Source organism: Cydia fagiglandana, chromosome 1 (genome assembly GCF_963556715.1).
Source record: "Cydia fagiglandana chromosome 1, ilCydFagi1.1, whole genome shotgun sequence".
Taxonomy (NCBI): Eukaryota; Metazoa; Arthropoda; class Insecta; order Lepidoptera; family Tortricidae; genus Cydia; species Cydia fagiglandana.
Window position 1 is genome coordinate 24,472,190 of NC_085932.1, and position 288,358 is coordinate 24,760,547.

General features: G+C 36.6%; 5 protein-coding genes, 1 long non-coding RNA gene and 1 other non-coding gene across 8 annotated transcripts; 4 read left to right on the top strand and 3 right to left on the bottom strand.

Moving 5' to 3' along the window:
• Positions 1-1,302: 1,302 nt before the first annotated feature.
• LOC134667217 (endochitinase) lies at positions 1,303-8,765 on the top strand. The gene is made up of 10 exons (XM_063524548.1): positions 1,303-1,361; positions 2,093-2,262; positions 2,690-2,855; positions 5,053-5,275; positions 5,512-5,635; positions 6,268-6,465; positions 6,592-6,888; positions 7,260-7,496; positions 7,639-7,713; positions 8,457-8,765. The coding sequence occupies exons 1-10, from the start codon at positions 1,304-1,306 to the stop codon at positions 8,577-8,579; spliced, it is 1,671 nt and encodes a 556-aa protein (XP_063380618.1). The 5' UTR covers position 1,303; the 3' UTR covers positions 8,580-8,765.
• A 5,676-nt stretch (positions 8,766-14,441) lies between these two features.
• Positions 14,442-14,513, bottom strand: Trnap-agg (transfer RNA proline (anticodon AGG)). Its single transcript has one exon. It is a non-coding gene; the product is annotated as a tRNA-Pro (tRNA).
• An 18,304-nt stretch (positions 14,514-32,817) lies between these two features.
• On the top strand, positions 32,818-210,344 carry LOC134667260 (dopamine receptor 2-like). 2 transcript variants are annotated; one of them, XR_010098619.1, is made up of 6 exons: positions 32,818-33,330; positions 76,977-77,063; positions 149,219-150,639; positions 196,611-196,695; positions 197,641-197,924; positions 206,621-210,344. XR_010098619.1 is itself a non-coding variant. In XM_063524604.1 (5 exons), the coding sequence occupies exons 3-5, from the start codon at positions 149,393-149,395 to the stop codon at positions 206,678-206,680; spliced, it is 1,392 nt and encodes a 463-aa protein (XP_063380674.1). In that variant the 5' UTR covers positions 32,818-33,330; positions 76,977-77,063; positions 149,219-149,392; the 3' UTR covers positions 206,681-210,344. The 2 variants fall into 2 exon arrangements, 1 of the variants encoding a protein (XP_063380674.1); XM_063524604.1 differs by lacking the exon at positions 197,641-197,924.
• On the bottom strand, positions 74,363-75,019 carry LOC134666122 (uncharacterized). The gene has a single exon (XM_063523310.1). It carries the CDS (start codon positions 75,017-75,019, stop codon positions 74,363-74,365), a length of 657 nt encoding a protein of 218 aa, XP_063379380.1.
• Positions 92,982-95,859, bottom strand: LOC134666210 (uncharacterized protein K02A2.6-like). The gene is made up of 2 exons (XM_063523396.1): positions 95,538-95,859; positions 92,982-94,876 (listed from the first exon to the last, which is right to left on the bottom strand). The coding sequence occupies exons 1-2, from the start codon at positions 95,857-95,859 to the stop codon at positions 92,982-92,984; spliced, it is 2,217 nt and encodes a 738-aa protein (XP_063379466.1).
• Positions 105,270-116,440, top strand: LOC134666301 (uncharacterized). The gene is made up of 2 exons (XM_063523484.1): positions 105,270-109,961; positions 116,282-116,440. Exons 1-2 carry the CDS (start codon positions 105,270-105,272, stop codon positions 116,438-116,440), a joined length of 4,851 nt encoding a protein of 1,616 aa, XP_063379554.1.
• On the top strand, positions 152,971-153,966 carry LOC134667822 (uncharacterized). The gene is made up of 2 exons (XR_010098698.1): positions 152,971-153,460; positions 153,621-153,966. It is a non-coding gene; the product is annotated as an uncharacterized LOC134667822 (long non-coding RNA).
• Positions 210,345-288,358: the final 78,014 nt, after the last annotated feature.

The window sequence follows — 288,358 nt, forward strand, 5'->3', positions numbered from 1 at the left end:
AACATATTCATTTTTTAAATTGGAGCGAATCGGCAACTTGTGTTCTATTTTTAAATAAATTTGCTTTTTAAAAACATATAATTCAGGTGCGTTCCATTTTCGAATTTCGAGCATCTCAAAACTTATCGAGTGACCTACGTATTAGACATGCAGACAATGTGTTCTGCCGATTGTAGACCAGCATAATGTCTATTGTATCTACTGCAAAAGGCTGATTCGATACTATTGGGGACCTAATGGCTGGCACATATTTTGATGAATGAGCCATTTTTGGATGGTTTAACTCTTAAATACCTACTGCCAACATCGTTTGCACTCCGTATTTCGGTTTCCTTACTTACCTACATTACATTTACAGTAGAAACCTAACCTACTACCTACATATAAGCATAATAAGCTTTTGTATTAAAAATGGTTGTAACATAGTTACTTATTGAAATAATTGATGTAACAACATGTTAAGAATGTATACATACATACACATTCCGAGACTTGTTTTTAATTTAATTCTAGTCATGTGGATTATGAGCAAGCGAATGTTTAGCAAAACATAGCATCCCTTTATACGTAACTAAAATGGTATTCAACAATTTATTAGTACCTACCTATCTATCCAATATTGCCATTCCAATTTTCCAGGCATCTGTCATACTTAAATAAGGATGTGAAATTTAATCAAATTATTTTCCAATATGCTCGTATATGACAAAATATGCCCGTTTAACGTTATATTACATAGGCTTAAGAGATTAGTTTACATGAAATTGATATTTACCGGCCAGCGAGCTTTGTATAAATAATGCCGTTATCTTTATTTTCGGCTCGATTCAGGAAATGAATTTGAGACTCAGAAATAGTAAAGATATGTGACGTTCCACTGCAAAAGGTACCTTATAGATAATTATCTTTACTATATCGTATCTAGTTAATCTCTAATTTATTTCCCGAATCGCGCCGTTTGTCCCTGATAAATAATTTTCATATTTTGTTTTTTACCTTATAGTAATGTAAAGCAAATATGCAAATCATTATAAAATATACGATTCATAATGTATGAAATAATGAATTAATTCTTAATCAAATAGATTAAAAACCATCTACCAATACAAACCTTGGTACAATGCCTCAAGGGCCTATTTTAGATTTATTAAGCTAGTTATTAATTTCTTTTAGTAATACCACTGTATATATCTTGTTTGTAAATAAATGGTTTCCAATACAAACTAAATAATCGTAGTTCAAAAATGTTTGTAGGATTTATTGTCATTACACTCATTACAAACATTTGGTTACAGAGTGCAAGATGCGTGCGATCCTAGCGACGTTGGCCTTCCTGGCGGCCGCCATGACTGCGGTAGAATGTGAGTTTATGCTAACATAATTACTTTTTAGTATGAATATATAAGATTAGTAATATATACCTCAGTTAAGGTTATGCGTATTTCTTGTGGACAGCATAAAATAAATGGACCTTAAAACCTAATTTTCTTGCTTTATCCTTACGAGATGTAACCTTTAGTTCGTACAAGTTGTATGATAAGAGTCTTAGACAAATGTATCCAAATCGTTAACTTTTGTAATGTCCACAAAGAAAATAGCGTTTTCCCGAAGTTTTTGACCCAAATAAATAAGCTTAACGGAATAAAGCTGTGGTGATAACTCCGGGACAGTAATGCGCTCCCGGACCCGCCGGGAAGACAGTTTACTTATTGAGCCGTCGGTTTATCTTCGTTTCCCATAAAAAGGCATTAAAAGGCAAAGGCAAGGCGTTGAATGCATTAAAATAATGTACGGCCCAGTATTGGTAATTAAGAAAATATGGGATGCGAAAAAGCAGTATACTTACTTAAATAATTTTCATCACAATTCATCATCATTAGTACACGCAGAGTGCGTTTTTTTGACACAGGCCAAGCATACAGATTATAATATCCAAGAGATTATTTTAATGATTATATAATCACCAAATATTATTTTGTAAATCGAAGTGATAGTATTTATCGGTAGGTAAATAAGATTTTTTTATTCCTACGTTTAATTTTTTTTGGAGCATAGCAATTATTTTATGTTAATAATTGTTCTTTTATGGTAGCGGATGGCAGAGCGCGCATCGTATGCTACTTCAGCAACTGGGCGGTGTACCGGCCCGGGGCCGGGAGCTACGGCATCGAGGACATCCCTGTCGACCTGTGCACGCACATCATCTACTCCTTCATCGGCGTCACGGAGAACACACACGAGGTCCTCGTTATCGACCCTGAGGTAACATTAAAACTGCTACCTAACTAAGCTAAACGCTAAAATATCTCAAAAATAAATAATAAAAAAAATGCCACCGTCGAGGACGACGAAATGCAACTGCAATTGACTCTGGACCAAACCACCAAATGCTCAGGGGGCGATTTTTTCTTAGCCGAAGCATTCGATTTATCGGTATCGGAGCTCCTAGTCCATTCAGCTACAATATTCTACAGCAGTTATTACAAATTTAATATTTTAATAATCAAATTAAACTGTATTTATGATGATCCTAAATGGTACCCTGCCGGCGTATTATGGATGGCTTTATCCATCTTTATACACGTGATAAAATAACTGTCACTTTTTAACACCATGGGACAGACACAGTTTTATCACGCTATCATGTAGACATGAACGACCATCATATCCGTACTGCGTAAATTTCCAGCTTGACGTGGACGATGGTGGGTTCCGCAATTTCACATCGCTGCGTGCGTCCCACCCCAACGTGAAGTTCATGGTGGCGGTGGGCGGCTGGGCCGAGGGCGGCTCCAAGTACTCGCACATGGTCGCGCAGACCAGCTCGAGGCTCACCTTTGTGAGGAGCGTGGTTGGTAAGTTCGAGCTAATATGTTGTGCTAATAAAAGACCCTTCTCTGATGGAAAGCCACAATTATTCAACTAATGACAACGGCACCTGACCTGATGTACCTTTTAACGGCTTAAAAATTAACGAATGGCCAGCCAACATCGACAATGGTGTAGGGGCGTAGTTTAGTTTACAGATTACACGCTAGATAGCGATTAAAAATCCTAAATCACACTATCAATATTTTCCTTAGGATATTTGATCCCCCGACTCCATACGGCTATTCCACCAACAAATATCTTCTCGTACTTTATGACACAACACACGCTGCGTTCACAAATAATTCTCTATAACTTACTAGTATAGTAGTATACGACGACGCATACTTATGTATGTGGTAATTCGTAATAGTTTTATTTCAACTAGGATGCCGTTTTTCTCTCTCACTGAAATCAAATTAAACTTTCATTAAGTCCCCCTCGTGAGCAATACACAACCCCTCTACATAGCTCTAAATAAAGTTAATATTATTAAGCTTACAGCAAATTACTAAAACTGAAATTACTTAAATAAGTTTTATAATACTAGTTATATACGGTACACAAAGGATGTTATCCTTTGTGTTTAATTTAACGAGTTCCTTAATGAGTTAGGTACACAATTGTATGGTTCAGTCATGTATAAAATAGTATACGTCATGTTACACAAACTTACGTGATACAAAGGTTTTAGGACTTCATAAAAGAGTAGGTATATTTGAGGTTACCATTTTATAACAATTTGATGAATTATTGCGGTCAGTGGCTTAATTGCTCGAGGATTAAATCGGGTTAATAGGGTATTGTATTAAACCTTTAAGACAACCGAACGATTACGCGAGTAGGTACCCTAATCGTGTTGTTGTTTATTGAGTTCGTTACTTACATGGAGAGATTCCTTTCATTAATATTGGTACACGAGATTTTTGATCAACGTCTTAATTATAAACCATTACGACATTTTAGTGTAAATAATGACATACATAATATATTTATGTTAAATATTTCTATCTAGATGCGATAAGTACCTACTCGCACTCACTTCACTTAAAATGTATTTTAAATAAGAAGACGATTTGATCATATCTCTATTTATAGCTAAAAAAATAGGTACTTCATTGTTGTGTGTGCTATCTTAAATTACGTCGACATTACTTACATAAACTATTCCTCACGGAAATATTTATGTTACGCTAAGCGCTTACAAAGAAATACATTTTTCCGGATGCCGGTAGATGCGACAATATGCGAAAGCAAAATGTAGTTTTATGTCCCCGTGCTGTGTTACGTCGTCAGTCTACTCCAGTTAACATTGTTATCGAATTCGAATGTGAGGAAAAATACATTGCTATCGTCTAAAACCAGACACAAACACTTCACAACACAACATTTTGCAAATACCAAAACGCATGCCATCGTCCATAGCGTTTGTAAACAAGTGTTAGTTCTCTAGGTTGTTTATTTTGTGTTGTAATTTTCTCTATCACGAAAACCGAAGCAAACTTCTGTTAAAATGAATAATTTACGAGAATATGAGAACTCTTCCTCTTTTACATAAACTCATAATAATAGGCAGTGGTGGGCGAACCGCGAGCGTGATTAAAAATATATAAAACCTACGTAAACGTTCCCATTTTAACGACTGTCCCACGACAGCGGGAATTTTTATATTGTTCTACGTTAGCCCGTTTTGCTTTGACTCGAGTCGAATAAATGTCATATTCCAGAGATATATCATGCTCCGTGTAAGCCGTGGTCTACACGCTGACGATCTCCACCTTTTCACGATTTCAAATAGGATTTACGTGAGCATAAGATAGTGTATTTATATTATGTTCTTTGTTGTCTTTTAAGCGGATCAAAAAGAAAAAGCACCGATGTGAGAACAAGGAAATTGTTTAATTTACACGAAGAAGAAAATGATATTTAGTTTAGAACCGAATAAGATATATTTTAATTTCTTCTCCGATTCTGTATATATTAAATACAGAATTGGAGAAGAAATTAGTAAAAACTAGCACAGGATAGTATGGTTAGGTATAATAACTAAATTCCTGTTAAGATAGAGTCAATAACTGTCAATAAAATGTTCTAGAAAACGGATCTCCATTTTCTAGAACATTTTATTTGGCGAGAAGTAGGTCTAGGTATCTTTACAGCTGTCTTTAAAACATGTTGTTTTAGACTTCCTCAACAAATACGAGTTCGACGGGCTGGACTTGGACTGGGAGTACCCCGGCGCGGCGGACCGCGGCGGCTCCTTCTCGGACAAGGATCGGTTCCTGTACCTGGTGCAGGAGCTGCGGCGCGCCTTCCTCCGCGCCGGCAAGGGCTGGGAGCTCACCGCCGCCGTGCCGCTCGCCAACTTCAGGCTCATGGAGGGCTACCACGTCCCCGAACTGTGCCAGTGAGATCAACTACATTTTTTAAATTTTTATTCATACCTCCTTACATGTATACCGGTGAGATTTACTCAAAAATACGACACAAGAGTATTTAAATTGTCCAATTCTGTTATTAGGTACTTCAAACGGTATGTAAAATATGACAGACGCAAGATGCACGTGTCCATTTTCGTATTGATTTCGTTTTTATCTCGACAAAGCACGAATTCCTACTAAACCTAATAATTATTTATTGCAGGGAGCTGGACGCGATCCACGTGATGTCGTACGACCTCCGCGGCAACTGGGCCGGCTTCGCCGACGTGCACTCCCCCTTGTACAAGCGTCCGCACGACCAATGGGCGTATGAAAAACTCAATGTGGTAAGCTATTGTAGTAAAAGCTTGCAAAACCTCTTTTAGGTTTAAAACAACGATCATATATATTATGCAGGTTGAGTTAATTATGTACCTTGTTGTCTTCTAAATAAATGACATGTTTCTGTTCCGGCAAATGTAGGAGCGCCACTTTGCTGGCATAAAAGAGTAGGCGTCATAATACATTAGCTACATCTAAGAAGTTGTGACGCCACGCCGAACATTTCACTCACCTGATTGTGAGCGTGGGTTGGAAAAAAGAGAACAACATTTTCCGTGCTAAACATATTTATGTCATAATCTTTGTTGAGGCGGAATAAATAAAAACAATCCTAAACGTGCAATAATATGTTTCAGTAAGTATATGTATTTGTTTTGTTAATACAAGTGGAGTGCCGTACTCGTGATTTATGTGGGAAATACTCAGATCGGGTAACCTTATGCCAATAGCACATCGTAAATACAATAAACATATAGAGTAGTTTAAAATACGCAAAAGTCTCGGGCAGATGATCTAAAGAATATAATTAAGGTATTCAAACGAAGGATAATATTTCAAAATTCAAAAATTCAAAATTATTTATTTCATGTGATTTACGTACACACATAGCAATACAATATACCTAATATAATTTCAGAATGATGGGCTGAACCTCTGGGAAGAAAAAGGCTGCCCCTCCAACAAGCTCGTTGTCGGCATTCCGTTCTACGGACGCTCGTTCACCCTGGCCGCCGGGAATAACAACTACGGCCTCGGCACCTACATCAACAAGGAGGCCGGCGGCGGAGACCCTGCACCCTACACCAATGCCACTGGATTCTGGGCCTATTATGAGGTAATTTTATACATTAACACACATATTTTAATGGAAGAAAAAAAAACATGAAGTTTAAACAAAAGCTACCTGCAAGAGATCGTCCTTTAGCGATAAGAACTGAAATAATATATCATATTTTTATAGATTTGCACAGAGGTAGACGTTGAAGATTCAGGCTGGACCAAAAAGTGGGATGAAGCCGGCAAATGCCCCTACGCTTACAAAGGGACCCAATGGGTGGGATACGAAGACCCTCGCAGTGTGGAGATCAAGATGAACTGGATCAAAGAGAAAGGCTACCTCGGCGCCATGACTTGGGCTATTGACATGGACGATTTCAACGGGCTCTGTGGTGACGAAAATCCTTTGATGAAGCTTTTGCATAAACACATGAGCTCTTATACTGTGCCGCCTCCCCGTACTGGACACACTACACCTACTGTAAGTATCCGATATTACTTTCAGTGGTAGGCGTTAAAAGGCCCATTCTAAATGTTGTTAGTTCTATTTTTAGCGAAAATGGGACAAGCATTGCGTAGGAATTAAAGGATCACGAAAAACTGTAATAGTGTAATTTATATTAATGACATAGTTAAAAATACTTAGGTAATATTTATTTGTAAATATTTGGGCCGCGTTGCGGAGTGTAATCGTGTAATTTATATTAATGAAATAGTTAAAGATACGTAATTTTTATTTGTAAATATCTGGGTCTTAAAATTTAAAATCGTTATCTTTTATCAGGCTTGTTAGACAGTGAGATACGAAAATTTGTTAAGCGGTATCAGAATAACATAAACAACTTTTCGCAGCCGGAATGGGCCCGCCCTCCATCGACCGCCGCTAACCCGTCAGAAGGCGCTCCCGTCATCACAATAACAACAACAACATCAAGACCCGCGCCGGCCAAGCCCGTGACCACCGTCCGGCCTGTTTCGAGACCAGTCGCTACTGCTGCTCCCACCACTACCACGTCAGCACCTGTGAAGGAACCTGAGGCACCAGCAAGTATTGCGCCGGAGAAACCAGACATTGAAGAACCCCCAACGGTATTTTAAATATAATATAGCTTCAGTTTTTATATTACTTGTACTTGTAATACTTATATACCTACATTTAGCATTAAATAATACGTAAGTTATCATACCTTTTATATATATAGGAATTTATTGAAACATTTAAATATTACAGGATAATGAAGTTGACAACCATAATGTATGCGACAATGAAGAGGACTATATTCCCGACAAAAAGAAGTGTGATAAGGTATGCAAAGACAACCTTCTTTTTCCAACAAACAAAGCAACACAACCTCATAGAAATTAAAATTAGACTTGTTAGAATCGCGTCACCGAGAAGTAGATCAATATTTTTAAGAATAAGTAGGTTAGGTTAGCGTTATAAAGTATAAAAAAATATATTTGTCTATAATGGAATGTTTCACATAAAACTTACATGTGATGCATATTATTACTATATTCCCCGCCGCAAATCAGGTCAAATTACATGTTTCGTTACAATGCCGAACTATCCGCAGCTTTTGTTACTTGATCTGTGTTTACTGCACATTTCACATTTAAAACAATGGATGTAAAAGTGTAATGTTTACCTCGAATCTATTTATAGATCTATAAGATTACCTAATATCTATTTTTATTTAAACCCCTGCCTCGGATTAACCGATTAAATTATAGTACATTGTGCAACATGGGGCGTAAGTTGAATATTGCAAACGAGAGTAAGTTAAATCGCGGCGGCTTGCCGAAGCGATTTATAGACTTGAGTTTGCAATATTATAACGCCCCGAGTTACACACAATGTTTTTCATCACACTTTCGATACAAAAATTAAGTATAAAGACAAAAAAACTGTTAATTATGGCACTAGAAACTTCATAACTCCCTAGGGAGAACGCTTTTTCTATAACTCCCGCTAAACCTGCGTGCAATTCCACATTTACTGAGCGAGTGTGATGAAAAATAAATAACACTATACTATTGTTTTTTCAGTACTGGCGATGCGTCAACGGAGAGGGGGTGCAGTTTACATGCCAACCGGGCACTGTGTTCAATGTCAAACTGAACGTGTGTGACTGGCCAGATAGCGCTAACCGAAACGACTGTCAGGCGTGATATAAAATACGTGTGTAAGACCGATTCAAACAAACTGGAAATAGGGCTTAATCTGAAAATATACCTCAAAGTTGCATGGGGTTAATCTAAGAATTAAACACTATTCTTGTTTGTAGAAATTAAATCAAGTGGCATTTCTATTACTTAGATTAATAATTAATTGGTACGATAACTTGAACAAAGTAAGCTTAATTACCTGTAAGACTGTAAAATATGTAACTTGTTTTAAGTACATATTATATATCATAAAATCAGAAGTTATAAAGCTGTTAATGTACTGATTTTTGAATATTCATGTGATTTATAAAACTGATACTGCCAATTATTTAATGATACAGATTATTTTATCACGACTGAAACCTAAGTCCCATTCAGTATTTATGTTTCGTGAAAGTGGTGTTTAATCACGGCTAATTTAAACAATGTTGTCGTCATTTTATCTGATTAGCGTAATTTATTTGGAGGATAGGCCCATTGTTTCTCCTTTGTTATTTTTGTGCGACTGAATTCTAGCACGAAAGCACTCTTTAAATATGCGAGAGTTGTTAGTTATATATATTTTAGTTTAAGTTAGGCCGTCGTAAAGGTCTCGTATAATATTGTCGTATTTCGTTTTTTTTAGGGTTCCGTACCCAAAGGGTAAAACGGGACCCTATTACTAAGACTTCGCTGTCCGTCCGTCCGTCCGTCCGTCCGTCTGTCACCAGGCTGTATCTCACGAACCGTGATAGCTAGACAGTTGAAATTTTCACAGATGATGTATTTCTGTTGCCGCTATAACAACAAATACTAAAAACAGAATAAAATAAAGATTTAAATGGGGCTCCCATACAACAAACGTGATTTTTGACCAAAGTTAAGCAACGTCGGGAGGGGTCAGTACTTGGATGGGTGACCGTTTTTTTTTTGCATTATGGTACGGAACCCTTCGTGCGCGAGTCCGACTCGCACTTGCCCGGTTTTTTTGAACTTAATACGCTAATGTTATTATTCGTACAATTTAGAAAGATACTCGATTGTGTTAATACCTACTCTAATATTTATAGTGATCGACATTTGTCTTTTCAATGTGTTCAAAAGAGGTAGGTAGAGTTAAGTTATACAATATTTATTAATCGAAACTTATCATAAAATAAACATTACAAAATTGTATTTGTGATTTTTTATTCATTTCTTTCCTGGATTGAAACTGTTTTTTTTATTAGCATAATACAAAATTGAGCGTTAAGAGGAAAGGGGACGGCCGCTTCTCCATACAAACGTAGTCCCCATTTTCCTCTCTGGATTTTGAGATTATGGAAAATATTTTTATATAATTTGATGTAAATTAACCATAGGCACCATAGCTATCCCGTACGTTTGACATTTTTCGATTTTTTGATTATTGTAAAAATGAGGAGCGAAAAACAGATTTCATACAAATTTTTAAATGCTCCTTTAAAAAATCGATTTTTTGATTATTGTAAAAATGAGGAGCGAAAAACAGATTTCATACAAATTTTTAAATGCTCCTTTAAAAAATCTAGCGTCCCCTACATGGCTGTAGTTAATATACAACAAATTTTATCGAAATATTTTCAATAATGTCCAGAGAGGAAAATGAGGACTTCTTCTTCTCTGTCGTATCGCTCTTGACAGAGCGGTCGTGGTCACGTTGAGGCGTCCGCATCGGTAGGAGAGGCGGACACAGCTCTTTGCACGATCTCCCGCCATCTCTCCCTGTTGGCAGACTGTCTGGCACAGTCAGATACGCGGTTTCCCACTGCGGATTTTATTTGGTCTGTCCAGCGCATAGGTGATCTGCCGCGCGATCTGGTTCCCTCCACTCTTCTTCGAATGAGGACTATGTTTGTATGAAAAGGCGATTTCGCACGGGTCTTCCACTTGCGTCTTAAGTATTTATATTAATTTCCGAGAGGGCCTCCCGCAAAATAGAAAATTGAAGTTTCGTTAGCTGCCTCTCTATCACTCTTGTACATTCGAGTGCTAAAGAGCCATATAACGAAATTTCAATTTTTGTTTTTGGCAGTAGGCCCGTTTCTAACGGATTTGTGTTGTCTTAATTATTAAGGAATGAAGAATATCCCACTACTATGTACCCGTTTGCTTTAAGTTGGTCGTTATATGTTATGTGCGTTATACTACCCTGGCATTAGATTGAAAGTTATTATATCAAATACCTGTTATACTGTATGAAGATATATATATGATAAAAATATGTAATTTGTATGTATATATCTTATAAATTATATATCCCTAGCTGGATCGTTATGTCGACCAATAAATATTCATAGTTGTTATATACAGTGAAACGCACCCGAACGGAACGCCTGGTTGTTTGCTCGCATGATGTCGTTAAAAAGAATTAAATAAATGTGTTGCCTGTAACTTAAAGACAGGCTTCCAATTCGTTAGAAACGTGAGGCACTACGTAAGTAGTTAGGTAGTAAATTACCTTTAATGTTACATTTCTTGCGTATCTGACGTATGAAAGACAATAAAATCGTTGTTGTTAGACCACCGGGCTTGAAAACCGAGGCGCCAGAGATTTCCAAATACATGTTATAGTTAGGGAGGCGAATAGGGGAATTTTCGGCAATACTCGAGCGTGGCAGTTTAAGATATGAGAGATACCTTAGACCTAATAGAACAACCTTGTAAAGTATTTAGCTCTATATGTAGTGACGCGCGCCTAGAATAGACGATCAGATTAGTAAAAAAAAATGGATAGTCTGAAATACTCGAGCGCGTCAGATTAAGATATTGGGGGTTGATTTTAGTGTTTAAAGACTAAATTTAACTAATCTGACGATAAGTCCTTGACGCCGCCGAGTTATAGGGTCGTAAACTTGTAAAAAAAAACGTTAATCCGGCATTCTCGAGCGCGATTTTTTTATTTTTTATTTTGAAGAATATAATCTAAAACTTACTAAAAATACAAAATCTGCCGGTTTCCGCATGACCGGAAGTGTGGAGGAGCCATTTCGTCTTCCTAAGAACGCGTTGCGGCATATAAGTCGCGAACGATACATTTTACAAAAAAAAAGTTTAAATAAACAAAAAAGGTAATTTTATTTGACACAAAAAAGGTCTCTTTACATTTTTGTCCAAAGTTAAAACTTTTTGACTTTAAGCATCATAAAATCGGTCAGATTAAGAGAACCCACCAACATTTTTGTCAGATTAAAAAAATATGCTTTCAGGATACCGAGATAAACCTCCCCTATGAAAATCTGACGCGCTCGAGTATTTCAAAAAAACTTTTTTTTTTTTGCATTTTCAAAAATTCATCGTAACTTATCGTCACGCCGAAATCGTCAGTTTTTTTAAAGGAAGCTTCCTTGGGGCCTACTTAACACCCCTTCCGAAAATCTGACGCGCTCGAGTAAATTTTTTTTTTTTGCATTTTTGACTACTTTATATGCCTACCCCCACCACGCAAACCGGCAGATTAGTATACCGTTGTTATCAGAGGCACTCGGGGCATACGTAGTATGAATATCTGACGCGCTCGAGAATGCCCAAGTAACTGTTATTTTTAACATTTTTGAAAAATCGTACACGCCAAACCCACCGCTAAAATGGTTTTTGCCATACGAGCTTTTCTTTTCGAAATTATTTTATCTTTCGATTTTGATAGGTCTCGACGGCGCCGTTGAATTACGCCATTTAGCTACCTCGCCTCCCTAACTATTAGGCATTATTATTAGAGAGGGCCGACCTGTTTTCTAGGAAATACGTTACCTACTAAAGAATATTTATAAAAAGTGTCCATCAAAATGTAAGCCTTCCATATGCAAATAAAATAACAAAATCTTACATTTCTATCATGGGCCCGTCGAGACCTAAGTACATTATTACATTAGTCAAGGCCTACGAGTACACATCGTTTACAACCACCGCATCTGCGTCAAGTCTTTTTCATTAGTTTTCATTTCATTCACTTGCTCATAACGCGCGTAGCGGGAATTGTACCTAGCTCATTTTTTTACCTAGGGAGTTTATGATTTCTTTTTTACGTTAAAATACAAAGCTTACATTGCTTCCTAATTAATATTTAATTTATTTTGTTTGTGGTTTATAAAGATAGATTTGATTGATAAAACAACTTTAAAACGTGTTCGTGTGCCGAATGCGTTTTTGCCTTTCAAGCATCACAAATATATCTGTAATTTTACTACATTTAACCAAAAACTTTTATTTTGCTATATTGAATGATATCGACTGGCAAAATAAGTTGTGCCTTTAACTTTAAAAAAATAATTAAAGAGGGACGTTATTTTTGACATTTGGAGAAAAGCACTATATATAATTATATGCCTCGGCACGGCAGCCAAGGCGTGGATTCGTGTTCTTTGTCGGACTCCGCTTCGCGTCGTCGAAACTCATCCACGACTAGCCCTTTTCCGGCCTCTGCAATAATGTACCTACTGTTAAAATAAGATAAGAGCAAACACCTTATCGTTTTTATTTACATTTACCTACCTATCTTTTCTAAACCTTCATAACATTTTTTGCATGATTTTATATTATGGTAGGGAGAGCACTGAAAAGTTCCGTTGTTCTCTAATTAACTGGATGAGAAATGATGTAGCCTGGTCCAGACACGTCTTGACTCCTCGTTGTAATAACAAGGCAGTTAGATAAACTTAGAAAGTAAAATAAAAACTCTTAATATATTCTTTGACCTTTTCCTACGTTTATTAAAAGAAGCAGTTCATCTTGGCGTGAACCGTGAACGAGACTCAGAAATAAAGTCTCATCAACTTAGAGCGACATGTCGTGTATTTTGTCCGCACTTTGGTAAAGTAATACACGGTTCGAGTCGACTCACGTACACCCAGTGGGCCGTTTCTCGGGCACGATTGAGATGATGTTTGTTTGAGATTCATACAAGTGACCTTGATATTTTGCAGACATATTTCACAACACAACAACAGATCATATCGGCTTAAGAAGTGGAGTAACGTTTGTCACCAATATAATACCTAATTTGATATGTCTGTATATGTAAGTACATATTATATCAGAGGACAGATAAAATAGTTACAATTTTATTAGAATAGGTATGTAATGTATGTATGTAACTTATACTAAGTAACAAGTTGATAAATCATTTGTTTGTGTTATTTGAATTAAATATAATTCGGCAGTTAGGTAATTACGAACTATGTACTTACTCATAATAAATTAGGTAATTTGTAAGTTATGCATAGGTACAGGTTGATTATTAGTTAAGCCGTGAATGATACTTAAATTTACTGGAAACGCTGCATTAAAGTGGTTTACAGATAAATTAATTAGATCCTTAACTATACTAGCTGTTTATCAATATCGTTCAGCATAAACAGCCTATTGGATTACGTAACATAGATGTCGTGGCCATCGAGATAGAAAAATAATTGTCACTTAAATCTGCATTAGAAAGAATAATGTAGGTTTCTACTCATTCATGATTTCCACAGTAATTCATATTATTTGAAGACAAATTTACAGATTATGGTTCGTTGCCCTAATCTAACCTTTGACATTATGAAATTCATGTGAATTTCATACATGACTGTCTGTATTATCTGAGAAAACAAAAGGAACATTTTGTTGAGCATTTCAACTAAAATTGATGTGTGGCATTATCCCACTCGCTCGAGGATGTTTATACAAGGAAGATCGTAGCTTAATGATATATATGTTGCTCAATTATCCTGCATATTTTCCGGCTTAAGTGGAACCATAAATTACACAAATATAAAAGCTTACACAAACGTTTAGATAATTTAGATTCCTCGCGGCAGAAAAAAGGAACGAAATGAAAGCGTAGGATTTTTATGCCCGCATTAAGTAAAAAAAAGTAAAAAGATTCTTGGGCTCGTCCGGGATTTGAACCCGGGACCTCTCGCACCCTAAGCGAAAATCATACCCCTAGACCAACGAGCCGGTTGTAGATACGGTTGAAATAAGCGACTCGGTGAAAGTGCGTAAACATAGCTACCTTTCTATAATTATTGACTTCACGTTGCCGTTGCCGCTCACGCGTTCCACATTTTTTATCTCTTACAAATTGACACGTTGTCTTGCCGATGCCGTCGTGGAGCGTAATCTGCATAATAAAGCAAATACCTAGTACGAGTATCTAGTGTTTATTTTTTTATTGAGGTGATAGATGGAAATTGGTAGTTGATAAAGAAAAACAATCATTGTACCTACTCCTTCAATGCTTCGTTCAGGGTTGCCAGATAATTTATTATTCTACAGTCGACGCCAAAGATATGTTTACACACATATGCACCTAACGCTACGTCTTACGTAGGCGAACAACGCGCGAACGCGGCGCCTGACATTCGCGTGCAAATCGCGCCGCACCGCGTTCGCAACGAGATCGCTTACGTAGGACACTTCTATGGGCATCAAAGGATTGATTTCGCCGCGCCGCGCCGCGCCGCGTTCGCGCGTTGTTCGCCTACGTAAGACGTAGCGTAACTCCTCTGTAATTAGGCGCTAATGTATACATATCTATGACGTTGACTGTATATTGTACGTGTACGATCGGGCTCTGTACGAAGTAGGTACGTTCTAATGAAATGAGTATTAATTAACGTACGCAAAAGTACAATGTGTTTTCTTTGAAGATATATTGGACGATTATTATGCTTATTTGATGACAATATTTAGACCATTCTGTAGAGTGGTCATTTTGAACATGTTTCCTTGGTTTCCATCCTACTTCAGCAGTATCACGAGTTTACACTTGGCATTTACGTTAGCGACTGCGTAACCTCGATTGCAGTCTATCTCGCTCGCACTGATGTATTGGTTCCTTTAAATTATCAAGTACGTTTGTAGATGAATATACTGTTATCCATTAATCACAGCAGTGTCGAAGGCACTCCTCAGATTTTCTTAATTATGTTTTTTTTTACTTAAGTATATTTTACTCGTATTGCGAGGGTTTTTGTCCACAATAGACTAAAACGAGCGTGTTTATACGAACTTTTTGAAAGATTTTAGTTTACATTTGCATAAGTTTCGTTTGAGCACGGAACCGGGTGTTTCTCGGCTGCTAACGATTTCTGGGGAAATCTGAGTGACACAGCGAACTGAAATAGATTAGGTAGGTAGATACTAATATTTTTATGATATTAACTTTTATACTTTTTATTATTAATTATGGGGCAGATGCCGACCAAAAAAGAAATGGCGGGATGGCCAGCGGGCGCAGCACGGTTCCATTTTTATCGACTATCACTATGCGCGTCCCTTTCGCACTTACATACTTGTTAGAACGTGACAGGTATGGTGACAAGGGATAAAAACGCGACCGTGCTACGCTACCTGGACGCTTTTCGCAGTGGTTGGCGGGAGCTTGCACCAAACTATAACGAGTGCAGGAAGAAAGGGGAGGCATTTGCTCAGCAGTGGGATTCAAAATAGGCTATCAAAAACTAAAATAAATAATAAAATAAAATAAAAATAGGTTATAATAGGCTCATTACAATGACATGTGCAATCAGCAGTTTCATTACAATCCAACACGTAGTTTTAAAAATAAAAAAAATAATTTATTATTATTTAACTTAATGTACTTACATATGTACATTATGTATGTTGTATGTTATTATGTATGTTGTGTATGTATGTAGTTTTAAAATGAGAATGAAATTCTGGTTGTATGATAGTGAAATTCACCCGAGCCTTCTGCGGACTCCTTAAGTCGGATAAACTGATTCCGTGCCTTTTGCATATTAATTACAGGTTTTGGATAGCTGGTTAAGTATGTAGTTTCCATGTCGAATTAACGGCTTCAATATTCCTAAAATAATTAATTTTAGTTCTTCAAAGCTGTAGGAACTTCCATAAATATGCTTAACTAAAGGCGGTCTTGGTTCTTAATTTATATTAAGAAACTTTTAATGCCGAGGTTTATTTAATTAGTTAAAAAGTCACGGAAGACTTAGCGGCTTAGCGAATACCTTAACTTAAAGTGTTTAGATTGATGGTTAAGTATATAAAATATTCAATCGGTAAGAGAAATTTATTTTTAATTATTTATTTTATATTTGTAGTGTTGTTGTAATTAATGTAACCCTATGTAAATGTGACAAATATTTATTTATATGGCTATCTGAGACAGTTGAATACCTCTTTAAGTGAAACAAATTTGCAGGTTCCTCAAGCTTCCCGTTATCCAGTACGGATATGATGGTCGTATTTGTCTACGTCACAGCGTGATAAAACGGTGTCCGTCTCTTTCTATCCCGCATTGCTAGAAAGTGACAGTTGTTTTATCACGTGGATAAATGTGGATAAAGCGATCCATAATAGGCTTGCAGATTTCACTGTATTAGTACTTATATGTATGTAGGTAAACTTTAAACATCTATAACACAAACTCAATACCGACCTACTTTATTTAAGATTAAGCCTGAATAACTTCAAATGAGAACATGGCTGACGAGTTCCACTCGGGAAGTTTGACCGAGGGACACGTCGCGTGGGTGGAATCTACCTCATTACGAATTTGTCGCGGCACCAAACTTCCTCAAGTATTCTGCATTGGTTTAAAAAGAACCTATGAGCTTTTGCAACTCGAATGTCTTTGTGATCCTTTGACTTATGCATAGGTACATATTATGACGAGTTCAAAACAAAGGTGACACAGAAGATAACGGCATTAAGAGGATAAAAAGCGCTATAGGGGCTTGTATTAGCTGAGCCCCTTCTCAGATTTGTGAATTTTAGGTAAATATCTCCGTCGCGCTGACGGGAACGGCTCCTAAAAGGACAACTGCAGCTTAGGCGAAAAATCCTGCGTACAAACCTCCGAAATCGACGTTTCGTTCGCGTTATTTTCCTCCTCCAAAACTTAACCAATTGTAACGAAATTTTGGTAGCGAAATGAACAAGTAATTATCTGTGTCTGACGGTTTTGAATTTTGCGTTTATTGTTGCCGATTTTGTAATAGGCGTCTGTTTACGGCGCATTTATGTGGCCATTTTTAGAGCTATTTGAAGTAACCTAGTTCCTATAAAAACAATAATACAAAAAAAGCAAAACATACATAGACACAGATACTGGTCATATTAAACTCATATGACAAAAATTACTCATCACCACCAAAAAACGGAGAGGAAAATGTCGAGAACGTTTGTATGGAAAAATAACCACTACTGGAGTCAGTTATGTAACGCTGCCATACATGACCCAAAAAAATTTTATTAAGCTATGAGCTTCATCACATCTGATATTTGAGTAATTCTAAGCATTTCTAGCGTGAAGTGGGGGGGAGGGTGGGATACAAAGACGGCCGCCATCCGTCATCTTTAAAAAAAATCTACTCTGATCCTGGTGGGTACTAGGGCAAGTTTGGTATCATTTTCGTATAAACCAAAGACGTAGAATTCATTGCTGATATTTGTTTTTTCAATTTCATAGTAATTTTACAAGAAAAACGTAAAAAGGTGAAAAATTTGGTTGGAGATTTTTGCTACGCGGAGCCGAAACTACAAAAGATAGAAAGTTGAAATTTGCACACTAGGTTACATTTATAAAGTGTACAAGAGATAAGAAGCGATTTTGAGAAATTCAACCCCTAAGGGGGTTAAAAAGGGGATGAAAGTTTGTATGGGGTTCAAGTTTTATTTTAAGCTAGGAATTTGAAACTTCGTAAAACGATATATTATTAAAATACAAGAAAACTAATTTCAGCGTTTTTGAAAATTCATCCCCTAAGGTGGTGAAAAAGGAGTTGAAAGTTTGTATGGATATCAAAAAAATTTTCGAACGCGGGACTTGAATCTTTGTATTTGGGGATATTATTAAAAGACAGGAAAAGTAATTTCAGCGTTTTGTAAAATTCATCCCCTAACAGGGTTAAAAAGGGGTTGAAAGTTTGAATCCATTACAAATCCGAGTAGACACACATTTCTTATTGGCTCCCAGGCTTGAAATGCTTAGAATTACTCAAGTAACATATGTGATGAAGCTCATAGCTTAATAAAAAATTTTTGGGTCAACTTTATAACTGCTTCCGCTACACTAATGTATCCTCTTAAAGATGCAACGGATACATGTTTGGCGTGGGACAAGTATGTTTGTATCTATTGCAATCTTTTAATTGGAAAAAGATCTTAATATGTTACGTCACAATTCATTTATATCAAGTCTATTTTTGTCTACACCAGCTCGAAGTCGCAAAGTTTGTTTAACCTTCGTGCTTTGATACCCTCGCAAGTCGCAACCCTCAATATTCAACCTATTGAACTACCTACTCACTACGCTTGTGGTAAAATTTTGGATTATTTATCTTGTTTAGGTATCAATATTAGCACAAGGGATTAAATAACAACTTTTCCCCTAGTAAATCATTGAACTATTTCATTTTCATAAAAACCAATACAGTTTTTATGTTGAATAAGTGATGAATAACTGTTTATTTATGGCTAAACTTTAAGATCACAAGCTATTGAGAGATACAGCCGTGGAGTCCTATCGGAGAGTATTATTATGAACTGTAAATAATCAATTATTGATATTTAATTATTTTTTTCATATTTCTTAAGTAAAAGGTAGGTAGATAATTAATCAATAATCAGCCAGGAAAGTTCATGAAGCGGTTCCATCCACTTTATGCAAGTATGATTTATGCTTTGTGAACTCTCGGGAGAGGGAGGGAGGCACGGGACATCCTTTAGTTATTTAAAGGCACATAATTGTGATCATTCCGTACACCTTTATTCGAGGAATTCATTTTGGTGGGTATTCGGGCTAGGAGACCAGGTTCGTCGAAATAAAAGTTGTTCCGAATAGCTTTTCAAACGTATAATCGAATTCAGAATTAAATTACACTGGTAACACAGTATTTGACACAGATTAATTTCGATTAGAATTAAAATGGCGTTCCACCGTAGCACGTGAGGCGCGAGCGCATCATGGCGACGTCCAAATCACAACTGTCACTCTAATCAACATGGCCGCCACCCCAGCGCTCGGTGTTACGTCACATTGACAGCTGTCACATTTCGTTCGGAAATCAAACAGGCGATACTAGCGCCACCAAGCCAATTCTCTTGATGCGCCGTCACGGCCAACCCTGACCGTCGCACGCCCTCGTGCGATTAGTCACCTAGTGGAGCATCTGCAAGAAAAGATATGGCTTCAGTATTTGTTCGCTCGACCACTCCTGACTGATAAGGCGAATGCGGGGTCCATAAGTCGCTAATGTCAAACTCAGGCGTAGTAAGCCTGCTTACACACATTTATGATCATCTCAGAAACTAGTTAAACCCTTAGGTGTGGACCGGGCGCTTACGGCCCTTTCGACCAACCTACTTTTACTTACTAAGCAGCCCGGGCATGCTCAGGCCCTTTCGACTGACACACATCAACACAAGGCGTGAACCGGGCGTACTGGGCCCCTTCGAACAGCCTACCATTACCTGCGGCGTAGACCGGGCATGCTAGGCCCCTTCGACTAGCCACCATCATCATCAAGCATGGACCGGGCGTTTGAAGCCCTTCCGACCAGCCTTGAAAACACACTTATGACGCGGACCAGGCATCTAAAGCCTCTTCGACCGGCCACCAACACTGATAAGATCGTGGCACAGCACAGGCATACACGGCCTTTTCTGCCGGCACCGACACAGCATGGCCCATATTCGGCAGCTCATTTACTAACTAATCTCAGTATCTATGTCTATACCTGTAACTAATACAGACTGCAAGTTATGTACAAGATCCTAATAAAAACTACTCAATTTTATAGAACTTACTTTCATTTGCGCGCCCTTCCTTATTAGGGATGACTAATCGATCTTCATTATCTGAATCAGAGAGGGTATCTGAGCCGGCGGTCATGGTGCGATCACTAATCACCGAGAGTGTATCACTGTCGCTATCGTCATGGTCTATTTGTTCCCTATTAACCGCCGTCTCGGCCTCCCCAGTCTCTATTAAATTATTAGCAATTTCAACCAAACCCTCAAAACCCTTTGGGACTAAACGCAGATTTTCGTGCGAATATTTGTAGACACGATTACCACCAGTGATAGCCCTCAACTCATACCTGTCGTTTTCTAGCACTTTCGTGATAACAAAGGGTCCGCGAAATTTTCTGGATAACTTAGTTTGATTTCGCTCACTACACTTTATAAAGACGTAATCTCCTTTCGAAAATGCTTTTACTTGTGCCCTACCGCGATTAAAACGTTCGGCATCAGCTAGGGCTGCTTTTTGGATACTACATGCGGCTTCATTTCGAATTTCGTTTAAGTTAGCGCGTTGGGGAGGCTTTATATTGGGACAAGTTTTAGAAAGGCCTAGTGATTGGGCGCTTATGCCAAACATGAGTTCAGTTGGGGTATATCCTGTTGTTCTTGAACGTGTGCTGTTCAGTGCTAGTTGCACGTTGTCAAGCTCCTCACGCCACACCTTATTGGGATCGTTTTCTATGATGGTAAGGAGACTTTTTAAGGTGCGCATGACACGCTCGACCTGTCCGTTAGCCCGAGAAGAGCCGGTCGCTATCAGGTGCAGTTCAATGTTGTGCTCGTTACAAAATTCTTTAAAGCTTGAACTAATGTAGCACCGCCCCTGATCAGCTATGACTCTCCTCGGTGCTCCAAACAGTGAGACTGCCTTCCGCAAGGCTCTCACGGCACACGCCGCATCTAGGCACTGGGTATACTCGAGTAAAACATATTTTGTAAAACCGTCGATAATGACTGATGCGTATTCTTTTCGATCGCTTTTGCCACTAAGTTTGCCCGTGAGATCGATGTGTATGGTGTGCCAGGGTACCGATATCTTAGGAATGGGATGCATTCTTACTTGTTGAGCTCCTGATGGTCCTTTGGAGGCCTTGCACACTATACACGAATCGACGAACTTGCGGACGTTTTTTGCCATTTGTGGAAACCAGTATTGCTCATAAATCTTGTCCAGAGTTTTGTCGTATCCTAAATGTTTGATTTCGCAATGAACATGATTAATAAGAGTCCAAATAAGTGATCGCGGGACAATGGGTAACCAAGAGCTCATCTTATTACGTTCAACCTTCCTGTAGAGGATTCCGTCACGTACGTCGTAAGTATGAGCTACGCCTTCTGGAAGCTGATTATTTATATGCTTACTAATTAGGTCTTGAATTTCGGGGTCACGCTTCTGTTCTACTTGAAGCCAGCTATCGTGAAGTTCGACAAAGTTAACCGCTTTGCAGCGAGTGTTTCCACTCCTACTAAACTCGCAAGTGTCATTAGCAGTCGTCGGTGGAGCGGGGAGAGGGTTTCGGGACAAGTAGTCAGCGTGCTCCATATTACGACCTTCTTTATACACGACATCAAAGTCGCCTGTAGATAAGCCCACCAACGGTGGACTCGAGGAGACAAGTCGACTTTAGCTTTAGAGGCTTTTAGAGAATTGCAGTCGGTGAAGACCGTAAAATGCTGTCCATAAAGGTAATGTCGGAAGTTCTCGACAGCGCGCACCACCGCCAATGTTTCCAGTTCATACGAATGATATCTGGATTCCACCTCGGTGGTGCGGCGACTGAAATATGCGACAACATGTGGTACATTATTTTCCCTCTGAATTAAGATGCCGCCGTAGCCGTCTGAGCTCGCATCCGTATGAAGTTCTATCGGAACATCGGGGTTGAATATCGTCAAGACTGGTTCAGAAGTTAATATTTTCACGATTTTGCTATGGACCTCTCTATGCCGGTCGGTCCAGGTAATAGGCCCCTTCAACTTTGTGAGCGGATAGAGTGGACTGACAAGGGTAGCAAACCCAGGAATGAACCTCCTAAAATAAGACGCTAACCCCAAAAATTGTCGGACCTGTGTAGCTGTGCTTGGGGCTGGCGCGTCAACGAGCGCTTGTATTTTCCGCGGGTTAGGTTTTACTTCGCCAGCTTTTATCGCATACCCAAGATATTGGACTTCAGTTTTCATAAATTTACATTTCTTAATATTGAAGGAGAAGCCGGCTTCAGACAAAGCTGCTAAAACAGCATCCAAACGACGTAAGCCTTCGGAAACATCAGGAGAAAAGCAAAGCACATCGTCCATATATGCAAGAGCTACAGTATCTTTAAGAGATTTCAAGGCCTTGTTAATGCAACGCTGGTAGACAGACGCAGCATTCCGTAACCCGAACGGCATTGCCAGATACTCATATTGACCCTCGGGGGTTACAAAAGCAGTACGTTCAACCGAGTCAGGCTCTACTAGTATCTGGTGATAGCCGGATGCCATATCCAGTGAGGAAAAGTAATGGGCCCCGGTAAGGCGATCTATTTGATCGTCAATCCTCGGAAGAGGATAGTGCTCCGGACGTGTGTTTCCATTAAGTTCCCTATAATCGACGCACATCCTGTCAGAGCCGTCCTTCTTTTTCACTAACAGGATGGGACTTGCGAAAGGAGAAGAGCTTTCACGAATAACACCCGCTTTTAATAGTTCTTCTACTTTACCTTTGACGATATCTTTTTCCGCGACAGAGAGCCTATACGGCCTACGTTGGACGGTTTTATGTGGATCAATCGGGTCAATTTTTAAACTGCCGGTTTTTACGCGACGTGTTGGGATACCTTCAATGAAGTATTCGCTGTACTTTTTCAAGATATCTAGCAACTCTTCTTTTTCCGCGCCTACAAGATCCGTATCGATCTCGCCTAGATCAAAGACTCGTGTACTATTACACAGATTTGTCTCCTTACGGATAGAGAACCTAAGGCTATCACTGTCGATTTCGGCGTGAATACCTAGTGCTAATACATCTCTACCTATTATAATTGGTTCTGGCACCACATGGTCTGGCACGACATGAAATAGGAGGGGTAAGGTGATATCTTGAACTACCACCGTGCTCATGATTTGTTCAGTACAGCTAACATTATCTCCTATTCCCACTAGACAGACAGAGTCGTTATGCTTTGTGCCCGTTAGCCTTTCTTTAAAGCTACACTGAACCAATGAGCAGGCAGCACCTGTGTCAAAAAGGAATGAAATGACCTCACCAGACGATGTCGACAGGGTACCTCTGGCTGACCGCCGCTCGCAGATGTGGACCTCCTTGCGCGCAATAGTCTCACTCGCTGGTTTCTTCTTTCCGTCGGGGCAAGTGGTGCTGATGTGACCCGGCTTTCCACAGGTGAAGCAGATTTTCTCTTTTTCTTTGTCTGGTAGTTTTGTGGCTTCCTTTGATTTTATGGACTCGCGGCGCTTGCGGCAGTCTTCAATTTTATGTCCTCGATTGCCACAAAAGTGACAGGTGCCAGAAAAGCGAGCATCCGTCGCGCTATTTAAACGTGTCTTCTTTGAGTCCACTTCATTGGTTTCATGGTCATCATGGCGTCTCTTGAGTGATATACCACCAAGGATTCTGCAAAGCTGGGCTCTTGTTGAAATCACGTGCGAGTTCAATTCTCTGCGAATCAAAGGGTCTTTCTGTGACAGAACTGAAATAGCAAATCCTGTGACGACTTCTTCATTCATTTCCACCTTTGGAATACGTTCAATAAGATTCCATAGACGCGCAGCTGCTTCCGTAGCGGATTCCTTGCTTCCTATTTGAAACTTAAGGATATCATCAAAATAATCCTGCATTAGCATCTGACGGTTAAATTTAGCAAGCAACGTTTCTTTTATACGGGGCCATGTTAAGTCATCAGCTTTTAGTGTGGTGAGGCATTTAGCGGCGCGTCCCTTTAGAGCATGCGTTAGAGCAAGCAGTAGCTCGGGCCCGGCCAGATTACGGCTATTGACTACGATTTCGGTCACGTTGCACCAACCTTGTATGTCTGCGTCGGTTTCGTCCGGGTCGAACTTGACAAGCTTTGCTTGAGCATGGCCTGAAGGTGTATTCTGCGTTGCCGCGAGTAGGCGAGATAAAAGTGTCTCCATGTTGCCAAAAAAATTTGCCGTTCCGTTGTCCGTCCTCGGGGGGTCGACGGTTACGTTACCCTGAATATCAGGCCCTCGGCATCCCACTTCTGATAAAGGCACATAATTGTGATCATTCCGTACACCTTTATTCGAGGAATTCATTTTGGTGGGTATTCGGGCTAGGAGACCAGGTTCGTCGAAATAAAAGTTGTTCCGAATAGCTTTTCAAACGTATAATCGAATTCAGAATTAAATTACACTGGTAACACAGTATTTGACACAGATTAATTTCGATTAGAATTAAAATGGCGTTCCACCGTAGCACGTGAGGCGCGAGCGCATCATGGCGACGTCCAAATCACAACTGTCACTCTAATCAACATGGCCGCCACCCCAGCGCTCGGTGTTACGTCACATTGACAGCTGTCACATTTCGTTCGGAAATCAAACAGGCGATACTAGCGCCACCAAGCCAATTCTCTTGATGCGCCGTCATATTTATAATCGTAAGTAAACAATAATATTTAATAGATTTTAGAAATTTTCTTCACCCAGCTTTCAAAGTTATCCTAATATCCTAATTTCCTAATGCACCTTACTAGTTAAATAATTATGTACTGACTGCTAAATACGAAGTTTTGCTATCGTAGGTACATAATTATATATACTTTTCTAGAGGAGGCATAATAAATAAATCCTAAACATAATAAACCTATAACATTTCTTTTCCATAAGAAGAAATGCACAATATTATCAGACACCATGATGAATATGGGATTCAATAATACGTGACCCATTTTTTATGTGCCGTTAACATTTTTGAGGGTAGTTTTTAGAATAATTTAAAATGGTGAACGCTATTTACGAGATCGACATACACAGTGCCGCTATGTTTTCATAAACGTCAAAAATTCAATCGTGAAGACTTACATAATTTGCGACGGAAGTATTTATTTATTCATGAAAATTATGATTTTCTTGTGACCTCTTTTTCACTTGCCCTAGTTTACTGCGTGTTTCCGCCAGTCGCTACCTACTAACACACCTGCAGGTCATCTCGCGCTCTCGTCGTTGTCTTTTTGGATTAGCCTCTGCTATACTCTGGGCCCGATTCGGATTTTGAAATAGACATCTATAAGATATCTTTTAGACATCACCAAGATACGATAACGATATGTTTCAGATCTAACCTGTCAAATTTGACATTTGCGCGATTCTGGAGATACTCTTGAACGATTTCCACAGGATATGACTTAGAAATCCAATTCACATCTAAATAGATATCTAACATAAAAGTGACATTGGTTGCCCGAATTGCGCTGCAAAAGAGAACTAGTTGATATCTAAACTATAACGTATCTAGAATGGATCTAGTACGTGTCGTCTCTTGTGAATATCTTGAAGTTCGAATACGGCAGTCTGTATCTTTAGGTATTTAAATAAAAGTAAACAAACAATTTGTAAATTTTCAGGTAGTTGGAGGCCTTGATCTGAACGACCTGACTTTAACCTACTTTATTTGATCATGTAATGTTTTCATCTACCGTAAACTGGCTTAAGGAGGCATTTGAGGGTAGATTTTGTTTACTTTTATTTAAATACCTAAAGATACAGATTTAGGGTGGAGCAGACTCCGTCTAAGCTAACTTTTATACCGACTTCAACATAACAACGTGAGGAAGTGTCATTATAAACGTTATATTCTCATAGAAATGTTATATGTACTTATGTATTAACACTTGCAAATGCGATAGAATTGGCTTGGTCCGAATTGAAGTCGGTTCTTTTATTTATTATAACAATTTTATTTATCTTATTGATTTATCATGTAGGTATGCTTTTTAGTTTAGTTGTGTATTATTAGTCAAACCAAGATAACTCTGCAGCAATTTCTATACCACAGACGTGTAGGTTTTCAAAATTTCATAGAAGTTTGGCGTATAAAATAACACTGGTAAGTCGTGGGTACGTCTGTGGCATAGTCTGTGGTATATAAATCGCTGCAGAGTTATCTTGATCTGACTCTAGCTAGACAAATGTAATGTCAAGGTCATTTAATATATCTCCCGGGTATCTTTCCCGGGTGTTTGCACCCTAAAGGAGCTCGGGTATCGATTGGAGAACTACTTACGGCTCAATTCGGGATATGAATGAGATATTAACTAGATACTCGTACGATATAGTAAAGATATGTGACGTTCCACGGAAAAAGGTATCTTATGGCGGCTGGCGCTTACGTCGCATATCGTCGGCGTTAATAATAGCGTAGGCGTCAACCGCCACAAGGTACCTTTACCCGTGGGACGTCACATATCTTTACTATATCGTATCTAGTTAATCTCTAATACATTTCCCGAATCGCGCCGCTACTCTCATGGTGTATTTAGGAAGCAAACGATCAGACGACTCGGCGGATGGTAAGCGATTACCGTCGCCCATGGACGCTCACATTCACCAGAGGGGTTGTAAGTGCGTTGCCAGCATTTAAGGTGCAGTAAGTTCGTTTTTCTTTAGCGTTAGAAATAAGGTAAACAATCTTGATGTGTCTTTTAATTGAAAAACTTAAAAATAAGTCACGGCAAATATTTAACAATTATGAATCTAATACGATCATTTATATTCTTCTGCTTTCATAAGTAATAGTTACTGATTTTTATAAAGCGTTTTTCAATTAAAAGACTTGTCAAGATCAGTTACCTTCTTTCTAATGCTAAAAATACGAACTATAAAGTGAGAGAAGAACCTGCCGGGCTAGCACATGATCGGCGGGACAGTATCTCGCGGCGAGATAGACTACGCGTCTTTTTCTACCTATGTTAATTAAAGAGGGACGGGTAGTCTATCTCTCCGTTTGATACTGTCGCGCCAATCATGTGCTAGCCCAGCTGAGGGCCTTAAGGTTTTTTTTAAAGGTTTTAATGTCGTACCGTTCCGAAATACCGCAAGCGACAGTTTCATTTCACAGTTAAGTAGTTGTGTTTTATTAGAATTGCTCAGTTTGGATTCCTCAAAATTTTATTTTATCTAGTTGATGATGAGATTGTGTATATAAAAAAGAGAGATAAAGAACGAGGGAGAGAGAGAGAAGAAATAGAAAATATCATGATCCTAGGACCTACAAGACGTGAGGATGAACTTAAAGGTGGAAGAACTGGTGGGCGAGCCCAACATCATCGGCGAGAGCAAGGCTGCTCGACTTCGCTGGCTCGGAGAGTGGAGAGGATCGTGCGGCCAAAAGAGATTATAGCCTGGGTACCGATGGATCGACGAGGTCCAGAAAGACCTGTGTGGCATACAAGCGGCTGAATGGCATCAGATCGCACAGGATAGGACCGAATGGCGAAATCTAGTATCGGAGGCCAAGATCCACCTCGTGTCGCTGAGCCAGCGAAGTAAGTAAGTATGTTCCAAACCAAAACCTTCGAGTCAGTGTTCGAACCTATACCTCCGCCCGGTTCGGAAGTAGCACGCCTTAACCACTTGTCTACCGTGCTTAATCACTGATGTTATTAGTATTTTTTTACTGAATAATAAAGATACAGACAGGAATATTTTTTTCATTGACCTAAATCCTCCAGTGTTATCTATGGCAGTATACTGATAAGATAAACAAATGAGTTTCACATTCAGTAGTATAAGTTCTGTTTTTAAATATAGCTCGTGAGGGACAAAAAGCAACGTATTTATTAGATATAAAACTCCCTGGCTAAAAGTTTCACACACTGTATAATATACAGTGTGTGAAATGTATATTAAGGTCTCAGTAGCCAAGTAGATGGTCATGCTTCTCATGTTACCTGCAAAAGCGGTCCTGGTTGAGAATCCCGTTAAATTTTTTTGTTTATGATTTGAGCATATAGGGTATAACTGAGTAATAATAGTAGATTGTTAACCAAGGGATGAAAGGCACTCATTTCTGCCGAGGTAGTCTGTAGTGATAGCGCCAATAGTCCGAGGCTGAAATTATGCCTTTCACCCGAGTTAAACACTCTACTGTTCATTTCGAATATGAAGAAAGTAAAATGCATGTTTTTTTTTTAAAGTATACCATTTTATAGTATTTTTTTAGAGTACTGTCAATTAACAATTTAGGAAAAAGTATCGTTATTTATGGACTGGGGAGTCAAATATCAGAATGGAAATGAAAAAAAAAAAATGGAATGTATAACGAATCCATTTATCGTAAAAAAAATAGTTAAAAAATCGTACTCGAAGCCTGAAATGCTCTTGTGCAGAAACATATCATTTTCTGCACACCTTTTACTTAGAACAACAATGATACTCTTTCAGAGCATGAGAAATGAAAATGTTTTTCTATCATTATAGTTTTTCTCTAAATCTGATGTATCTCTATGTCTGTATACCGTAAAACGGGTGAAAAGACACGATTTTCAACTTCAAGGACGATTTTCACCAATAATCTAAATGATAAAAGTAAAATTTTAGACATCATTTTATGAGTCTTGGTTAGTTCTTCAATTTTGCATTTGTGAAATCAATTTTGACCCACCCAATTTAGAGAAAATCAAAGAAAACTGCCTGTTTTCTCCATATCCTTAAAACGGGGTCGATAGACACACGAAAGGGGTGAATAGAAATATGGAGTTTTAGTTGTCATAGGCATCGAATATGGTCATTATTATGTTGATACTCTATTAGTGGATGGCGCTGGAGCTAATATACGGCGTTGCATGAACAAGAGATTTCCTTTGGCAGGATTGGTCCTTAGGACCCAGGGATGGATTCAAGAAGTGGAGCCACCGAATTTTTGATGTAAATTTTTAGGGGTGGGGGCTCTCAACTTGATCTTGATATCTGTATCATTTAAGCTACTAGGTCAAGTTTGGTATCGTTTCCGTATAAATCGGGGGTGCCGAATTCATTTGTGATATCATAATGACACCATTCCGAAGTAAAAACACATAAAATATGAAAAAAATACTTTTTTTTAAATTCCTCTTCACGCTTAAACTGCTGAACCAATTTAGTTAAAATTTGGTACAGAGATAGTTTGAGTCCCAGGGAATAATATAAATCTCAATAATTATCCCTTAAGGGTGTGAAAAGGGAGGAGGAAATTTGTATGGGGATTCAATAACCGCTGAACCGATTTAGATAAAATTTGGTATAGAGATAGTTTGAGTCCCAGGGAAGAACATAGGATAGTTTTTATTCCAAAAAAAAAATACCTTAAAAATGAAAAGTAAGGTGTAGGATTGTATGGGAAATCAATAAACGCTAAACCGATAAACTTGACTTAGAACCTAAACTTAAAGAATTATTAACCTCAAACGTCGCAGACGCTTGTTTAAGCGTCTGCGACACCCCCCACCCCACCTCAAAAATCTGGGTGGCTCCACTTCTTAAATCCGTCCTTGGGTCCAATCCTGCTAAAGGAAATCTCTTGTTCATTCAACGCCGTGGTTGACCTTTTTTTGCTCTGAGCAAACACAACTATATTGGCAAATAGTATATATATCTATTAAACAGTTATTTGATACAAAAATATTTTTTCGTGTCTTTTAACCCCCAAGGCGTGTTTTTTCACCCCTTTGTGGTATCTAATCACCCCCTATTCCGTAACTATTCACCCCATATGCGTGTACATTGACCCCTTTTTCACGTAATTTCAATTGCTTGTTGATAGTTTATTGCAAAAAAATGCTTCATTATAGAGAAAATTGGTGATATTATTTATTATTTAGGTACTACATATACTATATTTATTACCAGGCTAGCTAACTTTAACTATGTTAATGTCACTACGTTTACCGCTAGAACAAAGTTCAGACAGGCTTCATTTATTACCTCGGTGAGGCCTTCCTTTAGAGTCAAAAAAATTTAACTTTTAGGCAGTTTGATTTACTTCTTTCGGTATCAATGTAGAGAATAAATAGTCTACTATAAACGTATTCCAAAAAATCTGATTTTAGAGATGTACGTTATGAAATAAAACAACTTGAAAGAAAAAGTTCAAAATTTCTCTATTCACCCCGCGATTTCTGTTGACCCCGTTTTACGGTACTTCATATTCTTCTTCCTCGCGTTATCCCGGCATTCTGCCACGGCTCATGGGAGCCTGGGGTCCGCTTGACAACTAATCCCATGATTTGACGTAGGCACTAGTTTTACGAAAGCGACTGCCATCTGACCTTCCAACCCAGAGGGTAAACTAGGCCTTATTGAGATTAGTCCGGTTTCCTCACGATGTTTTCCTTCACCGAAAAGCGACTGGCAAATATCAAATGATATTTCGTACATAAGTTCCGAAAAACTCATTGGTACGAGCCGGGGTTTGAACCCGCGACCTCCTGATTGCAAGTCGCACGCTCTTACCGCTAGGCCACCAGCGCTTCCGCTAGGCCACCAGCGCTTCGGTACGGTACTTCATATTGATCTATGAATTATATATTTATTTATTAGTCTTTTATAGTAGTAAGTTACTATACCTAGACTATTAACTTAACAAAAATAACCTATTAACCTAACAAAAATAAACCGAGCATTTTCTATAACAATTTAGCAATTATGATATAAGTAAATATCTAATGGCATAAGAGGACTATTTTTAACGCACTAGTGAACAAAAGAATTTGGTGGACCTGAAGCTTTAATGGGCTTTAATGGGCCGGAAAACAATAAGTCTTAAGCGTAATTAGTAACTTATAATGGCATATATACCTGATCTATTTATTGGTACCTAGTACCTACCTTTAATTACATCCAGAGGTATAATCACAGACTATAATTGATATGGTTAGGAATCAACATTATTTTTATTAGTGTATAGTGGAAGTAGGTACATCGGTCTACTGAGTAATTTTGTAGGAAATTGTATAACTGTGTTTGAGTTTTTTAGGGTCCCGTAGTCTGTCTGCGTCCTTCGCGGCTTAGATTCTTATATATTAGATTAATATACAGTATAGTGATTTTTTTTCAACATCCATAATTACTCTGCGTAGTGATAGGTCATTCTGAATGGGACTTTTTAAAAAATAGGAGTAGAATAACATTTTTTGTTATTTACGAAATAGTCGCTATTATTAATAAAAGTACTAACTTTTATTTGTTTCCCTATATTCTATTACAATATAAAAAAAAACTTTTAATCACGTATTATTATGACGGACACGTATTGTCGCCCAACTACGGAACCCTACATTACATACTACCCAACTAGTAAGGCCCGATTTGACTGGTCTCGGAATTTAATGTTGACTGTTGTCAATTCATAACGTATTATTACATAAATAAGGTGACAGTCCATTTCCAACGACAGCTGCATTACTGTTCATTTTACTATGGAAATTGACAATGACAGCGACGCGTTCAGTACCGGTAGTGCAGCTGCGGTTAGAAATGGAATGTTACCAATAGGATACACAAAGCAGGCACGATGTCTATTAATTAAGACCCCACTACCTGCCTACGCGGGGAAAATGCTGGCGGGAGGCTGTATACCAAAAATGTGTCAACCCACATTTTTTGCAATAAAATGTCAACTTTAAGCGGTTTATTTTTAAGTTGACCTTTTATTTAGTTTACTAGTGTGGGTTAACACATTATTCCTTATCGGCATCTAGTTCAACGTCACAGCGATCAGAAAATAGATATGTTATTTTGTTAGCTATTTTTGTATGACTTTGTGACCTTTTCTTAACCTTATTAGAATAAAGATAAATCACCATATAAAATGCTAGCGAACCGTGCGAACTATTTAAAATGTTAAGAGACACACGAACCGCTTTCATTTTAAACGGATATTTTGAAATAATAGATGGACTTGCTGGAACTTGAATTTGATGAGCGAGAAATTGTAAATTGTAAAAGGAGAAAAAGTCATAATAAATAGGTATAAAAAAATCTGTATTGAGACCAAAAATTGCAGTAAAAAATATAGTAGTACCTATACTCGTAACATATGTATATCATTTTTATGTGTATGGTTCTTTTCTTTTAATTTGTAGTTTCACAGTGCCTTAGTTTTGTACTGTAATGCTGTTTTACTTATTTGATCAATAAATAAATAATATCTCCTCTTGCACTTTTGATTGGCGCATTAGTAATAATAATAAAATAACAATTAGATAACAATAATCGGTGTTACATTTCATTAGTATCAAAAGTGACTCTACGTGTTGGCTCCGGCTCTCCGCATGTCCCAAATGTCCGGAACACACTGGAAAATGATTCTATGATGGGTAAATATATACAATAGGTAATAATACATTTTACTGGTAACAGAATAATGTTTGAAAATAAATAACTTATAGACTCTCAAGGTACATGTACCACTGCGCTACGCTGTAAACACTTACCCGCACAGAAAACAAAACCATATTCCACGTGAAATGCTTTTAACTTTTTTCTACGAGAATTATCCATAGAGCATATTTTATGAAAGTCTTCAGTTTACAGTGCATATAAAGTGTGGGCGACAGATTGCGCATGGAGCGGCGCATAAGCGAAGCGAGCTGCCAGCACCAAAATCGCTAGTAGCTTCTCGGAAAGCATCGCTGCCGCGTCACCTCAGCCGCCATTTTCCTTTCCCCCGTTTCCCGCGCAAAGTAACGAACTTATAGCAACCATAAACTTGAATGCAGATACGAAAATAAAAAATATGGGCGATGAAAATTATTCTGTATTATTCTGTTATGGGGAATAAACAAAAAAATAAGCAATAATGGATGTTTTGACTATGGAGCACTACTTTGGTATAAGGTGGAAATGAACAAGTGTCAGTAACTATATTAAATATTTGTTGTGAGTAGGTAATTGTCAACCCTTTTGCTCATATAGTATTATACTTAGTGTAATAAAACATTGAAGTGATGTGTAAAGTTCTGGTGCTTACTTATTCGCATCGGAGGTAAGTACAAACTTAAATAAAAAATAATATATGATATTTATCTGTGTGATTACTGGTGAATACCATAGTGATATTTCTGTATAAATCATAATCGTCACTTTATACTTCTTGTTTCTTATTAGGAATTAATTAAATGATTTAATACATCATTTTGACGTGGAATATGTTTTATGATTATATTAAAAAATACCATGAATAATTACCATTGTGCTAACAATAATAAGTACATTAGCATAGTTAATTTATGTAGTAATTATTATATACTTGCGTTATAAATTACGTTCTTCTACCTATGTAAGTACGTATATTGATTAAGTAAAATTCAAAAATATAACTAAAATTAATTATACCTTAATTAATTATATAAAAGGCTTCAGTCAGACTACTTATTGCAAGCTTTTATCATTATAGGTAAGTACTAACAAAATAATAGTGACGACTCGCGTTTGCATATTAGATAGTGTTGTTAGTTGCTATCTGTCCTATAATATGAAGTACTTGTGTTTCATCTATAAAGATGTGATTGATTATAATTAAAGCCACTAGTTTTCTAATGGTAGTTAAAAAAATATCAACCAAAATATTAAATAAATATTTAGCTGGTTCTATGAAATGGAAAGTACTTAACATTTTATATTTTGTTTTTCTCTAGTGTTGTAAGCTTTTCTTTTATTATTGTATGTAACTATTCCTGTACATACCCAATTTTCATTCATTTTAGAGAGCATCAGAAGCATAAAATTTTTGGAAAAGCACAGCTCTTCGTTAGAACTCTTGTAGTAAAAATCAATAACGCCATTGAATACATACGTATATGTATATGGAAGAGTCTCAGTTATGGTAATCTTATCTCGATAGTTCCCAGAGCCCTGGTATTAATGTCATGGGAAGATTTACTGACCTCGTATATACGCGAAGGCTCCGACTTGGCGAAATGCCAAATACATTTTTTGTTAAATTTTTTGCGAGAGCATTTGGAGAAATAAATTCTTGGCAAGGTCACCCTTTTGATTTGTATGTCATGCGATTAAGCTTATCAGTCATGTCATGGTGCTAATTTGTTGTTTAGGTTGGTTTAATGGCACGGATAGGGTAGGAGGTACCTATACTAATTACGCACCGTAAACCAACCCAACAGTAATCCATTACATCTATGGACCACAGTTTCATATGTAACCAAACCGTACGTGTATTTTTTGTTTTGTTTAAGTTATCACGCTGATTTCACGCTTAAACAAAAATATTCAAGTTAATTTTGGACCATATTTGGGAGATATTGGACTATATAATCGGGTGGATTTTCTGCTTTTTCATTTTTTGCATATTAGCAAGCGTGGGTTCTTAAATGGGAATGTTTTGTGTGTATACTTTAGGTTTTAGGTAACACATAAAAGTATTACTGTCATGGACATAGATTTTCAAATTTGCAGGACATTGCATAGCTGTTCACATTTAATGTTAAATTTAAACGAGAGATATTCATGCTGCTGTTAAATATTTCATCTTATTAACACATTCCTTGTCCATGGTATGCCAGCCGATACTAAGACGGAATTACCGAGCTACATTATCTTAAAATAATAATATAAAACAAGTAAATTAAAGAATAACGATTAAGTAACAAATAATAGGTATGTAAAATGTCAGTCACGTTACTTTGTCATTAATTACCTACAATTAATAATAAATATAATAATAGGTAATTTTGGACACGGCGCGTATAGTACGTCGATTCCTCACTCTGCGGCCCTGACCACCGGCAGCTTGGGCCCTGCCCCGCTGCCGGCGGCACCCTAGGTTAGGTTTTTTATAATGTGTTTATAATTTTTTTTATTGTTTTGTAAGTGTTTTTATATTTTACTTTTATATTCATATTATAATTAACCTAACTTAAGAAGAAAAATAAATAAAGAGAATATAATAATAACATATATATGAACGGGTTCCAGCAGGCGTTCTACATGACATAAAAACTCTCCAAGGGGCCTCTACGTGTTGGATCTGTGTCCCCACGCAAGCCTATAAAAAAAACCGGGATTTACAGGCCCGTGATTCCAAAAAAGGAGATACACATATATATGTAATGTGTACATATATATTATTTAAATATATATGCCTATTACACCTATAACTAGTGCCTACGTCAAATCATGGGATTAGTTGTCAAGCGGACCTCAGGCTCTCATGAGCCGTGGCGAAATGCCGGGATAACGCGAGGAAGAAGAAGATATAATATTTAAATATATCATATGATAATCATCAGCCATCCCGGCATTATTGGTAACAACTTCCAGCGTTTGACGGGACGTTCATGAATATTAAAATATGTTTCATTAGAGCAGCGCTAAGCTGTGCATGAGTTGGGAATAACTCACTTCGCAACTGCTTCACTCCTTCGCACGCCCTGGGGTACGAGATACTTCTATAATATAATATATGCAAGTATTTTATTAGGTACTCCATCGCTTTTTAAAATATTCAGTACTGATGTTTTTACGAAAACCATTACATACATACCGTTCAGTAACCATAACTCTCATTTTACTGCGCCGTAGTCGGGTAAAATATACAGTATGTAACTGAACGAAAAGCAATTACTCAAACCCGTTAATTCGAGGTTGGTCCCATAGTAAAAGTTGCTCAGTATGACCTAACGGGTTTGAGTAGGTAATTGCTTTTCGTTCAGTTACATACTGTATACTTAGATATACGAGTACACTTTCTGTTAAAATTTATACGATTAAGGTGGTTCGCCTAGGTTACTCAAAACTTAACTCTCGCTAGATGGCACCACTTTTGCAAATTTTCAGATTTAATTTTTTTGTGAAATGGTCTTGGTATTTGTATACTTAAAAGTATGTTTCGCGCACTCTTTAAGTAAATATTGAACTATTAAAATAAACATTGAATACTTCATTGTGCAAAAACCACCTTTTTAATTCGACGGAGTGTTGCTGTCACGCTCTTTCCTACTATTACTCACACATGCAAACAGTGTTTCCGTGATCCTTGTAGTAGACAATTTCACACAACGTAAGTATGTTGCAATAGCGTAACGGTATGTTCGTGGAAATACGTGCAAAAGGATTGGGGTTCAAGACTGATGCGAGTAGGTAATTTCTTTTTGTTTCTCCTTTGTGTTATCTTACCTTTAAACGAGCAATTATTAGATATATAATTATTTATTTATATATTTGGATGATATCAGAAACGGCTCTAACGATTTAGATGAAATTTGCTATAAGGGGTTTGATCTCTTAGCTAGGTCTATGAGAAAACGCGCATTTTTGAGTTTTTATGTTTTGTAAGCTTTGGTCGGTCTCCCAGATATTCAATCTCCGCTTGGCAACTAATCCCAGAATTGGCATGCGCACTAGTTTTTACGAAAGCGACTGCCCTGACCTTCCAACCCAGAGAGTAAACTTATTTGGATTAGTCCGGTTTCCTCACATTGTTTTCTTTCACCGAAAAATAGGTATCGGTGTATAAATAGGTAGGTATCAAATGCTATTTCGTACAAAAGTTCGAAAAATAATTGGTACGAGCCGGGGTTAGAACCCGCGACCTCCGAATTGCTTTCCGCTAGGCCAGCAGCGCTTCCCCCACATACTCAGTGTTATCAGGTTTTTTTTTAAATCAAAAACTATTACTTATGAAAGCAGAAGAATATAAATGATCGTATTAGATTTATAATTGTTACGTATTTGCCGTAACTTATTTTTAAAATGTGTTTTCCAATTAAAAGACACGTCAAGATTGTTTACCTTATTTCTAATGCTAAAAAAAAACAAACTATAGTAATAATTGTGTTTTTCATTCATAGACAAAATCCATTATTTTTAACCAAAGGAAATTTTATACACTTCTTTTTAGGGTTCCGTACCCAAAGGGTAAAACGGGACCCTATTACTAAGACTTCTTAGGGTTCCGTACCCAAAGGGTAAAACGGGACCCTATTACTAAGACTTCGCTGTCCGTCCGTCCGTCCGTCCGTCCGTCCGTCCGTCTGTCACCAGGCTGTATCTCACGAACCGTAATAGCTAGACAGTTGAAATTTTCACAGATGATGTATTTCTGTTGCCGCTATAACAACAAATACTAAAAACAGAATAAAATAAAGATTTGAATGGGGCTCCCATACAACAAACGTGATTTTTGACCAAAGTTAAGCAACGTCGGGAGTGGTCAGTACTTGGATGGGTGACCGTTTTTTTTTGCTTTTTTTTTGTTTTTTTTTTTGCATTATGGCACGGAACCCTTCGTGCGCGAGTCCGACTCGCACTTGCCCGGTTTTTATTGCAGTGAGGATGTCCTGATCAAGGCCTGTTCACTTCCTAAGAAAGTTATGTCCCCAAATAATTGCGCATGTGTGCGCCTGTAGCTTCTATGTGTGCGTTGGCCTCCGAGAAAAAGTTGCGGGTAATAAAAATAAAAACATTTTTCTACAGCAACATTGCTCCCAACTCTGATTTAAATTATCACGAATTTTATATATTATTAATCATAAAACGGGACTTAAAACGCTTAAAACTTAATTATACGCGATTAAGTTTTAAAATTGAATATTTGCTTCCAACTATCTTTATCAATGTTCATAAAATATATGGAGGGTAGGTACGTCTACCCACCATAATACAAAAATATATTTGTCAATGACTTTGTCCAACTGCTGTGGTTAAAGTTCATAACGAAAATTTTATTTATTAAATCTATAAATAATAAATACAACGTAGCGGTACTACCACCTAAGACTGTAAGTCTGTACCTACATGGATTACAGCAATGCACATAGAAAATGTGCTAAATGCGGAGCAACGGCTGTTGAAGCAGCCAGAGTGAAATTTACAGCTTTAGTGGGTTCAGAAGGAGCCGAGTCATAACGCATCTGGAAAGCGTATTAATTAACCGTGAAGAAATGTAGGAATACAAGTTGGAAATCTGTGTAAAATGCCGTGTGTAAAGTGTAGTGTATCTGTGTGTAAAGTGTAATAGGTAGGCACGCATCATGTTAATTGTATTATACTGAAAACTTTGTGAATGCGCTTTATTAATGTCTATTTCTTTATTAAGTTGCCAGTTTTCAGTGTATATTTCTATATGTAAAACATTTTTTAATAATTAATACAATGATATAAACATAAACATGCCTTTTATTTAAATCAATTGATAATACCACAAACAAGGGTTTATTTGCACCTTTCATATATTTCGTGATATGAAGATAACAAATATGTTTATCAACAGAATTACTATATACCTACCAATACCCGCCAGGCTAAACCGGTTGTCAACTTTAGTTCCATTGGTACACAAAGACGGCGCCACTAGTATAAACGTATAAACGGTTGGGGACATTTTTTTGTATGGAGTTACCGTTCTTCTCCTAGTGAGTATTATATTCTTTGGTCCTGATTGTAAAAATCAGAGAGATTAGGAAGAGTATAATTTCTAATTATCTTTGTAAAAATAAAAGAATACGTGTAGCCCATACTTAATAATCGATTTATGATAGTAAGAAAAATTAAATAAAAATAAAAAAACAATACTAAATTTAGGTGTAACAAAAATACAAAAAGTTATGTTCCAGCATACAATGACTGGGGATCGAACCGGGAATCTTCCGTTTGCAAGCAAAAAAGCAACTGTTTGCATAACACGCCATGATAGTTCTTAGCTAAGCTGACGAACTTCTCGCTTAGGTCAATTAACTACCTGTCAAATATCAGTGTCAACAAAACTGCACTAAACATGACGGCACTCCAAATTCGAGCCGTGGTCAGCCCGGCAACGTCTGAAATGGTATGGCAACGTCGCAAATGTATCTGTACACGACATTTGTGACACACACATACGTAAAATTGATGAAAAGTTAACTATGATTTTTGCATGATTTCTGTATGAAACATTGTTTTCCTGTTAATTTCGCGCAAACGAATATTCGAAAGAAGATAAATGTGGAAATATTTGTGTACTAATAGTGTGTAGTTACTTAATGAGCTTTGATTGAATTTTGTATGAAAAGCGAACCACCTTAAGTTTTGTTTTTATAACAAAAACAAAACACAATGTTTGGTGTTTTGAATAAAAAAGGAAGTAACTTAAAGACCAGTTTAAATTTCGTTGACCTGAATAAAATACAAAAAATAGGAATTGGTAAAATACTGCTTGCCTACACACACACACACACACAAAACATTACAGGTACAAAACTGTTCTACTGGCTAACACGCTACTATCGAATACACTTTTTTTTTTTCAAGTGCTTCAGCTGAGCAGGCTGACTTTTAGTGATTGCTGGGAATAAAATTCAGTTTTGCCGCCTGCTAGCGGGGTAGAAATGTAAAAGGGGTAGTTCTTAAATTTTGTCCAGACATTTTTGATAACTTTTGTTCGGTTTTAATTTAGAATTAGGTTCATTTCCCATATTTGTACTAACCTAATCTACAATTTTTAAGGCACAGTTTAAATAAGAGTTCGTTACTTAGTAATTCCGAATAATTTAAATAAAAATGACATTCGAAAACGTATGCTTTTTTACACTTCCCTAGTTAAATTATATAATCTTCTGAATATGTATTTTTATATGTGTTAATTTTATGTACTGAGAAAACTTTTTTCTTCAGTATATTTGACGTCTATTGTAGCTTATATTTTTCTTTATATTATTATCGTACCCATTTGAGCCTTTTATTTGTACTTTTTAAAATTATTTCTTTACTGAACACTCATTACATAATTAATTGTGACTTTCCATCACAGAAAGGTCCTTCTGCTTCAAGTGCAAGAATATAAGGACCATTTCATCTGACATTAGAATAGAATAGAAATTCTGATAAAGAGGTCCTTATTATAGATGAAGCAAAAGGACACTTCTTTGATGGCAAGCCGCAATTATTACTACGTTTTTAAAACCAACCTTTGTTACACAGGACAAAACAAAAAAGATACGAGGAAACTAAATTAGAGAACGACATTCGACGGAAGCGAACCTGGCTGGTATTGTTGCTGTAACAATAAGGCTGTCGGTCGTGTTAACTGCAGGTTTCACATCTGCTAGTGTTCCTACTTTATTACACGACACATCCAATCGGTGGCAAACCAGCGTACAGCCATACAGCGTAAGGGATTTATGTAGCCTATAGACGCCTGCAACATTAGCCTTGTCTCACGCTTGCTAACCCTTAGAAAACCTGTAATTTTTTAAGTCTTAAGTCTGCAGAAGGATTTCATTCCGTAACCGGAGCGTTTGAAAAAGGACCTCCGTTGCTACCGCACTACATATCTCCTTAATATTTTGTTTTTTTTTTTTACAATTAATTTACTGACTCAGTAGAATGAAAACACCTACTCGTAGGCTTTCTAATCTTGGAACTTACACCGGCGATTTTAAGCCCCCTCCAGACTATGCGCGTGAATCGCGGGCGAAGCCGCGAACGCGAGTGTGGAGTCGATTTCGCTGTCTGCGAAATTCGACTCCACACTCGCGTTCGCTTTAGGTTAGGCTTTTAAAAGGTACCTATCAATCACCTGGCTATTCTAAAATCAAAACGAGTTTGAAAGTAAGTATTACTGTTCTGGAGATACAATTTATTTCGTTTGTTTAAATTATGTGCATAACTGAAAACCGGGTTTGAGACACAGAATGTGAACACGTAAATTGAAACGTTCCAGGAGTAAGCACCTCTAGATTTATGTGTTCCACTTAAAGCATATCTGTCAAAGTAACGTTGCCTGTCAAAATATTACGTCAAGCGACGACGTTTCTGCGTTCGCGCTTTTAAACTGTGGCTATTGTTAAGGGAGGAAAATAATGTGATAAGGGTAGGTAATTAATGACAGCGTTTGTAACATTATTAAAACGCGTTATTATAATATTGGATAAAATTGACTGCCTGAATAACATACTATTGAGAGGTATCTAAATATAGTCGATGCTTATACATTTGTATTTAATGTCTTGAAACTACTGTATCGCTTGAATTAAAGGTTATGACACTGATTGTGGTTACTGGTTACCATTCTTAATCGGACCTTACTGAGCTGGAGGAGCTACTTCGTGAATCTTCCGTTGATATCGGACATGGCCTGTTTGGCTCGTCTGTATCCAGCCTGGTTTAGCCAGCGTTTGCCTCCTTGTTTGTGCGTTCTAAAGAGCAGCAGTGAGTGTACCTTGCGGAAGGGTGTCAGGAGAATTGGTTGAGGGTCATTGCCCCCGCAGCAGCACCTGATCCATGCCCGGCAACTTGGTTCGCAGCCATCCACCGTGTTCCTTAATTCATTGAAGGGGCGCTTTGTATTATGACATACCATTGTTACTCCTACGTGGCATCCGTGTATGAGTATATAAAAAAATCGAATGATGTGTTGCACGTTGTTTTTATTGAATTTATTTTTCACATTTAGTTACATACCTATATGTACCCCCCTATATTTCATTTTTTTAGCATTAGAAATTAGGTAAACAATCTTGATGTGTCTTTTAATTGAAAAACGCAGTTTAAAAATAAGTTACGGCAAATATATAACAATTATGAATCTAATACGATCATTTATATTCTTCTGCTTTCATAAGTAATAGTTTTATATTTTTATAAAGCGTTTTTCAATTAAAAGACATGTCAAGATCGCTTACCTTCTTACAAGTTCTTTCTACTGCTAAAAAAAACGAACTACAATAAAACATATATTTTTATAAAAGTAACCTTTAAAACTAAATAGCGGCTCATAAAATACGCACATGTTCCAAATTTCATAAAAAATGTAAAATGCCTGTGAAATACGAACAGACAGACGGACATGACGAAGCTATAAAGGTACCGTTTTTGCCATTCTAGCTACGGAATCTTAAAAAGTGAGGTTCTTTTGCTTTAACTTGTCTAATATCAGTGGAACGTTTTATCATGAGGAATGTGCCTATCACCAGGTTTTCTTACCTATACTTAAAAATTGAAAAAAAATAGGCTAAAAACCACATTCGACACTGTAAAAAGAGCACATTAAATCCTTTTTATAACTAACAAGTAAAAAGCCTTTAGGAAGCCCGCAGCCGTTCACAAGTCAGTAAACGTCGATAGTTTCTCAGAATCATGTTCTAGCCTTCGAGGCGCCGGAGTCCAATTATTATACCCGCGCCCTATAATTCAGGATTAAATACGTCCTTTCAGAAGTTCAAAATAAACTAGGTATAGCACAGAACGGTCGAGTTACAAGGCGTAAAACGTCTCATAAACTAATAAGTAGTTACAATACGTTAGTATATCAAAGTAAATCTAACCTCGAGTCGTAAAATTTTAAGAGCTACGCTTTGTCGATGGAGTCTGACTAATGTGCTTACCTACTGGAATATAGTCAGGTAAAGTTTGCGCGCCATCTGCGAGGATTAGAGTAGAGATGGTGAACGGGAGGGAGCCGAACCATAAGAGTTTGTGCCTTAGACCTTTGTGCTTAGGAGACATAAGATCGATCTTAGAAAAAAATGTATTTAAGAATTCCGGATTTGGAACGAACGTTGAAACGGAAACAGGTCAAATCCATGGAGTATCAGAGCAGAGTTCATTTTAATACTGGTCGATATGGCTAATTCCGTCATAAGGGTTATTCCGTCCACTAGCGTTTTTCTCGAACAACGAACAAAATTTATAATTTCATCGACAAATGATTGCTTTTAGTTTCAGCAATTAAAAGCAAACGTTTTTTTTCCTGCAATTGATAATCAAAGAAATATACGGACGGAATAGGCCCTATGACCGAATTAGGCAGGAATGTAGGTACTAATATTAGCAACATAGATAATTATAACATTTTATCATCAATAGAACCGGATCGGTTAAGATTTATTCTATTTAGTCAACCAATGAAGGCAAATTCCTATAGGATAAACGGATCCACATGCGCAAGTCACGCGTCCGGAAAGCATACAGTTATATGATGTTTTTTTGTCAAGTTAGAGTATGCAGGTAAAACACATACATAATATGTTATTACAATCAGAATGCGCCTCCTGGATGGATGTGTATTTATTTAGTTAAAATAATTAAACTTAGTAGCTCATGAATCAACAAATCAACTTAAAATATTTACATTAATGTGAAATCAGCTATAGGGATGTTTGGATACAGTCTGGGTGCGAGATAAGGAATATGTTTTGCAGACTGTACTTAGCTCTCCATTGAAAAGTAGTTTTCATAGATCCTAACATCACTTGCAATGCTCGAACAGTCAGTGTGGGTATAGATAAATCAATATTGTTCCGAGTGGCCAGCCCGCGCCCGGCGGTAAGCGGCTTCGAGCAAAATTAAATACTTGGGCTCTAGCCAAATAAGTCAAACTTTGCCACATTTGCTCATTCTTGTATTTTCTGTAACTAATATCTTAACATACCCTAAATAATATTTTGATTAATCTTCCTCTATTGGGTTGAGAACTGATATTTTTGTTGTATCTGGGTAAATATTTATCGTCAAGTGTATACATTCGAAAAAAAGATATTTGATGAAAATGAAGTATAAACTTAATGTACTTACATATGTTTGCAATAAGAAATCCGCAACGCAGGCTTCGTCCGGTGGCTACAAATGCAAAACAGCTACATATTGTTACTTTTTAATAAAAGTGAAATTCTCCCTATCTGGGTTTCACGTAAACAGAACAGAATTAGCATTAATAATGGGATACATGCATATCACTCCATAATATCGAACTAATAATTGACGCTTTAATATTTAATCATTGTTTATCGCCGCGGTCTCTAACTTTACTTAAATATTAATGTTCTTTGAGCACTTGAGCTCACGGACGGTATTGCAAAGTTTATATTTGTTCTAAATTAGAATACTTATATACAAGTTAAATGGATGGTGTTGAATTTGTTAAACAGTTTCCGCAGAACTGGGTACAACAGGATATTAGGTATTTGTTTAGGTAATAGCGTAGGCAGTAACAGACAGCGGTTACAGATGGATTCACAAAAGCTGCTATGAATGAAACTAATACACGAATTATGTCTGTTAACATGCTTTTACGCTGTCAAAAATGTTTATGAATTGTTTAGTGCTATACAGAAGTCTAGCATTCTGCCACTATAGAGAATTGTGTAAAAATATTTAAAATGGCTATTAAATTAATCAAATTAAATATTTTAAAACATACACAAAAAATTAAATTATAAACGTCAATTTTAAAAGTACAACTCATTTATGCTTTGACTTTAAGTATTTTACTTATAATCTACTTGGTTCGTAGTGAACTCCCTTGGAAATTATAGCTTATTTTTCACAATCCACAACTCCCGCGGGAACTATATAGGTCTTTGTTCTTCAGTACACCAAAGAAATAAGATATTTTTCGAGCAAGTGTGATGCTGATGAAAATAACTTTTTTCGAATTTCATTTGTTTTCTATCAATTGTTATAGTTTTATACCTTTAGAGGTATTTAATGTTGTTTTAGTTATCCCTTTAAGGGATCTATTTCAGTTAACCTTTAAGCAATTGAGGCAGAATTGGAGACGGTAGACATCCCTAAGGTACTGTACATACCAACGGCACAAAAAAGGAAAAGAAAATAACAAAATAAAAGTTTCTAGTTTACTTATAATATTAGTAGCTTACCTACAACAAATATATACATATATATTTAAAATACATATACATTTTTTACACTATTGTAAACTTTATTAAACATAACATCTATTAAAATATAATTACTTTAAAACATTGTTAGTTATTTACTTCACGTTAACTATTTAACCGCATAGCCTACTTAAATGGCCGCCCGAGGTAATTTTTGAAATATAATTGGATTTAAACTTTTTCCTTTGCCCCGAATGCTTATAATTTAGGCAAAACAATTTTAATATGTTGGTACAGAGCATAAGTTGTATAGGTAGGTATCACAAAATCAATCTATTTTCCTGTGGCAACTAACAAAAAATACACTTATGGTTATTTTTTGGAGGCACTTGAAAAAAGATTAAGTAACTACTGCTTTAGCAATTATGTTTATATAATCTTACCACTAAAAATCAGTAAATGCTATACGAAACGCTTTTTTTAATGTTTTCCAATTTTGGTTTCACTTCTTATTTAAATTATATATATGTATATATATTGTGCAATACATTTCACTACTAAGAAAGCGTTTGTATTGGTAACAGTCACGTTTCGATGTAAATTTAAGTTTCCTTTGAATTTATACCTTGACTCTGTTATTCAGTTCTGTTGAACGTGAGTTATTGATGCACATGAAGTGAAAATGCCAGACCTGAACTTCGTACGTTCAGGTCTGGCGTACACTTAAAAAGAGCTTTATCGCAACTAAAATGTTACCAAGCGCCTTGTTAGTACTGAGATGACGGACAACAATAAAAATGTAAAAAAAAACAAATGGGAATGAAATTGAAAAAAGAATCTCCAAAAAACGTTTAGTTTAACGGACACTACTTAATATTATTGCAAAAAGAGTTATTAAACTTTTTTTTACGTGTATTAAATATCACTTTATATTTCCGACATTGTAAAATTGTTATGGAATAAATTATCGTATTTTATCTTATCTGTCCACGAGTGTAAATAGTTCAGCCAATGAGAGGGAAGCCGTTAAATATTTATCATAAGTGAGACACTAGGGCGCTTAAGGGGTTAAGAGTTAGGAACCAGTCAAGGGAGTATCCTTTTTTCGCTCTGGGGCCAATAAACTATGACTGCTGATCACTTGCATAATTTACTAGATTTTTTTACAAGTATATGGATCCAATTTTTGCACAAAAGCTATAAAAATGAAAATTGCTTCTAAAAATTGTTAAGTATGTTATTTTTGATGAAACTATCATTCACTTTTTTACTTAAATAACAGCTCCGCGCTCAGCCAGTTGCGTGAAGTGTTAAAAGAGGCGATATCACTTTGTACAGCGTCAATCAATCGACGCAGGAATAAATCGAATAGCACGCACGCAATAAAAAGTTCTGATTCTACACTGACAGCGACCAAGTTCCGTTGTGATATAAATCCGATTCCATTATCCATTGTTTGACTATGAAATCGGCGATAAATGAAACGCGACAATAAAGGAACCATTACCAGTGCTTGCCATCCCAAACTCGTATCCTTTTAAGTCTTATATCTGTAAATGCGACCTTATCTCAAGCAAAATAAGATTCCTATTTGGGCCCGCCCTCAACATGGTTTCCTGAAAAAATAGGCCATACGTTACAAAACTGGTCAATGCTGCCGTTGTCGTTATTTTTCCAAATTAAAAGCTCACAGTCATTCGCAGCAGCTCTGCGATTTACGGACTCTGTTTTATAGTCGTATTCATGGGGGTTACATAATTTATTACTAACTAACTGAAAAATAATCTTTTCACGCCACTGCTCGGAAATGTGACCATTGAATTGACGGTCTAAATCTTGATTGGAAAGCCTTTAATTAATATACCTGAACCAACAGTCCAACAATAAGTATTTTAGTTGTATTAAGTTGTGCTACACTTTTAATTTCCACTCGCTAATTGGTTACAAATAGCGAGTGAAAAATAAAATGTAGAGTGAAAAGTATAAGAAGATGAATACAACTGAATGAAAAAGTCCTTTCTTCGAAATGTACTGCACTGTAAAAATATTGAAGTCGGTTAAAGTTATGGAAATCTTTGATTCGATACCTAAGGGTTTTTTTCACATTGTTCGTTACCTCAAAACTTCGTGATTTCTAAATGGCTTTAACTTGTTAAAGGGAAATATACTTCCTGGTTGGTCTCTTTTTTATTAAAATTCAGTTTAAGTGTTGAAATGAACATTAAAAGTTCAGGAGGTAAAATGATGATCAATATCATTAACACCATCCATAGGTCGGTTACTGCCAATTAAGTACCATAACTGTCACGAAATACCCCATTTTAAACCCATTAAAATCTTTTTAACATTATTACAAATTATACATTCATCCAAAACATTTAAAATCTAAACACGCTTTTATTCTATAAATATAAATATAATTTAATTCAAAGTACTAAACTTCAACCCTAAAAACATTTTTCTTGGTCTTTGCAATTCCTTTTTCAGTGTTATCGTTTGTACTTGATAGCTTAAATAAATGAATCCCTCCTCGCTTGGACACAATAGATTTGTAGAAGGGGGCGAGGCAAGGACGCTGTGATATGTCGGTGTAAGGACCCATTTTAGGCCTATTCTCTGTTGATACTTAGTATGGGGTTTTGAAGAGAAGAGAGAATTTTGAGAAAGGTTAATGTTAAAATAAAGACACATTAGCCTGCCATTTTTACATTATTTTTATGTTTTGTGCAATAAAGTTTAAATAAATAAATAACACATGGCACGAATGATAAGCAAACGTATAAGAAAACTAAGCCTAATCTGATTCCGTCACGATATTTTTTATTCAACGAAAAGTGAGTGTTATTAACTTATTACGTTTCAAAAAAAATTGTTTGTTAGAGCAAACTCATCTACGGTTTTGAAGTCGCACGCAGTAATTATCACTAGATCAAGAGTAGGCAGATCAAGGTAGATTTATAGGACAGGAATGCGTTGGTCAATTAACGCTTATAAACTTTTTCCGTGTTCACTTACTAATTATTTCCTTAATTTGTCTGAACAGCAGCGATACATCGACAAGGATTTATCAGCAAAGACCTGATACATCCTTAAGGTGACAGTCCATTTCCAACCGCAGCTGCACTACTGTTCATTTTACTATGGAAATTGACAGTAACAGCGACGCGCTCAGTACCAGTAGTGCAGCTGCGGTTAGAAATGGAATGTTACCCTTATCGAAATCGCGTCACCTGCAGTTTGCTAACAAATTTTAATACAGAATGTACTAAACTTTAGAGTAAATAAGTCAATTCTTTTGAAGCATACTTGGTTGCACAATTGTTTTATTCCAGAATCTTCGAGACCATGAAACGCCCGGGGTAATAAATTTTTAGAATGGAGGAGAACGCGCCAAGGACTTGAAAGCGCTTGAATGTTTATTTTAGTGGGAATTATGGTTGTAACGCCCGAAACTTGACAAATTGTGTTCTGATTTATTCTTATTGTTTAATAAATGTCCAAGTTACTCAGCATGAAATTTAACTTATTAGGGTGATTGTGCGCACTTACTTTATTACTACGTGTATACATGTATGACAAAAACGCGCGATATAGCTAAACAGAATATGTGTCATGAGAAATTCATACCAGGGGACCTAGCCAAGATTACAATCGTACACCTATATGCCTCACGAAAGGACAAAATGTATCGATGTGACCGAATAGATGCGACGAAAAGCCTACAACTTATCTGCTTTGCTGAAGGTTGCTGGTAGAGAATGCCTTATGGCATTGAGTTCGCCTTTTGTACAGTGTGTAATAAAAATATTGATTGATTGATTGCGTTTTTTTATGTGCATTTATGTGTATTGTAGGTATTTCACGTTTGGCGATGTCTTTAATTTCATTAAGTTTGTTCAGCAAATTTATTAAAAATATGAGTTTGATAGTAAAATCAGCTTGTCTTTAAATATGTATCTAGTTCAGTCCACCATAAAGTAACATTTCGCTAAATCGTTTCCATGCCTCTGCAACAACATTTTATTATGAAGGAACTCGGCGCGCCGCGATCCAACGTTGATCGATCGATGTTTGAATGCATTAGATAAGGCATGGGGATGATTAATTGGGGCGTGTCCACGATTTGTGTAACACAAATTTTTAGAGAAAAAGCGTAAGCGGGCCAGTGGTGTTTTTACAGATTTTACCGATTTTGATAAAATATGTCGAAGAACGAGCGCTAAACCTGCTTTTAAGTAAAAAGCACATCAATATCGATTAACCCGTTTAAGAGGTACGGTATCACAGACGTCTGTCTATAGCGGTGAAACATGCTTCTTTTTGTGTAGGGGGTTAAAGCCACTGACCGGGCGAATTCAGAATCTACTCTTTCAAAATTTTAAAATTGGTAATTTAACGATTACATGAGTACCTATATGAATGTTAATGCTTCTTAATGAAAACGAGGCAGTTATAAAGAATTGTCAATATAAAGTGATCCACGGAAGACTATCCATATAATACCTATAGAAGTCCACTATAATTTTCATTTCATTCATTTAATTTTTATTCATTTATTTTCATTGTTCATAAGAATCATAAGCAAATCTAAGTAATACATTAACAAGCTTATAACAACGCAAATAGTTAAGTGACTAGCAAGATCGGCAAATTAATTATCCGTGTATACAAGTAATGCTCTCTATGTTATACAAAAAAGAAGATACTTTACCGGCTAATTAATTTTACGTGATGCCTTTGACCTTTAAGAGAAACGTGAATTGTGGAGTAATTTAAATATAATATTTTTTATTCTGTTTTACGAGGCTTTATTCCGTGATATAAAAAAAGTTAAAGCTGGGCACATATGAAGCTAAAGGATTATGCAGTTTATCTACCTGATTAACGGTGGGCTTTTTGAATCCCCTTTCAGTAGTCAGCAAATACCTTTCTAGGGTTCTGTAGTCAACTAGGAACTCCTAAATTATAAGGGTTCGCCATGTCCGTCAGTCTGTCTGCCTGTCCGTCCACGGCTTATGCCGTGATCGTTAGTGCTAGGAAGCTGCAATTTGGCATGGACATACATATCAATCATGCCAACAAAGTGGTAAAATAAAAAGGCTACAAATATAATGACCACCAAAAAATACTTTGGTATCCTAAATAAAAAAAAACATGCTTACATGCAAAAAAAATTACTGAACACCAAAATAATAAGGCCTAAAAATACAAAAGTACCACCGTTTTAATTACGACTGCCCTTCAAATAGTATTCCAATACCAAATATATTGAATGACCACCAAAAATCATTAATGATCACCAAATATTGAAGACCAAATTAATGCGATATTTTCACCTAAATAAACCACTATGATTACCAAAAAATGTATACATGTTACCAAATAAAGTAAACTGATGCCAAAATTACTAGCCCCTCCCGCTCAACCACCCGTACCCCGCACCGCATACCGACCTAACTTAACCTACTTTTCTATTAGCATTTCGTTATGCTACTAGAAAAGTAAGTTAAACTGCTGTCAGCTAAGTAGGTTAGGTTAGCACTGCGACCCTTACAGAAACGAAATGGTACTATAAAAGTAGGTTAGGTTAGGTTTGAACTGCGACCCTTACAAAAACGAAATGCTACTATAAAAGTGGGTTAGGTTAGGTTAGAACTCCGATCCTCACAGAACCGAAATGCTACTAGAAAAGTGGGTTAGGTTAGGTTTCAACTGCGACCCATACAGAAACGAAATGCTACTAGAAAAGTGGGTTCGGTTAGGTTTGAACTGCGACCCTTACAGAAACGAAATGCTACTAGAAAAGTGGGTTAGGTTAGGTTTGAACTGCGACCCTTACAGAACCAAACTGCTATCAGAAAAGTGGGTTAGGTTAGGTTTGAATTGCGACCCTAACAGAAACCAAATGCTAGTATAAAAATGGGTTAGGTTAGGTTTGAACTGCGACCCTTACAGAAACCAAATGCTACTAGAAAAATGGGTTAGGTTAGGTTTGAACTGCGACTCTTACAGAAAAGAAATGCTACTAGAAAAGTGGGTTAGGTTAGGTATGAACTGCGACCCTCACAGAAAAGAAGTGCTACTAGAAAAATGGGTTAGGTTAGGTTTGAACTCGACCCATACAGAAAATAAATGCTACTAGAAAAGTAGGTTAGGTTAGCTTTGAACTGCGACCCTTACAGAAAAGAAATGCTACTAGAAAAGTGGGTTAGGTTAGGTTTGAACTGCGACTCTTACAGAAAGAAATGCTACTAGAAAAGTAGGTTGGATTAGGTTTGAACTGCGATCCATACAGAAACGAAATGCTACTAGAAAAGTGGGTTAGGTTAGGTTAGAACTGCGACTGTTACAGAAATAAAATGCTACTAGATAAAGGTGACGAAGTGGATTAATGAATTTTATAGTATTATATGTAATATTTGCACATTTTTAATAAAAATGGGGTACAATTTTGGTGGTCATTTACTATTTTTGGGTTTACAATGATTATTTTGGAGTAATTTGCTTTAATAGGATAGCAAGATTTAAAAATTTGGTTATAATTTTACATTAAAATGGAGTTCTAATTTTGGTGGTAATTTACTATTTTTGGGTTTACAGTGATTATTTTTATGTCATTTTCTTTAATAGGATAGCAAGCTGTAAAAATTTCGTTATCATTTCACATTAAAATGGGGTTTGAAATTTGGTAATCAGTTACTATTTTTGGGTTAATAATGATTAGTTTGGTGTCAATTCCTTTTAGGTAATCATTTCTCATTAAAATGGTGTTATAATTTTGGTGATTATTCATTATTTTAGGGTGGTAAAATATATTTTGTGGTATTAAATTTTACTAAATCTGGTGATCAGTTAAATAGCAGCCAAATAAAAAAAAACCGCTCAAGTACGAGTCGGACTCGCGCACTAAAGGTTACGTACCATTACGTAAAACGGCAAAAAATCACGTTTGTTGGAGGGGAGCCCCACTTAAATATTTATTTTATTCTGTTTTTAGTATTTGTTGTTATTTAACGAAAAAGTCTTCCCCTCTTAGTAAAAAAAATACGTACAAAGCATTGTGAAGGTACTCCCTTTTGCTTACCCGTTCGAGGCAGCCTATTGAGACAGAAAGGCAACACCGCGCGGAGCCCTACACTAAGCAAAGCCCGACATGCTGTTGACCGTTACATTTTAATTTCATTATTTATAATTTAATTTTTCCTTTACATTGGAAAATGTTTAGAATAAACACCTAACAAAAATAAAATAAAAAAACTAAACAAAATTTCCGCTAGAAAAACTAGCATTGCGTGTGTAATTTTCACAGCCTTTTGGCCACGAATGAGAGCGCTGATTTAGCTAAATTAACCGGCGCTCAAAGAGCTCATTAATTACAATCTCTCGGCGTGTAATCCGCCGCTTTGTTCGGTCCACCGCGGAAGTATTCTATTTTTTACATGACCCATTTTTATGTTAAATGTAGTTATTATTTCTAATTTTGTTATACCTATAACATTTTTTGGGGTAACTACAAATCAAAGGCTCACAAACATAATGTACCAACTGTACTGACTTCTATAATCTTTATTTTACCTTTTCAATGCACCTAAGTATACAACTGTGGCGTAACACGAAAGGTAAAGGAATGTAAATATTGTAAATGAATTGATTTTGCATGTGTGATCGAAAGGAAAATACAGGAAATTCCGTCCTTTCAGTTGGTTCAAATTACCAAGTCACACGCCGGCTAAGGCACCGCAAAGGTAAAAACTTTGTCAAACCATGTAATTTGGCAGGGAATTGAGGGGTTTTCTCATGAAAATGTTTGAGTTGTTCGCCAACACCAAATCGAAGAGAATCCTGTGTGCTGTCGCCGCCTAATACCTAGGTGCTATACATGTTAAGCACAATACATGAATGAATAGAGCCTATTACTCTATCGTTAGGGAGCGTTGCTGGTGAATGTTTAAAAGTGTAAAATTATTATACGAGGAAAAATGTTATACTCGTAGGTATAACATTAAATGTTTCTTTTTTGTATGAGGTAAATTGGGTGAGCAGGACGCGATATTATATCGGAGACATGTAATGTGCTTATCAGGAGTAGGAATTGATGTTTGACTAAACATTATGGCTATTTAATTTAAAATTGATCCTGCTGGGTCTGGCAGCTAAGTATTAACAAAAACGCAATGCTTGAAATTTCGACTTCTTAAACCAATGTGTTCTGCCTACTATGACATATGGTGTGGACGCTCAATAAGGGGGCTGTTCACTGTGTATGTATATGTGTAGCACGGAGAGCCATGGAGCGTGCCCTGCTCGGCATTAAACTTGAAGACAGAGTGAGGAACGTCTAGATCCAAAGCCGTACTAAGGATAAGAGACGTAGATGACGTCATTACCAAGCTTAAATGGAATAGGCGCAACATGTGTACAACAAACGCAACAAAGTGATGGCAGGTGGATCAAAATTTTGGCGGATTGGTCGCCATTTTCTGATGAAAGAACCAAACGATGGCGTCCAATGGCTCGTTAGGTAGAAGACATTCGGAAGATCGCGGGGATCACTCCTGGATGAGACTATCCTAGGTCCGGGATGAGTGTCGCATAGGAAAAGAGGCCTGTGCTCAGCACTGGGCAACAGGAGGTTAAAATGATAATGATGAGGTAATTGAAAACTTCTCAATGACATTAAAAATAGGTCAATTTGTACTAGAATTCGTTGCCTAAGCAATGACCTGTATTTGTATTATATTAGTCTCCCTCAATGTTTTTAACACTTACAAAATAATGTTGTTGGCCAAAACAGGACAGCAAAATATGAAATTAACCAGGAAAAGTAAAGTAAAAATATATAATTATAAAATGGGATTGCTTTGGAACAAACTTGTTTTAATAGAAAGCTTACACGGTAATTCCATTAGAGGCCAGAGTTTGCAAGTTTCGCCATGACATCTGCTTTTCCTCTGATCAAGGTTAATGGCCTACAAACAAAAGTGCTTCTACGGGGGTGATAATTTCCTTTGCCCGTTACATTAGGTACAGAGATAAGGGTTACGAAGCTTAGGCGTAGGATTACATTCGTTGTGTTTTTGGACGTTATCAGCGCAAACAAGAGTGCTTCATACTGATTTAGACTTGTGTGCAGCCTGTGTCACAATATAAACTGACTGTAACAATAACTGATTGCACATTTTTTATGTAGTACATGGGATAGTGACATGGAAAATATAAAACGATACAATGATCCAATTTCTTGGCGACTAGAATAGACTAGAAATAGAATATACGTCTTTTATTTACAGCAGCACGTACCGCGTATATCTGATAATCAGAGGTCGGCGAGGGTGAGCTATTTACCTTATAATTTGACATATCTTACGTCATATTATAAGGCAAATAACTCACCCTTGCCGACCTCTGCTGATAATCTCCACTTTACCCACTTACTACAAATATTAAACACCTATGAAGACTTAAGGACTTTATTTGTTTCTACTTCTAGCAACTAAGTTGGCACAGTGCAAGTGGAAGAACCTAATTAAAATACAGATCTAATTCATAACCTGTTCTTACAATTAAAGTGAGCCACATAGCAATATCCATTTTTGAATCCATTATAGATTTCCCGGGTATGATGTCACGGGGTCAAATACCCACCTCTTTGCTTTTAATTTTACCACTATCGGTTACGATAAGTCTAAACTGGGCTGCTGTGTGGCATTACAGAGTGTAAGAAAAATAGTGGGAATCCGTTTATGGGCATATTCGGAATCATGTTTTGGTAAGGAAAAAGTAATAGTAAAACCCTCGGCCAACCCTCCATACAAAGTCCAAACATTAATCGTGTCAAAGAAATCTCCTCTACTTTTTCCAAATCAAACACGATATCAAATAGCTATGCTCTTAAACGGATCCCTACTTTTTTATTACACCTTGTAAGTAGTAGGTATTTTTTATTACTTCTATTACGTAGTTAATTACTTACGCACATATACGCATATTAATTATATTACACGTCGTATCAACTTCACCGAGTACTTAAAGGTATTTAATTAAAACTCATATAAAGTAGATTGAAAAGTTACGTGCCTCTGTAATGAGGAATGCTAAAGTTATCTGAATTTAGTACATGTATACGTAGATATTTTAGAAATATTGAGGCAGCTTCTTTAAAGGAGGTGGCGTGTTTTGCATTTTAATGTAAACAAATTGACATTGATAAATTGTCTTTTACTAAGCTAGATACAGGCTATACGCGGGTAGTCACTTATTGCAGGCATGGCTGTGTCAGTTTGTTTTGCTGAACGGCTTTCACTGTAGGTAAGTATTATAAGTTGCTTGATCTAGGTCACTGCATAAATAATAACTCAGTTAGGAAGCCTTGTTACTGGAAATGCTGCCTCCGTCATTTATTACCTACTCTGATGATGATGATGGTGATGTATGACGTATGATGTAAACTGTTCATTAAATAGTTATTAGTGAAACAAGAGAGCAAAGTTCGATATTTCTAGGAGTGCTTATATTATTTTGATTGAATCCCTTACAAGCGAATCAAAAGCACGAGATGTACGTATAAATTATTTTGATCTCATGTAGCACACACAACTTTTCACCTTTGTAGTAAGAACATATTTTGAGGAAAAAAAATACCACCTAAAAATGTAAACCATATTCTACACGAGCAAAATACGATTACGTATGTTTACTGTTTTTAAGCAGCAAATCATTATTCAAGCTGATGAGGTGAAAAATTAATCTCCGTATAGATAATTCGTTTCGATGTAGGAGATATTATTTATTGATAAAAACAAAGAAAGGAATAAACAAACATAATAAAACTTACAAAACTAAAGATAAAAAATTTGCCCCAGGTCGCCGTCAACGGGCAAGGTGCCCAGAAGGCTGGCCGTATTTCCCCGCTGTATAGCGATGCTAATACGCTGGGCGAAATAGTGGCCAGCCCTCTGGTCACCAGAAGCCTCTATTAAGCGCGCCGACAAGTCTTTGTACAGTCGACGCGCACTTGGCCCCCACGGCCCCAAAGTTTCGACACCAAACGCCGCAAATATGTAGCTGCTTCCCAGAGCGGCATACTTGCGGCGCTTGAGGCTTTCGGCTGAGGAAGCCGCAGCGCCAGCAGAATCTTTGGTGCTTGGAACATGGGACGGTGCCAGGGTATCAACGCAAGTAGCGTCCCAAACTAGCGGCCGACCCATGCTCCAAGGCACCAGTGTCATTCCGTCGGGTCTCTTGCCGTCATCCCTGGCCAGACCGCTGGGCTCGAGGACTGCAGGTACTTTGGCACTAACAAGAGCCCGACGGAGGACATCATTTATACTGGCATGGCGGGGAATCCTGCCAGCGCTTCGAGCACATGAGAGGCCATGGTGGCCAAGAATGTCCACCGTGATGCCACATTGACAGCGATGTGGCTGATTGGTAGATGCCCCTAAACGTAAGCTAGCTGCTAGGCGGAAGGTAGTATTGTCTAGAAAAGTCCCAATGTTTGGAGAGGGTAGCGCCTGCAGCCACAGACCTGACTCCCACTCTGCAGTCGCAAGGAGACGAGCTCGGTCTGTCGAACTAGGTGACGTATCTAAAAGGTTTTGTAGGAGATTGGTTAAATCGGAATGGTCTATGTATGAATGCTTCAAAAACTAAACTAGTTCGATTTGCTACAAGAAATAGTAAAATGATGCCATTAAATATAAAAATGGGTACGGAGCAAATCGAAGAAGTAGCACATACAATTTTCCTAGGCATTGATATAGACCAGTATTTAAATTGGAAACAACAAATAGACGTAGTTTCTACTAAAATTAATAAATTTATTTATGCCATAAAAAAATTGAAGCGAATGACTTCAGACAAAACTGCGCTACTCGTTTATCATAGCTATGTTGCTTCTGCACTTCGTTATGGAATAGTATTATGGGGTAATGGCACAAATGTGAAACAAGCTTTCATAGCACAAAAAAAATGCGTTAGGGCTATAGCGGGGGTCAAGTGGTCAGAGTCATGCAGGCCGTTGTTTAAACAGTATGGAATCCTGACAGTTCCGAGCTTATACATCTTAGAGATATGTAAATTCGTTAAACGCAATTTAGAACTGTTTGATCAGAAATGTAACATTGGAAAGCGCACAGTCACACATAAAGCTTTAGTAGTCCCAAAATGTAAATTAGAAGTGAGTAAGAAAAATTGCTACTATATGGCTGTTCGTATTTACAATTCACTTCCTATGTCATGGACAGAGTTGCCAAGCAACAAATTCTTCTCCAAGTTAAGATCCTTTCTCCTAACTGAATGTTTTTACAATATCAATGATTTTTTTCTCAAGATAGAACAATTCTAACGTTTGACATGTGACTGATACCTATTTAATGAATATTGACCTTAATAACAATGTAAATTATAATAATATTGAATTGACATAGTAATGAATAATATATTCATATTCATATTCATATTCCTTTATTCAGTAATGATTATACATTGTCAAACAGATAATAACATTAACAATAATATGTACAGATAGTAATAATTAATATAAATTAAGGTTTGGTCAATTTAAATATTTAAAAATTCAAATATTACATCAGTTTTCAGAGTTTCGGTTCAGATCCTGGTCGATATAAGTCTAGCCAAATATTACAATTTGAAAGATAAAAAATAAATAAAAAAATAATATTAAAAAAATTAACAATAAAATAAAGGTAATAAATAAAAAATGCTGCACTAATATGGGACACAACACACAATTATGCATGTCTAAGTTATTTAACTTCATTCGGATAGAAATTCAGAGACGGAATAGTAGGCCTTCTGTAACAGCAATGATTTTAATTTTAGGGCAAAGCCCAAGTGTGTCTTAGTGCTTTTAATGGTAGCAGGGATTTTATTAAATATTTGCGGACCCAAAAAGTGCAAGCTATTGGCCGCCTTAGCAAGCCGGTGCTTTGGCACATCCAGGTCGTGTTGTCTGCTCTCGTGATAACGACCGCTTTTCCATTTTTTCTTACTGAACGATTCGAGATTCTGACGGACGTACTTGCCAACTTCCAGAATGAAAATAGATGGTAATGTCAGGATTTTGAGCTGTATGAATAACTGCTGGGCCGGCGTGTCCGGAGCAACGCGTGCTATTTTTCTAATGATTTTCTTTTGAATAAGAAATGGACGATCCCTGTCAGCAGCTAGGCCCCACAGGTCAATGCCATATGTTAGTACGGAGTGGCAATAAGCGTTATAAGCTATTAAAAGGTTTTCGTTCGATAGGATAGGCATGAGACGGGTTATTATAAAGTAGGCAGAATGGAGTTTCGTACACATCCTGTCAATATGCTGTTGCCATTTTAGACCACAGTCAAAAGTGAAACCCAAAAATTGGACATGGTCAACAATCGGGATTGTAATATTTTTTACAAGTACTGAATTAGTCTCAGCAGGTTCTTGACTTTTCTTTAAGTTGAACTCGACTAGGTTGGTTTTATCGAGATTTAGGAGCATTCCATTTACTGCAAACCACTCAGAGAGGTTATCTATAACGTAGCGAATGTTTGCAAGCAGTTGATCTCTGGTGTCGGCATTAATAATGGCGCAGATATCATCAGCGTACATTATAAAGTCTACTATTGGCGAGTCAAACGGAAGGTCATTCATTAGAATTAGGAACATGTTATTTCCAATATTCGACCCTTGCGGTACGGACCTGTTTCCTATGGGGACAAGACTCTACTATAGCTAGTAGGTAATAAACAATAATGTTGCTTTATAATATTATGATCGTAGGGTTGAATAGTTTTTTTTTTAATATGTATTTTGTACCTTAGACATTTTTTTTTTGTTTAATCTTAAGGTTATTTGAATTGTACTATATGTATTTTAGGAATAAGGACATTGTATACCGTAAACCGGTTGATTGTGACACTCTCTAATCAAATAATATTGTAACATCTGTATACTGACATTGCATAATCTGACAATAAATGATTACTTACTTACTTACTAATTCGTTTCTAACTAGGTATTATAAATTCTCATGAAGTAAGTACCTTGATAAACAAACCCGTTTCTCATGTTTATCGAAACTCATTCTTCCGTTCAATTGAATACTCTATCAAACTATGGAGATTTTGACCTTCCAATTAACATTATTTACAAGTAGGTAAGATATTTCATAACACGAGTGAAAATTGTTTGATACCTACCTAATATTTAATGCTAACAGTGCTAGCATTGGTCAGTATAGGTTTTATTTTTTCAATACATTTATAGTAATTGTATCTTTTCAGGGTGACACCTTTTCAGAATCCGCAACATTTTGGGTTAACCGTCATTGCTTAAGCAGGCCACTGACGAGCCTTCCAAATAAGCCGTTACAATGGATTCATCCAAATGGAGAGCATCCTAATATTAAACATTGTACGTTTTTGACATTCACGGACCGATTTTGGATTGCAGCCACGCAATTTGGACTGTTGGAAGGCTCGTCAGTGGCCACCTTTATACTTATTTACAGCGTGATGTAAACACGAGCAAAGGCAATTCCTGGATATGATATTGTGGCAATAACAATTTCTTATCATATTTTGAACATACCATGGATTAGAGCCATAAAAAAAACGTAAAGGGTTGCGAAGTTGTCAGTCGAACGGGCCAGTAGGCAGCGGCTGGCAAACCGCCAGTTGTTTGTTGTTTGTATAAGGCGTCTCACTCGTTAACTAATTTCAGAGTTCTGAATATTACCGTAGCGTTTATTTAGGGCAATTAATGTAACTCATACAAATTTATATATCATCGATTAATTTTCGTTACTTGACAAAATTCGGAATTTTATGAATCAGATTTTGTACATTTACTTAATAATCATAAGTATCAATTTTTTACAGAACATCGACGGCGCGCTATCAAATACATACTTAAGAATATTCAATGATGTATGCAGTTTAGGTTTGTTTGGATTACGTTGTGACGTTTCTTCAAACAAAAACGTCACTTTTGACACTGACGTTTCAATCCATATCGTATCTAGACGTATTTGACGTATCTTATAATTCGAATCGGGCAAATGCCTTCTTATAAAACAAATAACCTAGTAGTACAGACACCTGCAATAATATATTACACAATGAAGGCTTCGAAAATATCTGACATGATCTTACTTGTAGAGCCATAAGAGCGTGTCACATATTTTTACGGCCTTCGAAGAGTAACATATTATTGCAGGTGACTGTACCTACGTAACGTACAAAACTTTAAACCTACATAAATCTACCAAATTTTCCGAAATATATTAAACGGTTAGCTATGCACAGTTGACTTTGTAATTTCATTGTGATAACTCAACCAACTTGGGTAACTAAGTTTTGACAAGTGGCACGACTTCCCAAAAGTGATTAGTTCTTTATTGCGATTTCAGTAGTGGAAGCCAACAACAGTTTCCCTCGCAATATTTTCCGTCGCTGGGGAACTAGAGATAATTTCTAAGTTCCTGAAAACTCATTTCAAGAACTTCGATATCGAGATCGACTAGTCTCTGTGAGAGCGGAGCTTAATTCCAGCTTAGCTGTCACTGCTTCAGCTACATTCTGCATAAGTTTTGATTAAATCATAGGAATATGAGAAATCATGTTGAAAGTAAGGATATTATAATAACAACTAGCTTCAGCAGCTGCTTTTAGTTCGCTTATTCTGCATAAATATTAAATTTTGTCACACCGGCGGTTTAATATCAAGAATCAATAAATAGGTAGTATACCCCTGGGATTTTTGTGATTGTTGCTGGAATTGTTACAATATACTCTCTATCTACCATTTGAAATCTTATGGTCATTCGACTTTTAGATTTATTTAATAATAAAAAATGAATTAACTGTGAAACGCAGTGTGACAATCTCCAACTTTTGGTATTTCCGTCTAGAAAGAAGCAAATTTATTTTTTCTACTTCAGTACATTAAATATTTTTTTCGACTGAGAGTAACTCAAAAATGTTCACCAGACCAACGCAAGGAAAACACTAACTACAAAATATCAAACAAAATCAAAAAAATTAGGGTTTCACCTCGGAATGAGAGGTAATAAGCTGTAAACTTTTAGTAATGATTTTAATGACTTATATGTACTTAGGTTAAATAAATATAAAATCAATACCCCTTTAATCAGAAAATTTTATAGCTTTAATACATTGGATACTTATACAGATTTAATGTACAAGTAATATAAATAAATGTTATATTATAAGTATTTAACTCGCGAAATTTACAAACCAGTTTTTGACTACTTATTGGTTTCAGATTTAGCTAAAATTTGGCATAGCTGTGAAAGATCGACAATAATGTAATATTATTATGACATCGAGCTGATCTGATGATTGGGACCGGAGATAGCCATATGACTCTGGCGATAAAGTTTATATTTTATTTTCCACTGTGACTAGGAAGTAGGTACCAATTTATTTATCAAAGCTTAAAGTTACTTACTAATTTAGTAAAATTTGCTTATTTATGATTGATTACTGTTAAGTATACATATATTATCTTTCAAACATTTTATATGTATGTTATACTTTGAAAGAGGATCCTCGCTTCATTCGAGCCGGCAACAGTCCCCCTAGATTGATCCGATCGCGCGCTGAATATCAAATCGACAAGAAGTGACAAATTATCTGCGGACTACAGAATGACGAATGAGCCGTGGAAACGTTTGATTAAACATGCAACGCTACTTCGCAGCTAAATTTAAATAAACGATCATCAATCTTTAGAATGGTTTCAATTTTTATTTCCATAGGTAAAGCTACAAAGCCGACAAAGCGGGAACATTTCGTTTATTAGTTTTCCCCGCGGGTTAGAAGATTGGTTTTAGGTTCGCTTGGGATTAGGTTGCAGACTAAACCGCAGCTCGCAGTTGGGTGACAACGCAATATTATGGCACCATCGCGCTGATCTGATGATAGACAGGCAGGAGGTGGCCATATATACTCTGCCATATTTTTTTTTAAACAACGCAATCTCATTGTGTTTGCGTTTGTTAGAAGTATTGCCCGTTTTAGAGCACATTCAGTGATAATAGCATGTATAAAAAAATATCTTGATAAATAGGTAACGTTTAGGTACTCTGTTTGTCACGTTAAGCAAAACTTTTTAATTAAAAAAAAAACTTATACCTAGCTAACAAATGTCACAAATCAAAAATGCTTATAATAATTTCCCTGTGTTTTAGTGGATATTCCATATGTTGGATTAAGAGGTAGTAAGTGTGATGTGTGATTTGAAATCTGAATTATTACAATACAATTAAATAAGAGATTGATCCTTAATCCGGTGGCTTTTGAAAGGAAGAATTGTGAAACATTGATTCGAATTCGAAGCCGTAGAAATACCTAAGGACCTCGGTGTATCAAAAGACGCAGTGAAATTTTCAGTTTAAAAATGTGCCCCTTATATGTTTGCTATATCTCAGCTGTCATTCAAACGCCAAAGTGGTACATATCTGAATGGATTCCCGCTCCCGTAAATAAATGACGGACAAAGTCACGTCAACCTGTCACGGACCTAAGATGCGTATTATCATGGACTTCCCGAAGGAAATTAAGCTAACGATTTCCAGCGGCCGTGAAAGGAATTGTTTAGGAAATGCTTCCGCAACATTTCCCGGGGGATGACGCTATAAAAGTAAATAAGGTTGCAGCGTAATCACTTCTACAAATCATCGCTCCGATTAAGTCTTTGTGTCTCGGGAGCTTGGCGGTAATAGCGAAAACATAACCATTGTATACATTTTGTTGGAAGGTCATATGACAGAAACTAGGACTTGAACACCACGATTAAAAATATAACTTTAATTTTACGGTGCTTATAATGCGTACATAAACACTAAAAATATTTAAGAATACGAGTAAATAAGGTCATTATTAAATTTACAAACGACAGTGTTATGGTACGCTCCCCGTGAGTCTGAACCGTATTCAACTTTTGGAACTACAGACCAAAGTAACAAAAAAGTAATTGTTTAAAGGGCTCACAGATTACCGTTCGCCGGACGATATCGGCCTCTCAGTTGATCGGAACCCTTACCTTTTGCGTTTAACTGACAGGCTGATATCGTCCGGCGAACTGGTAATCAGTGGGCCCCTTTATACGTTTTAACACCCCGATTGAACCCCTTTCTCTGAGAATTGGGACCTGATGGTGTAATCAGTGATAGATTGGTGGAGCTCCTCGAATATTAAATAGGTTTCTTGTTTCCCGTAGTATATAATTATACCTACCATATATGTGTTAACTGATTTTATCGTTTGTATTTGATATTTTGTTATTTATTTCCGGGGTTATTTACAAGATGTAAAAATAAATAATCAAAAGTTAAAATGTGTCATAAAAATCATAATGAAAAAATTATACATCGCATCAGTTACCATACACTAGGGGAAAATTGCTGCCAGCCTTTTTGGTATAAAGCCGCGGGCTATTTAAGGTTCCGAAGTGAATTACGAACCTGAATCGTATGGGCAATGTAAGTTCGTTTCAGGATCCAGTCAATAGAAGTTTGCCCTATTTGTGAATTATGATATATGTTTAGTTCGTTAATTATATGTTTTATGATAACTATATTTTTGACATACGTAATTTAGTCCGTGAGACGCCGAAGCAGGTGAACACTTGAACAGGCGTTGGCCTCACGGTATGCAGCCGTTGACCCGCGGTAAATGCGGAGTTCGTTACTTGAATGTCTGCAAACTTTGGCGACTATGCACAGACAAAGAGCGGGTAAAATCAAATATAATGTGCCTGAATATCTCAAAATTACTTTCATTCTTAGTGTAAAGGTGGTGCACAATTAAATAAAATTACAAAATTAACACGAATTAAACAACTAAAAATTGTTAGTTCATTTAGCAAATAATTTGTGTTTGGGTGTGTGTGTGAAAGTGGGTTTAAAACTATTCTATTAAATTCAAGTGACATTATTTATTTGATTTATGTTATGTAAACCTACGCCCTAGCTCTGTCTCTACCTTTTCGATATGAAAACGTCATCTTTTAATGACTTATTTTAGTTACAGTCAGCAGCTAAAGTAGCTAAGCGGGCCAGGTGCTCGAAATGCGTTTGACAAGACTTTATTGTTAAGAGAATAAGAGCGTGTCATTGTAATTTTGTACCCCTCGCCCGCTTAGCGTATGTATGGACATATGTATAGACATGGAGGCGTATTCTAAACTAGGTTTTGGACAAATTCTGAACAAATTCATAAACCCTTATTACAATTCCATGTTGACGTGTTTGTGTGTCAGTGAGGTCAAAAATGCCATAGATAGGTACCTAAATACCTTGTATTCTTGTATCATACGAAAAAATAATTCTGATATAAAATATGTACCTAAATCATTTCCATCGCGGTTAAGGGAGGCAACAGGGGAATCTCGCGCGGGCAGCTTTCTCGCGCAAAGGATTGCTATCGCTATACAGCGCGGGAATGCTGCCTGCGCGATGGGCACCTTGCCGAGGGGCCTAGGCTTAGAAGGTAGGTTTTAGGGATTTTTATTTTTTTTGTTAGGTTTAGTTTTAGTTAATTTATTTTTTAGGCACTTGTATTAAGTTTGTTATATAATTATGATAATAAATATATTTCCATGATCTATGTAAATTTGTTAATTTAGAATGTTCGTGTAATTGTCTAAAGCAATTTAAACTCTTGTTACAAAAGTGTAGGCGGTCTTCTCAAGAAACCTTTGAGAAAATATTATAACACGAAGTACCTATTAATAATCATTCTCCCAAATTATACCGTGTAAGCCAACTACACAAGACGTGGGCGATTGTTCAATTTAACTATTATTCATTAAGTAATTTGAATTACGCTTTTGTAATAGGTAACTATGGGGTTTCCGGAAATTCATGTCTATACCTTCTAATTAATACAAGATTAGCTTTAAAAAAGCCGGGCAAGTGCGAGTCGGACTCTCGCACGAAGGGTACCGTACCATAATGCAAAAAAAGGCAAAAAAAACGGTCACCCATCCAAATACTAACCCCGCCCGACGTTGCTTAACTTCGATCAAAAATCACGTTTGTTGTATGGGAGCCCCACTTAAATCTTTATTTTATTCTGTTTAATGTTTTTAGTATTTGTTGTTATAGCGGCAACAGAAATACATCATCTGTGAAAATTTCAACTGTCTAGCTATCAAGGTTCGTGAGATACAGCCTGGTGACAGAGAGACGGACGGACGGACGGACGGACAGCAGAGTCTTAGTAATAGGGCCCTTCGGGTACGGAACCCTAAAAAAAAGAAAAACAGAACTGTCTTATTTGTTTCACTATAAGTACTTTCCCATATAACCATTCCAGTCGCAGAATCATCAAAGTGGTAACTAAATGTCAGATGTGTCGTAACAGAGTCCACACAATGTGTCTAGAATTGTTTCGAAACAAAGTGTCGTCGCCGTGTGTACACTTTTCCGTAACAAGGTGTCGACACATTTGTGTGCACTTTGCGTGCGGTTTGCGACTAAATCTGACAGCAAATTTGTGACAGCAAATGTCAATATAAAATACCTCTTGAAAACCAAGGTTTGTCAAACTACTATTAGTGTCTCGTGTGCTCGTAAGTAATTCTAGTAAGTCATCATGGGCGATGCAAATGATAATAATCGACCAAAACCATATAAACACCCAACACCCGTCAACCTTTTACAGAAAAGTTTTTAAAGAAATGCAATAAGCTACTTAGGTCAGCCAACGAATGCTCAAAAAAGTTGTAGAGGGAAATGCTCGGAACACAATTTTTGACTCTGTAACTTGGTTTGGACAAGTTAGGAGGTGAACATATCAAAAGTCCCCGGCCGTAGCCCTTGAGCGGGGGGAAGAGAGGGGGCTTTGAATGTCCCATTTTCCGGTTTTTCGATTATATCTCGGAAACTATGCATCTTAGCGACATGGCCACTTATACAAAATGAAAGTTAATTTAATTTGTTACAAGTTTATTCAGTCAATTTTTTCGATATGTTGAATAGTTTTTGAGATATCCGCTCTTGAAAGTTTAGTTAGGGCTCTCAATTTTATCTTGATATATCTACATCAGTGAAGGTGCTAGGCCGTGTATGGTATCGTTTTCGTATAAATCTGGGTTGCTGAATCCATTTAACATGGAAACCATTCCACAAAATTAAAAAAATCTTTTTAGGGTTCCGTACCTCAAAAGCATAAAACGGAATCCTTATAGGATCACTCGTGCGTCTGTATGTCTGTCTGTCTGAATACACAAAATAGTTCTTTACCTATAGATGACAGGAAAACCTATTAGAAATGTGCAGTCAAGCGCGAGTCGGACTTAATGTACGGAACCCTTAATACGCGAGTCCGACTCGCACTTGGTCGGTTTTTTTAAACTCCTCTTGACGCTTAACCGCTGAACCGATTTCGTTGAAATTTGGTATAGAAATAGTTTGCATCCCGGAACAGGACATAGGATAGATCTTATAACCAAAATCATCTTTTGAAGGTGTGAAAAGTGGCGTGGAAATTTGTACGGGAAATCAATAACCGCTGAACCGATTTATATTAAATTTGGGAAGGTCTACATCTTTGATTTAGTTAAAAATGATAAAAAAAAACATGACTTCAAACCTAAACTTAAACAGTATTAACTTCAAGAAGTCAATTCTGAATTCCCCCCTACACCTCATTTCACACCTTTGAAGGATGATTTTTGAGATAACTTATTATGTCCTGTCTCGGGACTCAAAATATATGTGTACTAAATTTAAATTAAAACTGTTCAGCAGTTTAAGCGTGAAGAGGAGTTTAAGAGAAAGTAAGTTTATATGTTTTTACTTTGGAATGGTGTCAATGTGATACCATAACTAAATTTGGTACTGCGAATTTATACGAAAACGATACCAAACATGGCCTCGTAGCTTTACTGTTGTAGAAGTCAAAATAAAATTGAGAGCCCTAAATTCTTATTACTTGACCAAACTTGTGTAGAAGGAAAAGGAAAAATAAAAGTCTTCGGTAGGATTATAAGACACAAATATAATTTTTTTTTGCGTTACTATTTCAATTATCAAATATAAACATACCTTGATTATATTATTCTAGTGAGATCCTCACAGATAAACAAAACCATTTACTTAAAAAATTACAAGGTCGAAATGTCACGGAACTTGTGAGAGTAATACGTGAAAAATAAAAACTTTTATGACAAATAAATCTGGACACAATTTAAGAAGCATCCAATTGCGTCGAGGAATCATCTGTATGTTTGCTTGTTTCATTACCTCCTCGCTTCTTTTTTTGTCCTTTGTATTCTGTAGCAATTTGTTAGATCTGAAAATAAAGATAACTTGCGTCGTCACGGATGTCGATTTATAGGTTTTAGGGAGTGCAGAATTCGAAAACGATGATCATTTTATAATCCAAGATGGCCGCTACGTATTTTGTCAGAAAAGTCGTCATGAATATCGTTTTATAGGTTTTAGGAAGTGCCGATTTCGAAAATGATGACCAGTTTGGAATCCAAGATGTGTGCCGTGCACTTTGTCATAAAAGTCGTCATGGATATCGTTTTATAGGTTTTAGGGAGTGCAGAATTCGAAAATGATGACCATTTTGGATTCCAAGATGTCTGCCGTGCACTTTGTCATATAAGCCGTCATAGATGTTGATTTATAGGTGTTAGGAAGAGCAGATTTCGATAATGATGACCATGGCCGCCATCTTCGATTCCCAAATAGTTATTATTTTCGAAATCTGCGCTCCCTAAAACCTATAAAACGACACCCATGACAACTTTTATGACATAGTGCGTGGCCGCCATTTTGGATTCCAAAATGGCCATCATTTTCGAAATCTGCGTCCCCTAAAACCTACAAAACGACATCCATGACGACTTTTATGACATAGTGCATGGCCGCCATCTTGGAATCCAAAATGGTCATCGTTTTCGAAATCTGCGCCCCCTAATACCTATAAAACGACACCCATGATGACTTTTATGACATAGTGCATGGCCACCATTTTGGAATCCAAAATGGTCATCATTTTCTAAATCTGCGCCCCCCAAAACCTATAAAACGACACCCATGACAACTTTTATGACATAGTGAGTGGCCGCCATTTTGGATTCCAAAATGGCCATCATTTTCGAAATCTGCGTCCCCTAAAACCTACAAAACGACATCCATGACGACTTTTATGACATAGTGCATGGCCGCCATCTTGGAATCCAAAATGGTCTTCGTTTTCGAAATCTGCGCCCCCTAATACCTATAAAACGACACCCATGACGACTTTTATGACATAGTGCATGGCCACCATTTTGGAATCCAAAATGGTCATCATTTTCTAAATCTGCGCCCCCCAAAACCTATAAAACGACACCCATGACAACTTTTATGACAGTGCATGGCTGCCATTTTGGATTTCAAAATGGTCATCATTTTCTAAATCGGGGCCCCCTAAAACCTATAAAACGACTTTTATGACATAGTGCATGGCCGCCATTTTGGAATCGAAAATGGTTATCGTTTTCGAAATCTGCGCCCCCCAAAACCTATAAAACGACACTCATGTTAACTTTCATGACATAGTGCATGGCCGCCATTCTGGATTCCAAAATGGTCATCATTTTCGAAAGCGGGGCCCCCTAAAATCTATAAAACGACATCCATGACGACTTTTATAACATAGTGCATGGCCGCCATTTTGGAATCCAAAATGGTCATCGTTTTCGTAATCTGCGCCCCCTAAAACCTATAAAACGACACCCATGACGACTTTTATGACATAGTGCATGGCCACCATTTTGGAATCGAAAATGGTCATCATTTTTTAAATCTGCGCCCCCCAAAACCTATAAAACGACATCCATGACGACTTTTATGACATAGTGCATGGCCGCCATTTTGGATTTCAAAATGGTCATCATTTTCTAAATCGGGGCCCCCTAAAACCCATAAAACGACATCCATGACGACTTTTATGACATAGTGCATGGCCGCCATTTTGGAATCGAAAATGGTTACCGTTTTCGAAATCTGCGCCCCCCAAAACCTATAAAACGACACCCATGACGACTTTTATGACATAGTGCATGGCCGCCATTCTGGATTCCAAAATGGTCATCATTTTCGAAAGCGGGGCCCCCTAAAACCAATAAAACGACATCCATGACGACTTTTATGACATAGTGCATGGCCGCCATCTTGGAATCCAAATTGGTCATCGTTTTCGAAATCTGCGCCCCTTAAAACCTATAAAACGACACCCATGACGACTTTTATGACATAGTGCATGGCCGCCATTTTGGATTTCAAAATGGTCATCATTTTCTAAATCGGGGCCCCGTAAAACCTATAAAACGACACCCATGACAACTTTTATGACAGTGCATGGCTGCCATTTTGGATTTCAAAATGGTCATCATTTTCTAAATCGGGGCCCCCTAAAACCTATAAAACGACTTTTATGACATAGTGCATGGCCGCCATTTTGGAATCGAAAATGGTTATCGTTTTCGAAATCTGCGCCCCCCAAAACCTATAAAACGACACTCATGTTAACTTTCATGACATAGTGCATGGCCGCCATTCTGGATTCCAAAATGGTCATCATTTTCGAAAGCGGGGCCCCCTAAAATCTATAAAACGACATCCATGACGACTTTTATAACATAGTGCATGGCCGCCATTTTGGAATCCAAAATGGTCATCGTTTTCGTAATCTGCGCCCCCTAAAACCTATAAAACGACACCCATGACGACTTTTATGACATAGTGCATGGCCACCATTTTGGAATCGAAAATGGTCATCATTTTTTAAATCTGCGCCCCCCAAAACCTATAAAACGACATCCATGACGACTTTTATGACATAGTGCATGGCCGCCATTTTGGATTTCAAAATGGTCATCATTTTCTAAATCGGGGCCCCCTAAAACCCATAAAACGACATCCATGACGACTTTTATGACATAGTGCATGGCCGCCATTTTGGAATCGAAAATGGTTACCGTTTTCGAAATCTGCGCCCCCCAAAACCTATAAAACGACACCCATGACGACTTTTATGACATAGTGCATGGCCGCCATTCTGGATTCCAAAATGGTCATCATTTTCGAAAGCGGGGCCCCCTAAAACCAATAAAACGACATCCATGACGACTTTTATGACATAGTGCATGGCCGCCATCTTGGAATCCAAATTGGTCATCGTTTTCGAAATCTGCGCCCCTTAAAACCTATAAAACGACACCCATGACGACTTTTATGACATAGTGCATGGCCGCCATTTTGGATTTCAAAATGGTCATCATTTTCTAAATCGGGGCCCCGTAAAACCTATAAAACGACATCCATGACGACTTTTATGACATAGTGCATGGCCGCCATCTTGGAATCCAAAATGGTCATCATTTTTGAAATCTGCGCCTCCTAAAACCTATAAAACGACACCCCTGACGACTTTTATGACATAGTGCATGGCCGCCATTTTGGATTCCAAAATGGTCATCATTTTCAAAATTGGGGCCCCCTAAAACGTATAAAACGACATCCATGACGACTTTTATGACACAGTGCATGGCCGCCATTTTGGATTCCAAAATGGTCATCATTTTCGAAATCGGCACTCCCTAAAACCTATAAATAGACACCCATCTCGACTTTTATGACAAAGTGTTTGGCTACCATCTGCATGCAAGACATTTCTATTATTTTTACGTACAAAAATGGCCCCCTGTCAACTTCCAACCGAGATTTAATCGATAATTTATTCGATTAATGTTCAGATTAATTCAATTTCAATCTATGTTAGGTCGACTAAACTAATCGTGATTAAAATTTGAGGATTAACTTTTTTTATTCCATTAATTAGTCGAATAAACAGTTAATCTATTAAGTCCCATCTCTGACCACGTCATTTTTACACTTTGAGAATATCTGAAAACAAATGAACACAAGGAGCCATTTTGCAAATCCAGTAACTTTGTTATTACTTTTGACAGCGCGTGTCATGTGTCTACACAGAGTCGACACAAAGTCGAAACATTTGCGACTACTTTGTGACTGCAATATTTCTCAGCCTTAAACCATATTTATACATCATAATTAACAAGTTTCGTAATATGTAAAGCGTTATTTCTGTTATTTAAGTATAGTATACGCATCGAAGTAATAAAAATGCATCAAATAATATATTTATGAACACAAGCACTGAGAAGTAAACAATTTCCTTTCCGGCTAAACTAAAACAATGTGGTGGCGCGTTGATTATATTACACTTAGTTTATCAAATCACTCGAGCAGTTTAATTCCCCATAATAATTTAAGTCCTATTGTAATATAAATGCAAACAATATATAATTACGTCTTGTAATCCGTTTTAGAGATGGCGTATTAATGTCACTTATTTTTATTTAACTATTTTTCCATCTGACAGTTTCCATTTGACAGGAACAAAATGAACGAATGAACGAATGATTTTGGCATAAAGTAGTCGCAAACCCGAAACAATGTGTGCACACGGCGACCACACTTTATGTCACTTTGTGTCATGTGTCGACCCTTCCCCATTTCTGGTAACTGTGTCGACACGGCGACGACTCTGCGACTGGAATTGTGACCGAAACAGACGGTGTCGACACAAGATGTGTCTACACCGTGTCGTAACGGCGACTGGAAATGGTTGTATGGGTTGGTTAGTGCCTAGTAGAGCGGATTTGGATGTCAATGTCGATATGTTTCATTTTGCTACTTAAAATGCATAATGCAATTTTCATATTTTTAGCTTTTGTGCATAAATCGTGATACATTTTTAAAGTAGGTACGTTAAAAGACTATCTATCTCTCTATCTATGACTGGGATTTTTTCTATTAAGCGAGAGATTCTCATTATAGCTTGCTATAATCTTTGGCAACTGTATTGTGATCTAAAAAAATATGGTTGTCTGTAAAGTCGGTTTACGATAAATTTTGCGTGATAACGTCATAAGAAAACATTACCATGACATTACGTAACGTTACCATGGAGACTTGTCCACAACGTTGCCATGGAGATCCGTCCACAACTTGACACTTTTTCGTGCATGCTACTGGTGTTTATCGATTTATAAGACGTTATCACGTCAAAAGCATTACGACTTTTCAAAAAACTCCGCTCACTGAACCTACAGCACCTTAAGATAATGTTTGTATCGCTGTAGATTAAGGATGTAATTTTAATATACCACAAGCCCTACTTAATACGGAATAAATTGATGTTTCACATCATCACTATGTTTCACAGCCAAACGGTAGCTTTACTCGCCCATCCGCTGCCCCTAAATTGAATAAAGACAAAACGTCTCTTCGTCTTTATTATTATGAGATCTCATTAAATCTTGAATGTCGCCCTTAGTACAATGGCAGTATGGGAATAAATGCACTAAATCAACAAGGTTACCCTGACAGTCTGTATAAAGAAAATGTCAGTCTTGGGTAAAATGAAACGTCGCGATGCTGAGATTGGGCTTTTGATCGTGGAACAAAAGACGTACGATGTTGACGAAAACGGAAATAAATGGAATGCCCTTTCAATTCTTGGATTGTTTAGCTTTTTTAAAACTCGTCACAATAAACACAACTAACACAAAAATAATATGAGTATGTACATCGAAATTTATTAAATGAGTGTTTAGCGGTTTAGTTCATTTTAGAAAAGTAGGTCTACATGTTTGTGTAGACAGGCTATTTTTGAAATTTTAGAACACTTTTGGTGTAGTACGGCAGCATAGAGTTGCAGCAGACAGAATTCGAAAGGAAACAGTCAGAGGAGTCTTATGCAGACCACTGACTAACAGACCGCCGGACGATATCGGCCTGTCAGTTAGAATAAAAATTTTACAGCTCCGAATAACTGACAGGCCGATATCGTCCGGCGGACTGTTAACGTGACAGTCCATTTCCAATGACAGCTGCATTACTGTTCATTTTACTATGGAAATTGACAAAGACAGCGACCCGTTCAGTACTAGTAGTGCAGCTGCGGTTAGAAATGTAATGTTACCATTAGTCAGTGGTCAGCTTTATTATGCGTCATGGCAGTTGCATACCTAAGAGACGATATTTATATTATTAATTTATCATATATTTTTTATTTTGTATAGGTAACAGATACACAAAGTCTTGTAATTATTTTATGTTAAATTGTAGAGCATTAAAGTTTTAAGTTCCAAGTAAGTAGACCTGACAGAATAGAAATGTATGTATAATGAATAAACGTAAAATGCATATACTAGAAAAAAAGACACCATACGGTATTCAACAATCATAGAAATCAACATAATATATAAGAATTTTTAACTGTACCTAAATATAAATCTTTGCGCAGGACGTATATATCTATTAATAGTTAATCACGATTAATCAAATCAGACAATTTTCTACAATGGTAGCTCGTCAGTGGTAAATGGAATTCCGATATACCTAAATGGGTGACCTCTCAAACTCATACGAGCCTCAGAGCAAACCATCGAGGGGTATTCGTCAATAGTCCCTCGGAAATACTCGAAATAATTGGATCAGGCAGTGAAGGCGACAGGGTTCAGTGGGTTAGCCACGCATTAATGCTATTGTCGGGTATAACTCGTGCTAAGGAATATATACTTCTGAACAAGCGGCGGCGGCCGGTAACTCGCTTATTCTTTTAGTATTGACTCTACCTAATTAAGAAGACGGTTGTACATACTACCTATAACTACATACCTACAAGTATATTGTGCCTATACCCACCCTAAGACAACCCAAATAATATGAACGATATTGATTAGCGCTGATGCATGAGTTTCAAAGCGCCTGTGCTTACTGTCGATCGCCGTTAATCCCACTGCAAACAAGGGCTTCTAAAACGAGCTAAACCCTTTAAATGCGTTTGATACCGCGCATGCCATTCAAAATAGACATCCATATAAACACAGATGCAAAAATGCATACCCACACCTGCAACTGCAAAAGTGAATGAATTCCACTCATAAAGTGGATATGAACTTCTCTTATCTCGCTGTACACAATACTTGCAATAAGTACCTAATCTGAAAAAAACAAATTTATAATGAACCTGTCAAAATCCCAAAAGAAATTAAAAAGTACGAGAGTTTTTACCAGATCTGATCACAGGTCAAAAAATAATCTGTCCCACAGTTAATACTTACCTATAGAATTTTGTGTGATTATACGGTAAACAGTTGCATGAGTTTACCATGGCTGTTATGGCCAAAGTTATGGCTGACATAGGTGGTTGGGCTAAAACTTTCGACAACTAATCGTGGAAGGTTATACATAGCTATAATAGATTATAGCTCCAAGGTATCTAATTGAATTGAATTGAAAATATTTATTTCAGATTTGCATCCATATTTGTTAGTATAACTTAGGAACTAATGTTAATTTTTACACCTAGTATATGTACATACATTAAACTATAACCTAATCTATTTTCTAAATTTAAGAAAGCCTATAACTTGGCGAATCCAATGCGCCAGTATAGGATTCTCAGGCCTTTCTGCAATGACATCCAGAATGCTGTTGGTACTGCTCCTAAGCCGACCCATCATCGAGACGATTCTCTTTCGCATAACCGCATGGAAATCGTCTGTCTGGGCCTCGGCGAACATGCGCGATGCGCTACACCATGTGGGCAGCCCCAACAACATTCTGAGTGCATTATTATATTGCACGCGCAGGGCATTTAAGGCTTTTTTCGTATACTTCACCCACAGGCTGCTCGAGTAAAATGATTGATTGAAAGCTTTAAAAAGCACAATTTTTACCTCTCTTGAGCATCGAGCAAACCTGCGGGCGAGCATGTTAGACCTTACAGCCAATGCCCTGCGCTCCCGCTCTATATCTAGGTCATCATTAAGGTCTTGCGTTATGATATGCCCTAGATATTTCACTTTATCCACAACAGACAGTGTGGTTCCATGCAGTACAACCGGGGGTACAGAGCTTGGCGTGTAACTACCAGCCTTGAACATTAGCACCTGACTTTTCTTTGGGTTGTACTGCAATCCATGTGTCTCCGCATACGTCTCACAAACCGCAAGCAGTTTCCTAAGGGCACTGATAGACGGACTGAGCAGCACCATATCGTCTGCATAACTAAGATTATTGGCACAAACACCATGTATATAGCAGCCTGTATATGTGCTACTCAGTTCGTCTATCAGTTTATTTACATAGAGGTTAAAAAGCTTAGGAGACGTAAGCCCTCCTTGCCTCACACCACACTCAAGCTTATACTCTGTAGACATACTATCCGCCCATCTCACCTGGTTCAGTTGATTTTGGTACCAGTATCTCAGTATATTTGTGTATACCACCGGTGTGCCTGTCTCCTTTAGCTTTAGCACAAAATGTCATAATTGACGCGATCAAATGCTTTTGACAAATCGAGGAAACAGGCAAATACTGGAGTCTTCCTTTCCGTATAATACCCGACCGTGTGCTTTAGACACAGAATAGCACTTTCGGTGGATAGCCCAGCTCGAAAACCGAACTGCGCATCCTGTATTTTCAGGTACTTATTAAGAACTGTGTCCAGCAGACCGTCGAGTATTTTTGCAGCGGTTGTTGCAAGCGAGATGGGCCGATAGTTGTCTTTATCAGAGAGGTCTCCAGTTCTGTTTTTGGTAACAGGCACAACAATCGTCCTCATCAAAGCTGCAGGTAAATAAGAATGGCTCAAACACAAACTGTATAGCATTGCAAGTACACGCGGCAAGTGCACACCTGCATTTTTAAAGTGCTCAATGCTTAGGCCGTCATGACCTGGGGACTTACCTCTTTGCATTTTATTTATCAATATAAAAATATCTTTAGCCGAAACGGTAATCCCCTCCCCGACGACCTCCGCATCACGCACCACATCAGTTCTACGTCGCGTTTCCAGCATAGATTTGACCCTGAAATGGTCTTTAAACAGCTCCGCGATTTCAGTTGATCCATTCTTACCACCCACATTTCCCGGTAGACCAGGCCTCACGTTCAGGTTTTGAGTTTGCTTCCAGAACTGCCTAAAATTACCTTCTTTGTGGGCCAAGGCCAGTTTATCCATTTTAAGTTGTTCTTGCCTGTCTTGGCACCACTTTAGCCTATATTTAAACTTTTTCCTACTTTCTACCATATCATTATATGACCTACCTTGCCTTGGCTTACCCGCTGATACCCACAGCTGAAAGTGAAGCCTCGCCTCCTTATGCGACTGAGCTACATATTTATTCCACCCAGTCACATAGCCACCTGGTCTACATTTAGTACGTGTATATGTGGAGACCGCGGCATCAGAAAGACAATTTATTATTTTACTATATAACATATCAATCACTAGAAGGTGCTCTCTATTATCACAAGCCTTGTCACCGCATTCACGCAATTGGTGAGGAAAATCCACATCTTTCAGGCTGTTATGACAAAGCTTGTGATATTCCACCACTTGTTCCTGCGTTCTGACCCCCCACTTTACTCTGTTATCTACATTGACAGATGTGTAATGAACCGGTTTTAACATATCCAAACAACAGTCAACAAGCATCGGAAAATGGTCAGACCAATATACATCATACATAACAGAAATGTTACTTATCGTGTTCCACGCACAATTTGTTACTAGACAGTGGTCTAACCACCTCCTACACCCATGTACCTCACTTATGTATGTATAAGTATCGGAATTTAGTCCTAGTTTTTCGACATCAGCACATTGCCATAGCTGCTCTTCACAAAAATCCATCATTTCTTTATAAAATAACTCATTTGTGTGAGCATTGAAATCACCTAATACGTAAGCCGCTTGCACATCATTATTGTCTTCTATGACCGCTGATAACGCACTGAGACACTCGGTAAACAAAGGCAGGTTTTCCTGTGAGTTAGTAGGCATGTACACAGTCATTACCATGAAAACGTTGTACCCGGTTGATATTTTTATAGCCGCTATTCTATCACTATCACAGTATAATAATTACCCTTAGAGATTTTGGGGATATGTTAATGTTACAACCATGTTGCAGTAACAGGTTGCTTACATGGTACATTTTGTTCTAGTGCTCCTCGCAGTCACTAACGCCTCCTCTGGGAAGAGAGGCAGAGCTACGAGTACTTAGCATTCGGAGTACCAGGAGGCTAATTAAGGTAGGCTATTTGTCATTGTAATATCTAATCTCAATTCACCTTGGTACCTACCTACACTCCTTGAATGTTATATTTATTTAGCCGCTTGTTGAATTTAGGTACATGTAATGAATTCAAGGTTTGTAACAATATTTACTGAATAGCAAAACGTTAACGGTCCGCCTGCTACTCCTTCATTCGTATTCCTATTAGTTATAATAATTAATGAAATGCTTCATAAGTAGGTACTAATGTTACTAAAAATATTTCGTTTAAAATAATCTGAAGCCAAAAAGGGAGCTGACCTGTGTGTATGTATGCACCTATGTATGATGGATCTTAATATGGCCATCATCCCTGTGTTCCATTTTAACTACTATATATCGTAAATTCTTAAAGAAAAATGGATACCTCTACAGGTGACCAGGTTTAAGATAATTCGTCTGTGAAGCCTTTTACAAGCTGAGTACATAATTTACAATATTTGTAACCCAAAAAGCTTAAAATTAAAAGAAAAAAACAATAGTGGTCAAATCCCATTGCTATCGGACAGTTTCCTCAATAAAAAATCCAATAAAACTTGGCTTTGATATGCCATGAGCCATTGATGGGAATTTTATTTGTACTGGGTTCCTTTGGGAATTGGCTAGAATTGGCTAGTTCTCGTAACCCATGCCAAAACCAAAAGTTTATAACGTTTTTCACATTAGCACGATCAAAAATACTTACACTTTATATCATGTTAAAATGTGACCTTTTAGACATCACACCACAACTTTTACATTATAGGTCCTTCCACTTTGTACTTGAGTGTCGCACTTATCGCTAAGTTCCAGGATTACGTCGCATAAGAAGTGGCGCTGGCGCCGCCCCGCACCGACCAACTTTTAATCCGTGTCTAAATGTCTAGCGTGCTTGAGAATATTAAACAAAGTTTCCCTCACAGTCGACATTTTGTTACTCTGTAAGTAACCACTTATTTCATCGGCTACTATGAATCAAAGTAATTTAGTTCAGTTCAATAACTCTATAATAACTTAATGCCTTTTTAGGACAATAATTAGGTGAGATGTTGGGGAGATAAGGGCAATAGAACAAGCCTTGCGTAGTTGTTAGCTAACTTGCGTCTTCTGTAAATGTTTCCAAACATTTATGTATGTATGTTATACCTTTAAACGAGCAATTCTTGTTTATTTATTTATTTATTTATCTTATACCTTTAAACGAGCAATTCTTGTTTATTTATTTATTTATATGTTTCGGGGATCTCGTGCTATATGGAGGTTTTTGGGGGCGAAAAATCGATCTAGCTAGGTCTTATTTCTGGGAAAACGCGCATTTTTGAGTTTTTATATGTTTTCCGAGCAAAGCTCGGTCTCTCAGATTTTATTTAATTGATATACATAAATAAATGCTTATGTAGCGGACCCTGCCGAAGGCCGGGATAACGCTATGTAGAAGAAGATTTAGTGAATTTGTAACTAATACCTGTAATATTTTTTTAATTCCACAAAATTTGAAATTAAAGTGTTTTTATTCTAGGTTAGAGGTTCTGGATCAATAGCATCGTCTTAAGGCTCAAGGTTCTACCCATAGTACCTAGTATTAGTAATTCCCTCAATGTAATGTTTTAATTAATTTTCAACAATAAAATGTATTCAGCTATTATTCCAGAGTTTTATATATATTTATGCAGTAATATACTTATATATTTTAACAAAAAACTAGCTATATTTATAGTTAGACATTTATAATGTAAGCAATTAAATATTAGTGGGCATAAAATTTCTGATAAATTTACATAAAGGAACAATGTCTCGCCAAAAGACGCAGCCCGCGTTGTAAAAGAGAATTAATATACCATTAAATTCGCAAGGTAGCGTGATCGCGCAAATTATTTACGAATTTTACCTGAAATTACAGTAAACAGCTCAGATATCAAATTATTCCCTTAATGTTTGTCAAATGGGTATATAATTGATTTTATTCGCGTTCGGTAGGTAGTCATCAATTACAAAGTTTTTAGGTACGCCGGGGAAACAGTCTGAATTTTCCTTTTATGTTTATTTTTACATTTTCAAACACATGTAAATTGTTTATGATATTTTTTAGGAACCTTTCCGTGGTTATAATCGGTCAAGTGGATAGCTGCCACAATTTTTTACAATGTTTGAACGTACAATATATTCTTTAATTAGCACACTAAAATACATACTTCCCTGTATCCCTTCCACTTTATCCCTGTCCTTTTCCCACTTTATTTTTTTTTCTATTATTTGTTGCACACTGTAATTTTCAACCTTATACGTATAAACGGGTCGTAACTGTCTTGAGATGAAACCCGCTGAACGCCAGATCAAAAAAACACAAATAAATTATTGGGGTCTATATAATGTTTGTTGGAATACCACAGTAGAAAAATACACACTGCGAAAGTTTCAACTGTCTACATAAACGGAACCCTACAAAACGGATTATGCTATTTTCACCCCTGTATGTATGTGTACGCAGCAATGTACAAAACACGCCGATCTAAAGGATCATCTCACCAGAGCACAGAATATTTTAATAGTATTCATAACCAGAGTGTCAGTGCTGAATGCTACTCATTTGATTTTTTAGGGTTCCGTACCCAAAGGGTAAAACGGGACCCTATTACTAAGACTTCGCTGTCCGTCTGTCTGTCACCAGGCTGTATCTCACGAACCGTGATAGCTAGACAGTTGAAATTTTAACAGATGATGTATTTCTGTTGCCGCTATAACAACAAATACTAAAAACAGAATAAAATAAAGATTTAAGCGGGGCTCCCATACAGCAAACGTGGTTTTTGACCAAAGTTAAGCAACGTCGGGCGTGGTCAGTACCTACTTGGATGGGTGACCGTTTTCATTTTGCATTTTTTTCTGTTTTTTTTATGCTTTATGGTAACTTGCCAGGTTTTTGCGATTGATATGGAGTTTTGCTTCGAGACTGTATTTTTTATTTCTAAGGTAAAAAACATCATTAGGGTTCCGTACCCAAAGGGTAAAACGGGACCCTATTACTAAGACTTCGCTGTCCGTCCGTCCGTCAGTCCGTCCGTCTGTCACCAGGCTGTATCTCACGAACCGTGATAGCTAGACAGTTGAAATTTTCACAGATGATGTATTTCTGTTGCCGCTATAACAACAAATACTAATAACAGAATAAATTAAGTGGGATGTAATCGGGAGTGGTCAGTACTTGGATGGGTGACCGTTTTTTTTTGCATTATGGTACGGAACCCTTCGTGCGCGAGTCCGACTCGCACTTGCCCGGTTTTTTTTTCAATACCAAAATCAGCTTCCCATCATATTCAGAAGAAATGAAACAGTAACGTTGCTTAAAAATACGATGCAATGCACCTAAATGGTATAACGATAATTTTTGGGAAGCGAAATGTATTTAGTTGTGTAGAGCTTTGCAAAAGGATTTTCATTACGTAGACGTGTCGCCATTAAGCAGTGCCCATGCTCGGCCACTGTCAAGAGATGCGGTTACAATTTATTTAGTACAGTTTAAATTAAATTTGCGCTTGGATTAATTTATACACGGTTTATGACTATTCCTGAATTATTTGGCAGTATTATAGATAACTGTAGGTAACATAAGAAGCGTTTTAAATGAAAATACAAAACAAAAACTAAAAAAGAAACATTTTAAGGTATTGTGTTATGTGTATGACAGGTATTTTATGTAATGTAACTTTAATTATCATTAGTAACTTAAGAACTCGGGCTTTGCTCTTTAAATAACAGTGCTCTTACGGCCCGGTTCAAACTTTAAAACACGTGAAGTAATAGATCTAGAAACGATATGGATTAGATGTGTCTGTGATAAATTTGACTTTTTTTAGAAAAACCTCAGTTTTGACACTGATACATCTAATCTATGTCGTATCTAGACGCAATATTTGACGTATCTTAAAATCTGAATCGGGCAGAAAATAAATAAAATTGAAATTGGCCTGTAAGGGTCTACGATTATATTCAATTAACGCGTGGCAATGCTACGCCGTAGCACACCTTGTTCTTACTCGTAGCATAATTAATGTTGTAGCAAATTGTCTACACTGCATATGAAGTCATATTGCGGATGTTTGGGGTGGAATACAATAATAGGGGTAAGGTGCAGATGCAAGGTGCCATTTAAACTAATCGAAATATCTTCCGTGTTTTACATTTTATTAACTTATTACTTATTTCAATATCTTATCGTTTAATCGTCAAATATAATAGCGTTAGGAATAGCGTTTAAAATAAAATATGAATATGAGAATTATATGCGATGTTTATCGTATTTTTGTTATACTCGTAAGTACACTAAAAATCAAGTCATATATAAAAATAGTATAATGAGTATCATTAAAATGCTTTTGAATTAACTTGTAAAAGTTTATTTTTATTACTGTTTATCTTATATCGTGCACATTGAGATATTTGGGTATACATTACCGAAACTAGCCATGTTAAAATATTTTTAGGAGTTGTGTAATAGTACTATAGTACATTACGAAATACATAAGTGCGAAATTCGCAACTAGTGGCGATAAATTTAAATTTTCGACATAGTTACGTAATGTGCTAGTTATCGCACTAGTTCAGAACAGTAACACCATATATACTGTAAGGGTCAAATAGAAAACTGTATTACGTCTTTCCTGTAGACATACACAAGAGTTAAGGGCTATAAAGGTTAATTTTCTTATTTAACCCTTATCCACGTGAAAAGCTCCTCCTTTTATATAGAGAACTATGATAAAATCATTACTTACATGCCCACAAGCTGTTAACTATTGCCCACAGGAGAGAAAAATGTACAGTTCGCGCGAACACTCTAGTTTTCTCTCCTTATAGCCCTTAACTCTTGTGTATGTCTACAGGAAAGACGTAACACAGTTTTCTGTTTGATCCGTAAATGTTATTACTATAATAAAGACAGCCCATTAGCCATACCATAAATATAATTCTAAGTAGGTATACTAGTGTCAATTTTGTTATGGTTTGTGGACTCCTTTCCTTACGGCTCAGTAGCGTCCATTTATAAAATAATAAACCCAATTAAAAAATGTAACAAATAAACGTTCATTGTAACTATATTGTGGGCTTTTTAACGCAAAAGGTATACCGGGTGTGGCCTGTAACATGAGCAAAAAATTAAACTGTAGGCTGTACTCCTCATACTGACCAACTTTTATTCAGCGACTTTTAAAAATAACTTGTGGTTTGATTTTTAATACACTTTAAAGTTTTTTCTAAGACGCAATGTATTGCGAATTTTGTTATGTTTAAAGGCGTGACGAGCAATGTCAATCACAATGATATGGCGTGGCGATGGCGTCCATTGAAGATAATATTTATTTTGTATGAAAAATAGGGAGTCTAAATACTTCATAATTTTTAAAAGTTGTTGAACAAAAGCGTCAACGTTTGAGGAGTACAATCTATGTTTTAATTATTTGCTCGTGTTACAGGCCACACTCGGTATATTAGAGGGCGATCAGATATATCCCGGGCGGTGGCAAGGGCTGGGGGTTATCAGATTCGGCTTGTACACCAGCGCGGGTTTTTTCATCTGACTTCGGCATGAATTGCCAATAAACCGCCCTCCAAATGTCGCCAGCACCCGGGTCCGCTTTCTAATAGGAATTGTAAATTCAGTTTCAACCCGAATATTCTCACTGTATTAATAATAAGCCTCAAGTAATAACAATGCTACTAGATGACTTTGTTTTTGATTTAAAGTTTAAGTCGAAATTCTGTAGCCTTACGACTGCCTTAGCAGTGTCAAACTGACATAAGTATTCGATAACGTTTGCGTAACTTTCTATACATCTAGCTCGTATTAATATGCGTGTACGAGCGAGATGCATACAAAGTAATTTACCCACACGCTAGCGTATATATGTCAATGTCAATTGATAGTACTGGGCCAGAGCGTTTTTCGCTCTATTCCTATTAACAATCTTATCAATGAATTATTGACATGATTAAAATATAAATAAAAGTTATTTACTATTTTGTCACTTTCGTCGGCAGGTGGAAAATTTAAAACAGCAACGTTCTTCGTTTTTTTTTTACCTTCTAACTACACTGTATAATTATATTTTAAGGTGCTTTTCGATAGTGTTCCTTCCAGCCGTTCACTGGTTCCCTCAATGTATACATTGCTCTTCCTCGAGCTGTTGCTTTAAAACATTACTAAAACGAACATTAAAAATAACACACGACGCATTTGTAATAGTGACACGACATGGACATGTGAAAAACAATATTTGCAGATAAAATGAATATTGACTGTTGTATTCTGCCGTGGCTTCTCTTCACGGGGGTATTAATAAAGTTTTGTAAAAAAAGACTATAATGTTCATAAGTTACGCATATCGCCATCTGGGTGCTGTCATAAAACGTGCGAGTCACTTAAACTCTGCTAGGCGGAACATTAAGGGTAGTACTTAAATCTTGTCTAAAATTGGCTAAGCTATAAATTTTGTTTAATGTCTGTCGGAACGAGCTGACACAATAGGAGAAAAAAGCTCGTGCGGCGGACAGGATTTCCCGACAGACACCCTCGGAGACGTAGGGAGCACCGCTTAAGGGGTGTCCGCTGTGTTCAATAGAAAAATAAATATTACGCTTCTTACGACTAGGTACCACCAGTTTGAAACTGACATACGCTAACGTGTGCGCAACTTACTTTCTATGCATCTCGTTTGTACTCGCATATTTATTAGTGCGAGCGAGATGTATCTAACAGTAAGTTACGAAGAAGTTGTCACTTTGACACTGCTAAGGTAGTCGTGGTAAAGCTACTTACAAATGATGATCATAATTATCTATTACGGCAAACATTCACATTTTCGAGTATTTAACCTAAAGGAGTTTTTATATTTATCCTTTTTCTAGACCCCTTTTCGATTTCACGAAATGTTACTGTACTGTTACCATACATGGTTCGTAGGTTTATTTATTTATTTAATTTTAACGTAACCACAAGGATAGAATTTATTCGTCAAATTAAGGAAACATTTGAAACTTATATAAAATACATATCTCTAAATATATGAAAATTCATGCATGGAAATTAAAAGAACAAACACAACGTAAATAAACAATTTGCCAAGATTGAAATAAATTAAATTTCATAAGAAAAATCAATTACAACTTAAAAATTAAATTAAAATCAAAACTTTTAGAATTAAAAACTAATTAAAAGTTCCGTGTAATATAATATTTAAAGTGTCCATCGAAAGGACAGATTTAGTAACATTAACCTCTAAACAATTAAATATATACCTATCCATATAACGAAAGTAGACAAGAAGTTGTCACTTTAAAAAATTTAAAGGGTTATAGAAATAGGTGCAGACGGCATTAATATTCCCAATTAGTGCACAATACAACAATAGGATGTGCAAATGGAAGCCGAGTTGGAAGGCGCATTATGTAAGAAATAGAAGAAAAACGGCAGCAGCGGATTCATACAATACTGACACGCGTATTCGGGAAACGAGATAATCACAAGATCTAGAGACGATATAGAGATCAACTAGATTTACATTAGATATCGACTAGAAGTGATTTGGATATCTAAGTCATAACTTGTCGAAATCGTTCAAGAGGACCTCCATGAATCGCGGAAACGTCAAATTTGACATATCTATCTTACAAATATCTTTAAATTATCCATATCGTAACTTGTTGAGATCTAGTAGAGATCTATTTCATTTCCCGAATCGAGCCGTGAAGCAAGGGAATTAAAACTAGCGAGATCGATAGAAGATTTTTTTAAAGGTAATATTATAAAAACCTGCAGGAACACTCCAGACATATTTGTCAGTTTACTGTGAAAGTTGCTTTACACATTACACAGACACCTCATTGTGAAGCGAAGAGTTGTGTTCGTAATTGTAAGTAAAGTTGACGGAATATAAAGTGAGCCGATCTTGTTCAAACTTGTTCGAGAGATCGGCTCACTTTATAGGTATTTCGTTAACCTTACAACTGAAATAAGCGGTCGTACTGCTAAACTTTTGTACAGGAGCGCTTACTTATATCCGGCAGAGTGCTTTGCTTTAAAGAGCGAAGCGTATAACGTTTAGTCGGAACCCCTTTGTTTTTGGTGCACACAGCGTAAATCAAGTATATCCATTTTTCGATATAATTTTTCTGTTTGTAATGTATTTGTAACTCAGAGAGACGAACTAAAACTTGCAGTGTTCGAAAGAAAAGTGCTCAGAAAGATCTATGGTCCTGTAATAGAACATGATACCTATCGTCAACGCATGAACCATGAGTTGGATGTACTCATAGAGCACGAGAACATCGTCAGGTTCTGTAAGTCACAGCGGCTGAGATGGGCGGGTCACCTTGAAAGGATGCCGGACAAGAGGGCACCAAAAGTCATGACAAGGTGGACGCCGCAACAAAAAAGACCGAAAGGCAGGCCTAAGAAGCGTTGGATAGATTGTGTAGAAGAAGATCTTAGAAAGATGGGAAAGTTTACCAACTGGAAGAAGGTCGCCAGGCACCGCGACAACTGGAGGAAGATTGTGGAGGAGGCCAAGACCCACAAAGGGTTGTAGCGCCAACGGAAGTAAGTAAGTAATGTATTTGTAAATTGTGTTTTTAGAGCATCCAAACACTTACAGCCGTATTCATAAAAAATCCTTAAATGAGGAATGATCAGCTTATTAGCTAATCCGCTGTTTAGGCTTAATAAGCCGTTGATAAGAACCATGATTTATAAACGTTTATTCTTAACTAATAAGTAGATTAGACGCGTTATGTTGGCATCTTGGCACATCATAGACTAAAATATGGCTGAACATTAAATTAAAAAAAAGTTTGACAGCAACACTAGCGGTAAATCGTAAAATCCTGAACAATACCAAAGAGCATATAATCACTACGTTTTAAGAGTCGGCACTCTCGAACAATCCTCGAACCGAATTATGAACGTACATATCCCAACACACCAAATACAGGCTTAAAGATCTCGCATCCAGGCCATAATTGTTAAAAAAAAACCCCACACAATACTACCAACACAAAAAAAACAACGCTAGGGCTCGACACTTCCAGTACCTACTGTTTATCGATATCGATAAATGTGCGATACGTGCTGCTGTATTTACCTACAGTACTACTGTAACAGTACATTTTGAGAATCACGTGGATTAATAAAATAAAAGAACATTATATATATAAACAATTTTATTTTACATGATAAAAATAACATAGTTTATTATTCAAGTAGGCATATTACAATATGCTGAATTCGCGCGCATTCTTTTTTAATCTGGTCCCTTTTTATTGAAGGCACTGGATGGAGAATGATTTCCACAAATGAACTTGTTTCCATTCAGCTTTTGAATAGGTAAATAAATACGCCAAATCCTCATTTCCTTTTCCTCAGCTTTGCCCATAATCGACATCTGAAATAAAGAGATTATCGATAAAATTGGTCGTACACTATTCGTGTCATAGGTTACTTAGACTTTTTTACTTAAAAATACTTTATTCACAAAATATTTTCGTTTTAATCATGGATTGTACACGACTAAAACTAATTAAATTAGTAACTGTTAACGACTCAAAGTAAAAAATGAAAATATTGCATACAAACATCAGTTTACCGACCTGTTCGGATCAAGTTGGAAATTTGGCCAAAAATGCGTCAGTATTAGTCTTCTTACACACCCACTACAAACTTCACATTTCCTTAAAGATTTGGCCCCCATTTAAATAACAGCTAAAGTTATTTTACCAATTACAACAAAAAATTACCACGTATTTCCACGTTCACGACAATTCAAATGACGTTTGACGTTTTACTACCAATCATACCAACCTAAAGAAAAGTAAGTATAATACGTCTATGTTAAAGGCAAGTATGGTATGTGCCACCAAAATGCAACAGCAGTCATTTTAATTCGATAAGATTATTTCTATGCCTCAATGTTGGTAACAAGTGCTTTCTTAATTTATCAAAGTATGGGGTGTCGATGGGCTGAACAATACGATGTACAATTTTGATCAGTTTTCTGGGTTATTATATATTAAAATAGCCTCTGCATCACAAAAACATATGAATAATATTGCACGGCTGGAAATTTTACAAAACTTGGTAAGTAACCACCTATATCACAGTCTGATAATCAGACATGTTTCCTTTTTAAAGTTACAAGTACCTAATTATGAGTTCTTTGCAAGCAATATTGATAAACCTATGTGTTATTGGTTATAGTTTCAATATATTGTGAGGTAAAGAGGACGGAGTCAAGAATTGGAGAAATCACAGCAAGAAATCACCGCAAGCCCGCCTGCGCGCCATCGCCACCGTGATACCACGGATTCCAACACATTTTGTTCTGGTGGCGAAACACGAACGATATTGACACTATTCATATCAAATGATCGTTGAAGATAAATCAGTTGAGCAAGGTTTGGTTATTCATTTTTATATTTTATATGAGCCTAGAGTGTCCCACTGCTGGGCAAAGGCCTCCCTCCTCCCTTTCCACGTTTTATTCATTACTTAACGTAAAATGTGGAAGTATTTTTATGAACATACACTCGACACCCAAAAAATTACGGCCTCTTCATTTTTAATTTGACATTTCATTTGACTTACTATCGGTGTTTTCTAGAAGAGCAGAGCTAACTAAGCTAGTTAGGAGCTGTTTATAATTAGAATTAGTGGATAACATACTTAACCAACCACGATGGAACCAATTCAGTGAAGTGGCGATTTATCTTCAAACCTTTTTTGTTTGGATTGGGCGCAGAGTTAAGCGCTTATATATGCAACTAGACAGTGACAATGTTTGCAGTGAAACATCTCAGCCAATAGCCGCATTAAAAGGCAAACTGCACAATTCATAATGAGGCAGAAATGTTCATTATTCACAGGAGTGTCGCTGTTGGTAGGTTATGTAATTTAAAACCAACATAGATATCAATATGATTTTTACATAATGTTCTTATCAATCATAACACACCTGTGTAGGTTAATTATTTGTTTAAAAGTATATTAGAATTTAAATTCATAACTTTGTTATTATTGTATAATTTCATTTTTTCAAACTACAATTGCCGGTAAGAAACAGTGTAGGTACGCTAGGTACAAGTACTAGTATGTAACTATGAACAAAACAGACATGTATGTAATTCTTAAGTTTTGCTGTGAGATAGCTATGGTATTGACAAACAACAACAGAATCTCTGCCTGGATGGAGATCCATTAAGGATGACTCGCGTTATACCGGGCCGGGTCCGGGCCGGAGCTTCCGGGGCTTATTTTTATATGACATGACAGGCGATCACGTGATGCTTTCCATAGAAAACTATGCGTCGGAAGCTCCGGCCCGGACACGGCCCGGTCTAACGTGAGTCATCCTTTATTCCCTATAGTTACCACAACATGTTGTTGCAACAATATGGAAATTATTCCATATCGCCATATCCATTAGGATGTTGTACTTAAACTAAAAATAAAAGATGATATAGGTTGATTCATTGAATATATTAATTGAAACTGTGTTCTTTTCAGGTTGTGAGTATTCCATCATCAGCTATTGTCCGGAGCTGGCTACACAATCCGGTGGCCACACTGTTCTGGCATCTAACCAGCCAGCAAATGAAGTTGGTTGTACTGAAATAAAGAAAAAAATATTAACTAGTTTGATGATTGTAAAATGTAATAAAATTGTTTTATTTAAGTGGGTTGTTTAATTTCCCTAAATTAACACATGCAATATGTTGATATGTTATAATAAAAATATCAGTTTAAAATACATGAACTTGTTTTATTTATCTATCACAATGTCAAAAATTAACTCTGCTCAGTGTGGACTTCAACACAGAAATCAGCATTCAGTGCAGCGTTAAAAGTGCATAGAAATCCAACCAAAGTAGTTGGCATAGTTTATTTTGATAGGTATATTATATTTTAGTGATAATGATACCTACAAATTGGAATATGATATGTCCCACAACAAAGGTACCTATATACCTGCCCATATTATTCAATTAAATATCTTCAGTATTGCTGTGAGTGGCCTTACAGGGTCCTATGTACAATGTGCGCAATTAATACCTTTTAGTTAGAGCTTGAGAATACCGTGATCTTATAATAAATCAACGTTTTATGGCAGGTAATGAGTATGTAAGAAAAGTAGGTATACTCATTTCTTTGCGCTGTAGTAGTTTTCATTCTTTAATGATAGGTATATAGGTTGGTGAGGTGCTTTATCCGACGCCGGTGCCCCAGTCGTGAAGTCTAGTCTTATGTATAACAGCTCGTATCGCATAAATTGCTTGCATCTTGATGAATGCGACACACAATCATGCAAAAAACTCCTAGCAAAGGCGCAATATCCAGGTTTCCCGCTATTTGCGCACTATATCTAGGTATGTAATGGTTTATCTCCTTATTTACACATATTAAACCACTCATTTATTAAATTTAGAGGTTTTTTAAACAAAAAGAACACCCAAATCACTAAATTACGATACAAGTCTCATCGACGTTTGCACTAATTTGTGAAACTGTCTTGTCAAAATCAGCTGTTTTGTGACCGCCATCTTGTATTTTAGGGATAATAAGCAGATAAAGAAGGGTCCACGGCTCCGTAACTTTCCGAGGATTTAATAAAGAGATGATCAACTGTTTAGCGCTAAAAAGTGTTTATGAATCACATTTTGTGACATCCGGTTATCATCAACTGATGATCAATGCTCTAACTGTTTATGAATACGGCTGTTAATATTTATGTCGATAAAAGTATTATTAAGCACTCAAACGTGGTGAAAGGCTTTTTTTTATTAAATTTACGACCAAAAAGGAATAGAATATTTTATGCTTACTATTAGTACTATTCGTAGATGTGAGATAACCGTGATGAATCGATTTCACCATACAAATGATTGATGGCGTCGACGTATCAAGAACGTCACGCGACAAAATATCGACTTCTTATCAGATTGTGCCTTCAATATTTTGATCAATGTATAAACAAATTTACGAAATTGTTTTTTTTTCTATATTGTAGTATGTAAATCCAATACGGGCGATAAATGAAACAGATATAGAATTTATCAGTGTAATCAATCATTAATGAAGAAATTTAAAAAGTTTTTTGAAGTACATACTTAATTATGACCCAGACCGTGACCCAGTAAATTTTTTTGAAAGTTTACCGAGCGGCAATATAGATACTTTAAACATTACGAGAGATAACATGACATGACATTATGAGATACAAGCTTTTTATAGTAACTGCTAACAAGTGTTGACAGGTTTTTTTATTACTTTCATTGTTTTAAACAACATTTACACGTACAGTCGAAGTCAAAGATATCTTTACACTTTTGCACCTTACTCCTTTGTGATAAGGCGAAAAATGTAAACATATCTTTCACGTCGACTGTGTCTACCTATACTTCAACTTAAAATATATTCTGTGTCTGGGTTCTGAGACAAGCCCTTTCATTGCCATCTTTAATGAAAACGTTGTTTGGCCAATTAACTCGATGAACAAATCACTTATCAGTTCTTCAAATCACTGGCCTAATTCCAATCCATTAAAACTTGTATTGTCATCGTAGCCATTGTAAAAAATTAAAAGTATGTCAACACATTGTTGTAGTTTCAATGACTTACTTATTGTTGTTTACAAAAGAGGGTCAATCATTCACATAGAAAGGGGTATAGGATCTAAATCATGTTGTAAAATTTCTGCAGACAAATAATCTTAAGCCAAAATGAAGACCACAATGGAAAACAAACAAAACCAAAGGCCGAAACCCTTTGATCTCGACAATGGATTTCGTATACAAAGTTTTCTCAGTTTTCAAATAAAATTACAGAAGCCAGTCAATGCGACTTTTAATGGAACAGCGAAATATAGTCTGCAACGAGTGATAGTCTGGAAGACGAATACTTATATTGGCAAATGGGAGTAAAAATTCAATTTTTGTAGACACAGCGGCTACCGGCGATCCGGAACGGCGCATTTAGAGTCGGCCTCTTCGGTTGGCACTGGTGAATAAAGTCGGATAAGATGTAGAAAGTAAATCAAAAGCTTGACATTACCCATTTCTTATTACAGTGCCGTTTTGTTTTGAAATACCTATTGTTAGTTTGGTTGCTTATACAATTTGTTGCTTTTGAGTTTGATTATTTATTATTTTAAACTTTATTACACAGGAACAAGTAAAAAGTAAAAAAGGCGGACTTAATGCTTTAAGGCATTTTCTACCAGTCGACCACTGGGCTAAACAAATTATTTAGCTAAGGTGAGTGCAGTGTGATAAAAATAAATGTTCCCGAACATAGGGCGACTTCAAAATTTCTAACAAATTACTAAAAATATTATAATTGCTTTTAAAAATGCGCTATTGTACTTTTGAGGGAACTCATTTTTTTTTTGTTATTGAATCTTACGATGAATTAAAATTCTATAACATGATATCCGCGGTCCCGAGTAGGTATTACGCACATCCATTTCGCCCACGCTTACGCTCAGTGAGAGTGACAGAAGAACACAGATCTAGGGCCTTAAAGAGAAAAACGAAAAAAGTATTATAACGAAAGTAAGATTGTAAGAACCATACATTAAAATTTTGTTGATTAAGATCTTAGGGACTCGATTTTGTGTAAAATCAAGTGATCTATGTAGTGAAGATCTATCTTTTTATTCGACTTCAGGAATGATTTTGATTTTAGATGTCTATTTCAAAACGTTAAAGCATGTAGACTTTAATCTTTTATCAATATTCAACGTGCGTATTGATTTTTTTAAGGTATACGAGTATGTTACACGCAAACCTTTGAAACGGTATTCAATAAATTTGTTTTAATTAATAGTTGGAGCTTTACTTGTGAAAGCTTTCACAGCAAAGCATTTGTGAAAGCTTTCACAGCAAAGCATCAAACCCAAATTTAATGAAATGTTTTTGTTAGTTTACAAAGGGTAGGTATATCATACGATATTCTTAATGAAAGATATTAGATCGTAAACTGCTAGTTTTATGACTTTACTTGCTGCATGCTTTTAATAATTTCGTATTGTATTTTGAAACTTGGTAAATACATAGGTAGGTGAAATGTACGTAAAGGGTGATAGAAAGAAACACGAAGTGACTTCAATGGCGGTTTATTCTAAACTAAAAACATGGTCAAGCGCGAGCGGCCTACCCACCTATTTATACATATTAATAACTTGTTAGTTATATCTACCTACATGTAGTATTGTTATGTACCTACGAGTATATACTACACTACTTCCCCCCTCACCGATAGGTTCGATTTTGTCCATAGATATATGTACCTATAAGTATAATTAGGTCAAGCGAGCAACAGCTGTTATATGACTCATGTCGGAACTATAAGTAAGAAGGAATGTGGTGTTTACATAATTAGGCGTTAATTCTTACCTATTAACTAAAGTTATAACAAACGCAAAATCGTTTACCGGTTAAATCTCAAGATTGCTAGGGGTGAGTAACTGAAGTGACCTGGCGGCGCAGTTGTACTGTATAGGTACTTATATACCTATTTACTCTCCTCTTAATCTATGTAGGTACAATAAAGAAGGAAAAAAAAATGTGGTGACTTAAAACTAGTGCTAATTATTAATAGTAGAAAGGTATCATAGTTTAAACTCTTATGGAACACTGTTATTCTTATATAGCACTAAATATTAGTAACTAATAAATATCTGTAATGTAATCTGAGTACCTGCTTTTCAATTGGAAAAGATTAGTGATTGTTTTGATTTGGATGATGCGGGTTGTAAAACAATACAAATTCCTCTGACATTTTTTTTTTGTAATTTATGTCTTGGATATATCTACATTACATATCTAATGTTAGCCAATAAGGAACAATAAGAGACAATTTTTATTCGCGTGTTTACGGATACACCTCTTCAAAACCGTAACGCCTAACAGGCATGCGAGCGCGCGACGGTCTGGGGCTAGCAGCGGGTGGCGGTGGTGCATCCCTCGGGACCCCACAACCAGCCGCCGCCAGGGGAGCCACGCGAACGTCCGGGGTCACGTCGTCGTGGCGTGCCTCGCCCCGGCGACTGGACTCGTCCGTCGGCGCCGTACCATTATCGTGGCGTGCGCGCAATTGATTTGTGTGCCGAGATATCATCACGCCTTCCTCTGTCTGAGCTTTAAAATTGTTGTTACCTAATGTCTGTACAATCGTAGCCTCAATCCACTTATGACCCTTACGGAAGTCTCTAGCCCACACTAAATCCCCGACTTCAAAGGACCTACTGTTCTGGGGTCCACGAGCTATTTTTGTTTGCTTATTTTTTTCAACAGTGTCAAACAAACCGGTTTTGAGCAAGTCAAGTCTTGTTTTTAACTGACGCCCTAGCAACAATGCAGCTGGTGAGTCGTCCGTGGTGCAGTGCTTAGTGTTTCTATAATCTAACAAAAAGCGTTGTAAAAATTGATTAGGGTTAGTGTTTTCTTTCGTTGCTTTCTTTAAACATTTTTTTATTGTGCGCACAGCTATTTCCGCTTCCCCATTAGACGCGGGGTGGTAAGGAGCTGACGTGACGTGTGTAACCCCATTTGTCAATAAAAAATTTGCAAATTGTTCACTACTAAATGGGGGTCCATTATCTGAGACTAACTTGGATGGAATCCCAAATCTAGCAAATAACTCCCTCAACTTATCTGTGGTTGCTTCGGCCGTCGTGGTAGTCATAGGAAACACTTCTATCCATTTCGAATAACTATCTACGACTATAAGATATGTTTTCGCGTTGTATGACAAAAAATCTATGTGTATTCTATCGAATGCTGTTTTTGACGTAGTCCAAGGCACTATGGCTACTCGCGGGGGTGCGTCCGCTGTCTCTGCACAGACACGGCATGAGTTGCATAGCTGCTCGATGTCCAGATCTATCCGAGGCCACCAGACGTAGCTCCGCGCGATACTCTTACACTTGACAATGCCCAGGTGTCCGCCGTGCACCTCGGCCAGCACTGCCGCCTGTAGTGCCGCCGGTACCACGACGCGAGAGCCCCATATGAGACACCCACCTTCTATGTTGAGCTCCTCTCGTCTTCTATAATAAGGGAGCAGGTCTGCTACCACTCCTGTCTTCGGCCAACCTGATTTGACATATTGCGACACTAGATTGAGCGTTTTATCAGAGGCAGTTTCCCTTTTGACGTCGAGCGCGCGAATCGGGAAATTATTTTCTATAAACTGTACAAAACTGCAATCATCGCTGGCGTCGCTTTGGTCAACTATGGGTAACGGTAAGCGAGACAATCCGTCTGCTATGTTGTCTGCTGATTTTACGTACTCAATGTCGTACTGGTAGCCCGACAACAGTAACGCCCACCTAATGAGCCGGCCAGCGGCGGTGGCTGGAATGTCTGCTTTGGACCCAAAAATGCTTACCAGCGGACGATGATCTGTGCGCAGGGTGAACCGCCGACCATATAAGTAAGTATGAATTTTTTTTATGCCTAAGACTATACTGAGTGCTTCGCGGTGAATCTGGCTATAATTTCGCTCGGCCGCATTAAGCGCGCGCGATGCATATGCGATGGGCCGTTCACCCTCCGCCGTTCGGTGCAGTATGACGGCGCCAACCCCCGTCTGGTTCCCGTCACAACATAGAATCAGTGGCAGACTCTCACTGTAATGAGTTAAAACTGGACTGTTCGTTAATGCGACTTTGATTTTGTTAAAGGCTTCTTTTTCCGGTTGGCCCCACTCCCACGTCTGTCCCTTTTTTAACAATCGGTATAATGGCGACAAAATGTCTGTAAACCCTCTAATGAATTTCGAATAAAAATTAACCATGCCCAAAAAGGATTTCAGTGTAGACGTGTTTTCGGGTGCCGGAGCCTCCAATATGGGCTTAATTTTATCATTGTCCGCGTTCTTACCCCATTTTCGGAAATAATGAAGCCCAAATATTTAACTTCTTTGGCGAACAATGTGCATTTCTCTTTGCGCAGTGTTAGCCCTGCGGCTTCAAAGCGATTTAGGACACTTTTTAAATTTTTGATGTGATCGGCTTCACTATTTCCCGTAATCAAAACGTCATCCTGATAAACTGTCACATTGGGAATTCCGGCCACCACCTGTTCTATGACGCGCTGAAATATTGACGCTGCCGACGCTACCCCATATACTAGTCTGTTATACATGTATAAACCGCGATGTGTGTTAACTACTGTGTACTTTTTAGAATCTTCGTTGAGTTCAATTTGCATATATATGCTTCCTTCAAATCTAATTTAGAAAACAATTTTCCCCCATTAAGATTATTAAACAGCTGTTCGGCACGCGGAAGTGGATATCTGTCTACTTCTAACACGGGATTGAGGGTGGACTTATAATCCCCGCAAATTCTGAGGCTACCATTGTTTTTGACAACAACAACTAAACATGAAGCCCAGTCAGAAGAAGAAATCGGCGTAATTATACCTGCGCGCTCCATGCGCTCGAGTTCGGCGTCGACGGGCGCGCGCAGCGCCAGCGGTAGAGGGCGCGCGCGTCGGAACACGGGTTGTGCGTCCGGCCGCACGCGCAGCGTCGCGCGAGCGCTCACATGCCTTCCTAGGGACTCGCTAAATACGCGGGGATGTTCGCGCATCAATGCTGACGTATCTAACACTTCACTGCACGTGTTATTACTTTTGTCGATTTTTAACACTGAGTCTGTGACGATGATGCTCATGCCCAATGGTTTTATCCACTCCCGACCTAGTAACGGTACACCACCGTTCACTATAATATAAAGGTTCATTCTTGTGTAATATTTAAATACTCCACGTTTACACGTATGAATCCAAGAGACTGGATTAGTACATGATTGTATCCACGTAACTTTGAATCCTCTTTATGTAATGTGTGGTGTCCGAACAACTTTTTGTATAGATTTTCGTTAATACAAGCAACCGGTGAGCCCGTGTCAACATGCATGTGCAGCTTCTTCCCGTCGACAATGACCTCGGCAACTACCGGCTCCCGTCCCGTCAGTTCCACATGGTACAGGCCCTCGAAGTCGCCATTCTGGCCTGACTCCCAGTCCTCATCTGGATTACTGCCTGAGTCGCTATTTGCCGTGTGGGTTTGCGTAGTATAATTCATATCACGAATGTTGGGACACACTCTTTGTATATGGCCCTTTTTTAAACATATTTTACAAACGTACTCCTTGAACTTGCACGTGGCTCGGTCGTGACCTTGGTCGCCACAGCAGACACACTGTTGCTGTGGTTGTCTCGGGCCCCACGAGCTCCGGGCCGGCCGCGCCGCGGCGCCCGCAGCGCCCGCGCTGCGCCCCCGGGCCGCCGTGGCGGCCGCCGCGCCCCCGCCGCCGCCCCGCCGAGCGAAGCGCGCGCCGCCGCCGGCGCCGCGCCCGTGTCCCGGCGCCGGCGCCACGTATACCGCATGAAGATCGTGTTCTTTGGAGCTAGAGGGTTTTTTGTCTACAACATTTGCGGCGTTTTTGGCAGCGGCCTCCAACGATACCGCCATTTTGTAGGCCTTTTTAAAGTCCAAGTCGTTTTCTTCACAAAACAAACGTTGACGCGTTGTTTCGTCTTTTAGGCCACATATGAACTGGTCCCTCAGGTTGTCATCTAAAGTGGTTTTGAAATCGCACGTTGTTGCTAGGTGCTTCAACGAGGCGGCAAACTGGGCAACCGATTCACCTTCGGTTTGTTTTGTTATACGAAACTTGTACCGCTCGGCGAGATAAGATGGCTTCGGCTGAATGTGCGACGCGACCAACGCGATCAAGTCGTCGTATTTAAGGTCCTTTGGTTTCTTTGGACTGCAAAGATCTACCATTAACTCGTATGTGGCAGTGCCTACACACGCTATCAGTATAGGGACCTTCTTCGCGTCATTTACATCATTGGCTAAAAAGTATTGTTCCACAATCTCACAATATGTCGACCACTTTCCGTCATTAATATCAAATGCTTTTAACTTTCCCACAGACATATCCTTTCACGTGCACTATCCACTATACAAATAACTTGTAGATTCGCGACTGCGCCAAATGAAATGTACGTAAAGGGTGATAGAAAGAAACACGAAGTGACTTCAATGGCGGTTTATTCTAAACTAAAAACATGGTCAAGCGCGAGCGGCCTACCCACCTATTTATACATATTAATAACTTGTTAGTTATATCTACCTACATGTAGTATTGTTATGTACCTACGAGTATATACTACAGTAGGTACATAAATTAGTAAGAAAAAAGTTACCTATAGCTCAATAAATCAATTATAGTTTTCCGATCACATTCTCTACAATGACGAAATGACCAAATCAAGAGATACGTTGCGATTTCATTTGTTACAATACTTTCTTTAGTTTACCGTAGCTACAGGACATGAAGAAAAAAAACAAGTATTTTTTACCGCAGGTACATGAAGATAAAATGTTTGTGTCCACTTAATATTTCTTTTATAAATAAGTATGTATAAAAGGAAATAAAAGCATCTAAATGGGAACACGCCACGGAGACCAGCAATAAATTATCGTGTAGGTGGAAGAATCTCCCAGTACCAGAGCTCAGATTAATACCGTTCTATATAAATAATTCGGAGCTTCTAAACAAAATGAATAGGAATTCATGACGTGGCCGAGCAACCGCATAATACTGTTTTTACTCGGACGAGACACATTTTTACAAATTAATTTTATTGTACGAATAAATCTTTCCAGCGATATTAGTGTATATTAATTGTAGGTATACTCCTATTACTTATTTGTATACTTCGCCTCTCGAGCCCTATGTTCTAACTGTTATTAAAACTAATCATTCAAGTTTGTAACATAAAATCTGACACTGTTGTTAAGATTGCGCGAGTCAAGTAGGTAAGCGCTTACGTAAAATGAATATGTACATAAGGCTATAAAGAAAAGGCAAAATGACGGTTGGACCGTAACTTAAATTTATTGTATTTTTATAAACGGGTAGCTAAAGAAAACACAACAGACTATATTTATGTTTATTATTGCATGTTCTTTTGTCCAAATTGCAATTGTTTACTTATTCTGGGAAAAACATATATTTTACTGCAAAATTAATGCTAAAAGTAATACTTAATACATAAGCCAAATCCTGTGTAAATATACAGTTATTAGTATTATATATGAAAAATGTTAATCGGAAAGGTGATAAACCTAGTAAAGTTTGGAATACTTACTACTTAGTAAGTATTCCAAACTTTACTACCTACCTACCTACCTACCTACTTAGGTATAAAATATTTACAAACCCCGTTAAAACCGTCTTAAATATGTACTTATTAAAAATCTTCTTCTTCTTAACAATTAAATTTTATTTTAATTAAAACTGCGTAAATTTAAGTAAAACATCGGAATAATATTATAATATAGACTTTAAATCTAAGTAGCCATAAAATTAGATGTATTATTATTTCTACCTCCAATGAAACTATGCATTAAAAATCTCATTCTATGTATTATGTATATTATTTATATTCCTACTACGCAGACATAGTATCCATTAAGTGTAATATAATAATATCATAATATCAAATATTTATTTGCCAGTGTTTACACAAACAATAGTTATATCGCAATACTCAACAAGACTCTCAGATAGATAAGATGGGGATGGTTGTTTGTTTGAAAGTCATTCGTTTGGATCTTATTTTCTAACTTGCACCTAAACACGACACACGTGTCACATTACGAATACTCAAAGCTTTAGATAACAGTTCTTAGCGCCGCGCCGCTCGCAATCGCATGCCTTGTGAATGCACTCAGGCATCTATTATCTTGTAGCCAACTGGCTTTTTATTTAATTGCGCCTTTTCTCACATTTTATAGTGGGTCAAATTGTATGATGATGTCTCGTAGTATTATTTGATTTGTTATTCAATCAAATTTTTGCCAATTATATTGCTTAATTTCTTCATTTTTGAATCGTTTTGATTAGGTAGGACTGTAGGACTTAAGTCGTTCAATATTAGTTGGGTGTGTACCCAAACATAATTAAATACGTAAAATAGGACGTAGAAATAGGAAGTCGTGGTCGGTTTATAATATATTTATGTCTTAATTAAATCCAACTAAATTTGTGGTCCTCGGTTGCTACTTCCTTCTTAAAGCAAAGCAAGTATGCCGATACTATCCACATAGTTTGCTCTTGAATTTCCATTAACACGTTATTTCACGTTAACGAAGATAGATAATCTTGCAACAGATGTTTAACGTGCACAGATAACACAAGAAAGTGGTAATTTAACGTTTCGTTAAAACATTTCTTCAAAAGTGTATCGTTTGACTTTCATTTCGGTCTGATTCGAACTTTAAGATACTTATCTTAAAGCTCGAATCAGGCCGTTTGTTTATCCATATCTGAATTAGTCAAAAAGTAGATTAAATTGATATTACGGAAAACCTAGGTCTCCATTTTCAAGTTAGGTACCTACTATGAAATGATTTACAACACAGATAAACCAAAATACCTACCTTGATATTGACTAGGTCCTGTTCATTATAAGAGATAAATTAGAACAAAATAAGGCTCAGCAAGTCTGTCTAACGCTCAGACATGCTTCGCAGTCATAACAAAACTGGTAATTACGTGCAGAATAGGTAAATTATAATAATGTTATTACTAGACAAGGTATATGTTGCTGCTCTGGTTGAAGTGAAAACAAGGAAGCGCTGGAACTGGAGCGTCTTCATTAAGCGCAGCTTAAGACAGCTGTTTGCTTGTCAGGACCACCCCCTTGTTCAACGAGTCTACAAGCTATACCTATTACTTATCCCTTTAGAAATCATCGTGCCCTAGTGGTGTCTAACTTGATGTAGGTGTGTAGTAAAGTAAGTATATAGTTACATGTTTAGTTGTAAATATGCATAAGCAAATAGGTAAGTTATCAACCTCAACAAAGTGATTTTACTAAGTTTGTGACAGTAGGTCGTGACCTACTCCTCCTCCTATCCTATCCTCGTGTCAAATTGCTAGTTTGTACGTGATAAGTTGGCGGATATTTTAGAGCCTTTTCTCAATTATTGGCAGCCATAGCTGCCCACCCAATAACCCATAGGTTTTGATTGTAAATTTTGTCTCAGGCTTGTAGAGATCGGCAATAAACTTGTCATGTTTATAGCTAACAGTAGATAAACATACGTTATCTTATCTATCAAGGCTTCTATATAGTTAGGTTAATTTTGAGGGGCGTCGCCAGTGAAAATGACATGAAAATCGATTTCCAATGTCTGTAGAAAATGTCGCGTTTACAAAATCCTAATTATAAGTAATTCAAGGATCGGTCACTCAAAGAGATGGTGAATTATATTCATAATATAGAAATTATTAGGTTTTTGTGCAAACGATAGTCTGACGTCAAAAAAATTTAAATAGAATATGGAGCTTAAATATAATTTCAGCGTCGGGAACGGCATCGTAAAGCAGAATTTGCCTCCCACACGTTGAACGATCTTCTCACCGGATATTACACCGGCAACATTACAAATGTTCCGCAAAATACATACGTGGCATTTAGCGCGCCACACATGTACCAGCAACGGCGGGCTAAAGTTGCGCTGGCTAGAACTAAATTACCTAATTGATTACCAGGCTAATAAAACAATTAAGAAAGTTTCACACTAATAGAATGTCTACCTGAACTGGGGTAAGTTCATGAACACCAAGTAAAGAGGGTAAACATATTTTAATGGAAATATTTGGAAAATTTGTATATTTAATAATCAGTTTGGGAAAATTGTACCGATGTAAAGCCTGTGCAACTCCAAAAACATGCAGTTCGATTACTGGCCGGAGTCCAGGCTAAGCATCCGTCTAAGGACCTTTTCAAGCAGAATGGTATAATGACATACTACTCACTTTCCAAGTATTATGGTTTGTGAGAAATAATTTGCCAAACGTGTTCAAACGTGTCTAAGTTACGAGCAAACAACTCTACTCGTACCCATAGGGAGACTACAAACAGTGCCGCGTCGCATAAAATCGAAAAACAAAAATGTGACGTCCCACGGTCAAAGGTACCTTATGGCGGGTATGGAGTTATGCATACCCCAGTAATCTACAATAAATAAGCTATCGATAACACAAAAGATCAACCTCCTAAGTTGCGTAGTTACAGAGATATGATTTTTTGAAAATAATGTTGTGAAATGAGCAACTTTACGATAGAGAAGTTTTAAGTTTAGCCGCCTAAAAAACTATGTTCCTGAAGGAAGTTACATAGTTGACTACAAATAATAATACCTTATATATCTGAGATTATAAAAATATTGCGACTTGTTCTGTAATGCAAATAGAAACTTTTGATATCGACTGATTTATGTGTATACTAACCAATCTCTTGAAAATAAAGTTTTATTTCATTTTCACGATTGATTGCAGTGAGCTCTCAAGATTTAAATTTTATCTATTAGAAAACAACACTGACAAACAGTTTAAGCAAAAAACAATACCGATTTAGAGGTGAAAATGTATTTTCTGACTTTTTCATATAAAATCACAAAATTGAATATTTTTACTTTTAATGTGACACACAATCAATTTTTCTGAGCACATATGAAAGAAATTCTGTCATTCAAATGAAATAAATCCTTAAACCCCAACTAAATACTATATTTAACCCCTTATGCCACTTTAAACTTACATAACAATAACAGTATTTGCTCCATACATTTACGAAAAGGTACCTTATGGAAATAAATCTAATAATACATCACTACAAAACATCAATCACATTACAGTTTATCTTTTTTGAATAGAAAATATTAATTTACATTTAACTGCCACAAATTTAATTAGTTCTTCGTCATAATAATCTTAATAAAGACCAATAATTTGTATGTAATGAAAAGGTACCTTGTGGTTAAGTTACATGATGAGGCATGATGATGATGGAACAGTTAGGATAAACTAATAATATTTTGGGGTAAAGATGGTATAAATCGTCTATTTCTTATCAATAATATATTTTGGTTGCCATTGAAGATAAGCGGCATTGAGGTTCAATGACCTCAGATATTCCATAAGGTAATGCGTCGGGTATTGGCATTTATCAGCAAACTAATGGCTGATTTACTGCATGCGACCAAACCAAATGAAGGTTATTCTAGTTAAGAAAGACTTGACGAGAGTAACTTTGGTATAATAGCAGGCTACTTGGATTTGTGATGTCGGTCGATGTACGGTTATAATATTTGCTAGGCGCCCCAACCAGAACTGAAATTATCAAATTAGTTTTGCAAAATGCTAATACAGTTCTCTACCAAACTTCTTTTCCCGTATTGACTAGTTTTTTTGGGAATTTTCAATCTTTTTTCCCTAAGGTACCTTTTCTACTAAACTCTGAGACAACATTACTAGGCTTATAACTAACTTATAACAAAAATAAAAACAGGTAAACAAACGTTACGCATTAAGGTTTCAGATCACACAATAAAAAAAATTTGAGCATTTTTTCACCTCTTTACAAAACATTTCATATCTCCGAAACTAGAAACCCTCATAAGGTACCTTTTCCCGTGGAACGTCACAAATAGTGAAACATCCGAGGGTGATTGGACCGACGTACCTACCATGATCGTCTACCTGCTAAATTGCGAATCGCACCGACGAACTAAATACAAGGTGGGGGTTAGGGAATGCAATCTCGCACCAAGATTGGCGATTCGAGATCTCGCACGAAAAATCTGAATCGAGATAGGGTGTTTCGAGATCTCGACCGTTACACTTTCGAGATCGAGATTAATTTTGACGAGATCGAGATTTGACAAAGTAATTAAAAATGTGTTATTTTGAGCAAAAATCTCTAAGAATTCCATATACACTACTTATTTAGAGTACGTCATGTTTTATTTTGAAGATCTTCAAATTAATCAACATTTAATAAAAAAACTACTTTTATTGAAAAAAACTAACAATATGTATGTAGCTCTAATTTGCATGTTACGAATTATTTTAAATTTTACAAAGTTTTAAGCAGAGGCAGTAACATGCTCAGTTAATATTTTTGACAAGCACTCAGCAACTTACAAAAAAATGTAGGGTAAGCGAGCAAAAATCATAAATAATGTGTGACTGGGTACGTTAAGTTCGTCCGATTTTTCGCACAGAGCGCGCCACAGTGCTTTCATCGTCAGCTAAAACCGGCCGCATACAATAGCATTGCCTGAACAACATGAACTTAAGGTCAAAAAGATTACTCAAAGCAAAGTAATTCACACGGATTAATCATTCAATCTCGTTCGAGATCTCGAAAATATTAATCAAGATCTCGACCGAGATTGCTAAAATCGATATTTCCTGTCAACGAGATTGAATCTCGAAAATTCGTGCGAGATCTCGCGAGATCTTTAAATTGCGAGATCGAGATTGCATTCCCTAGTGGAGGTCTAGCCAAGATGACAATCGTACATCGACGAACGACAACTGAAAAAAAACTTATCGGGATAACAGATGGAAATAGTCCCGTGACAAACAAGTCACGGGACTATTTCCATATAATATTTAAGTTCTGATTGGGGTTTTCTATCAACGAATGTCATCCGGGCTAGGTCCCCAAATGCCACTTCCTAAATAGCGTATATAACATAAATGCAAATGTATTTTATTATTTCATTGTTATTATCGTGTTTCGTCCCTTTAAAGAATCTGGGTGCCTAGCCAAGATGCCAATCGTTTACGCCCCGTAGCGAACTATACGCTAATGTCACTGTCACTCTAATATGGAAGAGTAATAGAGAGAGAGAGAGAAAGAGAGAGAGGATATTACCATCTTGGCTAGAATGGCTACGCGCCCTACGGAGTTTTATTGTGGGGACACAGTACTGACGCACATGATGCCTTCGTTATGCAGAAATAATGCATACGCATAATCATAAATATCAAACCGACAACTAGTTGCAAACCACATTTTATTAGACTAGGAGTTTTAACCTTAACTTCAATTTGCATTTTAGAGTCAGCCACATTTGTTCGTAAAAATATCCATCTATTCAATTTTAATACAAACCCCCGCCGTTGTTTAGATCTAATTCTGCCGGAACCAAAAATTGAAATCTACAAAAAAGGTCCATACTACACGTCGATACAAATTTACAATCATATCCCAAGTTTTAGCAAATCAGAAGAAAACAACAATACATTTGAAAGAAAATTAAAACAACTTTTATTCAAAAAACCATATTATACAATAACCGAATTTATGGAAGAAAAGAAATTTTAGACATAGTACCTATTGTAGTACGTGCTACAATAAACCTATTGATTCATATAAAATGTTCTAAATAGGTACATACTCGTACCTATATTATAATGACACAGAATAAATAATAGTGCTAGGTACAGAAGACTCACTCTCTAACAAAATGCGTCTGTTACGATCAGCACAGATATGGCCGCTAGGTGGCGAAGGCGCCACGCACGGCTTATGGTTTTCCCCAAAATTGGGATGGAACGGATGTACTTAGCTACCTGTAGCAAAGCAACGAAATCGCGGAGTGAGCCACGCCTGATAATGATAAGTTAGTTATAAGTTTGTAAAAGCCACTTGTTGAGATTTAAAATTGCCGCATAAGTGTACATACTCTAAATTAATTACTGAATTGATCGCTAGATGTCTCTTTTTAAAATGCAAACTAGCTAACGGTATGTTTTCCAAAAACAAGGGAGTCAAACAGTTTCCATGGTCAAGTCAGTAACCAAAAATAAAGTGACAGTGATACAGTGAAGTGTAGTAGTAAAAGTAACAGTGTATAGTGATAGGAAAGTGAACTTTAAAGTGCAGTGTATAAGTGCGGATTTACAACAGCCAGGTGCGAACATTTGGTCCTATTCGAGTCGGATCAGGCTGTGACGCGAGTGATAGTGCAGTGCAAAGTGGACTCTATCGGATTGCACTAAGGACTATAATTGAGTAAGATCGTTCCGTTTATTTAAACTTAGAATTTCGCGAAGTGTGCTTTGGACTTGTAAAATTTTCCGCGATATTTGGGACTTAGAATATTTCGTAGTGTTTTGGACATAGTCTAATTTTCGAGTGTCCGAGACTTAGAAAATTTTCATAGAATTTAGGACATAGAAAAATTCTGTGATTAAAAGACTGAATATTTTTCACTAACCTTGTCTTAGAAGTTTGGAACTTAGAAAATTCTTGGAATTTGAACTTAGTCAAAATGGAAGCCTTATTCGTAGTACAAGCGGATAACTTACATCTTCTTCAGAAAACGGCTACAAACTTCAAGAAGTGTCCCAAGGCGAGACTAACCAAGTCATACTTGCAAGTCAGAGTGGAGAATTTAGACAAACTTTGGGAAGTTTTTCAAAACACTCACCGAGAGATAGTGAAGATAGCGACAACAGAACAGCGAAATAGTCACGAATATTTTACGCAAGAGATATACGACAATGGAGAAGAGTTGTATATAGACACCAAAGCGGAGATACTTGCGAAATTAGAAGGAGAGCAAACGAGTCATACATCAGGAACGGAGAAGCAATCCATCAGACCACAGAGCCAGGAAGTGAAGCTACCTAAGATTAATATACCACAGTTCAATGGAAATTACAATGATTGGGGGACTTTCAAGGATCTCTACACATCTCTCATTCATAATCAGAGTTCATTGAGCCCAGTGCAGAAATTGCACTATTTGAAGAGTAGTCTTAGCGGCGAAGCTGAACAACTGCTAAAGCACATTCAAATTACCGAGAAAAATTATGAAGTAGCATGGAATACCTTACACAACAGATACAATAACAAGAGGATTATGGTTAACTCAATCTTGAATAGATTTTTGGGTCAAAAGAAACTGAGCGTTGAATCTGCCAAAGGTGTCAAAGAATTGCTGGATATTTCTACAGAATGTCTGAACAGCTTGAAGAACAATGACATTAGTATCGATAACTGGGATCCAATCATAATACATCTATTGGTGAACAAGTTAGATACGGAGTCACACAAGCACTGGGAAGAGGATCTGAAGACATTATCTGTGGAAGACTTGCCGACATTGGAACAATTCAGCAAATTTTTGGAGGGAAGATTTAGAGTTTTGGAGATGGTTCAAACTGCGCACCCAAAAGAGAAGCCTCAAGTTAGAGCCAAGACTTTCCATGCAACTGCTACGCCTAGCAGTAACACAGACTCCATCCAACAATGCGGTTTCTGTACCGAAGATCATTTCATCTACAACTGCAAGGAGTTTGCTAAATTGGATCCCGAGCAACGATCCAAGGAGGTTCAAACTAGGAGTCTTTGCTTCAACTGTCTACGGCCTGGACATAGCGTGAGATTTTGCAAGCGTAATACTTCATGCCTGCGTTGTAAGAGGAAGCATCACACACTATTGCACGTTACTAAACCTAACACTGTATCACTCGAAGAAAAACCAGAGAAAGAAAACAAAGAGCAAGCTACACCAACAATCAACATAGTATCTCACTGTGCCTCTCAGAGACGGGTTACTCTTTTAGCTACAGCACTAGTGAATATTATGACAAACAGAGGAGCACAAGTAGTTCGAGCACTCATAGATCCATGTTCGGAAGAGTCATTTATATCAGAGGAGACAGTCAACAAACTACAACTCAAACGAACAAGGGTGGAGGGTCAAGTGACAGGTGTTGCGAAGATGTCGACTCCAATCAAGCACGCGGCGGAGATACAAATTGTGTCGAGAATTAATGAGAGCTACAAGCTGAACTGCACCGCCTACGTGACGAAGGAAGTTACTGACATAATGCCTGTTACGAAGATCGATAAAGAACAATGGTCTCAACTACATGGCTTGGAGTTAGCTGATCCCACATACTACAATCCTGGAGAGATAGATTTGTTACTTGGTGTGCATGTCTATACAGACATTTTAATGAGTGGAGTCATCAAGGGCAAACCAGGATCACCGATAGCGCAACAGACGTTATTCGGATGGATAATTTCAGGCGGAGCACCCGCTGAAGAGCACGGGAAGAATGGAAGAATTGTTAGCATGCATTTGAGTGTGAGTCTAGACAACATGCTGCAAAGATTTTGGGAATCGGAGACGCTAGATAATGAGAGCAAAGACACTCTGACGCCTCAAGAGAAGAGAGCTGAAGAGATTTATGAGAAAACACTAGCGAGAGATGAGGATGGAAGGTTCATTGTTGGACTACCATTCGTACGAGATACACCGATTGTTCCCGAAAATTCCCGTTCAATTGCTGTCAAGAGACTTGAATGTCTAGAGAGGAAGTTAGCACACAACAGCAAATTGAAAACTGAGTACGATAACGTGATTAAAGAGTACCTTACGTTGAAACACATGGAACCGGTAGGCAAGCCTGAGAAAGATGAGAAAACAGTCTACCTTCCACATCATGCTGTGGTTCGCGAGGATCGGGAGACCACGAAAGTGAGAGTAGTTTTTGACGCATCCTGTAAAGGATCTAATGGAGTATCTCTCAATGACGAACTACTGGTTGGACCGACTCTGCTAGAAGAGCTAAGAGACGTCATCATGAGATGGAGACAAAACAAGATATGTTTTGTGGCAGATATCGTAAAGATGTATCGACAGATCAAAGTTCGAGAAGCAGACACTGACTACCAGAGAATTCTGTACAGATTCGATCCAAAAGAAGAGATTCAAGATTTCAGAATGCTTACAGTAACATTTGGCACAGCATCAGCACCATATTTGGCAATAAGGACACTAAAACAGCTGGCCAAAGAAGAGAAAGACGCATTCCCTATAGCATCTGAAATTATAGACAGAGACTTTTACATGGACGATGTACTTACAGGATTCGATGATGTGAAGTCAGCAATAGAAGCACACGAAGAGCTGAACAAAGTGATGAGCAAATGTGGATTTGAGTTACAAAAGTGGGCTTCTAACAGCAGAGAATTTATGTCGGCCATACAACCTGAAAAGAGAGAGAGTTCAAATACAGTAGACATGAATAGAAAGAGCCAAATAAAGACACTCGGAATAATTTGGAATATTGATGAAGACAAACTCAAAGTTACACAAAAAGAAATCAATACTGAGAAACCTGTCACAAAGAGAAATGTACTCGGACAGATCGCTTCACTTTTCGATCCGTTGGGTTGGTTAGCACCAGCAATCATGAAGGCAAAGATGTTCATGCAAAAGCTATGGCTGGAAAAGCTAGATTGGGATGAGGAACTACCCACAGATCTAAAAGAAGAATGGATCCAGTACCAAGAAGACTTACCTGCGTTATCAGCGATACAGATTGATCGTTGGACTGGTTCTAGTAAAAATTCAGCGATCGAGTTACATGGATTTTCTGACGCATGTCAGACAGGATATGCAGCAGTCGTGTACCTCCGAGTTATACCCAAAGATGGATCACAATGTCAAGTGGCTCTAATTACAGCAAAAACAAAAGTTGCACCAGTTGTTAAACCATTGTCTTTGCCACGCCTTGAGCTATGTGGAGCTTCTCTACTTAGCAAACTCATGAAACACGTGATGAGAGTTCTAAATATCGAGTTGCAACAAACCTACGCGTGGGTAGACTCCAAAGTGGTTTTAGCCTGGATAAAAGGAGATCCAAACAGATGGACACCCTATGTCAAAAATCGAGTGATTGACATAAGGAGCAATTTAGACACACACTGGTTATATGTAAATACCAAGGATAATCCAGCAGATCCAGCTTCCAGAGGTCTGTCACCCAGCAAGCTGAAACAAAATCAGTTATGGTTCAATGGTCCGGAATTCTTACGAGAACCTGATTTCACCATACCTGTCGACTCCATACCTGAAACAGAGTTAGAGAAACGCTTGTTAGTGAAATGTAAGACAACAACCATAGAAACAGACTCTGAAAAGCTTACCTTACTGAAGAAATACTCGTCACTACAAAAACTTCTGGACGTAATTTCATATTGTAGAAGATGGCTGAAGATCCTGAAAAAAGAAAAGAATGTTAGTAAACATATAACCTGTGAAGAAAAAGATGAAGCACTTACCTTGTGTTTAAAGATGTCCCAAGAGATAGAATTTCCTGAAGAGATTGATCACCTGAAAAGTGGAAAAGCTATTAAGAAAAGCAGTCGTCTACTGCAATTCACACCTTATCTGGATGATAAAGGTATTATCAGATTAGGAGGAAGACTGAAGCACGCAGAGTTGAGTATGGATCAGAAGCATCCCATTATTATAACTAAAAACAACGTATTGTTACCTGTTTTGTTGGATGATGCTCACAAAAACACTCTTCATGGAGGGCCGCATCTCATGACACCATATTTGAGAAGCAAATACTGGATTATTAAAGGAGGTTCTTCAATAAAGCAATTTTACAAGAAGTGTATAACGTGTGCAAGATACAATGCGAAGACGAATACTCAGTTGATGGGCAACTTACCGGAAGTTCGAGTAAAACCTTCACGCCCTTTCCTTATCAGCGGTGTTGACTTTGCCGGTCCCATCACATGCAGAATGAGTAAAGGTCGAGGAGCTAAGACATACAAGGCATATATTGCTTTATTCGTGTGTATGTCTACCAAAGCCATACATTTGGAACTAGTCAGCGATATGACCACAGAAGCGTTTATCGCTGCCTTCAAAAGATTTGTGTCTAGACGTGGTCATTGCAAAGAACTCTGGAGTGATCATGGTACAACATTCGTTGCAGCTGAAAAAGAACTATTGAAGATGTGGCAACAAGGTCGCAACGAAATCCCAGAAGACTTGCTGAAAAGTTTAGACGACAGAGGAACTCGCTGGAGATATATTCCCCCTGGAGCACCAAACTTTGGAGGACTATGGGAGGCCGGTGTAAAATCGACGAAGTATCATCTGAAAAGAATAATGCAAGACGCAACCCTGACGTTCGAAGAATTTTATACGGTACTTTCGCAAGTTGAAGCGTGCCTTAACTCACGTCCATGGGTCCATTAGGCGATGATCTAGATTATTTGACACCAGGACATTTTCTGGTCGGCGAACCCTTGATTTGCTTACCAGATCGCAGTAATGAGCAGAGTAACATATCCAGTTTATCGAGATGGCAGTTGACCCAACGCATGCTACGAGATTTTTGGATTAAATGGCAAAGCGAATACCTTTCTCGTTTGCAATTGCGTCCAAAATGGAATACACCTAAGAAGGATTTAGAAGTTGGAGAACTGGTATTGATCAAAGATGGAAGATTTCCACCAGCAAACTGGAGAGTAGGTAGAATACTTAAGAAGTACCCTGGAACTGATGGATTGACTCGTATGTATGACATTCGCACAGCTTTCGGGATCACACAACGGCCGATTACCAAGCTGTGTCGACTTCCTAACTAGTGATCAAGGAATACTTCCTTGGCGGCGGAGGATGTTGAGATTTAAAATTGCCGCATAAGTGTACATACTCTAAATTAATTACTGAATTGATCGCTAGATGTCTCTTTTTAAAATGCAAACTAGCTAACGGTATGTTTTCCAAAAACAAGGGAGTCAAACAGTTTCCATGGTCAAGTCAGTAACCAAAAATAAAGTGACAGTGATACAGTGAAGTGTAGTAGTAAAAGTAACAGTGTATAGTGATAGGAAAGTGAACTTTAAAGTGCAGTGTATAAGTGCGGATTTACAACAGCCAGGTGCGAACACACTAGAGTTATGTTAGAGATGTGTTAAGTACCTGTAAGTGTAACTTAATTGAATTACCTGTGTTTGCTACTCCCTATTCAGTGTCCATGTGATACCATAAGAAATGTAAATACCACCCAAAAATGTACCATGGAAGCAAGAAATAAATGAATGAATGAATGAGTATAGGTAAATATTTAGTAATTTAGCCGATTTGAAGGGAACTATTTTGGGCACAGGGAGCGAGCTCCCAATGAATGGTAATGTCTAGAATAATAGCATCAGATAAACGATACATATCAAATAGGTAATCTACGTTAATACCCACAAATAGATAACACTCAGCAGACTACCATTAGTTCTATTCAATTCAAAGTTACGACTAGAAATAAACCGAGTTCGCGTAGGTTGCCGTTCGAGTCTCGAGAGACGCCGCTTAGCCGTAGTTACCACTACGTGACTCCGGGTTGCGCTCGGCCACTAGGGCCTGCACGCCAGCTACCTAATAAGATGAATAGCTCGGAAGCAACACAACGCACGGTTCACTATCACCATTTACTTACTGTTTTTATACGACGTAATCGTGAAATACAAAAAAAAAGACAGCTACCTACCACAAAAAATGTATACAGGGTGGAAAGATAATTCGGGCCCTGGAGGGAAACTACCTTAAATCCTTAAGCTGGCTCATTTTAAGTACTTAAAGGAGACATTCCTTTATTTTTTAAAAGAAACAAAACTGCATTGCACCGGGCCAATTACATAGGTACAATTTATAAATTAGGTATACCTAATGTATGCGTCTTTTTGTTATGTGATTTAGTCGCCCATTCTAAGAGTGTGATATTTCATAAGATTTCAAGAATAAATTGTAATTATTTTGCGTGAGTTATGTTAAACTTATGGCATTCAGTGGGTAGTGATTAAAAGTGTGATTTGTGTTTACCCGAATATTTGTTAATTAATCTGTGGGTAGTCGCGAAAATGACCCTTCTCTCCTACCCGCCAATTCTAATGAGGGAAAAGTATAAAATGTAACTTACCATGGGATGGGGGGATCATTCTCGCTTGGCGCTTGAACCAGTAACATGTAGCACGAAGGTTACGGCTTGTTAACTAAATATTGTCAAAGAGTGTTGAAGTAAGAAGTTGGAGTAAAATAAAAGTAATTGATTGTACGAAGGACTTTGATTCATCACAAGTCAGAAGCGGTGATCAACGGCGCCCATAAAAGGACTAGAACGTGTGAGTACCTAGTATACATATACATATTTTATATACTCAGACGTTATGGTAGTAAGTTTTAAGTTGCAATTCTTGTAACCTCAAAACCTGATTAAGAATACATGTAGATTCGCGATCATGGTCAAGTTGAAGTAACGAATGCAGACTTATTACATAATTTAGAATTCTGCTGGTAATCAAAATCGGTACAGGTATTGAGCGAGTTAACCTTTTTTTTTTACAAGAGCCATGTTTAAGATAAGACCGTGGTTACAAGTTGTCTTAGAATTTGAATACTTACTTACGATTAGTGTGTACAGTGTAGTAGTATGTTTTTTTTTTGTGTAATATCGATGTTTAGCCGAGCATAGGCATATACGATACGTGATCGCGATTATAGTGAAATTGGATACGATTTGGATAAATATTTAATGAATCCGTTAGCAATTAAGATACAAACATGTATAATTGTACGTGTACGGTTATAGGCAAGTAGGTAAGTTTATTGTCATTAAAGGAACAATTTCATTTACCAGAGTGGTTTTAAATTTAAATAGCCCATATTGTGAAGAAACATACAGTGTGAAGTGCTCTGTTGTATGCAGATTTTGTTTAAATACTTGCTGTCGTTAAAATGAAAGTATTTACATCATGCATATTAAATATATACGTGAGTTTCGAATACTGATCTTAATCTATTCTAATAGTATGAGCTAAATGATCTAATAAGTAAAGTCATACATGATAACGCCTTTGATTGGTTTCTGAAATGAATAAAGGGCTCCATTAGGTTAATGACACGTTGTCATTAACAGTGTAGTCACCATGTAGGTGGTGTACCATCATAGTCAGACGGGTCAGACCCTAATGTCTTTGTTATACAGATTTTTATTGGTAAATTTTTAATGTAATTCGATTTTTACAAATAAAATTATTATTAACTATAATAAGTGAAAATGTTATAGTAGGTAAATAAGTAATTAATAATGGGAGGTAACTGTTAGGACTTAGAACCCTATTCAATACGATGTGTTGGAATCAATGATCGTTTTGCATAGATAATATAGATTCGTCAATTGAGTAATACGCGTGTTCTAGAAGTAATGATTTCAGTTTTTGTTGAATGTTGTGTCACTTTTTGATTCCTTTATGTCAGTCTGCACTGAATTACAAAGTGTTAGTCCATGATCTTGAAGAAAGGCTTCGTCAGCAAACATAACGCAGGTTGTGTCTGTGTTAAGTATCTTTGGCAGGTCAAGAAATAGTAGGCATCCACAAACGCTTCCCTGAAATATTGACATAATGGAATAAACAATATGACGCGATTTTGATGTCACGGTCTTTAGTTCCTCGCGGTCCTTATCTAAGTGTTCTACTTGTACGCATTGTTTACGGTCTCAGAGGTACGATTTGATTTGAACCAAATATACAGAGTGCCGCGTATTCCCATCCCGTACAATTTACAGAGTAAGATTTCGTGTGATACTTTTTTATACGCTTTTGTCATGTCCACCAAAAATCCTAAACTATGTGTTCTGTTGTCTTTATGACCTAAGATGTTCTGTATTGTATTAATAAAATGTAAATGATAAAATACTGTACTTTACGAAAAAGTTGTCTTAGACTCCATTTATTAAGATAAAATCGGGTAAGAGTGCGATACGTCAATATTGGTTTGGATGGATTACGTCACCGTTTGTAAATATGGGTTTAATAATGGATATTTCATGGATATTAAGTAAGTCCGGGAATATTCCTTGATTAAATGACTGGTTAATCAGTCAGTGGCTGTGCTAACTTTACAAGAACGGGCTGGATTTCATCGACTCCAAGACTATTTTTATTTTATTTTTTGAGTTGTTTTATAATTTTTATTGTTTCGGTCACCGGCTGAATGAATATCGAGTTGATGGCGGGGTATGCACACGGCGCGCGCGGTTCGTTATCGCTCCTGCTTTATTAAATATGAGAACTCTTGCGCTGATTGATAAATTGTTGAACTATGGGGAAGCTATATATCGTAACATATCATATAGGCGGTACCCTATAACCAGTTTTAATGGTTAGTTACCTATGTAGGTTGTTATGGTGTAGTTAGTTAACTTGTAAGTGCTATGTTGCTCGTGGACCCGATGTTCCATTACCTGAGTACGGGAAGAACGATCTAGTTGCCACGTTATTACCTACATATATTTAATATTATACTACGTACAAAAGAGCTTGATCCTATGATTAGTGGTTTGAATATATATGTTTTTGATAGTATCATTGGGTACAGGACAAACAAACCACATGAGATCTGTTATTGAGTTCACTGCAAATGGATATTAAGACTACTATATTACGGGTACCATTTAGGTTTGTTTGGAGGTGGTACGTTATAGCTAGACCCAACGTCTAATGAGCCAGTTATGTGTGATCGCTTTGATTATTTAGTTGAATTATTTTGAGCCATGTAGGCGAGCTGTTTAGGAGTGCATCTGTTTAAATATGAGTGCAGCCATCTATTAGGTGTGCTACCAGAAAGTCCACAGCCATGTAGATGTGCTGTTTATGAGTGCGGTTATGTAGTGCGCAGCTAGAAAGTCGATAGTCATGTAGATGTGCTGTTCATGGGCGAGGCCATGTAGGTGTGCTGCTGGAGTCTACAGCCATGTAGATGTGTTGTTTATGAGTGCGGCCATGTAGTGTGCTGCTGGAGTCTACAGCCAAGTAGATGTGTTGTTTATGAGTGCGGCCATGTAGTGTGCTGCTGGAGTCTACAGCCAAGTAGATGTGCTGTTTATGAGTGCGGCCATGTAGTGTGCTGCTAGAGTCTACGGCCATGTAGATGTGTTGTTTATGAGTGCGGCTATGTAGTGTGCTGCTAGAGTCTACAGCCATGTAGCTGTGTTGTTTATGAGTGTGGCCATGTAGTGTGCTGCCAGAGAGTCCATAGATGTGGTCGAAAGACAGAGTTAGGTTCTGAAGAGTTAAAGTTGAATTAAATTAAAGAGTTGAATTGAGTTAAAGAATTGAATTGAGTTAGAGAGTTGAATTGAGTTAGAGAGTTGAATTGAGTTAGAGAGTTGAATCGAGTTAGAGAGTTGAATCGAGTTAGAGAGTTGAATCGAGTTAGAGAGTTGAATCGAGTTAGAGAGTTGAATCGAGTTAGAGAGCTGAATCGAGTTAGAGAGCTGAATCGAGTTAGAGAGCTGAATCGAGTTAGAGAGCTGAATCGAGTTAGAGAGCTGAATCGAGTTAGAGAGCTGAATCGAGTTAGAGAGCTGAATCGAGTTAGAGAGCTGAATCGAGTTAGAGAGCTGAATCGAGTTAGAGAGCTGAATCGAGTTAGAGAGCTGAATCGAGTTAGAGAGCTGAATCGAGTTAGAGAGCTGAATCGAGTTAAGAGAGCTGAATCGAGTTAAAGTTGGATAGAGTTAAAGAGTTGGATCGAGTTAAATGTTGGATCGAGTTAAAGAGTTGGATCGAGTTAAAGAGTTGGATCGAGTTAAAGAGTTGGATCGAGTTAAAGAGTTGGATCGCGTTAAAGAGTTAGTTTTGAGTTAAAGAGTTCGTTTTGAGTTAAAGAGTTCGTTTTGAGTTAAAGAGTTCGTTTTGAGTTAAAGAGTTCGTTTTGGGTTAGAGAGTTCGTTTTGAGTTAGAAAGTTCGTTTTGAGTTAGAGAGTTCGTTTTGAGCTAGAGAGTTTGTTTTGAGTTAAGGAGTTTGTTTTGAGTTAAACTGTTTGTTTTGAGTTAAACAGTTTATTTTGAGTTAAACTGTTTATTTGAGTTAAACTGTTTGTTTTGAGTTAAACTGTTTGTTTTGAGTTAAACTGTTGGTTTTGAGTTAAACTGTTTGTTTTGAGTTAAACTGTTTGTTTTGAGTTAAACTGTTTGTTTTGAGTTAAACTGTGTGTTTTGAGTTAAACGGTTTGTTTTGAGTTAAACTGTGTGTTTTGAGTTAAACGGTTTGTTTTGAGTTCAAAATCAAATCAAAATCAAAATAAACGGTTTGTTTTGAGTTAAACATTATAAAGAGTTTTATTTTGAGTTAAACAGTTTAAAGAGTTTTATTTTCAGTTAAACAGTTTAAAGAGTTTTATTTTGAGTTAAACAGTTTAAAGAGTTTTATTTTGAGTTAAACAGTTTAAAGAGTTTTATTTTGAGTTAAACAGTTTAAAGAGTTTTATTTTGAGTTAAACAGTTTAAAGAGTTTTATTTTGAGTTAAATAGTTTAAAGAGTTTTATTTTGAGTTAAACAGTTTAAAGAGTTTTATTTTGAGTTAAACAGTTTGTTTTGAGTTTAAAGAGTTTAACAACTCGCTGGCGTAGGGTGATAACAAAGTTTAACAACCAATCATGCAGCGCACTGAAATTTAATTACAGGGTAAAATGGATTCCGATATTGACACCCCGAGATCACCTAGACTGTCGTCACGAGCACGACGGATGCAGAGTCGCGAGCGGCAGACGCTGAAAGTCAGCGACGGTGAATCTACCACAGAGGACGCTGTGGACTGCGACAGCCGAGCGCGAGGGGCCTGAAGACAGATGTCGTCACCACAGTAGGCGCTGACGACGGGGGCCTCTCTCAGATGACCAGTACGAAGAAGGCGACGCTCAAGAGGGACTTACAGTGGAGGACGTCATCAAGTTTGTAACTAAAGTATTTTAATTTGAAAAAAAAATCTGATTTCAGAGAAAAAAATCATTAGATAATTGCATCTGTTAATTACAAACCTGATTAAGCCGTTAATGTAATCACGTAGCTTCCCCAAAATATTATTTCCATAAACAGTTCCTACATTTACTATGGAAAGTCTAAAAATTCGATTATTAATGTCAATTATTATCGCTCATGCTGTGGAAGTTGTTTCTTTCTTCTTATATCAGGCAAAATTTTATTGCTCATGTTTGTTATAAGTAGAACTTAATTGAAAATAAGTATGTTACAGTACTAAAATCAATGCAATGAAATTTGGGCTTAAATTCTATAAGCACGTGTCGATAATAATGTGTCTATAACCCTGCGTGTAATTAGGTAAAATATCTTATCGTATGGGGATGTAAATTTTAGTAAAAGTAAAGGGTTTGACAGTGTGGACGATGTATTTCGTGAACCTTTACATGATTAGTAGTATAAGTAGGTATTTAAATATCCCTTTTTATGTAACAATAATACTAGTCTGGAGAATAAATACCGTTTACTTTCTGCAATACCTGCTACCATGAGTAAATTAAATAATTTGAAGTTTACCTCTACTTAAGTTGCTGTAATTCTTTGTATTATTTTATTGTATTCTGGTGTACAATGAAGAGTATTGGTATTGTATAAACAGACTACTTTTAACTAAAATAGGATTGAAAAGGCAATAGTCAACACGGCCGAGTGTGATATTATTGTTGATCGTGCACCGGAGGTAGCACGCAGTCGGATGGCCGAGTGTGATATTTCATAAGATTTCAAGAATAAATTGTAATTATTTTGCGTGAGTTATGTTAAACTTATGGCATTCAGTGGGTAGTGATTAAAAGTGTGATTTGTGTTTACCCGAATATTTGTTAATTAATCTGTGGGTAGTCGCGAAAATGACCCTTCTCTCCTACCCGCCAATTCTAATGAGGGAAAAGTATAAAATGTAACTTACCATGGGATGGGGGGATCATTCTCGCTTGGCGCTTGAACCAGTAACATGTAGCACGAAGGTTACGGCTTGTTAACTAAATATTGTCAAAGAGTGTTGAAGTAAGAAGTTGGAGTAAAATAAAAGTAATTGATTGTACGAAGGACTTTGATTCATCACAAGAGTCTTTCTAATTACCTATTTAATTATGTTTATAAACATTTCCCGGACAATAAATATTGCGCCATAAAGCATTGCATAATAAACGTTGACTAGAAGAGATCCCATAATAGGGAATAAGTTTGCCTTTGTTGTATGTCTCTATGTACCTACCTAACTGTGTTTCTCGTATTTGTTTTTCTATGTACAATAAATAATATACATACATAATTAAATAATTATGTTAGAGCAATAAATGTATTTCACCAGTTACTTGTTATTATTTATCAGTGCGTTATTTGTTACCATCTTAAATTTATTAATTGGTCCTTTTGATGAAGAGTTCCGAATTCATTCTACAAAACGAAACGAGTTCATTAGCTTGAATTGTTGATTGTCAACGGGCGCAATTAAATTTGCGGTAATTTGCTTACCAATTCACAAATAACGTATTTTAATATATTTAGAATTGTATTGTCAATTGTATTTATTTACGAATGCACATTTATATTATGTACTTTCTTTTGAAATTGTAGATGCTGCATTGCCGCTACCATTTCTTAAGCTGCTGCAATATTCCAACTATCTACATGTATTATTTTGTTATATATACCTAAATAACATTATGTACTACGGCGGCAACGTAAAATTACTTACATTGTGTTTTTTTTTTATATCTCTGGTAACTTCGGGGTATAGCTAAGTAGGTAAGGACCTACATTTAAGGAAACTGCATGGCATATGTAGTTATTTTTAACCGACTTCCATTTCATAATAGGAGGAGGAGGTTCTGTATTCGGTTGTGGCTATTTTTTTTTTAGTTATGTCTTTATTTTTCTTGAATGCAATTAATAGCGTTATTGTAACCGGATATTGTATTTAAATCCACCATACATTTGAAAACTATGAGATATCAATGACATTTCGAATATCGATCGTTCGAGATTAGGTGCCCATTTGTTGTACTTAAAGCAAGTGTAAGTGCATTATCACCAAAATAGAGTTAATGAGAGAATCGGTTTTTTTTTGAGAAAATTAGGTAGGTACTTAATTTAAGCTCAGGAATGCACCCTTGAAATTAACGGACTTAAAAAAACACCGTGTATAACAGTAGGAACCTTTTTTCTGAGTTTGATTATACATGTTATATTAAATGAAATGCCTTGGTAAAAACTAGTTTTAACTGGGATGGGATTTTTCAGTCTAAACATTATTTTACGAAATACCTTGTTTAAAGGGTTTTAAGGTAGCATTATAAATGTAACTAGATGTACCTACAGAAATGCTATTCAAGTGGCGTGTATTTTGATATTTCTATTCAGTTCGTTCGTGTATATTGTATACCAACGTAATGTGCATCAATCATTTATTAAATAATGATTCGTCTTGTTCATTTCGAATTCTGTAATCTGTCTTCATTCCCCGTCATCTACGTGGTTACTTGCGTCTTTACAAGAACCTCATATTTGGAATAAAACACTATATGACACGTTTTAACGTTTTCGTTACTTAATAAGATAAAAGCGTCTCCCTCTTCTCTTGAATATTTTGAGCTAAGTATACGAGGCAAATTTAGATGGAAATATCAAAAAATACCCCGCAGCAAACAAAGGGATAAAGTGGTTTAAAGTCAAAACTCACGAAATTTTAGTATGATGTAGATTCAAGTCTCCTGTTTAAATTATGAAGTATACTTTCAAAAATAATTAATTTAGTTCTTACAGGCAAAGTATATGTAACATGATCATATTTATGTCGGCGGCAGATCGTAAAATCGGGCATATCGAGATATTCCTAGGCATATCATGAAACGCCGCCATTTCATGATCTGACTAACGACTACCAGCCATATCGTTCAAACCTCAACGTTTGACGATTTGCCTGGCTACGTTTAGGCATATCAAATAAGTAGGGTGTGATATTCCTAGGCAGATCATGAAACGCCGGCATTTCATGATCTTCCGAGCGAACACCAGCCATATCGTGCAAACCTCAAGGGGTGATATTCCTAGGCAGATCATGAAGCGCCGGCATTTCATGATATGCCTAGGGAACACCAGCCATATCGTGTAAACCTCAAGGGGTGATATACCTAGGCAGATCATGAAACGCCGGCATTTCATGATATGCCTAGCGAACACCAGCCATATCGTGCAAACCTCACGGGGTAGATTTTCCTAGGCAGATCATGAAACGCCGGCATTTCATGATCTGCCTAGCGAACACCAGCCATATCGTGCAAGCCTCAAGTAGTGATATTCCTAGGCAGATCATGAAACGCCGGCATTTCATGATATGCCGAGCGAACACCAGCCATATCGTGCAAACCTCACGGGGTGATTTTCCTAGGCAAATCATGAAACGCCGGCATTTCATGATCTGCCTAGCGAACACCAGCCATATCGTGCCAACCTCAAGGGGTGTTCCGTTCTTAACGTTTAGTTTTTAAGTAATTAATCAAATTTCTGCGCGCTTCTACCGTTTATCGATGCAAAGCCAAAACGCACTTCACAACGATACAATATTGACATTTTAGCCAATAGGATCGTCCAAAACTCTCGGGCGGCATGCTCAGGACGAGTCTCAGCAGTGCCTCTGTTGGCGAGAAAGAGAACTAGCGAGACGCCGCGGCATGCGGATCGACCGCTATCGATTTAAATCACATTATATGTATTAAGCCTTCAAAACTAAGTGTTTTAGTGATATATCGTGCGTGACAAAAGGCCTAAGACTGTTTAACGTGCCGCCGGCCGGCGTGTAAAAGAGGAGAAGGTGCTGAACGTAAAAAAAGAACTAGTGGCATCGAGAGGATTCCGCCATTGCTGCAGTATCAGGTCAGCCCAGTGCGTGATATCCTTTAGTTATTTTATCGTGTTGTACCGTTTATTACCGGCGAGTATAGATATTTATGCTCGATCCTGAATGTTGTGAATTAGCATTGCATCTCAGCATTGCATCCAAAACCGCGTCGTTTTGCAACAAGGAGTGATATGCCTAGCGAACACCAGCCATATCGTGCAAACCTCACAGGGTGATATTCCTAGGCAGATCATGAAACGCCGGCATTTCATGATATGCCTAGCGAACACCAGCCATATCGTGCAAACCTCTCAGGATGATATTCCTAGGCAGATCATGAAATGCCGGCATTTCATGATATGCCTAGCGAACACCAGCCATATCGTGCAAACCTCACAGAATGATATTCCTAGGCAGATCATGAAACGCCGTCATTTCATGATATGCCTAGCGAACACCAGCCATATCGTGCAATCCTCACGAGGTTATTTTACGATGCGCCCGGTATGAAGCTAGGAATATCAACGAATGCCAATGCTCTGATCGATCTGCCGCCTCTTTTATAAGGCAGATCGTGATATGCCTGGGCAAATCTTAGTCAGATCATGAAATGGCGGCGTTTCATGATATGCCTAGGAATATCTCGATATGCCCGATTTTACGATCTGCCGCCGACATTTATATCACGTAGCCGAATGGACCAATAAGGTTGAGGATTTTTTTCTCGATTATGATTCTCGTGATTCTGTATAGTAATAAAATTAAAATTCCCAATTCTGAAACAAATGTTGAGGGAACTTTAATAAATACCCAGATCCGAGAATTGCACATTTCGACCTACATGTACATACACGAAACGACGAAAGATTAAAATTAACAAATATTTGGGGATAATCTTCATCTCCGACTGGTCCTAGTCCTTAAATATCGTCGTTTAATACTTTAAACCGCCTTTATTTGCTAAAGTTACCTTTTGAACTTAGTATTTATATCGGTGAATTAATATTTATTACTTCGAAGACACAATTTTACTGCAATTGTGCGGTTACAAAGTTAGTATTTATTATCTATAACATTACAGCTCAAATGACAAAGCAGGTAGCGATATAAAATGAGCAATTCAGCTTTATTGCCGGTAATATATCTCGATAAAACTGGTATTAAGATCTCTATTACAGCGCTTTACGAAATATATTCAACATGTAACCGTTAACTGCAAAAATTAAGATTTACGTAAGGCATAATTTTGAAGATCAGCCAACGCGTTAAATATAAAATTTAAATCTATATGCATGCCATGGAAACAAAGCTGGGATAACGATAGTTCAAATGCTTATAGCAAAGGCTTATATGCCTATCTTGTGTAAGCTTATTAAAGTTTGTATTTACATGTTCATACAGTTTCAGAGATAGTTGACCCCCTACATAAAAAAATTGTTTGCAAGCAGGATCAACTAACTAGTTTTTTGCAGCTGACTGTACCATGCGAACTCTTTCCGACCTTGCAAACACGAAAGGATATGCTTTGATCGACATCGCTGATAGATAACCCACTTTTACAGCCTTATTGAGTATATTTAGTTCAATACGTGATCGTAAAAGCAGGTAAAAGCGAGTAAAAAAGACTAACCTAAAAGGACTTGAAACCCAAAATAAAATGTGTACTTTTCACAGGAACTTAGTACCTACACTACAGTCGTCTGGTTATAGCGGTGTTATATTTGAGAATTCTTAAGAGCCCATCAACGTGCACACTAGCGCCACAGCTAAATAATCGTAAATATTTAAATTTAACGAAAGATATTGAAAGAAGGGGGCCGCTACGTACTGTATTGTATTTTTAAGTACCTTTTGAATACATCAAACTAGTTGCTGGATTCGTCAATCTATGCGTCCAAAATTAAAACGGCCGTTTTTGTTTTGAGTTCCTAGATCGACGAAACCAGCAACATAAAAACTAGTTTGATGTATTCAAAAGGTACTTCAAGACACAATGCTAATACAGTTTCGTTAAATTTAAATAATCACGATTACTTAGCTGTGGCGCTAGTGTGCACGTTGATAGGCTCTTAAATGACAATACTTCAAGTTCATATTAAAAAACAAAAGAAAAAAAAAATAACGATGGGCTTCTTTGGTGCAGTCCGTTACATAAAATATGTGTGTGTTTGTGTGCGTGTTTTGTCCTGAGTAAAGAAAATGGTTTCGGTTTTTCATTTTACTCATCATTTTTAAGATTTATTATAGTTCTGAGAATATTAGACATAGATATTTGACTTTGTTTACACTAACTCACTGTGTTGTTGCTTGCTTTAACATACAATAGCAAACTAAACTAACAAGCATTAATTCATCATAAACACACGAGGAGTACCTACTCGTGTTGTGCTATCGTTAGTTTACACGTGCGTTAATCTTAAAATAGTAATCTCCTAGGTATTGTTAAGATGGCGAGCATTGGCTGAACGAATCATCACTCAGGTATCGTAAAGGTACTCGTAGCATAGATATTATAATGAAGTAGGTACCTATGACTAAACATATGTAACTAGTAGTCAGTACTGAGCAAGCGGCCGTGACTGTGAGCGGGCATTCCGGCCGCGAAGCGCTCCAGCCACTGATATCGATCAGTAAAATGCAGCTATTCATAGAGCAGTGTCAATTTGATATGCGACCTTTTCACGAATACTATGCATTGGGCCCGATTCGGATTTTGAAATAGATATCTATTAGATATCTTTTAAACATCACCAAGATACGATAACAAGTCAAATTTGACATTTGAATACGGCAGATTGTTTCTGGATATGGAATATGCCTAACTTGCACTTAAATTTAATTTATTCTTCAATTTTGTTAGGAAATAGCAATAATTAACTCATATTTTAAGCTGCCGGAACTCTTAAATATCTTGCAATATTCCTTTGACGAAAATTATTTTCCATTTAGTAATTCATTCTGAAAAAAAAAAACATCTCATTCAAGTATTTTTAGACGTATCGATTTATATGATATATATCAACATCAACGGTGTGGGATAAGTATATGTACATAAATCTGGCTAGCTTTTACCTAAACTTGGCGTATAGCCAGTTACATAATATCTAGACACGCGGCAGCGTGTCAAGCCAAGTTCAAGCAAAGGAACTGGCTAGCCAGCGCCGAGTGTAATATTACACGAACCACTTGGTGCCACTTTTGACCCTTCTATAACTCAAAACATCTTTGACGTAAACACATAAAACTACGTGTGTTTAATTATATCCATAAGGATATCTAGAAGCCCAAATTTCATGAAGCTAGCTCATACGGTTATAAAGGTATGAAGGTCAAAAAGTCGTAAATTTTAAGACTGACTTATGACTTATAGTACCTAAACCTAACCTACTTCCAGATGACCTAGAAGGATGAAATTTGGAATCCAGCTTGGTTATTGTGTGTAACCGTAGGAAAAAATCTAAAAATAAAATAAAGTTTAAAAATAGGGGGGGTCCCCATACAAAAAAACATTTTTTATTGGGACTGATATAAGTACCTAAACCTAACCTACTTCCAGATGACCTAGAAGGATGAAATTTGGAATCCAGCTCGGTTATTGTGTGTAAGCGTAGGAAAAAATCTAAAAATAAAATAAAGTTTAAAAATAGGGGGGGTCCCCATACAAAAAAACATTTTTTATTGGGACTGATATAAGTACCTAAACCTAACCTACTTCCAGATGACCTAGAAGGATGAAATTTGGAATCCAGCTCGGTTATTGTGTGTAAGCGTAGGAAAATATCTAAAAATAAAATAAAGTTTAAAAATAGGGGGGGTCCCCATACAAAAAAACATTTTTTATTGGGACTGATATAAGTACTAAAGTACCTAAACCTAACCTACTTCCAGATGACCTAGAAGGATGAAATTTGGAATCCAGCTCGGTTATTGTGTGTAAGCGTAGGAAAATATCTAAAAATAAAAAAAAGTAAAAAAATAGGGGGGTCCCCATACAAAAAAATATTTTTTTATTGTAGCGTTGGAACCGTTACAAGCAGATATTTGAAACTACCCCAATATATGTATTATTATATTTGCTATATTAAAATAAAGTTTAGTCAAAAAATAAGTGGTGTCCCCATACAAAAAACTTTTAATACGCTCTAAACAACCGGCCAACGGTGTGTCGTCGGCGGCGCGCGGTACCACATAATTATACAAAGAACAGAAGTAAAAACCATACAGCGGAAACACAAGAAAAAACATTAAATCTCAATACCTGCCTAGTTTTCTTTACAAAAAGTATTGATATCCCACCAAAAACATAAATGTAAAAAAGGAGAGCCAAGTTCAATACAAAAATTATGCTTGGCTGTGGGGCTCGCCGCAAAAAGAATGGAGATCTAAATGAGTGCCACTGCCAAGTTCTATGCAAAATCCAAATATGTATTTATAGGAACAAAATAACATTATAAACAAGTATTAAACTCTATTTCCTTGCTTTATTGGATACCTATAACAATTGCTGTTATTTAAAAAAATGTGAGATCTTAAAGTAGGTTAGATTTGGCTTGGCAAGGTTTTATCAGAATTACAATATATATAAAATGATTGATATAATGAAAACTGGCCAAGTCAAATCTAACCTACTTTAAGATCTCACATTTTTTTAAATAACAGCAATTGTTATAGGCTAGGTTTTCCTGTCATCTATATGTATAAAGAACTATTGTGGTTATTTTTTTTTAATTTAAGACCCAGCAATTTTGGAGATGGGGGGGGGGGGGTTATGGTCGGACAGACAGACAGATAGATAGACGCACGAGTAATCCTATAAGGGTTCCGGTTTTTCCTTTTAAGGTACGTCTACGTCAGGTAACCCTAAGAATGGTATTTAGTAAATACCATTCACAGTTAAAGAGTCACTGTCGATCGCTAGGCTAAGGTTCATTACTACATTTTATGCATTTATCTTCACATCTTAAAATAAATTTGAAACGAACTACCTTTGCACCGCGATAAGACTTTAGCTAGGTACCAGTACGGATATGATGGTCGTTCTTGTTTAAGTGACAGCGTGATAAAACGTTGTCCGCCACTTTCTATCCCGCGGTGTTAAACAGTGACAGTTATTTTATCACGTGGATAAAACCATCCATAATACGCCGGCAGCATTTCGTTTTAATTCATCAACCAACTCTGTTTTACTGCTTCTTGTTAACGAGCTGCGTTTAACTCACGTCTTATCACAAATCAAGAAGACGGCACGTGGTCGTTGAGAGCAAACGATTCCAGGGCGATCCGCGCTCCAAATGGCCCTGTTAAGGTGCGGCACCAAGTGCCGTTTTTATTTCACATTTTATGCGTACCTATCCCTACCGTACGCATATTACAAGCCCACCAATGTATCTGTGATATGATAAACTCCTTATAACAACAAGAAGGGAGACAATAGTTATTTGTTTTGCGTCAAATCCGATGGAAGCGTTAGACCTTCCTTATGTGCTACGATTATATGTAGGTAGGTATAATAGTTAGTAGTACCTACCGTACCTATTACTTGACGTTCATTTGTTTCAATGAACAATCATATCGATTTATTATTTTTCTCGATAAGTAACAACCTATCTGAAACTTATTTTATTTTTACTTGTTATTTAGACTGTAGTGAACTCTAAACACGACCTTTTGACGACCGGTCTGGCCTAGTGGGTAGTAACCCTGCCTTTGAAGCCGATGATCCCGGGTTCGGATCCTGGTAAGGGCATTTATTTGTATGATGATACAGATATTTGTTCTTGAGTCATGGTTGTTTTTTATGTATTTAAGTATTTATATATTACATATATCGTTGTCTAAGTACCCACAACACAAGCCTTCTTGAGCTTACCGTGGGACTTAGTCAATTTGTGTAAAAATGTCGTATAATATTTATTTATTATTTATTTATTATAAACACAAACAGTGATGTTAAAAAGGACACATATTACGAGATTAGCATGATTTATGTTCTGGATCAAAATAGAAAATGAATTTTGGTAAATATACGAAACCGTTCCATACATCCACCTCCTTCTAAGGTCCCGCTACCACCCTGATTTAGACAGAGTATTAAGAGCGAGGAGGCTAACATATTATACTAAACAAATAGTGGCAATCATATTAAGGTCGCAATTGCGAGTCTTAGCCCAACCAGTGAATATTTTAAATTTTTTACAAGCTTTTATTTTAAATTATAAATAGAAGGCGATTATGCCAGCTTATTGTTATTTGAACGATTAAAAATAGAAGCCATTATAATATAAACCATTTATTTAGGCATTAGTCAATGACAATCACATTCTCGACAAACTTACTTCAAAATGTTAATGGATTTTAAACTCAACTCTGATGAGAATAAGAGATCGTGATCAAACTATAATATCGCTAAACTTTACTTTGAACTTTGGCCCTTAGTAGCCTGCCAGTAGGAGCTGGGGGCAAAACGCGATTTAACGATCTGCATCGCGTACCTATTGAAGTTATGTTTATAAGTTAGTCTAGGGGAACTCAAACACACCCGCCAACCCATTTGGATAATTTCCGCACCATTCTGACATAATTTACCAAAACATTCCCTGATGTAGCGTTGTTACATCCAAATCTTAATAATAACACGATTCTAAATATAATGAGGACACTTATAAAGCCAAGACCTTTGTCCTAACGAACATGCCTGCAGCCCTGCAAATATCATAGATAAATTTTACGTCGAGTGTTTTTTTTACTCCATCACGGCGTATTTGGCTACCATTACATATTAGATTATCTAATAAGTAATGGTATCTAATTTAGATACCTAATTAATAGCTGTGTTGGAGGTATGTTAAGGAGTTTTGCCTAACTTAGCACTTAGTAAGCTTAAATCTTATTACAATGTGTTATTATACTCTGTTAAAATAATAGTCGCAACTGACAGTATTCGGTATTTCTCTAAGAGTCCCACATTACAGGCTGAGCCTAGTGTGAGGATCAATTGACTGCTTTCATTGAAATGTATGTACCTATGCCTTGAAATAAATATATTTTGAATTAAATGTTCGTAAAGCTCCCTAAAACTAATTGGACAGGGTTTGTAGCAGACTCCTTATGCAGTAAAATATTACGCAATATTAATTAATCATCAACTGATCTACGAAAAATCCTGTAAAACGAGCCTACTTTGCACATTGACTCATTCGTGTAACTACAGGGTAATTATTACCCGATAAACTTGGGAACTTTTGCCATTTTCTTAAAAGTTGAATAAAAGCATCGGAACAATTAAACTAACTACATAAGTTTGCGTAGTATGTCTGAACAGCAGTGACTTTTGGGCAATCGTCCAAAAACTCGGAATTAGTAGCTAAGATAAGATCTTAGCCTAATCCACTGTCCCATCTATGGGCGTGAAGGTCGGAAAAAATACCCAAGTAACACACAGAAGTATTGTATAATGGCCGAATCACAGCATTTTGTACCGTTTTCGCATTTTAAGTTTTTTTGGGCACAACTTTTATCTCGTAGAGCAGTAGTTCCCAAAGTTGACTGGGCTCCGACCCATCTAACATAAACAGCCAAATTCGGGACCCACCTCTTGGCCGTCTTAAATAGGCAGCATGAAATATTGTTAGAGCCGGCTGTTAACGCGCGGCGCGATTCGCGAAATGAATTAGAGATTCACTAGATATGAAATAGTAAATATATGTGACGTTCCACGGCAAAAGGTACCTTATGGTGGCTGGCGCTTACGCTATTATTAACGCCGCTCCAATATTCAGCCGGGGCAATGGTGGTAATGGTGGTGGGGGTATGGATGGTAATGGTAAACACGTTTACTATGTAAATCTTAATACACTTACAGATAGTAAATGCAATAATATGCAGATTATGCAAAAATATACACTAATTTGAGAAATAGGTACTTAAGGGCCCCCCCACATCTGGCGTCTTTCGAGCGTCGGCGTCTACAATTCTATGGCCGACGTCGACGCAACGTCGACGCAGCGTCGACGCAACTGCGCAGCGACGTCATTTTCCATAGCGCTGGACCGACGCCGACAGACGCCGACGCTCGAAAGACGCCAGATGTGGGGGGGCCCTAAGTGCAAAACTTACAACTTACTTTATGAAGGAAGTGTCGGCTCGATTGGTAGGCGTCTCAGGCGACCCAAGAGCGGGCTCGTTTTTTGTTCAGAGGCTAGGCCTGGCGATTCAGAGGGGGAATGTCGCCAGCATTTTGGGGAGTTTCCCGGAAGCGGGTGAGTTGAGGGAGATTTTTCATATTTAGTTATGTTTTAGTTTTATCTTGTTATAGCTTGGTTAGGTTAAGGTTAAGTATCAGTAATTAGTTTTAAACTTACAGTACCTACGAAATAACATATGTTGTTTCCGCGGCCCCATGTTGATTATTACATTTATTATTAATTAATTTACAATGACCTTGTGTGCATATTTTTTGCAAAGTGCAATAGGTACATATTTATAGCAGAATTATTTTGTTAGGCAATAAAGTTAACCTGCTACATTTTTAAATGTTACATGTATCACGGGTGTTGCCAAGATAAGGGTTAATCAAACTGAATTACTGAAGACATTATTGAAGCCATTAAGATAAAATAATCCCCCGCCCAACGGAATCCGGCAATAAGCACAGAATGTACACCTGTGTGCACGTATACTTTTCTCACACGTACACACACACATACATACACACACACACACACACACACACACACACACACACTCAAAAACACCCTAATTACGAACTTTCATACATGTACCTATTGTAAGCAACTAAATAAAAATACTTTTTAGTAGTATAGTATCTATACTATTTAAGATATACCTAATTAAACCAGAAAATTATTACTTACCTTTATTAATTCCTTTTGTTAACCGCACTAGCAGATGGCCAGGATACATACAGACTCAGCCTAGTTTGGTCTGTGACGGATAGCCATTTGTATATGATTAAAATGTTAGATTTGGTAATTCAATTTTTTGTGGAAAATATCTGAATTTATAGCAAAATACAGTTACGATGTTGTCCTAGTTTAGATTTAAATCTCAAATTAATAGAATTTTACAGTGTGAAAGGGAATGGATACTTTGGACCACTTTTCGTCAGGATTCAGGAAAAATTCCAGCCGTTCCTTTTCCAAGTGTCTCTTTCCGCCTATAACTTTCAAGAATTGCCAGCTTTGTCCATATCGCACTCAATCGATTCAATATACTCTTTAAATTGCTGTGTGCTCATATTGGTATAGCATTTTCCAATACCTACACTGTGTTTATTCGACCAAATTGCCCCGATCGTAATGGTGGGATGACGCGGCAATAATTTATTGAACAAATGCTTTGCACAAAGTGAGGTCTAAATCGAAAACGTCGTACTTATACCGGCCCCTTAATGTTACAACGTGAGAGTTAAACTAGTAAATCAGATAGGTATTAATTTTCACTTCGTGATGTTAAATAAATGGTCTAATATTTAGCAATTAAATTTATTCAACAGGAATTGAAAGCAATATTAACAAAACAGTATTTTAACAAAATTAAATAAATAGTAAAATGAAACGTAACATTATTTTTGGAAAATAAGAAAAACTGTCTTTCAAATTTGATCAACGTATTTGTAAACTAAGTATATAAAAGAAACACGTTGTAAAACTTGGCAAGATTTCGTTTTCTTAGTTTAATTAACATGTTCTCAACGAAGCGGAAAAGTACCTATACCTACCAGTGGCGGCGTGTCCATAAAAGCCGATTCTCACCGGCTTGATTGTTTTTGGACGTTTGAGCTGAGTTGTAAAGGAAATATGTAAGCCAAATTAGCCCCGGCTTGCCTATGGATATGTTTGACGCGCCGCCACTGATACCTACCTACCTTTTATGATTGCTATGTTACCGCTGCTGCCGCTTAACCACTTGAATTCTGATTTAACTTAAGCACGCACCTATCATAATTCAATTAAGTAATTGCATGCAGTACTTAGATTGGAAGCTAATCGTAATGCTGGCCGGATGCCAGACATGCCAGTCATAACTTATATCATAGCATAATTCTAATGTATGTCTATCTCATGTATGTCTTCTAATGTATGTCTCTATTCTAATGTATGTCTCATTTCTCCGCACTGAGTTAAGTTTCGTGATATAACAATAACGCAAGAGATACATTACGTGACTACCTACTTTAAAAAAACTTGTAGGTATCTTGTTCTGTCAATCAAAACAAAAATGCGGTAACTATATGTATGAAATACATACAGAATTACTGTGTTTTAACTTTGAGTAGCAGTGCGAGATACGAGATTTTTTCAAAGTATAACTGCCGTACCATTCTAGATTAGTTAGAGTTTAGATATGAACTAGTTCTCTTTTGCAGCGCAATTCGGGCAACCAATATCACTTTTACGTTAGATAGAGTAAGATATCTATTAGATGTGAATTGGATCTCCAAGTCATATCCTGTGGAAATCGTTCAAGATATCTCCAGAATCGTGCAAATGTCAAATTTGACAGGTTAGATCTTAAACATATCGTTATCGTATCATGGTGATGTCTAAAAGATATCTAATAGATGTCTATATCAAAATCCGAATCGGGCCCTAAGATTAAAACCCAACTTTGTGTTGTATGGAATAGATTGGTGGCAGTTTATCACGATATGGCAGGAGCAATGCCACCATCACCCTCTTAGGACATGTTCGACGCTCCCACTGCGACGTTAGAAAAGTTTAACGACATTGTGCCGGTATAGGTATTTGAGCCGTGATATCTTTTACGGCTGGGAAGCGCAATATGTTTCTCTTTATTTACTGCAGACCATAAATTTACTTTATGACTATCTTATTTCACGAACAAAGTCACGACACCTTAGCGTTCGCATGGAGATTTTTCACATTCGCAACCCAATAAAAACAATTTTATTATTGTGTTGTTCCGATGGCCAACGCGTTCATGCATCGGTTCGTTTGATGCGTTCCAATAAAATTCCGTGCCTAGTAAACGCCCATAGTATGTATGTAGGTATATGTAAGGTGTATTCGGGTAATAAAATGAAAATCACGCTAAATTCCATCATAATAAAAGTCTCTTTTCGGAATTATCCGACAGTTTTTGACATTCGGAATTACCCGAGTAAACCTTATTGGGTTTTCAGATGAAACGTGTTTAAAGATATTTTAAAAACGACACAAATATTTTTAGCACGAAGTCAGTAAAAGCAAAGAACATCTATTGAGTAAGATGCGGAAAATCTAAGACAATTTCGTGCTTCGAATTTGACAGATAAAGGAGATGGCGCTGTAGAGCTCCATACATTTTGCAGTAACTTTGATGGTCACAAGTTGACATTTGACAATAAAATTCAGTGACCGCAAATGATATAACGCAGTACAGCGCCATCTGTTTTGGATCTCAAACTAACCCTCTATAATTAACTATTACTACCTCTCTATTACAATTAGTTATTTTTGGTAAAAGATATCGTATGTGAATTATGTGTATTATTACTCTACTTATAAATCTGCCTCCTTACAATTATGTTTCACCTTGTTTTGTCGGTTTATTTCGTCAAACTGATGCCTATTGGTAAAAATGTGGTATAGCTAACCACATAAAGCGCCCTTCGTACATGGAACCTGATTCAAACTTACACTGTGACATCAAAATGATGAGTCACCCGTGTGTCTCGTTAAGTTAATTATCTTGATATCACAATGTTAGTTTGAATTGGCTTGCGTATCGAAGATATTTGAGTCATGATTCATAATAAAAATGCAACCGCTGATTATCTCGTTTTTTCAGAACTTGCCCATGCTTCAGACAACTTTTTGCAATGCTAGTAAGTTCCCCAGTTTTAAAGATCATCAGAAAAGACCATCCTGTCATCATAGTTAGAGGCCAATTCGAACGCACACTAACATCAAAACATAATAACAGCACTCATTGATCATTGTTTAGGACATTTACCGAAAGCGCACAAGTAAAATGTTTGAATTTTGATTTATTACAAACTTTGGAGTGGGCAATTGAAATTGTAATTAAACGTATTGTGCCACCCATTTCAAAATAGAATTTCATTCTGATCCATATATGAAACAAAGCGCCGTATGATAATACGATTCAGCAATGTTATTTTGAGTTAAGGTTCATCTCATAAAGTCAACCGGCCGTGAAGCCATGAAAGTAATGGAAGCATTTGCATTTTATTGGAATACATTCCCATTTCCACGTCAAAAGAATTGGATCATCGATATCGAAATTAACAATAAGCGGGCGGTTAAAACAATTAGCATGCTATTAGTTCGTCAGCAAGCTGTAAGCGCAGGTGTATAGATATTTAGAAGGCTACTTTCCTAACGGCTGAAATAAGTGTAGGTACATAGTTCTTATACCTAGCTATTTATTTAGTCTAAGCTTGACGCTATTGAAGCATCAATACGTACACAATTACTACTAATTTTAGAGTTTGAAAATAAAAATATGGAAATCATAAATCATTTTGACATACATTAAATACCTACTTAACTATATGCCGACTTCCGTTCAAACTCAAAACGTAAGATTTGTACGAAATGGGTCTAAAATAAAATTATTTGACTGTACCTACCTACCAAATAAGTTTTAGACTTACACTTATCAACTCAAAATTTTTGAACCAGTAATCAATATTACTTACGTTACGTGTTAAATACTTATGTTAAGAACGTGTCACTCACGTGTATTTTAAGGCGATAAACGCTTGACGTGTTTCACTCCGTACCATGACCCGTTCTTAATATATTCAATATGTCTGTGTCTTACGGAAGTTTTGTTATTAAAATTACCTTACGTGATCAGTACATGTATCTGCAGTTGATATCAAGAGAGCGTAATGTGGATACCTACTTAAACGTTGTTACATGCTGTAAACCCATTAACAAAGAAAGTACTACTTCATATTTACCTATTTATTGCTTTGGCCGTTTGAGCACTTTGAGCCGAGAGCACGTGGGAGCGTAGAGCGTGAACATTATTTTTCAAATAGTCTTGTACGGATATGATGTTCGTTTTTCTCTACGTCACCGCGTGACAAAACTGTGTCCGTCACTTTCTACCCCGCGGAGTTAAAAAGTGACAGTTATTTTATCACGTGGATAAAGTGATCTAATCCCTGCTGATTATTGACCTAGAATCAGAAGAGTTATTTCATCAATGGCTAATACTTATTATATGTATCGAGCTTAGGGCGTTCCATCTTCATGTGTCTAGAAGCGAAGTTACACCTGTTCCAGGCTGAGCGTCCACAGAGAACATCAATCAGTCTCAAATCATCCATCAACCGCCACCAACTGCGGTAAATGTGTCTGAATATATCCCAAGCAACGGTGCTTAAGACTCGATTACATATGTACCTACCCATAGCATAATCATCTATCCCTTTTGCACTAAGAGAGGCCGATCTCAGTGGCAAAGAACAATAAAATTCTTGGCGACTCATTGTGGCAGTACTAGTATTGTCACTGAATGTCCCGCTGAGTTCACTATTGTCAAAGATAAATAGTTTTTGGTTACTTATACATCAGGAGCGGATTTAATAGATTTATTTTTATTTCGGGCTTTGACATAATATGGTCACCTATCTAACCGTTAGCACACAATAAAGTACGTTCTGTTATCAGTTGGCTACCTTTGCGGGCATTGGATGTAGTTATGAGAAGGAATTACTTATACATATACATATTAGTGACACGCACTTAGTAGTGCGGTTTCCGTAACAGCTTCAGGGTGTTTTACAATTAGGGTAACATTCCATTTCCAACGACAGATGCACTACTGTCAATTTTAATATGGAAATTGACAATGACAGCGACGCGTTCAGTACCGGTAGTGCAGCTGCGGTTAGAAATGGAATGTTACCATTACAATCGACCGAAATGCATTATTGAACCATGGTCACGAAAATAGATTTAATAAATTTCCTGTAGGTAGGTACTTACTGAGTCCACCCTTACATATCTATAGAAACTTCAGTTATGTATTTTTTTAATTAATCAAAGTCAGATAAACCTTTCCCAGTCTGAGAGTACCTATTCTCAAACAACTGCCTCTTTTGTACAAGCCCAGGCACATTGATAAAATATTAAAATGATTTTAACAAAATTACTAATTACTATAAGGAATTATCTTACACTCAGAAGACCTTTTTTAATTTTGTGATCCTTGTCATTTGTCGAGATACATTTCACCTCGTAATGTGCGCCTGGGCTCCTAAAACACCATTATCTTGATTCGCTTTACTCCCCCTATTTTAATACATCACTGCTTCTTTTGGGTCGGCCCTTTCCGAGTAGTTTATTCGCATCCATTCTTTTTGCGCGTTAGTAAACCCTTTCTCATTTATTTTGCTATTTAATTCGTGTATCTTGCTTTGTTTCAAAATGTGGTTTTGCTAATTAAGCGCACCTACACGGGTTTCTCAGGCTTAATGGAGGTAAAATTGCTTAACATTTTTTTTGTATACATATTTTGTAAGAGCTTATGGATAAGGATGATGGATAGTGGTTTTAGACGAAATCAGACTAAGTGATACCTATTTCTACATCTGGCATGTCGAATTTAACAAATTTTGAAGTGAAAACTTCTTTAGCGGCGCTGTGCACTTTTTGTGATGAGGAAAAAAATTTTAACTCGCGACAGGTCACTTGACCGTAAGATTCGTAAGACGCAAGACGGACACGTGACCTGATCGAAAAACTGTTACAATGTCATTAAGTTTTCACTTCTGCCGGCACTCCCGGAGTGCAACCCGTATTTTATAAATATAATGTTATTGTAAAAAATACAATGTTAAGTATACAGGGCGTCCCAAGACTATGGGATATCAAGGGAAAGTACCTTTTTAGTAATTAATCAATTTAATTTATCAAATGCTCAAAATGAGTCCCATTCTGTTGAATACAAAGTCGCACTCTTTTGATTATTTCGCTAAATTTCACATCAAATGTTACAAATTCATGGTCTTCCTTTTATTTCTGACACTATGTTATTCAGCAAAAAATAATCCTTATGATGAAGCCTTTCGATCGGTATGATATAACTACAGGATGATTTTTTTTCTCGTGTAGCAGGTTCGATTCCCGGTTCAACCATGTAATTATTTAAAAATCTATGAATGCAGTTTAAATTGTTTTTTAAATTAAAATAATGTCTTCTTTCAGCAAAATATCCTATCTACGATATTTAAGGTACTTTCCCTTATTGTCCCATAGTCTTGGGACTCCCTGTATAAATATTTGTAACTCGTTATGTTTATAAGTAATAAACCGAATACCAAAGCAAAATAAAGTGCCTACAAACAAAAGTTGCGTTAGTGGTTACGCAAAAAACTTTCCTTCTATTCGCTAAACGAGTAATTTCGGCGTCCTCCAAAAGTTATCAAGCGAGGAGTATTTATTACCCTGTCTACTAGTTTTAAGATAACTTTATTGTTTTTTTTATAGTAAACGATAGCTCTGTTTTTCGCACAAATAGGTCTACCTTAAACAAACTCTACATCAAAACCAGACTCTCAACCATGTGTCTACAGGATACTGGAGTTTTTCGGCCACATTAGCCCGGAAAGAAGGTCATAATCTTGAACAACTCATAGTTACTGGCAAGCTTGGTGGCAAACGACCTAGAGGCCGTAGCCCAATAAGGTGGGCAGATCAAGTCCGGTCTACCCTGGACACCCAACTGCATGTCGCACTTCACGATACAAAGAACAGGCACAGATGGCGGGACACCGTCAAAGAGAAGCTGATTCCGCGGGGATTTCACGACCCTCAGCAATGAGGGACACGACGCGAGGAGGAGGATAGTAAACGACATTATAAATTGTTATTGTATTTTGTATTGTAAGCTAAGTATTTAAAAGAAAGGTCCACTCGCCGTTCTGATGTCACGTCAGCTACTAACTACCTATATTGTTGCCAATAACCGAAAGTTAATAAGCTACTTAACAAGCTTTTGGTTAAAAGTACATTACTAGTGGTAAACCGTTAACCAACATTAAATTTGTACGGCTGTTTCTATTACATTTGAAATTGTTATCGATGCAATAAAATCTGAGTTAATAGACTGCAGGCTTTAGTATCCTAAAATTGTAATGTAACACCTGGGTCAGGAACCCTAGTCACAGAATAAGTGATATGTAGTAATCCCGTACAGAAAGGAAACTACCCGCATAACCGAAGTTTACCAGCGGTTCAGGGACGAATCATGCTGTCCCTTTCTAATGTATGGCCTTATCTCTTTCGGCTAATTAGGGTTGTCAAAATTCAAGTAGTTATCTTATCTGTGGTTGTGCACGCAAAGGGACGTCAAGTTGTGCCAACCCTAATAATTGCTCGGAGCTATGCTGAGTCGAACGGAGCCGAGAATTTCCGAACGCTCTAGTTTCCTACTCCTGCCCTAGTGTAATTTCATTCGAAAGCGTGACGTGTCGTAAGTACGCGTTTGGGGACTGGTATGGGATTTTGAACAGTGCGCCATGCGAGACGTTTTGGAAACTCAAACAACACAATAAGAATACCTACATCACAGAATAAATAATAGTACTAAGTACAGAAGACTCACTCTCTAACAAAACGCGTCTGTCACGGTCAGCACAGATATGGCCGCTAGGTGGCGACAGCGCCACGCGCGGCTTATGGCAAACCCCAAAATTGGGGCTAAACGGATGCACTTTTATCTACCTGTAGCAAAGCGACGAAATCGCGGAGTGAGACACGCCTGCCTACATTTCTAAATGAGACCACTAGGTATAGAACGCTGACTCTTTCGCAACATTCCGCATGTGTAAGGATCTACCTATACATAAAACTCAGTAGGTACGTAAGATATTTCTTTCTGGGACTTAAATTGACTGCATTGTTCCGAGAAATATAGCCGCTTGAAACTTTGGACTCACAGAGTAAACTGGTACGCGCTATCTTATACATTGTTAAGCACGAAACCTTTACGAATGACATTTAATTAAATCAAGACTTCGTCCTTGGTCTAGTCATCAATCATCGTCTGACCATTATCAACCCTGCCATTCCTTCTGAAGGTATATTTTGTTGTGTAGCTGTAGATACGTTCCTCGACTTTTGATTGCGACCATGACCTTCAAGAAACCGTTATTGATGGACCGGTGCCGACGCGCAGTCTGCTTTGCTCCATGTTTCCCGTAGCATAATGAATGCGCGCCCGCTTACCGCTCAGCTGTATTTCATTAACGCACTTGTTTCCTGACTTCGACACGACGAGTCGTTTCGTTTCTGATAAAATTTACATCTTAATTACCTCCTTCGCCTTTGAAATATTTTTTTACCTCCACTAAACCATCACAGTTCCTAATTTTAGTATTCTGCGGTAAAAACCTTATTTAAATTACTTTTCGAGTTAATTTTAAATGCTTAGAAGTTAAAGAGTTTATTAATATGCATTGCTTAAATAACTTTCTGTTTTCGGGAACTCGTTAAGACGTGGGTTCAACGCAAATTAGTTTAACAGTCTGATGATTCCTGAAGATTTTTAATCCGACTAAAGAATCGATTGGCTTTTAAATAATTTATTCGTTGTCAGTGTGCGCCTGACGCCAGCTTTACCAAATCACTGGAGTTTTCTTGGAAACTGGAAAACTCGTTCAACTCGTAGCATTTATCGCAAGGGCGTGCCCGACGAAAGCATAAGAGAATTGATTCACTTTTAATTCATCTGAGACTTTAGATCTGCTAGTAAAACTTCTAGCAATTTTAAAAATGTTTATCTTCCAACTTTGTTTTTCTAGCGCATGTGGGGAGCGTGGGACTGACTTTATGAATACCTATTTAATTAAACTACGAACAGCACAAAGTGTTTAAGCTAGTCCATTACTAGGATTACAGTAATGGCCAAGATTAAGCATTATCCTTTGAACGCTATCTTTTAAGAAACTCCTTATAACTTGAATCGTGACAAGGCTTTTTGAAGTAAGTTGATTTTTAGCGAGATTAACAAAAATAAAAATAAAAAACCTGCTACCAAACACGTGTTACAGGAAAATGATTGTATTGAAGGAGCGCCGATTCGTTTTGTCCCTATAAACAGGTTTATTACGTTGCTTAGGCTTTTGACGACAGGGCACGTGGCGAATAGGATTTTGCACTTTGCATAATGTTTTTTCCAGCGCCATGAATTGAAGTAAAAAAAATACTTGCGCTGTGGCATTAAATGTGTTTAACTGAGGTTACTTTTGGTTGCGAGACATCAAGTCGTGCCGTATTGTGTGCTCGGTTCGAGTGTCTACTAATTACAATTGTAGCAATTAAGTTTGACTGGGCTGGCACGCTAAACTTTGATTAAGTACTTGTAAAATAAAGCCTTAGCGGTGTGACGCTTACATCACCGAATTTGAAAGCAATTTCCTTGAAATTTACATGCAATTTATCGCTGAAAATTGTCCGGGGGTAAGAAGATTTTCGGGGCGGGGGCCAAATTTATTTTATTATTATATATGACATGGGGATGGAAGGCTTTCTCGTAAATTTACTCACATTAGGTAAATATTACTGTGTAGATTTTTCGGTTAATGTTCCCTTTATCCCTACAACATAATTGCTAAATTTAAAAACATTGATGTTTATTAGGGATGTACCGACTAGTCGCCGACTAGTCGGGAAAGCCGACTATCCGGCCTCATTTGTAGTCGGCGATTAGTCGGCGACTAGTCGGCAAAAATGGCCGATTAGTCGGCACTTTATAAATGACAGAAAAACGGGGCAAAAAGATATAAACAGCAAATATTTACCATAAGCTTTTCACCTATTTTACCCACAATCCTATTTACGAAAACTTTTGTTCGAATTTTCGTATGACATATAGCCTTAAGAATTTTTTTCATTTCATTTTTCAGCGTTACTATATGTATATTTATAATATGACGAATAGAAAGGGATAAAACGGTTGTTTTTAAGTGCATCTGAACCGAACTTAGACGAAACTAATGATCCGGCCGACTAGCCGACTAGTCGGCCGACTAATCGGCCATCCGAGCGCCGATTAGTCGGCTAGTCGGCTAGTCGGCCAAATCAATAGTCGGTACATCACTAATGTTTATGTATACAAAGTATACCTACTTAATATCCTTTTAAAATATAATAATGAACATGGATAAAAGCAGGAATCTCTTATTTAATACAATATATTATGGTTAAAATTTGGTTGTTATTTGTTTTTACAATGTTTTTTGTGTAGGTTACATATCACCAACATTGATAAGGTTGTCCCAGTTGAACAATGAAAATATACCATATGAGACATGAATACAAATAAATGTTGAGTTTATCGCTATGGCGTACACACACATATACACCGGCCCCCCTACGCGTGCTCCACGTGGGCACTAAACTGTGTCATCCTCGGATAGGTACGTTTTATTAGCACATCGACAATGAGTTTCTCATTTAAGACTTTACGGTTTGACACAAAGATTACAAATAAAAATGCTTACTTCTTTTATTATTTTGACACCATAAAGATTTAAAAATGAACTCAAAATCCGTTTCAATTTATGAATTTTTTCAGTTAAATAACGGCATGATAGAAATTTTGTCGTTAAGACGAAAGTGACCGACCGCGCGAATCCGCCTATCCATAAATACAAACGTAGTCCTCATTTTCCTGTAAGAATTTTGACCCAATTTCACGTATTGTGTATTATTTAATGGGTATACGAATTAGGAGCATTTAAAATTTATATGAATATTTTTTTCGCTCCTAATTCTCATAATAATACTTCATTGCATCACAAAACAAATTAGAAACAGATTTACAATGTAAATAAAGGTACCAACAGGCGATCATATCGCTCTAATTGATACATCAAATTACCCATAATGTCAATACCCAGAAAAGGGACAACCGCTTCTGCATACAAACGTATGTCCAACGGGCGATCTTATCGCTTTAAGTGATACATCAAATTATCCAATAATAAAATAAAATAAAATGCATTTATTTCAGACATAAATGGTCCATATTTTGTTAGTAGGTAGGTACATCTTAACAATTTAAAACTTATAGCTAAGGTTAACTTAAAATAAACTTAAATAACTATCTTAGGTACTAAACATAACTAAAGATGCCAATACCCAGAAAAGGGACGACCGCTTCTTCTGCGCAGACGAAGTCGCGGGCAAAACCTAGTCATGAATAATTACATTTGGCAACCTGAAGCCTTCACACCAGGAGCTCGTATTAACTAAATAGGATTAACTATGTGTTTAATATACTCCGCGTTGCCGCAAGCGAGACTGACTCAGAAGCCGGTAGTAATCAATCAGAACACAATGTGTGCCACATCAGGCCACATGTTTCATTGTGGACAACCATAAACTACGTATTCCTTTACGCGATCCATTTTATTACTTCCTAGAAACGGAGAAAATACTGTTATATTTCAGCTTCAACCATAATAAAATTGACTGCCTTGTTATTGTTAAACTATTACTTTATCCAAAAAAACAACATTCCGTATTTGTAGGTTCTCGATAAATACGAGGGTTGGTCGGAAGGTAGTTAACAACTTCCCGGCTCCACGTAGGGATCTACTTATTGAAGTGATATACAGTAATTTATAGAAAACGATTAGGTTTTATTTTTCTTTATTTTTAGGTAGTGAATCTGGGTGGTTTCTCCATATAAATCTTATGATTAAATAAATATAATCATGACTTATAGATCGTCAGTAAGTCGTATCATTTTAACCTTCATTTTCATAGACTAAATTCGTTTATGTGTGACAAAATTATTTCTAAGTACCTAATTTCTAACTCGATACAAAACAGTTATAAGTAAAAAGATATAATAAAAAATCGCATTTATTTAAATACGTTTCATGTCTATAATTAATTAATTAGCATTTAAATGGTATAAATACTAATCGAATCGCATGAGTGAGTCAGTAGCAGTTAACAACTTTCAGACCAACCCTCGTAGAATGAACCTTGGGCAATTATAAAAAACCCAATTCATATTTTGCCGAAATAACCATTAGATACAATATAAAAATGTTTACTTATCAGCTCACAAAGGATTTGTAACAATTTCACAGTATAGAAAATAGGTCCCAAAAACTATTTCAATACAATTATTATTATTAATTATTAGATACAATTATTAATCTCTATCGTATTCTTCATCTAGTTTAAGTGCCTTATGTTATGGAGCAGTAAGTACCTACCTACCTAACCTACGTGCTACGCGATCTAGTAGCCATCTACGCCTCCTACGAATGCAATAGTTTATTTTTGCACAAAATGATTCACCATTTTCACCAAATAATACGAAGTGAATCCTTCGTGTATTCGCCAATGCTAATTATGTCATACATCATAAGATAACACAGCACAGTTAACTGATAAATAAATAAAATATTTACCAAAGTAAACTTTTAGGCCCGTAATACTACACTATTGTAAGTGAAAACTCGTCAAAAATAGGGTTCAAGAGTAAATCGGCAATTTGGGCGGGCATCTTCGCGTCATTTGTTTTATGCACGGTGTTCAAGGCTCATAACACTCGACTCACGGCGCCGACTTCCTGTGCGTGCCCTTGCTAAGTGCTTTTTTCATAAATACGAGTACCGGAGACACAATGCAACATCAGAACAATACGTACAAGAGATGGGCCAAATATGAAGTTTGCCTAATACCTAAGAATATTCGGCCGAATGTTCGGTCCAGATCTTACCGAACCGAATATTCACCTGTATCATTCTAATTTACATACACTGCAATAAATGCAAATGCACAAGGTGTGTGACATAAAAATAGTTATATTATTGAAGATCGACGAAACGTAACAATATTCTTACTACCTTCTTACGGTTTCGAACTTTAAGATACGTCAACTAAAAGATCTAGAAACGATATGGATTAGATGTGTGAGCAAGAGGACATTTTTGTTTAAAGAAACGTCTCATTTGACACTGACATATCTAATCCATAGGTATCGTCTCTAGATCTATTACCTGACGTATCTTAAAGTTCGAATGGGGCCGTCAGACTTTTTAGACGGTGCGCGAACTCCACGACGTTACATCGCGCACAATTGAGTTTACATCCGACATCAGCCGACCGACCACATACGGCAATATAATGTAGCCTTTAAAAAATGTACTGCATTGCAATAAATGCAAATGCACAAGGTATGTGACATAAAAATATGTAGTTATATTATTAAAGATCGTCTATTACCAGTCCCGCACCAAACTGTGATAGACCTAAGTACTTGACACTGTCGCTCAGAGTAAACCGACCACATACTGCTCGTTTCTTCTAATTTGATCAAATTTCTATTTGCAAAAGCTGCCTTAAATTATAACGCAGAAGAAAAGTACCTACACATTTTAAATCAGCGCATCAGAAAAATCCGAGTATGAAGCGGTTAAAGGGAACAGTCAAATGAAAAGATAAAATGAACTCCGCCGGAAAGTAATGAATTTCATAACTCTGTAGAAACTGCACTTTCCGGTCTCCGCAACTTATCTGATGAGTTGATGACTCAAAAGGGCTGATAATAAAAGTGATTGCCTGGAGTGTCATCGCCGGAGGATAAATGAGAGCTACGGATAACAAGGCATAGGAAGGATCACAGCAAAAAAGTCCTAAGTACTTACATCAGCTTGATAGCCAAACTTGACAGACAAAAAAAATAAGAATATTAGGTAGAACATTAATAAGAAACTTAAAGAACAGGTCACAAATCTGCGACATGGGGACTTAATATCGACAGAAATATTATTTAGTAAGTTAAACCTGGATAGCCACGTCTGGGCGCCAAATGTGATGATGAAACCACAACGAAATGATTAATCAATATACACACAATCCATAAAATAAATAAAACATTTTTCTTCAACACCAATCTCAATCGGCATCTCATTGCAGCATATTTACGAAACAGCATAAACATTCAGTCTTTTTTTTATCTCATCGAATGTATATTTAGTTAGTGTAGCAATTTGTTTTTTTATAATTACTGTACTCGTAACATGCTTCCCTAAAATACCTACCAATTCCATCAATAGACGTGCAGAAATCTTCCAATCAATTTGGTCGACTCGACTAATAGATCCCCACATGCTTGTCCCATGCATAGAAGTCCCTCAATTTGAGGCGTCGGGGGACTACTATCAATCAAGGATCCCGGAAGATTAATGACGTCACCCCGGATCTCAAAGTCCCGGGCTGAGTCGATAACAAACCGCGTAATTAATATCGCTAATTACGTTTGGGAAACAATGTTGATTAAAACTTTTCAACATAAGCTTATTGTAGTTTATAGTAAACTATTTATTACCTGCTGATACAATTTCATGGGTACAGTCCGCATCAAAAGTAGCGGATTAAACTACACGTCAAAAGTAGAGGTATCTACATTCTCTAATAGCTCAACTTAAAGAGATATGTCTCTATATGTAAGGTTTAATGTGGCTAATTCCATCATAAATAGGGACTATTCCGTCCACGAGCGGATATTTCTTTGATTTTCAATCGTAGGAAAAAAACCATTTTCTTTTGATTGCTGAAACTAAATGTAATCACATTTGTTGGTTGTTCGAGATAAGTGGACGTTCTAGTGGACGGAATACCTAGTCCCTATGACGGAATTAGCCACATTGACCTTAAAATAATTCAGGGTGATTATTTAATTCCAGTATCTAGTACCTCAATAGTAACTAATGATGATGATTATACCTAGATACTTATGTAGGTACACTTACGTTATATTATTTTTCCTGAAGTTTCGAGCGTGACACATTACGAATAGGTTCTTGATCACAGCCAGGTCTACTAGATCTAGATACAAAAGTCATACACATATTTTCAAAAAGATATCTACCTAGTCTCTCTTATGTATAACATTTTGTACAAGCACATAGAGTTAGACCAAGAATAGTCTGCAACGATTTTGACAGCACACGCAGTGCAAGTGTTATTTTAAACGTTAAACTTCTATGAAATTATGACGTTTAAATAACACTTGCACTGCGTATGCTATAGACCTAAATCAGAAATATAAAGCGTTTAACAGGGCTTGCAGAGTTAAAATAAACCATATTCAGGTGAATACGCGAAACAAGTGAAAAGCTACGTTAACAGAGTAAAGTTTGCCTGGGCCGTAGTATAGCGGATCGGAGCCCTCATGTGCACGGGCCGATCACGGCCCATGGAGCACAATTCGTTTGATCTCGCCGGCTGCTCGCTAAGCGCTATTTATGTCCCAGCCCAAGGACACATGGCTGTGATGACGCGATTTACTCGGCATAAGGCGTACGAATGTATTGCGACCCTTTCGGTAATGACTAAGTTTGGGATATGACGTAGTTATCAAACTGCACAACGGGACTTAATCGCGTATTTAAGTTTTAAGATTTACCTCCGACGTTTCGAGGACGGCGTTGTCCCCGTGGTCTCGACAGCAGCAGCTGTGCAGGTTGATAATGTTTAATAATCGTGAAAGTTTAAATCTGTGACGTAGTTAGATCGCAAATATTGTAAAAACATTTTTTTGTAATCATCGGACATTGGACTTGTTTCATGAGTCTCTTTGATAATTATTCAACTAGCACTAACTGAGCAACAGAAATATTTCTCAATAGGATCGTCAATGTCAAACATACCCTACGCAGCAGTCCACGGAAACCAAAGATGAAACATAAATCATAGCACCCGCGTTAAAAGTTAGTTTATTTTCATTGACATGAAACGTTCAGTGGCTAAAATACCGTTCATCCAAGTTTTCACGAAACGATGAGGAAACTTCGCTTACTGGAATTTCTTTTTAAGTGATTACGAACCGTCTGTCAGTGTTTGACTGCTACGACTGTAGCCAGGTTATGTTTTCTGAAATGAAAATTCCAACTGTAGCACAGCCCTTAGTTCCTACACAGACGTGTCTACCTACACACCCTCATACACACGTCTGTGGACCCCCTAATTTTCACACACTTATACCATTCATCACATTCAGTCTAAACCAATCACTCCATCACCTCGCGTGCACCGTACTGACAGCCCGGTTCCGTTTGCCTCCCGAGATGCGACGCACGCGAACTCACGGCATTTTCTGTGAGTGATTCCTTCCTTAGTTATCTCGTGCAAATCACAGGGCCCCTTCTGTAGCTCTACTATGAGTTCCGTGAATGACAGTCGATAGTGAGAAAGTTAAGGAAAATGTATGGAGTAATTGTACAGTGCCTCTACCGGTCACGTAAATAACTAAAAATTTCAATTTGTACCATGAGTTACTAACGTTTTTACGCGAGTTTTCCATACTTGCCTAACTTCACACCTAAAACGCTCTCTTTCTAATTATATAATGAAAACTGAGCCAGAATTATTCTGCGTAAATACTTTACGCGAGTAAACGTGACAGATGTTATGGAAAAATACGTGCGTTTCCAACGTGACATTTCTGTCAACTTGTAAACACAACAAATACGCAGATTTTTCACGAATATTAATGCAATTTTCAACGTAATATGTATAAATTTATAACAGTATGTGAACTTCAAGCAAAACTTTAAGGGATAAATCAATTAATAGTTCAATAAAAGGCTGATTTAGTACAAAGGTAATGAGTTATACTTGACATCATATTTTCCTATTTCTACTGCTACATTTGCGAAAATCACATTGCTTACGAGCAGTTTTTGGTTTTAGGCAAGAAGCTGATTGAAAACAACATTTCCATGAAAACAAAATCATAATTTTAACTCGATTATTAATGATGTTTACGTAATTATCATATTTTGCAATTTTTGTCTTGAATACAATATATTTTAACTTATACATTGTTTACTAACATTGATGTGTTTATTATTTTCGTAACTATGGCAACGTCAAATCTTTAAAAAAATGTAGAATGAATGTTGAGTCAGTAACATAGTAACAAAATTGGTCTTAGAGCATTTAATAACTGGAGTGGTCATTGAGTGCTTACTGTTAGGATTTAGGATTAGGGTTCCAAGCAGGAAAGAAAAGCTTGTTTTAAGACCATATAGGTAATGTTTATTAATCTCAAGCAAGACTACATAGTAATGGCGTCTCATACGAGAAGAAAGAACACCTACATTTGTTTTCTATTGACAACCGAATAAATCAAATATCATAGTCGTAGTAGTCTCGAAGGTATACTCTTTATTTTTTTGTTGACATTATTACTTACCCCTCTGCCGAAAAACTTGCACAATTGTGCAAACTTTTGTATAGACTGACATGGCTATTTGTACGTTACGTACAAATCATGTATAGCAATACATTTGACGCCCTCTCCCGCAAAAATCGGCAGACTGTTTTGTAAAGAAAATGACAGCTATGACATCTCCCTTCTAAATGCTCTTAGTGGATGGTAGAGGTAAGGAATACTCCATGTAATTAATAATGAAAAAGTGTCCGTCAAAAACATTAAGATGGAAGTATACTACGTAATCGTCCATACAAAAAGAGAAAACGTTTTTCCACTCGAGTATCTTCCATTCTCCATGATTTTTAGTACGGTATTGATACAATGAAAAACTAGGTTTATGGGTTTTCTTTTTTTCGCTACTCTGGAGAGATTTAGAAAAATTATAATAGCTGACAGCGTGCCCAGTTTTTGCAAATATTCTCCCATTAAGGAGTTTTCTCATAAAGTCATAAAGGATTCTCCTTACCTCTACCCTCCATATTCACGGCTACCATCAGTATATGTAACATTACTTTCTGTGCATCTCACTTGCACTCATATGCGAGAGCGAGATGCATAGATAGTAAATTACGTAGACGTGAGAAAATGTGTCAATTTTGTTATTTAGTTCTTTAGGTGAATCCTAGAGGCGCTGTATAAAACTCCGATACTTATAACTCTTGCTCTGTTTTTTAGTATACTTAGAAAGGGACAGCATCGTTTGGAGTGGAGTGAAATTAGGTACATAAGACCGTAAAGAAACGTAAAACGTGACTCACGGCACGTTTATTCACTGAAAGTAAGTGATAAATACTCTGCCAACTGATGGTAGAGGCACTGACCATTCCCTGTTTACACAATATAGGTTATAGGTTAGGTTAGGTATCGCTGGCGATGCGGTTGAAGCGGACTTGCGCGATCTCCATGCCGATAACTGGCGGGAGATGGCGCAGGATCGAGACAACTGGCGTGTACTCGTGTCGGAAGCCAAGACTCATTTTGGGTCGTTGCGCCATTAAGTAAGTAAGTATAGGTTATATTGTTGCGTGCGATTGATTGGTTATATTATATAACCATACCTAAAGCACGTTGCAATCGGACACATGTAGCTGGTCTAAAAACTAAGCACATGCTATCAGTATGATTTAATTATCATCTTCATTCATACGTCAAATGTGCATTTCAAAAATACAACTCCGGTTACTTTGTCGAAATGCGTAATCGATTCGTTGCAGTTTGTCGAGCTCTCATGACATTTTATGTCCACAGTATGAGTATCCGTTACGAATCCATACATTGTTTGGTAATTCGAATCGAATATGAAACCGAGAACTATTGTGTACAATAAGACTAGCGTGTAGTCAGCGAACCAAGTGTGTAGAGTTTCGAGTGAATTGTCAGTCACCACGCACCTTCACCTTCTAAAAATATGCTTCTTTATAAATATGCGAAAAAATCGCATGTTGCTTGAATCCATTATGTATTTCTATATTACATATCCGGACAGCAAAGTATACTTACTTACTCTTCTTATACACATTTTAAGTTCTCTTTTTGAGATACTCAAGATGCAAAAAGGAATGTACAGTCATGGAGTATAATTGTGTGGACCATTATTGTCTGTAAATAAATAAATGATTATGATTATAATAATTGTTGAGCCATTCACTTATCATTGGACATTTCATACCGTTAATATTGACATCGAAATTAGCTTGAGCCCTAAATTGATCAACAATTAAAGTCTGTGACCGTACCGACCTAGAAAGCTCGGTCACGAAAACAATTCATTTGATTGACGCATTCTATCTAACAATGATTGATCGACGAACTACAATTTATATCAAATTCAGAAGTTTATCGATTTTGAATAAGTAAACGTCTGTTAACACATTCACTGCCAGCGACCCGCTAGGCGAGTTTTCTGTGCGTGGGCTTTTAGTTACAAGCGGATAAAACCGTGTCACGGCGTAGGCTCGTAGCGCCAAGCTACGCACTACGCGATTCTCGTAGCACGTAGCACAGCTAGTGAACGCATATAATTAACATTTTTTTATCAACATATTGCTAGTGACATTAGTGACGTATTGTGTTAGGAATGACGGATGGTCAGCTGACGATTTGGTAGCGTGTTGAACCGGCAATCGAAAAGATGTGGGTTCAAATTTAGGTCACAGTTATTTTTTTAATTATGATAAACTTCTGTATATACTTAGATACAATTTATAATGAAAACTCTATTGAACATTTATTGGATTGAACCTGTTGTAATAAGTTGATTTACTTACTTCCTTATCCATTTATCTGCAACTGTAGCATACAAGTTAGCGTAAGGGTTAGAGTAAGTATTACGATTTCCCTTTCCTTACAAAAAAAAGTCTCTCATGGGTTGGCACCAACCTTTATTTATAGAATATATTTACCATTTAACGATTCCCAAGATCAGGTGCGCCCGATATACTTTATCAAAATTCGTTTGTTCCCTATATAACCATATATTTTCTTTCTGTTGCAGTGTGGCCAGGCGTAGCTGCAGGCGCAAAAAATATGCCAACGAAATATGTGCCAGAACTCCGAATACGCAAATACAATGCCTGCCAAGAATGTAATCTCGAAATGGCTGCGAGCGAAACAAGGAAAACATAAACAGCTACCATGGTCCTAGCTAGGAAATAATTATTGAAAAAATATGAATGCCAGCGATCTGGATATACTAGCGGCAAGAGGCCAACTGGAGATACTAAAAGGACCAGAGTATGATTTCGGAACAACTACCTACAACGCAGTCCTCGACTTTAATGCCACCTTCGAAAACGCCACTAGCTTGAACTCTACGAGCGGAGATACATGGGATGACTATATCAAGCTGCTCCAAGATCGAGCGCTACTCGTCAGCTTCTTGATCTTGTTCTCCATGACGACGGTGTTCGGCAACATGCTGGTCATTCTAGCTGTCGTGCGGGAACGGTACCTACACACCTCCACCAACTACTTTGTGACGTCCCTTGCAGTCGCGGATTGCCTCGTCGGTTTAGTAGTAATGCCATTTTCGGCAATGTACGAAGTGTTAGAGCATACCTGGTTTTTTGGAGTGGATTGGTGTGACGTTTGGCGGTCACTAGACGTATTATTTAGCACTGCTTCCATACTTAACTTGTGCGTGATCTCTCTTGACCGCTACTGGGCTATTACTGACCCCATAACATATCCAATGAAAATGAGCGGACGGAAAGCCGCTTTCCTGATTGCGGCCGTATGGGTATGCTCCGGGGCTATATCGTTTCCCGCTATTGCGTGGTGGCGAGCCGTGCGATTGGAGGAAGTGCCGGATTATAAGTGTCCGTTTACGGAAAACTTAGGATACATTATATTCTCATCGACAATATCGTTTTATTTGCCACTGTTTGTGATGGTGTTCACTTATTATCGCATTTATCGCGCGGCGACTATTCAGACGCGATCGTTGAAAATCGGCACTAAGTCGATAATGCGCCCGAGTGGCGAGTTAGAGTTGACGTTAAGAATCCACCGTGGCGGCACGGTGCGTCAGCGCAGCGACGCCTGCCACGGCGTATGCACGCCGGAGGAAGCGGACCAGGAGCCGCTCACGGCGCTGCAAAACAACGGCCTGTCTCGTTCTTCCACGCGCCTCACCAACGTCGCCACTCATGGCAAACATTTGCCAAAAAACTTTTCTTTGTCGCGTAAACTGGCCAAATTCGCGAAAGAGAAGAAAGCAGCAAAAACTTTGGGAATAGTGATGGGAGTATTTATAGTGTGCTGGCTGCCATTTTTCGTGGTGAACCTGCTGTCGGGGATTTGCTCGGCGTGCATCGCGCACGAGGAGGTGGTCAACATGATTGTGACGTGGCTGGGCTGGGTCAACTCCTCAATGAACCCGGTCATCTACGCCTGTTGGAGCAGAGATTTTCGTAGGTGAGTTTACATATGTATAGGATAACCAATTGTAAAATAGGTACCTATATTTGTAATCACAATTTATACTCAATCAAATCATTTACCAATAGATAAATAACAACACAACCCAAGTGCATCTTATAGGTAGTTAATTTTTATTTTTGGTTACATATTGTTTACGTATACGATTAATGTCAAAAGATATTGCTAATTTGTTGATTAATTGCTATATTTACGGGAACTATAGGTAATACAAATCTGTTATATTAAATCATAATTTCTGACGGATCTATCGCAAAATTGTGTTTACCTGTACGAGTATTTCTGACGTTTCGGAGCAGTAGGTTACACTGGACTTGTCTTGGCGTATGACTGATGTCCCAGCAAAATATCAAAACACATCTTCGCCAGGTAGTGACACAATATACCCGTATTTCTGTTTTGAACTTTTGTTGATAAATTATACGTTATTTAGGTAAAAGAGGGTAAGAGTTTTTTTTTTATAAACCATAATTAATTATCTCGAATGATCTTAAACTTGAAAAACTCATCCAATAGTTTACAAATGAACTAATCGCATAGAATTCACGTGAATTGCAATTACTTATTTAAATAATCCAACGGCCTACTTAGTTTATAATCTAACTATCGATATTATAAACTGACGAGTGTTTACAATTTTACGGTGACATATATAAAAACCTGGTGCATCCATATTTACTAATCCAAATTTTGTACCACTAACAACTTTAATCAATTTGTGCTGAAATTGCTAACGATTAACAAAACACACATCCACTCCACTCAGTTCGAATAAATCGTACAAAAAACCGTGGAGTATCGCGGTAACTTTATTACTCTCGTCACGGGAAAAGCCAACTGCACAATTCATTTTGATATTGGAAAACTGAAACGTTATTTTTTTTAATAGTTCTCAGTTTGGTTACTCAAATTAGTGTACAATTCCATAATTACCTTTTAATACAAAAGCCTGATTTTTCAGAATAAAATTAAATAAAAAAAGTGACAAAAGAAAAATTATTGTCACTCTTTTGCTTTTAGATTGTATTGTTGCGATTTGCACTAAACAAAAAAATTACACTTTTGTCCCATTTCATCTTTATACCACAGTATAATAAAGAGTACTAACGTACAGTATGGACACTCCCTGCCTCCCGTTGAAAGTGCCGCCCACCCGCTCTCGGTTACCTCACAGTTACCGGCTGGCAAGGACGCGACGACGCGGTGCGACGAGCGGAGGCCACGTAAAATATTCAAATATTAAACAAATATTTACAAAACCTATCAGATCACACTGAAAACAACACAATATCTATATGATTAAAAAATCATGTTTTCAACTCACGTAATATTTTGGTGGCCTGATTTCCTTACATAAATTTTGTTACTTCGTTTATACCGATTCAAAATAGGAAAGTATTGTATAAATCGAGCTTAGATACCCACCTTACAGCATAATACGATTCTTATTTATTCCTAATTCGTGCAATAAGTTTTGAGTCACTGAGGTCATCGAACTTGACAACAAAATGGCGAGAACCCTCGCACGTCTTATCTCTCTCACACAAGCATAGTACGCGTTCACCTACACGAGCTTAGCTGTCCGCGTAGGAACGCGTTTGTTTCATACAATTGATCGCCAGTGTCCGGGGTGTGTTTATACTGAAAAGTATCACTTCAAACTAGGCTAGGGTTTTTGCTCGACTCGAGACTCTCGAACATTTTGGCTTCATTCGAGACGAGAAAAAATGACCGGAACTCGTGAATTCTCGAGTTCCAAACTTGAAGTGCGGACTACGAACTGAAGCCAGGCGCGCGTTTTCGCCTAACAACTCCGCCTACGAGGATACGAACACCGTATCTTGAGAGATTCTTCCACGCCCTTAAGCAATGAAGCCCACTTACAACCGAATATAAACGTGTTGGCAGGCTGATGTTTCCATCGTAGGTAACCAAACCAAAATAAGAAACCAACTTAAAGGCCTATTTTTTAATACAAAAGTAAATTTAGCACTGACTCTTTTTATCTTCTTGGAGCCCCGATTTTTCCTCCCCGTTATAATTGTTGTTTGCTTGCAAAATTTTAATACGTAACAAAAATAAAAATCCTCGTTCAAACAAACCAAAATTAAAATTTGTTGTTGTCAGTGTACTTTCGAATTGGCCTGTGTGTTCATTTAAAAATATGATAAATATCAATAGGTACTTATAATATTCTCAGTGCATGTGTACCCTACGTATTACCTCTCTTACCAATCGATAAGCGCCAGCAGGATGGTAAGTACCTACCTAACTACTTAGTGACAATAAATTTGAAACCGTCAATTGGGATTGTTCATTTTTTTTAGACACACATTTTTATTTTATTTTCTGAAAATATAGGTTAATTTAAGATACTAATTTGAATGATTTAGTAATTCATGGCTCGGTTGAATATTTATAATTTTTTGAAAATATGAGATACGACTTTTCGTAAATTACATGTCGTCGGCTGTTTGATAAAGCACAAGCAACAACAAGCATTTAAAAAAATAGTTGTCATTGTCAATTCACAATTGATTGTAATGTCACCTGTCGACAATGTCAGTGTCACAAGTTTCTATAAATAATATCGTCTGTCTGGAATGGAAAACTTGTTTAATTTGATTCCCTAAATCATTAATTTCAAAATACCTACGCTATAAATTTGTGAAAGCTGATTCCAGAAATCTGCCTAAGTTATATAATATAACTTAGTTTTATTGGAGTATGTATCCATATAGCTTCCAACTCCAAGCATAACTTGGCTGAAATACAACAGGGGAGCAAAAATACAAATGTAAGTTACATCATAATATATTTTAACTGATTCGATTTGTAAGATTGGATTCATAAAATCGTGGGTACTTTCTACCGGCTTGTCACCATTGTTTGGATATTGTACTATGCTACTATATTAGGAACATGCCAATTTCGCTAATTATATCCTATTATTTCAGGTCATCCTGTGATTCCTATTGAGATACAGCTGTGGGATATGTAATGTACAAAGGAGATTGATTTTGTTAAGGCACTTGGGCCCAGAACAAAGTTGAGCATTTTGTTTTGAAACGAACGTCATATTAATTATTAATCGTCGTAATACTTTACTACCGTAAATAATGCCTGGGAACAGAGTAAATAACAAACCATACACTTCTCTTATGGTTGGTCAACAAGAAGCCATCATTGTCAGCTGCTCGTGCAGAACATGATAAACATACATATATGTAAAGTTACTATTTTTATTTTGGAAACATATATGCATATATTTCCTAAATTAATAAAAAAGTAGGTAAACCAAAACATGTTTTATTATTCACAACTCTTTATTAACTTGAGTCTTGTCCACCATGATATCAGTAGCTTGAACCGCAACATGTACCTGGAAATTAGAAATTATATCTTTAAAACAGTTTCAGGCTGAATTTTGAGTATGGCTATGTATTCTTGTATATTGTTTCTTTCTAGTAGGCACCATCTCTGTTTAACGGTTTGCCTTTTGATACTCTGGCTACATTACCATGGAAAATAAGTAGGTAAGATGACCCTACCAACATTAGAGCTTTTAAATAATTGTAGTAAAATATATATATAATATTAATTTTATACTTACATCGACGTGATCCTCACAACAATACTGTGTGTAACACTTGAAGTAGGTAAGTATTCTAAGTTTAATTCACGGCATCATCACGGAATCTTTCACGTCGTAGGTCTTCGTGGATTCGAACTATTATTTTTGTGAATCATTCCCACACGTAGAAACAAGGTTTATTTATGATATATTAAGCAATGAAATCTACTGTTTAGGTATCAATTATAAATCAAATCGTAACAAACCAGCGCAGCGGTTTAACTGAAAAATATGCTCTTTGACTGAAAATTTTAATTATGACAATCGATGACAATGATAACTTTGACAATTACGTGAGTGACGGATTTATTTACTATGGTTCGATAACTTTTATTATGCGATGACTTTACATTCAGCCCAGGAGAAGGTCAAACTAAGGTCATAAGGATATTTGTTGAAATATCTTCAATCCTCAATTATTATATCGCAGCAAATGTCGGAAACTGTTTAAAAACCTTATATCTCGAAATGGTTTTCGAAATAGAACATTTGAAAAAAAATGAACAATCCTAAATTAGGGAGAACCTCTGCCCTCTTGTGTTTGTGAATCGTGACCGAGTCACGATGTCGCCATAAATCACTTAATGTCACTTTTGATTTCGACCGCAGTAAATTTTCCCCTATGTGTCACTTCAGTTTCATCATATTTTTTCATCCGCTGACATTCAGAGAGCATTCAGTCTTTGTGGCAAAAAAAGGCAATATACGACGTGACTTATTAATAGACATGTCAGAGAGGAATATCAAATATAAGTACCCAAGGAAACATAATCCGACCATGTCGCCGATTTTGTGACACGGGTAATTGAGGAGTGTCTTTTCAAAAGGGCTTATTATTGTATGGTGTTCAGTGAGAAATAAGCCCTTTTGAATAGACTCTCCTCAATTACCATTGATCCTTTTACCAACATCAATGGTAGGTAATTACTATTTAACTAACGGGCCTATTCGAGTTTTTGTTGTGCGATCTGGTTTCGATACGATACTGATACATCAATGTCAAAGTGATATTTCTTCAGTCAAAAATGTATCTGGACATCCTTCTCTGGACATCTTTCTGAATACGAGATTAAAAAAGTATTATTATAAAAGCATTTTTACTATTTTTAGGTATCGTTATTCGTTTTACATAACGTCGGTGCGAATAAAAAAATCGCCATGTATTTTTAAGCTACTTTTCAGGAGACGAAAATAACTGTTTATTTTCCTGTTTGTAATGTATTTGTTGCACCTGTATTTTTTTTCTGATAGATCAATGATTTTTACATGATACTCACGAAGAAAATAAACAGTTTTTGTTGTAATTTTTTAAAATATTATTATTTTAACCAAATTTTGCTACATAGCGACTTCAATTTGGTTCATGAAAATAGTCATGTGTGAAGTTTGTACACATAGCGATTTGTTGCCAAAGTAATATTATATTACTTTGGCAACAAATCGCTATGTGCACTATTATAGTGCGAGAGATGATACATAGCGGATTTTAGGGTCTATGTCGGGTAATCCATTCTACAATAAATCGCCATGTGCAACATTATTGCCATTACCCTCGACGGAAAACAAGGCATTTAATATCGTTATGTGCTAAAAAATCACATAGCTATATTTTTGTTTCCGTTCTGTTATTTTTTTGTACAAATGTTGTTCTGTGTTCACATAGCGGAATTTTTATTTTCAAAAGTGATAAAGTTTAGGGTGTTTCATTTTTCCGAATTTTCGATTTTCATCTGACATTGCTCGAATTCTTGTTCTAACTGATAAAAAAATATTATACGTTAAAAAAAAATTGGTTAACATTTAGAGGTTGCACATCATCAACAAAGATTTTTCAAATAACCAACGACTCTACATCGGAGGGTAGAAAATGGTTTAAGCGGCTATCATCAAAGCGGAGAGTAGTGCGATACTGAACCTTCTACATATAAATAAATTTTAAAATTAGTCGTAAACTTGGATTTTTGTCACTCGATAAATGTTCTAATTAAGATTTTTCAGTTTTCCACCTTTTTCCAAAGGAAAAGTGCTTTTATCGTGTTTTAGACGCAAAATTCAGTTTTCTCATTCGATTTTAGTATCAGTTCATTATATTTTGTCATTTTAGAACATAGTTCATTTTCACGTAATGTATGGGGTTCTCACTCTACCTTTTCAACTTGTGCAACCTCTGAACGTTATTCTATTCTTTTGAAAATTGAAATAGATAGTTTTTAGTGTGGGGAGACTCCATTGGTGAGCAAAGTCAGGAAAAATATTACAACTTTTTTTTCTCCATACAAAAATGAATCACCCTAATAAAGATATAACAAAACTATTTATGTGGGTCGACGGGAAATTTAAAAAGGAATTCAAATATGCCAAAATCTAAAAATCGTAAAAAAACACATAGCGATTTTTTTATTCGCACCGACGATAATCTATTTTATTTACTATTTATATTCAGTTTTTTTTTCTCTTCCATTGTATCAAAATGTATAATACATGTATTCTTATTAACTATTAGGTATTTGTTTTAAGAAAGAAATTGTTCTTCTTGTGCACATATTTAGGATAAAAGTCCTAGTCAGAACACTGTACCTCCAATATTAATGTGATGTGTGTTTTTTGAGCCTAGATAAAAAAAGTGTTTTAGTATAATATTTAAGTCAGCAATGATCTCATACCGTAACATACGAATCAGCAATTAAATAAACAGAGGACAATGGAAAATAATTCCTGTCGCGTCGACAATAAGAACCGATAAAATTAAAAGAGGGTATAAACTCTAGGCGTTGAAAATAACGGGGCAGTAAATGAATATATCGTAAATGAGAAAATTTCTTGAGCAGTACAAAGGAGTTAGACGAACAAAGCTGCTTGAGTGAGTGTGGAGGTTTATTTATTTTCTTAATTAATTTATATCACCAGTAAGCTATGAAGGAAAGACGCGACTATCTTGTTTGATATTGTACTAGAAAATAAGTACGTACTTTGCTTTACTATAATAACACTTGTCTTACTCAATATCTAACTTTATTTTATGACTGGACTTAGGATCACAAAAGTAACATTTAATTCCATTACAATTTATAGGTACTTACGACAGTGTTTTAGTAAATAATTGATTTTATTTTCTACGCAACGCAACCTCAACTCAAGCTAATGGTGTGGAAAAAAACAATTAGCCTAAATCCACAATTAATCTTTACTAACGCACTTTAGTTGTTACAACAAATGTTTATTAGTTAATAAAGGTTTCCTAATTCGTTTTACTTACTTACATAACTTTTAGAAATTAGAGCGGTTATTTCAAGTTGTAGTTTTATTATCAGAAATAGAAATATTTTTGTTTCAGGCAATGGTCCATAGAGAAATACCATAACCTAGCAGCCATAATATAAAAAATATATATCTAAAAACTACAAAGTACACGGTTAATCCATGGTTATTATTAGTTTGGAGTATTTATACGGAATCTGAAATTTTATTTATTTACAAGCGTAAAACTTAAATGTGGTATCTAGAAACTATTTTCAAACTATTTGTATATAGCGAAGCAAAATATACCCATATCTTTACATCCAATGTTATGCGCCCCATTTATAAATTATTGAGATACGGCTCTACTTAACTTCTGGAAACTAACTTCTGCACAGAGCACAAAGCTACTAAAACAATACAACCTGCTTGATCCTACGGTGCCTAATATTCAATATAGATTCACAGTGATCAAATTCTGTATTAAACTAATCCCATCCTTTACTTAACGTAACTGTAAGAGCGAGATAGTAAGTAGATGTATGATACGTTTTTCTAAAAGTGTTCAGAGTCCTGGGGTAAGCCATTAGGCTTAAGTACAGTTTATTAGCTTTTACCGATTTAAGGCCCCTTAAAATCCTACGTGAAAGGTGATTTGCACTGTAGGTATCGCAAACAAGAGTTAAGCTTCTAAACGTGTCAACATATTTTGTTAATAGGTACCTTTACTGAACAATTTCAGAGATAGTTTTTGCTGCCGATACCCTGAGTGGGTATCTTAAATCTACGAAAGCCCCGTAGACAACATGCTAATCGCTACGTAGCGAACGAAATGAAACTGTCACTGTCCCACTGACATGGAAGAGTAATAGAGACATGTACAAAGCGATTCGATGGCGAAGCGCAAGCGATCGTCACCTTGGCTAGGCCGCAAGGTAACAAACACTTGAGGTTCTTAAGACAAGGGAGGACCACATTTTCTTTATTAATTTATCAGGCAAATTCTGATCATAATCTTGTTGAAAAGCGGCGAAGCCTCGAGCGTTTCTCCAACGCCTCCGATAATCCATTTAAAGTTGGTCGGATGGAGCTCATCTTGTCGATTGGGCCGGACGACGACACAAAATTATTGGATTTGCCTCGTAAGAACCATTTAAAGTAAATCATTAAATGCTAATGCTAACTAAGCATTTATTTATTTAATCCTTATTGCATAAAATAAAACACATTGTATAAAATGCGAACTTTGGTGTAATGCCATAAGGCATTCTCTACCAGTCAACGTTTTGGCAAAGCAGATAATTTGTAGGCGGTGCAAGATCACGTGGTATTGATAAAACAATTAGTTACTTTTACTAACATAATATGTACAATCATTAATGAAACACAATTATAAATATAGGTACATATTATACATGTGAATAATATTAATAGAGTAAGACCAAGAAAAGTCTGCAGCGCTTTTGATAGCCCACGCAGTGCAATTATTATATTTATTTATACGTCATCATTTCATAGAAGTTTGACGTTTAATAATAACACTTGCACTGAGTGGGCTATCAAAAGCGCAGCAGACTTTTCTTAGTCTAACTCTACATATACATAGGTACATATGAAATGAGATGCACTTACAACACAGAAACAATAAGAATTTTAAGAACTGGCAAAATACAACTTTAAATAAAGAAGGTAATTAAATCTCATAGAAATTTCAAGTATACTAACAATATTAATAGCCCGGGAAGTAGTGTCATAAGGTGCAAATTTTGGTATCGGATGAATTCACTTAGCACAGATGTAATATACGTAAAGCTTTAAGGCGGTTGACACACTGCCGCCGCGTCTCGTTGCGAGACGCGGAGCAGCGGACTCGCATGCGGAGACAACGCACCAACGTCCGAGTTTTCTCCGCATCTCCGTCCGGAGCTGCGATGCGCGACGTCCCGCGCTCCCGCGTTACTTCCGTCTCGCGTTCATTTCACATTCGAACGTTGAGGTGAAAACAGTTCCTATTTGTCGATAAAATGGAAACGGAACTTATTCAGACCGCTGCGATGATACTTTCAGTTTGTTTTTTGTACAATCGAGTCATAAAACGCAGAAGACACTGCATGGGTACATGATTTTACTAGAGATTACCAAGATTTAAGGCATCACGAAAAATTTTTTTTTATTGCACCCGTATGTCAACCTCGGCATTTGATTATTTGCTAAGCAAAATATTCGTCGTATTTAATATTCCAAATTGATGGACGGCTTTCAATTTCAAAAATAAACTTATCGACGTCGATATTCATTGCGCCTACGTCCTTCTTGCACTAAAATCCGTACGGCACTGCGGAGCTCGGTGTGACATACCCTGCGGCACGCACCGTCGTCACACTCCTCCGCGCGTCGACGCGGAGCCAGTGTGTCGTACCATGCGTTTTTTCTATACAAAATCAAGATTCTACATACAAAGTTAAAATGTTATACAGATAGGAAAACCCCCGTGTATGCCTGTTTCCTCGATTTGTCCAAGGCATTTGATCGAGTAAATTATGATCTGCTTTGGCAAAAACTAAATGAGACAGGTATACCGACGGAGTTTGTGGGACTGTTTAGGCACTGGTACAGCAATCAGTTAAACCAGGTCAGGTGGGCGAGCAGTTTATCCAGTGAGTATAGGCTTGAATGTGGCGTAAGACAGGGTGGTATTGCTTCACCGAAGCTCTTCAACCTATACATCAACGAGCTGATAGTCGGGCTGAGTGGCATGCATGCTGGGGGCTATGTGGGGGGCACTTGTGTCAACAGCCTAAGTTATGCCGATGACATGGTGCTACTGAGCCCGTCTGCCGGTGCGCTGGAGCAGCTGCTTGCCCACTGCGAAGCCTACGCCTTGACCCATGGGCTAGAGTACAACACTAAAAAGAGTGAGGTGATGGTATTTAAGGCGGGTAAAATTAAGCCATACTATGTACCACCTATTATGTTGAACTCTAGCCCATTACAAGTCGTGGACAAGGTTAAATACCTGGGACACGTCCTCACGAGCGACCTAAGGGATGATTTAGATTTAGAAAGGGAGCGCAGGGCGTTGGCGGTTCGGAGTAATATGATAACCCGCAGGTTTGCTCGTTGCTCACGTGATGTAAAAATCACGCTATTTAAATCGTACTGTCAATCCTTGTACACGAGCAGCCTGTGGGTCCGGTACACGAAACGAGCCTACAACGCCTTGCGCGTACAGTATAACAATGCTTTTAGAATGCTGATGGGACTGCCTAGCAGGTGCTCTGCATCGGGCATGTTTGTGGCTGCTCACACGGATGGTTTTCAGACTGTATTACGTAAAAATATAGTCTCATTACTAAGTCGTGTGAGGTGTAGTCCCAACAGCATTCTAAAAGAAATTGCTGATAGGTATGATTGTCCGATGCTAAAGCATTGGACCGAGTCGATAAAAAGTGTAGCCCAGTTTGTAGTATAGGTGCCTGCTATGCTGTAGTAGTAGTGTAGGCAGGTATCTATATTATAAATTAGCCAAACATGATGAGATGTCTAATTATAATGTAAAAATACTAACACTAGTTTCTAAGATATTTGCCTGTATGTATTACTAACACTCTATGGATACTTTTGTTTGTCCGAAATAAAGAAATTTATTATTATTATTTGTTTCTCCATTTTGGAATTCACGGGCCTACAAATCCCGGTCTTTTGATAGGCTTGCGTGGGGATATAGATCCAACACGTAGAGGCCCCTTGGAGAGCTTTAATGTCATGTAGAACGCCTGCTGGAACCCGTTCACAGGCGCAACAATAAACACCCATGAACCGGTCGCAGCAGGGATTGGGACTATTGTAGAAAAAGTGAATAGTATACCGGTCTATGGATTGAAGTTTGGATGGAAAATGAGACTGGGCTATTGTAGAGAAGTCCGGACACCTGCCATAACAATGCTAAAACATGTTATCGAGGTAGGTGGTGACTTGCCGCTGACTAGATGGGCCCCTGAAACTGCCGTCGCGAAGACGACCAGGAGCAACATCGGTGTGAGCGGCTCAGGGGTGTCGAGAGGTGTGCGCCGCTTTCTACCCAGTGGCTGTTACCAGCCACTGTGCCAACTCGCGTCTTATGCATCTTTCACTTCCACCCCTGGAGCATATAGCTCTAACGACTCCTCTCTGGACGGCCAATTAGGGCAAGCCAGAGCTGAGAGTCCTGCGGGTCCCCTTGGGGTCCACTCCGACCGACGAAGACACGCCGGAGACGGAGACCCTGACCGACTCTCGGGAGCACTCGGGTCCGTGGGGTCGTTACTCCCCAACAGCTCGCCACAAGCTGCCCTGCGGGCTTATTATTATTATTATTATTTGTATGTCTTTGCCACATCTCGGGACCATGGGGTCCCGGACCTTTGGGAGGCGTACGTGGGGCCGAAGCCAACAGCGCAGAGGCCCTTTAAGACACTTTAATCTAAAAGCAAGGGATACACGTGGCGGATACCATCCCCGAACGCACAATGTGATACATCAAGAGATGGTCCCCGCCAGGTGCAAAGACTATTGCAGTGCAGCACTTTTGTGCTGCGATGGGAACTAAGGTCATGGGCTATAGATTTGAAAGTTGGATGGACTGGATAATGGGCTATGGGAGAGACTAGCGGACACCTGCCGTGACAATCAGTCTCAAAATTGTATAAGACAGGTGGTGACTCGCCAACTCATTGAGTGGGCCCCGCAATGGCCGCACGCACAGTGCGACAACAGGGCAACACTTTGGAGCGGCTGTGAGGTTGTCGAGAGGTGAGTCTGCGGTAGCCAGATCCCGGTAATCCGTTCAAGGGCCGCCGGCGTTATGACATTTTACACTTCCAACCTGGAGCATAGGTCCCGCTCTTGCGACTCCACTCTGGCCGGCCAATCAAGGCAAGCACAGAGGCGAGGGCCAGATGACAGGGCCCTCTGGAATAGGGGTTCGCGGTGTCGCCACTCACCGTCAGCTCGCCACAAGCTGCCCCCGCGGGGTTATTATTATTATTATTAAAAAACGCATCAACGGACGCCGCTGCGAGATGCGGAGCAGTGTGACGACCGCCTAGCTAATTGAGCCCGGTAGACATCCGCCATCCCCTGGCAGGTAGGCAGGGGGGGCAGTCAAAGTAATTTGTAATGGATTCAAGCTTTGAACTCCTTTTTAACCCCCTTAGAGGATGAATTTTTAAAAAACGCTGAAATTACTTTTCTTGTATTCTAATAATATGCGCATATAAAAAGTTTCAAGCCCCACACTCGAAAAAAATGTTGATCTCCATACAAATTTTCAACCCCTATTTAACCACCTTAGGGGATAAATTTTCAAAAACGCTGAAATTAGTTTTCTTGTATTTTAATAATACATCTTTTAACGAAGTTTTAAATTCCTAGCTTAAAATAAAACATGAACTCCATATAAACTTTCGTCCCCTTTTTAACCCCCTTAGGGGTTGAATTTTTCAAAATCGCTTCTTATCTTTTGTACACATTATAAATGTAACCTGGTGTGTCAATTTCAACTTTCTAGCAATTGTAGTTTCGGCTGATAATATTAATAATTGAATAAAAAATTGCAAACCGATTTTGATTTGTTCGTCAATAACTATTTTTGTTTTTTTCTATTATACTGTACATTAAATGTCTCAAAAATGAATTCCTTATGCCCGATTTATCTGGAAATTATATCAAACTCGAGGTGGTAGGTAAATAGAAGCCGATATGCAGCGTGTAACTTTGGATGCCCCCCTGCTTACCCACCAGGGGGTGGCGTTTGGCTACCGGGCTGGATTGGCTTAGCTTTACGTATACTACATCTGTGCCAAGTGAATTCATCCGATACCAAAATTTGCACGTCCCATACATTGGGTGACACTGCTTACCTCACTATAATAATAAACACCCGCAAAGTGAGTTAAATTGCAAATGTGGCCTGTTTTATCCCAAAAGGCCACGGGGCCACTCATTTGGTAATACACTGTTGTAAAATGCAATGTGTTTTAAAATATAAACAGAATCGGTTAATTTTAAATATAATTATATATATTTTAAATATAATATTTATACCAATTATTTGTGTTTCCTAACAGAAATTGCTCTGCAATAACAAATTAAGTAAATTAGATGTGAATTGTAGGTGTATAATTTCTGTCTTAGTAACTTTGAATATCGAAACAACTAAGTATTATTCAAACATTATATTGACACTGATTCTCGTCAGTTAAAATGCGATATCAGGCTTAGTAAATCAATAGCGTACGCGGCGCTCACATATCGCCAATGTTTCACATTGGGCGCATTTTGCGATGCAAATCTATTTGCTCGCTTTATGGCTGACGTCCACTTGCAGCGTATTGTTCGACAATACGCTGTTTGATATGGCGGCTTACAGTCGCATCAATCCGTATGAAAAGGTGTATGTAAGTTGACGGTGCTTTGTTTTAGATTTCATTCCATATGATGCGAGAGAAGAGAAAGGGAAAATGAATGGTACTGGGTACCCCACAGTCGAGCCCAGAGCGTGGAGACACTTGAGATGTTTCTTTATTCACAAAATAATCGTATGTGTACCCCTACGCAATGTGTGATAGTACGGATTACTCAATAGTGACTCACTCCATACTGTCACGCATTTTGTAAATTTTAATTTATATTCACGCTAGAATAGTTTTTTTTTTAAATTACAGTCAAATTATTAGGTATTTTAAAAACAAATACTTATCTACTCCTAAATGGACTGTATAATTCAGGTCCACGTCAAATTAAATACATACATTGAGCCATTAACTATAATAAATGGAATTCCAGGAACATCCAGGAACACGCGCCCTTGAAACCTACACGCGTCAAACACCTTCCTGCGCCGTGGCTCACGCCGGATATTAAGACGCAGATGGCCAAGCGTGATCGAGCTCGCGTAAAATTTCGACAAAGCCCTTCAGATAGTAATCGTCAGAAGTATCTATCGTTACGTAACCGCTGCAATAAGGTCTGCAGGGAGTCAAAACGTCGATACATCCACAGTTCCATTGATGAATGTCCCCCCGCTAAATTATGGAAGTTCTTAAAATCACTCGGGGTGGGCAAATCTCAATCTAGTTCATCCAGTATCCTCGATATAAATGGCATTAACCAATACTTCAGTACTTCACCAGTTACTCTAGACCGTTCCCTTAAACATTCTACCTTGTCACTTCTTGCAGCTTCTACAACCAACGCCAGCGTAGATCCTTTTGAACTCGGCTGTATTTCTGCACAAGAGACCCAAGCAATCCTCAAAACTATTAAAACGAAAGCCGTCGGTGACGATAACCTTAGTGTAGATATGCTCATGCTCGTGGCGGATTTTATTTCTCCTATCATCTCTAACATTATTAATTTCTCCCTTTCCAGTGGCACGTTTCCGGCATCCTGGAAGTATGCACATGTCATTCCTCTCCCAAAAACCTCCAATCCTGCATCTTTCTCCCAATATCGTCCTATCTCCATTCTTCCTATACTATCAAAAATTATTGAACATTTCGTTAACCGTCGCCTGCAATCCCATCTTAATAAAAATTCATTGTTTAACCCTCTCCAATCTGGGTTTCGCCCCGGGCATAGCACAGTCACCGCTTTGGTTAAAGTTACCGACGACATTCGTTTTAATATAGAGTGCAAAAAGCTAACTGTCCTTGTTCTTCTTGATTTTAGTAGTGCCTTCGACACTGTAGACTTTGACATCCTTCTAGGCACACTCAGCACTCTAAAAATCTCACAAACTTCCCTCTCGTGGTTTCATAGCTACCTTTCTGGCAGACGCCAGCGGGTCAGAGTAGATGACAAGCTGTCCGACTGGTGTGAGCTCACCGCTGGCGTCCCGCAAGGAGGAGTGCTTTCTCCCCTTCTTTTCTCTATTTTTATTAATGGCATCACCGAAGCACTTACATCATCATACCATCTTTACGCAGACGATCTTCAGATTTATGCAGCGGCCAGTATAGATGATCTTCCTTCATTGATTACTCAAATCAACCTTGATTTGAAATCCATACGGGACTGGGCGTGCAAATTTGGTTTGAAAATCAATGCTAGGAAGTCACAGGCGATTATTATTGGTAGTCCTTATTATGTAAGCAAGCTTTCGGACATGGTGGTACCCGACATTTTGTTTGATGGGACTAATATCCCTCTCTCCTCTACTGTCCGAAATTTGGGTATCACCATGGATCAGACGCTTTCTTGGTCTCCCCATGTTGCTGAGGTGAGTAAAAAAGTTTTTGGATCCCTCCACTCTCTTCGACGGCTGCAGAATTTTCTCCCACTTCATACTAAACTGACTCTTGCCCGTTCGCTCTTGCTCCCTCTGCTAGACTATGGTGACGTTGCGTATCTGGACCTTAATGAGGAATTGCTGGATAAACTTGAGCGTTTACAAAATGTTTGCATCAAGTATATATTTGGCCTCCGTAAATATGATCACGTCTCCAACTTTCGCTCCCAGCTCGAATGGTTACCGATCCGCCGACGCAGAGATGTGCATGTCGTGTCGTTGCTGTTCAATATACTCTTCAACCCCCGTTCCCCATCTTACCTAACGGAAAGATTTAGCTATCTGGCTGAAGGAAGTGATCACCGTTTACGATCTAGCTGTAATCTCACGCTTACTATTCCGCCTAATAAGTCCCAGTCTGTGGCGTCACTCAAGGCTAATCTGAAGAAGCTTTGGCTTTCCAATCAGCGTGATCTGGTTAAGTACTAACCTTTATTTCTACTTTAAACTTGTATATATATATATATATATATATATATATTGTATTGTATTGTATTGTATGTATGCTAGTATGTATTTTATGTATTTTATTCGATAATATTATTTATGTATTTTATGAGTTGACAATACGTTAGTTTACTTTTTCTAAATATTACTGTACATCCCGTAAGTTTGTCTATCTGACCTGACTGGAGTTTTCCTCTCATCTAATCGAAGGTTAGCTGGAAGAGATCCCTTATAGGGATAAGTTCGCCTTTGTACTTCCATTACTGTAATTTATTTTTGTAAACCTGTGTTGTGTACAATAAAGTGATTACTACTACTACTACTACTACTACTACTACTACTACATTTCACTTTACAAAAGCTGTGGATTTTCGTGAAATTATTGTATTAACATTCGAGCGGCCGCTGCACTTTTAATATAATTGCGGGTTTTCAGATTCGCGTGGTAGCCATTCAGCGTAATTGGCTGTGATGGACGTAAGCGTGGGCTTTCTGAAATGGACGCTTTGGGCCATTTACTACTAATTAATGTGCTGTATATAAACTTAAGGCCTAGTGGAGATTTGTGTTCTTCTGTCACTCTCACTGAGCGAACCTGCCTAAGCGTGAGCGAGATGGATTTGGTACAAATATCGATTTTTTTTTGTGTTTTAATAATAAAATAATTAATCGCCGAGTTCCCTCAAGCATAATGTTGCTAAATTCTTTAAAAAAAATCTTCTTTTTTGAAAAAAAAATAATTACCTACATTTTTAAGCGCATTTTGGACATATATTCGTGATTTTGTTATACCGAGCGAAAGTCCAACTCAGGATTCGAATCGCTGAAGTCCCTAGCTAGCCTAATTAAATTTTTGGCAACCGTATTGTGATCTAAAAAAGCGCTATGACTTTTCAAATACTTTGTTCTCTGAGCCTACTACACCTTAATACTAAAGAATGTTCAATTTATAGACCAACCAGTGTCATGGAAACTTTAGGTCACGACTCATGACTCCCATGACTTTTTGTTATAGCGGGGAAAGTATGTGCAGTGATTATGCACTTTTTTCAGGCGATGCCGCTCTTGGCACATTTGTTTCAATGCCAGATCCATGTTTTTTTTGCCCTTTTGGGACAAATTTGCTGTTTTTATTTTCATATAAACTTTCACCCGGCCCCTCCCCTTGCTTGCTGTCTAATAAATACCTGTATTGTTAATAAAAATCCATTATTATAAAATTACTTCAACATTAGTTTACTAAGATACCAACTAACTTTAAATTTTCCTCAACTTAATCTTCGGAAAAAGCTATCCGGGTTTAAGCATTGCCATCTAAGCCATCTTTAACGAGATATCGTTTGTTCATGAGTAGGGCTGGTCCCCAGATTAAACCACCTCGGCCATATCTCGCGGCTAGACGGTCTGACTTTAATCTTGTTTAGATCGGGATTCGGATTCCCGGCGTTGTGTCAGCGTTTCTTCTAAGCCATTGAATCAATATGCTTGAGACAATTTGCTTTACGTATTTGGAGCGTGGGTACGTTTCATAGATGTTAAATGACCAGGAAGATGTCGTAACCACTAACTTCTATCTAAGGGCGGGGGAGCTGAATGTGAGAGTTTATTTGTGTATAAGTGATTGCAAATCATTAAAAAAAAAAATTACGACAGTCATAAATTTAATGAGGGATTTCAATAACAAGTTCTGATCGTACCTATGCCGTAATTTTCAAAGTAAGTTTAAAGAATTGAAACATATCCATTACAGTTCAGCAGTGGTTAATGGGTCAGCTGGACGCAGTGGCCTTTATTATGAGCTCCAACTTATTCGTTAGGTATTGCGCGACAATACCGTTCTTAGTACCTTCATCAAAAGGTCTTCGCATCGATTCGTAATTTCTCCTGTCCGCGAGCGCGTCACGCTCACGAGGGACAGACGTCTACATAAAGACTCTAAAGTGCTATGGGTTTGTTAGACCCGGTAGCGACCGTTTGCAGATGTATATGTCGCAGTCGGATCGTATAATCCGCCGTATTACATTACGGCTAGTCGTTTTCAAAAACAGGGGCGTTTTGAAATGCGGCGGTTTAACGATTAGCCGTATTGAATGCGGCTGAATGAGAATCCGCCGGAATGTATTCGGCGCCATACGTTCTTCAACACGGCTAGCCGTAATGTAATACAGCGAGTCATTAGCCGCCGCTTTGACAGTTTTTAGTTCCCATTTTTAACACTCGTGGCGCTGCCTGACAAACGCTGGGGTGTCCATCAAATCTGGAGTTTGTCGGACTGTTTCTTTTCAAAAAAAATTTCCTTCGCAACTTAACTCGACGGAGCCCCGCTTCGCGGGGCTCCTATTTCTGAGCGGTTTGCCCTTCGGGCATCTGAAGCTACCTAACGAACCTAACCTACCTACCTATTGATTAAGTGAGACGTCCGTGAAAACATTACACTTTGGGGAAAAAAGCGTAGGTAGGTAATTAGGTTAGGTTCGTTAGGTAACTTCAGATGCCCGAAGGGCAAACCGCCCAGAAATAGGAGCCCCGCTTGCGGGGCTCCGTCTATTTAAGTTGTGAAGGAAATGTTTTAGAAAAGAAACACATGTAGTGCGGTGGGACCATGGTAGAAATAAATTAAATTGCAAACATTGTCAAACTCCGGTTACTAACCAACCTACCTACCTATTGATTAAGTGAGACGTCCGTGAAAACATTACACTTTGGGGAAAAAAGCGTAGAAGGCGACCGAAAGAACTGGTCACTCTACAATGTACGATGCGGCTAAACGTGGGCCGCCTTATTGAAGAACGTATCGCAGTGACAATCCGGCTAATCGTCGAACCGCCGCATTTCAAAACGCCCCTGTTTTTGAAAACGGCTAGCCGTAATGTAATACGGCGGTTTATACGATCTGACTACGACATATACATTTCTTACGTACAGGGCCACTGAACTCATGAGCGACAAATTTTGTGACGTGTATTTCTTTTATACGTCATCTTAAGCGATTATTTATTTTAGCATAAAAATAGCTGCTTCTAAAGGCTTTGTCGAAAAAAGATAGCACAGTTTTTGTTAACGAACAATAAGAGTATTAAATATGTTCCGAACCTGATAATAATATTTTGGATTGGATTCTCTAACAGATGAAATTCGGAGTGCACTTACGGTTTATATTTCAGAAATCAGAATACATTGTAGGTAATCTGTTTTTGTCATTTTTAATTACAACATTAATAGCAGTTTAAGAAATTATGAAAGTTATTATGTACATAGGAATATTGATTAAAAGAACTGTTATAAGTCGAACAGTAATTTTGATAAGTCAACTGTTTTATCAAAATCAATGAAAACTAGTATTACCTACCTAACGCTGTATATTATTTGTATACAAACAGTAGTTACCTACTTATACCTACAGCTTTTGAGCATATAACAGTCTTTATTCCAATTAGGAATTGTTTCTCATAGTACTTATCTCATAACAAAGTCAGCCACCAGTTAATAATGAAATGAAACCGCATAACACGCTAATTTTGCGTTAACTAAGTAGGGTTGATGGAGATTGCGGCACTCACGTCACTGAATTTGGAAGCATTTCATTTTATTCCAGAACAATTAAAATTTGTTATAATTTTTAAGCATCGTATATTTTTACTTTGTTTAGGTTATACTTACTGAAAATAAATGTACATATTGTATTTATGTAAATAAATATGAAACAAGAATAGTAAACAAATTAATATTACCTAGATGCATATATGCACTGAATGCACTCTACGCTACAATTACCTTATTTTCTATAGTATTAGAATTTGTCAAATGAAATTCCAATAATTTTTACATACTCGTAACATAATACATATTCGTTAAACCCGATTTATTCAAGGCAAGAAAACGGTAGATAAGTACGGACGAAGTGGATTATGTTACAGTCGTAATCTAGTACCCGCTGGGGAACACCCTCATGTGTTGTCGCTCGAAAGCGACTACGAGTAGGCGGGGTAACACGGCGCCAGGTTCCAATCAACCGTGTAGCACTGACTACGGAGCGACCGCGAATACAAGTAGGTACTTACCTACTTTACACCCGCGACGCCACGGCGTCACTCGGCCCGATTCGAACTTTAAGATACGTCAAATAACTAGTAAGTCTAGAAACGATATGGATCAGATATGTCAGTGTCAAAGTCAAACGTGACGTTTTTGTTTGAAGAAACGTCACTTTTGACACTGACATATCCGATCCATATCGTATCTAGACCTATCGTATCTTAAAGTTCGCATCGGGCCGAACTACCACATCAATCTTTCAGAAAGCAATGAAAGCGGCAATTCAGAATGTCTTTAGAGTCAGACGCGTCATACGATTTATGTACGTGCTTACGATTGTTCGGTATACGAGTGAATATCAATAATACAACATCATAATACGTTATTATTCGAAAACTAGTCGTCTATTTAAGTAAATAATAATGCTGTTTGCATAGTTTTCAGATCTAATTTATATCCTAACTAAGAGCGCAACCCATCGTCTGCCATTTAAATTTGTTTAATTAAAACCGGACAACTGCGAGTCTGACTCGCCCACGGAGGGTTCTGTACTTATTAGTATTAGTTGTTATAGCGGCATCAGAAATAGGGACATCATCTGTGGAAATTTCAACTGTTCAGCTATCACAGTTCATGAGATACGAAAAAGTACCATCACAGTTTCTGTTGGAATTTCTAATGAAAAGGTCCTTATTGCACATAAACTTCTGTGGTCAACAGCCTTCCTTGTATGAAAAAACCGGACAAGTGCGAGTCGGACTCGCGCACGAAGGGTTCCGTACCACAATGCAAAAAAAAAACAAAAAAGCAAAATAAAAAAACGGTCACCCATCCAAGTACTGACCCCTCCCGACGTTGCTTAACTTTGGTCAAAAATCACGTTTGTTGTATGGGAGCCCCATTTAAATCTTTATTTTATTCTGTTTTTAGTATTTGTTGTTATAGCGGCAACAGAAATACATCATCTGTGAAAATTTCAACTGTCTAGCTATCACGGTTCGTGAGATACAGCCTGGTGACAGACGGACGGACGGACGGACGGACGGACGGACGGACAGCGAAGTCTTAGTAATAGGGTCCCGTTTTACCCTTTGGGTACGGAACCCTAAAAAGGTGGACCTATTTATTGTAAATCTAGCTAAAACAATACTTCGTCCGTGACTGAAGAGACTAAGCCCTACGGGATTATTGCGAATTGAAAAAAGAAACAACCAAATCGGTACAGATTCACTGTAAAAATTAGTCTAGACGCCTTCTTGCTCGTCTTTAGCCGGAGTAGCGACTGCTTTTCTATAATAATAAAATTTAGTTTTGGCACGGTCTGCAGCCTGAATGGCTTAACATTTTGTGTAGTTATGTAGTTTCGATTTAATTACGGGTAGGGCAGGGTTTGTTATTAGTGTTATTAATTAAGCAAGTAAATATGTTTCATGGCATACACTACTGTTTAAGAAAACGTAGCACAAAGTACTTTAGTATTAATTATTGGGAGCCTTGCAATTATGTTATCGTATTGCAAAGAAATGTGTCTAAGATGCCACTACAGTGGGCCAGAAGACCAGGACACGAGTGTTTCGCCTTTGATCTTTAGCCTCTTACATTATGATCATTGAGTTTTGAATGGACCGAAGCCCGCCTTTGCCCAGACCCTTCTTGATGCCCTCATCTCAGAAAAAATATATAAGAGTCTTGAAAAAATCTATCGGTTAATACGTACGTATACATCGTTAAATAAAATATTTTAAAGGTGCCCAAAAAAACGATAGTTTTCCATTATTCGAATATATCGATATATTTTTTATTTGTAAATTATCTAGGAAGTAAATAATTAAACTAGGTATGGTTGTACTTTAGATTGAAAAAAAAAGGAAATTATCTAGCAAAGGCACTGAGCGTCCATAAGACTGTGTACCTACCAATTTTTTTTCCTTAGGGTAATTAACACATAAATTATTTTTTAAGATAAGCCCTACACACATATGGATTATGTATTTTTACACTGCCCTTTTGTTTTTTTATGTAAATAAAGTTCTTTTATTAAAGTGAAACTTCTCGCTCCAAATTTTTTGGTCTGTCTATTACCTAGCATAATTACAGCATTAGTAAAATTCTAATATATGTCTAGTAAGTACTTAAATTACATAGTGTTTAAAATAAGCAGCGTCATTATCGGACTAAGGTTACAATACTTAATTGACGAAGATATTTGCTTGTAAATTTCTTTCAAAATTTGAAGGACAGACCTTATTAACCTTAAATACGGGAAAAATACGTTAAACTCTCCCTATCTGTCAAACTATGGTGAATAGCAAATAGGTATATCATAATAGGAAGTTTACAGTCACATACGAATTTTTGTTTAGAACGTTACTGACGTCACGATTCCGTCAAACAATATTCCCAACCAAGCGTGTAGATATCTCGAAAACCCCAGTGTAACGTGACCGTGAGTTCCTTAACAAGCTATGCGTAATCGGAGAGCTTTCTCATACCGGTTTCTTTAGCCCTTGAATTATTAAGCGATTATTTTAACAAGAATAGGTATTTAATATATTAAGATATAAAACGCGATTTTAATAGCCAAAATCGAATATATTTCCAATAATTTTCAGCTAAATGCCTACAATCCGAAAAGAAGTTTCACTTGCATCGTGGTTTCATAAAACAAAGACTTTTTTCTAGTTCGTTTTTTGTAAACCGAATGGAAATATTTATAGTAATTAAAAATACACATTCCTCTGCAGCCGGAACGTGAAAACACGAGGCATGGCATAGCTCATAACATATCGCGGCGAGATCATTTTTCGTATCGCATTATGGCTGCCGCCCGGACGCATGTCCCGCGTCCACAATTTGTGGTATTGTGGGTTGACAAAAAGCTGTCGTTTGCCCGCCGAGCACTCCATTTGCCGGGTCAACCCGAGGGAAGCCTTAAGACGTTTTTATTCCCCAGATTACGTTTCCAGTAAAACATAAAGTGATTTCGTTGAGTTTTTCGTGTCTGAATAAAGAATATTAGAATAATTAAACTTCAAATGTTTTTAATGCTGTGTTATTTTTAGTTTTACGCACGTTTTTCGTAAAAAATTGCAATACTGAATCGTTATAGCATCGTTGTTAATTAACAGAAAAACCAAAATTGTGATTAATCCTAGAAAATACTCATTCCCATATGAAAATATTATACTAAACTTAGTGTTTTAAGTCACGGAAATATTGATTATTTGTCCAAGTTAGACACTTAATGCATGATATTAAGATATTCATTAAATAATAATAAAAAATGGGCACGGCAATACCCGCGCCCCTAAGACAAGCAAATAAATCCATTTCTCGAAGCCATTGCAACCATATTATATTCAACCTCCTGTAATTTTGTGTGCTGGCTAAAGCTAGAACCTTGAATTTCTAATGACATTTAGGTAGTGCATAATACGAGATACGGCTCGATTCGGGAAATGAATTAGAGATTAATGAATCTCTAATTCATTTCCCATATCTAGTGTAGATATGATATTTTATATCTAGCGAATCTCTACTATTGTAAAGATAATCATTACTATATCGTAAATATCTAGTTAATCTCGAAATCATTTCCCGAATCGCGCCGTATGTCTTAGATATACCATCAGTAACATTCAATTTGAACTTGTAAATTAAGAATTATTGCAACATGGCTGAAAAGTCGGAAAAAAAAGGTAAAATTATTAAATTTAATAATAAAATAGATATGTTAATGTCAAGAACAAATATCTGTGATCAACACACAACAAAAATCCCTAAGCTAGAAGCTCTTGAGGTTAGCTGGAAGAGATCCCTTATGGGGATAAGTTCGCCTTTGTACCCAAAGTTGTGAAAATTTCATGTGAACCTATTTTTGTACAATAAAGTGTTTACTACCACTACTATTACAAATAAAAGCCCTTATTCGAACCCACTGTATCAAAATTAGATTTTTATTCCATTCTACCCCTGAGAGCGATACCAGCTTTGTGCGGCACTGTGGAAGGGCGGTGAGACGCCAACTACTTGCAAACAATAGAGCTCTAAACCTCTAAAGTTCTTATGACACTGACGCAGCTGGTGAGACAAAAGACAAACGACTTGTGACAGGTGCAGCAAAAGGCCGCTTGTTCAATGTCAATTGTTATATTTTATATCCAAAAAATACTAGTATCGGGTACCTACATATATTAACAGTATATCTACCTAAAATGCCCCGGTATACAGTTATATGTATCGGGTAGGCAGTCAACAGTTTACGCGTCCATTTTTAATCTAATTTCCATAAAATATGGCAGTGTCTGAACATTTCTGTGGGACTATATTCATTGGTCCATAAATCAAAGCGGGAATGAGTGACGCAAACATAATTTACTGCATCGAAAATAACATTGGACCGACCAAAGTATAATTTACTTGGAAAAGTTCTGCAAACATGACAATTTTTATTGCTGAGATCAAAAAGTAATCCAAATTATACATGGAAACCTATTTTTCGAAATATTTTGATGAGCAATACTGGAGCTACCTTTTAAAAATAAGCAAAGTTTGCCCCTCTAAGTGTATGGAAGTAGGTAATAGGAGTAAATAGATATCATTATTTACACATATTTCAAACAGAGTGTTAGCAGTTTTGGTAAGGTATTGCACGACGATAGTTCATCAACACCCGCTTAATATAAAATTATACAGTGTGTGAATTCAATACGGGTAATAAGTTAACCAGATATACCTATAGATTTTATCCGTGTAATTGTAAATCAAACGCTTTTCAAGATATACGGCCCCGACACTATCATGAATACTGACATTACTTTGACGGAATGACGTTTTTAGTGATAGTGTAGGGAGTGTCATGAAGGAATGACGGCAAGTAATGAAGTTTATTTTAATAATTTCCGTCAGTATTGGAGTTATGTCAAAGTAACGATACTAGAAATGACATTATACTGACAGTGAATTGGTTAGAATCTTAGAATAATGGAATCAGAAATGACAGAAAGAATGATGAACGATAGTGAAGTTATTTAACATTTTTAATATTTTTGAAGAAATGTCAAAATAATGACATTATACTGATAGTGAGTGGAGCGCATCACTCTAATCCCTCATTCCGTCATTTAAAGTACTTTAGAAGAAGGTTTTATACTAACAAGAGTCATTACTGGAATTTAAATCAATAAGTGAAGTATACCTACTCTATTATCATTGCTCTAAAGTTTATTTTCACTTGACTCTTAAGAAAAAAGGAAAACATGCAGAATACGATGCACAATGAAAATCTCTGTCCCTTTCTAAAAAAATTCCATACTTGAAATAAAAATTAAAAACCTTTTATTTTATGTTGTTTACAACAATTTAATTATATTTTTACCGGGAAACGCGATAATCTAATTTAGTTATCTGCCTCTTTATCGTTCGAATATGCAAAAGTGAGGATGATGATGATGAAAAGTGATAGAGAGGTTAGATAACGAAATTTCGTGTTTCGCGGTAGACCCCCAGATTGTGATGGATTGTAGTAGTGGCGCCCTCTACGCAGAGTTCCGAGTAATATTCCCTATTCAGGGAAATAGAATAATATTACGCAATACTCTGCGTAGGGGGCGCCTCTAGCACATACTGAGGGCTTACCGCGTAATTTCGTTTTCTGCCTCTTTATCACTCTTGCGTATTCGAGCGATAGAGACTGATAACGAAATTTCTATTTTCGCATTTCGAAGTACCTAGACCCTCTGAAGTTGCTAGTGGACCCTACGCCGACTATTGCGTACCTAATATTCCCTTTTGCGTTTTATTTCGTGCATGGAGTTCAATATATTTTTTAAAATATGGTCAACATCCCTATTTTGTATATTCTGTATATGGCCTTATATAATAACATGTTATAAGTATGCACCTATCCTATAAGTAAACTCTCTGGTTTATGGCATTATTCATAAACGCGTTACTGGCCTGAATTAGCTATGAATAGTTTTGATCTTCTCGTTTTGGTCTTTATCTCTCATTTTGACTTATGTATTTGTAAGAAAGGGATAAAACATATTAACTAAACCAGGCCTGTAAAGCTTAAAAAGTTTTATGACTAATTGAGAATGAATAGTTAGTGTTTATGGTTGAATGTTCCATATAAGACTATCCCGTTCGAACTTGCTTTATGACGGACTCTTTTTTTATACCTCCTTACTTAGAACCTCCGCAGATATTGTTTTTACTAAACGTCAGGTCAACCGCAGAAACCCCGACTAGTTTTAATTAGCAAAATCCTAACCATTTTTTAATAATTATGTACAAGTATTAGTATTTCGGATACCCCAAAAACCTGTGTCTTAAAGGTCCTTCCCTCAGCATAAGGTAAGTACCCCTATTAACGACCCCATTAAAATTGGCATTCATTACCGCGGTATGTACAAAATAGCGTTTAATAAGAAAGCTTATTAACTTTCTTTGAATCTAAGAACACAGAAATAAAGCCTTATCTTTTGACTGTCGAATAAATATAACACTACTACGAAAACATCACACAAACAAGTCAAAAAACGTAAACTAGCGTATCAAGAGCGCAAGATTTGGTCGCTCCATACTAACACGCAACACCTCAAGTAAGTAAACGCGTATTCTATTTAGTGATGAGCGTAATAATGGTAAATATTATGGAAAGACTAAGACTTGAGATTGATTCTTAGTTATTATCTTTATGATTCCCAAATACTTTATTTGCGATATTTGCTCGCCAATAGGGAAAAAAATAGGAAATTAAAAACCTCGGTGTTAGGTTCCATTTTCTTTGTGTGACACCTAATTTCGAGGTATACCTCGGTAATAACGGAAACGGTATTTTAGATTCGAGCGATCTTATATTCATATATAAATGCACATTTCCTTGACTTTTGATGTTATTGAATTATTTAACCTCCTATAAAACTAAAGAGCTATTAACGTGGTATGAAATCTATGCAAGAACTCTTAATTTTGATTACAATTTTAGACACCTTCTCAGACGTTTTCTTAGAAACCCTTATGTGAGAAACTCGTTCAAGTATTGATATAAAAACAGAAGTATGGTTATAAAGTTTATTTTAACCATTGTTTTGTAATATTTGGAATTATCCATATTGATCGTATTAAAAAAATACAAGATAACTATTTATTTTGATTAGTCGTAAATGAGTTTTAAAATTATTTGAATTGAACCGTTTAACGATGGTCAGAAAAGACATCACTCGGTAATAAGCTGTATGAGAACCTAATACAGACCCACCCAAAACTTTCATGGCTTCGAAATTAATAGGTTCTTAAAATACCTAATACTTTTGATATTCTTTGGTATACCAGGTACACAATAAAAGGGTTTTTAAAATTCAAGGGCCGAAGAAAGGCCCGAGAATTTTCAGACCTAATGTTGTACCGTTGCACATAATATTTTTTATAAGGCAGCAAACATAAAGTCAAAGTAAATATTGGTTTTTAGATCTTTGCCTAGAAAATAGTTTTTTTTTTTAATACAGTCAGTTATACAACTTTTGGCTATTGTGATATTTGTGATCATATAGACAAAGGACACGGCCCCCTACGCACCGCGCTTCAAATGTAGCTGGTTTAGAAATCACTGGCAGCCATTTAATCGACAAATAGAAGTGCTGGAGTAGAAAAATATATTTTATGTTAAAATAGACACACAACACAAACATACAACATTAACATTAACTTACACAGATCTTGTATACAGTGTGGAAAGATAAGTCGGGCCCTGGAGGGTAACTACTTTAAATCCTTAAGCTGGCTCATTTTACTTAAAGGAGACATTCCTTTATTTTTAAAAAGAAACTAAACTGCATTCAAAGCTGCTTGTTTGAAAAATCTTGAGTACTACATATTAGATTTTATGGATATTTTGTACGACAGACGAGTGTAAGGCCTAATGTTTCTTGAAGAAATGTTATAATTAAAATTAACTGTATCGACTAGTAGAATAAAATTGCGAGTTTTTATCTTTTGGGATTTTTAGTCGGTTCGAGTCCCGGGCGAGGCAAGTGAGTTTTAGAAAATCTTTGAATGCAGTTTTGTTTCTTTTTCAAAATAAAGGAATGTCTCCTTTAAGTAAAAAGAGCCAGCTTAAGGATTTAAGGTAGTTTACCTCCAGGGCCCGACTTATCTTTCCACACTGTATGTATTGTGTAGAATATAATTGTGATAGCTTGAACGTTTTGGCGCAATTTGCCCTCCAAGTCCGGTTGAAATAATTAAGTATGTACCTATTTATTTAACGTAGATAGGTAATAAATTAAACAAGAATTTCGACAGCATCACACTTGCTCGTAAAGGGTACCCCACGATGTTTTTGGCGTTAAAGGAACCAACTATTTCTATTTAAAATTCAATAATTAAATAAGTCTTATTATATGAAAAGCGTATGTATTGAATATACCATATTTTATCCATTATTGTCAAATAAATAATATTTATCATAATTATGGAACTAAAAATGCAACGAGTTATATACCCTCGTAAAAAGGAACCCACATCCGCGGTATTTGGGTAACAGCAGTCCATTACCACGGTAATAGGCGATTTCGACATTTTGGTTTTGATAATTATTTTTTCCTTTATAATTTTCTAAAACAAGGCCAGAAACTAAAATAATATAAACTTTAATTAACAAACTAACATAAAAAAATATGTCTTGGTCCATACACCGCCGGTTTATGCTTAATTTTTGGCTCTTTTTGGGAAACTTGCTTAACCCCCTCGTTAATAGGGGTACTTACCTTAATATATAGAATGCAACAGAAAAATGCGGTACTAAAGACTTTTTCATAAGGATCTGAAACGAAAAGAGATACTCAGATAAAGTTCGAAGGAACACAATATAGATCTTTAAGACGAAATAAATTGCATTCAGTTTTCTTCAAAACATCAATTAAATTTCTGCTATAGCCGTTTTTATTTTACTAACCAAATAAAAACAAAGTATTTTTATTATAGGTAGGTTAACTAGGTTACATATCAGGTACCTTTTTTCTTAACCAAATACGTATACATTCTTACATAATAGAAGAATCCAGTAGGTACAGTCAGCGTCGTATAGTAGGTAGCATCCAAAGTATTCAAATAGTTCGGTACACCATATAATAATAGGTATGTATAGCGTACCGAACTATTTGAATAGGTACTTTGGATGCTACCTACTCTATGATGCTGATTGTACTTTAAGAATAGTTTGATTCCCGGTTCGTGGTAAGAATAAAAAAATCCGGGCAAGTGCGAGTCGGACTCGCGCACGAAGGGTTCCGTACCATAATGCATTTTTTAGTATTTGACGGCAACAGAAATACATCATGTGTGAAAATGTTAACTGTCTAGCTATCACGGTTCGTGAGATACAGCCTGGTGACAGACGGACGGACGGACGGACGGACGGACGGACAGCAGAGTCTTAGTAATAGGGTCCCGTTTTACCCTTTAGGTACGGAACCCTAAAAAATATTTGTATACATTTTTTAACTACCAATCTTTCACACAGTCATGACGCACGCACGCACGAAAAGGTTGAAACAAATAAATATTATTTTTAATTACTTACCTATTTCTTTTTTTGCATTTTTCTGTCTCATCGGGCATAGAGTTGCCACAGTACATAGTATAGTTACGACAGGTTAGAAATATTTGAATCGATGATTGAATAATGTCTTGGTTTTGTATTCTTCAAAACGTACACTACAACATAACTAAGAACGGTTAGGAAAATAATAACTTAAAATTCCCCGTGACAAGTAATGATGAAAATACTGATAGAAATACTGATAAGTGTGTGGGGAGATTTAAGAATGTCATGACCTGACTGGACCAAACGCTAGAGCGTCATGAAATTTCATGTCATTGCTAATGATAGTGTCGGGGCCGTATTACACTTAATTATGACTCCGAAATTATTTTTTGAAAATTTACCGAGCAGTAAATTCAATGTACCTACTGCAAACATTACGAGACATAACATGACATTACGAGATACGAGCTTTTTATAGTCACCGCCAACAAGAGTTAACACATTATACTTATATACATTTCTAGACGTCTAGTTTCTACACGAATTATAATTATCATAATAATCACACATCAAATCGAAGCAGTTTTAAGTTGACAACTTTATTGATACAACTAATCTCAGGGACATATTGAAACTTAACACCTAAAAAATATTTGGCCCAGGGATCGAAAATCGAAACGTAACATTTTCCGCTTATATATTAGATCCACTATCAGAAAACGAAAGAGTAAAGATATATAACCACACACTTTATAGAATTATATAAAAATGGTGGCCTTTGCAGTTAATTTTTAATTCTCTCGGAGTCTCGGAGGATATGGATAATTTTCCGTGCCATTCGGCGGTGTAATTGGCGCCCTCCATTTTGCTAATCGGACGCTGGCTAGATGTAAGTGATATTTAGGGCGTCGAGTTTTTTACTTTATTAAAAAAGTTTGGTATTCGTTGGTGAATCTATTGCTGATGAATTAATAATCAGTTTGTAAATCAGAGTACGTAGTTAGACACACACTCACGCTCGAAGAATATGTCGGTATAACCCTTCTTGGGCCGTTGGATGAAAATAAATACAATACCAAATGATTATCCAGCTAGACTTTCATATTTATATGCTATCTGCCTTGTTTTTCTCCGTCTATTTTAAGCATTACAATAATTGATCTCATTTTGACATCACTTGCAATACATCTAGCATATTTTCATGGTTCCGTCATGAACGGGACTACCCGAAAACTATAATCTATATTTTAATGAAGTTTGGAACATAAAGTACTTAGTTTAAAAGTTATAATTAATAAAAATATGTATTAGGGGGTGGGCAGGATTTTGGGAGGAGGTGCCCTCTGTACTATGTAACTAAAAGTTTAAAAAAATCTTCAGTTAAAATCAACGTGTGGATAATTGTTCGACAGGTCTTTAAACAGAATTTCAAAGTTCTACAAGTTTAACATCAACTATAGTTTCGAACTTTCAGCCGATTAATGGAACAGAATGGTACAAGTTCTGGTACAACTTGTATTTACCGGAAAACTGAAACTGTTTCGATGGACACTTGCAGTTCCAGAACAATAGTCTAAAGATGTGCAACTCAAAGTTTTATTACCGAAACTATATGTATATTCTACATGGAAGAATTTATATTTTCAATCTCGCTCCGGTGTTTACCCTTTGAGACACGGGTTACTAACATGACAAATATAGGTTATGGCCTTGAATGTCCATTTCCCCTCCCATCTGACAGAAAGAATGAAGTTGGCATAAAGTCTGTCATGTCGTTTTACGAGTGTAAACCTTTTCTATGGGCAGAAAATAAAACTTTTCATTCATTTAATCTGTAAAAGTTAATGTAAAAGTTAATGTTAAGTTAGTGTAAAAGTTTTAGAAATAATAAACAAACTTATAGCTCTTTACGTTCCATCTAAAAAAATATGTTCCTCCAATCGTTATCCACCCTGGTTTTCCCGTCCATTAATTAAACTATTGTCCGAAAAAAGAAGATATCATAAAAAATGGAAGCAATATGGCCAGCAGTCAGATTACGATTATTTTTCCTCTCTTAGAAGCCGCTCTAAGCATTTAGAAAAAGTATGTTATGAAACTTACATTCGGGATGTGGAAAATAAAATAAAATTGAACCCCAAATACTTTTGGACTTACGTTAAATCAAAACAAACCTCTTCAGATTACCCACATAAGTTTGTCTATAAGGACCGAGATATTACTGATAGTTTAGAAATTTGTAACCTATTTAATAAATACTTTAACTCCGTTTTTGTAAAATCTAGTAATTCTGATACTATACTTACTAACGAGAATCCTAATTCACCCTTAAATATTAATTCAATAAAAATCAATTCTGAGATTGTTTTTCAGCAACTAAAATCAATTAATGTAAATAAAGGGGCGGGGGCGGATGGAATACATCCTCTTTTCATTAATAAATGCGCAAAGGAACTGACAATCCCAGTAACGTATATTTTTACGAAATCATTAACGTCGGGAATTTTTCCTGACCGCTGGAAACAAGCTTTAATAACTCCTATACCCAAAAACAATAGAAAGGACGATGTATCCCAATACCGTCCCATCTCAAAGTTATGTATATTTGGCAAAATATTAGAAAAAATAGTTGTTAATGACCTATCCTTTGCAGTTCGCAACTATTTGTCTCCAAATCAACACGGTTTTTTCAAAGGTCGTTGCGTCGAATCCAATTTGGTCTCCTTCACTGATTTTTTACTAACCGCACTAAATAACAAATGCCAAGTTGATGTCGTGTACACGGACTTCTCCAAGGCTTTTGATAAAATCAGTCACAGAATCTTATTGGAGAAGCTCTGGAGTGCCGGAATACATGGCGACTTGTTCCGATGGATCAAGTCATACATCACAAATCGCTCACAAGCCGTTTCGATCAAAGGTTTCATGTCAGATTTTCTTTACATTCCTTCAGGTGTCCCGCAAGGGTCGCATCTCGGTCCACTGCTGTTTACACTTTATATAAATAATATTGGTGATGTAGTTAGCAGCAGTCATCACCTGTTATATGCTGATGATGCAAAATTTTTTAAGATTATTAACACAGTCAATGATTGTTGCGACCTTCAAGCCGATATTAATTCTCTGTCTGCATATTGTGAGAGTAATCAACTATTTCTTAATCCTGATAAGTGCAACATTGTCACATTTACACGTAATAAAAATCCAATAACATATAATTACATATTAAATAATCAACACATAAACAGGGTTGATAAGGTCCGTGACCTTGGGGTTATAATAGATGATAAACTTACATTTAATAATCACATAGATGTTGTTGTTCAAAGGGCTTACAAACAACTTGGTTTTATATTAAGGGTTTGTAAGCCTTTTCAACACGAAATGACATACAGGATATTATACTACAGTTTAGTCAGATCAATCCTAGATTTTGCGTGTATCATTTGGAACCCTTTCTTTAGGTGTCATATCAATAGGATAGAACGTGTGCAAAAGAAATTTCTTAAGTCCATCGACTTCCGTATGGGACGGGGTCGGAACTCATATAAAAACAGTCTTTCTCACTATGGATTGCTGACACTTGAAGATCGTCGAGCACAGTTTGATATAATGTTTCTTTACAAAATCATTAACAGCTTTATTGACTCCCCCTCACTTCTTGGTAGGTTATTATTTAAGACACCTCAACGCACTGCACGCCATAAGAAACTATTTGCTATCCCTTTCTCTCGTACAAAATATTGCTCAAATTCTTATTTCAACCGTTGTCTCAATTATTATAATATAAATGTATCCCACATTGATCTATTTTCGTATAAAACCTGTGAAAGTATTAAAAAACAAATTATTACTCACTTTAAATTGAAATTATAAACAATAACAAACTGTATATTTAAATAGGTAACGATAATTAACGATAAAATAGGTATAATTGAAAATAACTTATGTATATTAGTTAGTATAATTTATGCACTCATTGATAACTTTGTTATTTAATGATAACTTTGTTTTCCGCTTACTGCTCCTACACTTAGATTAAAAATTGTTTTATTAAGATAGGGCACTCAAGGTCTATTAACACATATAATATTATTATATAAGTTTTTGTACAAGACTGTTTGTTGCCTAAATAAATTAAAAAAAAAAAAAAAAAAAAAAAAAAGTATCTGCCTAACAACCATAAATAAAAATCAACCCCATCACGCAACCGCAAAGACTACGCGATATAAAATGCGAACGTTCATGGTAATTAAAAAAGATAATAGATGAGTTCGATGAAAAATAAAATTGCATATTTTAGAAGTAATTTTCGTGTTTTAGGTTTTGTGCCCAAATTGTTCATAATTTTTAGTGGCTATGTACAGCTGTGCTTACAGTCACCTGCAATAATATGTTCCTTTTCGAAGGCCGCAAAAATATGCGACACGCTTTTATGGCTCTATAAATAAGATTTATCTTTATTTACCAGCAATTTATTTCGTGCGTTAGGAGCTGACTAGTAAGAACTTTCATTCATTCATTAGTATTTTTTATAGATAGACAATAAACAATAAGTCAACAATATTTTTTATGTTTACTAACTCGGCGGTATCTTTGTTCTGTATGACACACAAATGTACTCCATAATGGCGACACATCCGCATCCGTTAGCGCTCGTCGACGGAACTGGCAAGTTTGCCCCGGAGCCGCGCTGCCAACATGCGCCATTGTCCACTTTTAAATTTATTTCAAGGTCAAACATTGTCATATTCATAACTATTTATAACGAAATAATACGGTTAAGTTTGCTGCATTGATTACTGAAAACTACTACTACACGGGTACACGGATCTTATTAAACCGAGGAATATTATTTGTTTCAAGATCTTTTCGAATTTCGATAAAACGAAACCTGAAAATGTCTTCGTCCAAGAAATAAAATGACCTGTATATATCTTGGGCATGGGGGGTGTACTTGGGCAAAGAATTAATTTCTTATATATCAAATAAAAAGGTCAGTTATGATTCTATACCTGTGTAAATCTTGACTCAAGTAAAAAAAAATCTTGTCACAAGATCACACTTTTAAAACTTGAACGTGTATCCGGCTTAATACAAAGCGGCATTAGTTATTTTCAACATTCTTTAATTATTTTTAGCGTTTTCTTAAATATTTGCAACACAGCATGTGACGTGGCACTGCCTATAGGTACTAGCCGTATGTTAGGTACGTACGCCCCTGTATCAGAGTAAAAATCGACATGGTTTTTTTTAATGATAAGTACTTATACTGTGAAAATAACAAAAATATGTATATGTTTACACTTCGTGCTATTTTGACCCAAATAAAAAGTAGAACTCAAAAATATGATGTATGCTACCCGTTTGATATTTTTATGAAAGTGGACCAAGTTTTCACCGCTTAGTCTTATTTTTATGGCTTTATTAGGGTAAAAAAAAATGTAGTTAGTAATCCTCCTAACCTCAGAACATTGCTTTTATGTCTAACTTGGCTTATTTAGCTTCCACTCCGTCCAATTTATTAAATATGTCGGGTTCAGTTAATGTTAACACATTCAGGCCAAACAAAAAATGAATAAAAGGAGCAATTTAAACGAAAATTAACATTTGGGTCGTGGCAATTATACAAAACTTACCACGCTGTGCATTAATTTAATAGACCCTTGACGTCACGCGACGAAGGTGTAAAATGCCAAGGAATAAGTGGGACATGTTTGTGACGTTAAAAATAACTACCATACTAAAAGGAAATCTTACACGATTTAACGTAAAAAAATATTTTTCCACTTGAACCATAAATAAACCATGCATAATTTTGCAACCTGCAACTTTGTCCGCATAGAAATAGAAGTCATTAAAGTGGTTTTAAATCCCGTCCTTATCCGACCGCATTGGTGTATAGTTTTCACAAGTTTGCGGTAGGGTTTGCTCGAGTACAAAATTCGAAGTAAGTGAAGTTAGAGAATATTATTAATAAAACCTTAAATCTCGAGATTTTTTTAACTGTATCTAAAGCTCTTGTCATCTGGCGTGGGTTTATCGAGTTTGCATATTTCATTTCAAAGAGAGTAAGTAAGTTATTGGCCATTCTCGGTTAAAGAAGTGCGTGTAAGCTGTCATGTCGACTAAAAAGTGGTTAAACAGGAAACCGAAATAAAAGTAAAGACATTAAAATCCATTCGTAAAATTTACTGTCGCATTAACCCAATTTCGGCGGAGATAAATTGAAAAGAAATAGGTAACAAATGGGGAAATGGAGTTTTAATGAGTTCTGTTTTATTATTAACTAGCTCTGCAGCCACGCGGCCTCGGCAGTCGAAGTTTTACGAGGTTTTCAAGAATGTCTATCGCCTGTTTGTATATTATTGAAAAATTAAATTAATTTGAATAATTATTAGTATAATTCACGTTGTTACTAGTACATGGACAAAATATTAAATTACATAAATTACTAAAAGACATAAATAGGAATATAAAACTAAAACTAACTACAATTAAAATAATTAAAACTAAAAATTAAAAATACCTATCAAAATTTGGTGCCCTCGGGAGGGTGCCCAACACGCAGGCAGCGTTCCCGCGCTGGATTGCGATGGCAATTCGCTGCGCGAGAAAGCTGCCCGCGCGGGGGTCACCCGTTGCCTCCCTCAACCTTTTCCCAAGCGATTTTATTAGTTGATTAAGCTGTCAAAGATAAATTGTTAAATGTAAAAACCTAAAAACGAGTGAATTTGTGACAATATGTAATCGGCCACCTGTTAGCAATAAGCTTCATAAAATTTGACGGATAAATAAAATAAAACATAGGTACAATAAAGTACAAAATCTTATCAAGAAGTTAACTGGAATGGATATCGACGTGGATACTATTTTGTCTTGCATTTAGCACCTTCTCTACACTTAAACATAAATACATGACATAATTAATAAATATTACAACTCAGAAACAAATATCCGAGATAAAATAACACTCAACTTGGGTCAAATAACAATCAACTTCGTCGTAGACATATTTATCACCGACAAAGCTAAGAGGCTGTTAACAAAATGAATGCTATTTAAGTAGAGTATTCTAACCTAATAACTATTATCTTCCTATTTTATTTGAACGTATGGACTTAATGCCTTATGACATTATCTACAAGTCAGCCATAGGGTCAAACAAAAAAATACAAAAAGTAATATGGCCCATATATTACTTTTTGAATTTTTTAGTTTGACCTTATGGCTGACTTGTAGATAACCTAATATATAAAGGAAACGCACGTATGATGAGCCACGACTGACAAATATTTTATTGGAACATACAGTGTGGAAACATAAGTCGGGCCCTGGAGGGAAACTACCTTAAATCCTTAAGCTGACTCATTTTACTTAAAGGAGACATTCCTTTATTTTTAAAAAGAAACAAAACTGCATTCAAAGAATTTTTTTAAAGAATAATTCGGTTTTAGAAACATTTAAAAGAACGAAATGTGTTAGGCCGTCGTATTAAATCTTCTATTTACATTATTCTACAATCCTAAGTGCCTAATACAGTACCGTGATAATTTATAAAGGCTTACACAAGTTCATTCATATATATAATCTATGTATGTGTATGTATGTCACTTTATTTCAGAGAAGAAGACGAACATATACTCAAAGGCTACTCAAAGGTTAACTGGAAGAGATCCCTCAAAGGGATAAGTTCGCCTTTGTACTTCTTGCTAATTGTATGTTATTTTTAATATGTCTTTTTGTACAATAAAGAGTTTAACTAATGAATATGGGGTAAAATAAGTATCCTTCATATAGGTAATACATAATTTCACAGAAAATAATACAAATTCACTTAATTCTGAACTTTTAATATTTCAATTTGCATGTCTGCCCCGCCTCTCCTATGTATATCTTGCCATTCTATACTGTTATCGAGGATAATTGCCTCACATATGTAACTTTAATAATTGCTCCTTTGTCAAGAGCGCGCTTATCCTTCGGCCCTGATTGCAGCTATTATGACCAAGCCGATGCCTGAATAATTCTGATTTAAATTGGCTTCCAACCTCGCAATCTCTTACCTAACCTTCAATCCCTGCAAAGGTCAGAATTCCGTTACTAAATTCGGTTGCTTTTACTGACTTTACTAGTAATCTGTGGTTTAAGATAAAAGTATTTTAAGACAAACAACCACCTAGCGGCCATATATGTGCTGATCGTGACAGACGCGTTTTGTTAGAGAGTGAGTCTTCTGTACCTAGTACTATTATTTATTATGTGACATTGGTCAAACTACGAGTAGGCACAATGATTGGTTATTCAATTAAACTTTCTGATAAACAATACCTTGATAATAACATAAGAAAAACAAGAAACTTAAGCTGTGTAACCGTTGGTATGAAGCAGACTAAGTTTCTGTTTTCTGTCCTATCTTTAATGTAACGTGACAAACTGTTGTCCATTGTTGATAAAATGTAGCCTACAACCCATTTCTAACTTGCGTTGTATAATTTAATTAAATCGAGTAAAAGGTTTCCAAAAATGATTTTTACGTAACTACAAATTGGATTGGCAATGATTGTGAAACAGAAGGTCTGCGGACTGAGTGGGTGAATGAAATTTAAGATATGTCTAATCTTAAAAACTAAAATCTTCTGGCCAACTTATCAAAACTGCTTTTTGATATCAATTTCGTCTACAAAAAAGCAAACGAAATCATGCAAATTAGAATAATTTAGAATAGAATAACTACATAGTATAGAATAGACAAATTTATTCGCAAGAATTAATTTGATTTTTTAGATTTAATTTGATTTTATTTTTTATAACGTTATAGAATGGTGCCACATGTGGAAATACTAATAAAAATATTTTTCATTAAGACTGGGACGACCGTTCAGAGATGGGTCAAAGGCTTCAGTAGTTCAGTTGGGGATTTAGTATTTTCAGTAGGAGAACAATAAATATTTAAAAAAAACTGATTTATAAAGAAATGTATTAGTTTATTATAAAACACAATCCAGAAGGGTGCCACTGGACAGTCGCCCCAGTCTTCAGTACCTCAGTACCTAGTCTTCTCATTTTGGCGTGGCATGAGCAATTTATTTCATTTATGTAGGTACATTAGAGGTAGAACTAATGAATTGAAGGTAACTAGGCGAGTAATCGTCGTATGTAAATACTCATTATCCACGAGCGAGCAGAGCCGTCTCAAGGCGATAGGCCGACGTTGATAGGGTTGTCACAGAACATGATTAAAATATTCATGTAATTTTCATGCCGTTTACGAGTAGCTTGTTAAAGCTTTTTTTATTATGGCACTTATGTAGCCATGTGTAAAATCTTATTTTAAAGTATAATTATAAAAAATCTTAAAAGGTGATACTAGCAATTTAATAATAAATAAGGATGATTTTTTATGTTAATATTGTCATTAAACTACCTATAATTATAGTAGGTATTAATTAAAAATACTCGTACACTGTTTTTGTTCCGTTAATTTAAGGGGGTTCATTAGGAATATGCGGTTACAGTCTTAATTTATAACGGAATATGAAAATGAAATGAAAATGAAAAAATGTTTATTGTTTTAAACAGTACAATTTGAATACAATTACACTTGAGTCCTCCTTGTAAGTATATGTATACCTATATCAGGAGAACCCGCTCTGTATTAATGTGTATAGGTACATAATTTTAATTCAGCTTAGTTATGCTATATTAATTATTATAGTATTTTATGCAACAGTTTTATAAGAGGGGTAAAAAAATGTGAGTGGCGTGGGTAACAATGTGAGCCGAAGGCGAACATTGTTAATAAATACGCCATGAGCATTTTTTGACTACTTATACAACGTTGCATACAATGCTTTTTCTATGAGTAGGCAATCATATATATAAAATTGAAAAACCAGAACGGGATAAAAAACGAGAGAAGAAGCGAGATGGCGCCTTACAAATTTCTAAAAAAGTTTTTGACACGTTTCTCGAATACGACGCACGTATGATAAGAAAAAACTGTTCCAATCTATTATCTAAATATGAGAATATAACTAGAACATAAAATTTGTCGCTTTCGATGCGTATTTAATTTACAATAAGCAAATGAAATTTTGAAAATAACTTTATTCGGCCATCTCTCGGCAACTCTCGGTTGCTTTCGTTTGGCGGGGCTACAGATTAGACCAAAAAATCCGTAAGTTAAAGTAAACTAAATTATGTTTGTCATGTTGGTATACAGGTATTTCTGAGTTTTTTTACACGAAGTAAAATAAAAAGTGCTGTCAACCTCAACCTTAGTCTATAGAGCCCATACGAGTGATTTATGTCATATATGACTTATCATTCTTATCAATCAAAGTAATTACTATATTATTGTTATCAATTTGTATTTTGTTGTTTTAAATTTATTTTTGAGTTATATTATTCAGATTGACTTTCACGGCTTCGGCAAACATTGCCATTCGTCCGGGGAACGGGCTAAGAATGCTGAGATGGGCCAAAAATACAAAGTAGATAGTAAGTTATGTAGGTAGATTATAGTGCATGTTCAGATATTATTGAGCGACCTGATAAAAATAAGCAAATATACAGTCAGCAGTCAGAAAAATATCGTAATATAATTTTGTTGCCATAGAAATAAGGATGTGGTCCGATATAGTGGCGAAATATTGAGAGACAAAAGCGGCTAAATTCAGTGGTGGCTCGGACACTTAGAGAGAATGGGAGAGGATCGTGCCGTGAAGAGAGCGCAGGTACTTGGGACAACAAAATGGGAGACGCCCGAGTGGACGTCCTAGGTACCGCTGAAACGACGTAGTTGCTCAAGACCTGCTCAACCTCAGCCATGGCGACTGGCGAGAGCTATTGCAAGACCGAGAGGACTAGACTACCTATGTTTATATGAAAAGGCGATTTAAGGGCGGTGGTCGTCCATATTCGTCTTAAGGCGAAAATTAATCTAATGAACGTTTTTGCAACTAGGCTTATAAGAACAAATAATAATTTTATCTTGAAACAAGTTTTAAATAAATACGTGTAGATGAAAAAATACAATCTTGCCTTTTATCAAATCACATCATTTTTTGACAAATTTGCGAATTGAGTTATCCAAATAACGGCTACAAATAAGAAATCCCTATCACAGTTTTAAACCATGGCTGGGTTGAATACATAATAATGTCAGTATTTAACTAAACATAAGACGAACTCTTTATTTCATTTACGCGAGCGGAGCTGCGGGCCCGTCTAGTATTAAATAAAATACAAAAAACTATAAACAAAATTTTATTTTTGAAAATGTCAATGTAAATTTTTGATAGTAGGTATTACTATATGTATGTAACTCTTGTCTGTGACAAGCACCCATAATACCAAATATTACTGCAACCTGTAACAAGAAAAAGGAGAATTAAATAATATTCAGTTTCAATGCAAAAATATAAAATGTACATAAATATAGCTCGTTGTACTGTGTACCCTAAATCAAATTTTTTTGTAACATATACCAACCTTGCTTAAAAGATAAATCTGATCCGGTGCTTCCAATTAGTCTTTGAAAATACACCAATGACGTTTTCAGAGAATGACGAAGTTTTGTGCTCCAATCTCCACGCCATGAACTTCTCATAAGATTTGTCGTATAGGTGCTGCGATTTAGTACTTAGGCAACAAATTTTCGGTCGCTGCTTGTGCTGCAGCGGATATTTCTTCAGGTGTAGAAACAATGTTGTCCTCTTTGTCCATTTTCAACACTTTTTATGAACGCAAAACAAATAATAACGCAAAGTACTCAAAGAACAAGAAATTACCGGGAAAGGCGGGAAACGAGAAACAAACGAGTAATGTCTATGGTTATGTTTTTTTAAAGCCGTTACACACTACAGTTCCGCACCAGGGTCGTGGTGCTGTAGGGTATAAAAGTATTTTTTATTATGTTGGTAGCAATGAACTCAGTACAAATTTGTTTCTTTTTTAATAAAAACCGTATGCATTCTATCGTTTGTCACGTTGGTAGCAATGTACCGGTATGTGGCACCTGCTACCCTGCACTAGCTTACCGTATCGTAATGTCTCTAAAACGATACAAGTGCTTTTTTGGGCAATAGGCTATAGACTTTTAAGGAGTATTAATAATGTATGCCCTTATATGTTCGTTCGTGACTATGTAAATGACAGATAAAAGTACACGAGTAGAAAAAATATATTCATTGTGGTTTAATATCAACTATACGATAGTGTGTTTGTGTGTATGTGTGTGTGTGTGCGTGTGTGTGCGATAATGTATTATAATAAATAAATATTATAGGCCGTTTTCTACACATGCCTTATAATATTTACATGCAATATTAGTCTCTTGAGTTCTGTAGAATTACTTAAATACTACATTTTTCAACCGATAAATGCAGATACATGCATTCGATAAGAACTAATTGACTTATCTTGCTTAGATCTAGTTTCAAATCGATATTTATACCCACGAAGTAAATAAATAAAATGTTTATTTTTAGTGGGGGGGGGGGGATATTACATACTACAACAGTTGAAAGAACTTAGGATGTACATGACTATACCTTATAAAACAAAGTTTGTAGGTAGGTATACTCGCAATCAACTCAAAAACTACGGAACGGATTTTCATGCGTTTTTCACCTATTAATAGAGTAACTTTTGAGGAAGGTTTAGGTGTATAATTTGTTAGAATCTAAGATTTTGTATAACCCATGCGTAATGTCCGTTCTACAATAGTGGAGCATTTAACAATTATTAATAAACTTAAAAAAAAATAATGATGTTATTTTGTTTCTTTCAATGTACTGAGAAGAACACCGATGTTAACGGAAAATAAAAAAAACTTCCTGTAGGTATTTACTATTACGTGGCAACCCTACCTAGGTTTTGCCTTTATTACTCTACTGTTTACTGAGGTGTCGTTAATTTACCAGAATTCTCATTGACTCTATACATTAAAATCACGTTTCATTAGAATTAGACAATTCATTAAATTCAGTTATGTTTATTATGAAATTTACCTTTACTTGAATACATAGTTATAAGAAAATCAAATTATTAAACAAATCCGTCATAAAATTAGATAATGTATAGATAATACGCTATTGAGAAGCTAGTAAGTGTAAACTCGTATTTCTTATTTTCAATGTATAATAGTTACCTATTAATGCTGCAAATTACTACTTACATTTAAGGACATCATATTACAAACAGTTAAGAAATGCTGCCACAGCATGTTCTGTATATAGAGGTCATAACTTCCACTTACAGATTACTTACAGTCTGTACTGTAATGTATCATTTTACTTTTAAAAACCAGGAATTACCGCAACCACCAAAAAAACTTAGGTACTCTTTTACAGAACAACTTGCCTCTTATTTGGAATCTATGCACTCTTATCTCAAGATTTCCACCTTTGTACAGTCGACGTCAAAGATATGTTTACACTTTTGCACCTTATACTCCTTTGTAATAAGGCGAATAATGTAAACATATCTTTGACGTCGACTGTACTTCCTTGAATTTGCATAATATTCTTTCTATTATTAATAGTAACCGTTTACTGATATTTAGCTAACTTCTCGCTTGACAGTTGTAACAAAATATTGAAAATATACCTATAATTGCAACCGCTATATGGGCATTTCTATTAAAAGTTGTACCAATTTTTTTGTGTTAGAATTAAGAACTTTTAGATTATTTCTACTCAGAATCACGAGCTTTTTCCATTTTTACTGTAAAAAATGTGTCCCCAAAATGTTTAGTCCGTTTGGTTACGGTTTTCAATACAACCTTCTATGCCCGTAACAAAACGGACGACGTAAAAATTTGTCTGAAATTTTGGAGACACTTTTTTTTGTATTAGGATCGAAAGAGCTCGTGATTCTGAGTGGAAATAATATTAAAAAAACCAAAATGCAAGTTGGGGGTACAACATTAAATAGAAATGCCCATATTGCGCTGTGGTGGTGCACGCAAATTCTCAAATATTCTCACTAAATATTTATATTATACACCGTGTTTTTATTGAATTCCGTTAACTTCGGGGTATGGTTAAGTACGTTTAAGAGAACTAAATGGCATAGTTAATTTTCAAAAAAAAATATTTTTTTGCTTTTTTTTGTAAAAAAAAATTAAGTTTAAAAAGTAATTAAATGTAGCATATAGCGTTGTTGTAACACGGGCATTACATTTAACTCAACCAAACAATTGAAATCTATGAGATATCAATGTTATTTCGAACATTGATCGACCGAGATTGTACTTAAATTTGGTAGCAAGTGTATGAACTCATTCTAAACACTAATCAATATGTAAACCGGCCCTAAGGCAAGTGTACACGCTTGTAGAGGCCTTATAGGAAAAAAATAAATTATTGATTATCTCAGAAATGGAGTTAATTAGAATATCGGTGTCTTTGAGAAAGTTACTTGATTTAAGCTCAGGAATGCACCCTTGAAATTAACGGAAATCAAAAAAAACACGGTGTATAAGTACCTATATGAACCAGAGGCCGCTTTCTAAACCTAAACAATGTAATGTCCATGACGTTATGATCCTAAGTTAATGACGTAATTATTCAAAATCGTCTTTATTTTTATTACGAAACAAAAAAAATAAACGAGCGTGTTCCCTTTTCATCTTTCACGGTAGGTGCGGACCTGCCGCGCTAACAGGATTAGGAGGAAAAATATATTGACGCAATTTAAACATTCTTGTTAAATTTTAGGCAGCATTTTGTTTTTATTTTATTTTATTAGAAGCGCCTAATATTGAACTTAATAAATTATAGAAAAAATATCGGATGTTGTTTTCTACGGGACAATAGAAAATGATACTTGCAATGGCAATATGACATGACGTTAAAATAAGTTATTTAATACATTTTGGGAAAACTGAATAATTGCGGCCATTTAATTTTACTAGAATAAAATTACTACTAATACACTCTGAGACGAATCATCTAATTTTCATTTTCTTATTGACTGCTATTATATTTCACACAACTGTATGTATTATATTCAAGTATAATTACTAACTTACTTACTTTCCTATATTCACAAAACATGCTCTGTTGTCGTGAGTTTCGGGACAATTTAATCAAGCAAGAGTAAACCAAGAAGAATTAATGTACCTCGACAACAAATCATAAATTAATGAAAACAAATTGTGTCGACTTTGTCTCGAGTCTCTGGTAACGAACCGACTAAATTCAACAACAGCTATGTTTGGGCGAAATATGAAATCGTATCGTAAAGTTTTCTATTATATAGGTACGAGGAAGAAAGAGTTTATTCATTTTAAGAAGAAATAAACGAGATGATAAAATGGACAAGAGTATTAGTTGTATGCTTATTGGAGAGTCCCGTAGTCGTTTCTTTTTCACGAATGAACTGTACTTTCTCGTGATAGTTTTTAATTTTAAATTCGTCTATTATCACTACCTTAATCCTATTGACCACTATTTACTTGGCAAAGGTAGAGCCACAAGTCGTAATTATAATTAGCGTTACATTTTACAGTGCTTAGGGTATCAGAACTAAGATGCGTACTGAGCGACTCACATAGCAAAACTATACGGGATTTTTCGTGACTATGGAATTAAATTTTATTTAACTACCTTTTCATACAGCAAATTTTACACTTAACGCTGTTTAACTGCCACAAACTCGACTTGGTAATGTAGAAAGTTGAAGCAATTAATTTAATTTGTATCCTTAATAAACACTTCTTTTATAAACTGTTTCCATTAGCTACGCAGGAAATCTCATTAACGATAAATATGAATCAATGCTTAATTGGGTTCCCTATCTAATTGATCTCAACTCTCGGTAAGCGTGTTATCTTAATTCGACCGCTGTCGTAAAGTCGTTAATAGGTTAAATACCGTCATTTTAGGAGCAACCGACTGGAACGAGTGGATATAAGTGTCTAAGTCGCACGAAGTTGTATCTCTGACTCATTGTTTGAAACTCTCACCGCCACTTAATTAAAGCTTTATCGAATTTCCCAAAGTCTATTGAAAAGGGAAAAGGAATTACAATGCTAATGGAGTCTTTGCCTTACGGCCAACTTCAATTTCTTCCTTGATGATATTTCCAAATGAATCTGATGGAAGTTTCTCTTATCGCCGTGATTTTGGAAGGCTAATCAACAGGGTAACCTTTTTAAATGCTTTGTTAGCGCCCCTGGCCCCGAGAATGGAATTATAAACCATTTATTTATCTAAAAATTTACTTAACGGATTTCGTTTTCGTAAGATAATGATGGAAATGAATTACATCGCTTAAATTAATTACATATGTCAAGCAACAAACAAATCAAGTCCCCTTCCTCAATTTTACTCCATACAAAAAGTCCTACTTGGAATTAGAACCGAAGCCCGTTTCGTCACAACGTATAGGTAAATATATTAAATATTACTTGTAATTCAAGTGTTAATTTACCTATGCTATATATACGTTTATTACAAAGATACATATTTAAGTCAAACTGGCAGACAAACGATTATCTAATTGAGGCTTGTAGCACGTTTATGATTAACGCCATAAATAATTGTATATCTAAAAAGTTAAAAGACGACAAATAAGTGCCTTTCATCGTTTTGTTAACAATTAACTCTATACTAAATACGACTTAAATAACTGCCATAGTATTTTAAAATATACTGCGATAGGTTATATCATGACTTGACAAATATACCACTTGTTTGTTACAGAGCTTTCCTAAGGATCTTATGCGTGTGTTGCCCGCGCAAGCTACGACGGAAGTACCAGCCCCAACTGCGCTCCAAACAGTCACAGGTACAAAGCCTTCCTATTACTTCACACCTACCTATTTGTTCACTTTGAAAATATAACCTATACAACCAGGAACAATATAAACAGGCCACTTTGTATGAAAACTTAATAATACGTTATTAAAAGTCAGTAAATAAATATTAGATTTCTCGAATTCCAGATGTACCTACAGAACCTTATTATTCACAAAACTAAAATACAATTTTGAATGTGTACAAAATGTTGTACCTTTATCCTCATGACGACAAACAAGTTCCCCTTTATTACATACAAGCCAATAAAATCTAATTGCGGATTAAAAGATCGTTCGGTTATAATAAACCAAGCATAATATATCGTGGTCCTTGGTGTATGTTTAAAATGTTCATAGAGTTTAAGTTTAAACGTATACATATTCATACTTTAAATTCTACAATGCAATATAAAGTATTCTTCGATCAGTCAACTGGATATGCAGATTAAACGCTAATCCGATCTCAGTATTGCATTTTTAACATCGGTTGACATCGAGTTAATTCAAGGTACTTAGTATTAAAATAGGTATCCTATTTTGGTTCCAGTTTTCTCAATAATTTTGATTGCAACTATAACGCACAATTATTATCTTAATTACGAGTATAATAAACCAGACGGTAAAACTTCTTACAAAATGATTGATATTCATTGTAATAAAATGAAATTCATTTTTAGAAGACCTTGACTTGACGAACAAACGTTAGAGATATGTTCAGTATTGTACACCGAAACAAGGCTGCAATTTGACTTTTCTTTGGATCTGGGTGATAATTTGGATTGTTTGAAGTGGCATTTAACGATTCATATAGTATTTCCACTCCAAAAACGACTGCTGGCACTGTCGAAGATAGGCATACGAGTATGTTTAATCAACTTTTCGATAAGTTGCAAATTCATATGCTTTTTACTTAGATTTTATTGTTTTACTTTCAGTTCCGCTCGACTCGTCGCTATTACTCATCGAGCGAACTAACCGGGATTCAGCAAATTAGACAAAACTCCTGCGAACAAACTTACATATAGCGACTCGGCTTTACTCTATACAATCTACATTTCTCCTTCAGATTTCCAAGTGCCTTGTTGAGATTTTTTCTATTCTTTGTCTAACTTTGCTTAAATTGGATGTCTATAAAAGAATCATTGAAGACAAACAAATAAACTTTACTCAGTAAATGAGTTTTCTGAGAAAAAACTTCATCGTAACAGATGTTGTAGAGGTACGTGTGGACTTTGTATAACTTAACAAGTTGCACTATGATCTTATGACCCAGCATTTATTATATCTTCCGCTGAAATAACATTGGCTTACAGTACATGTAACTTTCCATTCGTATTTACTCTATATGAAACTGGATGAAATGTAACTGTTTCACTATAAATGTTGTCATTTAATTTAATTTTCGATAAGAATTCAATTCGCAAACGGATTGTACATTTTACTTAATATTTGAAGTGTAGGTAGCAATAGAGAGACGGCATTTTTGACTGCCTACTCTTCACAGAAATCTGAAACTGAATCTTTTATACATATATTATGATTATTTCAGAAAGAATATAATAAATGCATGAACTTGCTACAGTGTGTCCCTCGCCTGGCCTGTAAACGTCGTGTTCTTTACCTATGTGCACTTGGTTTTTTCAAACTCAACATTCCTCTCTGCAATTCTGTGTTTTCCCACTAAGTCACTGTTTCAAATTGTGGTGTATACATACCGTTGTCCTCAGCATCGCATGCTCGTCACGAATTCAACATTAACTAACACTATTTCCTCGAGCAATGTTTTTATTTCATCAGTAATCTTAATGTCCTTTGTATTGTTAAGCTTACATTTAAAATTACAATTGAGGCAAGGTTTCTATGGAGCTATTTTTAGAGCTTTCCACACTTGATAATCTTTCAAATAATAATAACTTAAATAATAACTTTTTAGTGTTCCGTACAAAACTTTGTTTACGGAACACTTATGGGATCACTTCGGTCTTGCAAATCAGTTAAATACGTTTTTTTATCGGATGTTATTTCACAAATGTATACGTTATGAGTGCAACAACAACAGTACTTCAGTTTTTTTTCACTCGTAGTTTAGTTAGCAATTAAAAATACCTACTGCTGCCTTTTATGGGTCAGATTACCGAACGAAATTAGTTGATTTAACCTGTGCGCAGTTAAATCACGGCATTGTGACGCGCAGTAAGGCCGCAGGTCTTAGGGATCTCGTATCAGTGAATTACGTCACCACAGATTAACGGGCTCATGGCAAACATTTGCCTAGCTTCCTTGCGACTTACATAAATGTTTACCCGAAAGTTCGATAATACCAACCTAGGTAAAATAAACGATAGTAATTTAGTAATTTTAGCCTATATACGTCCCACTGCTGGGCACAGGCCTCCACTCAACGAGAGGGTTTGGGCTATAGTCCCCACGCTAGCCCAATGCGGATTGGGGACTTCACATACACCTTTGAATTTCTTCGCAGATGTATGCAGGTTTCCTCACGATATTTTCCTTCACCGAAAAGCTAGTGGTAAATATCAAATGATATTTCGTACATAAGTTCCGAAAAACTCATTGGTACGATCCAGGATTTGAACCCGCGACCTCCGGATTGAAAGTCGGGTGTCATATCCACTCGGCCACCACCGCTCTGCACCGCTCGAAATAAACGATAATTCAATATTTTTAAAGGAAACTATTTCTTTACACTTACAAATAGGTACTTCAACCTAAACATAAAGTACCTACTTCAATCAGAGTGAAATCAATTGATTAATCAGAGTTCCAACCTAAAACAATTCCCCTTAAGTCTCATCAATTCATTATTGTTGTAGATAACGCGAATTATTATGTATGCATTTAAGATTTGTGCGTAAGTATGGAACTGGTCTTACGTTATTGTAATGAGTGTAATGTATAACTTCGAAACATACACGAAATTTCACACCATGCACGAAATAAATCAGCAGATAATTTAATAATTAGAAAAAAACGAATACGAAGAAGAATTTTTGACACATTTTCTATTTAATAAATCGGACAGAACTAAAAAAAGTAGGTGACTTGACCGTGACGTGTGCAGTGTTCATATAAATTAACCACTATGAAATTTATCGTATTGACAGTTCGAAAAAAACTGATTTGACTATAATTAATAGAAAAGTACCCTATTAGTGAATCACGTAATTAACCGTACTTTGCATGGCGTCTTTCGACCCTTTCCCGTAATGAATATGTTAATGATAGTCAAAAAAGTCAAAAGTCAAAAATACTTTATTCATGTAGGCCTAGTAACAAGCACTTATGAACGTTTTACATAATAATATATTATCTTAAGCTAATTATCAGAGCAATTTATTGAAGTTAATATTATTCCATAGTAATATTGGATTATTATACAGATCAAATTTAATACTAAGAATTTCACAAAAAGATCGTCAAACATAAAAAAAAATTGTATAAAAAATACTAGTCTAGAATGTTTCTAGAATAAAATCTAAATGTCAATAACAAATGTCAATAAAACTTAACAAAGAAGTACATACATTGAATTATCTATTTCGAGTCACCATTAATCCCACGTTGTTTTATCACTCATGTAGTCTTGTGTGGTATAATAAGCTTTAGAAATAAGTTTACGCTTTACATAATTTTTAAATTTATTAATTGATAATTCAGTAATATGGTTTGGAAGTTTATTATAAAATCTTACACAATTACCCATGAATGATTTTTTAATTTTATGGAGCCGTGTGAAGGGCACTGCGAGCTTATGTTTATTTCTAGTATTAATATTATGAATGTCACAATTTTTCCTAAAATTAACAATATTTTTATGTACATACAGAATATTCTCATAAATATATTGACAGTGCACTGTCTTTATGTCAATTTCCTTGAATTTATCTCTAAGTGAGTCTCTATGGTTCAATTTATATATTGCTCGAATAGCCCGCTTCTGCAGAACAAAAATGGTATTTATCTCTGAAGCACCGCCCCACAGTAAAATACCATATGCCATAATGCTATGGAAGTAACTAAAATATACTAATCGAGCTGTTTTCACATCAGTTAACTGACGGATTTTGCTCACTGCAAAAGCTGCAGAACTCAGTCTACTCGAAAGAGTAGCAATATGGGGACCCCACTGAAGTTTAGAATCTAAAGTTATACCAAGAAAAACTGTACTATCAACTAATTCCAATTCCTCATCCTTCACAATGACACTTGTTTGCACATGCCTTACGTTACTACTAGTGACAAACTGAATACATTTAGTCTTTTTCTCATTTAACAATAAATTATTAACATTGAACCAATTTACTACCTTTGAAATAGCATCGTTTACATCATTGTACGCTTGTTGCTGTCGTTTGACTTTGAAAATAAGTGAGGTGTCGTCTGCAAACAATACTATGTCATGGTGGGTCTTTACAAGGAATGGCAAGTCATTTATGTAGATAAGGAACAGGAAAGGCCCCAATATTGACCCCTGTGGTACACCCATAGAGACCAATGACCCCGGTGATCGCTGTCCACTCACATCGACCCTTTGTATTCTACCATTTAAGTAGGACTTAAGTAAATTCAGTGCCGATCCTCTAACTCCATAATAGTGTAGTTTCCTGATCAATGTTTCATGACAAACGCAGTCGAACGCCTTAGACAAATCACAGAAGACACCTAAAGCATCTCGTGACTCCTCCCAGGCATCGAAAATATGCTTAATTAGCTCAACACCAGCATCGGTTGTTGAGCGACCCCGTGTGAAACCAAACTGCTTATTATGCATTAAATTATTGCCGTTAAAATGTCGTACTAATTGTGAAAGAACTAATTTTTCAAAAATCTTGCTGAATGTTGGTAGCACAGATATCGGTCTAAAGTTAGTGGGGTCAGAGCTGCTACCAGATTTAAACAAAGGAGTTATTTTACTATGTTTCATTAAATCAGGAAACTCGCCGCAATCGACACTGTTGTTAAATATAACTACCAAGTCAGGCGCTACAATTTCTACTAAGGATTTGACAGCATGGACAGAGACTCCCCAGAGGTCATTCGTTTTTTTGACATTAATTGATTTAAACGCCTTTATTACATCTGAGGTACAAACATGTTCAAAATGAAGGTCTCTACAACACTCTGGAGCGTTATCTTTTAATAATGTAACAGCAGATGAGGGTGATGAATTTAAATCCTTAGTTGTGGATACTGGTACCTCGGTGAAAAATTTTTCAAATTCAGTAGCTACTTCTAAATTGGAATCTATAATTTTGTTATCAATATTTAGTTTCAGTTCTTTCATTGTGTGTTTCGAGCGACCAGTCTCCACATTAATAACTTTCCAAGTTGCTTTAATAATGTCCGGACTATTTTTAATTTTCTGACTTAGATAATTCCGCTTAGCTATATGACAATCTATTTTAAACTTCTTCGAATATTCCTTGACATGTTCTTTAAATTCATCACTCGTATTAAACCGCCGTTCCTCATACAAAGCATACAGTTCACGTCTCCGTTGATGTAAGTCCGCAGTAGCCCACTCACTAAAAACAGATGCACCACTAACTACGGCCGATTTTGAAGTAAATATCGCGTTATAATGTTCCATAAAAGTGTGAAAGAATGAATTATACATACTATTAGGACTCATATCGGAAGACAAAAAGGGTAGCGCCTGAACTAGACTTTGCTTCATTCTTTCCACGCGGTCCGAGGTTACTGGTACAAAAGTAATTTGTTTTCTCAATGTATTTTTCCTTAAGGCCTCAAATACCATTAATTGGCCTAAGTGGTCTGATTCTAAATTGCTGATAACTTTTTTAGTAATAGGAAAAATATCACTGAAAATATTATCTATACAGGTGGCACTAGTAGCAGTCACTCTAGTAGGCTCCATAAACATGTGGTTGAGATTAAACGATTTGAAAAGATTCAACAATCTACAAGACATTGTTGAATGTTCCAAAATATTTATATTAAAGTCGCCGCATATAAGTAATTTCTTACTAGAAGGTGATAGTTTAAGTAGGACAGATTCCATTGTTCTTTCAAATATTTCAAAATTACTTAATGGCGGCCTATACACACAGACAACAATAAATTGCTCCAATTCTACTGCACTTAGTTCTATAGTCCGTTCAACAGACATGGATACAATGTCCTTACGTTCCTTAGATTTTAACTGACTATTTAAAATAATTAATGACCCACCATGTATGGAACTAAGTCTGGTGAACGAACTTCCCACCTGGTGATTATTAAATTGAGGCATTAATTCATTATTATTTAACCAGTGTTCAGTAACGCATAAAATATCAATATTGAAATCATTCAAAAAAAGTTCAATCTGTAAATCTTTTCCTCTAATACATTGAATATTTTGATGCACCAGGTGGATATACTTTCCATTTTTGCAGTATTTTTCATTATATTTATTTAATTCTAAATTGCCAGAGACAGAATCCTTTGTCTTAACAGCTAGTTTAAATCAATTAAATCATTGGTTATGACTGGAACCAATTCCAAGTTCATGCTAGGCTGCTCAATAGGAGCAGAATTATCTGCCAAATTCTTGGCAGAAATGTCAAGTAAATAGGATAGCGATAAAGCTATTTGTCTTTTGTAATAATTTGAAAGGCAACACTTGCCTTTACTCAAAAACACCATAGGCATATGGTATTTACTAACAAATTTCAACACAAGCCTTCTTGAGCTTACTGTGGGACTTAGTCAATCTGTGTATGAATGTCCTATAATATTTATTTATTTATTTATTTATTTTAAATTTGTTAATGTCAATTATGCTAAACTTACTACTATATGTACAAAGATTATATAGAGATATATTTAACTTATGTCTAGTGTTGTTTTCTGCCTCTGACATTTGCTCACAATAGGGGAACGTGAAAAAAATAATTTCATGCACTGCAAGTGAGTTTAACTGTTCAAAGTATTTAACTAAATTATTTTTGTTCACATTACCCCTATTCCCCATAAGAATAAGCAGTGTTGTCTTAGAATTAATATTACTGTCATTTAAAATTTGTTTTATGATATTTTCAAAGCTACTGTGAGGCAGGCAATTGCTGATTGTACTAAGTCCCTTTAGGTAAAAGTTTAAAAATGAGCTCATATTGCTTCCAATTTCATCAGAATACATAATAACATTAGGTTTAGGTGTGCTTTGTTGTGTAGTGTGGAAGGAGCTATTATCATTTACATGCTGTTGTGGTAAACCGTCACACAGGCTTAGGTCGAGTAAACTGGTCGACAAATGTTCAGTCACTTGCTTACAAGCACATGACTGGGCATTGGTCAGTGACTCAAACCGCTCTGAATTATGCTTAATCTGGGATATTAAATCATCCATGGCCAAAGAATATTCATTAATCACCTTTTTAGAACTCTCATTTATTGTTTCTAAGGATTGTATGGAGTCCTCCAAACTCTGAATTTTTAATTTCAAAGTCTGTGTGTCGGTTTCATATTGCAATTGACTATTTTCTAACTGGGCAGAATACAAATCTAAGTTATCCACTAAATTAACATTAATTTTACAAAATCTCAATTTTTTAAAAAACAATTTATTTATTTTTGACAAGTTCTGGTTTTTTTTAATGAGTCTATTTAATTTAATATATTTCTTTAGTTTGTTTCCGCTGCAATTTACTAACCTTGGTGTGGTGGTATGATAGGCTAAATCTGTAGTGGCCAAAAGGTTTTCAATTGGTGCGGCAACCAACTGAGAGTCGGGCCGGACCAGTTCTTCGAACAAGCTCTGAGAGTGTGCCGCTGCTGCATTGTGTTGGGCCTCCTGTAGCTCATAGATTTGTTCGTGGGCGTCGTGCAATGCTCTCTCCAATGAGTTGATGTCCTTCAGGGCCTGCTCATACGCAGCACTACACTCAGTGAACCTGTCAACCGTCTCCTGAAGCCGGGCCCGCTCTGAATTTACATTATTGTAGTCAGCTTCTAATGAGCACAGTTCCTTTTTAAGCTTATCATTGCTATTAAGTACTAATAATAGTTCCTTCTCACTGTCTTCCCTTTCACTGAGCAATTGAGCACAAGATTCCTTGGATATTTTCAACTCCAGCAAGGTAAGTTGGAGTTTATCAGTCTCCTGCTGGCGAGCCGCTGCGGCTGCTCTGCGGGTAAGCATTGTAGACAGTTTTGCAATTGAAATTATACCCAAAAATAAACAAGGAATCGCTCACTCAAGCTAAGTGATATTAAGATACGTACTTACGTGAAATAGTGACGATTGACTGTATCTACACTGTGTTCTAACCCTGTACAATGATTAACGCTTTATTATAAACACACTTAGTAAATATTAATGATAAAAAAAACCCAGAAAGGATTCAAAGGCGAACAACAGGTTTCAAATTCATAACCTGTAACGGCTACAAATCTGAAAACAAGACACTAGTAAACGCCACTAAAGCACTTCACTTATTATGTATACATAAAACTTAATGTTAAAACTATTTAATTCACACTTTTAATGCCTAATATTACATGAAATATCATTAAAATTAAAATAATTACAAGGGACCTAGCAAAATCAGCTGCTTATCGTTTGACAGCCTCCAACAGATAATATCTTAAATTAGACGTGCGTGAATCAATTACGAAACAAGAGATTTTGCAGATTTATGGCGTATTTGCTCAATATTTTTATATTATTATTGTTTCAGTTCGTCACTGACATAAATCATTTACGCAAAGTTAATTTAATTGATAGAATGATCCCAAATAATTGTTTTGAAACTTTCACTAATTAACCGATTTCTATCTAAAATCTAGATAATCATATCCAAATCTAGACAATCAGGACCAACTTTTTAATACCTAACTATTACAGTTAGATTATACATATATAAAATAAGCTTTCATTTGATATAATTGTATACGATTAAAATGACAGAAAAGTTAAAAAAATAACTGTCCGTACGCATTTTTACTTGGCAACCTATTTGCAATGTGTCAATGTGAATATTATCTATCAATTATTTCTTGTCACAAATAAATAACAGATGAGGGTATTGAGGGTAGATATTCCTTATGACGTAGGTATCTTAGACCAGTTCTTCACTGTATGGCCCTGTCCTAGAAATCCTGGTATAAAATTAAATGTTTGCCGATACTGTCAAATAAAAAAACAATCTAAACGATTTTATTTCACCCATCATTTAAATAAAATAAAAACTGGTCAATAGGCATTTCCATTTAAAGTTGTACTCCCAACTTTATGTTAGAATTAGTTCATGTTTTTTACTCAGAACCACGAGCACTTTCCATCCATATACCGAGAAAAAAGGTCCTTAATTTTTTGGTCCATTTTTTTAAATATATTAATTATTGAGGTTGATTTTTATTAGCACTCTTATTTAATAACAGTAGATTATTTTTATGTATCAAAAAAAACCCTTCGTCTGGCAATTTCCCGCAGAGGGACTGTCTGTTTTAAATTTAATTAATTGACAGACAGTTAAAATTCCAATACCTTAAAAATTATGTATGCCATCAGAGATACTCGTATATGCAATATTCATATGCTCAAAACTGAAATGCAAATAATTATAATTAATAGCACCATCTACAACGAGGCGTTAGAGCTAAAAACTCTTACCTGCTTAAATGTTAATAATAATTCCTCGACAGTGTTAATAGACGGCGCATGTCGAATATTTTATGTGTTTAATTTTAATAGTTACCTGGGAATGGTTGTATTATGTTTATGAGTGTCACTTTCCAAATTCTCTAAATGAAAAGGATTGCGTATGCGTACCATTCTGAAATATAAATAATTAATATAGGTCACTGGTCACTGAACGCAATCTAGATAGACGGTCTTCGGGGGCATCATGACTTTGACGATTGATAAACAATGTGTGTTCCGTGTTGCAGTATCCAGTGTCAACAATGATGTACTCGTCGGTGTCGCAGCACGAGATGTGCCGCTTGTGACGGCAAGCGCGCGCGGGCACGTGCCGGCCGCCGCGCGCGCGCTGCTCCTGATGCCGGGACCCGTTGGAGGCGCGCCCGCGCTCCAACAGACGCCACTCGAGGCACTACCCCGACTCATTTCGCATGAGGACTTTGGAACATTCCTTCGATAATCCCATACCGTGCGTGGATCGCCAGGTGTGCCCGGACACTGTGCCCTACTGTCCGGATTCTGAGTCCAGTGAAGTGAGCCTGGAGAGTGACAGTCGACATCAGTCGTTTAAACGAAACGCGGCTAAGAAAGTCACCTACCAAACCAAAGCAGAAGTGATCTCAAGTTAAAAATATAGTATCGTGATTTGATTGAATGTGAATCCTCTAAATGTGCTTACGCTTTATTTAAAAGGTGATGGATTGTATATTTATTGTAAATATGTCGATTATAAAATACAGCAAGACCAGATTTTATCAATTAGTTACCATCTGCCACTTTTTAAATGACGCTATAGTGTCAAAGATAACTTAGTTGTCTAGTAATAGATGAGAATAATAATTCTATGGTTGTATAACTTTCTAGTCATTCTAAGATCGAATCTTTTGTTCTTGTCGTAAACATCAACTTTGCTTTAACAATTGTATTAAATCAGACGACGTTTGAAACAGATCAATAAGAAATCTACTTATATTGTTTCCGTTAAACTCAACCAAACCTAAATTCTTATGGTATTGTAGTGGTTCACAATAAGAACAGACCGACCCATGTTCATTCGGTAATATGAATTTTCAATCAGGAGCTGTGATTTACTGATTAGCTATGTATATAACACTTCGTGTACATATTGTAGGTACTTAATATGTTACTGTATGCGTACCTGTACGACTTTTTGTAATATTAACCATAACCATCGAGTTACCCATCAGTTGAAACCGAAATCAAAGATTCAACCAGCCGGTACAGTAGGTACTGTCTTGTATAATGAAAATCGGGAAGTAATACGCTTTCATACAACTGTAGGTACCTACCTAATGTAAATAATCATAAATAAATACATTCCAAATACTTTATTAGCAATACGTCAATTATTGGATGTTTGTTTACTTAATAATTGTTGTTAACCTCGAAGGTTATGCATATTTATATAACGCATATATTGTAATTAAACATAATGGAGGTCTAATTAATATGTTTTAATAAATATGAAATGTACTTTATGGTTATTTATGGATCATATATGAAGAGACACAATTCCTTACTTAGTAATAAAACTTGATGTATTTTAATTTGTTTGTAATAACTAATAAGTATAAATCGAAAGTCATATACCTATGTCATATAATTTACCCAAATAGTAGCATTAATGACCTGAATTTCAAGTTCGTAATATTCTTTTGCTCAAATTATTTCATATTTGAAGCACACTGAAATAAAGCAAGGATTTCTTTGCTAAGCGGTCTGAGGGCCTACCGCGAACCCCGTTCGACGCGTTGCCTCCCTATCAAACTTACGTACGAATTTACAAGTGGGACTGAGAAACAACACGTCGAACGTGGTTCGCGGTAGGCCCTATGCGCCAGGTCTGCGCGCACTCCGAGCTGGTTTGTTATTCTCATTGGCATTTAATCGCGAGCGAGCCTTCGCTTGCAGCAATGTGTAAATTGAGAGTGTGCCCATAACTAACTAGGTACTACAAATCTCGATTTTATTTATTTTTTTCAAATGAATTTATTTATTTTGTTACAACATACACAGTTGTCATGGTGCTTGTCATTGAGGTATGCGTGTATGCTCTACCACAATTTGGTAGAAGGTTCGGAAACATTGAGTTAATATTACTAAAGGGAAGCCATGCCGAACAATGAAATTGTCGCGATCACAATCACAAGGTGAAAAGTATTTTTTTTTTATACAGATGTACACCAAACTCACGAGACCAGGCGCCATAAATTCATGGAGTAAAGAGATTCACACTCCGCTTCTATGGTTTGATGTCAATGAAACACCACCAAAATCAAGTCATGGCGCAAAACAATAGTGCTCCATACCGGTTCGATACGTTAGTAATAATAGTTCAATGTTTAGAAGATGTTAATCAATTCTACTTCCCATGAGATTCAAATGTTTCTAATATACCTGCTATCTGTTGTGCCCAAGAAATTTCAATTTCCGAAAATAAATGTGGCGAGTGTAATAACGCCCCATATAAAAACGCGCGGCCTGTGATAACACAGACAGGCTGCACGGCTGCCAAAAAGTATGGAAAGATTAATGAAAAATAAGATTTCGTTATTTACACCGTAAAAATATGTTTATGTAATATAAATATTATAATGTAATAAAAGTGTTTAATATACCTACATTTGGCAATAAAAAATATGTAAGAGTTTACGTTTTTAAACTCGCATATCTTTACAGAATGTTACACAAAGCATTCATTACGTGTTGTTGGATGTGTTAAAATATTTTCAATATACGAGTCCAGTCGAACACTCGCTTGTACCTAGTAAACGATAGCGATTATGGGATGGGCCCTGTGCTCACAGTAGCGCGACACCGAAATCCGCTTTGCCCACAGTCCCAGCGTGGATCAACAAACTGTATCAAAATATTCTAACACTAAATGCCACTCTATTCTTACTAAAAGGATTACAAAAACAGAAAGCGCTTTTATATTTACCCGCAGTTGTCCTTTTTTAAGCGGTGCAGAAGAAATATACGTATTTAAATATTTTTTGTTGAAATATTTTTACCGAATATTCTGCTTAGCCTAGACCGCTGCTACGAGTATTTATGCATTTGTATAGTTTCGACTTTCACATACACAAAAACTAATGGGCTATGTACAGCTGATTCAGTCCTTCTTTCCCTAGTTTGAAAACTACCGTTAGGACTCATTTAGACGATGCGAGAACTCGCATGCGAGGTTTATCTTCATCACATTGCAGAGTTTGATCGGTCGGTTGAATTGGCCGTAAACCTACAGTCCGCAATGTAACTAAAATCACATGCGAGTGCGCGCGCCGTCTAAATCAACCCTAAATCCTACCTTTTTAATTCCATTGTGATAAAATTTTTTGGATAGGTATAGCTAGAAACTGAAAATAATCATAAATTATTTAACAGATTTGAAAGAGGCTCGGAATGGCTAATTATCACAAACTCTGCATTAGCAACAACCCTGAATCCTATTATGAAATTATTCATGGATTAGCAGAATGAAGTTTCTCTTCCAAGAAATTTAGAAATTCCATTTGATTATTTCCGAATCGAGTCCCTGAACTGTACGAGTACCACATTTCTACTTGGCCTTCATAATGTGATTTCTTATTGCTAAGCAAATACCTAATGATAATTTCGTTCTATAAATGCAAGATTCCCGTAACGCAACGAATGCATTGAAATTCTGGTAAATATAACTTATCAATACCGATTCAAACAAAATCTGCTGAAGCACATGTTTCCAGTCGTGACTACTTGTATTACGTATTTACCTACTTTATTAGCAACAAGATTATTATTCTTACGTACTCATTGTGCTACATGTATCAAAGTATCGTAAATGTACCTATACCTACCGTAGTAGTTCTCGATACTCGATAGATCATTATTATGCTAGTGTGGATAAAATGTGTACATTTCTAGAAAAAAACGGGTTGTCGTATAAATTTATATAAAATATTTTTTTCAGATGCATTGTTTTATTTATATCAATCTTTTCTCTAAAACACCTATTGCTTGATGGCCCATTTATCAAAACTAGAATAAGGATTATAAGGAATAAGGTAATTTGAGCTAACGCAAAGTGTTAATTCGCCATCATTAAACCTTATAAAACAAAGTCCTCCGCCGCGTCTGTCTGTCTGTTGTCTGAATGTTTGTGACAGGTGCCTAAACTCAATAACTACTGAACGGATTTTCGTGTGGTTTTGATTTCATCTATTAATAGATGATTCTTGAGGAAGGTTTAATGAATAATTTGTTAAGGTTTTGTGTGACCCGTGCGAAGACGGGGCGGGTCGCTAGTCAAGAATCGTTAATACTGTAAGTTTATGTATTATTAACAAAATAAGTAAAGTGACGATATCAATTGTAACTAAAGTTCTAGAATAATTCAGCGGTCGTGCGGCGCTGTTTCTATTTGTAGAAGCCGCGGCAGGCACCTGACATGAACGTGAACTTTATCTGTATCCGATACTACGTGAGCCAAGTATCAAATGTGAACCTTAATATCTTTATGTCGGGAAATAACTTAAGAAAGCAGATAATATTTATTACCACTAACACAGTATTCCTTAGGTGGTTAAGGTAGAAGTACAAGTGCTCGATGCTGCACTAGTATTCGACATGGGCACTTTATGTCAAAGTGCAAACGCCGTTCAAATTCAACCTATATTACTTTGACAAAGTGCCCATGTCGAATACTAGTGCAGCGTCGAACACTAGTACTTCTACCTTAGGTAAGTTATCTTAAGTATATTTAAAAAGGTACGTTATAGTCGTATTTCAAGCGTAGGTAAGTATGATGTGCATTGACTACTTTCACTAGAGGTGTCTTTGGTTTTAATATATGGGAGTTTTCAGAAAATAGTGTACACCCGATTAGCGGGAGTTAAGTAAGATAAGTTAATCACTTATAGTGACACTTTGGTGACAAGCATTCAATTTCAGTAAAAATTTAGTTTTTGTGTTAATTTCGTAAATAATAAGCGATATTACAATGTAAAAAAGGCAAAAAGTTGATTCCCATAAAAATTTCATGCTTAATTGTCGTCACTGAAATGACAGTGTTTAACTTTTCTTAACAACTTACGCTAATTGGAAGGTATATATGTACACTATTTTCTGAAAACTACCGTATAAGGAAGTAGATTAAGAATATAATCCTGACATCTTTTTAAATTCGGTGCGACTCATTCGCATGTCCATTGTTTTGAGCCCGACTCAAGCAAACTCTAAATACATTAAAATTCTGATGTAATAAGTCTTGGTACTACATATTACTTTACTACGTTTTTTACGTACCTCTAGTGTAAATTTCATTCGATAGCCAGACGTACGCGTATGCGTTAAGTTCCCAAAAAATCCTACTTGGCGCGCAAACTCTTACGTCCGTCATGCTATCGAATGAAATTTACACTAGGCGTTCAGAATACCTAAAGTGAGAGCGATAGAATATAAGTAACTGCTATGCCGGTCTGATTGCATTAGTACATAATTAAACACACGAATCGATTGAACTGGTAGAGGCTTAGTTTTCAATTTATGTAACGATCCTATAGGTAGGTACCTGTACTTACCAAAGAGTTATAGATTGCAGACAAAATACCGTTGGTTTTACCGTCAAGGTGAAGGTGTACCTAAAGTCTAAGAAAAAAACGTCGCTATACGGCGCCATCTGTTTAGTGATAATTAAATTACCGCAGAAATGACAGCGCCATACAATAACATCTACTTGCAAGCAAGTTTGCGTGTTTGCGCCATACAATAACATCTACTTGCAAGCAAGTTAAACAGGTAACAAAGGAAACTTATGTTTTGGAAATGGAAAAAACCAGAGTCGCTTTCAAGAATGCCCCTACCGAGCACCAACAGGAACTTACCTCCAGTCATTTTTGTGCAGATATATGTCAGGGCTTCTGGACAATTCTATTAGCAGACGTGAAACAAGCCGCATGTCATTGTGGCACACGCTCGACAATCACCATCAGGAATATAATATAAGCCATACATCGTTATCGCGGGAGCAAATATAAATTTATTAAAGAAGTGGTAAAACAGACTGCCCGTTTAGTAAAAACAGACCTTTCTGCCTACACATTATAAGCCTCCAAGAAGTTCATCATACATAGCACGAAGTTTTTGTTGCATAATGTTCATAAATCTTGCTTTACACTCTGTTAGTAAATAATGACCCGGAATCGACATATCAAATAAATATTCATGATTTATTTTGTACAACATTATTTTATTTTTACGGAAGTAATCAAATGTAGAACGATATATCGTTGAATCTAGTACTATCTCCTTCTCCGATATCAGTTCACACATTTTTTTCATAACTTCATATCCGGCATTTTTCTGCAAAACCACTTTGAACTTTTTTAAAATCTGTTTTCCATCTTTATTCAAAATTAATTTGGATATATGTTTGTATGTATTTTGTACTATGGTCAAACTTTCACTAAGAGATAGATTTTGGCACTGCAGTTTATTTATAGCATCTGGTATTACTTGCAGATACTTTGCTATGAAATTTACATCTTTTCGAACTTTTGCACTGAGTAAAGATTTTTTTGCTTTGACGATGCACTGTGCGTCTGAATTACGAAATGTGTCTATAACGCTTTTTATTTCATCAAAATACTTGTTGTAGTAAGTGGTAGCCTCGATCCATGTTCCCCAGCGAATAATTGTTGGGTTTGGAGGCAAAGGAATTCCATTAAACATTTCTCTTAATGCTTTTACTCTTTTCGGAGATTTGCGAAATACTTTCTTTACATTTGAAATTAATAGGTTAACTTCTGGAAAAAGAACACGAACTTGATCGGCAACTCTGTTAAGAGCATGGGCTAAACATGTAACATGGACAATGTTCGGAAAAAGTGTTTTCAAATTTCTGCCAGCTTTCAACATATACCCCACACCATCAGTCAATAACAACAACACCTTGTCATGCTTATTGTGACCAGGGCCCCACAAATCATCCAGGGCATTTTTTACAGTATTAGTTATACTGATATTGTTCGTTTCATTTAAACATTTGCTTGACAGCACGTGTGGAGTTCCAACATCATCTTCAAGCATAGCACCTACTATAACGTTAGCGATTTGACGACCTATAGCATCTGTGGTTTCATCAACACTTACATATATATACGCGTCTTTTAATTCGTCTCTAATTATATCCATCTCTTTGTCGTATAATTCATTCACGCAAGTCTGCCTCAGCAAACATTCTGAAGGGACCTGAACAGTTTTTTCAAATTTTCCAGATACACAATCTTCAATGAAATTTTTAAATACAGGGTTCTCTATTTGAGACCACGGTATGTTACAGCTTACTAGAAATTTTGTCAGTTCCAACCTAAAATCTTTTTTGAGAGAAGTGTGTCTTTCAGAGTTAAAATGACGTTTCACGGAAGATTTAGTTTTACAAAAACTAATATTGCACTTCGAGCAAAATAGATTTGTATCGCGAGCCTCTAGCTCAGGATAATCCTGTATAAACAACCCCACAAATTCATCACATGTTATTTTCCTTCGAGGCATTTTAAAGGCAACTTCTATTTGATTATGTTGTTACAAATAAAGATCAGTCAAGATTGACAAATGTCTAAATTGACTGATAAGGTTGCGTACCTAATAGGTAATCTTTTTAAGTACCAATCAAGTCAAGTATGGAGGTAAGACAGCATTGATATTCAATAAAATAATTATACATTTTAAGGTCGTAGGTATAAACGTTTCTCTATACGAATGTCATTTCTGTTTTTGACTGTTTTTTATAATCTTTCAGTATTGTCAAATCGTATTTGCTCCCGCGATAACGATGTATGAATATAACACTAAGTATATATAAATATTAAATACTTTCCAATGTATTTAATTTTAGTACCATATTGTACCCTGTCTCAGTGACAATCAATATGAAAGTCGCTAGGGGCCTCATCTCTCTCTGCTTACTGTGAGAAAATACGAAATGGTACTTAAAGTAAATTTCTCGACAGTACTACTTAAGTATAGATATATAGTGTACTGCGTACTGTACTATAAGTATATGTAGTACTCGTACTGTACTGTGTAATAAGTGTGGTAATAAAGGAGTTATGGCCAAAATTGTTAAAAAAGTCAATAGAAAAAGGTGCTCGAAGTGCCTCTGACCTTAATGACTCGGTTTCACATTTAAAATTCCGCCCGACTTGCTTTCCTTCAGCACAAATCAGCGTTAGCGGCTCACGGTGATTATTGCTGAATAAATGCAATCAGGAATCATCACATCAAGCATCTGCCTCGCACTTATATCTGCGCTGCGCGTGAGATGCTTGATGACACGCCTCCGGTCGTGTCAAAACAAGATGAAACCCATGTCAAATAGTTAAAACAGAATCGGTATCATGACAAGTACGACCTGAGTGCAAACGACACGGCTATCCAAGAGCAACGATTAAACGGTATTAAAGTTTTTAATTAATTTTTAAGTTAAAAAAAGTAAACCATAAAAGTTTTATATTTTAAGGGGATATCCATTTAAAAAAGAAAGTTGGGAAAGGCTTACTAACTTCTTCATAAATAAATGTGCAAACTTTTTAATCAAGCAATAAGCGTTTCCCAGGCGCACCAAGTGTTACCAAGGTCGTCGCCACAGCTCAAATATATTTAGTATCAGTAAGCTTGGCGCATCTCGAAAACCCAATTTAAGTAACGCAATGTATGTGCACGAAGCGTGGGAAGGTCCTCGTAAAGGTGGCCCACGATCTGGCCATAATAGTCGGGGACAGCTGCATGTTAGTGTGTACAACCAGTTGTCGTGAAAATTATTGGGGAATGTATCCCCAGCCTACAAGAACTGGTAAATATTCATAACAAAAAACCGGGCAAGTGCGACTCGGACTCGCGCACGAAGGGTTTCGTACCATAATGCAAAAAAGGCAAAAAAAAAAAAACGGTCACCCATCCAAGTACTGACCCCGCCCGACGTTGCTTAACTTCGGTCAAAAATCACGTTTGTTGTATGGGAGCCCCACTTAAATCTTTCTTTTATTCTGTTTTTACTATTTGTTGTTATAGCGGCAACAAATACATCATCTGTGAAAATTTCAACTGTCTAGACAGTTGAAATTTTACGTCTATAACGGTTCGTGAGATACAGCCTGGTGACAGACGGACGGACGGACAGCGAAGTCTTAGTAATAGGGTCCCATTTTACCCTTTGGGTACGGAACCCTAAAAACAATGAATAATGCTACTGGCATTCTGAACGCCCTGACAGCATTATGCAGCCACCACAAATTGCGTCATGTGTAAGTAATTTACTTAATTTTACTTATGAAATCAAAATACCTCATTGCGAAATTTCTATTTCCATAGCTAATTCGGACACCGCTAACTCGAAAGAATTGCCTCCGTACTACGCAAATAAATCTTAATTTAATTTGCTCTTGTTGTATAATCAGCAAACGCTTCTTTGGCTTTCTGTAGCAAGAAATCTGCCACTTTCCAGATGGCTGTACATTTAATACGATTCCAAGAAACTAGGTTCTGCTTCAGACGAATACCAACTCAATTCAAGCAGTATTAATCAAAATCAGTCTGTGTAGAGTCTGTTCGGAAAGAGAACAGACGTGGAGCCCAATACATTCCACGACTCTACACTTTCCAAAAAAATTTTTTTTAATAATTTAAAACATTAATAGGAGCATTCCACGAAATTGTCTACCGTTTGTCCCGTACAAAGTTTGCAGGTATAAGAGTTTGCTTTTCTATGAAAAATGGTCAAAAATATGCACAGAAAAATAAATGCCAAAAAAAAGACGCAACACAGGAAATTTAATGCGTTTGTACGGGACAGCCCGTGGAATTCTCCAATACCTAGTGTCTTTTGATGCATCAAATTATGCAACTCTTTACTGACACAATTTTAATACTAATTTACTAAATCTTCTTTAAAAAGTTTTATAAAAGGCCCCCATGAATACAAATTCGTAAATTGGCAGATATTTGTCATTACCTTATCTAAACTACAATAAAATTCGCTTAAGTACTCTGGCAAAATTTTATAGCTTAGGATTTATAGTAACAGCACCAGTCATGGGACATTTAAGAGGGAATTTGGAGTATTTGTGATATTTCCCTAATACATGTGAATGGTCTACCGCTTAGCGTATTGAAAGATGAAAGTCCTACCCGTCTTTCATGTTTCAGGCGTGTTGTATCAAAGATACTGCAATGAGTTTCCACATACTTAACAAATTAAAACTATGCTATTTTTCTCCAGTCATGGACACCAAAGCTCCAGTAATGGGCCCCCCAGTAATGGACACTGCTCTATCAGTATAAAATATTGAAATAGGTCATCAGATCTGGTCCATGTTATCATAATATTGCATTACCATCCGATTTGCATATTTAATTACGAATACAAAATTTCAACTCAATCGGAAAACGGGAAAGTGGCTCAAACTCGGCTACCAAAATTTGACCCACACTAAAAAACGATATTAATTTATCCGAAGTCCGAGCATACCTCCAGGTTGACATATTTCGTAACTACATTTTACTTCTGTATTGTTTAAACATGAAATGATGGCATGGCAAGCATCATTATGTAAATTTCCCATTATAGGAGGTATGCAGTTTTACAGCTCCTATAATGGGATTGGGCCAAATACCACTATTTTTTTACATCTGTGGACTCACAACATAGTATGTTGTATACCTTATCTCATGGTAAATGCAATTAACAAAACACATTTTAGTTTTCATCAAGTATTAATTAATTAAAATTTAATAAATTAACTCACCTCTCTTAGCGAAGTTGTTAAGAATTCGTAGTGGTATTTTTTTTCAGTGACACGACAACTTTTGGGTTGACGCCAATTTCTTAAAAAACAACCAAATTTAATAAAAATTCAAACTGAAACAGCTCTAGGACTCTTATTTATGATAATATACAGGCAGTGTTTATAAACTACTTTTAGACACTTATTTTACATGATTTGTGGTTTTTTGTCCCATTACTGGTTCCACGCCCATCATAGGGTACACTACTATATAATGCAGTGAAATTGTAGAATTTTGTGACGTGGCTCTTCTGCGTCAAATTCGGTAGTAGTTCTGATTTTTTGCAGACTTATTTATGATGTTGGCCCAATCAATAGTCCAAGTTTATGACCTTGAGCGCCGAAGTCTGCAAAAAATCAGATCTACCGGATTTGACGCAAACGCTAAATGTATAAATTTAGTGTATTATTAGACGACCAATACGTCATCCTTTTTTATATTTTATCTGAGGGTTTCCGTCACCACGTTTAAAATTGCATTCCGAGGCAATATTGCCTTATCTTCACGGCCTATTGACCATGGGCTCAGCCTTTATTCCCCAAATCTTTGAAAGCTTCTGCGGACGCTGTTACATATTTTAAGGCGTTTAAGATATTAATGATTTAAAACTACAGATTTTTATGGTTCATAAATATTGGCTACAATTGAACTTTTGAAAATACGAATATGTAATATACGAGTAGTAGGGCCTTAATTTTATTTAAATGAATTAGAGAATAACTAGATATGAAATAGTAACTATAAGTGACGTTCCACGATAAAAGGTACCTCATGGCGGCCGCAATAATATTGGAGCGGCGTTAATAATAGCGTAAGCGCCAACCGCCATATTTCATATTTATTCATTCATTTATAACAATATACATTGTGTTTGAAATATTATAAATAACTTAACCTAATTAAATATTTACATTAAATTAAATAATTAAAATTAGATCTTACATAATAATCCATGCTCATTATTTTAATTAATTACATACATTTCATCGTCGTACAAGTGCAAGGCAAATAATTATAATTATTATAATGTCATATTAATTATGTCTATCGTATACAAAACTAGGTACGTACATATCTAATATCTTGTATCGTCCTCCAATAAATATTCCTCTACTGAATAGAAGCATTTCTGTAGTAGAAAAGCTTTTAATTTATTTTTAAACAAGTTGGCATTTGTAAGCGACTTCAATCCAATAGGCAATTTGTTAAATAAGATAATAGCCTGGTAACCTGCTGAGTGCTTAAATACCCTAAGGTTTGATCTGACAGTCAGTGGCAAGTCCTTTCTTCTGGAAGCTAGACGAGCTTCCCGTTGCTCTTTGTTTTCAATCTCATTCAAGGACTTTACCAAATCACATAGCACTATTAGAATGTACAGACCGGGTACAGTCAGAATTCCAAACTCAGAGAAGTAATTCTTGCATGACGTTAGCTGCGATATTCGTGCTATTATTCTAAGAGCCCTTTTTTGGGCCACAAAAGCCGAATGACAATTGTATTGGTAGCTATTGCCCCAGAACTTCACACTATATCTTAATCTCGATTCGACTAGCGCATAGTAAACCATAATGAGTTGGGCTAATTTTATTTCGTCTCTTAGGCTTCTGAGTGCGTAGCAGGCTGAATTTATTGAACTTACCACTGCAGATAGCTCATCTTTCCAATTTAAGTTAGAGTCTATAAATACGCCAAGAAATTTCACAGACTGCACCTGCTGGATGTTGGATCCATTAGATAATAAGTGCAGCCTATCTTTACTATTGGCGGTTGTTGTAAATAGCAGGGCATTTGTTTTATTGCTGTTTAATTTTAATTTATTGGTACTGAACCAGGTATGAAAAAGTTCCAATGCCTTATTTACTCTATCGTTGAGTTGTGTAACGTTATCAGCAGATATTACCGCATTGGTGTCATCTGCAAAAATCACTAGCTGGCTATTCGGGAGTTGACTGTTCATATAGTCAATTAAATCGTTGGTGAAAAGGATGAAAAAGATTGGACCCAAGATGGAGCCCTGTGGTACACCCCTTGTAAGTCTCGTCATTTTGGATCTATGAGTCGTTTCTTTGTTATCAAGAGTCCACTTTATTTCAACAAATTGATTCCTGTTCTGAAGGTAAGATCGGAACAAAGCTAATACCTTGCCTCTGACACCATAGAATTCCAGTTTATCCAGTAGGATATCATGGTCCACTAAGTCGAATGCAGAGCTCAGGTCCAGAAACAAGCCCGCAACCCTTTTTTTAGTATTCAATTGATGAACTATGTCCTCAATCAGAGTACCAATCGCTTCCTTAGTACCCCTGCTTTTCTGATAGCCGAATTGCCTTGCAGATAGTATTTTGTTTTGGTATAGGTGTTTAGTTAACCTATCCTTCATAATTCTTTCCAGCAATTTGGATAATGTTGGCAGTATAGAGATAGGCCTGTAATTTTTAGGATCCGATTTGGAACCTTTTTTATGGACCGGAGTACCTTTGTACCATAGGGTACCATAGGGTACCTTTTGCCGTGGAACATCACATATCGTTACTATTTTATACCTAATGAATGACAAATTCATTTCGCGAATCGCGCCGTTAGTCACAATTCATTCACATTGTATTGTAAATATGTATGTATGTCGAAAATAGTACGTTAGTTGTGTATGAACACAACTAACGTAAGTACTATTTTCGTACCACAATGGAATCAATTAAATTTTGACACATTACAGGGGGCCGCTAATATCTCTCTATTATCACCCTTCTCTTGAGAGAGAGGTATTGATAGTCTTTCAATTGCACGTCACCTACCTACTTATAAATTAAATAAATACGTTTCATTTAAATTAATAGAGATACCTACAGGCATAACCTTTTATCCTAAAAATTGGCTATTATTTACTGCCGCGTCATTTTCAACTTTCATAATAAACCTTTTTTTGTGTTATTAGATCGAATCAATCAAATATCTTTCTCATAATACTACAAAGTGAGAAAATTTTACTATCATAAATCATAATATTCATAACAAAAAGCTAACCCAGGCATTAAGTATATTAAAATACAAGAAACCGAAATTCGCCGTTTTCGTAAATTCATCCACTAAGGGAATTAAAATACGTTTAAAAGAGTGCGAATCGGAAACTAACAATTTGGAATTTTTTAGACAGACATACATAATATTAGAATACAATATACAAGATGTACAAAACTAAGAACTCTACAGAGCCAAAACAAATATTGTTTACCCAAATATAATAGTTATTTGTTTTACGAGGGGGCAAAGTTGTTGTTTAACCGCTCGTGGTAATATTGATACTGACTGAGCAAGCGAAAGATTCCAAAATTGAACCACGAGCGGAGAGAGTGGTTCGAAAAATGGAATCTTGTGCGTTGCGAGGGTTTCAAAGCACGAGGGTTAAACAAAATTTGCCCCCGAGTGAAACAATTTTTTTCACCACACCAACCCGATGCAAATATTAAATGTAAAATATCAAACCAAATCAAACCAAAATATTTATCATCCAAAATCATCATTTAAAAGTCAATTCTTCCAGCAAACATAAGAAAACAACTCAAAATTTGCATTTGATTACTTTGCCTCGCATGTGAATAAAATGCAACTTTGCTACCATTTTTTGAAGTGCAAAGTAAGCCTTTCCGAGCTGGTGTGGTGAAAAAACATTTTCACCACACCAGCTCGGAAAGCCATTACAATAATAACTAAGTGATTTCGTTTCTACATATTATTTATAATAAACTGTCAATATTGTCATATAATTTCATGCATTTTATTAATGTCAATGAGTTATCTTAATAATTAATTTTAGCTAATATTTATGGAAGTCGCCTCTGCGGCGTAGGGCTCCCCCAGTCTTCTCCACTCATCTCTGTCCCTAGCCAGTCTTCTCCAAGAAGGACCACCTATTTTACGCATTATAATCTTCCCAGCGTTTTAGAGGTCTGCAGTTTTTTCTTTTGCTGCCTCTCGGTTGCCAGTCAGTTACTCTCCTGGCCCATCTGTTTCTGTCCATCCTGCACACGTATCCAGCCCATTGCCATTTCAAACTTCTTTCAAAGGAATTAAATATACTTGTAAATTAAAACTCCGTAGGTTCGTTCGAAACGTAGGTATCACTTTCAACCCGCTTCATAGAACAATAATGCATATGGGTCATTCCATAAGAAACGCTACCAAAGGGTTGAAAAATGAAAACTGGTTTAAGAAGTCAAAACTAACCTATTTCCATAGAAAACATACCGAACCTTCATGTCACAAAAAAAAAACGAAAAAAAAATGTTTTTTTATGGTAGCTCCTGTACAAAAAAAATATTTTTAAATTTTTTTTGCATTTAATCCTGTGATGTGGGGTGTCGTTGGATAGATCTTTCAAAATGAATAGGTGTCACCATCAACACGTTTTTGACTAAGTGAATATTTTCGGAAATATTCGCATCGAAAGAAAAATAATTATGATATCTTCGAGAAACAGTTTTTATTGTTAAGATAATGTATTTTAAAATAATTCAGCATTTATTACTTATATTTTTAATCGAATTTATTAAAAAGACAATAATTTCAATAAAATGAGCCATAATTTCGTATAAATCTGTCTTAATTTCGTACTCGTAACACCCGAAACGAACCATGAGTAACACCCGAAACAGGTAATTTATTTTATTAAAATTAAATAAGAAGTGATACTAAGTGTTACTTCAGTGTTTCAGTAGACTATACTAACTATTATTACTTGACATAAATAAAACTGGAGCTTACTTGATAAAATTCGCTTAATTATGCATTTTGGTACTGATGGTCAGAAGGTATAGGCCAATTCGCGTAACGCCCGAAACAGCTACTTTTTAGTGATTCTCTCGTTATTTCTCTTATACTTTAATAATGTGCGTACAGGAAAGGAAAATATTATCAAAGTAGTAGATGAATCAATAGTTATAACCTCCTAGTTCCTGTTACAATATCGAATAAAACCTTATTTTATGAGTTCAAGTGTAACACCCGAAACGGTGGAATGACCCATATGCAATAATACAATAATTTTCAAAGCATAAGAAATGAAAATGTAGTTGTACCAGTGGGCAGACACTCCTGACTTCGGTTGAACTCGGCTCCGTTTGGCTCAGCATGGCTCCGAGCAATTTAGTGTTGGCACCACATGACTTCCTTTTGCGTTGTAACATGTCAGCGGCTTCCTTCCATGTTAACATTATATGTGAACATAGTATTTTTCTATTTTTAAGTCGGTTAAATTTCAATATTGTGTCCCACGGTAATATTTCTTCTCATATCTCAAGTAAGCCATTTCGTCTGAAATACTAGATATAGTTTTGGAGAGCTTAGTGATTAATAGTAAACCAAAATATTAAGATACCTATTCATAAAATGATTTGAACTTTATTTCAATGTCATAAAGCTTTTGTAGTATAAAATTTTGTTAAAAATCAGGTTGGTTTCTTAAGTTTCAAGTGTTTAGACTCCGATTGCAGACGTCATCGTAAAATTGAATGAATAATGTTTGTTTTGGTTAAAATATTCTATGCAAAATTGAACCATATTATAAAGAATTAACAAAGGGCGGGGCTCTACAATATGTGTCATATAGAAAAACAAAGGTGGTTAGAATAAAAAAACTGTAGTGTCAATCCCATAGGCGTAAAGAAATAGTTTAAACCACACCCAAAAGTAGGTCAATTTGGACCTTATTTTAATTAGGAAATAAGGTGTAATTAGTGAAAGGATTGTACGAAATTATGAAATTCAGTATTGGTTATGGAAAATACCAATCAGGAGCAAGGAAGTGGGATTTCGGAATTAAGGTAGGGATCCAGAAATAGCTTTACGGGAGGATTCTTCGTCGCCTTCCGCGGACCGTCGGACGTGTTTCTCTAGCTTAGGGAGCTAGGTCTATCTAGGTTGCCTATGTTGTGTCCTAGTCTGAACTTTGCTAGTTTCTCATGATGCTGGTAGAGTTTGGATTGAAGCATAATATAGTGTAATTTGTTGTGGGGTTTTACTTGAATAATTTTAGAGAAGTAAATTTAAATTGTGTTAATTTTAGTGGGTTTAATTCTTTTTGTGTTGTTTATTGATTTGTGGTTCAGACAAGTGCTAGTATTTAATATTGTACTAGTAAAGTTTAAATTATAAATCAATAGACTTTCTTAATATTGTAAAGTTAAATTTGTTCATAGATTTTTCTTAATTATTTATTGATTTGTGCTCAGACAAGCGCTAGTGTGTAATAATATACTAAGTGAAGTCTAGGTTACAAATCAATAGAGTCTTAAATATTGTAAAGTCTTGAGTTGTTTCCAGTGAACATTAATTAGTTTGTGTTTTAATTGTGTTTAATATGTGTAGTGTTTTGGCCTGGTTTATTTTAGTGATATTAAGCACTGAAATGAACTTGGTTGGAATACTCTATATATTAATTTAAATTTAGTTTAGTGAGTTATTTCGTTCATACTTATGGGTTAGAGAGAACTAGTTCCGATCCAACATAGTGTTGGGGGGTTAGTGAGTTGGACGGGTAACCTCACGGTGTCAACTATAGTCCAAATTACTAACTTGCGGTGTTTTGGATAAAAACCAGGTGGGGGCCTGGCAGTTCCTGCTTTTATTAAGACAGGTTCACCCCCTAGGATCTGGAAGATTTGGGTTGTCATCTAGACTTCTTAAAGAAGCCAGGTTCTAGTCCAATTATCCCGTATCTATATACTTATATATTCACTTTTATATTACCCCTTTCCGGCCTTACTTTCACTGTCCTAATCCACTGTGTGAAAGTATGGCTAGCACACGGAGAAATAGGGTTTTTAGGTCTAAAACGAGGTGTCTCCACTCGTCTTAGTTAGCTATAGCATAGGAATTACTCATTGCACATCGAGTAATTGCGCGAGTAAATTAAATGTGCATCCCGGGATGCTAGTTTGCAAATATTTCGGTAGAATAGTTGGATAGTATAGCTGTTAGGACTAGGTTTTATTTGTTTGGTCTAGGGTTTTGTAGAATTGATCTAGATTTATAAATTTAATATATCAAAGCCATATTTACAGTAGATAGCTAGGTTCCCTTTCGATACATTTATGGCTATATTATTGCATTTGTTGTTCATTATTACGGGTTTATGGGTTAAATTCAGATTAGAGATAGCTAGGATGTAGTTTGGGGTTAGGGATTGTTAGGACTTTATTACATATACTTATTTATGACTTATTGACAAACTTGACTTACTTATGACATGACTGTATATATTTGGTCCTTGCAACGCTACTGGTAGAAATATATTGTGGGAAATACTAAAGTTAATAACCACAATATAATGTAGTATTGTAGAATCAATTTGCTTACAAAGAAATATTTGTTTTGCCTGTCCCTTAGCAGTTTGTATGACGATTACATTCTGTTTTCTGCAGATTATCTGTGATTTTCACACTTGACCTTAAAAATACAGGGTCATATATATTATTGAAATTATATCAGTGAGTGATTTATCCAGGCTAGATCGAGGCAGATGCAAGATCCGTGGTTTATTTTGGTCCGAAAGTGTGATTCAAAATGACTACAATTATAGTTTGGTTAATATTACTTCATTGATTACTAAAATGTATTACAAAATTGCAGAGTTCTGGGGAATTGGAGTGGATCAAATACTGCTGCTCTACTACCAGTATTTTGTTATGTTAAATTGTCCCTTTGAAATCCTCTCATTGTTGACGAAAAATGTCACAAAATAATGATATGGTCGAATGATGGTGATGGCCTGTCATTATTAAAAGATGTCCCTTCTGGACCACAATATAGTTCCTTCAGAACTGGGGCGGGGATTCTGTCCTGCAACTGGATGATGATCACGGGTGTCGCGGAGGCGGGGCGACATCTATACCCCAAAAACAAAATATTGTGACATTTATGAGTAATTGTACTTTGACCAACTGACTATTACATTTGACGGACTTTACTTACATTGACAAACTTTACAGACAATTTGACTATGACATACTACAGACTTATTTGATTATGACATACTTACTATTGATTTATTGATTACATTTTATTACAGACTTAATTTAATTAAGTCAAACATTACTATAACTTTAATTTGCAATGATATTTCTTAATACTCTGACATATTTTACTCTGACGTAATTCACGGTTTAATAATTATTTAACATTATTAGGATTTATAGGCGTATATATTATACATAGCTCTTTTCTATTATGCGAAAAGGATTTTGGTTACTATTAACGGTTACGACGTAGGGTTCTACATAAACATTAGACGATCATTTGGCCAATCTACTGATCCAATTCAAGATATTAACTTATTTAATTAGAATTTATTTAGGTTATTTGCATTATTTTATGATAATTAATAAAGATAATTTCGGTTTACGGTATTTTTAAGATTATTTAGAATTTTAGATTTTCTTATTGGAATTTTTAGTATTTTAGGCAGGTCTAGGTCTAGCTGAGTAGGGATAAGTAGGGTTAGTTGAGGAGAGAGGAGGGGGAGAATGTTACAGCGTGCACGACCACAGATAAGATAATCACTTGAATTTTGACAACCTTAAATAGCCGAAAGGGATAGTGCCATATATTAGAAAGGGCTAGCATGATTCGACCCTGAACCGCTGTCAAACTTCGGGTTTGTAGGAAGCGTCCTTTCTGTACGGTAGTACTATTATTTCTTCAATGATTGTACCTAATATACCACATCTTCCTAATTTACTTATGTAAGATGCATAATCCAATCTAATATTATAATAATCTATTTATTAAGAAAACACGATGAAATTTTAGAACTCGATTATAAATGAAGCTAAATAAAAATTAACTCTCGAACGGAAAAGTTAGCTGAATGCGGGCCTATTGTATTTATGCGCGGAACTTTTTTATCAGCCGCTTGTCAACAAAGTAAAGATTCACGTTAAGTAAGACCTTTGGAATACAGAGGAAACTTCCCAGAGTGCTTCTTGCAAGTGTTAAGTTCGTTGTAACAGGATCCTTTGAATACTTCCAGAGTTTAATGTTGTTATTTAATTCGTAAACTAAACTTGTCGACTCCTAGGTTTAACTGTTACGTAGAATACAAAGGAATTGTCGGCATCTAGCCTGTTTAAAAAAAGATACGAGTAACATTAAAAAATAACGATGGTATGTAAGTACATTGTACTAACTTTTGGTCGATTTTTAGGGTTCCGTACCCAAAGGGTAAAACGGGACCCTATTACTAAGACTTCGCTGTCCGTCCGTCCATCCGTCCGTCTGTCACCAGGCTGTATCTCACGAACCGTGATAGCTAGACAGTTGAAGTTTTCACAGATTTGTGTAGGTATTTAATTAAATAAACCACATAAAATAAGTTAACAATAGTGTGTGTCATAACAATAATACCCATATCTTGATACAAATAAACATATAACTTGCCCTGTATTATTCCCTGTGGTAGATTTGGTAGGTAAGATACGTCATTATTTAAGTAGCTTAAATAATCCAGGCGTACAAAATATGTACGGTGATTGTTCGCCTTAAGGCTAATCCAGGGCTGCCTGGCCTTTCCGGATTATCCCAAAACACCCAACAAATAACCGCCGCTGACTACCTACGTCCCGAAATTTTGTTCGTGGCAGTTAACAAAGCGTATGTACCTAGTGTATTGGTTACTTAATGAATTATCTTAACCCTTAAATGCATAGTTTTGCCAAATGTCTACAAACCATTAGACAGCTCACAGTTTTAAAATAAAAAGGCTTACGTTCGTGAACGCACCTTTATACCAAATGTCAAGTAATAGGGTGATGATTTAAGGGTTAAATTTACGCAATATTTTTAATTTATAAAAATTACATTCGTTTTAAGACGAAAAGTTGGCAAACTTGGAAAAATCCACAAGTTGATAATTTTTAGTATGTGATTTTGAACGGTTTTTTCGGGGCATGTAATTATGTTATATTTAAAAACTATCATCGGTATCACAAATAGTGTACCTTTCTAATGGTAGTAAAAAAAAACATTTATTATTACTGAAAACTACATAGTTACATAAATATGATTTAGCCAATTTAACTTCTAACACCGATTTCGCATTGAAAATCGAAGATATAATTTTTTTACTAATTTTCTTAGAATCGGCAAACAATTATGTGATATACGTATATATAAATTTCGGGCAAAAAGAAAAATCATTTAAGGGTTAAGTTACTTTTCTTATTTAAACCAAAACTTGATTCGCGAGTAATATGGCAAATGCCTCTTTTAAGACACATAATGGATCACAATTTGATGTCTTGGCATAAATGTAAAGTTTAATCTTTATAGCACAGTAAATACAATTGTACTCTTTATAGCACATCTCACACAGTTTACAATACATGTACAGAAACATAAACAAAGAGAAATTAGGTGGAGGTAACAACAGGCGGTCTTATCGCCTCTTTTATGACTGTTAGAGCATCGAGCGTTTTCTTTCTTAGCATTCAAAGTTACTAAGATGATAAAAACATATTTTATTTAAAACATGTTTTATAATTTTTCTCATAAAGATCTGAATTGTATTATGCTTTATAAAGAGGTAGGTATATATGAAATAAACTGATCTACAATATTGTTACAATAAACATCAATGGTTTATGACGACAAACAATTCTAGAAACAAACCACACTGCAATCAGGATGAAACAAAATGTTATAATAATATTTGAACCCCAATTTAAGTTGCAAGACTGGGGGATCAGTCTACACTTTAAATTTACGAAGATATTTCCAACCAGTACGATCGGGTACCACCGGGCATTACCAATAACAAAACGCAATAACATCTAACCAATTTTATAGAAACCATTCCGAATGGGATGTGAAGATCATGTAAGGCGTAATTGCTTAGCAAGCGGTTATCACATTTATTTTTAAACTAATCGACATAAGTTATGACGGATAAGTAATAAATAGTTCTGTTTAACCTAGTTCGTGCAGTGGACACCTACATACATAATGCATATACCTAATGTGACTCAAGCCTAACCGGGCATCCTGGGCCTCGACGGTAATCCGCACTATCGCTCACAGCTAGGCCCGCGGTTGCATATGCATAACGTCGCGACACTCGCATTTTTTTACCAGCCGTAGTGGTATTATGGTAATGTGATATGCAATTTCTTCGGATGAAGAAGAGGTCTCGGTCTCGGTATGATTATAAGTATATTGACATTTCTGGAACACGAGTGTTAATAAATCCGTGTCTATTCAGATTCCTGAACCAGGAAGCAGCAAATAATAATTAATCTATGCTTCATGCTATCATTTGTATGATATCTTAATTACGACAGTATGAAGTAAGCAATTGCCAGAAGACTACGTCAGTAAATGATTAAGTACATTTATTTAAATAGCTACCCTGCTTAAAACTATTCATAAAACAACTAAGATCAAAGCCCCTTCTTCGCGTAAGTTGGCTTATTGCTGTTTGCTTTGGAGCTCCGTTAAAGTAAGCCTGGTTACACTGAGATACTACTTAGTTAGCCGGAGTTCAGTTGACAAGGGAAAATAAACTACGTACCTAACAAGTTGCAAAGGTTTTGCTTTAGTTAATTATTTTTCTAGTTTGTGACAAGCCAAGCTATGTATACGTATGCTATCATACTGGCTTATTATCTATATATGATAAGTGCTGATATTTCCTTCGTAAAATGCAGCATTCGAAAACAGTTATTTTTAGGACAATTTTACTTAACGCAATATTAAACTTAAACATTTTCAAGTCATGGCAAGGGATTAAAGTTCTTCTTGCAACATTTATTTTTTCGATTGGGATTTATCCACTACCTGTTTTCCATTCACAGCAACCCTCAGAGCCTTGGGAGAGAGGTCACCAGTTGACCTCCCACGGGTCTATTAATATATGAGCCTTTATAGGTTTCAAGGATAGAAGAAAATAAACACTTTAATCTTTGGCCTTGTTTTATTAAGCCCATGATTATGTTCCATCAATCTGGCTATTCTAGCTAAATAGTTAAAAACCGGACAAAATTGAGTAAGACTCATCCGTCCATATATTAAGACCCTTTATCTCGGGAACGCATGGTAGTATCGAGTTGAAATTAAACCCATAATATATCTTCAGGTCTATAGTCCCTTGACTTTGTGAAAAATAATTTGGCCAAGCCCGAGATAGCTCGAGGCATTTAGTGTTCCGTACGGCTACCATCAGTTTGGCATTGACATAAACGATATCGTGAACGTAATTTACTTCCTATAGGTATATCTCTTTCGCACTAATATGTCAGTACGAGCGAGATGCATAGAAAGTAAATTAAGTTCACGCCCACGGTAGCGTTTATGTCAATGCCAAACTGATGGTAGCCGTACCGCTCGCATCGTTACATTTTACAGAGGTTGTTTGCCTGTTTTTAGGATACCGTATTCAACTACACACACAGAACAATAGTACAAAGTGTCTGAGTGCGAAGGCCGAAGGCCGAGCTTTAGCAAAATGTCATCGCTTTAGCACAGAGCAATAGTACAAGTGTCTAAATGTGAAGGCCAAAGGCCGTCCTCCGTGTAGCCCGAAGGCCCGAAGCGTCCAGGATGTCAGTGCTTTAACACAGAACAATAGTACAAGTGTCTAAATGCGAAAGCCGAAGGCCGAGCTCCGCGTAGGGCCGAAGGCCCGAAGCATCCAGGATGTTAGTACTTAAACACAGAACAATAGTATAAGTATCTAAATGCGAAGGCCGAAGGCCGAGCTCCGCGTAGGGCCGAAGGCCCGAAGCGTCCAGGCTGTCAGTTCTGTGTTTAACCACTGACATCTTGCAGTCGCATTTAGACACTTGTATTAATTACCTGTGTTTAGAACTGACCTCCTGGATGCTTCGGGCTTTCGGCCCAATGCGACTTCAGCCTTTGGATCTTGCGACTTAGACACTTGTACTTAAAAATACTTGGAAAAGTTACGGGAGGCGCGCGTCTGTCGGACGCTTCGGATCTTCGAATTGCTCCTTCGGCCTTTGCATTTAGTTAGATTCTTGTACTATTACTTTGTGTTTGAATACCGAAGTCGAGCATCTCGCGAATGCTTGATGTATTATAATAATTTAGAGTAAGGCCAAGCGCGCACCACGATTTTTTGTCCTGCGATAATTTTGTCGCAGAAATGCAACGTATGTGTTTATATGTTGTTTTTGTACCATATATATGAATAAAGTATTTGGTGCGCGCATATGCGAAAAAAAATCGCAGCGATTTTAAAATTGTGATTTGTCACATTTTTCCGCGATAGTTCGCGACGCGATTGTCGCAAAGTGAATTGCAGCATGCGGAGTTGTATGGCCCCGCGCGCACTATGATAATCAAATCGCACCCCGGCCGGACCTCAGTCGGCATTTCGCTCTCCAAACCCCAACATCTCGGCACCTGCATCTCCAATGGAGTCTCAAAATGAGACGCTAGATGTTGACCATTTAATTATGGAAATAGACGGGGATCACCTTTGTGTTATAAATGCTCAAAGTCATACAGCATTCGCATATTAAAGACACGTTTCATGACAAGCGACTGGTACGAAATCCATGTTGAGAATGAACAAATCGTCGACTTTTTCATCGCAGTGCGCGCAGTGAATTTTCTGCGATATATTACAGCACCATTCTAAAATCGTGTCGCAAAAATTAAAATCGTGGTGCGTGCTTGGCCTATAATACCTTCAATTTGAATTTAGAACTCATTATTTTTTTTTATTTGATTTTGTTTCTAGTTCTATGCCATATATATAGACTTTAATATTATTTAGAACTGCTAAAAAACAAGATCGGCTTACTTTAAATATTTCGTCAATTTTACCTTTGTTTCTAAAAACTGTGATATTTAACTGTCATATACTATTAATGTCTTCCAAAATAATTTTCTCGTAACAGGACTGAGGGGCTACCGCGAAAACCGAAATTCGCAATTTGCGGGGATCTTTCTCTTTTACTCCAATGAAGGCGTAATTAGAGTGACAGAGAAAAATGCTCGCAATTTGCGAACTTCTATTTTCGCGATTATAGCCCTGAATCGTGTTGCTCACCGATCCGTTCAAAAATATACATAAGTACTGAATATAATTAATAGATATTATAATTATACAATTAATACAGAAATGTAATGGTACTTAATGAAAAGGAATATTGTGTATATTGTTTCGACGAATCAGATACTCTCAATAAAATCTATACATGAGGCCAAAGCTGTTCATAAATATTAAATGACTTTATTATCTCTATACGCCTTACTAACTCTATGTGTCCTATTGTGAAAATAAAACACAACGACAGTCAAGAACGGAATTCTTAATTTGAATTTTTCAGATTTTTGAGATGCCTAGTCCATTGGATGGAAAGCCCGTTCGAAATTTAAACTTATTTGCAATATAATAAGGTCGTATTTTGTAGATCTCTCTCATAGGCTATTGAGATAAAATTTAATATCTCACAAAAATAAGCAAGCAGAATTAAACTTTGTGTCAAAGACATAAGTCATAAATTTCAATGCCAAAGTTTTAAATAAGGATGTATTGTTGGATGGATGTATATGTAAGGATGAATTGACCAGTGTAAGCATCAGTTAGCTAGCCCTAAGCAACCAAAGGTCAAGCTCCAGTTGAAAAACTAATAAAGATAGAGTTAAGCTGATAATTTTCCCGCCGTCTCCATGCTTCTTTAAGTTGGGTATTGACTGGTCAGCTGCCTGTTAGCTATAGTTTTCGCGAAAATCGCCAGGACAGAGGTGAAAAATTTTGTATGAAAACTTGCAACTTTAAATGCATTTTTTGACCAAACTATTGCAGTCTAAAATGAAGTCAAAATCAGTCCATCGACTCAATTTTTTGCAAGCTTTCTAATGGTACCCCACACGATTCTTACAAATGAAAAAAGTTTCAGCCTACCCCTCTCAACCCCCTAAATTTCCCCCTTTAATAAGAAATAAGCAGTTTTGACTTATTTACAATATGAGTGGTGGTAATTGCTATAACTGTTCCAAATTTTAGGTATCTATGTCAAACGGTCTCTGAGAAAAACGTATTTAACTGATTTGCAAGACCGAAGTGATCCCATAAGTGTTCCGTAAACAAAGTTTTGTACGGAACACTAAAAATCAAACTTCTAAGTTTTCATAAAAAAAGATACGGCCATTTATTTATGCTGTAAAAAACGTATATTAAACAACTGTACCGCTATTCGGAACCTAATAATAATATTGAGAGTGGCAACACTGTTGTCGGTCGTATTGTCCTTTTCTAGCATATACGTCCCTCTCTCTCCCACACTCCCACCACAGCAGTTTGCTTTTTGGCGGTTGTCGCAAAAACAAATTTCCAACTCATTGGCTTGCTGTTTTTCCATCTGGAAGGTCGTGAAGCTAAACTGCTGGTGAGTTTTTGAATTTGTACCCCAGTTTAGCTGACTATATTGAAAAACAGTTTCTAACGGCTTTTGCCGTTCGAAATAAATATTTAAACTTAGTGTCCGTTAAACTATCTAGCAAATAAAAACGATCCGGAATAGTAATGTGTAAGTTTTCAAAGGCTGCCTGCGCGCACCGTGGCTATGCTAATGAAAATACTAAAATACATAATGTTAGAAAACACATCGAGCTGGTAAAGCGTGCACTTGTCACCATTAGAATTTAATTAATATTATACCTACATTAAGTATCTCTTCTGAGTCTTATTACTTATTACTTTAAATCTTTGTGTGTCTATAATAACGGTTGAAATTAGGTATAACACTTAAATGGTGATGTGTGGAGGCATACCCTTCAGTTTTCAAGTGATTTGTGTTTTCGAATACGAAAGGATCGGATAGTTTAATACGTGTTACGTAGAACCTACGTATTAAGGTAGAAGCTTATAGACGTGTAGGGTTTATCTGTCCAAGTATCTATCAGCAACTTGTCGGTTTATCCCGTTCCGGATTAAATATAATATTCCAAAATAATTTTTTTGGTAATATACTTGCTGATAAATAACGTGTACCCGCTTAGGAGTCGACGAAGCCCCGCTTCGCGGGGCTTCTATTTCCGCTCTGAGGGACACAAGGTAACGAACAAACCTACATCGCAAGCATTGCATTTATTTTTGTGGAAAGTGAGTACTTCGGCAGTACGTAAACTTAAGTCTGACTAGATAACGAGAGAGATTAGCATGGCTCTGCGCAAGAATGACATGGAAACCCTTAAGTATTTCACTCCTTATCTACCAATTTATATCTCTCCAACTAGATCTTTGATTAAAAAAAAAAAAAAAAGATGGTTAAAATGTAGGTAGATAGGTATCTCTTTAAAAAAATAACAGGTACTAACAGCTTAAAAGAACTCTTGAATGTAGTTGCTATATGTGCTTGTATTATTTTGGATTTGAATAACTTGATTATTCATTCTATATGTAACTATAGGTACATACAAGACGGTCAATCTTTAAGCCTACCTACCTACCTACATAAATAGTACCTACACTTGTAAACGTTTTAAATAAAATCGGAAGCCTGTGACTTGAAAGGGCATTAACGATATGGGGATGTTTAGATTGATTCATTGACGAAGACGCATGGTTTGCTTCATAATTTCAAATTATATTCGCTAACTGTAGAGTTAAAGTTTAGTTATGGCAAATCTCGTCACCGTGAATGACACTTTCTAAAAGTGCCTATTAAAGTAAATCCTTTCCCCTTGTCGAGCGAAGAACTCGCAACTAAGGGAATATTACCCATAAACTTCATTTGAATGATATTCTTAAGCTATGTCTGTTATGGTTCCACCTGCGTAAGGTGTGCCTAAGAGAATCTTTTATTCAGGCCAAACTAACGTCAAGTTATTTGTGATGAAACCAATATGTTGTGTACCTATTTAAGCCTGCGCAAGGCTGCCATGTTTCCACCTGCGTAAGGTGTGCCAAAGAATCTTTGATTCATTCACAAACTGATATCAAGTTATTGATGATGATATTACAACCTATATAAGCCTGCGCAAGGCATGTCAGAAATTAAATGATATGGTCATAACACAGGCGAGCGAGTAGGCCACAATCATAAAAATATAACAAAGATGAATATGTAAATACATCCTTTTGGACAAAGGACAAGTGAAAAGGGTTCTAACAAAATAATGTTCTGGGTAAAAATCAGTCGAAATAGGCTTCGTTATTCGAGGTTTCATTTTAGTTTACCAATCTATTTTAAGGGTCCCGGACACCCTATTGGCTAAACCCAAAATTGGACTAATTAACATCTCTAAAATTATAATATAATAGGTATAAAATAACCTAAGATTCCAGGCCTATCTCGACTCATTTTTATTTTAAAGATGAAAAAATCTTTGCACCCTAATATAAAATTGTGGTCTGGAGACGCTAAGCCTCATAACGTGGGTGGCATGGATAATACTAAGAGATTTAGTCACCTAAATTCGACCATAAGCCCAGGCAGAATATTGATATTTAGAATAAGGTGTGGTCAATCCTCCAAGGTCCAGATAATCTGTGGACTCTAATTAAATCAGGCTCACTTGAGCTCACGACACAACATAGCTTACGGTTCAATTCTGAAATAAGCTATGTTTAATATCACTCATGGTGTGAAAATAAAATTACAAGAGCACAAACAGCCTGCTCAAGGTGTACAAAGGGTTCCGTTTAGCGGCCCTATGAATATCTAAAAACCTTTGAAGTCTATGCCTGCTATGACAGACTCGAAATTAATATAAATTATATTTGCCTCGAGAGCACTAGTCTTTCAGTTAACATTTTTACGAGTACCTACCTATGTAGGTACACGACATAACCAAGGTTACCTATTTAATTATTATATCCCTGACTGGCATGGTATAGGAAAATTGTCATGTGCTGCACAAGCATGTTGGAAATAAAAATATACAAAACTGACCAACAATTATGAATGCTTTATTTTACACCCTTATGTCTGCCTTGTGAACCTTGAGGATTCGAATCACCTTGATCGTAAGTGCTCCTATGCACAGATTAAGTTTATTTTAAACTACCCATGCACTAATCTCAAGGGCACGTGCTTCTATGCACGGACCAAATATTGTTATCACTTAATTCACTTATCATTATTCGTCATAGTTTGATACTATACGTTTAACAAATGTACCCACCGTGGAATGTAATGTACCCAGTCATAAGGTTTTTAATAAACAGTGACTTAATGGTTTGCACGAACGATTCTAGTATAACTTCTGGGCGGTCACGTCTAGGGCATGACCCTCTAGTTCTCAATTTACACAAAATTATAGCATTGCGATACTGTTTGCTTTGCAGAATGTGAAACAGCAGCAAGCCTTGCGAAAAGGCGAAGCTATTTTGAAAGGCGAGTACTTTTCAAAAATACATTGTAATATATATAAATATGTTTTTGTCGTGGAACAAGTACACCCAAAAAAAAATGCAGTCATTTATTATAATATGTTGGCAAAACTCTGCAAAAGAGTTATATAGTCTGTCTGTACAGTGTAACTTGAAGGCATCAATGCACATGAATCTCTTGAAACATGGTGGATCATTAATTTACACCCCGTCTGTGTCTTGCTCCTATTACCAAATCCACAAGTTAAGGACCTCAACCTATATATAGGTACCCTTCTTGCTCGAGACCTGTAAAAAATGTGCACAATAATTTCATGCAGTCAAGTGTCGGAAAACTAGGTCCACACACTTAGCGATATCGTGAATATATATCCAAGAACTCTGTATATTGCCTCTCAGGAGGCGGGATGTTATTAGACTAACCTATAGTAGGTAGTAGGCCAGAGATATAGTATACAAAAGTACACTGGCCCAAATTAAGTAATATTATATTTCAGAATATAAAATAATTTACAATCTTGCTATTATTGGAATATAAACAAGTAACAATTATCCTTAGTTCATAAGGAGGATAAGTATACCTAAATATATAATAGATTCGACAAAGTGTTGATTCTAGCATTGGATAAAATAGCTCCCTCTTAAAGGGCCTCTGCGCTGTTGGCTTTGGGGCCACAGGCGCCCGGCAAATGGTAATAGGGAACCCCCTGGTTTCCCACAGCAAATAATGTAAAATCACGAAATAAGCACATACATTTGTATTTCGGTTAAAAGCACCTATGCGATGAGCTAGGGTTTCGAATTAAGTATCTGATTCCTTATAATTTACACACTGAATAGAGAAAACTGAATATTCAGAATTAAGCAATGTCTATGAATAGTTTACAGAAAATTAGCCACTTTAGCGGTCAGAACCAATAAAGGCTTATGTCTACCAGTAGGCACCAGATAAAGTAAACCACTAAGAAACTACTCTTACTACATATATACAAATTTTTGAGTAAAATTAAGGTTATGATAGCTAAACATGAATTTAATTAGAATGACTCTGCAAATATTATTGATAAAGTTCTGTAGCAATTCTACACAAAAACACCACAAAGCGTCATAACTAGTGCCACAGCGCAGTGAACACATGAGTGTTGTGGCTTAAGCTCTCATAGTAACCTTCACACTTTTAAGCAAGGTTTATTTATGTACACTGACTTGCGTTCTCGTTAGTAAAGCGTTTAAAAGGGTTAAATGCATTTTATAGCTATAACTATAACCTATAACCAAGTATATGGCTTACAGTCATTAAATAAATTTAGTGATTCCCTATGACATTTCAATAAGTACCTAATTTTATTAACTCTGTTTGTGGTGATAGTGATATATAACGAATAATTAAAATATTCGTCTACTTAATCCCGAGGGATTCTGGAAATAAGAAATGTCCTGTCCTTGTTATATTCCTGCAACTGCTTACTTTACTATTATAGATAATTATTATCAAATTTGATAATAATTGCGACTTCTAATAATAAAAACTACTCTAGTACTTTATTATTTTTATCTTTTCATACTTGAATTACATTACTCCTTATAACAGATGTGTATGCTCCTTGAAGAGTAGACTGACTTATCACATCTTCTTTTACCTAGTTTTCACATACATTTAAGTAATTAAGTATAGCACCCTTGTGGTGACTCACTTATTCTTTTTGAACATTTATAAGTACATTAAGTACGTATATAAAATGTTAAGTTAGTATCATAATATAATGGAATATCAAATTGTATGCTTTACTAAATACCTCTCTCCTCACAGGTGTTAAAATAAAGGGTGTACTGCATAATTAATTAAACACTCATAATATAATAATATTACATATACATAGTTAATAAGTACATGTATAATCACATTGGCTTGGCGTCTTCCCACCACCAGGCGATAACAAACACGTCTCAATATTATTATTAGGTTCCGAATAGCGGTACAGTTGTTTAATGACAGCGTTTTACACAAAAATAAAACGCTAATTAAATAACTTACCCTATTCGGAACCTAAAGTTTTAATCCTGCCTGGTGTAAATATGTATAATTTTGAGACAATGAGTTGGAAATTTGTTTTTGCGACAACCGCCAAAAAGCAAACTGCTGTGGTGGGAGTGTGGGAGAGAGAGGGACGTATATGCTAGAAAAGGACAATACGACCGACAACAGTGTTGCCACTCTCAATATTATTATTAGGTTCCGAATAGGGTAAGTTATTTAATTAGCGTTTTATTTTTGTGTAAAACGCTGTCATTTCGACGCTCTCAAGGGAATCAAAATTTAAAGGGTACTTTCCGTTTATTTTGATCTATGAAATTTTGCTAGTAATATCGGCGGGTACTACAAATACAGGGAAAAATCTGAAACCTATAAATGGATAAAAACATCCAAAAGTTAAATTTGAACGGAACGGTTTTTATACAATTATTATTAGCGCCATTGCGCGTTTACCCTCATTACGTTGCGTCTCTGCATCACTTCTTTTGGCATCTTGAGGAGAGGGGTAGATAACTACGAAGTATTTATTGTGTAATTTCAAATGCAAGCCATGCAAAGCAGTGTAACTTAAGGTCCCACTAACCACTCCTAAACTAATCAGAAAGCTTCACCCACTCTTATAGTTTATATTTTATCTTACTAAAGTTGTTCTAAAGTTGTTGTAGTGCCAATAAACAGTCAAAGTCAAACCCAAAGACGAATGTTATTGAGGCAAATTACTTTTACTATCGTGTTTGTATTATAAGTCCATGAAAGTCAATAAAGACATATTAAATTCAAATAAGTAATACATTTTTTTTATATTTCATAGTTCGCATTGCATCATTGCGAAATATTAAAAGCTGATTTAAGACAATAATAGAAAATACAACCTGCTTACATTTGCGAAGATATTCAAAGGTGTATTTGAAGTTCCCAACCCACATTGGGCCAGCGTGGAGGTTACAGCCCAAACCCTTAGTTTGGTACTAAAACCCGTAGGTTAGGTACATATGTTTCTTGTATATATGTACATATTACTTCTTTGGTCTATGTCCCTCTTGCGAATTAAGGGAGAAAAGGTACGAAGCAAGTCGTCTGATAGATGTATACAGGGGCACTTGGGTGGTAACGAATTAGCCAGTCTGCAATCGTTAAGCTTAAGTATTGGTATGACCATATTGTATTGTAAGTCCCCGGAATTAACTACATAAATATTAAAGTAAGTAAAATTCATCAAAAAGATCTTAGAATAGGGATACTAGGAATTAGGTTCCTATTTAGAAACCAACAAGTGAAGTTGCGGGCAGAGGCTAGTGATCTTTGTTAATTTTTTACGTTTTAAAAAATAAAAATAAACGGTGAGTTAAGATGTAAGTATTGATGTCGTTCTGATTTAGCAACCATCCACCATCCGGCATCGAAAGCCTGGAATCAAAGTTGGTTCCCGTTCTCGCATACCTACTAATTAAATGATCCCTACTTGTTTGAAGCGGACAATTTATTACCAAGCTCTTAGCCATTTCACGGTCCACAGACACGATACGATACGGTAAGAGAAAAACAACAACGTACCAGATTTCAAAGTGCCCAAGTGTGCCTATGATCTGATTATTTTTGCTAAAGAGTAAACTACCAAAGCTTCTTAGATACTAATCAATTACTAGGAACAATGTAATAAGTCACATGTGGCTCATCAGCTTATACGCGTGTATATAAATAAGTAGGTATGGCAATTTAATCTGAGCAGATTCTATTAACTTTTCGGTTCGCTGGCAAAATTGTTTTTCACCACAGCAGCCAAGGGCGTGCGAATGGATCGCTTCTGATAGAAGTATTTACATATAAATTTGCGAGTTGAATTGAGTGCTGTATTCCTGTTCAGTTTAGTATTCCATGGCGTGACCTTAACTTAAGCTTAAACTGTAAAACTCCCGTCTAATTCTTTTCTAATTAAATATATTAAGTATTATTATATATAGAAACACGTAGATCTAAATTCAAAAACCAATTTTTGAATATGGTATTTTATACGATGACAAAAACACTTACCGCTATTTAAAGTCTTCGGAATCCGTCATTTGCAATCTAGAAGTCCGGTCATTTTCTACGGTTCCCTTTGAAAAAATGTTATGTTATTAGCAAATATATCATATTAGTTATCCCTAATTATTGAATATTTTTTATATCATTGTTATTCTAATTTGTTACTCGAACAATGGTTTCATTTTTTTGTTTAGGTTAGGTTCGTAATGTACATACATTATACTTAATATTTCTAACAAATCAGAACCTCATTTGGGTACTACTCCCAAAATTCTGAGAATACTTACGGTTGAATCTTCGCTATCCAGACACAGACAATGAGTTTCGCGATTAGAAACAAAACCCATTGTTTTATACCGCGTTATCGCAAATCTGGCTGCATAACACAAAACAACTCCAATAAATAAGGTCTGTAATATCTACAATGACTAACGGCATGATTCGGGAAATGAATTAGAGATTAAGACGAAACAGGAGCCGAGTTTTAAATATCTTAAGTAAATATACCCGTCTCGCTAACGGAAGCGGCTCCTAAAACTTGTGCGATAAAGACAAGGCGAAAAAACCCGCGTAAAAATCTCAAAAATCGAGGTTTCGTACTCGACTGTTTCCTCCTCCAAAACTTAACCAATCCTAACCAAACTTAGAAATCTAAATGACTATGAAATTATCTTTGTTGGACCGTTTTGCTTTTTTGGCTAATTGATATCAGTTCTAAATACTACGCCTCTTATTGCGGCATAGTCAATTAGGCCATTTTGGCCATTTTTGAAGCGCTCTAGCGCCTTAAAAAACAAAAATATCAAAAAAAGCAAAACGGTCCGACACAGATATTGACAATATTAATCTGTGTTGATAAAAATATTACTCTAGCATCAAACCCCACGGAGGAAACAGTCGAGTACGTTTGTATGGAGAAATGACCACTCCTGTTAGCACTTAACTAGATACGATATAGTAAAGATATGTGATGAAGTTTAGTGATGTCCCACGGGTAAAAGTTGGCGCTTACATTACTATTAAAGTCGCTCCAATATTATTGCGGCGCTATGCGACGTAAGCGCCAGCCGCCATAAGGTACCTTTTCCGTGGAACGTCACATAACTTCACTATTTCATATCTAGTGAAACTATAATTCATTTCCCGAATCGCGGCGCCAGCCGCCATAAGGTACCTTTTGCCGTGGAACGTCACATATCTTTACTATTTCATATCTAGTGAATGTCTAATTAATTTACCGAATCGAGCCGTAGGATTGCATAATATTAGCGCTCTCTTAATAAAGTAACAACATCATAAAGTGGGATGGCCGAACGAGAATGCGGGAGAAGCGATTTAATCTTGTTTGGGGGTGTTTGAGCCCTGAATCGACTTTCACGATATTATTATTAAGCCAGAAATAAAAACTTATAACCCTAAAATATCCAACAATTTACTTGTACCATCAGAGGACAGCTTATTTAGCGGTTATTAAATACTTAAAACCGTACCTACTGATACTCGAATATAAATAAGATAATAGGATGAATGTTAAATACGACCTATTATACCTAGGTAGGTATAAAAAAAACACAAATTAGATACTTCAAACTTTATATGAAATGCTCAATGCTTGTATTATTTTTTTTTATTGAAAAATTTTACAATAAAGAGTACCTACAATATTTAGTACCTTAATCTAAAATTTCGCCAAACTGTGAGACAGTTTGTTGGCTTAATGCTTATATTGTGTTGTGTGTTATGTTGCTTTATATTTTATTAATCGCTGATTGAGAGAATATCCGTTATGCGGACGTTTTTATCGCCTTTATACTTTTTTTACCTATGTATATCAGAACATCTTAAGCTAACTTGGCGTCTTCAACACAACACCCTTATTCAGACCTGATCTATATATTATACAAAACTAGTGTCCCCAGAGAATGCAGTACCTATGCAAAAAAAATGAATAAGTATTATGCACAGGATTTCTCGAGAGAAGACGGGATAATAACGGTGGCACGGTGAGTCGGTGACTATTAGGATATGCACACAAAGAAAAACTAAAATGAAATCCTAATTTTAAGTAGAGTAATACTTTTCTTCCGAATAACTATTTGTTACTCGTCAACAAGTGAAATATATTGAAAAAAATGTAAATGCAATTGTAACTATAATACTCTCGTGAGACAGATATATTAAAATAATATAAATAAATAATGGTTCATTGGTTCAGGGTTCATAATTTTGACCCTTGTAACGTAAATTAAAATGGCTTGTGTCCGGAATTAGGTAAGGTCAATGTGGCTAATTCCGTTATAGGGACTATTCCGTCTACTAATATTTTTCTTGAACAATTAACAACATTGATAATTTCGTCGACAAGGCAGCGATTGCTTTTAGTTTCAGCAGTCAAAAGCAAATGGTTTTTTTCCTACGATTGGAAATCAAAGAAATATACACTCGTAGACGGAATACTCCGTATGACGGAATTAGCCACATTGACCTTACCCAATTACTTCATTCGGACCTCAAACAGGATAACTTAATACCTACAATGTGGTAATGGTCAGCATTTTACTTCTTTAGGTATCAGAACGATAATCATAAATATAGACGGTACAACACGCGTATTCGGGAAACGAGATAATCACAAGATCTAGAGACGGTATAGAGATCAACTAGATTTACAGTAGATATCGACTAGATGTGACTTGGATATCTAAGTCATAACTTGTCGAAATCGTTCAAGAGGACCTCCAGAATCGCGGAAACGTCAAATTTGACATATCTATCTTACAAATATCTTTAAATTATCCATATCGTAACTTGTTGAGGTCTATTAGATCAGTTCAGTCGATCGATCAGTTTTTGGTAGCGAAGTGGTTCCACAAATCCACAATGCGAATGCGATATTTATGGTGGCTACATATTCAATGAAGACAGTATATTATGCAATTTGCGCAAACAGTCCCGGGAACGGAAGGTCAACGATCGACCCTACTACATATCAAGGATTGCAGACGGCTATATTTTATAATTTAGAAAGAAATAATATTTCTGTTTTGTTTGTACTTGTATAATTTACCTATATATAATTTAACTCTACCATTGTGTCCATTATTTAAAAGTTATTGGCAATGCCGCTTAAAATTAATAATCATTGAGAACTAAATAAAAACATAAGTTGATAAGTTTCAATGAATAATGAACGGTAAACAATCTTGATGTGTATTTTAATTGAAAAACACATTTTAAAAATAAGTTACGGCAAATATGTAACAATTATGAATCTAACACGATCATTTATATGTATTCTATTATATTATTTTTTCATAAGTAAAAGTTACTGATTTTTATAAAGCGTTTTTCAATTATAAGACATGTCAAGATCGCCTTCTTTCAAGTTCTTTCTAATGCTAAATAATAAAAAAAAAAAACGACTTCCATGGGGGCCGATGAAAGATTATTGTAGATGGTACACTATGTAGAAAAGGAGGTAAAACCACCCACTTTTCTACTAGCATTTCGCTTCTGTATAATGGCTCCTCTACAGGATGGGCCAACGCCGGCCACTCCAAGGGACGCAGCCATGCGGTAGAATGAGATCGCAATATCACTTGCTCCCTCTAACGCATAGATGCGTCCCTTGGAGTAGCCGGCGTCGGCCCATCGTGAAGAGGAGCCATGAGGGTCGTAGTTCTAGCCTAACCTAACCCACTCCTCAGATAGCAGTTCAGTTCTGTGCGGATCGCAGTTCGAACCTAATCAAACCCACTTTTCAAGTAGCATTTCGTTTCTGTAAGGCTCGCAGTTCTAACCTAACCTAATTCTTGTTCGGTTCTGTGAGGATCGCAGTTCAAACCTAACCTAACGCACTTAATGGCGCATGCCGTGCGTTGTGCGGGGGTTTAAGCGGGAGGGGCTAGTAAGATTGGCATCATCGTACTTTATACCTACACTAATTTTATGGTAGGTAATCATAGTTGTTTATTTAGTTAAGGTATCATAGTGGTTTTCTGGGTCAAGGTCCGGGTCCGAGTCCGGGTCCGAGTCCGGGTCCGAATCCTGATCCGAGTGCAGGTCCGGGTCCGAACCGGATCCGGGTATGAGTCCGAGTCCGGGTCCCAGTCCAAGTCAAAATCGAAATTCGTAATCACCAAACGTGTACCATGCGTCATTGAAGAGTTCTGTTCTGGTCATCATCAGCAGTTCCACTTCATCAAATGCGACAGTTTTTAATGAAAATGCTTGATTTACTGATGTAAATACAAAAATCTCTATACGCATGCCTTTAAGATTTGAGGAGTTCCCTTGATTCCTCATGGATCCCATCATCAGAACTCGAGCTTGACAAAAATGTGGCTTAAAAACTTAACTTGCTTAACAAACATAACGAAGAGGACAAATCGCCAACCGTGAACTATGCGTCGTTAAAGAGTTCCGTTCTGATCATCATCAGCAGTTCCACTTCATCAAATGTCACTTTTTTGGGTGTATATGCTTGATTTGTTGATAAAAACCCAAAAATCACTATATATATGCCTTTAAGATTTGAGGAGTTCCCTCGATTCCTCATGGATCCCATCATCAGAACTGGGTTTTGACAAAAACGGGACCAATCTGTATGCATATACATTCAATTAAAACAAGAATTTTCAAAATCGATGTAGTAATGACGGAGATATGGAGTAACAAACATAAAACAAAAAAAAAAACATACAACCGAATTGATAACCTCCTTCTTTGAGATTTGGAAGTCGGTTAAAAACGAACTATAAGTATATTATTTGTTTTTGTATGTACGTAAAATTGTCTATTTAATCTTTAGGTGCAGATTGTGATGTTGAATAAATGTATTTCCTTTTTTTCCTTCTTACAAAGCGGCTTACACAAAAGACACATGATTATTATAATCAATGTTTGGGACGAGGAAAATACGGGCTGAGGCCTGTAACAAATGTGGCCGCGGCAGATAACTCACTAGTGGCTGCGCTAGCGGCTTAGTGCGGGCGGCCGCAGTTCATTAGCTAGGATATGCGAACGGTATTAAGCTCACTATGGTTATTGAGCGGAGAAACCTCTAGCTACAAACTCAATATTCAGTAATTGGATTGTTTATAGATTTAAGAGCGCAACAGGTAGCGTCGGTTTGAATTACTAACTCAGTCCTATCGCTCTCTTCTACAAAATCTTAATCAAACTTAAGGAAGTACATAAAGGTATTTGTATTTAAAAAATGCCTATTTATACAATTATTTTACGGAAACTTTGCAAATTTGTTATACCGGGCTTAAAATACATTTCATGAACTGTAACTAAATGAAAACTGAAAACTGTAATGAGCAGTTCGCGAGAGTTAGGCGTGGGTGCGACTGGAACCAGCAAGTGGCTTTTCGCCTTTGAGTTGAAAAAGTAAGCTGAAACCAACTGTAACAAAAAAAACACGATACATTAATGATTTCGATTAATTAAAATTTAATGATAGTGTAAATAAATGTTCTGGATATCAAACAATAATTGATTGTAATTTTTAATATCAGGAAATAATCAGCGAGTAAAACCTATATCAAATCATTGAAAAGCCCTCCGAAGGTTAAAGTCTGTCTTTGAGAATTTCTGAAAAAACGTTAAGTCGACAGCGAGCCGGCCATCGCCACTACGCCAAAATAAATTGAAACCCTTTTCGATCACGACGGTCGCTATAATTAAAGTTTAGACAGAATTTAACGCTAGAATAATCCCAGAACAGGGACGCTTGTCACCATAAAACATGATAATTGCAATGTAAATTCCAGAGGAATTCAATTCAGTGTTACTCGCGTCTTGGACAATTTCATTTCAGTTTATTCAGGGATGAGGCAACCGGGATTGGCCCGACCTCATCCTGTTGTAATGCTTTTTATATTCAAGCCACTCATTTGTACGGAAATCCCCCAGTGAGAGGTCAATTCTAATCTCGGCGATCGTTCTTGGCACAATGTGCCCGTTGATGTCTTATTGAAATTGGTTTTGTGTCGTATTGCTATTCACAGATCGCATGACTTTGTACTGTTTTATTTACTTATTTGACTAAAGAGCAATCACTAACTCATGTTGAATTATGTGGCACGGTTTTCACTTATAAGGGACAATATCCAATATACATGTATTAGGTATGTATTAGGTATAGTGAATGTTTGCATTTTTTCATATTTCTTGTCAGTGACGAAAGTGCTTAACGGATTTTATTAATTCAGGGCACATACGAGTATGTTGGTGACCTTGAAATGGTTATGTGGTATTAATGGTCTATAATCTATTCTCAAATTGGTTGTCTAGTTATCATTATCAGATGACGTCACCAGTGTCACTAACGGTTAATTAGTGTTTCACTAATCAATCCGTTTCACTTTATTCGACAATTATTGTAGAAATATAATATATTAACATACCTATTAATGTCGCGGTGTTAATAACATAACTTCCGACATATTAACCAACCACCAACCACGATGGTTGTGGACGAACCATTAGCGAATAACCCGGCAACCTTCAAATCAAGAGTGAACAGGCACCTTCTGGGCGAGCTCGCTCCATCGTAGGCCACGTCTACGCCTCGGCTAGTCTGTGGCCATGAGTAAGCCCATTCATAAAAAAAATAAAAATAACGTAGTGAGTGTTGTGTGCAACCTATCACTTGACAATAATGCCATAAACGAGGGTAGTTTCTCGCCGTCACCAGCACTCGCGCCGAGTCATCGGGCGCGGAAGGCTGCGGCCCGCAGTCTGCGCCGGTCCGTCACCGTCAACGCAAGCTCTTGATGACACTCATCGATACGAAGTGAAACATTTCGAGCGTTTTTCGACTTAAAATATGTGAGTGACCTGTTCTTGAATATATTTAGTAATGTCGCAGTGCCTCACTTTAGCATTTTATAATTTATATACACAAGTATCATAGTTAGCGGAAGCAGTTATAAAGTTGACCCAAAAAATGTTTATTAAGCTATGAGCTTCATCACATATGTTCCTTGAGTAATTCTAAGCATTTCAAGCCTGGGAGGCAATAAGAAATGTGTGTCTACTCGGATTTGTAATGGATTCAAACTTTCAACCCCTTTTTAACCCTGTTAGGGGATGAATTTTACAAAACGCTGAAATTACTTTTCCTGTCTTTTAATAATATCCCCAAATACAAAGATTCAAGTCCCGCGTTCGAAATTTTTTTTGATATCCATACAAACTTTCAACTCTTTTTTCACCACCTTAGGGGATGAATTTTCAAAAACGCTGAAATTAGTTTTCTTGTATTTTAATAATATATCGTTTTACGAAGTTTCAAATTCCTAGCTTAAAATAAAACTTGAACCCCATACAAACTTTCATCCCCTTTTTAACCCCCTTAGGGGTTGAATTTCTCAAAATTGCTTCTTATCTCTTGTACACTTTATAAATGTAATCTAGTGTGCAAATTTCAACTTTCTATTTTTTGTAGTTTCGGCTCCGCGTAGCAAAAATCTCCAACCAAATTTTTCACCTTTTTACGTTTTTCTTGTAAAATTACTATGAAATTGAAAAAACAAATATCAGCAATGAATTCTACGTCTTTGGTTTATACGAAAATGATACCAAACTTGCCCTAGTACCCACCAGGATCAGAGTAGGTTTTTTTTAAAGATGACGGATGGCGGCCGTCTTTGTACCCCACCCTCCCCCCCACTTCAGGCTAGAAATGCTTAGAATTACTCAAATATCAGATGTGATGAAGCTCATAGCTTAATAAAAAATTTTTGGGTCATGTATGGCAGCGTTACATAACTGACTCCAGTAAGTTGCATGTTCCCTATTGAAATGTATCGTACATTTCAGGCTTCTGTTGCCAAAATAACACATACAGAACTCTTATCATGTCCGTCTGTCCGAGACATTTTGACAGGAACACAGCAAAAATATTTTGTAAAAGCTAGCTTTTCCAATTTTCGAATTTAAACTCACGTGTTTTTAGTCACTGCAGTTGTTTTTGATCTTGCCGGCGGAGTTGATTTATTTCTCGAATTAACTTTTTATAGTTCTTGGTAATTTAAAAACATGGAGAAGGGTCCTTCTTCTTCCTCGCGTTATCCCGGCATTTTGCCACGACTCAGGGGAGCCTGGGGTCCGCTTGACAATGGAGAAGGGTAAATCATCAATAACTGGCCACCGCCCGTTCAATAACTAGCTACCTTATACTAAAATAAATTATGTTTATAGGTGAATATAATTCATTTTTAGTATAAGGTGGCCAGTAATTGCCAAATTACCCTACCTTCAGTTCATTTTTTTAGCATTAAAAGAACTTGAAAGAAGGTAAGCAATCTTGACATGGTCTTTGTTTGAATAACGCTTTTTAAAAATCAGTAACTATTCCTTATGAAAGCAGAAGAATATAAATGATCGTATTAGATTCATAATTGTTACATATTTGCCGTAACTTATTTTTAAAATGTGTTTACCTTTTAAAAGACACATCAAGATTGTTTACCTTATTTCTAATGCTAAAAAAACGAACTGTACCTAAAAATAACTTTAGAAATTATTTTTAGTAAGGTATTAATATTGAATATTGTATAATATTAAAAAGACTGTAAGGGCCATGTAAGAATCTACAATTCTGCAGCGAGCACGAATTTGCTGGAGCACTTCCCGCTGCCACTGGCGAACATTAGTAGAAAGTCGCTACGTCCCTAGAGGCCTAGAGCGCGCACAAAGCGATATCGATGCCTTTAACCATTGGTTGCATTGTCTTGGGAGCAAGACTCGGCTTGGTGCTTATTCTATGTGACCATCACATCACTGATACAACTTCACTAAGACATACTAAACTACACTTAACACATTTAACTAGGACTCCCTAAACGGTTGATCATTATAAACTGCCAAACTCCGTGCACTCACATTACATAACATAAATTACATAATTATACAAGGAGAGTTGTATAAGTCTATCGAATAAACCTATCACTACACAATCAGATTCTTGAACGCATTTTAAAACGAAAGTGTTGAGTGTTGGTATGTAATAGCGATTCATTTTCATTACAAAAAAGGCCATTCCTGGCTTAGAATTTTTTTAATGGACAAGGGACGACTTTGGAAGTACATAATAATATAAATCTCTTGTAATAGCACAATGCTAAGTTAGTTTTATCTGACTTTACTTCTGGCAGAGTATCTTTATGTAATAAGTACCTTAATTATATAATTAATTGGGAAGGGGAATGACCCCCGTTCTGAGTCATGGCTTGTCCAACAGGTCTCCATCGCCATACAGCGGGGTAACGCTGCTAGTGTGATGGGGACCTTTGGACCCGGCATGGCTCAGAACGGGTTTTAGTTTGTTAAGTTTTATACATACATACATAATATGTAAAATTGAATAAATAAATTATCTTTATATTGGTATCTATATACCAACACCTTAAAATTATTAAATTTAAATAGTTAGTACCTACCTAGTTTATGTCACTGTTACATATTGAAGGGCACTAAAATACGAGTGTGGGATCACATGAGTGTTTTCATGCCTAATTATGTACAGTTACATACACTGCTTTATCTACACACGTTTATAAGATCTCTATGATGTTTTCAGGTACCGCACGTTACGACCAGCAGCATCTCCGAAATGCTTATTATTTGTGGGTGTATTCGTTTAATATCAAAACCTGGATAAACCGTATACGACGCAGCTAAGCTCAGAAATCACCCTATTGCAGAACCGGCAATGACGATGCAGAAATTCCGACGCGCGCATTTACGAACATCGCGCTCGTCGACTTGTGCCCGGGAGCTCCGGTCTTCATCATCTATGAACATTAACCCAATTTCCTTGAAACATCGTCGGATAATAAATTGATTATATGTACCTACCTATAAATATATTTCATTGATTGAAGACGCATCATCGTACCTAAGTTTTTTTAGGAGGCAAACGAGCAGACGGATCAACTGATGGTAAGCGATTACCGCCGCTCATGTACTATGCTTTTAATAGGTAGTTAGGTTTATAAAGCGCTGTGTTGATAGTGTTTGAGTTTCATGCATTTGTTTGAGTTACATTAGCCCACTAGTTTAGACTTTTGAATGCAGTATCTGCCGTGCCCCCGCCAAGACGAGCAAACGAAGCGTTTCGTCACTACAAGAAGAGTATAACAGAAAAGTAGTTCATTACTTGTTAGTGAATAATTGAATATGTATTTAACCTTACGCGCCCATGTGACAGTAGCGAAACGGCCAAGCCACATATTTTGACTAAGGTAGAGAGACTAAGAAGTAGTGTGTGTAGAGGGTTAAGGCGTATAGAAGAGTTAAAAGCTTGTCTCTACGTGACATCTGATAACTTTTTGACAAAATTTTACGTATGTGCATGAAAATGTTTTTGGTGGGATTTATTTTATCCGAAATCGGGCTTGGTAACTGCTCTGATAAAAAATTTCGTAGTAACCTAAGTCCGTGTATTTAAGTTACAGGTATTATAGATGTATGCAAAATACGTGTATAAAGCTTCTAACGGATTGCAAAAAACCTATTAATCGTTGTGAAAGGAACCGAGAAGAAACTTAGATTGGCCTCGAACGAGGGGGAAAAACTTAACCGATAAATATCAGGGTTATTTTTTCCTTTACAGATTTTTGTTATATTAAGTTTGGATGAATTAAGATGAACAGGTTTTTTGAAATATTGAGATTCCACTATATTAAAATCATGTCTGTTACAGGCACAGGAGTAATTATAGCGTTTAAAGGTCGTTAATTTGATTTTGAAAGTTGAAAGGTTGGCCGCCATGTAAAACAAATAACTATGCTCTAGAAAAACCAGCACTTTAATCTGCTTTATAGTTAGGTATGTGATTTCTTAATGTTTTATCAGTATCTCAATAGCTTAACATTTTCCAATAAGAAGTATACAGGTAGTACATTTTTAGAGTTAAACAACATCATTAGTTTACCAAAAACATGTGGCAAACTGGATACAGTCGGAAAAGCGCCAAATCATAAATGTTACCGCGCCCCTCAAATCGCTCCGCAAACACCGGCCCAGAACGTGATTTTACTTTTCATTTTCGATGTTATATTTTCATCTTGACGTGCTTTTATGCTCTGGCATTAATATTGAGATGTAAATCTTAGTATGGTTTTTGGTCTAGATTACTTTATTTACCTACTTCAACCACTTTAGCGTAGACAAAGGTTGTAAGAAGTGATTTAATGAAAAGTACTACCTAAATAAGATTACAAAAAAAATTAATTGCAACACAATAATATTACACTAACATGGTGGAAACAACAATCATAAGTCGCTAATGGTTATGGAACGGACATCACGGAGACAACCCTACTGCGTAACGTAGTAACTGTTTGTGTTATAAACTGCTTGTCCAATAGCCTTAAAATAGCTTTTGAAAAAACTTTCAGTATTCGTCTCATTTATGAAATTGATTTAATTTACTAAAGAGTTTATTGAGCGTCTCACTTAAATGGAATCAACTTAAGATAAGCATTTTGCGTTCGAAGAATAGCTACCGCTCTAAACCCTAAAACTGTTTTGCTGCATGCATTTGTTTTATTTTTACTTTTCAACGTTTTTCCTAATTTAACAAACTTGTAATTGATTAAGATAACAGGAAAGTCAAAGGGAAAAAGTTAAAATGTGTGGTAGTATTACACGCGGGGGCGGTGTCGCGGCGGGACGGAGCACCGAATGTGCTAAATATGCCAGTCACGAACGCTTACGGCAGAAACAACAACATAAATGTAAAAGCTTCATGATAAAAAATTAATAAAGCCCGTGCCCCTAATTTCTATGCTGATTTCTGAGAATAGAAAGACCTTTTACACTTGGCAGAATATGAAAATTAGCGTTAACTATGAGGGCTATGCTCTTGTTTTGAGGATTTAACAAAATTAGTCCAGAGAATACAAGCCCAAATGTCTTCTTTTCCATAATTCATGATTTCCTTTGAAATGTCGGTACTTAAGTACCTACACTACTTCAGCCTACACGATAGCTCTTCATCCCGGAATTTTAATTAATATCAATGAGGTACCTAAGCATGTAGTTGTATTTTCTGCCTTATCATTTTTCTTTTGTTGAAGATGTCCACGAAACAAGTATCTATTAGACTCCCGACAAGAATACTAAAGGTTTTCGATAAGCTATAATTAAACCAGCGTTAATAAAATGCCTAATCGTAGTTAACTTAATACACATCCAGCATATAAATGAACTTTTTATGCTTAGCAGCTCGATTGTTTAGTTAAATTGTAATTATGTCTCTTGGTTAGTAGACAGTGGAAGAAAGTGCCATTCTATCTCGGATCTCAGTAGCTATAAAGGCAGATCAGCGAACCAAACGATAATATTCTACATAGTACTATTTATGAAGAAGTTCAAAATCAAATGGGAAACTTTTATTTTATTTACAAATTTAATTCAGGCAACAAGGCCCATATTACAAATACCTTACAGACTAACATACATAATGTATTTTATAAACTTAAAACTAAACACTATTTAGTCGACAAAACGGCGTGGCTCCGTTGCATCGGCTGCTCTTGTGTCGGATTCGGCAGTTTGCCCCGGAACCTCCGAAACACGACACCTTTCGGCCAGAAGTCGGCGCACTCGATGGTCCCCTGCAGCGGTCGCGGCACGCGCACCACAAAAGAGTTGAAGTGCACACTTTGGGAACAGAGTTCCGATTACGGCCACTAAACAAAATAGGCTCCGGGACTAAGCCGCTAAAGCCCGGTGCGAGGGTTACTGACGGGTAAACCCTTGACGGAGGAGTCAATTCTTTTTATTTTTCTATAAAAAAAGTGCTTAAATTTACGTCTGGATCAACTTTTGTAGGCTACCTTATTATTTTAGTCGAATATAAATACATATTGTTTAGATTTTAATACTAGATCGGATTTATAAGCGCATTTCCAAAATTATTTCGTTTCGACACATTTGTCATCCTCCTCAGTCACGCCAATATACATACTTATATTAATATATAAGACATAATTATCTCTCTTGCAGGGAAAAGTTAGAGCATGCGCAAAAACATAAGAAATAAAACAGAAGAAGAAAAATATTGTTTTAGCAAGAAAGAAAAATGACGGATTTATCAGGTGAATTTGTACGTGAAAACGGCCTCACAAAAGAAAGCGGATAAAAATATACGGATGTACTCAATACAAATAGAATAATATAAATAACCAATACCTGCGCATTGGGGTGAGTGTAGGGCTTTTATGTTATTTTATTTTATTTAAATCTTTTGTCACCTTCTTTCACACTAGGAAATGGGTGGTGAAACTGGTGAATATCCGAGGCGCAGACATTGGTAAACGGCGACTTAACAGCGCATCTTTTCCGAGGGTCCAAATCCTTGCCGAGCGGACGGCAGGAAAACTTTCGCAATACCTATAAGTAATTAAAAACAATTAATTCAATGGATTGCTCAATTTACAAAATATTACAAGTACCTATAGGTACCATCGCCCACACTATTAACTATACATCGGTGGACCTTATGCGTTTTATAATAAGGTTCACCGATGTATACAGTTAGGAGTGTTGCTGTTTGCACTATGATAGATAACGCCTTCACTACAAATACGTGTGTATTTTTGATAAGACCACATAATATTCCACAGTTAGTAAGTATGCTCCAATGAACAAAGTTACATATGTTTTAAAAACTATAAAATAAAAATATTAAGGATATTTGACAAAATGATCTGTAAATTATTAATCTCTATAATTATGATTATTGATATATCAGTGAAAATATAGGGTGGCTAAAAAATAAATAAACAATAATACAATTAAAAATACATTACATAATCTAAACATAAAACGAATTAAAAACTAAACTTAAATATAAATATAAGCAAAATATATATACCAGGATATTTTAACAATTTCTTTCATATTTTTAAAAATCGTTTCATACCACTTAAACTTACGCCTCGTTTCATTTTAAAGATGTATTAAATATACACGCTGTATAATAAGCAGAAGTCCCAAAATATTTACAGCAATGGGATAATATCACTACAATTTACAAAATGGCACATGTTTAAAAAATGTCTTGTTTTTTCTATATAAAACGCGAAAAAAATTTTCCCAACCTATATTCTTTAACATTAGTAAAAAATAGCGATCTCTAGCTAATAATGTCTAGTAAGATGCCTAATGTAACCTAGCATCGGATTTAAGCGAAAATATCGTAATTAAAAAAAACTAAGCCAACAGAGGCAAAGGATTTTTAAATTGAGGTACTTCTAAAATGTAGGACGCGTTATTTACTCGTAATGCGTCGCCACGCCAGCCTGCTACGCAATACTCCAATAAAAACTTGAAGACTTTGCCAAGAAAAAACTTGCACTCCTCCTGCTTTCACTTAAGGCCCAGTATGTTCGTATTCTTCTTTCACTCTCACTGAGCGTATGCGTGAGATGGAAGTGAGTGCCCGGGTACTTTTAAATACAACAATAAAAAAGTAATCGACAATTCCCTCAAACGTAATTCTGCCGATTTTTAGAACCAATTTTCATATTTTTAGCTTTTGTGCATAATATTTGTTCCCAAGTTTTAAAGTGCATTTTAGACCTTATGTTCGTGATTTCTCTTCCTGATAAGCGAACGTCAAAAACTCAGGATTTGAATCCATACAGTACTTATATCGAGAAAGGTGTCAAGATTGCTAATTAATTTATGGCAGCCTTATTGTGATCCATAAAAGCGCTACGACTTTGAAAAACTCAGATTTCTGAACCTACTTACTGCACCTTAACCGAACAATATGTAATTTTCATGATTTTCTAGTTCTAAATACTTGCGAGTAATTGCATGACTTGACAGGAGCAAACCAAAGAAATCTAACCTTATTATGAAAAGCGAACACTGAAGAATTATAAATTTGCTTTCGCTGATAAATTAACATTGATTAATTATTTCTCTTTTACCCGCAATTTTGCATTTTAATTAAAAACATATTACCCACGGCTCGAGCGTGATAACAACGTTTTGGGAGAATATTATTAGCTACACACAACGTCATTGAATTGAAACAACCGAGCGAAACATATTTTGTTGTGGACGTCGGTAATATACAACCCAAAACGATTTCTGATTGCCTTCTGCTACCAGAGGATGCCACCTGAAACTTAAATAGATAGTGATGCATGTTTTCCAAATTACATCTGCACCGATTGTAAGTAGGTATGTAGATTGTAGATTGATTGCACATCGCTCGTACTTGTCCGTACATGTATTGGCGCGGGCGAGACGCACGATAACTACAGTGAAACCTGGTTAATTGGCACCTGGATAAATGGAAAACCTCAATAATTGCAACCAAAAGTCCGGTCCCGGTCCCTTGAGACCAAAAGGCCTCTATAATTGAAATTTTGGAACCTCTATAATTGCAAGTTAGATTTTAGTGCTTTTCGTAATTTTGCCTCTATAATTGACCACATCGCAACTTAAGACCTCTATAATTGACACTGTGCTAAAAAAATCCGTTATTTTTGCTCTTGTTTTTAGCTCTATTATTGAAACGAGTCTTGCTTATTACCTCTGTAATTGAAATAATGTAGTTGTATACAGCAGAAACAATATTTTAATAGCAATGATCATTTTATTTTATATTTCCATCCAGAATTTAATTTATTTATTGGGTATCTATCACAGCCTGTTGTAAGTGAAATAGTTTTGATCAATAAAAAACAAAGTATGCTTTTTACATTCTAATAAAACTTTCTTCTACAATTCAAGGGAATTTTTTAAACCCAAATGATAAGAAAATAAAGTGGTAATTAATGTAGTGTAAAAGTGCAAGTATAGACGGAAGCTATATATAAAATGTAAGCGTGTAAATCTACTTAAAATGGTTATTTGCACCTCCATAAAAGAAATTTGTCAGAACGCAACCTCTATTAATGAAAACCTCTATAATTGACACAACGATTTTTTGAACCTCGTTAATTGACACGACCTGCTTAAATGAAAAACCTGGTTAATTGACAAAAATTGGCCGGTCCCTAGAGATTGCAATTATCCAGGTTCCACTGTAAATGACATAATTCTGATATCACCAGTGGTGGATTTGCCCTAAGGCCTAGTAGGCCCGGGCCTAGGGCGGCAAGATATTAGGGGCGGCAAATTGTGACAAAACATTAGCTAATGATACCAAGAAATAACTCAAAATGTAGTCAATATGAAGCATGCTGAGAAAGGGGCGGCTGCATGGCCTGGGGCTTAGGGCGGCAAAGACAGCAAATCCGCCGCTGGATGTTATTTTACGTTCGAAATGGCCTGTTAAACAATTAAGTATAGGTACCTACTTTATTATCGGCAGCTATAGTGTAGGTAGGTAATAAATAGGTTGGTTGTCAAAAACTTTCACATTATATTCGTGAGTTCGACATATCAAAGTCAAATAAAATTGCTGTAACTACTAGAATAGCCTAAACCGAAAATGTTAATACGAAAAATACGACTAGCTATAAACTTCCCTCATTCAAATTAAGTAAACTTTCAAGATGGAGAGAGTCTATTTGTAGAAATTGCCTTGATTCAGGAAGTAGCTTCCTTCGCTAGAAAACGTTGTAGGCTGAAACAGCGTTCAAGTTTTTATCTGTGCTGTAGGTACCAGAGTCGTAAATAAGTAGCAACGTTTCAACGGGAAGCGAAGCGGGGAAAAGCAGACATTTGAAGTGGAACTGGGTTTGCGTTGGTGAATTATGACATTAAAATTTATAGACTTCTTATTCATCAGCTAAAAGTGCACAAGTAATTACAGACAAACACATGCGTAATTATAATTATAACATAGGTATATATGTTACGGGCCACGTGATTAACCGGTGATTGACAACTGGATGGAGAACTTGATTAACAAAAATAAAGCTGTAGTATATGACGTATCGGGCTAAATGGGTTACAAAGCTAGAAGTAACATGGTAGCTGTTTGCCTCTCTTTGCTTTTATTTTGTAGATTCAACTAATTAATTCAAAAATTACTAATCTGAGTAGTAGCCTCAGACGGCGTCAGACTATTTATAGTTGGTAGGTCTAGGTTGGTGGTTAATAAATCTGGGAGGTATCGATGCTCCGTGACGAGGTGGCGACGCAGCGACGTGATCTAAATCTCAAGCGACAGGCGCCTCCAGAGCAAACACAATAACCTCATCTACATCGATTCTACCTAGTTACATATGCTTACACAGTAGGGCAATGTAATCCATTTCTAAAAATAGGTATAATAAATATTTTTATAGGTTACATAAAATATTACTATATACCTACACTAGCTTGCTCTGCAAAAATATTTTATTAAAGTTTTTAATAATTATGCAAAGCTATTTATTGCGCAATTATCAACTGGTTGGAAAAATGACATGGGTTGAACACTAATATCCTGGTGCCGTTGGTTCAGCTGGCATACTGTTTCTAGCACGCAATTACACTTTACAAGGCGTTGCTATCAATAATCTATTAGTAGAATAATCTAGACAACAAATAGGATCGGGCGCGTGACATGGTGCTAGCACGTACAGTAAGCCTATCTGTAATTAAATTACTTTATCATTGAATGAAGCTCCCAACTAACATGCTAAAGGCCTTTGTCTGCATTCTGTTTAATATTAAATAATTATATAAATCCAAATTGAACTCAATTTCGATTTTATTATCATAGCATCCTAATTGCACACATTTGCGTAGATAGATAGATAGATAAAGCGTAATTTCGCGTTCACTAAAACCGGTGAGCATTTAAACGAATACGAACATATTTTAATAATATATCAATTTTTCAATAGAAAATTAATCCTTTCAAGGCTTGACAGGGACAGGAGTCTTTGTGACAATATGAAAGGGTTCAAATATAAACCGCAGTATGAACTAAACAAAGAGTAATGAAAACAGATACATTTTACAATGAGTTTCCCGGAGGAGGATCACAGTACAATATACAAACAGAAAAGCACATCAGTCAACGATAATTAAAAAGAGGCCGGCGCGGCGTCACCAGCAGTCAGGATCACACAATAAGCTCTCAAATGTGCAACTCACTGAGGGCGAGGGGACGGACCCGGGTACTTAACGTTAGCGATGACACATTGCACTGACCTACATTTACGAGTTCTGTGCCGCTCTTTAGGGCTACTGATAATCATCATGTCAATTAAGTAGTCACAAAGTCAACTTTTTGTTAAGAAATAAGTTTTATTACGTTTTCAGTAGATAAGTGCCCAATACTCCCCTACCTCCCCTACTAAGTCAGATAGTTGTGATGTCTTAATTATTTAAACACAAATTAATTAATGTAGTTTATTTATTAATAAGACACTATCTCACCATGTACACGGACGCCATCATTGGCAAAGACAAGACCATAGAGAAAGTAAACATAAGGGGGTGTACAGACACCACACTCTCCCCACCAGAACTCAGACAGTTTAAAAATTATATCAACAAGCTTATGAAATAAACAAAAGCAACTCTTAGAACATAACAATTAATTGTTAACTTAGGTACTAAAGACTAAATAACATAACCCAAAACTTACATAGGTGCTTATTCTAACAAACTATCACTACAGTTAATCATTTGGTTAACATGCCTTTTCCACATAACACCATCAACATCAATGATATAAGTGGTATCCGGAATGGATTCTTCTACAATTACTCCTTGAATCCAAGGTTTATGATCTTTCCTATAATCTCTCAACATTACCTTCTCCCCTACTGTAAATTTAACTAATCTACTACCCGATGCCAACCTTGCTTGTTTTTCTAACATCTCCAATGACTTATCAGCAATAGACTGTGGCCTAAGCAATGAAAATCTAGACCTAAGCTCCCTTTGATAAAGAAGTTTAGCAGGAGTAACCCCCGTAGTACTGTGGGGCATATTACGATAATCAAAAAGAAATAGATTAATTGCAGATTTGATGTTATATCCACTCTCTTTAATTTTCGTCACGTGACTTTTAAATATTTCAACAAAACGTTCCGCGGCACCGTTGGTCGCCGGGTGATATGGAGGAGAAAAGGTATGTTTTATTTGTTTACATTCACAATATCTCTTAAACTCTATACTTGCAAAGGACGGTCCATTATCCGTGACCAGGTGTACCGGATAACCGTGTCTAGCAAACAATGTTTCTAATACCTCTATGGTTTGAGTAGAGCCGATTTTATTCATTTCTATTATTTCAGGCCATTTTGAGTAGCTATCTATGACTATTAAATACATCTTATTATAAAACGGTCCACAGTAGTCTGCATGCAGACGATGCCAGACTGTGGGTGGTATTGGCCACGATTTCTGAATGCCTTTTGTGGGGTTATTTCGATTAGTTAAGCATGTTATGCAATTATTAGTTATACTTTCAATATCTGCATCAACCCCGGGCCACCAGAAAAAGGAACGTGCCACTTGTTTCATACGCACAGTGCCAAAATGGCTCTTGGGCAGTTCAGATAAGACTGAGTCTCTCAATGATTTTGGAATTATTATTCTGTAACCCCAGAAAAGGCAATCTCTGTCACTACTAATTTCATTTTTCTTATTGAAATATGGTAACAACTCTTTATCAATATTTTTTTTGTCAGGCCAACCGTCAGTATTGTATCTAATGATTTGTGTTAATATGGGATCCTTTTTTGTATCAGCTTGTATGGATTTCCAATTTAAAACTTTAATTTCTGAATTTTCTATATGATAAATACAGCTTTCCTCTGCGTCACAACATATTGGGTGAAAATCTAATACTACATTATTTAAGTCCGAGGAAGTTCTTGATAAAAAATCTGCTGGATTTATATTTGACTTAATATGTTTGATTTTATAATTAAATGCTGATAGGAAAATAGCATAATGTTGCAGTCTTTTTGCTGCCATTTTAGGTATGCCCTTATTGGGACCAAAAATTCTAACAAGAGCAGCATTGTCAGTTTCTAGTTCAAACGGTCTACCATACGTATAATTATAAAATTTTGTGATGCCGTATATGATAGACATGGCTTCTTTGTCGATTGTGGAGTATTTTTGTTCAGTGGAATTTAGTTTCTTGCTAGCATAAGCTATTGGTCTCACTGTACCATCATAGTCCCTATTCGACAAAACTGCTGCCAGCCCAGTGTCTGATGCATCACATGAAAGTATCAAAGGTAGGTTAGGGTTGTAATGTCTTAGATTATGAATTGATGCTAACTTTTCTTTTATCAAAGCAAATGCATTTTCACAGTCACTGGACCAGATAAATTTATTTTTCTGTGTACATTCATACAGTGGTGTTAGTATAGAAGCCATGTTTTTTAAAAATCTAGCATAATAATTCACTTTTCCCAAAAATGACCTCAGCATTGTAATGTTTGTAGGCGCTTTTGCCTGCAATAAAGGTTCAATATTTGATTTAATAACACTGATGTCATTTTTAGTGTTCCGTACAAAACTTTGTTTACGGAACACTTATGGGATCACTTTCGTCTTGCAAATCAGTTAAATACGTTTTTCTCAGAGACCGTTTGACATAGATACCTAAAATTTGGAACAGTTCTAGCAATTACCACCACTCACATTGTAAATAAGTCAAAACTGCTTATTTCTTATTAAAGGGGGAAATTTAGGGGGTTGAGAGGGGTAGGCTGAAACTTTTTTCATTTGTAAGAATCGTGTGGGGTACCATTAGAAAGCTTGCAAAAAATTGAGTCGATGGACTGATTTTGACTTCATTTTAGACTGCAATACTTTCGTCAAAAAATGCATTTAAAGTTGCAAGTTTTCATACAAAAATTTTTACCTCTGTCCTGGCGATTTTCGCGAAAACTATAGCTAACAGGCAGCTGACCAGTCAATACCCAACTTAAAGAAGCATGGAGACGGCGGGAAAATTATCAGCTTAACTTTATCTTTATTAGTTTTTCAACTGCAGCTTGACCTTTGGTTGCTTAGGGCTAGCTAACTGATGCTTACACTGGTCAATTCATATTAGGCGAGAAACATCCTTAGTTAAAACTTTGGCATTGAAATTTATGACTTATGTCTTTGACACAAAGTTTAATTCTGCTTGCTTATTTTTGTGGGATATTTAATTTTATCTCAATAGCCTACTATAAGTATGAGAGAGATCTACAAAATACGACCTTATTATATTGCAAATAAGTTTCAATTCCGAACGGGCTTTCCAACCAATGGACTACGCATCTCAAAAATCTGAAAAATTCAAATTAAGAATTCCGTTCTTGACTGTCGTTGTGTTTTTTTTTTCCACAATAGGACACATAGAGTTAGTAAGGCGTATAGAGATAATTAAGTCATTTAATATTTATGAACAGCTTTGGCCTCATGTATAGATTTTATTGAGAGTATCTGATTCGTCGAAACAATATACACAATATTCCTTTTCATTAAGTACCATTACATTTCTGTATTAATTGTATAATTATAATATCTATTAATTATATTCAGTACTTATGTATATTTTTGAACGGATCGGTGAGCAACAAGATTCAGGGCTATAACCGCGAAAATAGAAGTTCGCAAATTGCGAGCATTTTTCTCTGTCACTCTAATTACGCCTTCATTGGAGTAAAAGAGAAAGATCCCCGCAAATTGAGAATTTCGGTTTTCGCGGTAGCCCCTCAGTCCTGTTACGAGAAAATAATTTTGGAAGACATTAATAGTATATGACAGTTAAATATCACAGTTTTTAGAAACAAAGGTAAAATTGACGAAATATTTAAAGTAATCCGATCTTGTTTTTTAGCAGTTCTAAATAATATTAAAGTCTATATATATGGCATAGAACTAGAAACAAAATCAAATAAAAAATAACAATGAGTTCTAAATTCAAATTGAAGGAGTATACAATATACATTTAAGGTATTATAGGCCAAGCGCGCACCACGATATTAATTTTTGCGACACGATTTTAGAATCGCGCTGTAATATATCGCAGAAAATTCACTGTCAACAAGTCGATGATTTGTTCATTCTCAACATGGATTTCGTACCAGTCGCTTGTCATGAAACGTGTCTTTAATATGCGATTGCTGTATGACTTTGAGCATTTATAACACAAAGGTGATCCCCGTCTATTTCCATAATTAAATGGTCAACATCTAGCGACTCATTTTGAGACTCCATTGGAGATGCAGGTGCCGAGATGTTGGGGTTTGGAGAGCGAAATGCCGACTGAGGTCCGGCCGGTTTGCGATTTTATTATCATAGTGCGCGCGGGGCCATACAACTCCGCATGCTGCAATTCACTTTGCGACAATCGCGTCGCGAACAATCGCGGAAAAATGTGACAAATCACAAATTTAAAATCGCTGCGATTTTTTTGTCGCATATGCGCGCACTAACATATAAACACATACGTTGCATTTCTGCGACAAAATTATCGCAGGACAAAAAATCTTGGTGCGCGCTTGGCCTTACTCTAAATTATTATAATACATCAAGCATTCGCGAGATGCTCGACTTCGGTATTCAAACACAAAGCAATAGTACAAGAATCTAACTAAATACAAAGGCCGAAGGAGCGATTCGAAGATCCGAAGCGTCCGACAGACGCGCGCCTCCCGTAACCTTTCCAAGTATTTTTAAGTACAAGTGTCTAAGTCGCAAGATCCAAACGCTGAAGTCGCATTGGGCCGAAAGCCCGAAGCATCCAGGAGGTCAGTTCTAAATACAGGTAATTAATACAAGTGTCTAAATGCGAAGGCCGGAGGCCGAGCTCCGCGTAGGGCCGAAGGCCCGAAGCCTGCAAGATGTCAGTGGTTAAACACAGAACTGACAGCCTGGACGCTTCGGGCCTTCGGCCCTACGCGGAGCTCGGCCTTCGGCCTTCGCATTTAGATACTTATACTATTGTTCTGTGTTTAAGTACTAACATCCTGGACGCTTCGGGCCTTCGGCCCTACGCGGAGCTCGGCCTTCGGCTTTCGCATTTAGGCACTTGTACTATTGTTCTGTGTTAAAGCACTGACATCCTGGACGCTTCGGGCCTCCGGGCTACGCGGTGGTCGGCCTTTGGCCTTTACATTTAGACACTTGTACTATTGCTCTGTGCTAAAGCGATGACATTTTGCTAAAGCTCGGCCTTCGGCCTTCGCACTTAGACACTTTGTACTATAGTTTTGTGTGTGTAGTTGAATACGGTATCCTAAAAACAGGCAAACAACCTCTGTAAAATGTAACGATGCGAGCGGTACGGCTACCATCAGTTTGGCATTGACATAAACGCTACCGTGGGCGTGAACGTAATTTACTTTCTATGCATCTCGCTCGTACTGACATATTAGTGCGAAAGAGATATACCTATAGGAAGTAAATTACGTTCACGATATCGTTTATATCAATGCCAAACTGATGGTAGCCGTACGGAACACTAAATGCCTCGAGCTATCTCGGACTTGGCCAAATTATTTGTAATTCTAAATCCAAATACATCTATGTGTTTTTTAAATAACTTGCATTTTTCAATTTTCAACTTGAACTGACTTTCTTTTAATTTGTCTAACACTTTGCAAAGAGTATTCATTACATCGGAGATACTTTTTCCTACTATATAAATATTATCAATAAATACTACTGTATTAGGAATATTTGCTAATTTAGTATGCATTATGCGCTGGAAAGATCCAGGTCCTGTGCTGACTCCATACGGTAGATACTTATATTTGTAAGTACCCATTTCTGTTACAATTGTTGTTAATTCCTGTGACTTTTCATCTAAAGGAGCCTGTAAGTATGCTTCCTTCAAATCAAGTTCGCAGAAGTATTCACCTTCTTTTAATATGTCTAACATATCATCAAGGTGTGGCAGTGGAAAATGGTCAACTTCTAAATGAGGGTTTAATGTGACTTTGTAATCACCACAAAGTCGTACTGAGCCATCAGGTTTAATGACTGGAACTACAGGTGTTGCCCACTCGCTATGTTCCACTGGTGCTATACGATTATTTTTGAGTAATCTCTCTATTTCTAATTTTACCTTTTCCTTCAGAGCGAAGGGCACTCTTCTTGCTGGAAGGCACTTAGGTTGAGCCCCTTGCTTTAATTTTAATGTAATTGAGTCACCATTACTGTTGCCCCAATCTGCTGCGAATACTTCTGCGTACTTCTTTTTCACAAAACATTCTGCCTCTGAAACAGTAGTACAGTTATAATTAATGTTGATGTCATTATTTTCAAACTTTGGGGGCCACAGATTAAGATTAAACAACCAGTCACGACCAATTATTCGTGGTATATTACCTTGGGCTACAAAAACATTTAATTCCTTGTTTATACCTTTATAGCAAACCTGTAATTTTTCTAAAATGCCCAATGGCTGAGATTCCGTTTGGTCAAAATTAATAAATTTTGCTTTACATTTAATAATTGGTTTCAATGGAAACAACTTATTTTTGTCAGTTAAAGATATCACCGTAACCTCTGAACCTGTGTCCAATTGAAAGTCAAGATTAATTCCTTCAACGGCTAGTTGCATGTAAAAAGGAGGTACTTTACTTACATTCACTGTATAAACATCATATTCATTAAATAAGTCTTTGACAGATTCTTCAACACTGCCGCTATCTCCTTCTGTTTTTGTAGAGTTGGTCAAGTCCTCAGTTTGAAGTAAGTATGTACGATTATACCTGGGATTTTGTGGGCATACCTTAAAAATGTGGCCCTGTTTACCACACTCTGAACAAATTTTTTTTAATAATCGACAATCTTTTTTAATATGATTTGTATTCCCACAGCAAAAACACTTCAAATTGCGGGGTGGTACAGGGTTACTGCGGTTAATCCTTCTATTTGATGTATTGTTTCTGTTTGATTGGCCGTAGAAGAACATAGTTGAGGAGTCATGTTCCTGCGCACTGCCTCCACTTTGCCGCCAAGCTACCTCCACTGATCTGGCCAACTTTATTATGTCTTCAAGCTTCCTTGAATCACTTTTAAGAAGTTCAAATTTAACTAGTTTAGACTGAACTCCATCAATCAACTTTTCTGTAATTTGGTCGTCTGCATCCTTGAAATCGCATTTGCTAGCCAGTTTTTTTAATTCTGTGACATAATCCTCGATGTTTTCCTGTGGTAGTTGGTTTCTAGCACGGAACGCGGCGCGCTCGAGCGATACAAATTTTTGACTCACATATTTCTTCCTCAATACTTCTGTCAACTCCTCGTACGGTAGATCAATGGGTTTCTTGGGAGCACATAAACATTTGACTGTCTCAAACACTGCCGGTGTTAATTTTGTTAATAACAAGGGCGCCTTTTTATTATCAGCGATATCGTTTAAAGTAATGTAACATTCAAGTTGCTGCTCAAAGCATTCGTACTTTTTTCCGTCAAAAGGTTGAAGGTTAGAATTTGATGTCATTTTTTCCATGTTTACTGCACTTCAAGATTTTTCTTCGGACTGTGTTTTGCGCTTGTTTTTACAGTACGCAACCAATAGTTGCCGTAGTTCATCTACCGTTGAATTTTCATCAAAAACAATGTTTAACTTGTTAAGCGTCGTGTGTAATTCACTTTTTGTTAATTTATAGACCCATGAAGTCTTATCGTATTGCACAATTATTGAGTCATCTGATGTTGAAGATTCTGAAGATGTTTCTCCCGACATTCGTTCGCTTTATTTGGTAGCTTCAGTTTTAAAACAAAAGATGGTGGCTATCATAATCACTCATGTTCATATATCACTTGTAAATCGGTTATTTTAGTTGTGTTATGCTTAATTTTTGCACTGTAGGTCTTCCAAGTACTCGTCGCCAATGTGATGTCTTAATTATTTAAACACAAATTAATTAATGTAGTTTATTTATTAATAAGACACTATCTCACCATGTACACGGACGCCATCATTGGCAAAGACAAGACCATAGAGAAAGTAAACATAAGGGGGTGTACAGACACCCTTGGAGAGCTTTAATGTCATGTAGAACGCCTACTGGAACCCGTTCACAGGCGCAACAATAGACACCCATGAACCGGTCGCAGCAGGCATTGGGACTATTGTAGAAAAAGTGAACAGTATTCCGGTCTATGGATTGATGTTTGGGTGGACAATGAGACTGGGCTATTGTAAAAGAGGTCCGGACACCTGCCATAACAATGTTAACACCGTTTTTATAAAATTTTGTCACTTAAAGTAATAAGACTTTAAGATTTTCAAATTGTATTTCTATTTACTTTGTAATAAATAATAAGAGCGATTATCTTAAATAGTAGGTACTACATATATATCGGTATACCGGCAATTTTCAGAAAACATGGCGTTCTAGTTTGCCATGGCACCATATAAAATATAAGTAGGTATAGTGGTGTTAGGCGAGCGCTCAGCGCAGACATGTTTTGAGAATTGCTATTATCGTGCAATTCTTTTTACCTACAAATTCTGCAAGAGCTATTTGTGGTTGGTAATGGCTAATTATTTTTCGAGCTTCTAAATTATGTAGCAGCAACATTTAATAGCCATATAATTCTATAATTTCGCTGCGTATTAATATTTAAGCGCCGATAAATTTAGATTAACCCCAAAGCCCCATTATTGGCTACCATAGGTACTCTTGAAAAAACTGGCCATGTTCGTATCAGGCAGTGGCGTGCAGTGGAGATAAGACTTAAATCGGGCTCTAGAAGAGTCATTCTTGAAGGAATGTAACGCAAACTATAAAAATCGGCAACTTTTTTTTTGGTCATTTTGTATGGACTGCCTACCCTAGTGCCTACCTTTTTTTGTATGCACTGCACGCCACTGGTATCAGGCCACTTACATCCGTTAAAAAAGTTAAATAGGAAAAAAGTCTTTAATGGCTCTAACTATAATTTCAGGGCTATAAGACGATCTTCGTCTCAAAGTGTACTAGAGTCAGACCAAGAAAAGTCTGCAGCGGATTTGATAGCCCACGTAGTGCAAGTGTTATTTTAAACGTCAAACTTCTATGAAATTATAACGTATAAACAACACTTTCAGTCTTTCACTGCGTGAGCTCTCAAATCCGCTGCAGACTTTTCTTGGTCCGACTCTAGTGGCCCATTTATTCGGACTTTGTTGTTGATTTTTGATCGACTACTTGGTTTGTCATATGCGGCACTATCACTTAGAGTCTCAAACAAACAAACAAAACCAAGTATTTGGACAAAAATCAAAAACAAAGTCGGAATGATACACACAATACACACACTCTACACACACACACACACACACACACACACACACACACAAATGACCGGCTTATGCAAAGTTTATAGGATTTTACATTTTGTAAGTTGTCACCTAAATATATCACCTAAGCGTTTATTACCTGGGGAGATACTATTGGGACGTAAATAATCAAGAATATTGAAATCTAAAATAACAATTTATTTAATTAACTCTAATTCTAACATACACTATCTCGTTTAATGTTTAAAGATAAGGTTCAATTTCTATATATAAGTAAGTCGTAGGTATTGAGTTTAGATTAAGTTTGAGCCTAGTAATTAAGTTTATAGCTTAGAGTAGTAAAGTAAGATTTTATTTAATAAGTTAAGGCGTTAATTCTATTTTAGTTAAGACTAATTCTAAAAATTATGCTAGGACAAGAGTGGGTTCGAAGCCTAGATTCTGGGTCTGTCTACTAGAGAGTTGGCCGGTCTTCCAGTACAATACCCCACGTCCCTCGGGTGTGCGTAGCGTGGTGGAGATTGACTTAAGGCCAAAAGACGAGGCGAAGCCAAGGTCAACCAAGGTCAAGGTCATCCAAGGTCAACACGTAGGCAGCTCACGACGGTAGCTGAGCCATCGGAGGTAGCGCTTAAGGCTTCATCAAGCCCAAGGTCGTGGTGGCATAAATGCCAACCCGCAGGGAGTTCCTGGAACGCGTCCAATAGTAAAATTAGGCCTGTGTTCAATATTCGCCCTGGACTGGTAACCATCACACGCTAGCACTAACAAGGGTGGGTATTTATTTACAATGAAGCAATCATTTAGTGTGATGGGCAGTCCAGGTACATGAAAAAGCGGTGCGGTGAAACGAGCATCAGATACTGGCATAATTGTACTACAGTATGGCAGACAAGGTACTAATTTAATTAAAATAGCGGTTTGAAAATAAATTGCGTAAGCAAACCCGCAGGTAACGCTAGTATTAGGTTGTAGCAATATCAGATACTCGTAACATTACAAGAGGAAAGCGGTGCAGCACAGTAGGTAAAAGAGTGATTATATTTATTAAGCGAACCTTTCCTTATAAACAACGCCTACATGTGTTGCGAATTAAGCAGATATCTTTTATTTTCTAAAAACAAGCGCTGTAGCACATCTTAGGTATTATTTATAAGCAAAAGCAACACGCAATTAAATCGGGCAAAATCATCTTGCGAAGAAAAAGCGGAAAAGAAAGAAATAGAAATGTAAGGATAGAAGAAACAACAGCCCTTTTATGCAGGAGAAAAGCTTATGGTCTAAAATTATGAAATTAGTATTATTTCTACAGCACTACTGATTCACATTAATCAATACAAATGTTTCCCACTATTAAACATGAAGAAATTTAAATGAAATGTATGGATAGCCTCGAATAATAACACGTGTACAATCTAGACAAAGAAAGTCCAAAGGTTACAGCTAGCGGTATTTCTCGGTTGCTAAGTTACATCAATTGGCTAAAACAACTTAGGCAGGTTAAAATGATTAATGCAACACTTACCCAATATGGGAATCACTGATTTTAATGTACTTAATTAAAATTCAAATTAAATATTTAACACGTCCGCGCAGTAGCGATCGCTCCGCGGACAGGATTTAATATAAGGAGACGCAGCCTGTGCGTAGCAATGCTGAGAGCGGAATGTCGCGGGCCGCGGCGCCCGCGAGCGCGGGGTCTCCCGCGGTGCGCGACGGAAGGGCGGGGTGACCAGCGGCCGGGACCGGTCGGCCGTACGTATATATAAAATACCTATCACAGCGTAGGATGTCTGTCTGTGCGTTGAAGAAAGAATAGTTATTTTATTATTATACGTATGAGAGTATAAGTCAAAATTAATAGTAGGTGACAAAATATAAGTATTTGTTTACTAAAAATACAAATACTTTTATTATTCAATGAGCGTAAGTAGTTATAAAATAAAGATATCTAAGGCAACAAATAACTTTGCGTGCGTTAACTATTTAACATTCACGTTATACGTGACAGTACCCCCTCTCTTCGGAATAGGATTTTTCCTAATAAAAATCCGCCTAAATCACTATGTTTAAATGGTTAAAACTAGACGTTGAAGTCACCACCCGCTTCAGTTTGGGGCATTCTTCTAAGGGACAGAATGACTCTGGTGAAGGCTTATTAACAGGGTGACCCAAAGCAAAAAAAAATCGTCACAATAATCTAACTATTGCTTAACTAGGACTAAGTAATTATAAACTACAGCCTGTTTCTATGAAAATTTACGAACGCAGCTGCTCAGATCAGACGGCTCTTACGTCACGCTTTCTGGCGGCGGTAGGGAGAAGTATTCTTTCACCCGTCCCTACACGGGGATGTCAAATCAGGGTGTATAGGCCTTATTAGATATTTTAAAATCTTTAATATGCCAGGCACCTAAATCACGCCCCGACATGTCCTCTACTACATAAACTAAGGGGGAAAGTTTAGCCTTCACTCGACATTTCTGAAACTTGGGTGCAAGCTTCTTGCTGAAGTAAGCGCCCTTGTCACTCTGGAAATAATTTCGTTTGAAAACTATGTCCCCGACCTGAAATTCAACATCTTTGCGTCTAGTATTATACCTTGCAGCATTCTTTTGGTGACTTCGCCATAAGATTGTCTGTACACGGTCAAAAACTACGGCTAAATGCCCAAGATTTTCCGCGTAAGGTTCTCTGGGAGCAAATATCAACTCGTTTGGGTTGTCATTATCTATGTAATGCGACCCGCACGTAACAAGTTGACGACCATACACGAGAAGCGCTGGAGTTTGGCCAGTTACTTCATTTGTGGAAGTATTCATCGCGAACTGGATTTTTGGAAGGTTAACGTCCCATGCTCTCTGGTCGTCTCCCACAAATGTTGATAAGGCGGTGACAATAGTCTTATTGTACCTTTCAACCGAGTTAATTTGGGGAGTGTACTTAGGAGTGAAGTGGACATTTGGTATGTTATACTTTTTAAATAAATTATCCATCTCCCGGCTAGCAAACTGACACCCGTTGTCTAGAATAATAGTTTGAGGTACCCCGTGTACTAGGATCACGTTGTCCTCGAGTATTTTAGACGTAGCCTCAGCTGTAGCACGACGTAAAGGAAACATAAGGCAGTATTTTGAGAAACAACACATTACCACAAAAATGTAACTGTTTTGTTTCCTACTAGTAGGCAAAGGTCCAACTAAATCTACGGAAATTACTTGCCAAGGCCTGCGGCAGTCTTTAGGTCTGCCCATTTTACCAAGGGTTCCGTGGGTAGGGTCTTTATGAGCAAGGCAGACCTCGCAATTAGCGACATAATTGACAATGTCCACGTACATTTTAGGCCAATAATAAGAAAGACTGACGCGTTTGTATGTCTTGAAAACCCCGAAATGACCAGCAGTTGGTTCGCTATGGCACTTAGACAGCGCATCTACGCGTTGTTCCGAATAAAGGACCTCCTTCCAATTGAACTCAGAGGTAAGAGGATTCTTGTTTTTCATAAGTCTGTACAATTTATTCCCTTCTACTAAATAGTTCGGATAACTGGCCGGAGAGTTTAAACAACCCCTGAAGATGCCCAAGTACCAGTTATCAGTAGTGGCAGGTGGGGTAGTAGAGGTTGTTACAGCAGCTACGACGCATCTAGATAAACTATCTGGTATTACATTGTCTTTCCCTTTCCTATGCTTAATAATACAGTCAAAAGCTGATAACCTAACACCCCATCTAGCTAGGCGGCCTGTAGGGTTTGTCAAGGAGAGGAACCATTTGAGCGCAGAATGATCAGTAAATACAGTAAAAGTACGTCCATTCTCTAGGTAGCACCGCCAGTGCTCAAGGGCTGTAATTACAGCAAGAGCCTCTCTTTCCGTAACGCTATAATTTTTTTCAGGACCTGTAAGTGTTCGGCTCATGAAAGCAACCGGGTGCTCCACACCACCTATAGACTGACACAGCATAGCGCCAATGCCGTAGTTACTGGCATCCGTGTGGACTTCAAAAGGATGGTTAAAATCAGGACAAGCTAGGACAGGTGCCTGGACGAGGCATTTTTTCAAAGTTTCGAAAGCGGCAGCCGCATCAGTCGTCCACTCAAAGGGTGGTGACGACTTCTTAGTTGATGTAAGTTTATTGAGAGGCCCTGCTATGGTGCTAAAATTCGGTATAAAACGCCGGTACCAGGAAGCAGCACCTAAAAAGCTTCTTACTTCCTTTTTACTAGTTGGAACCGGATAGTTTACCACAGCTAAGACTTTGTCTGGATCCGTCCGCAGGCCTTGTTGATCGACAACGTAACCAAGGTATTTTAAAGAGTCCCTAAAGAATCTACTCTTTTCAGCATTAATTGTAAGATTAGCGTTCTTAAGTTTATCAAGGACACGCCCAAGGATAGAGACATGTTCTTCAAAAGTTTCGCTTATGACAATGATGTCATCTAGATAACAAAAGACCTTAAGCTCAAAGTCTGGCATAAAGAGGGAATCTACTAATCTTTGCTGCGTTGCCGGAGCATTAGTGAGACCAAAAGCTGTGACGTTAAACATAAAGGTTCCACGACCTGGCGCAAAAAATGAAGTTTTTTCCCTATCTGCCTCGTGGATAGGTATTTGCCAAAATGCCTTAGAGAGGTCAATACTAGTCAAAAACCTTGCGTTCTTTAAATTGTCTAGGATCTCTGTGACATAAGGTAAACCATAAGCATCTTTCTTTGTGACCGAATTTAGTTTTCGACTATCTAAACAAAAGCGCGGCTTGCCGTCCTTCTTACGTACGACTAAAACTGGAGAAGACCAAGGGCTTTCACAAGGAGAAATAACTCCTAACGACAACATTTCATCGACCTGTTCAGCAATAATCCGTTTCTTTTCAGGTGACAATCGGTAATATCTTTGCTTGATGGGCTCCGCATTCCCAGTATCTATACGATGGGTTATTAACGATGTTCTACCAAGGCCCTTTTTCTCGAACGAAATGTCATTAAAACGTGTAATTATTTCATCTGCTACTAGTTTTTGCGAGGGTTCAAGGTTATTGTAGGAATGCAGGTGTATATCCTGACGGATAGAAGCTATTTCAGTAGACTTAGATTCATTAGGGGAAAGATAATCAATGTTGTCTAGCAAATCAGGCAGAAGTTTGAATGCTTTCCAAAAGTCAATGCCGAGGATGAGAGAATTTTCTAAATTGGCAATGACATGGACCTTCAATACATGGGTTTTGTTTTTGAAACTAACTGGTAATGGTACATAACCCAGACAGTGTAACTTGTTGCCACCTTCTGCAGTGATGTTTGTTACATTATGTATTAACTTTAAGTCTGAATTAGTTTTAGAGAGATGCATATAAGTTTCGTTACTAATAATAGTTAAAGCGGACCCGGAATCTAAGAGGCCGTACATTTCGAGCTCAGGAGTAATAGTTACTTTAATGAATGGTCGAGGATCGTCCGTGGGTTTTGAATTGAAAATTGTTGCAACCTTATAAGTATTAAAGAAATGGCGAATGGTCACGAGCCAAGTTTTCCAATCTGAATTCTCGTGTCGTGGTGTGCAACAATTTTCATCAATCAGTTTTTTGAAACCGTTTCAACAGACGATTCGATGGCACAAGTTTCCTTCTTCTTTGAGGGATTGCACTGCGGGCATTCAGGAAAACGGTAGCCTTGAAGGCCACACTTAAAACAGATTATAGTACGCTCTGCTGTACATTCCCTCATTGAATGTGTATTGACACGGCAACGGTAGCAGTACTTGTTGTCTGTAACAGCTGATACGTTGTGGGTTTTATTGAAGCTAGGTTTAGCGAACGTTTGTGAGTAGCTTGCAGTGGGCTGGGTCTGGTAGTTAGTAGGGCCGGCCCTTGGGCTACTCTTTGTAACGTCCTTCCTAGGCTGGTAGGAATACTCCGGAGCTAGTGTAGTTGAAGTAACCGCAGGTGGTTCTTTAAAATTGTCAGACCGAGCTTTAATTTGTTCGTAGTTCCTACAAAGGGTGCGCAAGTCTGCAAGCGAGCTTAAGTTGGGACAAGTAGCAAGAACGCTCGAGTAACAAGGGCGTATGTTATGCAAAATAATCTCAAGCCGTTCTTTTTCACTGGGCATTGTGTCTAATCTACTAAACATGCCATGCATGATCGCTAGGTAAACAGTGATTGACTCTGTGGGACCCTGGCTACGATTACTAATTTCCCTACGCATGAGATAATCAAAATTTGCTGCATCAAAATCATTTTTTAGCATAATCAACAAGTCCTCCCAGGAATAAACAGAATCCTTAACACTGCGATACCAGTGTAAAGCATCCCCAGTAAATATTTCTGTAGCCAATGAAAGCATCTTCTTATCAGTAACATCTTTAGCAAGGCGGAACTCTTTAGCGCGTGCAATAAAAGCCCGAACACAAGACTTGCCGTCATATTTGAGTTTAGATATATCTGAGCTTAGGCCGCGGTCACAAGTAACTTTAATATTATAATTATTTATACCGTCTGCATTTGAGGCTTCAGCGTCAGTGAGAGGTTCGTTGGAATCATCAGTTAAGTTACCCTGGCCTGAAATTCCAGGAGTAACTTGGGCTGTATTGCATTTAATAGAAGCAGGCTGAGTGACAATCTGAGGTAATAATGCCAAGATTTCCTGAAGGGACGACCATTGTTCGTTAAAGAACTGTTGTGTCTCGTGTAGCAAGGTTAATTTTTCAGGTGCAGCTTGAAGTAGACTAATTCTATTAAGCCTGTGATAAATGTGGTTAAGGTAAGTTTGGGTACGTTCGAGTAAACTCTTTTGATGGGGGTCTTGTTTGAGGCAAGCTACGTTAATTGCTGCTTTAGCTAAAGTGTGTTTTATACCGGCGATATCATCATCAAACTCATAACAAGAATCGAGAATTTCTTCTGCTGGGTACCTAATCGCAAGCTTAGATATTTGCTGCCTTAACTCCTCCACCTTATCCTTAGGCTCCTCTGCCCGTATTTTTACCTCGTAAATTAATTCTGACTTAGTCAATTGTAAGTACTTAATTGGGCGAGACATTATGTTTTTTTTGTTTTTTACTATATAAGTGTAGGTAAGTATTGCAAAAATCAGATTAAGTATATATTGAGCGTGATAAATACTAGGAAATGAGACTATGAAATTACAGCGATTTAATAATACTTAACTAAAGTAATGATACCTTATATAACTACGTATTTACTAATCTGCGACATGCACACACCAACACCAATAATGCTGATAAAAAGAAAACTTACCAACCCTCAGGTAGACCCAAAATCTAAAACAAAACAGTTGGGCGCCAAACTGTCACCTAAATATATCACCTAAGCGTTTATTACCTGGGGAGATACTATTGGGACGTAAATAATCAAGAATATTGAAATCTAAAATAACAATTTATTTAATTAACTCTAATTCTAACATACACTATCTCGTTTAATGTTTAAAGATAAGGTTCAATTTCTATATATAAGTAAGTCGTAGGTATTGAGTTTAGATTAAGTTTGAGCCTAGTAATTAAGTTTATAGCTTAGAGTAGTAAAGTAAGATTTTATTTAATAAGTTAAGGCGTTAATTCTATTTTAGTTAAGACTAATTCTAAAAATTATGCTAGGACAAGAGTGGGTTCGAAGCCTAGATTCTGGGTCTGTCTACTAGAGAGTTGGCCGGTCTTCCAGTACAATACCCCACGTCCCTCGGGTGTGCGTAGCGTGGTGGAGATTGACTTAAGGCCAAAAGACGAGGCGAAGCCAAGGTCAACCAAGGTCAAGGTCATCCAAGGTCAACACGTAGGCAGCTCACGACGGTAGCTGAGCCATCGGAGGTAGCGCTTAAGGCTTCATCAAGCCCAAGGTCGTGGTGGCATAAATGCCAACCCGCAGGGAGTTCCTGGAACGCGTCCAATAGTAAAATTAGGCCTGTGTTCAATATTCGCCCTGGACTGGTAACCATCACACGCTAGCACTAACAAGGGTGGGTATTTATTTACAATGAAGCAATCATTTAGTGTGATGGGCAGTCCAGGTACATGAAAAAGCGGTGCGGTGAAACGAGCATCAGATACTGGCATAATTGTACTACAGTATGGCAGACAAGGTACTAATTTAATTAAAATAGCGGTTTGAAAATAAATTGCGTAAGCAAACCCGCAGGTAACGCTAGTATTAGGTTGTAGCAATATCAGATACTCGTAACATTACAAGAGGAAAGCGGTGCAGCACAGTAGGTAAAAGAGTGATTATATTTATTAAGCGAACCTTTCCTTATAAACAACGCCTACATGTGTTGCGAATTAAGCAGATATCTTTTATTTTCTAAAAACAAGCGCTGTAGCACATCTTAGGTATTATTTATAAGCAAAAGCAACACGCAATTAAATCGGGCAAAATCATCTTGCGAAGAAAAAGCGGAAAAGAAAGAAATAGAAATGTAAGGATAGAAGAAACAACAGCCCTTTTATGCAGGAGAAAAGCTTATGGTCTAAAATTATGAAATTAGTATTATTTCTACAGCACTACTGATTCACATTAATCAATACAAATGTTTCCCACTATTAAACATGAAGAAATTTAAATGAAATGTATGGATAGCCTCGAATAATAACACGTGTACAATCTAGACAAAGAAAGTCCAAAGGTTACAGCTAGCGGTATTTCTCGGTTGCTAAGTTACATCAATTGGCTAAAACAACTTAGGCAGGTTAAAATGATTAATGCAACACTTACCCAATATGGGAATCACTGATTTTAATGTACTTAATTAAAATTCAAATTAAATATTTAACACGTCCGCGCAGTAGCGATCGCTCCGCGGACAGGATTTAATATAAGGAGACGCAGCCTGTGCGTAGCAATGCTGAGAGCGGAATGTCGCGGGCCGCGGCGCCCGCGAGCGCGGGGTCTCCCGCGGTGCGCGACGGAAGGGCGGGGTGACCAGCGGCCGGGACCGGTCGGCCGTACGTATATATAAAATACCTATCACAGCGTAGGATGTCTGTCTGTGCGTTGAAGAAAGAATAGTTATTTTATTATTATACGTATGAGAGTATAAGTCAAAATTAATAGTAGGTGACAAAATATAAGTATTTGTTTACTAAAAATACAAATACTTTTATTATTCAATGAGCGTAAGTAGTTATAAAATAAAGATATCTAAGGCAACAAATAACTTTGCGTGCGTTAACTATTTAACATTCACGTTATACGTGACAAAGTATTTACGCGAGCTAGTAAAATAGCCGATTTGTATGTTTTTAAAAAAGATCCAATATTATTGATCTAAAGTTATAGTTTTCCCCTAATTTTCATTTTCTTATTGACTGCTATTACTAATACTGTTATAGTTATTAGGTATATTGCACACATGTACATGAATGGAGTGAAAAATTCATGTTTTTAATATTTAAACTTTCTCACTAAGTAGCGGCTCACAAAATACGTACACTTATGTTCCACATTAAAATACAACTTACAGTTTTCTAGTACATACGGACTGTAACATGCGGACAGACCGACATGACAAAACTACAAGGGTTCCGTTTTTACCATTTTATCTACGGAAGCCTAAAAAGGACGCTCTATTAAATTTCAATTAGACTGAAGCGTAAGTAACTTTTTGTTGTTTATGCTAGCTCTTAATTTGGTGCAGGCAGAAGTTATTAGCTAAGCGTTAAGCCTGATGAATATTGGATGGAAATAAATTTTAGTTCTGAAACTTGACTAGAGTAGGCTTAAAGCAACATCTAGCCCGGGTTAATATTATATTAATCTCAGCTCTAGAGCAATACAATTTCCATTTTAAAATTGTATTTACGTTTATAATTGTATTATTTAATGTAATAAATGTGTTATCATCATACAATTTTCATTTTAATTAATCTATTTAGGTATTACAATTATGTATGATGATGATGATGATGGTATCCTGTTATCCCTCATCAGGGACATAGGGCTCTCAGAAGGGTTCTCCACTGTTGTCGATCCTGCGCTATCTCTTCGAGTTTCTTCCAGTCATGACCAGCGGATGCCACCTCTTTGTTGACTGTGCGCCTCCATGCAGGTGGTACGTGGACGACCGGGTCTTCTTTTTCCAGAGGTTTGCCACGTCAGACCTATAATACCCTATGACAACTATGTATAATAATAATTAATGACAATAATGGCGCTTTGATAAAGTATATAAGACAAGAAATAATAATTCTGTGTCTTACTTATTTACTTTACAAGTTTTACAAGGTAGTTAATAGTTCCTTTTAATATATATTTTTTTCTAAAAGAAACCGAAATAATTGAAAATCATTTGAAACGTACCTAATAACTCACTTAAAAATAACTATGGTTCATAAAAAAAAATCCCGAGCAGAAAAATAGCAAAGTACATAATCAAGAAATAAATGGATTATTTGTCGCCACGCGGCGCGAAGACCGTTTACATCGAAATGAAATTTACAGTACATATGGCCCTATTTTCCCGCACTAGTGCGTAAAATAGCACTTTTCGTGTGTATGTCAAAAGTTTAAAGGGCCATATGTACTGTAAAACGTTGTACGATACACGTGCGAATAGGTAATTCGCAACTCGTGTATATTTAAAACACTCCCTTCGGTCGTGTTTTAATTTATCGCCACTCGTTTCGAATTTCCTCTTTTCCGCACTTGTATTGTAAATAACTATTTCACGCTATTGTGCTTCAGTGAAAAGAATATTGGCAAGACGTCCGGGGTGCCGAACGATATTACCCACTGAAACGTTGTAAACTGCGGCCGGTGGTTGCCCATAACCGTGCCAGGATAGCAAAACTCTAAAATAATTACAAATCCCAGAGATACTTTTTAGGGTTCCGTACCCAAAGGGTAAAACGGGACCCTATTACTAAGACTTCGCTGTCCGTCCGTCCGTCTGTCCGTCTGTCCGTCTGTCTGTCACCAGGCTGTATCTCACGAACCGTGATAGCTAGACAGTTGAAATTTTCACAGATGATGTATTTCTGTTGCCGCTATAACAACAAATACTGAAAACAGAATAAAATAAAGATTTAAATGGGGCTCCCATACAACAAACGTGATTTTTGACCAAAGTTAAGCAACGTCGGGAGGGGTCAGTACTTGGATGGGTGACCGTTTTTTATTTTGCTTTTTTATTGTTTTTTTTTTGCATTATGGTACGGAACCCTTCGTGCGCGAGTCCGACTCGCACTTGCCCGGTTTTTTAAACTTCTGGAGCATTGCGTATAGAGAGAGGTTAGAAAAGAAATGTAGTGTTGAAGGAGGATAGGAGGATATAAATGGACTAAAACTTTTTACAAAAAAAAGAAAACCGACTTCAAAAAGGATGAAATAAAATATTATCCTTTTTAAGTCTATGCGTTACCAACTGATATGTTTGAAGTCGGTGCCAAGCCAACTTATGAAGCATACCTACCATGATTTTGGTACGATTCAATAAGTATGTACGTTGGATTGCCTTACACGACGACAATGAACGTACTTTTTGTAGGTACAGTCAACGTTAAAAGTATGTTTACACTTTTCGTCTTATTACAAAGGAGTAAGGTGCAAAAGTGTAAACATATCTTTGACGTCGACTGTACCTGAACACACGATCAAACCTTCTTGGCACAGTCCGTACCATGTTTGTCGGCACGCAAGCGTGGGATTGGGACTGAGTTATTTCCCGTCCCTTATTCAGAGGACTACATTTCAAAATATAAAACAATTCAAAGAATTTACCTTGTTGCCAAATTTCACCTAAATCGGTTCAGTTGTTTAGCCATGAAAAGGCGACAAAGAGGCAGACAGAATTACTTACACATTTATAATAGTTATTAGTACAGTTCTAATGGGATTTATAGTCATAAAGCTGATTATTTTTGACGGGTATTGTTACTACTTGGCTTGGCACCGACTTCAAACATATCAGTTGGTAACGCATAGACTTAAAAAGGATAATATTTTATTTCATCCTTTTTGAAGTCGGTTTTCTTTTTTTTGTAAAAAGTTTTTATTTTTCCATTTTTAGTTTTAATGCATTGTTAAGAGCGCGACGCATGAATGAAAAACAACATCATGATTAACATTAAATGCGTGTACCTACTTTAATAAATATGTAATCAGGAATTTTCTCGAGTCCGTCTGGGAAATTATAATTCCTGTCACTACACTAAATCCATCCTCCGCCCCGCCACTGACCCAATCCCTCAACCCCCCGATAACTCTACCTCACAGCGCATCAACCCCTGATCCATCAACCCCTCGACCCTGAACCAGCAGCCCTTCAACCGCCATTCCCCGACCCCTTTAACTCCTAACCCTAACCCCCGATCAGTAGCCTTACCAGCTTACCAAGAGTTTGACATTGATTTATTCGCTAGCGTGTGTGTAACTTACTTTCTTTGCATCTCGCTCGTACTGGCATATTAATGCGAGCGAGATGCATAAAAAGTAAGTTACGAAGACGTTAGCGTCGCTAACTTAGCGAATATGTCAATGTCAAACTCGTGGTAGGGCTACACTTGCACTACATCAAATTGGCGGTTTTCGGAAGCAAATGCTCGAGTTACTTTAGAAAACACCGAAATCACTTTACACGTGCCTTTAAAAACTGAGGAGTTCCCTCAATTCCTCATGGATTCCATCATCAGACCAGAACCAAAAATAATACGGAAACACCTTGGAGGTAACTCCTTCCAAACAAAAAAAGAATTACTCAAATCGGATCACAGGTGCCGGAGTAATCGCTGAACATACTACATTTCAAAAAATCATCATCATTATCATCAAAACAATCATCATCATCAGGTCTACTTCATCAAAGTGGTGGTTTTCGGGAGAAAATGCTCGAGTTGCTTAAGAAAACATCCAAATCACCATGCATGTGCCTTTAAAAATTGAGGAGTTCCCTCAATTCCTCATGGATTCCATCATCAGAACAGAACCAAATTAAAATGGGACCAACTCGGAGGTAGCTCCTTTCAAACAAAAAAAGAATTACTCAAATCGGACCACGGATGTCGGAGTAATCGGTGAACGTACATAGAAAAAAAAAAAAAAAATAGCCACAACCGAATACAGAACCTCCTCCTTCTATGAAATGGAAGTCGGTTAAAAACTAAGGCGAATGGAGACTTTTTGCGTATAGTTGGAGAGCAGCACACCTAAATAGAGAATGTGAAAAGGCAAGATGCTAGGCCACCTTATACTATACGAGAACCTCTTAATCATTCTGGAGGACATTTCTAACGACAATAAATAAGAAAATCTATAATGTATGTTTAAAAATTTCTCGTCAGATGCCTCGGCTATATCAGTAGCTATTTATATTAAAATTATAATGCTGTGGTATGCCGTGTAAAGATATACAACTGAATGTAAATGAAAATTAAACATGTTTTCGTGATTTTTTGTCTATCGAGCCAAATTAAACCTTTAAGGTTTCGGTTTGCCCTTGCAAATTTAGTCCAGTTTCCCTTGAGCCCTTGATTAAAATGTAAAATTCCAGTATGCAAACTAAAAAATTTCTTTACTCCCTTTAAACTGACTCTTTTGTACACGTTACTTAGCTACGATGATATTGTGGATATTAATATTGAAGCGTAATTAATGTAATTATTGCGAAGCAAAGCAACATATATATACCGGGTGTGGCCTGTAACACGAGCAAATAATTAAAACATAGATTGTACTCCTCACATGGTGACACTTTTGTTCAACAACTTTAAAAAATTATGAAGTATTTAGACTCCATATTTGTCATACAAAATAAATATTATCATCAATGGACGCCATTGCCACGCCATATCATTGTGATTGACGTTGCTTGTCACGCATTAAACATAACAAAATTCGCAATACTTGCGTCTTAGAATAAACTTTGAAGTGTATTAAAAATCAAACCGCAAGTTATTTTTAAAAGTCGCTGAACAAATGCTGGTCAGTATGAGGAGTACAGCCTACAGTTTAATTGTTTACTCATATTATAGGCCACACCATGTATAAGTACATATACAGGAATAGCTCGTTTAAAGGTATAAGATTCAATTCAATTGTTTTCCATGTAGATTATGACATTTACAATATTCAAAGGAATAAACAAAAGCCGTGAATGACATTTAAGTACCTGATAATTTCTTCAAATCTACCCACACAAATTATATCATGCGAAAGGTTTGATCGCATGATATAATTTGTGTGGGTAGTTAAGCAATTATAAGGTAAATGCGAGTCCCAGTTTTTATACCTATTCAAATTTTGCTATTTCTCTCTATATGTGTAACGGTACTTATTTGATTCTAACCAATGAAAACCCGCTACCTACACAGAGGTTTATCTACTTGTTTTCGACTGATAAAGATTTACGACTCTAGGTACAGTAAATCAGAATATGCGGGAATATTGCTGTAATTAAAGGAATAATGGAAATAAAACAGAGTGTAGTGCCTCCCGGGAGCCCCAGCGTTGAGCATGCCAATCTAAAATGCAGATGCAATCTAGAGCCCATCCGACTAACTGCATACGACGTCATTATAGAGTTTCTCTGATAAATGTTGAGCGCTCTAAAGTGTTAACGATGTGATTATCACCAATGATCGTTAATTTTCCAGCAATTTTGGTGCAGCATTGTTGGTTAAAAGCATAATATGTATGCCTTATTCTAGGTGGAATAGATAATTAGGGTTAATAACAGTAATATTAACATTAACCAATCCTCTCCCTAGAAAAAAAAATGAAAAAAATCCTTTACTTTTACTATGCTGCACCAAAATTGCTGGAAAATTAACGATCACTGATTCTCACTTTATAACCTTCGCTACAAACTAAAGTAAAATGTCAGCCAAGGGAGAGAAAAAATTTAACACATTCATTGCTACTAAGTGCTACGGGTTACGCTCGTAGCGCGTAGCCACGGTTTCGCCGTATGTAGCGCATAGTCGTTCGTCATGGTAGTCATTCTTGGCTCAAATTGGAATAATTTTCAAATCGCCATTACTCCTAAATTATAAAAATGACAACCGAATGACATATACCTACCTCAAAAAAATTTTAAACAGTGTATTGTATGTTGTATTTTCATAAATTATATGTTAATATGCATCTTTTTGTATGATTTAAGGGGTTATTTCTACGAGTAAAAACTTTCAGTGATAAGTACCTATGCATTTATGCCGGTACCCTGGCCGAAGTAGAGAAAGCTCGAAGTGATGCGACATCAAAATAACGTAAAAAGTTATGAAGATACAATTATGCGATACGAAAAATAACTTAGAAGGATGCAAAACACTATGGGAAGCGATATGCATGCAATAATGCGAACGCAGAATAACAAATAAATGCCCTTATCGGGATTCGAACCTGTGACCATCGGCTTCATAGGCAGGGTCATAACCAATAGACCGGTCGTCAGGCCAGACCGTCTTAGTTTGTATTATAGGTAACTGGCGAATTTTGCGATCGATGAAAAAAAACGCCTCTTTATAATATTTGAACACAAAAAAGTGCCTCAAACATTTTCGAACCATTGTGCGCATTGCTTATACACATACTAGCTGTTGCCCGCGACTTCGTCCGCGTGGAATCTTATCTTCAACATTTTACATCTTTAGTACCTATAATTTTTATATCCAAGCAATGTTGAAATTAAGTACTTTTCTTTTTTAGCAAGTTGTATGAAGTTTTAAGTCAAGTGGATTTTGATGTTGGTTGCTGAAATTACTTTTCTTGTATTCTCATAATAGGTACCTATGCCCTTATACAAAGATTCAAGTTCCGCATTCCGCACTCACAAAATATTTGATCTCCATACAAACTTTCAACCCCTTTCTCACCACCTTGGGGGATGATTTTCAAAAATGCTTGAATTAGTTTTCATGTTTTTTAATTTATTACCTTTTTTCCAAAAAGTTAAAGTTCCTAGATTAAAATTAAATTTACACCCCAAGACGAATTTTCATCCCCTTTTTAGCCCCCTTAGGGATTGAATTTCCAAAAACGTTACAATTACTTTTTTTTGTAATCGGCTATTATGACTTTCTAAGAAGTTTCAAAGCATTTGTAATGGATTCAAATTCAAACTTTGAACCCCATTTTAACCCTGTTAGGGGATGAATTTTACAAATCACTGAAATCACTTTTATTGTCTTCTAATAATATCCCCAAATACAAAGATTCAAATCCCGCACTCGAAAAAATGCATAATATCCATACAAACTTTCAACCCCGTTTTCACCACCATAGGGATGAATTTTCAAAAACGCTGAAATGAGTTTTCTTGTATTTTAATATAATACCTTTTTACAAAGTTTCAAGTTCCTAGCTTCAAATAAAATTTGCACCTGAAGACGAACTTTCATCCCCTTTTTAACCCCCTTAGGGATTGAATTTCCAAGAACGTTGCAATTATTTTTTTTCTGTAATCGGCTATTATGCCTTTCTAAGAATTTTCAAAGCATTTGTAATGGATTTAAACTTTGAAACCCATTTTAACCCTGTTAGGGGATGAATTTTACAAAACGCTGAAATTGCTTTTAAGGACTGTATCGTTTATTATAAATACAAATAAAACCTGGTCTAACTGTTGACGTGTGTATTATTTTGTATTACTATGTTCTTAAGGTATACTCTGGGGGTATTTTTAAGCCATATCTGATATAAGAAGGTTTTACATTTATTTTATTTTAGGGACTTTATGATGATTTTAATACCGTCTAGCAATTGTAATTTGGACAAGCCTATCGAGCTTAATTTGAGACTATTTCACCGATTCCTTGGTACGATTTAAAGAAACAAAAGGTTAATATGCTGCCAAAATATGCCATCTAAGTGTCCTTTTCATGATTGCTCAATTGAACATCCACAGAATAAATGTGGTGAATTTTTATCTTTACATGAAAACGACTTTTTATGCAACATTTTGGATTCCCGTCAATTTCTGACGCCAGCGAAATGAGGGAAACAGCTATAAGAATCTACCGAAATCCAAAGCCTAACGGACATTCATGGCGTTGAACCATGGCTAGAACAGGTCGATAGAAACGCTCCATGATGGTTATATTGTATACCAAAGTCGGGGTTGTCGTAAGCAGTGAACGCATATATTTAGTATGGAAACCGCCTTTAGGAACATTACCGTTCAAATTCTCGGGCCGAATTAGCACACATACACAATTACGCCTACATTCAAATAGGACGACGCGTTTACAGAGCCTGTAATCAAAGCTGGTAAACAAAATAAGAGTCATCTTTATTACTCTAATGGTACATAGCTAAGTGTGGATGAAATGCATATAATGTCAATAACTACCAATCAGCGACATTAATCCGCTAATAACCTTCTTGCTGTACGTACTGGCCGCTTAGAGTTCGCGGTTCATATTTGATTAGAATATGACTTGGACAGGGATAGGTTTATGCCATACAGTGAAGAACCAGTCAAATAATTCACGTATAATAATTTAATGCAGATTAAAAGATAACTAGTTAAAATGTTGTTATGACATGACAGACTAACTCAACATTAGTAAATATATATCATTGTTGTATAAATGTATTCCGCTATAATAAGTATTTTGTATATTTTATTATCTACCTGTATGGCAGTGCGAAGTCACGTTCAGGTATAGTCTGTCCGTTTTTCTAAGATCAAGTACGCCACAGTAAATGTATGGCGAACTTGATCTTAGAAATCGGACTGGCTATACAGTCTGCAAAATTTACATGGGTACAAGAATCGGGTCAAAAATATTTGAACAGGCGGAGTCACAATAAATCCCCACTTTCAGTTCAGAATATTTTATATGTATATAGCCGGTCAAGCAAGTTTGTCAGTAGAAAAAGGTGCAAAATGAAAATTTTGTATGGGACCACAGCCGTTCGCGCGGTGTACTTTCGTTTGGGCCAAATACTTTTCGCCAAATTTCACTTCCCAACAAACTTATCGCAATAGTTTCATTTCCCAAAGGAACCTTTAGCAAAGTGACACTTCGCATATAATTTATTTGGTCAAATAATCATTTGGCATGATTTTACTTTGTCAAATTGTATTAGGACAAAAACTTATTTACCAAACGTTTTTTATTGTCTAATATTATATTCCAAAAAGATGTTTGGTCAAAATTGTCACTTCGCAAATTTGACAAACAGGCATCTCTATTTAAAGTACTTTTTGTAATGCTAATATAGGTACGTTAAATTCTACGTAATTTGGGTGGGTTCGGTTAGGTTTGAACTGCGATCCTCACAAAACGGAACCGCTATCAGAAAAGTGGGTTAGATTAAGTTAGAATAGAACTGTGACCCTCACAGAATCGAAATGCTATTAGAAAAGTGGGTTAGGTTAGGTTAGAACTGCGGTCCTTACAGAAACGAAATACTATGTACTAGAAAAAGGTCATCAAAGTGGATTAATTAATTTAATAGAATAACGAGAAGTAAATAATTTGCATGACATATTAAACTAAAATGTGGTTTACATATTGGTGGTTATTTAATATTTTTGGGTTACAATGATTACTTTGGTGTTATTTGCTTTAATAGAATATCAAGATGTAACAAATTTGGTTATCATTTTACATTAAAATGGAGTTTAAATTTTAGTGATCATTTACTACATATTTTTGGCAGTAAGAATGTTTTTTTTTGACGTTACATTTTACTATGTATATGTAATGATCAATTAAATACCAGACAAATAAAATTCTGCAGCCTCCTCTCTATTGGTATGTAAATTATATGCCATGCAATATTTTGGGACATGTAAGTTATGCTTAATGATACATTTGACTAAATAATATTTGGGAAAATGAAACTTGTCTAAGTAATTATTTGCTAAACAATAACTTGCCAAAAAAGACTATTGCTAACTGAAAATTTGCGATAAGTTGTTTTGCCAAACATTTTTTTGGGAAATGATAATTTGGGAAACATAGTTTGGGATGTGATACTTTGGGAAACGTTTTTGGCCCATTCATTAGTAAACCCAAATGTATCATTAAGCATAACTTACATGTCCCAAAATATTGCATGGCATACAATTAATTTACATAGGTACTAATAGAGAGGAGGCTGCGGAATTTGCTAAAGGTTTCTTTGGGAAATGAAACTATTGCGATAAGTTTGTTGGGAAGTGAAATTTGGCGAAACGTATTTGGCCCAAACGAAAGTACACCATTCTAGATATCTTGCCAGGCATCCACTCAATTTCATGTCTCTCTAATTGGACGCTTTTTTCCATAGTTCTCTGCGAATAGCATCTTGTGGGAATCTGAATGGAAAGTAATGTAAAATGGCAATACCAAATTTGATTATTAATTTGAAATAACTAGGTAGTATTTTTATAGCTCCATCTCATGAAATAAAAAAGGAAAATACAAATCTGTAAGAAGGAATTTATTTATAATTATATATAAAATACCTAAACCAAACACAAGTTAATAAAATAGTCTACTTCATTTGGCATAACACCATCCCTATTATCCTCGCAATTTAAAAAGTCGTATTTTGTTATGAAAGTCGTATGCAGTTGTTACGTTTTAGCTTAGCACGGTAGTATTGAAAACAAATCGTCATGTTTTTTCCAAATTTTACTGAAGTTATCTGTTTACTACAAGTGAAAAGTGATTCCACTGTCCTTGGTATGAACTAAAATAACTTCTGCAGCACTTCACGACACATGAATATATTTTTAATTACAAAAAACGTTGTTTTTATAAATCAATTTAGCCATTTGTCACTGACTGTCATCTCGGTCGCGTACTGAGATTGCCAATCGAGCAGTTTGTAAGTACCGCCTATCGCGGGGTAGTTTGCGTTGGGTCATAATTGAGCGGACAGAATACTTCCATGTATATCATTTCGCTGGTCGTAAGTAACATGCCATATTCTCTAAAAGGCCACCAAGCACAGATCCAAAACTTTTTTTCCAACTAAAAGAAATGATTAGACTATGCCCAGATGTTTCGCTTTACGAATCATATGTAATTGCTGTTTACATAGTACGATTTTTTTTGTGTAATATCTCGTCTTGTTCGCAAACCGTAAATTTTCTTGTAGTATTTGTCCAAAATCGTTGTAGTTACTCGGGAGGATTGGGTAAATATTGTCCAAACCATATGCTTTACGTGATCTCCCAGGACGAAATGTTACTTATTATTAAAGCATTAATTAAACTATATGTGTAATTTTTTAATAAAAATATAATACCAGAAAAAACGGCTAAGTAAAGTTGTATTTATAATAAATGATACAGTCCTTATTGTCTTCTAATAGTATCCCCAAATACAAAGATTCAAATCCCGCACTCGAAAAAATGCATAATATCCATACAAACTTTCAACCCCGTTTTCACCACCATAGGGGATGAATTTTCAAAAACGCTGAAATGAGTTTTCTTGTATTTTAATATAATACCTTTTTACAAAGTTTCAAGTTCCTTGCTTAAAATAAAATTTGCACCCGCAGACGAACTTCCATCCCCTTTTTAACCCCCTTAGGGGTTGAAATTCCAAAAACGTTGCAATCGCTTTTTTTTGTAATCCGCTTTTATGCCTTTCTAAGAAGTTTCAAAACCATTTGTAATGGATTCAAACTTTCAACCCCTTTTTAACCCTGTTAGGGGATGAATTTTACAAAACGCTGAAATTACTTTTCCTGTCTTCTAATAATATCCCTAAATACAAAGATTCAAGTCCACCACTCGAAAAAATGTTTGATATCCATACAAATTTTCAACCCCTTTTTCACCACCTTAGGGGTTGAATTTTCAAAAACGCTGAAATTAGTTTTCTTGTATTTTAATAATATATCTTTTAACGAAGTTTTCAAATTCGTAGCTCAAAAGAAAACTTTAACCCCATACAAACTTTCATCCCCTTTTTAACCCTGTTAGGGGATGAATTTTACAAAACGCTGAAATTACTTTTATTGTCTTCTAATAATATCCCTAAATACAAAGATTCAAGTCCCGCGCTAGAAAATTTTTTTGATATCCATACAAACTTTCAACCCCTTTTTCACCACCTTGGGGGATGAATTTTCTAAAACGCTGAAATTAGTTTTCTTGTACTTGAATTTGATACTTTTTTACAAAGTTTCAAGTTCCTAGCTTAAAATAAAATTTGCACCCGAAGACGAACTTTCATCCCCTTTTTAACCCCCTTAGGGGTTGAATTTCCAAAAACATTGCAATCGCTTTTTTTTGTAATCGGCTATTATGCCTTTCTACGAAGTTTCAAAGCATTTGTAATGGATTAAAACTTTCAACCCCTTTTTAACCCTGTTAGGGGATGAATTTTACAAAACGCTGAAATCACTTTTCCTGTCTTCTAATAATATCCCTAAATACAAAGATTCAAGTCCACCACTTGAAAATTTTCTTGATATCCATACAAACTTTCAACCCCTTTTTCACCACCTTGGGGGATGAATTTTCTAAAACGCTGAAATTAGTTTTCTTGTACTTGAATTTGATACTTTTTTACAAAGTTTCAAGTTCCTAGCTTAAAATAAAATTTGCACCCGAAGACGAACTTTCATCCCCTTTTTAACCCCCTTAGGGGTTGAAT

What these genes read in the sequence shown, in the direction of transcription:
- LOC134666301 (XM_063523484.1), top strand. Translation starts at nt 105,270, where the DNA reads ATGGAAGCCTTATTCGTAGTACAAGCGGATAACTTACATCTTCTTCAG. An exon ending in CGTTCGAAGAATTTTATACG is followed by an intron (nt 109,962 to 116,281) that starts GTACTTTCGCAA and finishes ATTTAATTACAG; the next exon opens with GGTAAAATGGATTCCGATAT.
- LOC134666210 (XM_063523396.1), bottom strand. Translation starts at nt 95,859, where the DNA reads ATGAACCTTTATATTATAGTGAACGGTGGTGTACCGTTACTAGGTCGG. An exon ending in CGAGCGCATGGAGCGCGCAG is followed by an intron (nt 94,877 to 95,537) that starts GTATAATTACGC and finishes AATTCATTAGAG; the next exon opens with GGTTTACAGACATTTTGTCG.
- LOC134667260 (XM_063524604.1), top strand. Translation starts at nt 149,393, where the DNA reads ATGAATGCCAGCGATCTGGATATACTAGCGGCAAGAGGCCAACTGGAG. An exon ending in TGGAGCAGAGATTTTCGTAG is followed by an intron (nt 150,640 to 196,610) that starts GTGAGTTTACAT and finishes TGTTTGTTACAG; the next exon opens with AGCTTTCCTAAGGATCTTAT. An exon ending in TGCGCTCCAAACAGTCACAG is followed by an intron (nt 196,696 to 206,620) that starts GTACAAAGCCTT and finishes TCCGTGTTGCAG; the next exon opens with TATCCAGTGTCAACAATGAT.
- LOC134667217 (XM_063524548.1), top strand. Translation starts at nt 1,304, where the DNA reads ATGCGTGCGATCCTAGCGACGTTGGCCTTCCTGGCGGCCGCCATGACT. An exon ending in CGCCATGACTGCGGTAGAAT is followed by an intron (nt 1,362 to 2,092) that starts GTGAGTTTATGC and finishes CTTTTATGGTAG; the next exon opens with CGGATGGCAGAGCGCGCATC. An exon ending in ACATTGAAGAACCCCCAACG is followed by an intron (nt 7,497 to 7,638) that starts GTATTTTAAATA and finishes TAAATATTACAG; the next exon opens with GATAATGAAGTTGACAACCA.
- LOC134666122 (XM_063523310.1), bottom strand. Translation starts at nt 75,019, where the DNA reads ATGGTGCTGCTCAGTCCGTCTATCAGTGCCCTTAGGAAACTGCTTGCG.